The sequence below is a fragment of the Odontesthes bonariensis genome, chromosome 15 (genome assembly GCF_027942865.1).
Source record: "Odontesthes bonariensis isolate fOdoBon6 chromosome 15, fOdoBon6.hap1, whole genome shotgun sequence".
NCBI classification, from domain to species: domain Eukaryota; kingdom Metazoa; phylum Chordata; class Actinopteri; order Atheriniformes; family Atherinopsidae; genus Odontesthes; species Odontesthes bonariensis.
The window spans coordinates 14,915,856-15,203,522 of record NC_134520.1 but is presented as its reverse complement, the minus strand read 5'-3'; the positions used below and the strand labels follow the sequence as shown (position 1 = coordinate 15,203,522).

At 40.6% G+C, this 287,667-nt stretch overlaps 4 protein-coding genes across 18 annotated transcripts in view; 1 reads left to right on the top strand and 3 right to left on the bottom strand.

The window, feature by feature from the left end:
• Positions 1-43,098: 43,098 nt before the first annotated feature.
• On the bottom strand, positions 43,099-44,947 carry rxfp3.2b (relaxin family peptide receptor 3.2b). Its single transcript, XM_075484320.1, has one exon. The coding sequence runs from the start codon at positions 44,850-44,852 to the stop codon at positions 43,650-43,652; it is 1,203 nt and encodes a 400-aa protein (XP_075340435.1). The 5' UTR covers positions 44,853-44,947; the 3' UTR covers positions 43,099-43,649.
• Positions 44,948-55,352: 10,405 nt separating this feature from the next.
• creb3l3a (cAMP responsive element binding protein 3-like 3a) lies at positions 55,353-62,894 on the bottom strand. The gene is made up of 10 exons (XM_075484534.1): positions 62,874-62,894; positions 62,407-62,529; positions 61,986-62,277; positions 61,526-61,659; positions 60,738-60,848; positions 60,546-60,652; positions 57,562-57,630; positions 57,294-57,378; positions 56,888-56,981; positions 55,353-56,170 (listed from the first exon to the last, which is right to left on the bottom strand). The coding sequence occupies exons 1-10, from the start codon at positions 62,892-62,894 to the stop codon at positions 55,854-55,856; spliced, it is 1,353 nt and encodes a 450-aa protein (XP_075340649.1). The 3' UTR covers positions 55,353-55,853.
• A 22,981-nt stretch (positions 62,895-85,875) lies between these two features.
• celf5a (cugbp, Elav-like family member 5a) lies at positions 85,876-275,934 on the top strand. Of its 15 annotated transcripts, none has more exons than XM_075485142.1 (13): positions 85,876-86,274; positions 104,036-104,118; positions 188,240-188,288; positions 238,878-239,003; positions 243,101-243,180; positions 249,693-249,839; positions 256,877-257,042; positions 258,815-258,844; positions 264,351-264,566; positions 264,859-264,945; positions 267,187-267,330; positions 269,162-269,325; positions 270,924-275,934. In XM_075485142.1, the coding sequence occupies exons 1-12, from the start codon at positions 85,917-85,919 to the stop codon at positions 269,287-269,289; spliced, it is 1,614 nt and encodes a 537-aa protein (XP_075341257.1). In that variant the 5' UTR covers positions 85,876-85,916; the 3' UTR covers positions 269,290-269,325; positions 270,924-275,934. The 15 variants fall into 15 exon arrangements, with proteins under 15 accessions (XP_075341257.1, XP_075341246.1, XP_075341249.1 ...); XM_075485131.1 differs by having other exon boundaries at positions 264,859-264,951; XM_075485134.1 differs by having other exon boundaries at positions 238,875-239,003; positions 256,886-257,042; positions 264,859-264,951.
• A 4,750-nt stretch (positions 275,935-280,684) lies between these two features.
• The window catches only part of rgmd (RGM domain family, member D), a 12,840-nt gene continuing 5,857 nt past the window's right edge, over positions 280,685-287,667 (bottom strand). The window contains exons 4-5 of the mRNA XM_075484319.1: positions 283,856-284,367; positions 280,685-282,323 (exon numbers count right to left, since the gene is read on the bottom strand). Coding sequence (XP_075340434.1) covers positions 281,631-282,323; positions 283,856-284,367 — 1,205 coding nt within the window. The 3' untranslated portion in view covers positions 280,685-281,630. The remainder of the gene's footprint in view (positions 282,324-283,855; positions 284,368-287,667) is intronic.

The following is a 287,667-nucleotide window of genomic DNA, read 5'->3' as shown; positions in this document are numbered from 1 at the left end:
CTGTACAATATGAGCTGTATGTGACTGAAAGAGTGTGCCTGACATTCACCAGATCTGCACATTTGCTTCACACTGATCCTCAAAAAATGCAGGCAGCTTTGAAAGTCTTCAATGTCTGTTATCAGTCCATAATTTCCAGCTCCCTGCTTTCTTGCCTTGATCCTTGTGGCTCCCCATAAGAGAGCCTGAACATAAAAAATAAACATCAGTGGCATTTGAACAACACCCATTATTGAGATGCAATCTTCAATGGAAACTCTATTTAATTTTATCTGCTCATGTTCACACATGTATTTCTGGGAAGCGGAAGACATATTCTCTGAAAATACAAACTGTAAAGAAGTACAGATAAATTGTTCTGCTTCGGAGCCCAAATATGCATTCAAATTGCATTTCAAATGTTGCTCATGCAGAGGTCATATGCACTTGGGCCCTGGAGCCTCTATAAGGTGTCATTATCATAGCAAACAGCATGCAGAAAATATTAATAATAGATGAAGCAAGCAATAAACATTTTCTTTTTTTCTTTTTTTTTCTCAAAACGCACACTTCTTCCTCATCACATGACTGATCAACTCTGAAAGTGCAGAAGAGACATGTATATGCTGAAAGGGAATCTCCTACAATATCCACTTCCAAAAACAAACCCCCCTAAAACCCACACATTTTTCAATCCAAATTGACTTACCAGTGACACTCATAGTGATAAACACACTGGGAGTGATGTGAGTTTCAGTATCTTGTGTGAGGAAGCCAGGAATCGAGCCATTGATCTTCAGATTGGTGGACAACTGCTCTGTGGCAATAGGAAAAAAGAGAGGTGAATAACATTTGGCACAGCCAGGTGATAGAAAACTTTTTTTTGGCTGAGAACTAGAAGAAAGGTCAGGCATGTGTGAGGATCAGAAGTTTTAGAGTTCTGGTCAAGGCAACTGTGTGCAAACACCTTTTGAGAAAGCTTTTAGTAAGCTTAGGGACATCTTTGCTAATCTCTTTGTCCTTCAGATGGTGCTCCCTTGAGCATGTAATCTACATTATTGCACCACTCAAACAACACCATTCATTTGAACTCAATGCCAGTGGGGACAGGCTTCAGACCTCATTGATGCTGCAGACGATAAGTGGGAGTAGATTTCTGTTGATGCAACACATCAATGGATTTTTTTTTTTTTTTTTTTTACATTAAATTATCAACAAGCCCATGAATCAATTCCAAGATTGCACCACTTAGAACTATACCACACCACACAAGATTATTTTGATCTCATTGTAAAGTGAATCCCTTTGTGTCGGTTCAAGATTTATAAAAAGCACATTGTTCTGCTCAAGTATACTTAGCTGCGAGCTGCGGTTGGACCATGCAACTCCACCCACATCCGATTCAGTAATTTAATTGTATTGTAATGTCACTTGTAGATGCATATCGAACTCCTGCACATATCCATATCCAATATATTTTTGTTTCATGCTGTTTCAGCATTGTCCCCTCTCACTAGACTATACAAACTGGATGAATAAGGCATTAACCTTGCCCACAGGTAACTTTATCGAACTGTAGAAAATAAATACATTTCACAGCCACCGCTTAGCGTAGCAACTGTCTCCAGTGCGCCCTATATATACATATCTGGGTTCACTCCCTGGGGGACTCCACCTCGTAACAGTCTGTGTCGTAATAGTATTACATCAGAACAATCCTATTGTTACATTCACTGTGTCAAACTATTGTCATATAAAAAGAATCATCAATTTTCAATCATCATCTAAAAAGACAAAACCGTGATTATCATGTGATTGTGTAACGTATAAATCTTAAAGCTCTGAGTAAATTGAGATACATTGTACAGTGCTGTGCCGCTTGTAACACATGTGTAGCTTGTAAGGTTATGATAAGACTGCTGTATTTGAACTTAACCGCAATGGCGTTGCTACTTAACACAAAACCTATATAAGGTGGCAAGGTATCATTTGAACTTGTGCAGCAATCTTTGATGATGCACAATGTTCTAAAAAGCGTTAATTTCTTGATCTTACAAACTTCAAGGAGGATTAGAAGCACACACATTTGACTTTGCTGTAGTTAGTTTGTGAGATGAATTCTACTGTTGCGCAATATTATAAGATGATTACATTTGACTTAAGGCTATATCATTGGTAAAGACACTGATTAGTTCGAAATGTACTGTGTTCACTTCAAATCTTCTCTTGCTGTTTGACTTTTACCGCAGTCATATATTTGATGTGGGTGGGGCTTCTTACGTAACAACATGGCCAACTTGGATGTGGGGGGAGTTGGATAGTCCTACGGTACCCTACCTACTCGCAGGTTGCACTGTGAGGGTACTTGCTCTGTGTCACACCCATGGACTCATTTTTTAGTTTTCACGTTCTAGGTTATGCTTTTGTTGTCAGTCCATGTTTAGTTTTGCCTTAAGCTGGGCATACACTGTGCGATTTTTTCAATCGCGTGATTCAGCTGCTGCTCATACTGTACGAGTGAATCGCAAGGGTTAAAACGTCACAGCTCACGATTCCTGTTCTCACACTGTACGACCCGATGGTCTGATGTGATCTGGCTGCTCACACTGCACGACACGTCGGACTCGGTCGCCGGTCGCTGCCATGCTGTTCTGTTGTCTTTTTCTTCTTCTGTTGACAATTTTCTCTTCCGTGCCTATGTTTGCGCATGCGTAGTGTGACAGGATGAGGTCAATCGGCTCGTCCAGCTGCTTCAACTGTGCGAGAGCCTCACGAGGGGCAACCAGGATGTCAAACAAGTTTGATTTTCATCCGATCGATCGGGAGGTGGTCGGGAGGGCTTAATCGTTTGTCGTTACCCCATGTATACTACACGATGCGAGACGCACGATTGAGCCAAAACTCGGCCCGATCTCCAAAATAGTCGCACGAGTGAAAATCTTGCCGAAATCGGGCCAGAAATCGCACAGTGTATGCCCAGCTTTAGTTTCCCTTCACTCTGTTCCATAGGTTCATTCACTTCACCTGTGTTTTTTCCTCAGCTGCACTCACTCCCCAATCACTCCCAGCCCTCTATTTAGTTTCCTGCCTCCCCTGTCGTTTTTGTCGGATTGTGTTTGTTACCTGCCTTGACCTGATTCCCGTAGATATCCATGTTCCATGTTCTGCGTTCCCTTCGTTAAGTATTTATTCCATGTCATGCACAGTCTGTTTTTTTGAATCCGGCTAAGCCGCGCTTTTGGTTCGTTACTTTGTTTTTGTGAAATAAACCCAGTTTTCCTTTGAAGTCCGCATCCGTGTCCTCCCTCAACACCACCTCCCTGATAGAACAATCCGACCAGATATGGACGCGGCGGACTCAGACCGGTTCTGGGACCTCTACGGTAACCTGTGGCGAAGCATTGACCAGGACTCCGCGTTTGCCAGGCTGCGAGCGGCTGCGGAGCTCCTGGTCTTTCAATCGGCAAGGCGGGGGCGCCGGGAGTGGGACCACCTCCTGGAGGGCGTATGGAACCACGCCGGGACCGTGCAGCGCGATGCCTCGCTGGACGTTTTTGGCTTAGAGCCGCACGAGGTAATTGAGCTTTACGGCGACTCTCCCTCCTCTTCCTCAGACTCCCAGGACCCGCAGCCCCCGGACCCAGCAGCCACAGCCACAGTGTCCAGCAACCCAGCCGTCCCAGAGCTGGTCCCAGCCGTCCCAGAGCTGGCCCCGGCCCCAGCCGTCCCAGAGCTGGCCCCGGCCCCAGCCGTTCCAGAGCTGTCCCCGGCCCCAGCCGTTCCAGAGCTGTCCCCAGCCACAGAGGCCTCCGGGCCTGACCCCGAACCCGACCAAGAGGCCTTCGGGCCTGACCCCGAACCCGACCAAGAGGCCTTCGGGCCTGACCCCGAACCCGACCAAGAGGCCTCCGGGCCTGACCCCGAACCCCACCAAGAAGCCTCCGGGCCTGACCCCGAACCCGACCAAGAGGCCTCCGGGCCTGACCCCGAACCCGACCAAGAGGCCTCAGAGCCTGACCAAGAGGCCTCCGGGCCTGACCACGAGCCTGACAAAGAGGCTACAGGGGCCGACAAAGCCTCAGAGCCCATGGGACCCCGGCCCATGGACTCACCTCTTCGGGTCCCTCCCTCCCACCCCCAGACTTTGGGGATGTCTGGGATCCATCCCTTGAAGGGGGGGCTCCCCCCTGCCGGATGTCTGGTCAACCGGGTCAACCGTGGGACGGTCCCCGGCGCCTCCTCCCGCCACGCCGACGGAAGTCTGGGCGTCCGCCAGACCACCGCCTGCTCCTGCTACCTCGTCTGCGGTCTGGGCGTCCGCCAGACCATCACCTGTCACGCTGTCTGCGGTCTGGGCGTCCGGCAGACCACCACCTCCTGCTGCCCGAAGCCGGTACCACGCTAGTTTCTGGTTCCCCGACCGGCTTCGAGCCCCTCCCTCCCACCCTTGGACTTTTAAGGGATGTCTGGGATCCACCCCTTGAGGGGGGGGCTCTGTCACGCCCATGAACTCATTTTAGTTTTCACGTTCTAGGTTATGCTTTTGTTGTCAGTCCATGTTTAGTTTTGCCTTAGTTTCCCTTCACTCGGTTCCTTAGGTTCATTCACTTCACCTGTGTTTTTTCCTCAGCTGCACTCACTCTCCAATCACTCCCAGCCCTCTATTTAGTTTCCTGCCTCCCCTGTCGTTTTTGTCGGATTGTGTTTGTTACCTGCCTTGACCTGATTCCCGTAGATATCCATGTTCCATGTTCTGCGTTCCCTTCGTTAAGTTAAGTATTTATTCCATGTCATGCACAGTCTGTTTTTTTTTTTTTTAATCCGGCTGAGCCGCGCTTTTGGTTCGTTACTTTGTTTTTGTGAAATAAACCCAGTTTTCCTTTGAAGTCCGCATCCGTGTCCTCCCTCAACACCACCTCCCTGATACTCTGCTGCGAGACTGACAAGTGTTTAATTCAGTAAGATTCATTGCACTGATTGTTGTATAGCAACGAGAGGTTGCGTTTTCCCTTATAAAGACACCTGTACTCCCACTGTCACATCTTCACTTCACTCACATCTTCTTTCATTATTCTGCAAGCGAAATTTTGTTTCATGCTGAAATTGTTATGCCAACCACCAGCTGTGATGAACTCACTCGGGGAAAGATGACAAGAGCACCAATATGGGTACAAATCCAAAAGTTTATTTGCAGGCTTTGGTAATGCATTTGGAGGCAGTCAGGCAGGAGTCTGAGGAAAAAAAAGCAGTTGGCATAAAATGAGCAAAATAAAAAAACAGTCCAGAAGATCAAAAATACACTTGGAGCAAAATCAGGCTGCTCGGAAACAGAGGGAACTAAATCCAAGAACAAAAGAGAAAATCAAGAGGATGCAAGCTTGACAACAAAGACAATCTGGCAGAGGAACACAGAGAGCGGGGGTTCTGGTTTGTTTGCCAACAATTACCCCAACTTTTGTGTGAATAAGGCAGCTACCATGTAAAGAAAAAAAGCTGGCTTTGTCATTCTTCTAATGGTGCATTAGACTTGCAGAGTATTTTTAGATCTCTCTCTTCATTTTAATGGAATAACTGCTCAGAATCTGAGCTGTTAATAACATAACAACAAAGCAAACCTGGACACAGCCAGCCTTTTATTACCCCTATACTTACATCATGCCTCCTCATTCCCTCTCTCCTCTAACCTGTGACCCAGAAATCATTCACAACCAAATATTTTGAAGGATGTCTCATTTCCTAAATTGCACCATTAGGAGAGAAGACCAAGGAGAGAGGAGCCTTGTCGAAGGAGCATCATAGTATTAATCATGGAAGTTTATTTGGCCACTGTGACATCTGAAAAGAGCACAGCACATTAATCTCACACTCTAAATTGAATCTGAAGTTAATATCAGTTTTGTCACAACAGATTTGATGCTCATCTGGCAGAAATAATTAAATACAGTTGTATGCTGCAACAAAACAACGGTTGGTGCAGATTTTTCACACATATTTCATTGACACCAGGTTGAAATGACAGTGCTGAGGCAAGGCTGTCACACTCTGTTTGCTCATCACTTCACCTCCTCTCTCTTCACATCTGTCCTTGACTCTCTGGCTCAGATCTCTGGCGGGACGGACTAAGGCCCACTAACCCATTTTGAAAAAAGTATGCAGCTCTCACCCACATGCAAACAGCATTATTAATGGGGAAACAGTTCTAGCCCACCGTCTGTCCTCACAAATAATTTGCACTTGTCATTGGCTTTTGCCATCGCACAAAGTACCATTTTGGTTCCTCTCTTTCCATAATCTGAGTGTTCCTCTCTTTTTGACACGTCGTTAATGTCAACATCATCTCCACCTACTGCCGTGGCATGATTGCTCTTGCTGGAATTTCTGAATTATCATCTGGACGGAGATATCTTTCCAGCGTGACGGAAAAATATCCAGAGTTGTGTAGTCAAGGCCTAAGATGCAGGGAAAGGAGTCGAGGTGAGTAACTGGTTAAACAAGCAAAGATTATTCTAAATTCTCCCTTCTGATGGTGGTTAACTGAACATAGATGTGGAATAATCAGCGAGCTGTATATAGGTGTGTTAACCGTTATAACAAGCTGATGTTTAGTGATATCATATTCATTATGTTCAACATCTGTAGTTAGTGTAGGCTTACTGAAAACTTGTGCATTTGACAGTTGTAAACTTATGTAACCTAAATATTCCAACATAACATCATGTGCATTTATTCTGCTCCTTACACTGAAGTTACTTCTTCGACTAAACGCAAATTTACTCACATTACATGTTATTTAAACCTTCAGTTCAGCAAATATTTCAGACCATCTGAACATTCACCCTTTAAACATCCACTTCTAACAACAAACACAGCTTATCCACAAGACTTTCCAAAACATTAGTTTTAGTTTTAACAAACACATGTCGAACAAGTACATTTGAATCTGGAACAGTCCTTTCAGCTTTTCCCATCAGCCAAGAGTTTCTTGGTGATGTTTCATCAACTATGAGAACAAATTCTGGTTTTAGATTTTGTCTCATTACCGTCCACTTCTGTCTCTCTTGTAGAAGAGGCAAGTACTCTTTTGTCCAACGCTGGCAGAAGATGTCAGAAAGGTACTGCACCTGTTTCCATCTCTGCTTTGCATACAAATCCTCCTTCTGGGACAACCCAGGAGTCAATACTGGCTGGCATTTATGCAGAGGTGCCTCTAAATCATTTTGGTCATTGGACACTCTTGTTATTGGCCTGTCTTTAACAATGGCTTCCACTTCACAAAACAATGTCTGAAGGCGCTGATTATCAAGAGGCTGCTGTTCCAGCCGCTGGAGAAGGATTCCTCTCCCAGAACGAATCCGTCTTTCCCGGACACCCCCAAAATGTGAACCTGCTGGTGGGTTGAATATCCAGGTTATGCTCTTCTGCATGAGCACATCTGGTATTTTTTAATGATTCCAGCCTTTCATTGCTTCACGCATTTGTCTTTTGGCTCCCGCCAGATTTGCTCCATTATCTGATCTCATAACAGACACCTGGCCTCTTCTTGTAATGAATCTCCTAAATGCATTTAAGCATGAATCAGTCTCAAGTGAATGGGCGACTTTTATGTGTATTGCTCTAATGGTGAGACAAGTGAACAACACACCGTATCGCTTGACTGTACTCCGTCCACACTTTACATCAAATGGTCCAAAATAATCTATTCCCACATTTGTAAATGGAGACTAAGGACACCAAGTTGTCTCATTAACTTATCTGAGCAAAATGTAGTTTGACTTCCATTATCCATGAATACATAAGTCTATCAATTTGCTGCTTTTCTCGAGTTTAACACAAACTGGCACAATTGACAAAGCACGACTGTCCTTTCCGGCCCCTGTGGCACCAAAAGTTCCTCCTGAAATGTGTGGTGACTCACTGTTTGTGCGGATTTCATCGTTTCTTCGGCTACCACCTACTGCCTGGTTCTCATGTTTCTTTGATCCATGGAGCATGTTTCTATGGTTTTTTTTTATGGAGCAATGTTCACATCAAGCTCGTCTTTTACAATCTTTGCTTAAATTTCCTTGTGTCAAGCATGCAAAGCATAGTCCTTTTCCTTTAAGAAACTCTATTTTTTTCTTTATATGGCTGACTTCTGATTTCATTGCAATCCGCCAACATATGTTGTTTCTCACAGAATAAGCATGACTTCTGCAAGGTCTGAAAATTTAGCTCTTCTTCCACATTTTTCTTATGTGTCAAAGGCAGTAACTCTCCACATTTGCAACTTGTAGACAATAGTTCTGAGATTTGTTGGATGCTCTATATCCTGAAGCTGACTAATGTCTTGCATTGCATTGTTGCAACCAGTTAGAAAGAGAGAGTGGCTATGAAGAGCTTTGACATCATCCGGTTCAATGTGTGTCCAGCTGAAAGCTTTGTTCATATGTGCTGTTGCAATTTTTAGTTTGTTACCATAGTTATAAACGAACAACTTTCTTGCTTCATTCTCAGCCTTGTTGAGGATTCATATGCTGGCAACTTCTGATCAAGTCTCTTGGCTTGCCTCGTGTGATTTTTTTCATGAATAGTGTAGTCGAAGCTCTTATGAAAGGCTTGAACTCAAGTGGATCCCCACTGAAAACAGGAACATCTCTTGGTGGCAGATGTGACAGTGTATGTTGTTTAACCAACATCTCAGTAGTGGCGTTTTGCTTCAACATAACGTCAAACAAGTCTACTGCATTACTGCTGTCCTCAGGTTGTTTCTTGTCACTTTCATGTTTAATTATAATGTCCCATGTGTTCAGTGGTTCCATTTGTTCATTACTTACATCTGGCTTGTGGCTTTTAGCTGATGATTTCCTACTAGGCTTGCCTCAGGTTAAGCAACAAGTGAATTATTGCAGTGTTCATACTCGCAGTCTTTAAGCACCTTCATTTTCGCTGTGGAAGCAGCAATGGCTGTCTCAGTCTGAAGTTGCTCTCTCTTTGCCTTCAGTTTACAATCTTCAATGTCCAATTCTTGTCTTTGTTTCAGAAATGCTGCACAGGCAAGAGGAGCAGCACGTTTTTCCCCGCGTTATCCGTGTGACAAAGGAAACAAGCAAGACTGGGTGATCTCGATGAACAGCTGCAAACAGCAGATCGACTGATATGTGAACCAGACATCTTCCTGCTTGTGCACCATCAAGAGACACGCTGTCACCTGGACTCACAGCATCTTGATTTTGTTTTCTTGTTGAGATGATCCAATTCTCAACCTTATTCATGTAACTGCATATATTGTCCCTTTTTGGTTTGAACCAAAATGTCTGATCACCATCCTTTTCATCATCAGGCAGTAGCATTAAAACTTCTTCATTTGCAGTAATAAACTCACTAAACACTGCCCATCTTTCGCCGCAGGCTGAAAACCCATCTCTTCAGGAAACACTACCCTGATCCGCCCTCTTAGGACATCACCTGTTTTGTCCTAGCTCCTTACGCACTTATTTGTTTCCTAAATTGTCTTTGTTTACTAAATTGTCTTCCCATTTGTCTAGGTACCTAACTTACCGCACTTACTCTAGCGCTAGCTATGCTCTTAGCTGTTTGGTTTTGGAAGGAAATGCACTTATGATTTCTTGTGACCTGAAGTTCTTTTGCCTACCGATGTGGAACACACTTATTGTAACTCACATTGGATAAAAGCGTCTGCAAAATGACCGTAATGTAATGTAATGTAATGATTGTGCTGTGCACTCCTTTAAATGTTCCGCAACAGTATCTGGACACTCATTGTCTTTCATTAACTCTTTAATTTAATTTGTTTTAGACGTCAGCTGTGATAATTTGGATCTTCTTACATTTATGTGTCTACAAAGTTGTTCCTCCACACTATTTTCGGTTAAAGGGATAGTTCGCCTCTTTTGACATGAAGCTGTATGACATCCCATATAGCAATATCATTTATGAACATTGACTTACCCCCCGCTGCGTCCTGTGAGCCGAATTCCAGCTGAGTTTTGCGTTCCACGAAGCTAGTCCGGCTAGTTGGCTGGGGTCAAAAAAATAAAGCGTTTTGCTTCTCAAAAAAATATCCGTTCAAAAGAGTAATACATTTGCATCACAAAATGTTGTCCAGGAAAAAGTCAGACCTCACTTCGCTTGGCGCTATTTTTGCCTCCCTTGATATCAATGCGTCCAATGTAAAACTGTGCAGACCGAAGAACAGACCGAGCACTCCCTAGCCACCTAGCGATAGCTGCACCTGTTACGGTGTTTACTGCTCGGAAGCAGGGGACTGCTCGGTCTGCTCTTCGGTAGAAGCCCTCTCGTGGCCACTTGTGGCACTGCATCTCTGTGCTCTTGGTCTTGAAACGTGCGTGTCGTACTTTTTTCCAGCTTCTTACGCAACATGTATCCAATTTGGTCTATGACACAAACCGCTCCATGCTTTTATAAGAACTGCCATCTTATTCAGACCAAACTAACCTTGTTGTCTAATCTTCACAGGAATCTGAGATGCACACATTATTTTCTCTTAATACTAATAATTGTCGTCCTCATCGCTGTAATCGGAGCAGGTGGTTGTTTTACTTAATATAGGATCTGAATGGTGCTTACACTTGGGTTAAATACCACACATTATCATGTCAAACTAGACAAACAAAAACAGTCATTAATGGGACTAGGCCTAGTTGTCTTTTTTTGGTCAAGATTGGAGATGGCTGAAAGGAAGCAAAACAGATTGTTTGTAGGAGACACAAATTCTGGTATCTCATGTTAAAGCCTTGTTCTCTGCCTTTGACTCCCTCCACCCCAACAATTAGATGGGATTAGCTCTTTGAAATAAACCAAGCCAACACTGTCTTTTTTTTTCTGGAGAAGAGTCATTAAAATGACACACATGGGCTTTGAAATCATCAGAATCAGAATAAAAATCAGAATACTTAATTGATCCCCAGGGGGAAATTCTTTTGTTGCAGCTGCACCCATTCAAAGAATATGAAAAGGAATAAAAAAGAGAAATATATATATATATATATATATATATATATATAGCAAAAATATAGAAATAAAAAGAAATAAACAAGTAGACACTCTTGTGTAAATATTTATTATATTTAGTTATTGCACGTATCCACCATAAAGGTGTCAAACTTACAAATGCATCCTCCTCTCTGACACTGCAATCAGAGAGTCCAGCTCCACTCCCACCATGTCACTGGCCTTGCCGATCAGTTTGTTGAGTGGCATCCGCTACCCTCAGCCTGCTGCCCCAGCATGCAACAGCGAAGAGGATCGCACTCGCCACCACAGACTCATAAAAGAAAAGTTGGGGAAATGTTTGATTCAATGCTGTTGTGTTTTTGACTGGTTTTCCAACAATGCTTTGATAATAAGTAATGTGTGTGTGTGTTTCAAGGAACAGGTCATATAATTTCATATCATTAAAGAACACACATGATATTTTAGTTAAGCTATTTTACTAAAATGAAATTGATTGTGGCTCTGTGGGATTAGTAGGTTATGCATTCTCACTGAGTTTAAACGGCGTTTCATGCAAAATGGATGCAAAATATATGAGGGTACAGGGCACAGTCTTTTTGACTGTTTTATAGCCTATTCTGTTTTGACAATGCTGAGTTAAAAGCCTATAAAACAAAGGACTCAAGCTTACTCTTATTGGAAACATAAAGCCGCAAATACATGTTTGTAGTTGAGATGGTCCTCTCTTCAAATTGATTGTTTTCTCTAACTGTAGGTGGCTGTCTGGATACAAATACAAGGTGAGCTCAGGCACTGTATAAAAGCTGGATGTAGTCACCATGGTGTCACCTGTTGGTTTGTGAATTGACATTTTGAGGCCTCAAATTGGGACTTTGGCGGTTGCCATCTTAGCGTTCTGGGAGCAAGATGGCGACAGCCATATCTAAAGAAATGGGTGGTGTTAGAGATTGATACTTCAAACCATATCAGACACAAATGAATGTCCTCTAGGCCTTATTATTTAATTAGTTTTAAAATAACCACTAACACACTGATCAGAGGGGGTGTCTCTAGCTAATGACATCAGAGTGACCTGTGGGAAAAATGTGTTTCATAAGAAAGTTAATATGGTAAACAATATAGAAGTTCCAGCATCAACTAAAAGACCTTTGTGTTGGGAGATTGAACCCTTTTATCTCATAAATGAAGACTAAATAGGGTATTAGCACTTTAAATAAATGATCATGGATCTTTGTCTTTGCAACACTTCAAGGCAGCAGCTACAACTGTTTTAAATAAATTAATTAGTGGTTCTTTGTCTCTCGGAAGCCAGCAAACAAGGAGCTGAAACTGTAATTTATGGGTTGCGGATTAATGGTTAAAGTGTTCAAAGCAGATCTTACAGCAGCCAGCAGGGGTTTTTCCACAGCTTTGCATACCAAAGCGCTAACCAGCAGGGGTGCAGTGTAATCATTTTTGCATGCGTATAACCTTTTCACAAGTGTCACACACCACGGTTTGATTGCAGGCAGATGTGTTTGTTGATGCATTTGTCAACAACTAAAACAGCCCCTGTGGGCAACTCATTCCCTCATCAATGTCGCAGTTTGAGACTTACTAGAAAATAGGTCACTTTTATACAACATCAGTAATGGGCCTTGCTTGCTGATTTGAAATCTTACATGGGTGTGTTTTTTTTCTTCTTTTTTCCCCATTTTCCATACACCAAATAAAGCTGCTGCCAGTTCTCTCTACAGCTGATGCACACCGACATGGAGCATTCGACAAAATGGGTTAACAGACGTTGATGTTTATTTTTCATAAAGGTTTTTTCTTATGGAATGAGAAGTTAACATAAAATCAGAGAAGGTTGATGAGGCTGAATAATTTCAATAGTGGATACATGAATCAACTAGAAATAAAAAATAAAACAAGAAAAGGCAATCTTGCAGGACAAAATGAACATTCCACGTTAGTGTGGAAAATTAATTATAAGAAAAAGAAAGCCTTGACACATGCAGTTCCTTGACATTTGTCCAGGGTCAACCCTCAAGTGTCTTGCAGAATAAGACTCACCACCACCATTAAAAGTATTAAAAAATTATCAATCAGCATTCTATCGGCTCCCTAAGTTGTATCCATCCTGACAGATGAAACTCAAATTGTTTCATTTCAATCTGAAAGTTTCACTTCTGTGAATGTTTGTCGCATTTTCATTTCATGTTCTTCCTCTAAATAAAATGTCCAATAGTACGGTGATTTACGTCTAATATCTTACAATTTTTTCTTTGCCTTTTTTTTCCTTTGAGAATAAACAAGTGTCCAAAGCAGGGCCAGTTCTAGGCAGGAATATATGAAGGGGTAGTCAGAAATGTGAAGGGGGCATCATGCGTAAACATCAGGCTCCAGCACTTTTCTGTGCTTATAGTAACAGTGTTTTTTTCATGGAGTTGTTAGCTAAGTGTCCAACCCCAACCTGGAGAAGTGGATCGCACTTTGTCAGGCCTCTACCTTCAGACCTGTCCAACTTGGGTGTCCCACCTGAAGACTAAGCTCCTGCTGGTATAGCTTTTAAGGTCACTGAGGCACGTAAACCCCCTGACCAGGGCCGTAGTGGGACTCATTTTCAGCCCTGGAGTTTCATGCCTCAGACTGGCCCACTTTAAATCACAACCTGTTATTAAAATCATGCAATTATAACCTTACATTTGATATGGAAAACACATTTGGACTTAAAGAATTGATATTTTCAATGGCAAAATATGCAGGTGTATTTCATATTACTTTTATCCTATTACCTTTCAATTGCGGGCTTTCTATATTTACTATCTTACTTTTAATTATAAAAAAGATGATGGGTCACTACTATCGTTGGGGCATAGAAAGTTGTTATATTGTAACTAATGTTTGCTTGTTCACACACGCGGTCCCCTCATCGCTACTGGCTCCTGGCTCTGCTTCTGAAACTAATTCACATTTTAAAAAAGGTCATAATTCTCAGCATAAATCTCCCCTTTTTACAAAGCCTTCTGATCAATTCAGGTCAGTTTTATATGGAGCTAAATCAGTCTCAATATTCACAAATGAGCAGGACGATTCACAAATGCACAGGACAAGATTCACAAATGTATTTCTGATGCAAAAAAGCTAATCTTAACTTGGCATTGGAACAATTTGTTATTTTGTGTTGATTCAAAGGAGAAAAAGACAAATTTGAATCCTATCCGATGGATGGAATATTTCAAAGAATGTTCCTGGAGAGGATTCAAGCACACCGTATCTCCAATAGCTTCACCATGAGTATAATTACCTGTAACGGTGTGTATTGATTCAAATCTGAATGTCATAGAATAGATAAGATACTTTTCTGCATACACAATGAAATTTTGTTTGGCACGATCACGACTTGGCAACATTGTCAAGAAATAATTAAACTGTCGGCAAATGAATAAATGGAAAAACAATTCTCAATCATTAAATCCATAAAGTGTAGATCCATAATGTCCAAAGTCCAGCTCAGCCTTTCATGAGTGCTTCACAACTGGGGAAAAAGTGTTTCTCAGGGGGTTTGTCCTCACCTTAATGATTCTTAACCTGCTGGAGGGAATGATCTCAAAAGGACAGTGGCCACGGTGTGTGTAGTCTTCCTTGATGTTTTCTGCTCTCTGCAGGAGAAGGTTGGAGTAAAATTCTTCAAGATCGGGAGTGGGGTGTCAATGATCCTCTGGGCTGCTGCAGGTCTTCTCTCTCTCCTCAGAATCACAGTTGGAGAACCACACTGTGCAGCCATTTGTCAGGACACTTTCTATTGTGCATCTATAAAAGTTTAGAAGGAGCTCCTAGTCGTGGTTAGCCTAAAGGTTCACAGATAATAATGATTAAAAAAAACTCTGCTGTACCTTTTCTACCCGCTTGTTGGTGGTCACTCCCCAGGTCAGATCCTCTGCGCACACAGAGATGTTTGAAGCTTGAGACCCGTTCCACCTCCTATCCATATGACAAGACTGTTGATGTTTGTGTTCCTGTGTTTCTTGAAATCAATGATGATTGCTCTTGTATTCATGGTGCTGAGGATCAAGTTGTTGGTATGACACCAGGATACTTGTGACTGGACCTCGTAATTATAGCGCCACCATTGCTGTGTCACCTGCAAACTTGAATATGGAGATTTAGCGATGAATGGGAGTGCGGTCGTACATGAAGGGTGAACAGAGGAGTAGACTGAGAACTCAGCCTTGGGGGTGTCAGCATTGCAGAAGGTAAGATTTCCAAGTCTGACAAGCTGGACTCTGTTGTGAGAAGGTCCATGATCCATTTACAGAGGTGATCGTCCAGTCCAACGGACAGCAGTTTGATTTGATTGAGTTGAAAGCTGATCTGAAGTCAACAAACAGCGTACTGACACAAGTGTTGAGATTACAGTGGGAAGTGCAAATGAGACTTTAGCATCTGTTGACTTTGGAGCCAAACTGGTGCTGGTCCATTCAACAGGAAAGCATTCCTGCAGTTTGCGTGTTTTCCCTGTTTGACTGGGTTGCCCCAGTTTGATCATTTATAGGCAGGATATTCTGTAAACACTGATGTTTCGATTAAATGTTTTGTCCAACTATAGAGACAAATTTCCAGTAGAAAAGTGCCAAACGGTGAGATGGTGTCTTAAATCCGTGTTCTCTGCATGTTGTCTGTGCTTTATGAAAACAAACTTCGGAGAACAGTCCAGTGCCTAACAGTTTAAAATCAAGTATCGCTTTGTAGGGAAATGAGGACAGAGAACAGATATCACAGCAATTGCAGAAGACAAAATCAGAGACAAACAAGATGAGCAGACCGAGAGATAAAGAGAGGAAAGGATGTCAGGGAAGTATCAGGGGAGAGCAGACAGGGAGGGTGTGGGTGGGGTGTAACAGTAGTCATACGATGCAGTTATTCCATCCAGATGCTGATTATAACATTAGGAGATAGCGTGGCTGACATCTTTTAGTTTTCCTTATCTAATTAGTTTGATGTGTGGATATTGAGCAACTGTGCAATTAATACAACCTTGAAAAAAACTTAAAAAATAAACCAGTTCGAGCAGGAAAACCTCAGCTCTTTCAGAGCGAGATGCCAGCAAAAAGGCTTTAGAGAAATGCAGTGCCAGGGACATCTCTGGGATTGAAAGATGGGGGGGGGGGGCAGCATTATAGTGCTGTTCTTTTAAACACACTAAACCTGTGTGTGGCATGGGGAAAGTTACCATGACCAGACTGTGCTCCTGCTGAAATCTTCTGTGAGCAATGACTTAAATGCTAAATATGTAATTAGCATGCAAGGATAGCAGGTAGATTCATTATGAAGGTAAATATAGTAAGTAAGTAAGTAAGTAATTTTTATTTATAGAGCACGTTTAAAACAGTTTCCACTGACCAAAGTGCTGTACATATGATATGGCTAAAAAAATAGAAAAATAAAAGCAAATCAGAACAAGCAAAATATAAAAGCAAACACAAAGAGAGTAAGAAAGACAAATACAGAAATACAATTGACAAATAGACAGCACTAACAAATAAATAGCAACAGAACAGAAGACACTTGAATATAAAGAGAGAAGAGAGATGGAAAGCTAGGAAGCAGGGAAGGCCAGGGAGTATAGGTGGGTCTTGAGCCTTGATTTAAAGGTGGTCACAGAGGGAGACAGTCTAACATCTGGGGGAAGACAATTCCACAGACGTGGGGCTGCTACTGCAAAAGCTCTATCGCCTTTTTGCTTGAGGCGGGTGCGGGCCACAGAGAGAAGACCCTTGTCGGCAGATCTAAGGGACCTGGATGCTGAGAGGGGATGGAGGAGGTCTGAGATATATGAGGGAGCCAACCCATGCAGTGCCTTATATACAATCAGCAGGACTTTAAAGTAGATCCTAAAGCTAATGGGGAGCCAGTGTAAGGAGGCCAGTACAGGGGTGATGTGTTGATATTTTTTGGTGCCAGTTAGCAGCCTTGCAGCTGCATTCTGTACCAATTGCAGACGAGAAAGTTGGGACTGGGGGAGACCAAGATAGAGGGAGTTGCAATAATCTAACTGGGATGTAACAAATGCATGAATTACTGTTTCTAAGTCCTTGGGAGACAGGGAGGGTTTGAGATGGGAAATAATTCTCAGCTGATGGAAGCTACTCTTGATAACAGAGCTAATCTGCCTTTTAAAACAGAGCTCTGAGTCAATGGTGACACCTAGATTTTTGGCATGTGGCTTGACAAAAGGGGAGAGGTGGGCTAATTGTCCTTCGATCAGGGGCCTAGCTTTAGGAGGGCCAAAAATGATGACCTCTGTCTTACCATCATTTAGCTGAAGGAAGTTACTACTCATCCAGCGCTTAATATCCTGGAGACAATCCAGAAGAGGCTGAATGGAGTTATCAGATTTTAGGGGCAGGTATAGCTGGGTGTCATCGGCATAAAAGTGAAAAGAGATGTCATAACGCCGGATGATGTCGCCAAGGGGGAGCATGTATAAACGAAACAGCAAAGGGCCCAAAATGGAGCCTTGCGGGACCCCATAAGAAACAGGAGCTGAGGAGGAAGAGGAGCAACCAAGGGATACAGAGAAGGTTCTGTGTCTGAGGTAGGAGCTGAACCAGAGTAATGCTGTCCCCTTTATGCCTACCCAGTCCTCAAGACGGGATAGGAGGGTGTTGTGGTCCACAGTATCAAACGCTGCACTGAGGTCCAAAAGGACCAGGATCAAATTTTGACCTGAATCTAAAGTGAGAAGCAGATCATTGGTGACTTTTAGCAGAGCCGATTCAGTACTGTGGAGTGTTCTAAAACCTGACTGGAAGGGCTCAAGGATGTTATGCTCAGTCAGGAAGGGAAGCAACTGGGCCAGCACTACTTTCTCCAGTACCTTGGAAAGGAAAGGAAGTTTAGAGATGGGATGGTAATTATTTAAAGAATTTGCATCCAGGTTGGGCTTTTTAAGCAGGGGTTGGACCACTGCATGCTTAAAGCAGGCAGGGACAGCGCCAGATGTCAAACAGGAGTTGACAACTAACTGTATGGAAGGGCCCAGCCCATCAAAAGCATCTTTAAAAATAGAAGAGGGGACAACATCACCAGGGGAAGATGTGGGTTTCATACAGAGGACTATGTCCTTGAGATCTGCCAGCGATACATCAGCAAAGTGACTAAAAGTAAATAAAGGGCCTGAAGACACCTTAACTGCGGGGGAAGGCAGAGGAGGGGGAGAGAACAGTGCTCTGATGTTTTCAATTTTATCAATGAAAAATGTCTTAAATTTCTCACAAGCATCAGCATTTGTGAAGGGAGCTGGTGAGAGTGGAGGGTTGGTGATTTGATTAATAGTGTGAAACAGGATTTTGGGTCTGTTAGCATGTTGATTGATAATATCAGAGAAGTATTTAGCTCTGGCTGCTTTGGCAGCTGCCTGGAAGGATGCTAAAGTAGATTTAAAAATGTCATGGGAGATTGTAAGACGGTCTTTTAGCCATTTCCTTTCAGCTCTCCGGCAGGCCTGCCTGAGTGAGCGGGAGGCATCATCTAACCAGACTTGAGATCTAAATTTTGGGCGCTTGTGACAAAGAGGAGCTACCAAATCCAGAATGGCTAGGCAGGAGGAGTGGAAGAGAGCAACAATATCATCTGGGCTGGATGAGACAGAAGAGGCTGAGGACATGGTAGTAGCAATGGACTCTTTGACAAAAAAGTCAGAGAACTGAGCTATTGACTGAGAATTTATACAGCGAGAGTAGCGGCCAGTAGCTTTAGCAGGGTTAGAGATGACAAAGTTAAATAAAACAGGTAGATGGTCAGAGAAGGACGTTTCCTCAACCATAATATTGTCTACAGAAAAACCATAAGATAAAACAAGATCAAGGGTATGACCTAATATGTGGGTGGCTTGATCAATATGTTGACTGAGACCAAATGCATTCATAGCATCACAAAACTCTTTTACCATTGGCTTATCTGGGCAGCATACATGAATATTAAAATCACCCAGTACTAGTAACCGGTCATGCAATGACACAAAATGAGAGAGGAAACCTGAAAATTCAGCAATAAAATCTTTATCTGGTTTAGGAGGTCTATAAATCAACACACACACCAGCGAGTTCGTTTTAGATTCCACTGTCATGCATTGAAGTTCGAAGGTACTGTAAATCTCTGTTGGAAGCGACCGGATTTTCACGGCATTTTTGTATACAAGAGCTACGCCACCACCTCTTCCAACACGTCTCGGGGTACTAACAAATGAATAGTTTGTGGGACACAGTTCACCGAAGGCAGCAGACTCACCAACTCCGGCAACAATCCAGGTCTCCGTTAGAAACAATAAGTCCAGGTCATGACGGCAGAGAAAGTCGTTCAATATGAAAGTCTTATTTAGCACCGACCTGCAGTTGACAAGAGCTGCATTAGCCACAAAGTGAGCTGCGGCTTGATGACATGGCGAGTAGTCCAAATGAACGAATGTTTCGGGGGTTTACTCCACCACTGCGGATGAGTGAGCTTATGGCCAGAAAGTGCTTATTGTAGTGCTTCAGCTAACTATGCATGGCTAAATAAAAGGCTCTGATATATATTAAGCCAGCTATTGTTGACAGTCAAAGGGGTTTTGATGCCATGTGATGTGCAAGTTGGTATCAAATGTGCCATAACCATCACATTTAACTGACCTGATTTCTGAAATGTCCTCATACTGATGTTCACTCAGCTAGTTCTTTTTTTATGCTCCTGCATTTCATATTCCCTATTCTGTTCCCCGTGTGAAAACCCAGGAGGATTTTCATTTTCGAGTCAATTAATACTGTAGGATCGTTTCCAGTGCCCCCCTTGTTATTAATGTTGTGCAGGGGAGCGTATGGAAAAATACAGCAGGGCTTCCTAGAAATAATCCATAGCCATTTCAGTCAACACTATCTGATGGAAGTCATGATACATCTTGTCTGACACTATTCATACTTTCTCTCTATTCTCACACCACTTCAGTGAACATCATCATATATAAAAGCATTTTTAAAAATGTAAAATATCCCAACTTTTTAGAAATATGCCGTTTGATGCTGTTTGTATCACAAAAAGAGGGAAAAAGATTTTGTCACCTTGAAAATACAATGAAATTTGTCAGTTTTAACGTTGGATATTTTTTGCTTAAGGTCAGGACGGTGACGTTTATCTTGTTTGAACTTTTTGGAACCGAGAGAATTAAAAAATGACTCCAAAAAGATTTAATGATAGCAAAAAGACGCAAAAAATAAAATAAAAAAAATCAGGAAAAATGATTTCAATTTAACTGTCATTGATAGATTTGCAGTTGGTTTAAAGTCTGCTGGCTCATGCAAAAATACACACCAGAAAGAGGAGTCAAAAGTAACGTGTTCTAAAGCATCCAACACGGCAGACAAGGTAATTCCTTTGCTGCTTCCATTCGTACCACATGTGCTTATTTAGGTAAAATGCTTGGATTAGACTGATCTTGCTGCTATTCTCAGTCTCTCTTGATCTCAGCGTCGTCACTGACCAGTGCAGGCAGAAGCTCTGCCTCCGGCTGCTTCTCTGTTGGTCACAGTGTATCTTAGAATTGCACCCAGTTTGAAGCCATCCTATACCAAGGCCTAGTGGGGTTGTTTGCCAGCTGTTACACTTTCATATGATCGGTGTCCCTGAACAGAAGACATGAATTAATTTTCCATGCCATATTTTCCTTTGTAAAGGCGAATGGTGAGCTGTATGCGAGGCTAGAGACATAGTCCAGATGACATACAGCAGAAGATTATTTAAGATTGATCATTCTATTATTATTTAATCTTGGAGAGTGAAACAATGCTTAAGAAATGGAGAAAAGGTGTACTGGTCCCAATTAAAAAAAAAAAAAAAGGTGATGTGCAGTGCTGTAGTAATTAAAGAGACATTCAGTTGATCAGCCATGTCATCAAGATATGAGAAAGTGTGGTTGAGGCTAGATTAAGAAGAGAGGTGACATTGAATGAGCAGCAGTTTGGCTTCATGCCCAGAAACAGAAAAAGCAGCTGTGTTTGCTTTGTAAACCTCGATGGAGAAGTACTGAGAAGCACAGATGGAGTTGTACTGTGTCTCTTGTGGATTTGGGGTAAGCATATCAAAGGGTACAAGAGAGAAACTGTGGTACTCTATAAGAATGTCAGGAGGAGCAAAGTAGTGTCTTGGGGTGGTGCAGGACATGTATGATAGTGGTGACATGTATGGGATTACATCAGAAATCACCTCTGAGCCCTATTTTGTTGGCAAAGGTGATGAAAAGGTTGACAAATAATGTAAGGCAGGAGACTCCTGTACTATGATATTCGCAGATGACATTGGGCTTTGTTGTGAGAGTAGGCTGCAAGTGGAAGAGAGTGTGGAGATCTGGAGGTATACTCTGGGATGTAAGAGCAATGAAAGCCAGTAGAGGCAAAACAGAACGCATGAGTGTGAGTGACAGAAAGTCAGGTGGAAAATTAGAGGTGCAAGGAGTAGAAGTAGTGAAGGTGGATGAGTTTAAACCACTGGAAGATTTTTTTTTCCACGACAGAGGTGTTGGGGCTGACTACAAGGCAGGAAGTGGAGGTCGAGGAGGAAGAGCTGACGATTGAGCTGAAGATTTTCATTAGGATTGACCAGGATGGAAAGAATTAGAAATGAGTGTATCAGAGGGGCTACTGAGGTTGAACAGTTTGAAAACAAATTAAGAGAGCCATGGCTAAGGTGGTTTCTGAAGAGGTGGAATACAGAATATATCTGATGAAGAATCTTAAGTGTATCCCACCTACAATTGTACGAGAGGCAGGGTACATTGTGGACAGGTTGCCTCTGTGATGGACAAATGATGAACAGTCCAACATTTGTCCATCACATAGAAAAATAACCGGTATCAATTTAAAGCTACCAGTTAACCTGACATGTACGCTTGTAGATTGTGGGAAGAAGCTTTAGTGTCCTGAGGGAAGCCTCTCACGGCGAGAGCGTCTAAGATTTGAACCTGGAATCTTCTCGCTCTGAGACGACAGTACAAACCACTACAACACCATGTAGCATTTACATCAGCTCCAAACAATACATATGAAACTAGCAGCAGCAAAGATCAGCTTCGTTAGCTGTCAATAACCAGGTGCCTCTTTAGAAAATCCTGACATTAATTCTCAACAACAAATCTGGAAAAAGAAAAAAAGGAATACAAATGCTACAGCACAAATATAAACTGAGAATAATGTAATAATATTGTATTCTTAAATTTGATAAAAAAGTATTTTTTACAGTAAATGCTCTCCTTTGTTTTTCCATTATCTTTAAATCGTTAAACAAAGTGCCCTAAGTACACATTTAAATCACCTGATTCTTCAGTTAGCTGCATGAGTGTTGATGAGCATTTGTTGTAGCACAATAATAAAGTTAATCTGGAGGTGGCAACGTTTCCCACTTTTGCAATGAATGCAAGAAGGTAAAGAATAATGTGATTTTGAGGGTGTTCTAGGCCATGTTGAATGCAGCATGGTAGTCTGCATGCTCATTTTCATGACTCACTTCTAGTCCAGCATTTATGTTGTGGCTTTCGTAACTTTGTTCTCTGATTGCGGCTCTCATTGAAAACAGTGTGCCCTCCTGTTTAAGCAACATCAAATTGAGTTATTATTGAGCTAAATTATTTATTTAGATGCTCTTTCCCCCAGGTTTTGCATTTAGAAAGTGAAACTCCTAAAAGCGGGAAGGCAAAAATGACCAACCAAAATGTAACATTTCACTGACTTTATGGTAAATAAATTGGAGCCTCAAATCTATTTAAACTTGTTTTAAATGGTCATGGATGATTATAAACATGTTGGAGAAGCTCTGTAAATGTAATAGGGAGAAGCTCTGTAAATGTAATAGATTTCCCAAATGCGCTTGTAATGCCATATGCATATGACACAGTTCTGTCACTTGCATGAAGGTATAAAGCATAGATAATGCTGAACTTATAATACACAGATCTGCCACATATATTTCTATAAAACCTTGTAAGAAGTTGTCATGCATTGCAGACATTTATTGAGAGTTTTATAAAGACTAAATGCAGCACAATGTCTCATAAATGCGTTTACAATGCATTAGACTTAGACTTTCTTTTTTTATTGTCATTGCACAAAAAACACAAGTGAGCTTTGACAACGAAATGTCGTTCCTCGACTACCGGTCAACATCGCTAGATATCCAAGCTATACAGACTGTACAATATAAAACGGTGTGGAAGTGCTGTGTGCCAGCACTCGGAATAAAGAATATAAAAAAATATAGAAATAAATAAAATGCACTTAGTGCAAAAGTGTTACTAAAATATTGCAGGGAACATATTGCAAGGGAAATTGCACAGACAGAAGTGTGTAAAGTAAAGTGCGAGTAATTGTCCATGTCAAATTTGGGGGGGGGGGGGGGGGGGGGGGGGGGTTGTTGTTATGTGGGGGAGATGGATGGATGTGTGTTGAGCAGTCTTATGGCCAGGGGGAAGAAGCTGTTCCTCAATCTGGTTGTCCTGCAGAAACATTATCAATGCTACGGAAAGGAGCTCTAATGCTACCCTTATCATCTCCTTCAACACAGAACCATCCTTTATGAAAATAAAAAGTTAAAGAGGCATCCTGCAAATGCTTGTGGGTGTCGCATTCTAAAGGATGCCTCATTATTTCTTTATAGTCCCACCAATTCATTGATCTGGGGAGAGGTTGGTGAGTGGAAGCAACTAGCAACAACATACAGGTTTTTTAATAATGTATTATTATTAGGTATTTTCTTTCCTGTTTTTTATTTTTTTATGGGTTTTAATTAACATTCACAGATTATCCACATTTAATCAACCTGCATGAAACACGATTAGCGCACGGATTCTAAAGTGCAGTTGTACATTTACTGCCAAGGTCTTAGTTTTTGTTTGACTTTCTTTTTTTGGTTTCTTGGTTTACTTCTGCACTTTATATCCTGCTCCCTGTTTTATTTATTTATATATTTTTTTTCACACGTGCATTTTGTTGCATTTACTTCCTGTGTCTAACCTACTGTTCATTTGGGATTTTCTCCCCCATTATATATTTATCCCTGGGTCTCTGCCGGATCATTCACGTCACTTCCTTTCACGTTGTATGTAGTTGTTTTTCTCCATGGACATTCTGTTTGACTTTTTCCTCAGTGTTCTCGGTTCAGTATTATTAAAAGCTTCAACACCATCACGAGCCATGCCTTGCTCTTCTCTCATTTAGTCCTGCATTTGGGTCTGCCATTGTCAAACCCGAGGCAGAATGATCTGACCACAAAAGGACAAAGTTGGTTATTCTACCCACAGCCTTCAGGCCTTCTTCACACAGGAGATAATTACTCTTTTTGAGTATTTCCACAACCCGGCGGTCAAGACTGAGAGAGACCAGGGAGACACCAAGGAGGCAAGGATGCAGGTGGCCTTTTCTCGCCTCTTCTTCTTCCTCAGAGCCTAAGTCAGCATCCATGCCAGAGCCAAAGCCAAAGCCAAAGCCAGTGTCCATGCCAGAGTTACAGTTCGTGCCAGCTTCTCCTGCCCCATTTCGAGCACCAGCATCATCCTCTGCAGATCACACCAGCTAGAACTCAGTGGTACAGCTCTTTCCAGAGGAGTTAGGTGGCTCATAGGATTGTCAAAACTTCCTGTGACACTGTGGCTGGGACTTTGTAAGCGACACGACAACACAAGTTGATGTTATGGGGTTCATACATACAAAACCATGGCTCCTCTCATCTTCAGGTGTGGCAGACCACAGGGATGAGGTTAACACAGTGCACAGCTTTAGCTGAGCTATTTAATTGACAGTCTTGTCAAGAGCCACATTTTTCTCCTGGGGAACAGACTTCTCCAGGTCTTGGTCCAGGTCCTGTTCAGCCAGTTCCCAAGTCCTGCATTTGGGTCTGCCAATGCCAAACCTGTAATCATGGCTGAAGCATGTCACAGCTAAATGCAAGCGTGATTGGATTCTCATTTTAACATGGCTTTCTTTCCCTTACAAACACTCCCTGCTAAATTTCCTTAACCTTGTGATCATTTCCGTAGAGACATAGAAAGTGCTTCATGAAATTACAAGACGCAAATTTTCGGTTAATATCCCACCCCCTTCTTCTTCTCCTGAACTGTTTTCCTTTTATCCATCCCACTTATCAGCTCTTCTCAGTATACGGACTCCAAGCCTTTTTTTCGCAGTATGTTACAACTTCATTTTGTGTTTTATTCTTTCTTTTTTGGAAAAATCCTGACATTTAACATCTTTTCTCTTCTCACCTTGAGTCACGCCTGTGGGTCCTCATAACTGAGCGCTGACAAAAATCTTGACGCTGAGTCTTGTTGTTTCTTTCTTCAGTGATGTCTTTCTGCTGAAAAAGTTAGAAGCACGTTGTCCTTGTCAGCATATTGTTTAATCTTTTTTTGTAAATTTTTTGAACTATGCAGGAAAAGATGTGTGTGCCACACAAGACACTGGGTTTCAAACATTATCTTAACCAGAGGGCTACATTTTGACACGGCTATGCACCCAGCCTATGTGCAAGCACCATCCGTGGCAGACTAAAAAGCAATTCTATTAACTCTGGAATTGTAACCAAGGATTGTACATTTTTATGAATAGCGAATGACATCCAGTACAAGGCTATTCTAACATAGAAATTCAATTTTCTCATGTCAGGCACTCAGAGAAATTTAATCCTTAGACACCCAACTGGACAAACTTTCTGGATGCCAGAGTTTCTCTTCGATGGAACTTGTTAACACCTGGCTAAGTGAGAGTAATCATAGGTTTGAGCAACAGCTCTATCCACCCACACCCCCCCTTTTATTCTTTTTAATGAATTCATTATTCATGACAAACTCTTCACATCAAATTGCCACATGGTATGCTCACCAGAAGTGTACTTACTTGAAATAGTCAGCAGTGCAGTTGATAAATGTGCATGTCTCTGATCCTGGACAAAATTACAATCATTGGTTAAGTGTTCCTTCTAACAGGACTTTGGTTAGACATGGGAGCAATCTGACAGTGCTAAGGAGGCTTAGATTAACACCCTCATTCAAAATCCTAACAGTGAGTTTGTCAGTCTTCCATGTGCATGTCAGGGTGTGAGGTGCTTGTTCAGGGAGAAATTAGTCATTACATTTTTAGATGGGTGATAGATGAGGAACTGTACAAGAGTGCTACCAAGTACTGATGTGGCTTTGTAATCACAATAATTAATTGTGTCCGTTGTGTTTCATTTGCATAGCAGCCTTAATGTTTTCCAATCATTCTGTCAAGGTTCATTCGTAGAAAGAACAAGCATGTTTGCCCTGCATCAGTGTTTCCACTGAACTCATGATTTGCACCAAAACATCCAATGGAACCAACATACTGCTTTGGTCAGCCAGCAAGGTAGCATCATATTTCAGATGGTTTCACCTCGAAATAATTGCATTCTGGAGGCCAACAAAATCCTGCCTTGATTATGTTCACTGGCAATGTTATCCTGCATAAAACACAAAGGAGAGGATGGGGGAGCTGCTGGACTTTGATTCCAGAGACTGTGGTTCCCTTTCAAAGTACTATCTGAGGTTTGGTCCAAAAATTGGAAAATAAATGAGAAAAAAATGAGGATGATAATTTTAACTGGATGTTCATGCTATATAGCCTGATTCAAATAACACAAGAGTATGTAGTACAATGCTGATATACCTCATATATACACTATATTGCCAAAAGTATTCGCTCACCTGCCTTTACACGCATCTGAACTTAAATGACATCCCATTCTTAATCCATAGGGTTTAATATGACGTCAGCCCAGCCTTTGCTGCAGCTGTAACAGAATATTAAGCAGCGAGGATATTTCACGGGTGGACTTGTTGCACAGGTGGCATCCCACCACGCCTGAATTCATTGAGCTTCTGAGAGCGACCCATTGTTTCACAAATGTTTGTAGAAGCAGTCTGCATACACCTGTAGCCATGGAAGTGATTGGAACACCTGCATTTAATTATTTGGATGGGTGAGTGAATACTTTTGAGAATATAGTGTATATATGCTAATTTTTTCTCCCCCAACAAGACACTTTCTTTGGCAGCTCTCTGATTAATCAGGAAAAGCTATCAAAATGGAGAAGAACTGTGTTTCTTTGCACGTCTTTTCATTTAACTAACATTTCATGCCGCTCTAATGTCCTGCAATCTGATTTGAATGGGAAAAAATTCACATTTTCAGTTGGTGCTGCTAAAACCTTGAGAGAAAGGGGGTAGAGGTTGAGGGATTTCTTCAGCTAAGATGTCCAGTTTTGTTCATTTTCGTTTTTCTCTGTTTGTTTATTTTTCTCACTGTAGTCATATGCTTCCAGGATTTCTTGAGCATTACTTGTTTTGACATTTTTTAATGTTTGCAATCTAATTTATCTAACTGTGATGATATAATAGCCATTTAAAGTATCCAATTCCCTGAGTTCATACTGTCTGCAATTAACAGAAAAAAAGCCTTTTTATGGGATTTTAAAAGCAAACAAGGAACTTATCACTTTGCAAAAATGCTACAAAAAAAATGGACTCACAACAAATAATGAAAAAAACAGACTGATCATAAAAGGAGATAACAGTTATATCGCTTTATGCTTGCGTGAGAACAGATTGATTTACCAGTCTGCAGCTATCTGATGGCTGGGCAATGTGTCCTGGGGCATTTTCCATCTTCTCTTTGGTCACTGCATGCTGAAAAATAAGGATGATGGAGTAAAACTACTGATGATTATCAAACTGCCAACACCAATGTAGAGCGCATAACATGTTTGAAGCATCGTCATTTCATGGACTGTAAAACCAAAACAAATTAACACATGATGACACAATGTTTTTTCTCTTTTGCACTTAGAAGTACAATTATTGATTAATGATATATACTCATTAAAATAAAACCACAATCAAATCAAATCATATCACATCACAATGAAGTCCCAGCAATTTTCCTTGGATGGTACAAGATGACCCTGATAGTGTGTTTCCCAAAAGTGAAAATAATGTTTAAGACCCCATTGAGCCCCCTGATATTTGGTTTAACATGATCTGATAAGGGTCTAGAAGACTGGATACAAGGATGATGACTGCCAGGACGTATGATTAGGATCTTTTCCTGTCACGTCCATGGACTCATCTGTTAAGTGTCATGTTTTAGGTGTTCAGTTCTTGTTCATGTTTAGTTTTTCAGTCTTGCCATTGGTTTTCCCCTTCACTCTGTTAATTAGTTAATTCCCCTCACCTGTCTGTCATTATCTCCAATCACACCCAGCCCTCTATTTAGTCTCTTGTCTCCCCTGTCTGTTGGTCGGATCTTTGTGTGTGTTTGACCGGCCCTGCATGCCATGCCACAACCTGTTCAGTCCTGAGATAAGTATTTATTTGTTCCATTGTTATTTTTGCCTTAATTAAATCACCTTTTCTTCTGAAGTCCGCATTCGTGTCCTTCCCTGAACCGCACCTTGACATATCCAATATTTGAAGAACTGGCTGACAAAATGTTTTTTTTAATGTCAAGTTGATATCCAGATAGTTTCTAAAATCTGGAAAAGTTTTGGTTTTGTCAGATTTTACTGGGAGATACGTCTTCAATTGACTTAGCAGTGGAATGGCACTGCTTAGCTGTGGCCAAATGATAGCATGTAGTGAAAATAAAATCTACTAGAGGGACTCCACAGTGTTCTAAATCAGAAACAGAAAATTCGTGATTTGCCTCTCAATCAGAACATTTGGGTAAAAAGTATCAAAAGCTGCAATAAAATCTAGCAGTGCAACTTTTATAAATACAGGCAGTTCAGTAAAACTGTCTAAAATCTGGGTGAAAGTTTCATGATGAATTTTTATATGTCTAAGTTGTAGGGACACAGCCTTCAAAAGGAGTTTTAAGAAATAAAAGGCCATTTGGAAATTGGCCTGTAAATGCTGCCTTTGGATACACTGCGTCAGGATTTTGAAATAAGCGGTGGCACGCAGGCAGTTTTAAATATCCTTGGATGCAGCCTTAGAATACAGAGCTGTTAAATTGAAGGGGACAGTCACATCCAATAATACTTTAAAGAGAATGATAATCTTAAGCACTGCAAGTACAAGTAAACTTTTCCAAGCTATTCCGATTTGGTGCATATTTAGTGGGTATGTTGAACCTCATCTTTCCCCCCCCCCCAACATCTTTATCCATCAAGGCTAAAATATAATTGCATCTTTGAATCATCTTTGTAGTGCAGGGTGTACATGGGTATATGAAGTATATTTACTTATTTTTTTAGTCATCACGAAACATCCACCCTTCTAAATGTCCTCTTAATATGAGCATCAAATTCAGCTGAGTGCATCAGTGCACCAGATTTAAGGCACTAATTTTTGTTAAAAAAAATCTTAATGTTAAGCAACTGAAGATCTGAGAAAATGTGGAAAGGGTTTTACAAAGTGGCTGCAGTTATATGCACAACAATATTTCAATATTAAAACTTTACTCTGAATAATACATTGCTATTTAAACAGTATTTTTCTGATCACCTTAACACAAATAAGGTGATATTCACCTAAATAACTTAATCACATCTTACCAAAGTTTACATGACATCTCAAAACACACAGACACACAGATTTGTAAAGACTGCTTATTAGAGACTTTATTATTAAATGACATGCTTATTATTAAAGACCTGGATTAATGACTACCTGACAAACAGACCACAGTTTGTCAGACTGAAGAATTGTGTGTCTAACCAGGTGATCAGCAGCACAGGAGCACCACAGGGGACTGTACTCTCACCATTCCTTTTCACTCTGGACACTTCAGACTTCCAGTACAAGTCAGACTCCTGTCATCTACAGAAATATTCAGATGACTCTGCAGTTGTCGGGTGTATCAGAGATGGAAAAGAAGCTGAGTACAGAGAGCTGGTGGACCGCTTTGTGGCATGGTGTGGGAACAATCATCTCATCTTGAATGTTAACAAAACAAAGGAGATGATTGTAGATTTCAGGAGAAACAGGGTCAGATCAAACCCTGTTTCCATCATTGGAGAAGAAGTGGAGGTGGTTGAGGACTATAAATACCTTGGTGTTCATGTGGACAACAGACTGGACTGGAGACACAACAGTGAAGCCATCTACAAGAAAGGACAGAGCAGACTGTACTTCTTGAGGAAGCTAAGGTCCTTCAAGGTTTGCAACAAGATGTTGCAGATCTTCTACAAGTCTGTTGTTGAGAGCGTCGTTTCCTCTGGCGTCATCTGTTGGGGCAGCAGCATCAGAACCAGGGACCTAAAAAGACTCAACAACCTGATAAGGAAGGCTGGTTCTGTTCTGGGGACGACTGTGGAACCTCTGGAGACAATAATGCAAAGAAGGATTTTGCATAAAATCAAGAGAATTATGGACAACCCTGAACATCCTCTCCATGAGACTGTTATCGGAAAACAGAGTCTCTTCAGTCAAAGGCTTCTTCAGTTTGGATGCAAAACGGACCGCTACAGGAAATCTTTCCTGCCCACAGCCATCAGCATCTATAATATCTCCTTGATTTAATTGAGTTACATCAACATTTAATTTCCCTCTGGGATAAATAAAGTATTTTTGAATTGAATTTGAATTGAATTATTGCCAGCAACTTTAGACTTGTTAGTTTGGAATACTGCCTATTGCTTTGGACCTTTTTGCACCTCGCATCTCTGAGAGGATCCAGCAGAATTCATTGCAGGACAGGAAGGCTGTATTTAATAGGGCTTTGAGAAATATATTCCAGGCACTGCCCTTTGTTTTCTGCATTCATTGAGTAAAAAAAATAACAGATTTCTCAGTAACCAGACATTATTGTTCTCTATTAGACGATTTAAACATAATCAGCAAGTAATGTAATGGTAACTGTAGGAAGTAATGTCAACATGGTATAGTGATGAACAGGATTTTTGCAAAAGTGCATCATCTTGCACCTTCATTCCAGTTTATATCAAAGTTAATATCTCTTTCTTTCTTTCTTTCTTTCTTTCTTTCTTTCTTTCTTTCTTTCTTCTGCAATGGATCTTGGGCTCTCTTTGGATAACACACTGCAGCGCATTGCACAACACGACACAGTTGACTGATCTTGTTCTTCAGCAGGAGAACAGAAACACATTCACAAGGGCAAACCAAGCAAACACATGTGCCCTATACTTATTCTTAATCCCCTAAAATGTTTCTTTGTCTTTTCCTCATTTGAATAGCAGTGCTGTTCTTCATGGTGTAATAGTGTTGTTTGCTGTATTATCCATGTTTTATTTAGCAGAATGGAACAGAAAGAATATCTTTCTATCTGACACTGACAACTGTTTTTATCAGCTTACTGAAAACAACATAAGTGACAAATACATTTGTCACTTATTTTGGAATCAAAACGCTGAGAAAGATAGATAGATAGAGCATCAAAATACATCTGACCTACATTCCACAACTTTAAATTTCTCAAATCTGACCTGTAACCTGTAATCTTTCCTTATTTTCAGAGCCCCGTGAAGAAACCCCAGGAATCTCAGATCTCTTTTGAAAAACATTGTCAGGGCAAAAGGTTAGGTCGCTCAATATCAAATGTGTCGGTGCAAATCAAATGACTGCAGACACCTCGTGGTTTTCCCCTTTGATAATCAGGGGTACATGGGTGAGTGATCTGTGAGAGAGAATGTTGATAAATGGGACAATATCAAAACTGTATTAGTAATTGAAACTGGTAAGAACCTGCTGCATATTTGTTTGAAATCTTCCAGTCAGTGTTGATTGAACATCTGAATACACACTTAGCCTGTAAATAGGTCAACATCACTGGCATATGTTGGAAACAAATAAAAAGCCCTGAAAATAACCTACAACTGCTCAGAGTTTCAGCTGCCACAAAACATGTGATATAAGAGAACGTCCCGACAACACAAAGCGTGTCTGTACGTGTTTACATTGTGTGTGTGCGCATGTGTGCTTTTACTCACAATCTACTCAATTAAACGTACGTCTCAATGTAAATTGTATACATATTAATAATAGAGGCACCGTTTCGGAAACAGTATCATTTTGCAGATTAAAAAAAAATTTAGAAACATTTTGAGGGGCATAATCTGAGAATGTTACATAAAAAGAGAAGCCAGACATTTTTCTTTCAGAGAAGCAGCAGAGATTGTTATACATCAAAAAAAGGCTCACGCTTTTGTCAACTTTAACCAAGCATTCAGTAGTGCGAAAGCTATGCTGCAACCGTGGCTAAAAATATAAATGCAGTTGTGTCTCTTCAACATAATCACATTTTACATCAATGAAGTGTCCACACAGAATGACAAGATGTCAGGAGAGTGTTTTTTATGGCTGGCAGTCATACCTTCGGGCATATGTGATTGATGCGCCCTCACTCCTCTGCCATCCCCTGCATAGCCTGGTGCATGCGATAACAGTGGCCCCAGACATGGGTGACCGGAGATCTGTCCCCTTTTGGCTTGATGATGTATCAATAGCTTAATTGTGTGTTGTTCTGGGCTTTGTTAAATGGCGGAGGAGAATAGATAAAGCTTGAACCACTGGCTGGTATTTGAGTTAATCTATTGTTTCTCAAGGCTTGGCGAGATCATCATAAGCAGGGAAAGGTCAGACAGACAGCAGTGTGGCTCTGTGCATCACTGCTGCTGTTGCAAGTGACACAAGACTTTCTGTAAAATTATGTCATTAGATTAGAGGATTTAAACGTTCCTGATCAACGTAAAGTTAAAAGATTCAAACTGTTGTCTTTCAGTGTTTGCAATGTCACTGTGTTCCACTGGGAACGCATTTTTTTTTGGATTTTAGCAAAATGTCTTGACAACTAAGAGATGTTCTGTACTTGTACTGACCTTCATGGTTTCTTAAAAATACTTTTATCGTTCTTTTCTTTCCCTAACTTTTTGCCCTAGCTTCAAAATTAGCTCGACATTTTTGGTAGGATAGTGAGAATGTGAGGGATTGGCTCATTTTCCACATTCTAGCCCCTAAAACTTGAATGGCTTTTTTTTTCGTCGATCCCTTTTCAAAGATCCCCATCATCAAGTAAAACTACCATGAATCTCATGATAATCCAGCTGCTGCTGAACTTTCAGTTCACTGCTACAGCAATTAACAGATGTTTCCACCACTAAAAAAAGATGGCCACGTTAAAGGTTACAGATGTTAAACATCAGTTGTCGCGGTGAGCATTTTAGTATGATGGAAGTAGATGTTAACACGTGCCACAGAGTTTAGGAGCAGAGTCGCACAAAAGCTCTTTCATTTCAAAATGAGCATTTTTGCACACTTTCAGAAATAATTGCTGTACGAGCAGTGAAAAACTAGACTACAATCAATTGGCAAGCGAACAGAGGGGGTTGGTTGCAGAAAACACTAGAGTGTGTGTGAAAGGTTACACCGGACATTTCTTTGCTCTGATGGATGCAAAAGTGGGACGATGATTGAAAGTAACACAGATAACTGAACCCTTGCTCTTGTGGAAAAAGCCTGGGAATATTTGATCATTTTTCTTTTTTTTAGGGATGTCATAATTATTGACTTTACCCCCGTGATTGCTCTTTGCATGGACATCTTGCCAAACGCTGAGAAACACAGTTCCATGACAGATTCTGCCTTTGACACTTTCACATGAATATCCACATTATGCTTCAAAAAGTCATCACTGAGCACATATGGGTTTCTCATCTTTTTCTTCATACCTAAGACTTCCTGCTGAATGTAACCCCCGACTCACCTGGGGTATTTTCTGATCTATTTTCAGAATGCTCACTGAACAACAACACGGCTCAACCTTACCTGTTAATATGCAGGGATTTCAGTTTCAAAGAGACCTTGCTTGACACCAGCTTGTTTCCACTGGGGGACAATAAAAGAAAGCAGATTTCTTGGGTCTTATGGTGCATCATGCATATATGTGTATACACACACACACACACACACACACACAAGCATAGACACACACAGGCACACACACACACACACACACACACACACACACGCACACATTTATAAATTGGTGTATGTATGTGTATGTATATAAGTAAATCTATTTGGAATCTGGCTTATTACTCTGGTAAGATGCACACAACAGAGAATTTGAACTACCGTCATTGTCATGCTCTTGCTGTAGGAAGAAACAAAATGAGTTTGCTTGATGAAAATGGTAAAAAGTGCCCTCCCCCAAATACACACACACACACACACACACACACTCAGTTAGGCAATACACATACTGGGCAAGGAAGCCCCAGGGCATTAAGCGGGGCAGTAGAAGTGTAAAATGAAAGGGGAGTTATTAAAAGAAAGCAGGAAGATGGGGAAGAGGTTCAGCCTCATGAGGTCTTCCAGTAGTCAGAAAGGTAAACACATTCTACTTGTGATTTTATGCGTGTGAGTGAATTTGACCAGAGAAAAAGACATCACTCAAAGACAACTGAACAGAGATGAGATTGAAATCCCATGTGTGGGACATGTAGGTCTGGAAATTGAAAACAGCTTCACAAAGACCAAGTTGTAGGTTTTAATGACTTTTTATGACACAAGTGAAATATGACTTGTTGGTTTGTGGGAAGACAAATGTTTTTCTGAGAGTGCTGTTTCCATATAAATGTCCACAAGTAAAGGATTAACATACATCAAGGCAATTGAAGGCTTTTGAATGAATAGATAAGAGTTTTTTTCCTCTTTTTAATAATGAGAGATAGGGAAGAAAAACAAAGAAGAGAGGGCTCCTTTAAGGAAATCAACAGGAAGAAAACAGTGTGTAATGATGGTGTTTGTGCACACTGACAATGGTTAATCGTGGCTTTGGTCTCATTTGTTTTCAGACTTTTTCAGCAGATGTCTTCTTGTGCTTTGCTCTCTTACGGCAAATAGAATAAGCCCCCCATCTCCTACAAATTGTCACTGTCGGGTGCAAATCTTTTATATGCAGAACCTCCACTTTTCAATAAATGAAAAAAAGAACAAAACAAAAAAATAATACAACCCTATAATCATCAAACACTGGCTTTGTCAAAATCGAATAATTCAGATGACTGTTAATACCTTTCATTTGTTATATATTTATCAAATTTAATCCTAGGCACAACGGTGGAGAAGTAATCTTGCATATGAAGTTTTGAAACTCAATCGTCACATTTGGAGCTTTATTCAAATGCAGCTGAAAATAGGTGTCTTCAACCTGGACTTAAATACACTGAGTGTTTCAGCTGATCTGAGGCTTTCTGGGAGTTTGTTCCAGACATGTGGAGCATAGAAGCTGAATGCAGCTTCTCCATGTCTGGTTCTGACTCTGGGAATTGATAAAAGACCAGATCCAGATGACTTGAGGGGTCTGGAAGGTTCATACTGGGTCAGGAGGACACTGATGTATTTTGGTCCTAGACCATTCAGAGCTTTTTGTTATTGCCTTAATGTGTTTTTCCAAATTTAGGTCTGAGTCTATCACTACACACAGATTTCTGGCCTGGTTGGTAGTTTTTAGGTGTATAGTTTGAAGCTCGGTGGTGACCTGTAATCGTTTCTCTTTGGCTCCAAAGACAATTACCTCAGTTTTGTTTTTGTTTAGCTGGAGAAAGTTGTGGCACATCCAGTCATTAATCTCCTCAATGCATTTACCAAGAGCCTGTACAGGGCTTCGGTCTCCTGGTGACATTGTAATATATATCTGCGTGTCATCTGCATAGCTATGGTAGTTTCTTTGGTTGTTTTTTTATAATCTGTGCCAGTGGGAGCATGTAGATGTTAAACAGAAGAGGTCCCAGGATGGAACCTTGGGGAACTCCACATGTGATTCTTGTCTGCTCAGATGTCTAGTTACCTATTGACACAAAGTACTTCCTGTTCTCTAAGTATGTTTTGAACTAGTTTAGTACAGTTCTGGAAAGACCCACCCAGTTCTCCAGTTGTTTGAGTAATATATTGAGGTCAACTGTAAATGCAGCACTGAGATCCAGTAAAACTAAGACTGACATTTTTCCACCGTCTGTATTCAGACATATGTCATTAAACACTTTGGTCAGAGCAGTCTAGGTGCTGTGGTACTGTCTAAAACCTGACTGGAAGGTATCATAGCAGTTATTTTGTGTTAAAAAGTAATTAAGCTGTTGAAAAACCGCTTTTTCAATGATCTCACTTAAAAATGGGAGATTTGAGATGGGCCTGTAGTTGTTCATTTGTGTCTTGTCAAGATTATCCTTTTTCAGCAGAGGTTTAATTACAGCTGTTTTTAGTGGCTCTGGAAACACACCTGACATTAAGGACAAGTTCACGATCAGTAACAGGTCTGATTCCAAAATCTTTGAGATCCTTTTGAAAAAAGCTGTTGGCAGGATGTCTAAACAGCAAGAGGAGGAGTTCAGCAGACGTAAGATGTCCTCCAGGTCTTTGCTGTTAATGGGTTGAAACTGTGTCATGGTGTTTAAACTGGTTTTCGGTGGACATGGTACATAATATTATGCTGAAACTACTGCTGATGTACCAACTGCTTAGCTAATATTTTGTATTGTGTCTGAAGAATTTGGCAAAATCATTGCAGGCCATGGTGGAATTAAGTTCAGTTGCCACTAACACAGGAGGGTTTGTTAGCCTGTCAACTGTAGCAAATAAGGTCTGAGCAATATGACTGTTTTTGGTGATGATGTCAGAGATACAAAGGATGACGTCCCGGCTCTTTTTTTGTGAACTGCCTGTCTCACATTTGTACAATGCGTATGGGGTCTTATTTTCTTTTTTTAACCTGACGAGCTTTTCAAACATGACACGTGCCTCAAGTTCACCATTTGAAAATATTGCATCCATGTTTGCAGAAGTCAGCTCTGTCTCGGCCTATGCATGGTTTCGCTAATGAGAGTCAATTAAACAAGCCAGAGACGCAAGTGTTGTCAGGCTATCATTAGTACTCTGTGAAAGGTTATCACCAGGGGTGTCATGCAACCTTCTACAACTACTTCCTTTTCCTGGGGACATTTAGATGAGTATTGATCAAACAGCCTGACATGAATGGTAGTTACTATAAGTGCATGCTGATGAATGTATAAGCTTTTGGTTAAAAACCCATTAACTCCTGTGGCAGCAGTTCACTTCCATGACTCTCTCATGTAGTGAGAAATAAAATAAAAAAACATTATGTTTTGGAACGCTGACATGACTGCATTTTCAGAAAGAGCAAGAAAATCATACTGCAGTGAAACATAGTGCAATGTAAAAGATAAACACAAGACTTCAGTGATAAAAATGAGAGCTCAAAGGCTCTCTCCTTCTTTGGCTCTCCTGAGAGTCAAACAGTCCTTCATGCCCTGGACTGCAGTCAACTATGTTGTCAAGGTTTATAAGTTCATCCATCTCCCCATGTGTGCTGATGGTAACATGCTTTAGTGATTTGCTTTTCTTTAGTTTCTTCTTTATTAAGTCTCTTGAGTAATAATTGCTTTCGAGCTGAAGCGATATATTATATTATATTATATTGTATTATATCACAGCAAGAAGGTTCCAGGTTCAACACCCAGCTGGGGCCTTTCTGTGTGGAGTTTGCATGTTCTCCCCGTGTATGCGTGGGTTCTCTCCGGGTACTCCGGCTTTCTCCCACTGTCCAAATAATCATGCATGTTAGGTTAATTGGCATCTCTAAATTGTCCTTAGGAGTGAGTGTGAACGTGTATGGTTGTTTGTCTCATTTGTCTCTATGTGGCCCTGTGATGGACTGGCGGCCTGTCCAGGGTGTACCCCGCCTCTCGCCCATTGACTGCTGGGATAGGCTCCAGCCCCCCCGCGACCCGACCGACGGATTCAGCGGTATAGATAATGGATGGATGGATATTGTATTATATATAACAAATTGGATTGAATTGGATAATAATGAATTGGACTGAATTGCATTCTAATTTGATTCCAGTAAATTGTATTTTAATTTGATTTAATAGCACTTACAGTATATCAGACTTGTTTATCCTGTGTTTATTGTACTTTGACATATTATTGGAACTGGTGCTACATATATAAACTGAACTGAATAAAATTAACAATAGAACATAAATTTATAGAAGAAATAATTTGTGAAAATTGTGGTTCCACGATGATGGAATCAGCCAGCAAATGGTATCAAAGGAGGGACATGTCTCTTTGCCTTCAAGAATCTCTTGAAAACTAATTTCTTATAGAGATATTAGAACATGTACCTCTGTACTGGTTCTAATTATACTCTGCCGTTTAAATAGATTTGGCACCCACTGTACTGATGCTGGATTGTTCTTCTAACTTGAAAGCTTTTAGATAAAAGCAAAATCTACATGACTAAATCTAAATGCAAATGAGAATTATTTTTTGTGTATGTGACTACCCTCCAGACAACAAAAAAAACAACTTTTATAGGTCAGATGGAATAAGAGAACCTTTTGTACTTTCTTTCAAATGTTAAATAGATTTTGTCTATGTGGCACTTGTTCATATTAATTTTATGAGTGTTGCATGCTCAGGATTCATTATGGGTCATTTGGCTGTTGGCCAGGAGACCATGAAAATGAGGCTAACTCTGAGCTGTGATCTGCGCAGCAGGAACGAGAAGATACACATGAAGAGGGAACAAATCATGATCATGTAGGTATGGATAATAAAAAGAAGTGGTTCTCCACAAATGTGAGTAGGTGAGTGAAGGTGGCAGACAGACTTTAATATATGTTGATGGCAGAACAGGGGATCTGGTCTAAAAATAACATATCTCTACACAAGTCAACTGGCTGCCATTTATTCTTATGGAAATTCCCATCATTTTCTGATAGGCATACAAAGTCTTTTGTTCTGGAATGTGTAGGCTGAAAAGTTTCGACTTTTGCAGAGCACCTAAGAGTAGTTCAATTGTGTGCCAGCAAGTTGGATAACATATTTGTGAAAAGAACTACTAGCTTGTTAGTTGAAACTAAAACAAGTTACAGCAAAGAGCCAGTGAGAGATAGAGAGAGCAGCCTGAGAGCCAGAACATACTCTGAGTGATTTTCCGCTCTCTCTTTACTGGACAGAAGACAGTATAAAACACATACATATACAAGAAATGGAATGCCACAAAGTGTATACACATTTATGATTGAATGTGTGAATCTTTTTCAATCTTTCCCAAAATGTACTACAGGCTCAGAGGAGTAGCCTCTTAGCTTTTTCCCCCCCTGTGCTTATATCATTAGCCTTGTTTTTCTTGCGGTAATTACATGAACATATTCCATAAAACGGAACAAAAACAAAATGATACTCAGTAACAAAGGCCATGCCATAACGGTGGGAGGTTAATTAATAATGAAAGAGTCTGAAGGATCGGAAGGGGTCGTGGACAAGAGATGAGAAGGATGGGATGAGAAAGATTGAGGGAGGAGAGAATTCTGCTGAGGTGGAACCCCTTGGGGTGAGACTCGGGTGGGGGTACATCTGGAGTGGCTTTAGCTCAAGTAGTGAGGCAAACGGCGGACAGATGCATTTGACATCCATATGGATCAGTTCAAAACATTGACTTTAAATGGCATGGTCAACGCTGCTGTGAAGTTTCCAACTTACAAAAAGATAGATGGAAACTCCACTAAACGGGCTGTAAGACAGCTGCAGTACATCCAGAACGCTGCTGCTCGAGTCCTGACTAGAACCAGGAAATACGACCATATTAGTCCTGTGCTCAGGTCTCTGCACAGGCTTCCTGTCGCTCAGAGAATAGACTTTAAAACAGCTCTGCTTGTGTACAAGTCTCTTCATGGTCAAGCGCCAAAGTACATCTCTGACATGTTAAAGCCAAATGAACCAACTGGGTCTCTGAGAACCTCAGGGAGGGGTCTCCTGCTGGGGCCCAGAGTCAGGACTAAACAAGGTGAGGCTGCGTTTCAGTTTTATGCTCCTAAAATCTGTCTTCCAGAAGATGTGAGACAGGCCTCAACTCTGACAATGTTTAAATCCAGGCTGAAAACAGTTCTATTTAGCTGTGCATATGACACCTGAAAGTATTTTATCTGCACTCTTTACTTTTAAATGAATTAATTAATGATTATTTTTTATGTTGTTTTTAAAAAAAATTTTTTTAAAGGATTTTATTGCCTTCTTTTGATTTTATGTAGCTGTAAAGTACTTTGAATTACCTTGTGTACGAATTGTACTCTACAAATAAAATTGCCTTGCCTTACCTTGCCTAGTTATGTGATGAATGTAAGGAATGTAAGCAATTCAAGGAGGTGTAAGAAAATTGTTGAATCTCCTGACATCGAGCATTAGGGGGCATAGTCATCATATTGTATGTGTAGTGGCAATTGTTTGTTAAATCAAACATCCTTTGAAACGTGCCACTACTGGACTGGGGTTAGGTTTCGTACACAGGCAAAGAAAAGAAGTCCAATGTCCAATACCTGAAACTGCGTTTTGAAGGTTTATTTTCCAGTTGGCAAGCAAATGATACAGGTACAACATTCCTTTGTTCTCTGCTGCTTCTCCTACTCTGGTAAAAAATCATAGCTCCACCCCAATCCATGCTGGTCCAATACCATTCCCTATAAATATAGGGAATGGACCCACAGTTATTCTGCCCAACTTAAAACAAAGAAACAAAAAACAAACAATTATTAATCTTCAAATAAATTCTGTAAATAACCCCCCAAAATATAAAGTAACCCAAGAATAAATTTAAACAAAATTCAAAGTAAAGAAAGATAGGAATAAATAGCTCTAACAGTATGGAATTACAAACCTATAACAGTTCTGCCTCACGGCAAATGTAAAATAGTTGCAAAAAAAAGAAAAAGTAGTCTTCTCGCTATTTAACAAGAACTTTTTTTTTGTGCCATTATGATGTCTGTTTTGTGTGTCTTAACACTTTTTATACATTTATCCAAGGGAGCAGGACCTGGGAACTATTGAACCAAAAAAAAAAAAAAAAAGAAGGGTTAGGGTCACAAATGAACACAAATCAAAAGATCTAGTTGAACAGGGTTGGTGGAAATGTAAGCGTCCAGGATGTACTAATTAGTGAAAAAGCTGTCTATAATGATCAAATTTCCCAAGAAGCACTGTTACTTTAGAGTCTGTGCTCCCATGCTGTTTGGATGAAGGCCGACATCATTTAGAGTTCATGTGCTTTTCATTAAAGAGAGCTGAGCTCTGATTTTCGGACGTTTTTGAGACAAAAGTGGGCACTCAACACACAACTACAGTCATTCTATCTGACTGTACTGAGCAAAGGTTGCACCAGTCACTGAAAATAATTCCGGTCCCGCATGGCCAGGTTATGGTAATCTACCAAGGGCCAGAAAAATGAGCTATGGCCTCAGCTGACCCCTTCTTTTCACTTTCGTATGCCAAATCACCTTTGAGTAAAGCACACAACAGAATGCCCATCCCAAGTAGTTATATTTTGCCCCAGAGATCAAGCAATACTTTTAGCTGCATTCCTGCTTGACTCAAAGCTTGCCATGTCTCATCTAGTTCATGGTAATTTAGGTATAAATTATTCCATTGCACAGCTTAACGAAATAGGGTGGACTATTCCTAATGATACATAAAATTACAGGCAACATTTCAATTAAATAAACATTTTAATGGTAATGCCATTTAGTTTTTAACACAATTCCCCTTACAAGATGATGATCAGGATTTTTTTGTTAAACCATCTTACAAAATACATTCCTTTTCATATACCAACTTGCAAACAGTAACTGTATCTTTTGTGGGGCCTTGGTATCTGCGACACTTGCGATGCTAACTTCAATAATCTTTTGTTTCTTTTATGACAATGATATATCCTGAAGAATAACTATATTTCGCCATTGACTGTGCAGCAGGGAATGCACAAGACCAAAAACACTCAGGGCAATTAAATTCAGTAAGACTGTATAATAACAGTATGGCAATAATGATGAAAACAAAAGAGACACATACGCATGAAAAAAAAAAAGACACTGTACATTCTGTCAAAATAACGTCGAAAATTAAAAGGAATAATTATCGGCTGTGACTGAATGGCCAAGTTCATATTATTGTTTTAATGAAAATAGTGATGCAAAGTATTATCTTAAATGTGCATAAAGACCTCTACAATAACATTTGAAACAACAAAAATATCACCTCATAACATGTAAGTTTGTATTTGTGCTAAAACATCTTCAGTGTGCATTGCTGAACCCCATATAAGAAGCTAAAGAAAGAACATAAAATCCTTTAATTTCCTGCTCACCCATATTTGGAATAAGAAGACACCACCCCTCTTCCTGCTTGCAATTCTAATTAACTGTGAGTGCCTCCCTTCATAGATTGCGCAGCACAGTGCCGACGCTGCTATTGCTACACAAACACAGAATGAAAGAATTACATCTCATTCATAAAAGATCAGAGCACCAACTGTCAGTCTGCTGCCCTGCTGTCGGTGTAGGATTGTCTTTTAACAACATCGGCGCCTCTGGTACCTTATTTATCTCGGCATGTATGTGATCCGAATTCTAACTTCACCAACACCAGTTATTCAACATGTGTAGGTCAGGTTGAGAGCTTTTGATTTAATCTCTACTTATTTTCATTTGCAGCGTATTAGGTTATTAATTTGATATGAATTGTCTTCTGTAAAGATCCTGATAAAGATTACTGTCATGAATCCAGAATATTTATGGAAAAACACATTTTAGATCATTTCATCTTGGTTCTGTAACTGACTTTAATTAGACAGAAATGACTTAACATTAAAAAAATAATACAATTTTTCATAAAATTAATAATTTTATGAAACAATGGCCAGATTTGAAAATGATGCAAAGTCTAAATTATTCATGACAAATCTAACACATCTGCAGCTATCCAAAGAACCCCTCCCCGTGTGTTTACATATGTGTGGCTGTGCACCGTCAGTAAGACTTAGTGAGATGAAAATTGAGAGCACAGATTTTTCGACTTGTGTGCACACAGCACTACATACGTGCTTAGTTCACATTTGAGCAGTGTGAGGTTTCAGATCTAAATCTCATCTGAATATCCTCTATTTTTTTTTGCTATTTTCTCAGTAGCTATATGCTCATTATACTACGGTGATTCATATGGTCTTGCCTTAAAAAAAGAACAGGAAATTGATTTTCATACTTTTTTTGCCTTTTATTTTTTTCATAATTCCAGCAGAAGCCATTTTCCCAACACAATGCACTAAACAACTCTTTTTTACAACCAGAAAAATAAGGGACACAGATGCTTTTTTCTCTTTTTTTTAAAACATTTTCTCAGGTTTACCGCAATTAGAATATATATGCATATACATATTTATATTTATAAGTGTACAAGTACTCCTACACACCAATGGCTTTGTAAAGATTTGGTCTTCTCCATTTGTTCACAATAACATGCATAAACACAGCAATAGGCCGGGATACCAGAAAACTGTATGTACATCACACATTACCAGAGAGCAGAACTACCTGTCAGGAAACAAGAGAGCCACTGGTACACTAGACAGATTTGCAACAGAGTGAATCTTGGAGAATGTAATGAAATTGGGACATCCCACAATGTTGTCCACTGTGATCATGATCTTTCAACAGCCAAAAACTAAATGTGATTCTTTTTTGTCTTGGCAGGCCTGAGAAAAGTACACTCTCATAGCAAGCAGCTCTGGATCAATACAAGCAGTATACTTTGTGAGTTAGTTATGTTCTCCTTCAGCTCCTTTGTCTCAGTAGGCTGGTCATCAAAGTCAGACGTCCATTTGGACCAGCACCAGGACAGGCGGCGCCTCAGCCACTTTGGTCTTGCGACGCAGCAAGTGAGTCAAGCTTCTGAAAGATGGCGTGGCATTGACAAGAAGTTCCTTGAGGCCTGCCCGAAACTCCTGGCGAACCAGGCAGTAGAGTACAGGGTTGAGGCAGCTGTTGGTGTGTGCCAGGCACACAGTTAGGGGGAAGGCATAGGCCTGCACATTGTAGAAAGCCTTGCTGAAGGGAACAAGATCAAACTTTATGAACACCCCCCAAAGCGTCAGTGCCTGATTAGGAAGCCAGCACAGAAAGAAGGACAGAACAACAATGACTATAGATTTGGTCACTTTGGAGCGGCGATTTTGCCGGCCTTGCTTTATTTCTGGACCTGCTGCACCTGTGATGCGCCGGCTGAGGATGACACGGAGTAGAAGTAGATAGCACACAGTGATTATGATCAGAGGAATGAGGAAGCCCAGGAGGACCTTCTGCAGCTGGTATAGACCCAAAAGAAGCTGTGGATCCCAGCTGCCTGAGTCTGGAAAGCGTACCAGGCAAAGTTCCTCATCTGATACCTGAGCGCTGGTAGAGTAGATGGCATGAGGCAATGTAGCCAGCAGGGAGACAGCCCAGATGCCAAGGCTCGTCCACTTGGCCCTGGTGACTGCTGCCCTCCGGCTGTGCATCTTCAGAGCCGAGGAAATAGAGTAATAACGTGCCACGCTCATAGCTGTGAGGAAGAATACGCTGGCATACATGTTCATGGTGGTGACAGAGCTGATGATTTTGCACATCACACGGCCAAATGGCCAGCGGAAGTCAAGGGCTGTGTCCACAGCCCAGAAAGGTAAAGTCAGAACAAACTGCAGATCGGTGATGGCCAGTCCCATCACAAAGCAGTTGATAGATGACTGCTTCTGCCTGTGACGGGAGTGCAGCAGATAAAGAGCCAGTGAATTTCCCACCAGTCCCAGTGCACAGACTATAGAGTACACACATGCTATCATCCCACGCACCACAACACTGGAGCTGTCTCCTTGAAATTCCATGATAGAATCCCTTGTGAGGAGCTGCAGCCAGCAGTGCAGCGACAGGTTGCTGTTGGAACCTCCGTTGCTGTGTCCACGGTTGTCCTCCTGTAGTATTTGCTGTTCACATGGCTCTGGAGCCAGTGTTTGAACTCCAGTCTCATTCAGCTGCATGCCTGGACTTTTCCTCTCACATATCACCTCAAATGGCAAAGTGCTGCAAATGTGTTGCAAAAGACAAAAGTTTGTCTTGATGGCATTATCAGCATTCCTGTTTTTTTTCTCTCTCTTACAGGTTACATCCTACAGCGCCGAAGAAGACATCCTCTGCCGCGACTATCCTCCTCTCATTTTTCCACATGCTCTCAGCTCTTAGCGCGCCACGTCCGTTTATAGCTTCCCCGTGAACGCGCATAGCTCAGTCGCGCTGTCCTCACCTCAGCATCCCGGTGATTGGTAGAGAGCGAGTTCACGCTCTGACAAGTGCCACACCAGAGTCTCAATGAATGTCACGGATGAGGCTTGGTGCATTTTCACAGGGTACCGGCGCAACTTGATCATGCTGAGCATGACGGTACTTTTGGAGACGTAAAAACAGCAGTGCGCAAAAAACACGCAAAAGTGAGAATATTTTTCGTTTATTCGACTTAAAGGAAATTTTTCTGAATACAAAATAAATAAATATCAGCTTAAGTTGTTGGCTTACTTGCAGTGAAGAGAGGAAACATTGCAAATGATGGAATACTCGTCCAGAAATGGAAACAGTCCGAAGTCTGCTTTAAAACTGAATGTCAGTATACATTCATTGAGTTCAGCCTTGAAAATAATCAAATTGTTACAAGAAGAAAAATACTTACTGTCGAGATCTCTACATAAATACCAAGAAGTAAATATCTTCTAGAATATCCTTTAATGGTTATAAGGCTTAAAAATGAGACTGAGATATGATTTTAGAGGTTAATCAGCTCTGCAGACTGCCATCTTTTCAAAGCAAATCGCCAGATGAGCAGTTCCCCAAAAGGGAAATAGCCACATATTCCTATGATGATGCTACGTGTTGAATGAATACTGACTGTTTGAAAGGTGCCTTAAGCTGGAAGGGCCGACAAAAAATAGTTTCACAATATAAATCAGAACATTAACCATAAATAGCAGGTGAAAAAGCTGCACTGGACACGGTCTTCATTCTCTTAACGTTTAGTTTCACTTCATCACAGTAGATTTTTGTCCACTTTGACTTCTGTATTTACTAGAGGTCAGACATTCTTTGAACGTAATACATGATGTAGTAATACGTAATGATACATAACTATTCTCTGTATTTGCCTGCCTGAACAAATGACACATGGGCACAGAAGAAGAGGGACAGTCTCACAAATAAAGGTGTTAAGCTCAGTTTACTTTGCACTATGGCTGGTCTGTTGTGCTGGCTGTGTATGTAGATTTAATATTTTGGAACAAATTAACCAAATGTGAATACATTAAGTGAAATGTGCAAACAGATTAATTCACTCCTTATTACATCCAAAATGTTTAGAAAGTCCACAGATCGCTCAAATACTGTTATAGAATCATTTCTGGTTTAATTTCTTTTTATTGAATTAATGACACCATCTGCATCTTTTTTTGGTCATCTTAGCTTATGACAATGTGCCTCTCCGATGTCATAAACTTTAAAAAATGTCAATAAACCTTTCCTGAGTCCTTGCTGGCTGCCAGCCGGCATAAAGAAAGGGACTGTGCATTCTGTTAGCTGCTGTTATTTTACCCAAACATGGTTGATATCAGGGCCATGATAAAATCATCTGTAAAATCTACCACAACTAAAGTTACTGCTACACTACCCTGTTTCTATCAAGTCTGTAGAAGTAACCCCATGCTGAAAAGTTCTGAACAAATTAAAAAGACTCAAAATGAAGGAAAAAAATTAATCTGCCACTTTTAATCCATTGGGACCCCTTCCCTGTCATCTTAACGATTCTTAAGCCACTAAAAGCACAGGCAGTGACAGTATAACTGCTTTAGTGTTCTAAGCATTCAAATCTTCGATGAAAAACAAGTGTGTAACGAGAAACCTGACATTTCACACTTTTTTTCACCTTTGCAGAGTTGTTATTCATTGGTGAAGCACACCTAACTGTAACAGGAATGTTGATTAAGCCAGCAGTAACTGTATTTCAAATGCAAAGTAATCTGACTTGCATGTGTAAAACTACATTAGTTCTTTTTTACCCCATTTATCTGTACAATAAATGCTATACAGTGCATTTTTACATCTGTTTTTGACTGTATTGGATGATACTGCAGACTCTGTGCACCAAAATAGAAAGAAATTATCTGGTCATTCAGTTTCAACCACCACTAGTCCCCTCAAATTTATTTGCTTGCTCTATATGGCTGCTTATCCAATCTGACATGGTCATCCACAAAGTCAGAACCGTCACCAAGGCCACATGAGGTGACTTACGAAATGACCGTAGGCCAAGTCTAAGCTTGACTTTAAACTACATACAGATATAAGCTTGGTCAGGACTTCTCAGCTTCACTATTCAACGCACAAGGTGGCCTTGTGCCCTAGCATAATTTTGAAATGTGTAGTGGAGTTTGATGGACCTCAGTTAAGACCCCCGAGGTCTGAAGTTGATGTCATGAGACCGTGGAGAAATGTTCTCTTCTGGTGGTATACTGTTGCTGTGGTGGGACTCTTGTCATCGAGGTACCCTAGAAAATGGAACAAATCGTGTGGTCAGGTCACAAGTCAAGTTCATCACACGGCCAACACACAGACAAACAATCATGCATGCTCACACTTACTCCAATTCACTGAGCTCCTGACCCATTCTTTCACAAATGTTTGTAGCAGTCTACATACCTAGGTGCTTGAATTTATACACCTGTGGCCATGGAAGTGATTGGAACACCTGAATTCAATTATTTGGATGGGTGAGTGAATACTTTTGGCGTTATAGTATACCTTCAAGTGACAGTTTAGCATAGGGTGCTATTGAGGCAGCCATATTTGACTTCTTCTTAAGAGTTAAGACAAAGTGATGAAATGACAGAACCATTTGTAAATCATGGAAATTAGGAGATAGTCAGGAATCTCCACCCAAACATTCACGATAAAAAGATCAGTTACTGTTGTAGGACTCACATATAAAGAGAGGGGAACCATAGGTTCATAGTTTTGGGGTTACTTTTTCCTTCACTAAAAGGAAGTGAGTGTGAGGTTAGAGTAAAGGGTAATGGCTGCAGAGATCTTGATTGTTTATGCAAATTTGAATGCAGTATGTCAGGGGTGGCCAACCGGTCAGAGAATAAGAGCCACATTTTTTACTGTGTTACCACAAAGAGCCACATTTTTTGAAAAATTACCGAATTCTCTCCTTTCCATCCGTCTGTTCTTGACTCGCTCTCGTCACGTGACGCATCAACGCTGATATTAAACCCATGAACCGAGCAAAATGAGTCAAAAACAGACATGTTTGGAAAGCTTCTTCCCAGTGAGGAGACGGAAGAAGAGGCTGTGACCACTAAAAAAAAGAAAGCTGCATTTTGAAGGCATGTTTAAGCATTACCATAGCGACCAGAGAGCGTTAGGAGGCAGAGAGGATGTTACGTCAGGAGGACGCTGCTAATAAAGTTACACACAAGTACACAGTGGATTCAAGTTTATTATTATATTTACTAAATACCACAGAGTCTGTGTTAGTTAGTGATGGGAAGTTCGGCTCTTTTCCGAGAGCCGGCTCTTTTGACTCGGCTCCCAAAGAAGAGCTTTATTTGCCTTTATTTAGGATCTTTTGTGGCCTATATTTTACCTTAACTTTGCAAAAAAAAAAATCATGGTTTATGTGTTGAAAACCCTTTTGCTTTCAATGTTTTTATGAGAGACCTTATAATTGCCTAATTCTTTGCATTTATTCTGTGACAAAACCACTTTTACATTTGTTTATTTCAATTAAACTTTTTTATTGCACAAATTAACAATACACTTCAAACAAATCCACAGAACAGAACCAAACTCAAGCTAACATTAATAATGTCCTCAATTAAACTTTTTTATTGGACAAATGAACCAAAAAATTTCAAACAAATCCACAGAACAGAACCAAAACCAGAACCAAACTCCTTAATTCTCACATGAATACCGCGTGCTGGTCCTATGCTGAACAATCATAACAAAGCTCTGTCGTAACCAGAGCTGGGACTGAGCACTGAAAGTGAAACCTAAGCAGCGAATGGAAAAAAAACTTGGAGTCGGCTCTCACTTGATGCGAGCCGGCTCTTCTGATTCACTACAGAGAGCCGGCTCTCAGAGCCGATGCTTGTGCGCATGACCCATCACTAGTGTTAAGCCCCATACACACACGTCGCTGTTACTCGCTCAGCGAGTGAAGTCAATAGAATGTCTATGTGTTCACGCGAGGCGAGGAGGCGAGTAGGCGAGGAGAGTACAAGCGAGTACAAGCGAGTACAAGCGATGCGATGTGGGCGGATTCCGAGATGAACATATTTCAACTTCGAGCGACGCGAGTAAAGCCCCATACACACACGTCGCTGCTATTTACTCGCTACTCGCTCACTCGCCTACTCGCCACTCGCTTGGGTGCTTTTGCTGACTTGGTGTGTAGAAGTTGGGTGGCCACTGTTTGGAGAACACTGGGGGAACGTCACCTGTCAATAATCTGTATTCTGCATTTTAATTGGCTACTCGCTTTTACTCGCTTTACTCGCGTCGCTCGAAGTTGAAATATGTTCATCTCGGAATCCGCCCACATCGCATCGCTTGTACTCGCTTGTACTCTCCTTGCCTACTCGCCTACTCGCCTCGCGTGAACACATAGACAATCTATTGACTTCACTCGCTGAGCGAGTAAATAGCAGCGACGTGTGTGTATGGGGCTTAAAGCGAGTAAAAGCGAGTAGCCAATTAAAATGCAGAATACAGATTATTGACAGGTGACGTTCCCCCAGTTTTCTCCAAACAGTGGCCACCCAACTTCTACACACCAAGTCAGCAAAAGCACCCAAGCGAGTGGCGAGTAGGCGAGTGAGCGAGTAGCGAGTAAATAGCAGTGACGTGTGTGTATGGGGCTTTAGTTGTATTATTTTATTTTGTAGTATTTATCCGCCACACCTGAAAGGCCGGTCCGTGAAAATATTGTCTGACATTAAACCGGTCCATGGAGCAAAAAAGGTTGGAGACCGCTGCCGTATTGAACTCAAACGAAGCGAAAAAAAAAAGAAAAAAAAAAAATTGGTATGAACGTAAGAGCCGCATGAAATCAGACAAAGAGCCCCATGCGGCTCGGGAGCCGCGGGTTGGCCACCCCTGCAGTATGTGATCAAACTCTAAGGAAGGCTGATGAGACTGCTGATATTGAATTGACCACTGTCTTACTGACCCGAGGGACTATGTTATCTCTGTTCAGTCGTCTGCATGATAGAATAAGATAGAATGTGAAGAGATTGATAAATCTGAAGTCAATGTGAGTGTCAGCTTGAATAAATAACAGTTTATTATTTTGTCCTGCAGGGCAATAGATAAGCTTACTGAATACTGAGTATCAGTTTGCACAGCTGGCTGTCGGCAAACGTTCAGGATAACCTTGTGAATGATTAGTATTCCAGTGTGGAAAAGGAAAAAGAACAATTTGAGATTCTCATCTATTAAGCTAATATTTGGCGAATGCTGTAATATGAGTATGGAATTCCGCTGTCAAAAATGTGCTCACAGACATCTCAACATCACAGCTTACATGACAAGTTAAATGCACCCTTTTGTAAACTTCTCTCACCAATTCTTCGCAAAGTTTGCTTGTATCCTTTATTCAAAACACATAAAGGAACATTTAGTTGTTCTTCACAATGCCTCAGCTTATTTAATTCAAGTGATAGAATTAGTTTGTGTTAACAGGACTCTGTAAAACTTCTACCTTTATGTTTTGTATAGTTTCTGCTATATAGCAGTAATTACTCTAGTAATGAACCCATTAATGCACAGTCACACAGGGTGGATAAATCAAACTATGGGTCTTCCAATTGGAAGACAACTAATCAACTATCTGAGCCACAGCCATCTCATTCTTGGAAAGGCAACCTGAACTAGGATATTTTAATACCAATTAAGAATGTACCTCAGTACATTAAAACATCAGAAGTATTTTGATACCTTTTTAAGTCAAATGGTGCATCAGATGAACATTGCATATAAATTGGAAGCATCTTGCCAGGGTGACTGCATCCAAAGCCGATTTAAAATGCTTCCTACTCACTGTGAGCTGTCTGCCTTGCTAATATTTGACACTTCTCACCCAGGCTGCAGTTCTGACATGGTGATCAGAGGCAGCAGAATTGTAGTGACATTTAGAAATTGTGAGAATGTCTGTGCCTTCATAGTTTATTTAGATTTCACCATTCAAACCAATATGAGATTTTAACAACCTCTACCGTTTTTTTAATTCAAATTCTTTTTAAGGTTACAATCCAAGTCATGGTAAAAATGTACTGTCGAAGGTGATTCTATTTATTTCTGCTAAATTCCACTAAATATACACAACTGCACAGTTTATACTATGCTATCAGTCCCACAGCTGATATTTCAAGTACGATCACTTTTTTAACAAGTTATAATGTAATTTATTTGGAAGTCACTGTTACTCAGTCCATGGTTGGATGTGTGTCTGCAGTGAAGGTTAGATTTTCAATCTGTCAAACTGAACCTTAAGCCTGTCTGGGCAGAGTCAGCTATTCACACAGTTTTCAAAATTGGGCCACAGCAATTTCAACAAGGACAGCAAACAAACAGTATGAATAATATTTGTCTGCAGTATCCTGATGTTAGCTAGGAAACAAATATTAGGAGATACACAAGAGCAACTATATGCAACTAACGTGCAAGGATTTTGTGTGGCAATACATTTTGTGAAGGCACCTTTGTTGTGCAAAAAGGTAAAAGCTGTAATGTCACATTTTTGGCTATTTATATTGCTTTGATATAGTCTATATATGTCTATCTATGTATAATAAGTTATCATTCACCAGTTAGTCATACATATTGAGTATTTGCCCTAGATATAAGCTGTTATTAGTATGTTGTATGTAAAATATTACATGCACGAGAGGAAACTTTTTCTAAGCACCCGCCAAGATAAATTACATTAGTCCCTTCAGTTTCAAGGTAAACACAGAGACTTTCATTTTAAGACTATCAACACTTTGGTAACATCAATGGCAATTCCCTGTGCTGATGTGTGCCTGGGGTCAAAAGTCAGAGAGGTTGCACACATGTCATATTTGGACATCTTACAGTGTACAGAAAAGACTGAAGTGAGTTTCTTTAAGAGACTGTAGAAAAATGGATAGCAAGCAATGTGAGCTCATGTGGCTATAAAGGTTAATGTAATTTATTAACAAAGCTCATGTTAAAGTAAGGATCAGCTTTAAAACAGCATCTCATCTGATTCTGCAGCTATAATGACAATTTTCAAATCTTGTATATTGCTTGATATCAAGAGATAAAATTGTGTGCAGTAAGGTGAGAATTATGCAGATTTTGTTGCTCAACCCATAAAACAATCAACTTTTAACCGCCCAGCCAGCCACTTTTTCTAAGTTGTGAAATATTGATTGAATCTCCAGCACTCAAGCTTGAGTAGGTGGTTAGTAATTTAACATCCCCCATTTTCTCTCCGAAACACAAAGCCCAATTTTGTTAATAGAAAAGTTTGAAGGTTCTCTAAACTTTTACTCCACCAAACAAGATAACCCACCATCTGGTTGAGGATAACACTTTGAAAGAAAAAAAAGCCCATTTGCAGATTAAAAAAAAGAAGATGTGGGGTCTCTTTGATTGACACTAGCCTAACTCAGTGGACTTGCAGATCCCTCTCGGCTCCATCGGGACCTGGTTAATCAAAGCAATGGCTTATGGTGCTGATTAGAAAAGCTGATGGTGGAGAGACTTTCCCCCTGATGAAAGGACAAAACAGGTGGGAATCAAATCTAAAGAGACGATGAGTCAGCCATCTCAAGTTTATGCTGACACATAGGTATTGTTTGCATTGTATGAGTCGTTGAATGGTGCAGGCAGCTGAAACTAATAACATGGAAATAAAAAACAAGCCTTGAGAAAAGTCCGCCTGTAAAAATATGAAAGCTGAAAATCAATTTTACTGTTATACTGATGAATTATCAACATCACCAAAAGGTCACACAAGGAGTCAGACATGCCTCTTGCTTTGACAACTGTCAGTGCAAGAGGCGTATTTCTATTAATATTCAAATACAGGTATAAAAGAGCACGCTTACATACAGTCTTTCACTGAATGCATTCCAGAATGAATGGTTTCATAGAAATGCCAGAAATAAATACAACCTCAAGCACACTGTGTCATCATGTGGAGAAGACAAAGTGGTAAAATGGGGTATTAATGGAGAGCAACAGGCTTCTCCTCCATTATCTTGGCTGAGCACTGTCTCATAGCAAACTGTCAATAAACATAATCTATTGATTTGTTTTCTTGTACACAGCTTTAATCTGTGCACTGACACAAAAACAGTTCCGCCATTTTCACACACGAACAACTGAGAGTTACTGTTGACTGGGCAAAGAATAAGCTCTGTACTCTCTCTCTGCAGTTGCCAGTCACATATATACTTCACAGCATGAGATTATCTGCTCTAGATGCATTTTAACAATTGGAAATGATCCAGAACAGGATATGTTCTGTTCAGAATGTAATTATTTTCATTGTAAAGCCCTGATAATCCTAATGCAAGGGCAGCTGACCTAAAATGGGAGATCGTGAATGAGCTGGAACCTGTATGGCCTTTTGCCAAGGTGAAAAAACTGTTGAAAGTCTCCTTGAAGTTGTGATTGCTGCACCACAATCAATCCCAACTGGGACCAAAACAGAGCACAGTAAGCTGATGTACACCACAACAGCAGTGACTGTAGAGATGCTTGACTTGAAGATGAACAACTCAAGGAGTAGTTAGAGCAGTATTTCCCATGGAGCAGAGGGCAACATAGAGAGTTTGCTATCAGAGCAGTAGAAAGATGGAAAGAAGAAAGAACTTCTCGGAAATACAACAAACTGCCCATACCTGATGCATCCAAATGCAAAACCAAAACACAGTTTTGGCCACCTAAGGGAGTAGGTTCATTAGACTCAGATAAATCAGTATCTGGCTGCCAGTAGAGTTTAAAATTGAAGCAAAGACTCCAAATCTGCCAGACAAAGACTCATGGGAATGGCCACCAACCGGAGAAGGTACATTAGAGAAGCAGAAGCCAGGAGAATAAGTAGGATGCTCTCCACCAAATTATCCAAAGTTTAATAATTTTAAACTAAACACATCCAGAACTAATACTAAACATAACGAGAAGAGCATATAGACATATGGGAGAAAGAAGCATTACATAACACCAGTACCCTATGGCTTGTGAATCTAAGGGCTGACGGCAATGGTAGTTCTTTCAGGATCCTTTTCTTGAAAACTGGGAGCTTGACTTGGCTTCTATCTCGTCCTTTGATCAGGTTATTACATCAATGGGATGTCTGATAACTGCTAGGGCTTGTGTTTTTACTTGAATGAAGAAAACAATTAGCCCAACTATACAAAAAAGCTAAACAAATTTGTGTTGGTTCATAATTCCAACACAAACCGTCCCACAATAACATAATGTGAAGTTAAAGAGTGTATTATCATCTGACATATTTCTGTGAGACAAGATTGTGGGAGTCATTTTTTTTTTTTTTGGGGGCTTTTTATGCCTTTATTATATAGGACAGTGAAGAGAGACAGGAAGCAGGGGGCAGAGAGAGGGGGAATAACACGCAGCACAGGGCCGTCCGATGCGGGACACGAACCGGGGCCAGCTGCACGAGGACTATAGCCTCTGTACACGGGGCGTCTGCTGTACCCACTGTGCCACAGACCGCCCCTGTGGGAGTCATTTTGTTGCACATGCACTTAAACTGTAATGTTTGAAAGCAATCTGATGAATTACTATGAAATTTGTGTTCCCCTGGATGTAATTTTCAGTTTCGAGAGTCACACCTTTCTGCTTCAAGTAAATTTGGTTTGTCACAGACCACGTCAGTTGGAAGTGCTTTATGTAAGCAAAAACATACCGTAGAGCCTGAAAGATTACTTCTGCATTATGATGGTGAAGGTTGTGAAATTTCAGAAATTTATGTTGTATTGAAATCTAAATGATTCTATTCAGTCAGTCAGATAGTTTATACAATGCATCAATTAATCCTAGAATTCAATCTGTTGTCCTTCCTTGAAGTTAAGTCTACTCAGACACCAAAATGTCAACCTGAACAGGTCTAGCGAGGTTAAGAACACTTTAGTTCCATCATTTTGTGGACAGCAGAGACAAGCTGGACTATCTGTGAGTGCCTTGGAAACAAGCTCCCTTAAACAAGTGAATATACCAACATGTCAGTCAATGACTGCCAAGTCTGACTCATGAGATAAGAGGTCATCTGTACCACCTTTAACCCAGTTTTCTGTTCTCTTCTCGGTGAAGCCTGTCTGCCCTGGCATCAAATCTACTGAACTTGTCCTTTGAGAGACTGCCTGTCCAAAAATTGGATCTTTTACGGCAGAACTGTCAAGAAATAAGTAACACCATGGGTTTGAGTGGCATATCAATTATTAAAGAACAGAAACATCATATTACAGTATTTTAAAAACATTTTTCTCGTTTTAACATCTTCTGTTTGTTGTAATTTCATCCATGAATGAATCTAAACACTTGCAATCGATTCTTCAGAATAAAAAAAAGAAAAAAAAAAAGAACCTTTCTAAATCAGCCACCTGAATCAAAACTTTACAGACCATCAGAACTTTTTTTGTCCAGGTTTTGACATGCTAAATCACTAATTTACAACAACATTTTTTTAAACAACAAAAACAGAGGGAAAATCGTACACACTTCTTTATGAACAAGTGATTTCAGTGTGAGATTGAAATCCATCAATTAATTCATAAAAAAACCCACTATGACAAATGAGGAAAAGGTTGCCTATGTATTTAAGGTAAAACAGGAATGATCAAAACTTTATTTCCCCGTCTTTGTAAACATCAGTTCCCGAATCATTATCTGCTCCTCTATTAGAAGGACCAGTTTATGTGGGACTTATTTCTTAATTTCAGTTATATATCATCTGCATGTGGTTGTAGACTGGCAGATCGCTGGGGAATCAAAGTCACAGTGGCTATGTGACCGGTAATTGGGTCGATATCATAATGACTGATTCTGTCCTCCTCACTTCTGTTTTGAGGCATGGACTCCAAACTGGACTGTTCTTGTTTTATTCCCAGTTTTCCCATCAGTGTAGAAATATCCTCCAATCCCTGCTCCCTGGAGAAATGCCGGTGCAGAGGCTCGGATTCATCCTCGTTGGAAAATGGGGAGTCAGAGACATGCAGCACACGGGAAGCCTGAAGGTTCTGCAAAGACCGTGACTGGACTGAACAGAGAAGAAGACAAAGGAAAAATATAAGGTCAAGCCTCTGTGGGTTTGAAGCTTATGCTTCTTATTTTTTTAAGCTGGAATAAGTGAGTAGTAGACATATGTAGTTGGATACATTTCTTGGGGAAAAAAACATTGCTGGAAAACATTAAAGACTTATAATATATCCTAAACCCCCTGATGATTTGTCTTCTCCCGGAGAGAAAATTGCAGCAACAAAAATAAAAGTTGACCTTTTCCATTAGGGAAAGTCTTTTTTTCCAAGGTCTTTTCACAATCAAAAACTCGAGTTCTGAAAAAGACCACTCATTTTCATTTCTCCTTCCCTCAGGCCAAAACCATCTCATACACAAAATATCACCCTCTCTTCATTCAATTAAATAATTCCCCCGATGTATTGTTCTTCCAAAAATCCTTGTTTTTTTGTCCCTAAGGTGATTCCAATAAATTTAATATCAAATTAATGAATGAGAACTAATTCAGAAAACGCTGTCACCGGAGCAGTTTCTAAACAACCTCACTGATAGCACATGGCTTCTTGTCTTTGAGATCTAAAGTTGATAGCAAACCCTCAGACATGCAAAGCAAGCTGTGAGGCTGTGTAAGTGACAGTCCAACAGCTCTAACAAGCTTCGCTACTCTGACACTGCTCTGAGGAGCTGCATTACTTGGCTGCCAGCCGCACGGAGCTGTTTGGTGCTGAAGGTTACTCACTTCTGACTGGACTGAAGTCTCCTTGGCTGACCTTACTGTCGGAGAAAGGCTTGAGGCTCGGGAACAGGATTAGGGAGAAGGACAGCAAGAGCACCTAAAAATGAAATGCAGAAAACATAGAGTTAGGTAGAAAACCAGTGTTTTCAGCTTTGGTTAACATTACAATGGAATATGTGTGGTTTGTCTCCTAGGTTTGAATATTGAGGAGAAGCTGTAAACATGGGAAGTTATTATTTTTATGTGCTTTGTGCTGTTGCGTCCTTTAATAAATTGCACTCCTTTTAATGGGGAATCTAGCTTGCTGCTTTTTGGCTTGGTATTAATGCAACTTATTTCTAATGTTGTATCAGAATATGTGTTTGAGGAGTTTGTCTGGTTGTGACACAAGCACAAACACAAGCCATACCAGTATACATGTCCCAGTCTGCGCAGGCTTATTTGATGAATTCATGACCAGAGCCTGCAATCTGCGCAGCTGTTCCATTAGTGATCTGCAGAGAGAAATGAGGAATAAAGGAGAGACAAAGATAAAAGAGAGGGAGAAAAATAATTGGATTAACAAGTTCTGAGGGAAAAGAAAAATTGTAAGGGAAAATGTCAGAGGCAGTAGGATGAATGTCGTAAGAAACAGCAACAAGATTGCAGGACGGAATGTCTTGAAGTGAAAAACTCACATGTTGCATTTCTCAAGCTGGGAAACCTTTCTCTGCAGCTCATGGTTTTGCGCGCTGCAGGCAGCCATCCTAGAGGGAATGATACAGAGCAGGAGGAGAACAAGGGGATATCTTTCAGGGATCAAATTATTTGATTTACTGACTTTAGATTGAAACCCTTTTTATAAATTCTGTAAATCTCATCCAAGAATTGATTTGATGGAGCAAACAGGAGATTTTCACCCTTTGGTGAACATTTGTATAATCCTAACCATCTACTTTGCAGCTTCTGATCCTAACAATGCACGTTACTTCTACCCAAAAGCATGTACATTTTAATTCCAACCCTAACCAATCACAGGTGAGAGCGTAGTAGAAAAGTATGGAATCATGACTGGGTGAGAAGAAGGAAAATGAAAGAACTGGGGAAAAGTTGAGTAAAAGTTTCGAACTTGCAATCTCTCTGATGAAAATGTGTGGATTGGAAATGTTAATTTCCTCTTTCTTAGCCGATAAGAGATTGTGATCAAATCAGAAACAGAAAAAAGTGGAATAATAATGGGGTCACTTGCTTAGAGGCATGGAGAACATGGTACAGATAATGTATCCTCATGTAGTAAAATGCGGCTTGTGAATGTCTTATTACAGTGTTTCTCAATTCCGGTCCTCAATGAATGGCTCCTGATCAGGCCACTGCACTGAGTTGATCATTTGAATCAGGTGTGCTGGAGGAGGGAAACATCGAAAACATGCAGGGCAGTGGTACTTGAGGACCGGAATTGAGAAACACTGTAGACATCTACATGGTTTAGCCTTTTGCAGCCACTTGGGGGCAGTCTCAAAAATATGTGGAACAATCAACTCTTGGTTGTGTTGGTACAGTTGCTGTTCCTTTAGCTTTGCTCTGATGTAGAAAACACCAACTGTCAATGTGGACAAAGATCTGCTTTGTAATGGGGAGAAACAAATTTTTTAAGATGATAAATATTGTCCAGTGCAATTCTTGTCTTAGTTTACCACCTGTGCTTCTTTGCTCATTATGATTTTTGGCACACGATCCTGGTTGTTTTGAAATCGTTTGTCAGCCCCTCCTGGCTCTATTCAGCTGAAGCTAACTTTCAACCAACAAATATTCAATCAGCATGGGGTTTGCATCTCCTGAGCCTGTGCATTGTTTGCTTTTTGTCTGTCTGCATTGATAACACAGCTGTCTATGGGGCCTAAAGTGACCTTAACAGGACAACACTAAACTTAAAAATAATTTTGTCACAAGGGTTAGACAACAATCATGGTTTGTTCTGAAAGACTTTCTTTTTTAATTTAACAATGCAACCACCTATTTGAATGGTATTTTGCTGGTTTCCTTGGTTGTATGCAAACACGACATTGCAAAAAAACCTGTTAATTCTGTTTGGCTTTGGAAAATAACATCACTTTGTTATGACTAAAATTCCATGAGCAGGTTTAGACAATAATCGTGATTAAGGGTTATATGAGACCACCATAGGTCTCTAATTCTCTAAAAGTAATTATCGGTTGTGCATGCCTGCACGAACAAACTCCACATGGTCAGATTTGACGGAGGACAGCCTCTTACTTTTGATTAGTTTAACAAAAAGGAGACTTTAGCAAAACAACAACAACAAAAAAAACAATGATTAAATAGTGGATATGTTTGAAGCACTTTTCATGTCTAAGAAACTATTAAATCTGGGAGGCAGAAAGGCATAAAAGACCAACAACAACAAAAAAAGAACAAAAATTAGGAATCCAAGTCTTATCTGTGCATGTAAGATTATTGATTTAAGCTTCTTATCACAAACAAACTACAGAATACAGATACATTTTGGATATTCTGATTCAATTTATTTTTAAGAAAAAAACAAAAACAAAATGGTGTCCAGCTATTTACGTAAAGCAATATTATTTATCCAGTGAACACGTAGCGATGAATAATTGCCAGGTTGATGGACCAACTTTATCTGACCTAATCTCCTTTGATCTCCAATCTGTAAATGAGAATCTAACTGCCTTGAAGGATTGAATATTGAACTTAGGAACAGTTGAGCTCATAGTTGAGAGCTAAGTCAGTTCTCAATGATTCTTAAAGTGTAATTCTCAGTCTAGCAGAGGATTTAGGGCATGCTTGCAGACAAGTCCAAAATTATTAAACAAAAATAATAAAAGAAAAAACACTTCAGCAACTGCACATTTTTGTAGTCAAACTACTGCGACAGAGGAGAGTAAATTAGCCGAGTTATGTGACCAGAGCTTCTTTTTGGTCTTTAAAAAAAAAAACGAGATTAGAATTACAACTGCGCAAAAGTCTTTTCCATTAAGTAACAATTAAAAAAACTGCACAATGGAAAACCAGTCTTGCATCCAATTTTCTGTTTTTAGAAATGTTTGTCTCTGATGAAAAAATATAACACACCAAAAGCGTTACACTGACATTCATCCTGCAGCTAGCCTCTCATCACTCTCTGCCCTCAGCTTCTCCCACATGACAAGCGATCAAACACTCAACAGGACTCAAACACCGTCTCCCACTACTTACTGGGCTTTTGTTGCTCTTCACCTAATTTGGTCAGTGGCGACCTGTGGTTTGCTCCAGCCTCTTGTCATGTGCCATGTTTTCTTATGCCTGAGAACATAGCCTCGAGGAGGTGCAGAGGTCTAGTTTTCTCTAATACCATTCGAATTACAAAAAGCCAAGAATTTATTATGGATATGTTGCCCAGCACTTCCAAGTAATTACTGGCTGTCCCAGCTTTAACATGACATATGGCAAATGCCAGATTCAAACCACTGTGTGTGTTGACATATGGTGACATTCATGGTCTAATGAAACTGCCACAGGCTGCCCTTAGGGTAAAATAGGAAAAATAATTAAGGAAATGCTTTATGATTTCCATATGTTCCTCATGGGATTTGTGGTTACTATGCGAAAGCACGCAAAATCATTATTGTCTCTGTTTTTGTTCTTGTGTAAATAAACACCTTACCTGCTTTCCAGTCCATCAATATACTCCTTCTTCTTCTTCCTGCTCTCCTGGGCAGACTGCTTGTTTCGAATCTTTCTGCGTATTTTCTTCAGAATCCTTTCTTCATACTGATCGACGCAGGAGTAAACATTTACATTCTGAGACTCCACAGGAAAAACTCTGGGACTCGTTCAGGTACTGATAGCTATTTACCTTTGTAAGAGGTAGCTGGCTGGGCAGAGTGACCCCCTCCTTTGCCAAAAGCTTCTTCTCATCTTCATTGAGAATCAATTCTTGAATTGACTTTTGTGATGGTTGTGGGGGCTGTTGGGGAAATATGAATACTAATATTTAAACATTGTTGTTGCAGTTTGATTATAGTTGGTCCCTTCTCACTATCTACGCTCCCCTCCCTTTTTCTGTAGTCTCCCAGGAAGTAGTTGAATGAGTGCAGACTATCAGGCCATATTCATTAGGACCGCTTCAAAGCAAGTATGGTTTGAAAGTCTAAGTCTAGTCTAGTTGCATTCTGTGATAAGTTGAGGCAACGAACCTGCTCACAAAAGGTAGCCCACTGAGTGTGTAGAACTGCAAAATCTACACACTTTAATTAGGTCAGGTCTCAAAAGTCATAAGGTAATGAACACATAATGAGAGAGTGGGGCAAAGTATCAGCGTCAACAGAATATTAATGAAGATCTTAAGTGTATTCCTCCTCCCAGAAAACACGCTCAGCCGTCTTTTCCATAGACAAAGTTTCATTGAAAAAAATTAATTTGCAATTCTAAAGGTATTTCCCTGAGGTGAATTTCTGATTTCATAGAACAAGGGAATCACTCCCTTGCTTTTGCCAAAGTACACAGTCACTATTATGCACTAACTTAACTAAACAATGCCTTCTGCATATGAATTAAGCTTACAAATACCCCCAAGGCACAGCTGCTCTTCCCCCTCACCACCTATACCATCCCTGCTGACAAACACAACGAGGTTAGACTTACTGGCTCTGGTGTGCCGGATAGTAGCAGATCTTTGACAGTCAGCGGGAAGCCAGAGGACAGCTGTGGTCTGTGCACATCTGAGGGATACTGTGTTATCCTTGCCTTGCCCATTGGGAAGCCAAACTCCCAGCCATCTGTAGCCAAAAGGACACAATTATAAACATAGAGAGCATGCAGACAAATATCATAGAAGTGATAGTAAATAAATGAATCATTATTTCAAAGATATTTCCTTTTGAATAATGTGAAAACAACCTGCAATTTTGACAGAATGTCTTGAAAAATGATGTATTTCCTGTAATCAACAGTATATATAATATATATACTTGAGACTGTCAAATAAAAATAAGAACTTGTTCTTCTCATTTTCACTTTAATAGAGAAAATAACCAGTGAAAATAATCTTTTAGAGCAACCTTTGATTTTATAATCTGTCATGCTTTGGATTTATGTCACATACCCAGGTCGTTGACACTGGTTTCCAGGGCTCCCTTGGTTTGTGGTCTTATAGTCCCAAAATATGTGTCCCCAGGGGGGCTCTCAGGGCGCTGAGGACTGTCCATCTGGTCTGATGGAGGGTCCTCACTGATCCCACTGTCGCTGTGAGACGGAGACCACAGCGGCGAGGCTGACACAGAATCACTTCCACTCAGAAGGGCATTCAGAAAGTCATCGTCTGTCTGCTCAGCTGGCTGCGGCATCTGTTGGGTGAAAATTGCGCTACCATGAGTGTGTCTTTGTGAGATCATAACCTGTAATGATAAGAAATGGAATGTGCTAAGAAATACACCTACAGAGTATATCAATAAAGAAGCATACAACAGATAGAAATCAGATTTTGCAGCACAATTAAGTGACACTATTTAAACAGCCTCACACACATTTGGTTCCTGGTATGACCAGCTGTTGCCGCGATGGTTGCCGCGGTTCCCCGTTTCCTCGTGACGGAGAATACCGTCGGTTTTATCAAACAGCCAGTCAAGCAGTTCAGTGCAATCACAACCCTGGAATGAGACATTGTATGATAAATCACACTATTTCACCATTGTTTTGTCATATTTTCATCTGAAAAATCAAGACGGTGAAGGTTTGTTTTGCTGCAATGTCAGTGGACATTTCACAATATCTTTACCAATTTTGTGTAAGTTTTTTCAAAAGTAAATGACACGTCCAATACTTATTTCTTCTTTATCTAGAAGATTTATAAAAATTTAGATTTAAGATTTATATGTTCCAATTGAATTTACGATCAAGCTTGAACTTTGCTCATCCGGACTTTCCAGTTTCCCCCTCCACAGTAACCTCTTTCTGGCAAATTAGAATGAAAAAAAGCAATAAAAACATTTACCTGATCTGGGTAGTGCTCCATTGCTTCCTTGCTAAGGTGAAACCCCCAAAACTACTGAGATCCGGTCAAATTATCTGATAGTTGTTGTGGAAAACTCTTTCTGTCTTCCTAAAGAGTCTTCACTGTATCTCTCAGCTTCTCTTCTCAGGTCCAAAGTTTAAACTCCAACGCAACACACCCAGCTGACTGGCTTGCTTTATTGTAATTGGCCAACAGAAGAGATACCAGTAATCTATTGTGCAGCAGAGTGTACACAACTGACTAACCCTGACTAACATAAACTGGTCTGTCTGGAGCCAGAGGACATGAAGTCTCCAGTAAGATGTGAGACATCAGATAGGGCAAAGTCTGGTGCTTCCATTTTTGCTTTTTCTTTCTTTGTTAGCATATTGACTTAAGGATAGCTCTGACCTTTGGAATATATTCATAACACAATAAACACAACAGACATTGTGTCATTTATAGTGGTTTCAGACTGGTTTCTAAAAATGCGACGATTAATAAATAATTTCTAAAGATGTGCAGTATTGTTTAATAGTTTTCTTATAATTATATATCATATTTGTATTTGTAGCAACTACAATTGTAGCAACTCTATCCTTTTCTCCAGCTGGGATCATGTCAGTGTTTCCATTTTGCTTGAAATGCTACTGGTATGTTTATAGCAGCAATGCTGCGGCAGAAACTATAGGTAAAGGTTGTTATAGTACAGTTGCTACTTTAGCATCTTGAACATTGTGCCTTTTAGAGCTCACAAGTACCACCGACATGTCATATTACATCAGTCAAAGATGTCTTTGCTTGCTCACAAATGAAAAAATTATTCTATATCAGCAGCCTCAGGTACATGTTCATATTTCAACCCAATAGTCGTCTAGAAGAAGTATTCATCGCAGCTGTTAGACCAAAAAACCTGTTATTGCTAACATCTAGCATCCCAAGAAAAATAATTATACACTCCTGCATATTTGTTAGGAAAAAATATCTTGAAAAAGTCCTTTCAACTTTTTTTTAAAACTGAAAACTGATATTTAAGTGTATGAATTAATGACAAGAAGTAATAAGGCAAGATGTTATATATAGTGGCCACAGGCTGAGTATTCAAAATGTAATGGCACTAAAATGTAATGAAGGAAAACAAGAGAAATTGTTTCTTGCCATACCTTGTACCTACCATTTATATATGCAGACAGTGAAAAAAAAAGAAAAAAGAAATCCTTTTGCAGCATTGCAAAAAAAGTCAAATTATTCTTTCAAATCTTAAAGCCTCTTATCAGAGTGAGACTGTGTCTACCAGCATGACAACCACATTCGACCACTTGAGGGAAATGATTTATACTGCTCCACCAAAATTTCACCTTCACTTCATTTATGAGCATCAATGAGGTCACCACCTGCAACCATCACTTTATCAGTTACTGAGTTCATGTTGCTCTCAAGACAGCAGCAGCAGCAGCAGCAGCAGCAGCAGCAGTGTTTTGGCTTGGTGACATGGGTCTTCTGTTGGTGACAAAAGCGCCGAGCGGCAGTGATGCAGAATAGACCGTGTGTGTTAAATAACTTGGAGGGAGCACAGCAGACAGTTTTCTCCTCACCAACTTTGCAAAGCAACCTCAGCCGTCAGACAACATGAGCAGAAGCTGCATCAAAGAGGAATTATTAAGCAGCGCTAGCAGCTGGAAGAGTGAAGGCTGTTGTCTGATGTAGTGTACTTAGTTTTCATAAGAGGCATTGCGTAATCGTTATTGCTTTGTTATCTAATGGGGGAAAGTTCCAAAGGGCAAAAACTCTTAATTACTCTTCAAACTGATTTTGAAAACTTCAGTTTTGTTTGGAGTTCTGTGAGACGTTCAACGCAAACACAGACAGAGGAAAATAGAGTATTGCCTCGGTCAATTCTCAGTCCCAGTTTATTGTTGATTTCATCATTCTTAGAAAGGCAGGCGTGTTTCATGCGTCATCGTTGTGTCTGCTTTGTTCTCCCTATCTCTAACTCCACTGAATTTATAATCTCAGCCTTTTAATACATTGCAATTTTTGCAGTTGGTGTATGGTTTCAGAAGAATGTCAAAATGAATCGTAGTATAAGTAATTAGTGTTTCTCTTAAGAACATACGGACTTGAAACAAGTGAACATATTTGATGCTGTAATAATGTAATCATACTTAATAAGATTTCTTGAAATAAAAATACTATTTCCAGAAAAGATGGGACAAATTCCACAGAAGAAATTATGTTTCATTTCGCTACCTGCATCCCACACAAAAAGGGTTGGAACAGTCATGTTTACCATTGTGTGACATCACTCTTCCTTTTAATGATACTTTTTCATAATTTGGGAACTGAATATAGTGATTCATGTATTATAGCTGAAAGAATATTTCTTGAATACAAGATTTCAGCTGCTCAGAAGTCCTATTTTTTTGGTCTGATTCTCTTCTTCGTGATGCTCAATACATTCTCAAAAGGAGACAGATCTAGGCAGCAGACAGGCCAGTCAATTTTAATATGTGCCTCTGGATCCCACATATGGAAGTTATGTTGTAGGAACTCATGAATTACCATACCTTAATAGATGGTCTTTCCCATCTCTGAAATGTAGAACCAGAGAACCAGACAATAGTTTTTTTCTCCAATGGCAGCTGAAACGTTAACTCATCTGACCACATAACACATATACAGTGTGAGCTGATGCCAGGAGAAGTCAGCATAATTTCTCATTTGATACGTGGATCCCTCTTTGCCTAACACAGTTTCAGGTTACATTTCTGGATGTAGCAGTGGGAAGTGTAAAGTGGTAGTGGTTTTCCAACTAAATCAGACTTTCATTTGGTGTTATTGATCAAAGTGACTGCATGACTGTTTCTCATGCAGTGCCGCCTTGGCGGTGAATGCTTGATACACAGGTTTAGTTTCCTCAACAACACAGACGAAAGTTAAGAATCTATTGTCTTTCTGGTTCAAAGTCCCGTGGTGTATTCCTCCACCAGCCCTCCAACTCTAGAAAGTTTATTGATTTCCTTCAGTTTTTACATTGACACACAGAAAGCTACACTGTACATAAAAAAGTAGTTAAAGGGTGATTACTAAGTATCAGTGTTGTACAAATTGGAAATTATTTTATCTTTGAAATACAATCAAGTGTTCTATTGAATGACTGTTTTCTAGATGAATATCTTCCCATCAGTGTGTGACTAGCTATCTGCAGCTGTCACTAAGTTGAGAGGTTTAGACCCAAAAAGGGAAGGCGAGCCACTGGAAGGTGGTTAAAAAGGATTAATTTCTATTATTAACAATGCATGTCTGAATTATTGAGTCTTTATAAGTCCAAGTTTCCAGGAGAGCTGTTAAGATGCGAGTGGGCAGGCGGGTGAGTTCCTTCAGGGAAAGCGTTGAGATGTGGATTCCAGGAAGTAGAGGTGCCTGGAGGTTATGGAACCTTAAAGGCAATTAGAGAACCATCAGGGATCAGGTAAAACAAACCATCAGGCTTAATAACCAGGAAACTCGTCAAAACCAGGCTGAACGGAGTAACCAGGCCAATAGGTGAGTCCTTCAGGATGTCTATCGGTTCGGTAAGGTAACGTAAGGTAGAAACTCTAGCCAAAAGGCCAGTACCACACCCACATCATGCTCAAAACAAACACGCAGGTACCAAGGCTGGAAGAATGGCCTCATGACAGCAGCAAGGGGAAAAAAAGAGAAGCATACTGAAAAAAAAATACAAAAACAAGATTCATTTTAACCTCCCTCAGTTGCATGAATCCAAATAGGACATTTATTAAGCCAAATTATAAAAATGAATGCATAATTTGCTTTAAGGCATATAGTGGTTGATTTGGTATTAATAAATGCAGAGAGCATAGTATTCAGCTCTACACGTCCCTTCACCTGCACCTCAGGGACACAGTCTTTTATCTACAATGTCATCACTCTAACAGAACAGTGAAAATACATTTAAAGTTGTCTGGGGAGATGCAGCAGGACATTTAACTCACTATTTCTTTCTTTAATTGACTGTATTTTAGAACATTGAAATTAAAATTCTTTGGGGAGATTGTTTTATAAAGCCAGGGCTAGTTGCTGTGCATTGAGGCGAGGTGAGGCTTGCAGTATAAACATAAGCCAAACATGCGCAGCGAATGAGTTGTGAACTGCCTGTTGTTGATGAGTTGATATGACATTTGGCAAAGCACCATTAATTCCCCATCTGATGTCCCACTTTCAAACAGTATTCTGGAAATCTTAAATAAGGGTCAGATGATAATATATTCCTAATTGAAAGTTGGAGGGGAAATATGGTAATGAGCCTCAGGAAAACAACACTGTACTGAGATTTTAGACGCTGAAGAGCAAATGCCAATCATTACAGTAAATGCCAGCCTGACAAGAACAGTAACACTGCAAGACCTCCCGGCTGAGAAGCATTGTTCCAAATAAATATCCAGAGAAAAAAAAATGTAGCTGACAGATTTTATATTTTGTGGAATTGTTAACGCAAACATCTTGCAAACAATGAATATTGTGATTGCTTTATCTGTATATGTTTTATAATAACTATGAGGTATTACATCAATGCAGATATTTTCATCTTGCAGCCTTTCATATCAATTATCGATGAAGCACAGAACAATTGTAGGTCTTGGGTATTCTTTTTGTGCTCAGGTATAAAATGAGGTCAAAACCATTATACTGCATATGAGAACACAACTCATTCTTTCAAGCATACCGAGCACCACTCAAGGTCTTACTACAAGATTATAATAATTTTTTTAGAACAGCATCATGACAATAGGCTCATTTGCATTCACTCTCTGGTGTAACTTAAGGTCAACGTGAAGGCTGTATGAATAACTGGGTCTAAGCTTTATTTAATCTCCAAAACGCCTCTGCAAACAAAAGAAAGACACTAACATCGGTCTGTATAACTGACACTGATTTATACGAACACTCCTGCTTTCATGAAAGGAGTGGACATAAGGAAGGAAAAACTATTTGAACGATGGCATAAAAGTGTCTTGCTTCCTCAGACTTTTTTTGCAGAGCTCAAAATTTCTTCAGTTCAGTTGTGCTCTTTGGTGTCAATGAATGAATAATAATGTATGTGAACAAATCCCTCATTAATGTCCTTTTTTGTTAATTTAATCTTAACATTACAAATAAGCCACTTCAAAAACAAAGCACTCTGGATAACAATGATGAAAAAAAAAACAATTACCAAGCACTGGCACTGAAGTGGCTGAAAGGTATTTTGTATATTGGATTGACATACAGTAGAATACAATGCAAATGAGGCTGTTTTGGAAATGGGGTTTGAGATTATTGGTGCAGCTCTTGGTTAATAAACCTGGCATACATGCCTTTCTAACTAATTTCTTCTATGCCCTGAAGATGGTACAAGTTCCAGTTTTCAACAGTCCGGCTTCAACTTGTCAAAATTATATATATTTTGACCTATGGAGTTCCTCAGTTTGGAGAATTTTTTTGATTTTTTAAAATTTTTTCTTGTGTTTCACTTATTAAATTCAATTTAATGCTCAAGAAATGAAGCCATTTCTGCTTTCAGTCATGCTCCTATAACATACCCTTTCACAGATGGATAATAAAGAGGATGTTACAAAGTAAATCAATTGTATGCTTTAGCTTTCAACACAGCAACAATAGCCTACCTTTGAGAATGGATGAACATTCTTCATTTCCTCAGTTTGCTCCAATCTCACCCCACTGGCAGAACAATACAGATCAGGTGATTCTTAAAATTACCTGTTGGCGGGATTGTGATTGCTTGTCCCCCTGTGTGTCCTTAAGGGATGAATGTGAGCTGTGATAGGCTCCTGCTGAGCCAGAGCTGTAAAAACAATTGTGACATTAGTTGAAAATGTTCTCCTTACAGCCACGAGCAGTGCCCCAATCAGTGCACCAAAAGCGATATTAAGATTAAACTGTTGTATTGTTTGCATTCCTCTTCTAGAGTGTGTTAGCCACAGGTTATACAGGTTGCTACTCTTAACTCCTTGCGAGCCAGAAACTTGAGCATCTATGTGCAGTTTTATTGTGGTTTACTGGTCTGTATGGCGGACCCAGATACACTCAGAAATTCTGATTATTTTCATCAACTGGGGAAGGATCATCTAGAGCTAAAGGGCACTGGAGAGATTTTTCTTTTTTTCTGTACTCCAAGAAAAAGAAAGTCAATATTGAGCTTGCATTTGCACGTTGGAGATTTCTCTCACAAATCTCATATATTCCATATTGCTGTAGGTTTAATTTGGCAATACTTTGGGAGCATAAGTAATGTTCTTACTCCCAATTTCTCACATATTGATGCTTGGTTTCAGGCCTTCTGTGTCCATTTTTATTGTCCCGAGCTGGTAATGTAACACCCAGGGGATACATCACTTTGTTAATGTGGAGAGTGTTGGTAAGCTTTCCGTAATGAAATGTCAGAAATTCTGTATATTACTGCCTAGCCATGACTTTTTTTTTCTAACCTCAACCAAGTACTTTTAAAGGAGACTTAAGTTACTACCAACTCAAAATCTCAGAAAAAACAAAGCTCAGACATTTTGTTTTGAAAAATCTTTCATTCATTGAGCCGTTCGGATTTTCAGGGGGAAACATTTCACAAGGTTATGCAGCCTCCTTTCTCAGTATCTCTGTCAGCCTTAACTTTAGATGATGTTGAATCCGCTGTCCCTGAGAGCTGAAACTTTTTCGCTTTTACTTTTTGCTTTGCTGTTAATATCAAATAACTTAACTTGATAAATAAATCAATAAAAATATAGATAAATAGATATGTGATGGAGGAATTATGATGTGACTACACTAATGGCTTTATTAGTGTAACTGACCAACAGTCGTTTAAATTTGCTGTGCTTGTTTCAACAGCAAGTATTTTTGTATCAGTGTGGAATGTGGTCTGAGCTCTCTGGTTAGTCACTGTGTGCTCTCTCATACCATAATAACATGCTCTGAAGGTTTTTAATTAGGACAATTCTCAAAAGAGGCAGACCCTTAGAAAGAGAGGAGGAGCAGAGTGGAGTCCAGTGGGTCACTTCACACCCCCGAAATGATCTGCTTGAATAAAAGTGTAAAGTAATGGAAGAAATATGAGTTGCTGTTCTGTCTCTATGTGTTCTTTTGACCAAAACAAGACACAAACATTTCATTAAGAAATCTTGGAATTATGTCAGTTTGTGAAAAATAGGCATGATATGTGTCCTAAAATGCATTATATTTGCATAGAAATGTCAGAAGAGTGATTGAAAAACAGAAGCGTCCTGGTAAGACTTGAGCACGAGTCTCATACTTTAGGAAGCATGTGCACTAGTGCGTCACTTAAAACAAAAGAGGAATAACTGACAATGTGCATCTGTAGAGTGTTTTCCATTGCCTCTGACAGTGATGGTAAATGGGTACATTGTACATTAACAACTGATGTGAAGGGCTAGTGACCATGACAATGTGACAATTTGGGAATGAGAATATGTTGAAAACTATAAAATGAAAACTGAAGGCTGGTGCTTTTTTTTCTCTTTTTTTCTAGATATAGTATTGCTAAGTTTCTTCTTAATACTTATTGTTATTCATATGTGCAAAAGATCAATAAATCAATGGCAGTGAAGCAGCGTGGATATGAGGCAGCAACCTGGCAATGACTTCCAGTCGTTATCTATATTAGAAATTTAAACAAGCTCGGTTGAAAATGTTCTGCTTTCAGAATGATTTATACTTCAGAGGATCTCATGTATTTGTGATTGTCTCTGGCTCAGCGGTGTGCCCTTTTCATTGCTCACTATTGATTGTTTAGTTCAACAAATATTGGGGCACTCTTGCCACACACATTTATACTCCATTGAACATTGAGTAGCAATATGTGTTATAAAGGGGTGTCTTTGTTGGATGTCTTGAGAACATTAGCCTTAATTTTTTTTTGTAAATTTTCACATAAAAGTAAAGGACATCTGTAATTGCAAGTGATTACTTTGAATTGGAACTTTTTTATTGGAACTTTGGTTTCCACTACGCTATATGCTGCAGAAAATGTTTGATTTGTATTCGTTTAAATGTTGCATCTTTCAATGAGAAGTCTAGAATTTCTTGCCCTTTAACATGAATTTTTTTTACAGGGTTGGCATTTTCTGCAACAAAATCGTAATTTTGCTCAAGAAACAGTGTTATCAAGCGTGCTACATTGTTTTTTGATATAATCCTATGTGACATAACAAAATGGAATCCAATTTTATGGGCTGTCAAAACCAGTGAAGGGTGTTTTCAATCTTCTATTCTAAGAAGAATAGATTTGAAAGTGTTTGGAACTGTATTTCTCCCCCGGTACATTATAATGGCTTTAGCTCAGTGAAGCATTGCAAAGTGTCCAGAGATAAAATATATTAACTTAGCAGAATCATCAAAATCTCATCCTATGTTGTAGGAAATTATTTAACATCATTTTTAACAGCTGACCTTTTTAAATCAACTGGATTTGAAGTCACTCCCTTTTAGCACGTGACACATCAAACTTAAAATCCATTTTCACTTCTCACTGCATTGTAAGGTCATATTGGATGAGGATAAAGATATATGATCATAGATTCATTTAAAGGGATATTGATGAGAAACTGAATGCAACTCATGGTGACGTCAGTTACAAAAATTTAAGTTTGGCTGGCAGTCGTTTTTTGCTTTATCCTTCTTTACCTTTTGTCTTAAACAGTGTTTAAGGAAGTGTCCAAATTTCTTTATCAACGAAAAGTAGAAAAAATAAAAAAAAAACACTTAAAAGGAATACTATGTAACATTTCTACCTTAAAATAACAGCTTGAAAAAAATTGTGCGGCTAGAATGAGTTTTAATATTACGATTGGCCTGTCTCCTATGCCCTTCGGGGGTCTGAGTTGAAAAAACTGCGCCATGTAACTTTGCTGGACCGGCCCGGGAGCTGAGCGGAAGTACTTCGACTTGCTTTCTGGCACACCTACCGCAAAAACAAATAGACCCCTCTCATGCTCCCAGGTACATTTGATTACTCTTACCTTCTCGGTCGACATAGCTTGCACCTTCTGACTCCTCGCCGGTTTGTCAACAAACGTGAAACGTGAAAGCGAAAGGGTGTTGTATTTACGACAGTGTAACCATACATTACCTCCAAGCCTGTAGGGGGAGCTCCATAGTGGGTTTTTTGAGAAGTTACATTGTATTGCTTTAAAGGTAGGGTAGGAGATCCTGGATTTTGAGTCCAGCGAAGCTGCATTTTGAAAATACACAGGTCAAAAGTCCCAACCCTTTTCTTCACTTTCCCCCTGAAGCCACGCCTCTAGAGTACATGAACGCGCACGAGCACGAAGGTGCACGAGCGCTGTTCTGACAGAAAGCATTGATCGTTGCCGTATTTAGTATTTAGTATATGCTAACTATACGTTTAATAATGCTAGGTGCTAGCCAAGCTGGCTCTAGTTTAGCTTCCTGCCAAGCTTCTGGACGCGTAATTCGTTCACGGAGCAGGGTATGCGCACAGGGGGAAGGAGGGGGAAGGAGGAGCAGATTGCAGTTTGATAGACAGCATCAGAATCCAATCATTGTTAACGGTCCGTTCAGTATGATTGGATAGTGTTTTTCCTAGATTGTACGTTCTAGAGGCCACTAAAACTTTTCATATTTGTGTCAAAACTTTTAATTAATTGGTTGCAATGGGGGTGTAAAGAGTATTTCAAGCAATATGTAAAAAAATGCTCCAGAAAAAGAACCCCTACCCCACCTTTAAGCTTGTATATGGAAAATGCAAAGTAACCAAAAGGGTTTTATTAGTAAAACACTTCCTCTTTTTAGGGATATTTTAAACCTTACTAGAGGAGCAAACAACTACTGGCTAAATGAAGCTATATTGATTAGTGTTGATGTTCTTACTGATGCGTTAAGCCTTTCTCCTTCTTTTGCCTTGTATTTCTGACTCATGCTCTCTCTGTCGTCTAACGCATGCCTTTTTCAAGGCCAGCTAAATTCTACATAGAGCGTAATTCCAGTTTTACATGCTTTATCCTAAATAGATTCATAAAGCTGTTTGAATGGTTGCACCTTTGGTTTCCCTCCTGTTTTGGTTGTCTTTGTTTAGTTGTAAGTTGTAGCTGCCCAAGCATGAAACGTAATAGTTTCCCAAGGTATGTATCATCCCTTTAATACAGCAAATGTATAAGTGCTTAGGGCAGCATTATAGCCTTCAGAGTCGCATTCAGATTGTAAAAGGGTTAAAAAAAAACTAAGAAAATGACTGTATAAAATTGGAACTAAGTAGAGCAGTTTTACAGTGCATAGTGTTAGATAATTCAATCCAGTGTATTGCATCGTAAAACAACAAGGAACCAACAAGGTTCATCATGCACTTAATGTTATAGTAATTTGATACAACTCCAATTCCCAAAAAGTTGAAAGCTTTGTAAAATTAGCAAATCTCATAAACCAGTATTTTATACACAACAGAACACATATCAAAAGTTGAAAGTGAGACATTTCACTATTTCAATCCTTACTATTCCAGCATTTTGTTGACCCCATTCCAACTTTTATGAGACACTATGCTGCCATCAAATCAAAGATGAGCTAATATTTTTCATTCAATATGAAAATATCTCTCTTTCCATATTTGATTAATTCTGCATTATGTTGTGATCAAGATATTGGTGCATAAGATTTGGAAATAATTGTGGTCCGTTTCTTTTTTTTCTTCTTTTTTTAAACATTTTACTCAGAATTCCAAATTTTGAAGTTGGGGTTGTATTTTCTGAGTTAAACTATAACTTGGCATGAAATGGGAATACATAGGTGCCACATATCTCTACTTGAGTGCAGTTCCTCATCACCTCTCTTTTTACCCTCTAGCAGCACTTCACTGTAACAGCGCTCTTCAGAGTAAAGCATCAAGGGATATTTTAAAATAGAAATATATTTCTCCTGTTTTATCCCTTACTAATGACGGGGGTATTCTTTAAATATAATTGCCACTCTTTCTTGTCTGCAGATTATTTAAGCCGCTGTGGTGGAAAAAAATGATAATGATTTTCCAAGCACTGTAAAGTTGTAAAGCACTCAGGCAGGTTTATTGAATAGTTCTTGTACAAGAGAGAGCAAGACTTCAACAAAGAACACCTGCGTCAGAGTGTAGCTCTGACTTACAGTTTCAGTGCATGTCGTATTATACCCGAACACAGGAGAAGGAAAAAATGTCTATGTATCGGACTATGCAAGCTAACTTCTTCTTATTCTTTGTTGAATGAACAATGAAATACAAAAATGTTTGATAGGAAACATCTTATCTCTCTTGTGCCTGGGAAAGAAGATTAAGTCTTATAAGTGATGCCTGGGAAAAGGAGACCAAGTTTCACAAGAAACAAAAGAAATATTTTCCTGGAACATCTTGTGCATCTAGTGCCTGGGAAAGAATATCAGTCTTACAAGTGATTTAAATATGATGAGAAAAATTTTTCCATTTCAGCCGTGTATGTTTGCAAGTGGTGATAACAGGGTCCTCGAGAGCCAATGAACTTTAGCTTTTTAGCAACATATTACAAAAGAAGTGCAGGAATAGCTAGTTTTTCTAATGGACAATGCTTATGTTGCTACTGCAGCTTAAAGCATTTTGGTAGCATAATATATATGCTGTGCAAAAACCATATCTGTTTGGATTATGTCTAAAGCAGAGAATGATAACTATTACACAAAAAAGGTCAAATAACAGCTAAACTCTGCTTGCCAGCCGATAGTTTTTTATGAGTATATGCAGATTAAGAGTAAGATACAGCTTCAAGGCCGTCGGCAGTAATAGTTAGTCATTATTAAGACTCAAGCGTCGTGAAATTACATAAAAGGATCAGAGAGAAAATCAAAGCAGATCATTGCCGCCATCTGGTGGTGTGCTATTGTAAGTACAGAATAAAGAAAATAAAGAGTTCAGGTCCAGGTTTTTTTCTTGGATCATTATCTTACAAGATGTGAAACAGATTTAAAATGGATGCTTTCCAATTCATGGTTACTGAGAAATGGGCTGTAAAAGTGGGGCAATCAGCAAGGGGAAAATGACACCTTAACAAATTGATGTGCCTATCCCACACTCTGTTTTATGTGTAATATATTTGTCCCTCCATGGACAAGTGTGGCATCTGTATCTAATGCAAAGTGTTCAATGGGCAGAAGAATTATAGGCTCACCTGGATTGTTAGTACAGAGTTCAAAACATCCTTAGAGCAAGAACAAGGAGAAGTGTATACTTACAGAGAAATCATGCATATTTGGGGAACACATTTTTTTTGGCGATTAACTTAAAACATATTTATTACTGCTGGAACCTTGGCTGGAGCCATTTCTTGTCTCGCAAATAAATGGAAAAATATGAGCACATCCCTTTTCACTTCTACATATCAGACAAAAACAACAAGAAGAAACCTTCCCAACCATCTTGTTCTTACCAGGGCTAAAATACAGCCTCACACGAAAAACATCATAGACATTATATCATATAATCATTTATATAACAAAAACTAAGCTAAAATACAATGGCAGTGTGTAGAAAAATGAAGTACACCCCACAATTCAACAGCCTGTGGATCCACCTTTAAAGGAAGAACTTGAAGTAATCATGTTTTTGTATGACCCCATCATGCTATTGTGGAGGAATTTAGACCCTCCAGATTTAGCTTCAGCATTTTAGAAAAAAACTCTAATGCATGCTGACAAAAAAAAATTCAACATTTGATTCATTGGATTTATTTATTTTGAACATGTTAAAAGAATAACAATAAAATAAAATAAACAAAACAGATGGGAAATTGTAGTCAAAATCAATAACTGAACATTACATCTGGATTCCTTAATGCCCACATTAAAGCTACTGTATCTCTGTGTAGCCAAACAAATTGAATCAAAAAGTGGACCAGACTCCATGTTATTTCAAAATAACTATATACATTAGTAAGAGACAATAAGTGCAGTAACTTTGTCAATATTCACATGCAGGACAATTAGTCAGAGAGAAAGCCAGAAGCGACAATGTCTCTCTCACAACTCAAACTACAAAGACAACGTCAGTGGGAGAGAAACTTCACTCCCAGGAGGGAGCCTGTGTTTGCCTGTCTCAAAACTCTCCAGACATGCCCCTGGGGTCTTTTTGAAAAAAGAATTGCTGAAGGATCTGAAAAGTCTCTTTAAATGCAGCTCCACCAGCTACACTGAGAAAAAGCAGAAGACAGAGAGAGGTACTTCCAAAACTGTGGCTGGCTTAATGCGGTCTTGCTTTGTATTTATTTATTTATTACGTTTTCAGGATTTAATGGTGTTTCAAAGATGGAGCAGTTCATCTCGATTGATAATTTGGTAACACTTGGCATATAAGGGGCCTTATTCACCACCAGGAACTTCTGAAGCATCAGTGAGCATCTACCTGTCTTGTTTAATTAGGGTGGAATTTTGAATTTTGGCTCTGTTGGATCTGTTTACTCTTTTCTCGGACAATTGGTCTACATGTTGAATCTATGTTGGTCTCTCAGTGAGTGAGATCAACGGGATTGGCTGTTTAAGTGTAGTGAATGAACTCTGTAGTACACAAATGTGAAGTTGGCCACATTATTTTCCATGTATGAAGCTTAAATGCTTAATGCAAGCATACACATACAAAACAAATGAAAACTGACTGTGGTTCCACTCCTCTCATTCTCCCCTCCTCGTCGAGCCTTTCCACTGTCCAACTGTTTCCCACTCTTTCCCATTCTCTAATCATTGCAGGTGTTCAGCACTTTCACTACTTCTGCCTTCATTTTAAACTCATTGGCTTGGTTTTCATGGACAACAATATTCTAATATCAACCCAATTGAGACCTTACTACACTGCCATGTAAACCCCATTTCCTAATCACCTTAAGATGAATCAAGGCAAATTTAGAGTAAGAATTAACCGAAATGATCTCTGAGGAGTGGGCCGATTATGTATGTATAGACCATGTCACATTATTATGAATTTTTGGAGTTTTCACATCATGGGGACACACACTGCGCTACCACCACAATGCATAGCTCTGTCGCCACAGTTGTCATGACCTTTATTTATAGGTTACTTTGATCTTCTTTTTAAAGCAAACACATTTGATTGTTTCACACCTGTTTTTATTGCCTCTGTCACAAGATTTAGCAACACTAGCTCCAGCAGCAGCAGCAGCAGCAGCAGCAGAGAGCTCTCTGCTGGTAGAAAGAAAAAAACACCTCAGGGCCAAGGAAGAACCCTGAGTAATGCTCTGTGTTTTCAAGGATATGGATATGATGAATACGGAGCCCCTTGAGTCTTAAGGTGAAATATATTGGGGTGTCGAGAAAGCGTGCACCCGTTTTAAAAAGCGCGCTCTCATTTAACCAAACCGTGCTATATACCTCGTGACCACAATTTACTAAAGCGTGGTCATGATTCACAAAACGTGTTAACGTTATTTAAGAAATGTATAGCCTAATTAAAATGGGCACAAGTAAGCAAAGCGTGGCCACGATTCCACACTCTCATAACATCATGAGCCAAATTTACCAGCAGGATATGATTCTTCACCATTTTGAAATGGACTTAATCAGGGTTTACCATGGGCTAGGTATGGAATACAAGAATATTCTTTCAACCTTGGCGTCCAGTCATGGCATCATCATGAGCCTAGTTGACTCAAAGTACTTCACACACCCTCACCTGTTCTCAAGGCTGCCTTGTAAGGCGCCCAAGTCAGGGCTGTAGCCAAATGAAAATCCTAAAATATTTATTTGCATTCGTTATTTTTTTCCCCAGGATGAATTGAACAGCATCCAAGACACATGGAATGCACATCGCATCCGTCCGTCCAGAAACCCAGGTGTTCCGGCTGGAATACCGGATATAATGCACCTGGCTCCGCATCTGTGGGGGGCTGAAGATCATCTCTTTCCTCTCGATGAAGCCAATCTGACCGTCTGCAAGAGGAAATGCACCTTCCTCGACTCCATACCATGCGACATCGATGTATTTGATTTTTGCACAGGCATAATGCAAGAACGAGGGTTACAGTTGACAAACAGTCCAGACCAAGCACTTGAATTATACATTACATTAAGGGACACTGTTCGTCCCATAATACTTGCTTAGGCATACATTCGCCATAGCACAATGCAATTACTGTTCCACTCCAAGCAACTTCCAAATAGATTAAAAAGGTGAGATGCTCACACTGTAATGGTAACAGATTTCGTGGCCACAATTAATACAACGTGCGAACGTTTCAAGCAATTTGGATTTATTGTTGCCATACAGAATGTCGTGGGCACGTCTTACAGATCGTGGGCACACTTTTGTTTATTGTGCTCACAAGGTATATAATGTGGGCACGACTGAGGGGCAGTGAGCGCACGGTTTTAGTAAGACGAGCGCACGGTTTATGTATACGCGCGCACGCTTTATTTAGACGAGCGCACGATTTAATAAAGCGAGGGCACACTTTGAAAAGTGAGAGAACGCTTTCTTGAAACCCCCTGAAAAAGATATTGTTTGATCTCCACCGGGCTCCGTAGTACGATGAAGGCTTTGGATGGGTGAAAACATTACAGTGGCATAGGATGTAGGGGGATGTCCAGAATATCCAGTACACAACTCATGTAAAATATAGACTCTGAACATTGTTTTATTCAAAAGAGGGTGAATAATAGGTATATGGTCAGGCCTTTTGTCCTGTTAAATGGCCAAGTCACACTATAACTGTAGCTCAACTGAACTGTGCATGGAACCGTGCTGGCTGATTTCAAACTTTTAGCTTTTGGTCGACACTTTACTTAGAACAATAGTAACTTTTATGCTATGTTTCTGTTATTCTGCTGTGCATTGAGTCAAATGAAATTAGCTTGTTGATGACTGATACATCAAACAGCTGGGTAAATTCTGAAAATGATCTCATGATGTTTGTATGTGTAACTTTGAATGTCCAGCGAGGAAAAGCCTGCATTTGCAGCAACTCTTCCACGTGTCCTGTGTGTGCTCATTGGCTGCAGTGGGGGTCACATGACTCCTTCTAGTCTGAGATTCCAGGTTGTCTTTGACTTCCTTTCGTAAATTAAGAATAACATGGCTTGGCAATCAATAGTATTTTCTGATAATGTCTTTTTCTGGTATTCCAAATAAACAAATAATGGAAAACCCTCTCTGTCACTCACACTGTCTATATGTGCAACAGCTGTACCTCCTCGGCACAGCAACAACCACAGACATGTCGGGGAGAAAAGTTAAGACACGCCTTCTTTTAGATCAGCAAATAATGGCACAAACAGCAGTAAAGTGAGGTTGAAGGTTTGGTACTCATTTGAATGCTCTACCCCGCAAATTTTGTGCTTGGGAAGGGAAACTTTCATTAACACAAATGCAACAGAGCCAAGTGTAAAGATCACTGTGTTCAAGCCTCTCAGGCACAAGCTTACTGTGCCTTGGTTGTAAATTCTGATAAAAAACTTTTTTAGACCGAAAACAGCTTTGCCTCAGGCACAAAGCTATAGTAGATCTGATCTGTCCCTTGTTGTTATATTCGTGCTTGGCTCGCTTGTAGTATTTTCAGCTCCATGAACTCTGGTGAAAACCAAACTTACTGATTCAAATAGAACAGAGGAATTTCTTCCTCCTGTACTCAGTGGTACATTTCCATACATCACTTGGATAGACTCTGGATTAGGGATCTAGTTATACATTTACTTGCTGTATCTGTGATGAATTTTAACATGTGATTGTATCAACAAATAAGAAAAAATGTAATTAACTTCAACATCACAGACATTGCTGTATTTCTACCCGAATTCACCACCTATAAAAGCTGCAATAACTCCAATACTCAAGAGACTTGAGACTTGCCAGTGATGTGTGGGATTTCTGACCAGTTTTAAACTTGCTATTTTTCTCCGGGATGCTTGAAAGAACAGTTTCAGCTCAGGTTCATGATACCATTGTGTCATAGCGGTCATAGTTTGGAGAATTCGGGTAATTCTGACATGTGAGCCAAGTTAAAAGCGTCTCAGAACAGGCACTGCAGAGGAGCACATTTTTGTTTTTATCGAAAACAGCTCAACCTCAAAAAATTTCATTTCGAGTTAAAGCAGTGAATTTTACATTGCTTACCTTTTTCATCAAAGAAATGCTTTGATTACCATTATATTCATCCATCAAAGATTGCCCTTGTTGCTGTGCGTCACTGGGCAATTTATCCTGCTGCTGATCAGCTGTGATAATTCCGTTGGTCAAATCCCATAACACAGACTATAACATAGCGAAAATTGTTTACCTTACCGTCTTTTAAATGTTTGTGAAAATAATACCCAGCGGGGAACTATCCAACAAGTCGGCCACAAATCCTGACGGACTCAGAAGACAATCAGCAGGATCCATTACTCATTCATGTGCATGAAGTGATGCATAGCAACACAAACATTCTCTTTACCTAAAGTCTCTCTGCAATAACCATTTCTTATATACTGCAACAATAGAATGTCCCTTTGGTGATTGATATAAATACAAGTATAATTCAGTTCTATCAAACTCATGTAAAAACTTTACAGGTGTGTATTTACTTAACTATTACATCAGTGCTCCAGTCATGATTCAGATCTGAGAACTTAAAACTCAAAGGGTTATGGTCATCATGTTGACAAGCTTCACTGCTGGTGTTACACCATTGCAAAATGATCTATACTTACGATACAATTGTATATGTAAGCTGTACAAATGGTAAATATGAAGAAAATCAGTTTGAATGCTCTTTTTTTTTGGGGGGGGGGCAAATATTGTATTAATACTTGGCCCTACTCTTATCATTGAAGTAAAAAATGTACAGCAAACATTAAATGTTAGAGTGCTCAAATGCCTGTGAAATTCACTTCTGTCTATTCCTTTCCTCTTGACAAGCATATAGAATTTATAAAACTTTTACTACTTTTGTAAAAATCTTTATTTTTGTCATTCTGGGTTGTGGGATTTCATTATAGCTAACAGATGAATTCGAGCAGCTCTAAATTCTGCCTTGAGCAAAAATATAATGCTTGGCAGGAACTGTTTCAATTACTGAAGCTGATTCAGCGTCAGGAAAGACATGTTGAGTTGTCTTTTGTCAGGAGGAAAACTGATCAATATCAATGAGTTTTACCCTACTTTTCATCCAGGGACCCTAGACTGGAAGAGAAAAGTGCGGCAAACCAACTCCACATTCCAGCCTGGTCTTATCACATCCGTCTGTTAAGTCACTGGTCCATGAAACTGTCCCCACTGGGATATTCCATCATCATGTCACACCCTAATTTTCTTTAACAACACCTTACAGTCGAACAAGCATGCTTTTCAATGCACAACCAGCATGCAATGGTGAATTAAGTACCAAGGGACACAACTATCTCATAGCACTTATTAAACTACACTTTCTGAACTTTTGTCATGCCAGCCAAAGCAGACAGGATCTTTCCCGTAACTGCGAAGTCAAGCTTCGGATTCCCTCATTGTGTTCAGCTCATAACTAGGAGGCATGTGCCATTTAAACCTTTTGCATATGCACCGTATGTTTTCTTGTTTACTGTTTGTGTGTTACTTGATGTGGAGACAAATGCTGAATTTAGATAACTATGAAGAGTATGAATGTGTGGGAGACTGTATGTCTGTCTAGACTGTATGTCTACAACAGCACAGAGAATGCAAATTTTTTTTCCCCTTAGCTGCCTGAGTCTCCCTCAGGGCCCGAAGACTTCTCAAGCTGAACAGATCGAGCCAGGCTGCCTCCCTCTCAGGGTCCAGACTGGTTAACAAGCAGCAGAATAAAACGCCAGCAAGTTAAATTGTATGTAACTTTTTAGTTTGCACTAATAGTGTGACCTTTATTGATTTCTTGTCTCTGCCTTCAGCTTGGCGAAACACTAATGGCTTTGGTCAATAAAAATCCATGAAGTGGAAGTTCTCAATACCCCTCCCCGTGCATTGACCACATCCCTAAAAATAGCCATTCAACCTCCCTCAGAGGCTGCTGAGCCAGTGCCATGACAGCTCACTACTCTTATTCAATATGAGCTGAACTGCGCCCCTGTTTGTTTCCTCACTACAGATGCAAGCTGGCTAACACGCTGAGCCATGCGCCAAACACTTTGACTCTTGTCCCTGCCAGTACCCATTCAGATAGCCTGCCACATTCAATGAGAAACCTGCCTCTTTTAATCAATACATTTATAGCGTGATGAGCGGAGCATAAAATAACACTTTGACTTTGAAAAACAGTATTTTCAGCGAATGTAACTTAGGTGGAGTTCTGGGACCTGCTGCTGCTTTGAAGAATTAAATTCACATTTCAAAAGAACACATTTACAATAAATAAAAGGGCATTGTGTCTGTGTAGCTACCACCCACTGCTTTATTGACTGGCAATGTCAATGTGCATCCCTGCATTTCCTCTGCATTCGCTCTTATTGAACTTGCAAAAATAAATATTATGAGCAGAGTTCAATAGAGCTGAAATGATCCCCAATTCCCTCACAAAGAAAACAACCATTTCTTTTTAGCTCCATGTCTTTTCCCAAACTTCTCAGCCCCCAAACTTTCTTGACCAGTAAGTTTCTACCAGGCCATTTGGAAGTGAGACTTACCTTGCTCTTCAGGTGTACAGCTGATCTTGGAGCAACAGGGGCAGCTGAGGGCAATTCTCTTATGCGGTGATGCAGATATTAGGAAGTCAAAGTTCTGAGAGGGCACCCCTGTGGTGTTGTTCCTCCACAGTGAGAGAAGCAGCAGCGGGCAGCAGTATTGATTCACCTTGCAGCCTTGAGCCTGTTGTCACAGACAGTATATCACTTCATTTAATCCACTGTTAAATAGGCTGTAATTAGAAATCTGTCCTGAAGATGTGTTTAATTTAAAGGGTGCTTGTGGTTGATTTTGGAAGTCTGCTTACATTGTTGTGCATTATGGTTTCAAGAGATGTTGTTCTTATTCGAGTATTATATTTTCATGATGGATTTTAATCTGTGTGCTTTCAAACATCACCTGCAAAGGGAAGGCAAGTGATGCAAATAAATTCTCCCTTGGGGGATTAGCCTATATGGCATTTGAAAAGTATTTACAGTAAGTCCCTTAATTGTAGTTAATGTTTGTTGGTCCCTTGACTCAATCTGACTACCAATAGACCTTTTTCAAAGCAGGCATTTGGACTTGTTAAAGCAGGAAATCAAATGCGAAGAACAAAAAACGTATAATTAAAAACATTTTAGTTGGTGAAATCCTATGTCAGTATAATGAGTATATCTAGAAGTCAATGGACAACTAAACATCCAATGACTTTATTTATTATTATATGTTGGACCAATAGGAGCAAAGCTGAAAATTTAATAACCGCATTTCCAGGGGTGGGAGCAAAGAACCCACAGTCATCACAGTCCCTTCAAAACACAGAGGCTAGAAACTGTGAGAAACTCTGAAGCTGTAGAAATTTGTTTGTGGGTTTCAGACGTTTGTGAACCCTTCAGAATTGTTCATATTCCTGCAAAGACATGTCCTAAAACACAATTAGATTTAAGTAGAGAGATTATATTAAGTGATCTATGTGTTAAAAAAATCCTTACATTTTCCATATCTGTGAGTGGCAAAAGCATGTAAATCTGCTTTGCTTTCAACATTTCCTGTAACTATTGATCATCTTCAGCCCATTCGTTCGTACAGAATGGCTGCAACTCTGTGATGCTGGTAGATTTCCTCATGTTAACTGTTCACATCTGGTCTGAATTAAGGTCAGGTCACTCTACTTGGACATTTGACGATGGATTTTATTCTCCTTTGATAGAATAATATTTGTGCTCAGGGTTGGTGCCTTGTTTTTTTTTTTAACCAACTCTCTTTTAAGATTCAGTTCACTAGCAAATGTCCCAAGAATTCATTGTAATAATTCAAAATCCATCGTTTCGTCAATTAAGACAAACTGTCCAGATGCAACAAAATAATCCCAAACCATGATACTAACATCACCATGTTGCACAGCTGGGATAAGGTTCTTATGCTAAAATTTTGTGTTTTCCTTTACCCAACATAAAGCTTCTCATTCAAACAAAAATTCATTTTAGTCCCATCTGTTCATAAAGAATTTTCCAACTGCCTGTCGGCTTGCATCATGCCAACTTCAGATGAGTAGTCTTCTTGTGGCAGACCTGCTATGAGCATTCTTGTTGTTCAGTATTCTTCTGTGGAGGAGTTTAGATGATTAAAAGTTACTTTAGGTTCTCAGTTACTTCCAGACTCTAACAGTTACCTTGATCTCAGAGTGATGTTTGTCTGCCAAACACTCCTGGTTTGAGTAATGACGGTCCCGAGTTTCACATTTGTCCACAACCTATCTGACTGGATTGTTGGAGTCCAGCCTCTTTAGGGATAGCTTTGTAGCTTTTTCTGACTTAACAAGCACGAGGTCTTTAGAAAACTCCTTCATTCATGTCATCATACACTTTCACAAAAATTTCATGGAAGTCAAACTTCCTTTTTGTTCAAATATATAGGGTGTCCACTCACAATTGATTGTCATTCCATTGCCTCTCACTGATACAAAACTTTTTCCTTTCACATATATATATATATATATATATATATATATATATATATATATATATATATATATATATATATATATATAAATAAATATATATATGTAACATTGGATAATTTCCTTGACTAAATAAATGACCAGATATGGATCTTGTGTAAAATTTTGATGTCTCATGTCATATTCATGCAAACATATAGTGTAATTTTGAATGATTCACAAGCTTTCAAGCACCACCACATGGAATGCTCTTTTTTTTTTTTTTAAATATTATCCCTCTCATATTACAAATTAGCAGTAATTGCCAAGAATTACAGTGCTTACTGATTTATATTGCCCTTAACCTCAGTCTATATTGCATTATTTATTTAGCAGACAAGCGGTTATTGGGTAATAAGTTCTGATTTTTACAACTACACCGGTACACATTAGCCCTGAACATGCAATGTACATGCAGTGTGAAAGTTATTGATCTCACTCATTACTGTCTGTTGAGTGATTCCTTTGTAGTGTATTACTTAATCCACGTGTTTTATCTTGTGAAAAAACATTGAAGTGTAAACATCCAAATTGAGGTTCAGACTCCAGTTGTCAAGAGGAAATTAGTATATTCGAAATGGTCAATGTTGCAGTGACATAGTGGAAAAGTGGACCTGCACAATGCAAACGAAATGCTTCCCACAGCAAACAGATCATCTCACTGTACAGCATAAGGGTTCAAATCTGTCTTCTAGTTTGTCATCTGTCTGTATAGGCTACAGACAGCATGTCCATGTATGGGCAAACACAGGTGGGGCCACCGTGGAAACTGCGGACAAACCCACGTGGGACCCTTATCTGCAGCCCAAATTTAAACCTTATGGGCCCCACGTGGACATGCTGGCTGGCATTATTGTCAGTTCCTCCTCACACCATTTCACAGAACTCTTTCAGTTTACACCTAATTTTAATCAACCCTTAAATCGATAACAATCGGACACTTCATAGTGAAAAATGTACAAGTGTAAATTATGCACGAGTACCCCACTGCCAACATATCTTACTGGGACGATTCAATTTAAAGGAGCCAGCATTAGTATACCAACGAACAAAGTTAAAATGTCTGCTGTAGAGCGTTTTCCATTGTGTGCAACTTCCATCAAAGTTCGTCCACAACTTTAAAATGAAACAAATTCGCAAATTCGCATATTGTTTTGCAATATGAACAGAACCTATAGAAGGTAACAGTCCCGAGTTGAGCTCCTTCATATAAATACCACTGGGTGTCGCTCCAGAGTGTCTGATATCGCTCCCGTGCGCTTATTCCTCCAGTATCACCCCCCTCCGCTCTTGACTGTGTGTGCGGGTGCGTTGTGTGTCGGGTAGAAAGTCAGCCTGGTTTCCAGCTGAGTGCTTGCTCTCTCACAGTGTGTGTGTGTGTGTGTGTTGTCATTATTATCCACTCTGCTCCCAGCTCAGAATGGCCAGATTCACTCAGACTGAAACAAGAAGGCAGCACCATCCACAGCAGCCCCAACCCGCTCTCTCCAGCCTGGTTTTCACCGGACCGGGGGCACCACCTACCCAACATCCACTACTACTTATCCCACATCAGCACCAGTACCCTCAGTTCACATTTCCGAAACCCATGAACGGGTCAGAACCCATTTCAATTCATCCGGAGAGCGGCAACATGAAAGATCAAGATGCCATTAAGCTGTTTATCGGGCAGATACCGCGGAACTTGGAAGAAAAAGACCTGAAACCCCTGTTTGAACAGTTTGGGAAAATCCACGAACTGACAGTTCTCAAGGACCGATACACCGGCATGCACAAAGGTAACGTGTCATCCCTCAAATGGCCGCGAGGACCACATGAGCTCGATAAGTCGCTATTAGTCTGCTGCCTGTACGTTTTCAACTGATGTGTTGTGAAATGCTGGTATTTGCCACTTTAAAGCTTACCTTTTATCTGGTTAGCTCTTGAAATGTCCAAACAATTTGTCTCTATCATCATGTTCATCATCGCTCAGAATTCCATCTAACATTCATGAGGCTTGGAATTTTATCCCAACTATGATTGGTCTCCCAGAACTCAACTTATCAATTTTTGACAGCGTAATGAATTTATTAACGTTTGCATTTCCATGCATATCTTAAAGAATACAGACAAAAAATGACATTTTCACTTATTGAGTGAGTGCGTTCTTCCAGGAAGGATTCTTTTATGTAATTGTAATCGAAGAGTATTTCCTTAACACGCTCCTAAGTGGGGCAGAGGCGCTCGGAAAGGATGCATTTTTAAAGAGCCATCCCTTGCCAGTCCAATCTTTTGCGGAGGAGCAGCATGATTTATTCATTCATATGCTTTCTTTAACATCCCTCCGTGTGGGAACGGCGCGGGCCGAGTGCAAAGCCGTCACAGCGAAATCTGTTCATACTACAATGTCTCCAAAGGGGCGCAAGAGCTGTCACAATATGACGGACGTCGCCACGGAGATTGTGATGCTGCGCTGCCTCTGCTGAAATGGAAGGCTGAGGGAAGCAGAGGGTGTAAATCCACTCACATCACTATATATAGACCACAGTGGCAGCTTCCATCTTCCACAGCCCTAATGAAGTTGGTTAGCAGGAGTATAAGGTGTGCAGATCGCTGCCTTGGGTGGGAAACCCATTTTTAGAGAGGCCCTACGTGTGTCCCCCCCCCCCCCCCCCCCCGCACGACGTAAACGTCATCGTCCTTACCATTACCGTCGTCATCACCACCACTCATCATCACTTTCACCCAACTTTAATTCTGACGTTAGCACCCAGCCAGGCTCTACAAAAACGTCTTGGGGGTGCAACAGCAGTTAGAATAATCAGTGTTTGTCTGTCATATTCATGCATGGGACTGCTGCCATTTCATTGTTATTACAACTGAGCAAATATGAAAATGCATTGACATACTGTAGTTTTCCGTTTGATAACCATAAAACAAAATTAGAGAGAAAAGGCTTTGGCAATCTCATGGCTTCTTCAGGACATGTATGGTTACATCTTTGGATTTGGTCTTAGTGTTGCTAAAACTGCCACAGAAGCCACAGACCAAAACCTTCAACCACATTTATCATTTTCTTTTTCTTACTCTTGTTTTCACAGGAGATAAACCTTTTGTTATGGTGACATTTAGGAAAGACAAACAACAATAAATTACATTGATGTAAATGCCATTGCAAACATCGTAATCCTCGTCATGCCACATATTAACACGTCAGCAAAAGATGAAAGTGACTTTTGTTACTATTATAGAGGCAGCTCACAGCTGCCAGAAAACACTGACTTTAAATTTAGTCCCTATTCGGTCACAGGATGTTGAAGTTTGTGATGGTTTCATGAATATTGCTCACATGGCTTCGTATTTCATGGCTCCAACAGTTGACGTTCTCAGCTTGTAGAAAATGATTTTTTTTCCTTTTCCTTTTTTTCCCTTCTTATTTTCAGTGTAGCAGTCATTTGGCAGTCAATGGTTTTTTGATGATTTTGTGATTGTCGTGTGCTTGCATATAAGACAGCATCATTGCACTGTGTTGCGTAATGATTGCAGCATTTGGCTCTTTGACTAATTGTGGTCCCCGGGAAGAAAATTTGAAAAAAAAAAAATCAGGCTCTTAGACATACGACAGGACATAAAACCATACCCCAAACATAAAACAGCTCCTTGGTAGGTGTGTGTATAATTCTAGAGAAATATATATCACGATTACAATCTCAGTGGATCCTTTTTGTTAATGTAATGAAGTATCTTTTTTTCTTGATTCTCATATTTGAGAAGTTTTTGTTTGGTTTGCCTTATACTTTAGTCATGAGTATTGTCGGTTGATTACATAATTACTCCTTGTATAGTAAAGAAAAAGGGGTAAAAAAGTCTTAGCTTTTAAGTCTGCAATTGTGATGTACTGCTCGCCTTCCACGAGAGTCTTGCATGATCATCTCCTCCGGGCCGCTTGTCAGTTTGAAATCCAAAACTCAAAATCAAAACAGACTTGTAATAGACAAATCCCCCCTTGTCTATTTCCCCAAATCTTAGTTTGGGGGAAAAAAAAGTGAACTTTTATCTACTGATTAACTAAATTTCAAATTTGAAGTTTCATTCTATTGTTTTCATTTCATAGATGGCGAATAAAAGTGTACAGTAAATGTAGGTAGATCATAGAGATAACCTCATCCAAGTGAAAATGATACCAACATCATTTCAAATGTAAGACTCAAAGTGAATATTTACCCTCATTCATTAAATTACAAACAACTCATTAATTTTAGATAAGCAGAGTTCACTCAAATTAAATGTCTAAGAATGTAATTATGCCTGGCTGCGCAATTAACAACACGTTATCAAACTCTAATATGTCAGTGATCTTTTATAGTTAATCGTGTTATTAAATAGAAGGGGATTATGGGTGCTCCATCCTGATGGAGACACTGGGACAGCTCTCTCTAAAAGGCACATTCACTCTTAACAAAGGCATAGATGGACAGCGGGATTCACATACACACACACACACACACACACACACACACATAAACAAACTTTAAGCACCACTTTCATTACACTAAGTGTTTCACATTCCGTCATTTTGTTTTTCATTTCATCCACATTTGGCTCTGTGTGTTTATTATTTCCCCTTCTCTTATGCAGCTATTTTTCCCCCTTTGGTAATCCTTGGGGGAAAACATGGAATTAGTTTGTAAAGCGTGATAATAATGCATGGCCATAATAACTTGACTCAAGAGGATTAGCAAATGCGCATTGTCTGAAGCAGCAGTCTCTTGGGTGATCAGCTGGTTGCCTCCCTAAACAGTGGCTGCCTCTCCCAATTAAAAATTCAGTCTAGTCTGCCTCTTCAAATGATTAATTCTGCCCACGATATCAATGGTCTGCCAATTATTGTCGCCAAACTGGTATTAATAGGTAGAGGATTTCCTGATGTTGAATTTATCACATATAATGAAAACTTCTCCTTTTGGCTCTTATTAGCTCATGCTTACAACACATGCAGAACACATTCTTGAATATTTATGCACATGCATTTATGCAGAACGGAGGCACTTTTTACTTTTTAAGTGTTTTTTTTTTTTCGAATGAACAACTCTGCCTTGAAAAAGTGGATGTTTTGATGGAAAGCAACCATCTTTGGGCAGACTGTACTCCCTGTCAAATCAGACAGAAAAATAATATGGGATTCAGCACAGCAGACAGACAGACAGACAAACAATCCCTATGCTGCTTCAATCTGCTTGCCAGGCCAGCCCTCATATCAATATTAAGCTTGTGTCGGCTATCATTCTGTTAATGCATTTATAAATGGAGATATTGCCGTAGACTCCAGCCAAGCAGAAGCATATTAAATCACGGAATAATCTGATGAAATATTTATCCAAGTTTTTATTTTTTTTCCTCTTCGAGCCGGTCTGATGGATAGGGTTTCTCTGTGAGTTGTCCTCTCGCTAAGAAGGAGAAAAAAGGAGGAAAGCAGACTAGTTGGTCAAGCATGTGCACAGAAAAATAATGGAAAAACAAAAGATTTTGTAATATTCTACAGCAATTTTCCCAAATCATACCCTATCCTAGAGGTTGTGATATTGATTAAACTAATCTCTGGTTTGTTGAAGCAACTTTCTCTTCTTTGATAAGAAGTACGTGTCCATCTACATGTCTTCATGTTGTGTGTGCCTTATGGAAAGTGTCAAAGATCACGGCACTGCTGTAGGACAGCATCCCTCCTGAGGAAACAGATGGGATAGACTCCCTTGCAGATTATAGACAAAGCTGTAGATGTGTAACAAATGGTACATACAAAACATGCTGTGGTACAATTACAAATTAAATACTCATCAGGGTTCCATAGGCTTTTAGGAAGTAGAACTAAACAGTTTCACAAATGTTTCAGTTTTCATATTTGTTTCCCATTCATAAGCAAGGAAAAGCAATTCCCAGTCTCCTTGAAGTTTTGTGCAGTGATCTGATTGAACAAATCTCAGTAAAAAAATGTTCTGTCAGGGCCCGTGAGCAAAGGCCATTGAGCCAAGCTAATGCAGCAAAAACACTTGCTTCGCAATCTTTAAACATCTGTAAATATTGTAATAAGCAACAGGGCTTTCCTCATAAAATATGCAGCAGTTCAACTGGTACTGACAGGCGCTATGGGCCTTGACTTCAGAATGAGGAGTGCTGCCTCCCTCCCCCTTTTTCCTGCTTACTTCTGTTGGTTTCCCAAGGAGATTGGTAATCTTGGATACCGACAAGGTAGCGCTCCGCTGGAGGTTAGCATCCGCACACCAGACTCACCTGACTTTTATCCTGTCTCCACTTCTTTCATTCTCCCTTAATCCCTGCCTGTGAGAGCCTTTCAGATGGATTGATTTCCTGCTCCAATGCAACATTTATTACGGCTTGCACTATATAATACTTTCAGTATGTTGTAAGTGCTCTTATTCTATGACCTTTTTGCAATATTTTTGCTCTGAATGGGCACCTGGAGCAGGGAGCGACATGGGTATATCTGTGATGAGCCCTCAGGAAAAACGTACCCATTTTATCTGACAGACTTACCGATAAAATGTACATCCCCTGTGCTGTTCATAAAGCTGAGTAAATTAAGTTATTTGAAGCTTTGTTTTTAAAGTCACCAAAAAAGTTTTTCATTACTGCATCACAAAAAGAATTGTTGATAGCCCGATTTAGTTGTTTTTGAAGAGATTTTTATTAAGGTTTTGTGAATGATTCATTCAGTCGTAGACAGCAGTCAGCATGCTTTCAGTTTGTAACAGGTGAGTTAGTCAACTCGGTAACTTAACTGCACATTAGCACGTTGTGAAACAATAAATACCTATCTTGTTCAAAAGGGATGTCATGTAAAAATCCACCACACTGCTTTTGCTTGAACAGCTATGGCATTTTTGAGGTTAAACTTGTTTTAGATGATAAAAATTTGCCACTCTGCTGCCTTTGCATTGTGTAGCTGTTAGCTTGGCTTGCCCGTTGGCCCTCCTTCCTGCTCGTCCAAATGGAGAGCACTCTGTTCGCTGTCTACAGCGGGAAAAATGCAATTACTTCATATGACCCTGTTAAAGCTAAATGTTCCACAAGCTCTCCATCTCAGTTGTTTTGTAATTCATACAAGACAGGATGTAAATTTGAATTTATAAAAAATTTTATGAACGTTTTGCCTGCTTTTGATTCCCTTCCTTTTATATTATGACTTGAATTATTTTATGTATGTTTTTTTTCGTGCACGTCACATTTCTTTTCTAAATCGTAGAGTTTGCAGCGGCATACCGCCCTCTCGTTCATGCACAAAGGTCATGGCGATTTTCTTGCTCTAACCATAGGGATAGAAGCACATCTATTTTGTATGGGTAGCTTTGCAGAGAGTGCCATTGCCTACAGAGCAAAGTGTACTCTTATGACGGGGTTTATAAAGGCACAGAAGGAAAAAAAAAGAGGTAAGGAGCGAGGCAGAGGGGATTGGTGGTTTCTGTTAGAATAGCATTAACTCTTTAATGTTGTGTTTGAGCCTGACTGAGCACAGATTCATTTTAGAAGGAAAATGAAATAACAAGGGAGAAGGGAGAAAGGAGATTTTAATGCAATGTTTTGTGATAATCCCTCTCCATTTTGGAATGGTTCAGGAGAACTCATGCGATAAAGCCTTGTACAAGCTGAGAAAATAATAAGTTATTTGTCTTGCTTTATAGTAGTGTGCCCTTGGAGGGCCTGCTAACCCCCATGTTTTGGCCAAAAAAAACAATCACAGATTAGTCAAGCTGTCACATCTCTCTGATTGCCAAATAGCTGAGCCCTTGACGTTGGCACAAATGAACAATGCATAAATGTTGTTCATGTATCTGCCTGAGAGTGCATGTGAGCACAAGGCTTTGTGGATATGCCTCAGCACTGTCACCCAATCCTTCTCTGTCGCACAGCCCAGTGTGACAGAGAGAAATTGAATGGGGTCGATGGCACATGTATGCAGCGTGGCCCACAAGGCAAATGACAGACAGACATGGCACCGAAAAATGGATGTATGGACAGATGGATAAGTGGAGAGGAAAAGATGAAGTGTTTGTCAGAGATGCAGAAACAAATGGTAGCTTTTATCCTGAGGCACTGGGAGAGCAGAGTGATGGCTCAGCTCGGGACACGGATGAGTCTGACAGGTCGAGTAGCGTTTTGGCACCGGAGGGCGGGATAGATGGAAGGTGGAGGAGGCGGAGCAGAGTACAAGTTTGGCAGAAAAAATAATCACCTGAAAGCTGTTGACATGAGAAAACCCCTCTAGTATCACAACCAATACATAATTTTGATGCTACAACTGCTACTGCTATTACTGAGTCTGACACTGAGGTTATTTGCAATTTCATAGTATGGTTCAAATAACTAGTCAAGCATATAAGCAACAATGCTAAAGGTTTTACTAATAATTAAATGAAAAATTCTAAAAAAAAAAATCTGCATTTTTACACGCTGAAGTGCTCTACTTTTCCAGCCTAAGTGGGATCTATAGAGGCTAAGTTATAAGTTACACTATCAGCCTGGTTATCTAAAGATATTACTCAAATCTTAAAATGAAAGGAAGACACATTTTAGAATTAAAAAAACGTCTATGAATGATCAAATCCATGTGTGAAGATACATGCTGCTCAGCATGATTATAAATAGAAATTATGTGGTATTTCCGAAAATAGGTTAAGCTGCCATCGCTGCACTGCTGGCATGACATCACTGCTTGCCTGCCAGCCTAACCCCCTCCGAAAAAAAGAAAAAAGAAAAAACTGCTCCAACACTGCTCAGAAAGAAGGAACAGAGTGAGGGGGAGACACAAGGGGAGCATCTGTTGGCGACTGCAGAGCCCTGTCCCCATCCTTTTCAGCGCCTTTCCCCCACTTCCCCTACACACTTGTCCCTTCCAATACTCTGCCATCTCTCCCTCTATCCTTCAATCCCTCCCCCCTGTATTTTTCTCACCGACGGAGCGTCGCTGTGGCCAACAGTCTCTGTGCTTTATTGCCAGTGACACAAACTGGTTAGAGGCTTTGTACTGGAGATGTGTCGCATCCACATTTTTTCTCTTTGTGTGATAAGAGCAAATTGCCTGCCAGATATTGCAGAAGAGTGAGATGAGAGATGGAATTTGTGTTTCTTTTTTGATGATCAAATGATAATTTGGTTTAATGAGCACGGTATATGGATTTTATAAGAGCTCCAACATGGCACCTGATCAGGGTAGATCAACGGTAGATCTGGCTTAATTAAAAAAAGATGGCTTGAAAGTAATTAATGGCTGATGGGTTTTCTTTTCTGTTTTGTCTGCTTTTTGAGTTCAGTTCAGATGACTTTTTCTCCTAGTCTATCAATCTATCTATCTATCTATCTATCTATCTATCTATCTATATCTTTGATCACTTCTTCATTAGCAGAACAATATTTCTGGCATCCTTCGGGCTTAATGTGGTTACTAGGAAATATACGTCAATGCAATTAACACCCTGGTGCTTGCTTGTTAGTCACACCATTAGAGGTAATTATTAGTCTTCTCCAGCTCCAGCGGTGACATGAGATAAATAAAAAGAGACATAAGCTTGGACAAAGACACAAAGAAAACATTTTTAGTAAAAAAGTAAAACTATGTGTTTTTGATCATTTTACATTCAAAGTAAGCATTTGATGGAAAGGAGAATTAGCAGAGGACTCATTATAAGTTTATTTGTAAAGCCCTATGTAATTATTGTTTCCTCTTATGTCACCTACATATGTGCTGATGAGGAACGTGTGCTTTCATGGTTTGTTTGGGTATTTTTTCCCATTTTCTCACATCTTTCTTCCTGATCCCTCTTTCAACCAATCCATCCAAGCAACCTCTGGGCCTTTGAAGCAGTGTCTTTAAAGGTAACTTTCAATTTGTAAAATCACAGGGACTGAGAACCTGATCCTTGTCCTAGTTTGCAGTCAGTTTGCAGCTGCCAGTCATCTATGATTGTGGCTTTGCTATGATCTATTGATCTGTTTCAAAGGTTGAAATGCCTCTCACCCTCTGAGAGAAGACAGATCTTGTTTGGTATATTCCATCAAATATGCCAGTCAGATACATTAGAAGAAGATGACTCTGAAGACATCTGCATTATTCTAACAGATTGAAATGTATTGTGCTAAACTGTGAGCAGCACGAGCCAAATGGTTGAGAGCCGGGTGGAAATGATTTTATTATTTCCTCTCTTGTAATCCTGTTTGTTTTTCGAAGCGGTTGTTCCAGTTCATGAAGAGGAGGAGATTGAGTTTTCTGACTTTGAATTAGGCAGGGGACTCAGAGAAACTTTTATTGATTTCTGTAAATCCCTTGGCCGGAGCACACTTTGAGGGAAGGAGGAACGACGGCTTGGAGAGATGGCACTTGGCAGGTAAACTCTTGTTGACCTCCTAGAAGTAACACAGCAGGAGGCAGTAAGTGTGAACCTACGCATTATTTACAGCCTGTGAAACTCCATCCATTAACAGTGTCAATTAGCCTGTTCATCAGGGATGCAGGGCACTAGATGTCTTGATAGATCGGGTCATTGCTTTAATGGGAAAAGAGGGATGAAGTGCCCAGATAGTCTACAAAAGTCAAGGCTGACTTTAAAGGCTACAGAACGTTGGTAGATGCCAAAGTGCTGCATCATAAGTGTTATCCAGCCACGTGTTGAAGTAGCTCTGGCTGACTTTGGGTGGGGAATTGCCAGCTGCAATACATCATGTCACCCCTCCAAACTGCATTGGCTGCCAAACAGCCTTATCTTTATCAGGGAACAAGTTGGAACTGTACAGTTTTAACCTTCTCAATGCTGGTGCACTCACTATATTTAGTCATAAGTGCATATGGCAGCTTGAGAGAGAAATGCTCTACAGTTGAATTTATATTAAGTACCACTTGTACCTTAAGAGAACTATTTAACCTCAGCACCACGCAATAGATTGTGAGTGTTAAGGCGTCACAGCCTATCAAAACGCTTGGCTATGATGGCTTCTTTTCACCTACATTGATTCTCAAACATGATTGGCCCCTTTAGAGCGGGTTTATTGCTTTTGTCGCACTCATTAAGCATTGCTTTCACACCGTAACACCTACATATATAAGTTCTGTAAATACACTTATACACACACACAGTCTCTCCTTTGGGATGTGCTGCCTATGGATCTGATTCTTAGAGGCTAGTGTAGTCTATGTGAGGAAGTAGTAACAAATCAATGGCTAAGGGTTTCCTACTCAGGGGTCAGAAAGGATACCAGGGAGGGTGAGGGGGACCATTTCTTGCCCTCATGATAGACACCGATGCTCTTCAGTGCTCAGCAGCGTTCATCCTCCCCCAGCTTATTGCTCAAGGTGATGGGATAACGGGTGAGGTATGATTGAGAAAGGGGAAATGAAAGAGATTTTGGAGCTGGATGCAGCAGAGATGATGGGATGGGGAGATTTGATGAAGGAGGGATGGAAGAATGAGGTTGGATACAGGAGGTTTTTAAATGAGCACAGTTGTTGGTATCTTTTAAGATGCCTGTCTGGTTTAATTAAGGTTTACAAGTTCCGCTAGGCAACTGCTTTTATTATACAATCATTATGAGCACATTTGGCCAGAAAATATTGTTGTCAGAACAATGACTGAGATTATCGTGGGGAATTCCTGCCTTCAGCTGTTTCCCTTTATTAAACTTTCTTGTGTGTGTCCTTTACCACTCTGAATATTGATATTATTGTTTTAGCATGTAAGCCGATAAGAGTATTTTTCAAAGTTAAGAATTGATTTTACGAGTTCAAAGTTTCCCTGAGACCAAACTGATTAGCGCTCTCATGGTCAATCTGCACCACTGAGCCTCCCTGCCTGGCAGTGATTCAGGTCATCATTACATTGTATCACTGATGACGGGGATGATGTGTGTTTCAGCTTCCAACCCCTCTAAAAGCCCATCAGTTCCCCCAGAGCCCCACACAGCAGTAAATGGAGTAAGCAAGTAATCTACCAACAGTGATAGCATTTTCCAAAAAGTGCAAATGATGTGTGAGGTAGCGGGCGAGATCGGTGCCAGGACTGGCTCGGTTTCTGCTACCTTCACACTTTCTGACCACGGAAATGCCACCGTGAGAGCAAGTTCACACTTTTTCATTACACTGGGGCAGCTTGGCTCCTCTGGGGCAAGGAGATGGAGAGAACAGGAGCAAAGAAGATATGAAAGGTGGAGTGAAAAGAGAGAGGTTGTGGTTTAAACCGGCCCAGTCTCCTGGGACTTGCATTGACATTTGACAATTCTGCAGTACACGATTTATGCCCAGTGCCAGTATAGAAGTAGGACGTTTATATTGAGCTGCTGCAGTTGATACCACAGCCTGCAGTCAATAATCATAATCATGGTGGTGGCTGTAAATGAATCTTTTCATGTTTCTGCCGGTGCTTATCAGCTGCTGAAGTAGTTCATTCTTTGAGAAAAACAAAACAAACAAACAAACAAAAAATAAAACAACAACAAAAAAACAATGAGCCAAACCTGGTTTTACATTCTGATTCAATCCTGTTAATTAATGAAACAAGAAATGCTTTGCTTGAATTGATTTGCTCAGGAGGTCAAAGGGCTGCTCAATTAATTTAGAATTATCACGGTCGAGAAGTTTAATTTCTGAGTCACAATTAAATAAACGTCTCTGTATTGTTAAGCATGATTAGTCAAAAATGTTTTCTGTTTTGTTATTAACTGATATTTTATCAGGAAAAAAAAAAAAGGAAATACTACAGTACTTTACTGTAAGACTGGATGGTAGATAAAATAGCCAAAGCCAGTGGGTTTGAAACAGAGAGGGGATCTGTTTGCTGACTGCAAGTAAAAGGTATGAACTAAAAGGTGGAAGAGCTGAAACTAGCCGAATTGCACAGAACCACATTTTTGACAAAACTGAAGAAGCTAAAACAAAGAAGCAGGAGCAGGAAAATCCAAGAGCTGAATTCCAAAGAAACTAGGTAGAGATGGCAAAACATACATTGACTGACACATTGCAAGTGGCATCAATAATCTGGCAGTGAACAATGAAAACCAAGGGGCATATGTAGTGGGATCGGTGATTAGGTGAGCGGTTGCAGCTGAGTGATGAGCAACAGGGAACAGGTGATATGGTGATGTAGAAGCAGGACAAAGGCAATTGACATCTCGGAGAAATTAACAAATGACAACAGATAAAACCACACTCAGAAACAGAGACAAGAACCAAGACCAAAAATCCAGAAAGAATACACAAAAAATAAAGCTCTTCAGCAACAACTCAAGTAGCTACTAACTTAGCAATCAACAGTAGCAGAATAAAGGCATTGAACACCAGTTAACAAAGAATGAACCCTAACAAAACCAGAATATCGAAAGAAATCCATTTTCTTAGTTGTATTTGGGACCCTGTGGGCTCATTTGGCTCATTTTGAGCAGATAAACTGGTATGTTTAGTTGTACATTGTTAAGTCGTAACTTCAGATAAACAGACTTGTCACACTGTCTTTCTGATATCCAAGAGTTCAACAATTTTTTTTTCAAATTTGTTTTGTCACTTTTGGCCCTGTAACCCATATTCTTTACACTCCAGTTGATAAAATGAGCATGATTTTGAGCGACTTCACAGATGTGAACCAATCCGGCAAAAACAGCTCTTGCAGGTAAAGAAAGTGGGGCATTGGCTCACAGACCCAGCACAGTGGACCCACACATGCAAGTGAGCAGGAACACACTTCTTACTCACTCTGTCTCCTGTTCGTCCTCTGCCTCTCTGATTTGCTCATGAAATGCTCTTTTTAAAAAAAAAAAAAAAATGTATTGAGAAAGATACAAAACATAAGAGGAGAACATAGGAAAGAAGTTACAAGGTACACGACCAAGCAAAACATTACAATGAAAGTGTTGAAAGTGTGTGTGCTATAAGTGAGTGGTGTGATGAGGGTGTGTTGTGTGAGCAGTGGTGTCAAAAGTACACACATTAGTGTAGTAGAAGTATAGATACTGCAGTTTAAAAACACTCTGGTAAAAGTTGAAGTATCAACTTGACCTCTTTACTCAAGTAAAAGTGAAAAAGTATGTGCTCCAAAACCTACTTAAAGTATAAAGTAACCTTTAAATAAAAAAAACAAACAAAACAAAACAAAAAAAAAAACCACACACAAAAAGGTAGCTGCCACTATATGAATCGCAAGCTTAATTTGAAAACTGGTTAGTTCTACATGTGGCCCAAGACAACAATCATAAAACCATTACTGTTAAAGACAAAGTCACTCAAGGAGCATGTTCTTTCTCAAACTTTATTGGAATTCAATTACATGTGAGGTAGTATTCATGAGGTAGGTTGTGAGGTGTTCATGTTCGTCCCATCAAAAAAACAAAAAAAAATTCTTACTGCCAGAAAAAATTCAAAGAAAAAAGATATACACACGCACGTTCCCCCCTTTGTCATAGCTGACAGTCAAGACAAAAACTGAAATGAAAATGAACTCTTTATCACTACATACAGAGCACCTAAAACGGTCTGAAAAAGGCACGGAGTAGGAGAGTGCAACAATTTTGCATACACACTAAGATTATGTTAGACGCTTTGCGCAGCTTCGCGTTTGCAGTTTGTAGAACAGTTTGTAGTTTGCAGTTTTGTAGTTTGCTTGCTTCTGACAAATGACGATTTCCTTGTGTGTCAGCACAAATTTGACGAATAGCCTAACCGATGAGTGTTTGCGTTATATGATTCATCCAATTACACTCGTTCTCACTAGGTGTGGATGGCGCCACTGATCTGTATTGGATGGCGCACATGACGTGAAATACATAAACATTAAACTGAAGCCAAGAGTTAAAAAAAAAAAAAAAACTGAAGCCAAGAGTAACGAGGCTGTTTGTTTTGAAAATGTAAGGAATAGAAAGTACAGATACTTGTGTAAAAATGTAATGAGTAGAAGTCAGAAGTAGGCAGAAAAATAAGTAATGGAGTAAAGTACAGATACCTAAAAAGTGTACTTAAGTACAGTAACGAAGTATTTGTACTTCGTTACTTGACACCTCTGTGTGTGAGTGTGCACAGCTCTGCTTATCCAGATGATATGCATGAGCAACTAAAGAGAATATGAAATAAAACGGAAAAAAGGCAAATTTGAATGAATGAATATAGTATGGTAAAAATGATAATAATGGTAACAACATTAGTAATAATAGTGACGATTATACTGCTAATAGTAGTGGAAATAGAACTACTTCCACTACTACTTCCACAACTGATGACAATACTAGTGATAAGTAATAAAGAACATGAATATCCATATGGAGTTGGCCCAAGACACCAGAGCATTAGAGCAGATATGGGACCAGGCTCACACATCAGGAGGGCCACAGAGGGACCCATCAGGGATAAGTCGGCCAGGACATCAGTACTGTTTATTGTAATTAGATGCACCCTATTTCTTGTTGTTCGTTTTTGCTCATGCAGCACTCTTTAATTACATGCCAGTTTCTATGGAGCTGTTGGGACTCAGTCATAAGTCACTGTACAAACATTGCACACTTAAGGATATATCATTAAGAAATAGAAGTCCAGGGCCATGGAGTTACCATTGCTGATAAGAGGCAAGTGTGGTTAGAAGAAAAAAGACAAGGATTGCAAATTTTTCTCTTTGAAGATGAAATCTTTGTGTAAGATAAAGCTGTTTTAGGTTTTTGTCAGATGATCATCTCTTAGAGAGGGACGGTATCCCCCGTTGCTGTGTCAGCAGGCTTTGATTACAATGGCTTTTTGTTGTGTTTCAAACTATTTCATCATGCTTCCCCCACACACACTTTTGCACTTGGTATGCAATGCAGCACTGGCAATTTGTACGTGTTTGGATTCCAATTATGGAGTTGTTAAAGCTTTTTCGCCCGTGGCCTGCAAATTCTTATTAAGCCATACATTAAAGAGCACAGAATCACATTTAAATGGAGTTCATGTTTCTCTTTTGTTTGCCAGCGTTGTGGTTGTTATTAATTTATTCTCAATGCCCTGTGCATTACACATGAACAAATAAATCGTCTTTCTGATTGTAATGCAAAATGCTCGTTTCTTATTCAGAGATGGGGCAGTGTTTGTCAAGTAAATCAACAACAACAAGCCCAGTGAGAGCAGGAACAAAATAAAAGCCAAAATTGAGCAATTCCACCCTTTTACTCTCACCCATTAAAGAAACAAAGAAACCCAAAACTGCGGCTTCCTGCAGTCTTGGTGTTTTAAGTTGATGCAGAGTAGAGATGGTGCATTAGACAGCAGTGCGAGTGACTGAGTGATTTACTTGGTGGTGGCGATTGGAAATCATTAGGTTAGGGGTGCTGGGACACTAGAGGATGTGGAGTGGGTTGCACAATGACCTCAAAGGTCCTGACCCTGGACGTGCTGCATTTACTGTCTATCTGTCATGTACCGAAATGCATGGCAGTGAGCAGCAATGCTAACCCAGACAGAGGGAGAATCTTCATGAAAAACAACAACTTAAATGTTATTCTAAATAGTGGTGGCAAAATGTTGCAAGACAAAGAAAAAAAAAGTTCCAAACAGCCAATGGATCAATGACTTCTTTATTTCGTCCTCTTCAGGCTACAGCGGAGACTTAACCATAGTGTGCTATGGCACAAAAAAAATGGTGTGTGGATGAATAAGTGATCTCGTAAGAGACAAGAAAAATAGATTGGAATATTGTCCGTGTAAAGATATTTAATACATCACTACCCACTGAATACATTTGGCTGATGAAATGAGATCCAGAATGCAATGGCTGCTAATAAACCATCCTCAGAGTGGCAGAAATATGATGCATGCTAACCCATATGAACCTCATTAATAGAACACAAGCAAATCTATTTATCTAGATAGTCAGGGGCAAAATGATTGCCTCAATTCTCCATCTGGTTTCCTCCCATCTCTTTGCTTCTGTCTCTTCTCTTCTCTTCTCTTCTCTTCTCTTCTCTTCTCTTCTCTTCTCTTCTCTTCTCTTCTCTTCTCTTCTCTTCTCTTCTCTGAAGTGTACAGATGTGTGATGCTTGCACATGCATCCTTTGCATTGGTTCAAGGCTGATGGGTGTAAACGTGTCTAGACAGTGGTGGCAGGTAAATTTTCATTCACAGTGAACAGATAAGTGAGTAAAAGATGATGTATCTTTTTTTTAAAAAAAGGCATAGATTCAAAGATTATTAACTTCTTTCATATTCAAAGCCATACCACTTTTTTATTTCTATTCTATCTTTTAGATTCAATATAACAAAAAAACAAAAAAGCCGCCTGAAGCAAACATTTCAGGCCCCTTGCATGGTCAGTGCTTAGCAACAAACCATTTGGCAGGGTTCACAGCATGTAAAAAGTTTTTACTGGCTGCAAAATGTCTTTTAGTTTGAGAGAGTTTGACCATTCTTTCTGCAAAATGCTTTTAGATCTGCAAGAGTCTTTAAGCTGTCGTGCATACATAGATTTTTGAGGTCTCTCTACATATATTTTCACTGATGTTAAGGCAGGGAAACCATGATGGCTCTGGCAAAACTATCAGCTTGTGCCTCTGGTCTATTGTGGATCATTTGGTGTGTTTAAGATCACAGTGCTTTTTATTGGGGGTCCTAGCAGCGAAGCTGCAGGAACCCATTGTGTTAGTAGCTTTTCCTATTATTATTGATCCGTTTCCGCTGCAATTGAAGTCTATGGCAGCCCCATGAACGCTATGGTAAAAGGTTGTGAAAGTTGGCACACGTAATCAGCCAAGTGCCAAAGCCAATTTCAAGAATTTTCATGCCCCAAGAGCGTACTCTCTAGCGCCACCAACATGCCAAATTTCAAAGTGCATTCAGCCTAATAACTTTGGACTACTTGGTCCAAATTTCACAAATGAGGCATTGTTGGAATCCTTGGATCATGACGAGTCCAACGGACCCTATGACGTCAGTTTGCGTATGCCTAGATTTTCCGCCATTTTGAATTTTATCAAAAAGCTTAAAAAAGCATTTCAGGTCACAGAGATTGTCCAATTTTCACGAAACTTGGCACATAGACTCTTAAGACCAAGCCGCACAAAAGTTATTGTGTGGAATTTTTAATTAGGCTTCCGTTTTCCAATAAACGCCACTCAAACTTGAGGTTAACGCCGCCAAACCGGAAGTGAGGCCATATCTTGGCAACCATTTGATATTATAACGTCAAACTTATAACACAGACTCAAGACCAGGATGGTAAGAGGCCAACGGAGTTTGGTGACGTTTCGCCTATAGATGGCGCTATATGTAGCCAAAGTACATTTTTTCTCATATCTTTGGACCCCTTGGTCCAAATGTCACAAATTAGGTACCAATGGAATCCCTGGATACAGACGAGGTCAAAGCACTTAATGACGTCATCTGCGCCATGTTGGAATTTCCGCCATTTTGAATTTAATCAAAAACCTTCAAAAAGCATTTCAGGCCACTGAGATTGTCCAATCTCCACAGGACTTGGCACATAGACTCTTCAGTCCAAGCCGCACATAAGTTATCATGTGGATTTTTTTATTTCACTTCCATTTAACCGCCGCAGCCAATCAAACTGTACGCCGACACGCAAATGGGACATTTGGCCGTATCTCTGCGATGCATTGATGTATCGATGCCAAACTTGGTGCATGGACTCACGACGCCTTCCTGAGCGGCCCAAGCCTTGCTTATTGTGCCACTCTGCTAGGACCCCCACATCGCTGCTTGTCTTTATCTTTTTTCTTTATTTTATGAACATTTTAATTTTTTTAGTTAGTATTCAATTGAATTTCTTCTTGCCTCGATCGACGTATAGTTCCTGATGCCATTTGTTGGAGGAAAGGGTTAGGGTTAGGTTTTTTTTTTTGATCAGTTTTCCATAAGAGTTATATTTGTACTGGTATGACTCCACAGCAGAGCAGGGCACCACTCCCCAAACTGCCCACACTTTTGAATGTTTCTGTACGCTATATTTGTATATGTACATACATATACAGCATACCTTATGTATTGCAGTTGGACATTCACTCTAGAGGGTTTTAACACTATGTCCTGCCTTTTACTCTGTCAGTAGTATGACCTGATCCTGGCACTGATCCTTTTCTTGTTCTCTTCTTTTCCGCCTGCATCAATACACTCCCGCAATCCTGTTTCTTTTATCTACACTGCTGTCACAACCATTCAGGGTGAGGATACTGACCAGACTGTTAGGAGATCTGTACAAGGCATAGCACTAGGAATGAGGAGGCCTGAAAATTTACCCAAATAATACTCTGTTAATCTCATATGTTTTTGCTGCGGTTTCCTCTATCTCCTCTCCCCTTTAATGATAGGAATAGGATTGTGAACATTGCTCTGTTTATTCGAAACATGTTTGCAAGGTTTGTGTTTTTGATAGCTCATGGGACCTAATATGCAGTTTGGTTCCCTAATTGTGCTAAGTACTACTTTTTTTGTTGACATTTTTCTTTTTTTTTTTAAAACTGCCATTCTTATGTATCTCTGCTTTTAAGGTTTATCTTATTCTAATCAGGGTAATATGTGCTAATCCTTTGTTGCAGGTTGTGCATTTCTCACCTACTGCGCTCGTGAGTCAGCCATCAAGGCCCAGAATGCCCTCCATGAACAGAAAACACTGCCAGGGGTAAGCTTCTGTCTTTCTTTCCTCCTCTTCTGGCCCTTCTCTTTCTCCTCTGTGGTGGTCAGCTATGCCATCTGCAACTGGCTGCACACCAGCCGGCATTTTCTTTGCACAGTCCTGGAGATGAAAAACACTGGAGAGCTTTTCAATCAATAGCTGAGCCTTTTGAAGACCAGGTTTCAACGTTTCCATGTGTCTGTTCTCAAGAGGATATTCTGAAGCATTGATCAGACCCACTCTGCCTCATAGCTTTTAGCATAGAATGACATAGAAATAGAAAGCTCTACAGTTCTGGAAACCTGAACAGGAAAAAAAGTCACAGTGTAGAGTCCAGTGTATCCTGTAGGATAGGATTCACCTGCATGCTCTATTTATGAAATATGTTTGCAGTTTACACAGCTATTTGTTCATATGCCTCTGTGCAAAGCTGTGTCTATGTGAAATTCTGTTTATGTTAAGATGATAACACAGTTAGACAGACGGAAAAATGAGTGGGTAGAAGTGACCCTCTAGAGAAGAAGCATGGTTTAACGTGCACAGACCATGCTGCACAAAGTAGAGGCAGCGATAAAAATCTCTATATCCCTCCACCCCACACCCCATACGATGGAAGACAAAGAGCCTGACAAACTCAGCCAAAGGGCAGATGTCTGACATTAAGCAGGCAAATATGACGACCAACTTTGAACATTTTTCCAGTGGCTTCCTCGGAAAATAACATGTTTAATTTATTCTGCAAATTAGCCAAGTGTGAGGCTAGGGGGCATTATACTGCTGTTTTGATCTGCATTTTGAATAATAAAAGATAATTAAGTGAAAGAAAGGGGATAAAAACTTTCTCCACACAAGATCGGTATGTTCAAGAGAGAGGTTACAATAGTGAACATCTCTGACATATGTATACATACATATATACACACACACATATAAATATATATGTAGATAGATAGAAAGAAAGATAATATGCATATAAAAGATGGATGACGTAGTGACTGCTCTCAAAAGTGAAGTAATGCTGAAGTCCATTAAATTGTTATACCACTGATATATGCTGGCTCCATAACATCTCTGGCTCCAATAGACTTCCATTTAGAAAATGTCAATTTCTCTCATTAAATACTAAATCGATACATTTTTCCCTCAAGACATTATGGTGTCATTAGCTAAATCCACTCGTTTTGATGAGTGTAGTAGTGGCCCTTTAGAAAACACTTCCATGATTTAATAGATATAAGGCCTGAAATATACCTCAAATTTATAGTCACATCTATGTCCAAAAAAGACCAAGATGGCAACAGCCAAAACTCTAACTCAAGGCTTCATGGTAACAAAGTGATAGGTAGCTGCGTTCACTTCTTATGAATCAGTCTGACTTCGGACCTGATTTTACCAGAATTGTCCAGAGCTTTTGCGTGAAAACGGCTTAATTTTAAAAGAAGTGCAGAAATCCGGACACTCCTCTGAGTGGAGTGCTTTATTAAGCCATCCATAGTGGTAGAAAAAAACAAAATGATAATAAAAAGTAACAATTAAATAATTATAACATTACAGATTATAAATTTGTTTTATACAGTATTAGAAAACACAGCCTTGCGTGCTCATGCACTTTCAGTAAAGTGAAAGTGAGAATAACAATGTTTCCTGGTATCGCCCAGTGTTATAAGCAATACTGAAGACTTCCCCCTTTACCCCACCCAGTCCTGTCCACCCTGCATCCTCCTGTCTCTCCCCACTCCCCGTGCTCCGCTGCCACTGCTCATCCTGAGACAGAAGATGTCATAGAAATGTAACAGCCAGACATTGATGGTTGTCAGGTTGGGGCTACTCTGCTGTTCCCTTGCCATCAACTTTACTCCCACACACAAACATCAGTTGTCCACAAAAACATGGGTGGTATGTGCTTGATGCTACAGCAGCAAATAGAAACAACAATTGCTACACACAACTTTTGTAGCATTTCTCATGACACAGGAGCAACACATTCAGAGTTTTAGGAAGGAAAACAAGAGGAATCTAGCAGACACACAAAAAAAGAATATAAACAAAGAATACATACTGTACTGTGCCAGTGTGTTTTGCTGTCTCCTATGTCACCACCTGTCCTTATCACTTGAGCCTCCCTGCTCTTCTGTCTTTTGCAATATGACCCCTGTTGCCTCTCTGCTTGGTGGTAAGTAGATATGCAATTTGTTTGTTTGCAAAATCCTGCTTCATATGGAGTTTGCCGTGGGCTATGGTTTAATTAATGTAAACTAAGAATTCTCCAGAGATGGGTTTTGAGTTATTAATGCCTGCATTTTGCTGTTTACCCCCACGTTTCTGCTATTTTGTTGGGGGGCTTAAACCAGTGTGGTGACTAATCCATATCTAGTTTTTTAAATACCTGAAGTCAAATTCATGCCAAACCACCCTAATCTTGCTGGACTTGTTTCAAAGGACTAGCACGATGTATGAAAATTGTACCACCTACCAAAATTTCAGATTTTCATGCAGAGCTCACAAACAAGCAACCCCACAGGCACAAATGACAGCACAGACATGGAAAGAAGCCTGCGCTTACTTGAATTTCATGAGCTGTACTGTTCTTTATTTTTAGGTAAGATACCAGTTGGAGTTCAAAATCTGTGTTTGCTCTAATGTCCTTGGGCAAAGCAATGAATCTCTGACTCTCTGGCTTCTGTTTTGCTTTGGCAAGAGCAAATAACTTTATACCTACAGCCTGACAGATTTTAGTTGTGGTTGATTCAACATCACCTGTGGTTACAAGTGACAACAGTGTGTTAGAGTTTAGTATCGACCACCAGGGTAGAAATTGTGGGAACAGCTTGGAGAAAGACATGTTGCTCTTAGCAAACTAAATCAAACAGTAGAGCTGGGGACTGCAAAAAAAACTACGTGTCCTTTGCTTTCATAATCTTGATCCCATGAGTTGTTAAAATTTCATAAAATGTCAGTTGTCAAATGTCAAAATTGTGTCAGTTTGTGTGTATAGATACTTTGAATCATGTGAAGGAAAAGTTTGGCCATCTGAAACAAAGGGAATTCTAAAAAGTTTGTTGCTATTTTCATTATCGATGAAAACTTGAAGGAGAGAAAGTGACACTGGCCACCCTACTAAAATGAAAACATGGTTTGTTTATGCAAGCTCTTACTGCAACCTATGGTGATAATGTCAAAAATGCATTTTACCTACAGTGGCCATAAATAAAGTTTGTGGATTAATCACTGAGGTAACAAAGAAAGTGGAACATTCTAACATGCAATTACAATGTAAAACAGTGAAGCGTAACTACAAACACTGTCCGTCCAATTGACAGAATAAGATGTTGCCATGTTATCTTTGATGAAACCACTTACTTTCTACATTTCTAAAATTTCAGTTCTATGTTTCTTGATGGGCATGCCTTGTCACCCACGGGCGGCCGTGGCTCAGTGGTTGGAGTCGGTCGTACAATAACCGGAAGGTTGGCGGTTCTCATCAAAGATTGATGAAACTGACAGCTGGAGGGGTGTCAGTCCATTTCGTGTATTTCACTGTACGTGACAATAAATCTGATCTTAATCTTAATCTACCAACGGTAACCTTATAAGCCATGAAACCAAACAATTTCACATTTGTATGCTGCAAGAGTGGCATCACTAGAAATTCTCTTGGAAGACTATTATACAATTACAGAGCGAGACCACTGTTCTTCACATCATTTTCCCTTGAACTATGTCTTTCCAGTCTCTATGAAACCCTATGATTTGTCCAGAGTGGTATAACAACTCTTTTGACGAAAAGAGAGTTGATTTGTTTCTTGGTCCTATAGCAACAGCCAAAAGGCCATTGGATCCAAACAGGAATTGAGTGGCTTGCACAAAAGCCATAAAGAAAAAAGATTAAGAAAGACTACTTGACTTGGGTGACTTGAACTGGTGCTGAGGTCAATATATCAAAATGTGTAGGTTGGCTACAGAGTCATGCCATGGTTCCCAAACAGAACTAATGAGCAAATGAGAACCCACTAAGTTGTTCATTAGTTGAAATACAGTAAAAGACCATTGGTTGTGATTGGAAACCAAATAAGTGGGTTCCTCATACATTTTAAGAAATGCAAATTCATGGTTGCAAGACATTTGAAATGGCAACATTTATCTCTGGAGACTGATTGCACAGTTGTTCTTGGATTCCATCCAATGGAAGTCCAATGGCTGTTGCTCAGGAGGAGGAGCGGTTGTCTGCTAATCGAAAGGTTAGTGGTTTGATCCTGGCCTCTCCTCACCACATGTTGAAGTATCCTTGTGCAAGAGGCTGAACTCCAAGTAGCCTCCTCGGCTATAATACTGTATAGATTAGGATTTGATGTATGAGTGTGTGTTTGGGAATGTAGCTTGTATTGTAAAAGTGCTTTAAGTGGTCAACTAGACTAGTAAAGCGCTATATAAATACAGTAACCCATACAGCTTCCTTACACTAACCACTGACTTGGCTAGAAGTGGAAACACATGTAGAGCTTATTTCAGAGACACTTAAACTAAATGGAACAAAAAACTGTACGGTTGAAAGACTTGTTTGTTATTAAGTTGTAATGTATAAGATACAGTACCATGATAATACCATGATATCTGAATCTAGTTATTTGTGATTATTTCTATGTACATTCTGACGCTAGCATGGAGGCATTATTTTCCCCACACATAGAGACACTCACAACTACCCAGCACTATTTTGAAGAAGCGCTGTTGTTCTCGGACATCATAATCCATGTCCCCTTGTTGCACATTAGCAGCTGAAAGGAACAGTATGGCCTAATGGAAGTGTACTGGACTGTAATATAGATTCCTGCAGTGAAGTGTGATGGGAACCTCGGGGACATGAGTGCCTGACATAAGTTTGGCCACAGAATAGGAAAAGCTCTGACAGTTTACCAGGTGTGTTCTGCTTGGCTCTATTAGTTGTGTGTGTTTGTGTGCATGTGCACGGTAAACATGCTTTGCATTGCAGCCAGCTCTATGTGGATACAGATAGTAATGTATAAAGGTGGGAAAAACAACATGTGCACATGACAGCTTGTCGTGATCACAGGCCACCCACGACACTGAGTTGTGAATATATTATTTGTGAGCTGCTTCGTTCTACTTTGCTGCTGTAAGAGCTGCGACACTTGTTTTTATCACACATCCATACGAGTGCATTTGGGCATGTGACCATGGGCACATTTTTAACCAGAAAAAAACAAATATCAGTCCTTTTCTACAACCAAGTACAACATTAAGATTCCTTTCTGACAGATGAGGCCCACAGTGGCTCTTCCTACAGCAGCTGGTGTTGCTCGTGAGTGTCACAGCTCTCTACACAAGTCCACAGGAGATTTACTCCACCCAGCTTTGCATCATGACAAAATCCTGAATCCTTCACACTAACCAAACCCCCCCCCACACACACCCTTACCCCTCCCTCTCGCTAAATGCCCCACTCCCCTCAAACTCTCTGTCCTCTCACTGCCACACCTCAAATCCAGCACATCCGCGAAAATAATCTCAGTCACTGCTGCAAGTCTATATACACAAGAAAACATGCCACCCTCCCCTTTTTGCCATGCTAGCATTGTGTACAACAGTGATTGTCTCGGAGAGGCATTGGTGGAAATATGTTTTCTGCATGCATTCACTGCTAGTATTAGTACTTCTCAACCTGGGGGGAGTGAAAGCTGCTGGCAGGGATTCAGGAGGCAGGTTTATGGAAATAGCTCCCGCATTAAAAACCCAATGAGAGCAGAGAGAAGATTATGCTCCGGCGCACCAATGTGGGCTCATGCAATGTCAACACTTGAAGTAGATACCCACTCTCTCGAATGCCTCTGTCTCCCTCTGTCTCCATTTCTGTCTCTCTCACTGTTCCACTGTGCCCTTTTCTGCATATACCTGCACTGTTAGTCTTCTGTGTGAGTACACGCCGATGCCTCAATGTCTCTGTATGTGTGCAGGTGTGAGTTTACCTTATTTCTATGTATAATTATGTGAATGTGACAGTGTGACAACTGAACCATAACAGGATGTGTAAAAAAACGAGGAGCAGAGCACGGCTTTACTGTGGAAGTCAGGCTTGTGTTTCACGGAACTGTTCCTCGACATGCCAGGAATCGCTCAGTGCACATGTGGGCACATACATGTAGGCCTACAAGGACACATCACATATTTACCCATACTTCTAAGTGCATGCTATCCACCTTTTTGATTATCTACAGCTAGGCTTCCTTGTGCAAAAGCTGAATAATTCAATGCTACACTCTATGAGGGTTGGCAGGGTATGAATGTAGTGTACTGTGTGATTGTGTGTGTACAGTATGCGCTTGCGTTGAGTGGGAAAGAGTGGGGGCTGGAGTGGAGCGGACTGGTCAGCGTGAAGCCAATTGGTGCTGGCAGGATTGGAGGCCTTGCAGACAGGGAGAGGGAACTCGTTAGAATTTAGCCAATGGGTAACGAGGACGTGTGTTTTTGTGTATCTGTGTGTTTTCAGTAAGAAGATCACATAGAGAGTTCATTGAAAAAGGCAGAATCAAGGTCTTTTCTTCTTTAGATATTTTCTGTTCAGTGAATTATAAAAGAATGTTAGATTTTTTTTCAAGCTTAGATAAAAAACACATCTTCCACTGTCTCATAACATCTTCCATTTATGAATAGAGGGAACAAATGGTATCATTAACAGGTTGTTGTGAGAGCATGAGCAAGCATGTGATTGTACTTATTATTTTTTGCACTGGCAAAATCGCCATGCTGCCTCTACCATTCAGTGAGAGCCACATAACTAGTTTTAGTTAAGCGTGTCTATATGTGTATGTATTTATATGAGCATTCAGTAATAGTATACTGTTAAGAGTATATCCACAGTGAAAAGCTCTTACGTTAGAGTGCTCCTAAGGGAACTGATTCCACACATTGTTAAACACCTCTTTGTGCACACGAACTCACGCACACAAACATGCACACCACTTAAACACACAGAGTAACTGCCACACAGTTGCATGTTTTCCAACTTCTGCCTTTATTCGCATTCTTCCTCGGTGCTGGTCCTCTGGTGCCTCTTTAACACAAACACGCAAACACCTCCTCTTTGTTCAGCTGGGTTTTCAGTGAGCTGGATAAGTCACATATTTAGAGAAGCCTTCTTCTCCTCAGGGGGTTGGCTTCCAAGGGTATTTTGAAATAAATAAATGAAAAAAGGGAGTGGTGTTATTTACACTCTGCACCTGTCTTTGGAGAATATAACAACTGAACTAAAAATATGTTTCATCATGAAATTTCATTGAATTTCAAACACTATGCAGAATGGCCTCCTGTAAACTGTAACTGCAAAATATTTGTTGCACACATACATATATATGTATATATATATATATATATATATGTATGTGTGTAATGTGTATATATATCTATATATATATATATATATGTATGTGTCCAAACCATAGACTATTTCCATTGTCATGATATGTGAAGCAAATCTCTCAAACTTTGAAAAGTTCATGAACTTGCCTGGAGTAACAGATGACTGTGTTGTGACCCCATCTGTGACATTAGCGCTGATGACATTATAATGCTTCTCCCACCCCCTCCCACTGGTTAGGATACATCTCGCCCTCCAGGGGAGACGCAACATGAAATACCAAAATAATCCAGTGCACGCTCCACCCATTAAGCCACTTCCCAGAGAGAAGTGTGCTATTTTTTCCGAGGTGCAGGTTTGCAAAAAAGCTGAATTATTAATGTTTTTTGATATTTTTAGCCTGTTTAACCTATTTCTGGTTGTGGCTGGAGACTGCTTGCCCGTCTGTCTGTGGGATACAATCATGTGACACAACTGTGATCTGGGTTATAGAGCAGGGTTTGGTGTGTAATAGGGGGAAATGCTGTATATGAAGGCTTGTTTTTGACCGTGAATGTCACTGCTTGTGTAACAGATTGACATGTGCCGGTTTGGTCCATTTTTGATGCCGTGTAGTTCAGGTGACTCAATGTCGGTTTTTCTCTCTGATGCATCATCTGAACCAGTGGGGCCAAACCAGATGAGTCTGGTTTTATTCCAGGCCGGCGGGCATTGCTGTGCAAACTGCACGAGGAAAGGCACAGATACTGATGACAATCCATCTGTGGGTCCCTGTACATGCTTGTACAGGTGTGCCACTGCCTGCAGACACAAAGAAAAAGAGTGGATGTGAGCATGGAGGCCATGTAGTATGATAAACTACATGGCCTCCATTTGTTTGTATGTTTGTATGTGTATTTTCCTGAATGCTGAGAGAAAAGGGAGTCACGATTAATTTACAGAAACTGGTTACCCAAACAAGACGAAAGTTAAGGATAGCAAAAGCAAGTGTGGCTGAAAACATGCCATGGACTCTGGAATGAAGGACACATTTAAAGCGAATAACTAGATGTGGCTAATCAGAGCTGACATCTCACTGGTTGGACGCCGTGCCTTTGGGAGGAAGAGAGGGATGAGTAAGGAGTGTGTGAGAGATTAGAAGGGGGGTGAACTGACAGAAGAGTTGAAATATTGAGAAAAGAGTGGAGGAGGGCGAAGGAGGCGCAGGGTCATGTTGACAGCTTGAAGTCATACGTTCAGAGTTGAATCATCCATTTTCTTGCCTGCATGTCTGTGAGTGTGCATGCATGTTGTGTTCATGTATGCACAAAGCATTGGTGTGTACTGTGTCCGTGCTTGACTGGAATGGTACACATGCATGTAGTGGAAGCAGGGGGAGCTCATTTGTAAGGCAGATCTAGCCATGCTTTGGTGTAATGTCCACAGAAAGGGTAAAGGGGCTGCAAAGTATGGCAGCCAGCATTTGTCAGCAAAAATCAGGACTAATGAAATACAGTACACATGGCTGGAGGGCAAGGAGAAGAGTGTGACTGACAGGAGGTATAAGTAGAAAAAGTCGGTGGCAGCCTTCCATCATGGCCAAGCTGATTTGTTTTATAGGCTTCAGCCACCTTTTCCATCTTAGTTAAGGCAGTAGCATGAGGTGTGGGGCAGAGGAGAAGAGCAGCATGTGCAAGGTTCCCCCATGGGTAAAGACACAGAATACAAGTGCGCAGGGAGTGGTAGTGATGGGTCTGTTCATGTGGAAGAGGTATTTGCATTGCAGAGGAGAGCTGGCAGTAGGGCTTGCTCAGGGAGCCGGTGTCAGGGTGATCGCTGACGGTGAAGGCTTCTGTCGTCTGCCCCACAAAACACCCAGGCGCTGAGCTAGCATCAGCTAGCTTAAGCATGTCGGCAGAATCAACCTTCCTTTCTGTTTGCATTCTGTAGGCATTTGTGGAGCTTTTTTTTTCTTCTTTGTTTTCATCAAACTTGGATTTCACCTGACATTTATTTTAAGTGGTTCGGTTTTGTCTATCATGCCAGCCTTGAAGCCTTTCTTATAGAAGATAACAATAAGCTCGATGGCTGCAGAATAGCTGGGAATACAAATTATATAGTTTTGTGCCAGCAGCTATAGTCTGTGGCCTCTGAACTGTTTCAGTCCCAGTTCCAATAAGAGGCAGCTTTTAATAATTCAGAGTAAAGCAGTATACTTGATGTCCTCCAGGCTGCAAGCTCGCATTTAGGTGAAACACCAAATTCTCTTTTACCCCTTAGTTCCAACACAACCCAAAAACCAAAGCAAGGCTGTTTCAGAAACCCGTGAAGGGCTTGCAGGGACGAACACATCACACAGTTGTGTTTTTGTTTGAAGAGTTTTTAGGCACTGTGGACAGCTTTGCATCCAAGTGTGTTACATGAGTGACTCAGTGAAAGTTAGCATGCCTGCATGGAGACTCAGTAGCCTTTCACAATTGTCAGGCCCTGTGGTTCCCTGCACAGCTGTGGCACACATGCATGAGATGAGTTTCAGAAGATGCAATGTAGAGACATGCAGCTCTGCAGGTTTAGACAGCATGGAACCTTTAATGTGCTTTCTGCAGGTTTTCAAACAGGAAGTGGCCCTGCGGAGCCAGAGAGGAGAATAGCAGAAAAAAAAATAATTTGCTGGAGAGAGGGAAATGAGTCAAAAATAAGAAGACAGATGGAAATGGAATGAGAGGTCAGATACAGGAAAGACATTTGAATCACTAAGTTGTAAAGTTTAAGAAATCAGAGTGAGGGAGTAGGAGGTGTTGATGGAGGGCCTCACAGCCTGATGATGTTCTGTATCAAAGAAGAAGCAAACAGCATAGCTGTGCATTCTTTTATTGGATCCCATAGTGAAATCTATCGGCATCCCAGAGGCAATCATTAGATTGAAATTGTGACTCACATCCTGACTGTGTGTTACTTCTCAGATTTACATAAATGTCATGCTGTATATGGACTGGTTGAATATAAAAAATACAAGAATGAGGAAAGAAGGCTGAAGACAGGAGAGGAGACTTAATTGATCAAGATGTTTACTTTGTGAATTACTGTGCCATCTTGCATTAAATAGATTATAAGGCAAGGTGTACATTAGAATGGGGCTATGTTATGATTGACACACCATTGGAATGTGTAGTTTCTGTGTTACCCGGTCAGATACGTTGCTTGTAAACTATTAGTTTGAGCTGAAAGCAAGATGTGAGTTAACAAACCAATGGATTACGTCACAGAGGAGTTGGGCATCTATTATGAGGACCATTTCTATTGTATAGTTGCATAGCTTGACTTGACTTCTACCCTTTACCCAAAACTGACTATAGAGGAGAGCTTTGGTATATTCCTTCTGAAATGATCTTAAACACTTCTTTATAATTTACACAGTGTATCAGAGAACTTTCTGCATGCACACACATGCACATGCACATGAAAGTTTTGTGGTATGTCTCTGAGTCACAGCAGCTTACACATTGAGGACATGTAACAGAAAGAAAAGTAGAGAAGAGTCAAGTGCAGTACCGTTCATACCTTCCTGGGTATAAGCCACACCAAAATGAAGCAAAGTCAATATTTCTAGTTTAAGTTTTTAAATAATTTTTCTGATTTAGTAAGAAGGCCTGGTTTCCTCATTACCTACAGGGAAATAATAATCTCTTCAGTGTGTTTGTTTGACCAGCTGCTGCTGGTGATGAAGCTTAATTCCTGTATGAAAAGTAATACTGTACATTTGCACGTTGTAAAGCTTCAGAAAGTTTAGAGGTGTTTGCATTTGTTTTATATAGCATTCAGAATATAAATGGCCTTTTATATTAAAGCTTTTTCAAAAATGGTAATGCTAATAAATATGTCAGGGTGGAATATGCTTACTGACAGACACACATAAGGATGCACATGTATCTGTGTGAGTGTTTTTATGAGGTGGGATACTGCTGCCTCTCCTCATCATCACACAACTTCAGTGATGGGGCTAAGGCAAATGATGTCAGTGTGGCCCGCACACTGCTTAACACACACAAAAGCACAGTTCAGTCACACAAAAATGGACTGAGGAAAAGATGTGCACAAGCACAATCCATTAGGCTCCAGAGCTGAGGAGATTTGTTTACAGTTTATTTTACCTGTTCTTTCTTGATTCATTATTTATGACTCTATCAGTCAGTATGACACAACAGCAGCATATAGAATTTGACTGGCTGGTTTCCTGCCTATAATCCCATCTGCCAGCTTCTATGGATCAATCAAAATATAGAATATGTGCGATGCAAGCTCTCCTCCCTTATTCATCTTCTTTCTCTTTTTCTGCTTCTCATCTCATTCTGTCATCCATCTTTGTCGGACAAGTCCCTTTCGTTCTTTGATCGTTTATTCCATTTCTAAAACATCTTATATTATGATGATGACTTGCAAATTTACCTTAGATTAATTTGATGAGTGCAGCTTGTGCCCACTCGCCTCATGGGTATGCTTTTACTGCTGTGTTATTAATATATTCCTGAAAGACTGCTTGCCAGTTCCCCTCTTTAAAGAATGGGAAAGGGCAGAGTACGTTGTTCAGTCCACATATTAATTTGCCCTTTTTATTTCTTAGGTAAGGACTTCTGCTTTCTAGCCCTGTTCCTTCATCTAAGTATTCAAGACTGTCTTTCCATAAAACAAGAGAGAAGTTATTTCAACCCAAAGTAATGTAACAAAGACACCTCTAGTTGCTATAAGGAAAGTTCTTTTGGATTCTTCGGCAGACTTGTCACCAGTGCAAACTAGGAAATAGAGCTCTCTAACATGAAGTAAATTGGCACTTTCGCATAGGAATGCTAAAGTAACAGCCGGCTGGCAGATAGAGGATGTGCCAAAATCACATAATTTCTCAATAGCATAGACTCTGTAAACCCTGGGCTTCAATGTTGATCCATTATTTGGTGTATTTTGTCCATTTAGTAGGTTTCCAATGTTATGTACCTAGTCACACTAGTGAAACCCCACAAAGGGCATATATGTTCTTTTAAAAACATCTTACCAAGTACACCATAGTCACAGCTTTTTTGCACTCCAGAGAAGTACAAGTAACAAAATAGTGCATGTTAGTTGAGCTGAACCTATCCCAGTGAATAATTGATCAAAAACCAACAGACTGAAGCTCCTAATCCTTCTAGCTGACTCAACCTTATAAATTTCTTAATTTCTTTAGTTTGAGGCTCTCCCTGAACAAAAACAGAAAATAAAACACATAAACACAAAATAAATACATTGCTCACATTAGAGAATAACTTTAAAGACAACTTGCTTAGTTCTGTCAGAACCACTCTCGTCAAAATGAGACGAGAAACAGATATAAATTTCAGAAGCTTATTCTGAATGCATACAATTGTGTTTGGCGGTATGGCTCTGTTCGGAGGAAGTTCCCGACTTTTCCATGAGCTCCATGGAAGCCAAGACAGGGAACAGCAGCACCCTCAGGTGGAGTGCCTTCCATTTGCTGTAAAGGCAACAACCCCCTAGAACAGAGCAAGCAACAATGACCACAGTATGACATTGTTTGGCAATGAGAAGTCGATGGAGCAGGGGAGGTGGTGGGTGCAAGCAGAAAGCAAAAAGAGCAGTGACTGCAAACCAAGTTTAAATGAAGCGCCCCGAATGCCAGCATCCAATTGCGAGCAGCAGCTGATTACCCATAAGCGCAGTTGGTTTGTGGACAGCCATAAGGGTTGGGTCGGCGTCAGCCAATAGGCAAAGGGCGCGCTGACTACGTGGCCTGCCAGAACTATCGCGGTGCTCCATTTATCCCACAGTAAGGTTTGAATCATACCCTGCCCCTTTTTCACCCTGCTGAATTTAACCAATGCTCCCAAATGGCGCCAAATGGCATCCTTCTAGAGTCGCTCTGGAAATAGTGTGTCTTTATTTGTGTTCTTCATGAGATTGCCTAAGGTTTTTTTTTTTCAATACTGGTTTGGATGCTGCAGGAAAGATTTCTGCTGGTAACTCTGGGACATTTCTACATCTGTTATGTTGTGTAATCATGCCAACGGAAAAGATGCTTGCTGAGTTTTTCAAAGCCCAAGTCGTGCCTGGAATAAGACCCCAATTTTTAGAAGCCTTGAGGATGCTGATCAGGAACAGTATTAAGAGTAAGGAAGAGAAAATTTGAGTAATTTCTTCCCTTGATTGTTATGGGAAATGTTAAATCACAGGCAGATAAAATGAAGAAGCTTGGAGCCCTGACGAGAATGCTGCGTAATATCTGGAAGGTAATATTATTTGTTTCACCAAGACATGGCTGCTGGAATGCCTCAATAACACCTTTCTCAGCTTTCAGACCTCACTCTATGGGCAGACAAAGAGATAACAAGCTGGAGGGATTGTAGTGCTTGTTAACAACAGATGCTGTAATCTTAGACAAGACACTGAGAAGGTACATCTCTGCACCCCAGATATTGAACTGTTGGTGGTGAGTTTCTGTCCAAAGCTGTCTAACGAGAGAATTCACCTGTGTTACATGTCAACGCTGTGTGACACCATCAGATAAATGTTTGCCAAGCTACAAAAATAACACATGATCAGTTCACCGTAAACTCTGAAGATTCCAACCACACCTCAATTACCTGTCAACTGATTTAAAAAAAAAATGTTATATCTATTATAGTAAAATATCTCTAACTATTATTTTTACTGCAGCAATCACTGTACAGGTATATCAAATAAATGGTTCCTTTGTGCTATCACTGAGGCAGGAGCTTAAAAAGACCCTATAAACACTTATTGTCCTCAGTTACTGAGTTATTCCCTCCAGTAGTTGTAAGAACTATGAAAAAGTTATTGGCCTTCAAAAGCAAAGAGGTATGAAAAGAGTTAAGTCTGACCCCAACTACAATCTTTTCTGGACTGAAACCAGCTATTTTTGTTGCCTGAACCTTACCAAGCAGTGATGGAAAGAAAGAAATCTAAAGGCCCGAAACAAAATGTGGTGTCAATAAAAAGGTCACACAGTAGTTGTAGTCTGTATACTGTAGTCTCTATGGACTTTGTGGCTCTTTTTGAGAGTTGAGTTTTAGAAATGTTTACATTGGTTGTATCTTATGGAATGGATGAAAAACTTACGGCTACTTAGACAGGACAACTTATGAGCATTCCCTTGTTCTTCCAGTTGACAAGGTATATGGTACTTTTTGGGGCTTCTGACTCAGAAGGTGCCATGTGGTAAAGCAAAGCAGTGAATCTTGGTTAATAATGACACATTAGTCCAGGTTACTAAAAGAGAAGGAAAAAAAAGAAAGCTGAAAAGCTGTGCATATGGTGCATAAAGTGGGAAATGCATTTAGTGGACTTGTTAGGCCGCAAGGTTCCACTCTGTTTTGGTGAAAAATGCAATATATACACAAAACATTGATTGTGAACATTTAAAGCTCTGCAGGGAACTATTAAGTAACTTTCCACAGGATGAATGGGAAGTCATCAGTGAAGCAGTGAAAGTCTGTCATGTGCTCTGACACATCTAAAAGCACTTAGGTTGTGTCTGCTGAATGACCGGGATCTGATAATGCTAGATTTATTGTAGGGTTCGTGCATAGAGTGAGCCCTGTGGGTATAGGCTGGCTAGCTATAGAGGTAATGCTTGAGCATATTTCAGTTTGATGCAAAAAAGAGAAAATAAAAGGCTGTTCTTTTTCTTGCTCTTTCACTCGTTGCTATCAATTCAACAATTCCTTTTTTCCCATCAGTCAACACAGCTATCTTTTGCAGCCCACCCCTCCTTATTGAGGGTGCTTGATGGTGCCCTGCCTATAAATTACAGAAATAGGACATAGAGTAATAACATACTTATCAAAATCCAAGATCACAGGGCTAAATTTAAGCTTTTTTATTGTTCTTTTTTCTGCAAAACAAATAAGTACAATCAGCTATCCCCGCTTAAAGAGGGGAGAACAATGATATGTTGGCTGTGTTAAGAATGTAGCTATGAAGGTGATTGTTGGATAGCTTAATGTGTTACTCCAGATCCAATGATATCTGCCCGTAGACTTATGAAGGGTTGGTGTGGAATTAAGGATAAGATCAAAGTATTTTAAAGTGAAGGGAAAACAACAGAACTGCACTGCTAATAACATGTTTTTTCTCCATTTTTATTTATTTTTGAATGGCAGCACACAGAGCTTGTAGGGCATATCCTTTCTAATAGGAAGCCTCTAGGGCTGCAGAGGAGCATGGTCGATACAGAGAGACACAGAGGCCTTTGAAGACGGCCTATCTCTGTGCCTCCAGCCCAATGAAAAGGCAAGAGAGGAGGCCCACGGGGACATAGCAGGGCTAAGTTTCTATTAACACTATCTTCATAACACCTAAGATGTCCCTGTGTTTGATGTGACAGCGTCCAGATTAGCTCACATTAGGGAGAACAACAAAGCCTTTTGCACTGTGTCCTCTCTTATTGCAGGAAGATGAGAAGAGACGGGAGGTTTTTCTGACAGACTCAAAAACGAAGGCTTAAAAAAAACAACAGAAACATTTTCCATGCAAATACATTAATAGTTTTTACGGGTGCCTTGCATTCTCAAAACAATCAAACACCCAAAAAAAGAAAAAAAATTACCTTATGGGTAAAACAGGATTATGTTTGTTGCTGTATTCTTACACAAACAAAAGATTTAGGGAACAAACATTTAGAAGGCAAAATGTTGCTTTTTACTACAGTAAAGAGACATTAGGCACCAGCCGCCATTTAGAGCTATCCCACTGTTGTGAAACAAATTATATGCTACCTATGTGTTTGACATTCTAAGTGTCAGTGTTTAGTTTGACTAATGGATTTCTTCTGACAGAGAAGTGGATGGGATCTCTTAGTGTCATCCCGTGAATTGCAAACACAGTGATCAAAATGAATGTCCCTGTGCTTTTTAAGTGTCTGTTATTCTGTTACATCCTCAGTAATGGATGGATGGAGGTTAAGGGGAGGTTTATTCCTGAGCATTGTTGTTGTCCCAGTCAGCCATATTGGAGACAAAAATTCAGATGGTCAAATAAAAAAGGAAAAAAAAGCACAAATTGAATCTTGCTGTTGAAATGGGTACTTGTTTTGTCACAACATACATATGCAGCTCTATCACAAGCGCGAATTGAACAATGTACAGTTTGTCTCATATCTTTAGGGCTTTGTCAGACTTATGTCTCTGAGCCCATAGAGTTCAATCTGAAGGCCTTTTGGCACTCTGTGTGCATACCATTAGGTCAGACAGTGAAATTAAAATTATTTCCACAAATTCTTTCTTTGACTGTTGAACACAGGCTGGGGGTTATTTAGGACTGCCATGGGTTATAGGACAAGGCCAGTTCTGCTATGAGAAATTGTGGAAATGGATTCCCCCATTGAGTCAAAATGGGCTCTAATGGATTGCCTCTCCCTTTGATGTTGAGTATAAAAATGAATGGACTGGGGGTGGGGGTTGTATAGAAATCTTTTCTTGGAGCTGTTTGTGAATGTTTATGAAGAAGAGCACTGACAACAAGGGAACATGAAGCACCAAGAGATTTAAGCACATAGAATCACAGACTTCAGTGTACATAAATCTTTTTGCATCTCTGCTTTGACAAAACTATTAGACAATTAATGATACTGTAGCATTCATGGGATTTTATTTCTCACTGTTCCTCTCAAATATTATGAGATAAATGTATCCTACTAAACTAGGCTACGTGTTTTGGGAATGTGAGCACTGCTCAGAGTAAGGAGAAATGATGAGAGATAGGTTTGTCTTAATATTGCAGAGCTCTGCTGAAGTAAAGCATTGCCTCTTTAGCTTTCACCAACCCACACGCTCCCACGTCAAACCCATATATTTAGCAGGGGAAAGCTTTTTTTCTCCTTCATGCGCTGTGGTGCGAGAGATGCACGGGAGTTCTGAAATGTTTGTCTTTGTTCTCCTGGCAGAGTTTTCTGCATGTGGGCGGTCACAGTTTCTAGGAGCACCTCGGGAATGCATTTCAACAGATGGAGGTTTTAACTGGAGTGTTGGCTTCCAGAATCAGGGTTATATGCTTTTGTTGCCTCCTATTTTTATTTGTTTGTTTGCTAGTTTGTTTGTTTGCTTATGTGTTGTTTTCCAGCAGGATAATGACAGGGTGTGGAGAGTGGAGTTGCAATTATGTTGCCATGTGACATCTGACAAAATGATTTTAGGTCGGTGCTGTTTTTATGTCGCAACCGATAAGGGACATCATTTTTTGCAGGTTCAAGCATGGCACAAACATTTAATCCCACTATAACGGCAATGTAATGTCGAGTGGGAAATTCATTGCAAGAAAAAAGAAAGAAAGAAAAAAAAGATTGAGGTCTGCTGCCTGTGGTGCTGTCCAAGGTGCTGAAATTGTTAGCAGCAGTAGGTACCAATTTCTACTGGCTACAAATTCATCTATTTCTCTTTAGTTTGAATAAGAAATGTGTCCCATTCTCTGTGATATTAACTTGACTGCAGCTCTCACTTAGTACTAGAGAGAAACACGGTGCCTCATACCAGTGGAGTGGACCATATCTCTCGGCAGTAGATGTGAGCTGAATGAAATGTGAATGTGTGATACAGGCTGTTTGCTGTGAAAAATGCACATTAAAAAAATACTTTTTGCAAGGCAGAACAATTCTTACCACCTCAAGGCAAAACTGCCGCGTGTTATGACACCCATCTAGCAGAATGCTTTCCTTCTTTTGTCTAAAACACATTTCTTATTCGATTTGACAGCCTCAGAAAAGAGTAATTGCTTTTCTGACCTGTAATTTTAGCTCAGCCTTTGTATAAACCAAAATGCATACCTTTGATTTATGTCTTTTGTCATGCTGCCGAACTCCCTTTGAATTACCCGAGACCATGTGAGGCTGGCTGTAACAGTATTTTTCACTCTCCCTGAGCTGTTGACAGAAAAAAACATGTTTCGTCCTCATTGCTTTTTTTCCCCTTATTTTGGTTGTTGTTGGACTAATTAATCAGTGTTGTAATGATGTGTGCATTACTTTTCCCCTCTAAGCACCATAAATCATAATAGATATGCTGTTGTACATATCTATCTTCACGCTATCTTTATGTTTAGGATGGAAATACTTCATTCCCATGAGTGCACATTCCTCTCCTCTCTGTATTATGTTTGTCTCTTTTTTCCACTCTAACTCTTTCTCACCTTTTCCTTCTATCCCTCTCTGCCTTCTTCTCTTCATACCTCTTTTCTCCATGTTTCCATCTCTGTGTCTCAAAGCCATTTTTTATCCTCACTCACCGGTGGTGGCACTCCTCTCGAGACGATTGGTGCTAGAACGCCGCAGGGTTCCTTGGAGCCAAAACGTAGCCTACAAACAGACTCTGTCTAAGACCAGACAGGACTTCTTTGTATTAGTCCTGCTTAGATGAAGCACAGTCATCCAGTGTCTGAATTTTGTATGGCTGGGAGGCTGACAAAGGGCCTGATGTTAATGTTGATTAAAGTAGCAGTCTATAATACAGCAACTTGTAGAACTTTTTTTTTTAAACCACTGGTTGTATAGTGAAATTCCTTATACTGAAATGTCCTATTTAATGTAGAGTATAATTTAATTTTGAATCTTCAGCATGTACAGTATAAAATGTGTAGCCCAGACAGTTTGGAATCCAAACAAATAGGTCACTGTTATGATAATATGCTATAAATAGTTGTGTGTGTGTGTGTGTTTGATGTTCATGCACGATAGTGTGTTGCTGTGCGTATTTGTGTGTCAGGGATGTTCTGTCTAATTTTAGGCTCTCAGGAGATGAGAGCAGTGAGGAGATCGGGAGAGTGAAGAAGTGAGCCCCATCTTTGCCAGCTAATGGTTTAGTGTTTTCAATAACTTGCTTTGGAGGTATCTCCTGCTGTAATATACTGTATCTCTTCAGAAGCAGATTACCCTTCCACACATTGCTGGGGATGTGAGAGCATTATAAACAGCTGAATGCAGCGTTGGCTTTCCAATAAACTGTTATTATTGAAACGTCCAAGCTTAATAAATAGAAAGGGATTTAATCTGCTGCACCGTCATTTCTAGACGTTATTCTGGGCTGGAATGAAAGCCCAGATTCAGCTGAAATGAAGTAGATCCTGAAAAGAATGAATGCAGACATGATGGGTTTTTCACTAATGCACTGTTTCCTAACCCATTCTCTATCAGACAGTTTGTTCTTTGTGCATAATTTTTAAGGGAGAGGCTCATTAAAATCCATATCTATATTACATAAATAGAGCAAACAGAGCAGAAAGAAATTAAACAGTTGATAAAAATGCATTCACAGGATTATGGGTATGAAATAAATGTTTTAGTTTCCAAATGATGCTCATGGTTCATAATTAGCCAGTATAGGTCAGCTGCATTGAAATCAGTTGAGCTTATTCTCTTCCCACTCCCATCCTGAACCCCTTTCTTCACTCAAATGTTGAAGGGAAATTCAATAACTTTTTGCCCACTCATTCATGTGGAGAGCCGCTATTCTTATACATTTTGCTTTAATGCAGAGTGACAGCTCTGGATTTACATTCTTACTTGATTCATGACAAAATTACCTCAAGCCCTCTGTGGCCAGTTGCTAAATGCACAAGCTTTGTGGTCACTATGTTTAGTAACATCAGATTTCTCATATGCCTACAGAGACTTACTCTGTCTTGATATGGATTTTGACTGAGGGGGGAATGCATTATGCTGACACTGGTTATATACTGAATGATGATTCAATGCAGAGTAATACCAAATCTGAGGATTCAATTGATTTTATTACTTATCTTGTTAATATTCTGTGTTGTCAGCATCAGATATTACTTTGCCTGAGCGTTTGGATACTTGCGAAGATTTGCTCTAGGTTTTCTAATCTTCTACTGTGTTGGCCCTCATTCATGGCACGATGCAGAATAGTCACAACTCAACAATCCCGTTCATGTAGAGTAAAACTAAGGATCTGAATAGACTTGATCACTGTGCCCTCAATGTAGAAAACTATTCCTCTCGTGACCCAGCAAAGACAAACAGCACACACAGTTGTCATTTTTCACTCTCCCTTGATATACCTGCTCAGTTGCCTTGAGAAGAAAGAGCTAATTATTTGTTTTGCTGAAGCCTCTTTCATTTCGCTCAGGAGAAGGAGGCTATTAATATTGTCTTTTCATTCATCTTATATACTGATAATGCAGGCATCGCTTGAAGATGAAAAGAAATAGTGCATTACTGTCACTCTGGCAGATGACACATGAAGCTCTCACGCTATGCTTGCTTTGAGTGGCCCTTATGTTATAGCGGGAAGCTAAGGTACAGAAAAATATGAAGAGGAGAAGAAGATGGCTAGGTAATGTGATAAAACAGGAAAATTAGCTTTTTAGGAAGAAAAAAACACGGAGAGGAAAAGGATAACAATGTAGAAATTAATGCACAAAACCACAAAGTGGTAAAATATTGCTTAAATCTGTTGAGTATGATACAGAGACCATTTGCTTGTTTGCCTCTCCTTTGGAGACGTAATAGAAAAATCGGTGCAGAAATATGGGTTTTTCGTTGAAGTCTTGAATCTGGATGAAAAGCAGACTAGTCTCATAATTGTGGGCTTCAGAGTAAATTTACTTTTGTCCTTGTCTGTTGATATGCAGCACGATTTTGTTTGATCAGAGAAGATTTTTAACCACTATCCTGTGATGACCTCCTATTGAACATGAAAGCCATGAAAATGTGGATCTCCTGAAGTTTTCCTGCTTGAGAAAAAGTAGTTCAGCCAGTCAAGAAGTAGGCTGCTGTAGCCTGATTAACATAGACTTTCAAATCTCTTCGAGATTCTGGTCTGACCAAGACCATAACGAATACGATTCGAAATGGCCTGGTCAACCCGCCTCCCTCGGGTTGCTACTGGTTGTGGCCAGAAGAGGCTGTGCCTAAGCTTAAGCCAATCACACCACTCTTTCCTCTGACGTATGATTTAGCTACCAGCGGGGCTAACTGGTAGATTAAACTCTTACCAAAGCCAGTAGGGAGCAAGCCAGGCGAAAACGTCTTTCCTGTCAAGAAACGATTCAAGGGCTGTTCTTTGCTCGATTTTTAACGAGAATCTCCCGTCGAACACTTTCATTACAGCATGTACAGCAATGTCAAAAGCTTGATGCTGCTCCATGTTGATATTGAATGAAGCGCTTCCGTGTACAATCCATGGGTTGAGTGGCAGTTCAACCACGTCACTACCTTGAACCCGCCTTGGTTGGCGCTGCTCAAAGTTGATTGCTTCCCGACAAAGTGGGTGGAGTTCCCATTTTTTCGGGAACTCGAATCCACCTGAATGAGCAGTTGGCCTGAGTAAGTGTAGCAGAGCCGAAGGTGTTGCGTCACTGCGAGGGCGGAGCCTGGGTACTGCTGAGACATTATATCAATGTAGATATAAAGTAAAATGTAATTTGTGTTTATAATACAGCCCTGTATGTCAAAAGCAACCAAAAGTCTAAAACTTATAGTTCCGATTACAAAAAAAAAAAATCAAACCAGGGTGTGTAAGGTTCATTGTCAATAGTCTACTTTATGATCTGGTGAGGCTTACTAATTGGCTGTTTTTTCACCCTTAAAGCTGGTAAAACAAATAGCTTACTTTGACTTGAAGACTATATTATATTGCATAATTGCTTGTGTGGAAACTTACTAACAGCAAACGTTTCATGAGCATTAAAGGCGGGGTAGGGGATCTTTTTCTGGAACATTTTTTTACATATTGCTTGAAATATTCTTCACACCCTCATTGCAACCAATTAATTAAAAGTTTTGACACAAATATGAAAAGTTTTAGTGGCCTCTAGAACGTACAATCTAGGAAAAACAGAATCCAATCATTGTGAACGGACCGTTCACAATGATTGGATTCTGATGCCGTCTATCAAACTGCAATCTGCTCCTCCCGCCCCCTCCCCCTCCCCCTCCCCCTCCTTCCCCCTGTGCGCGTACCCTGCTCCGTGAACGAAGCTTGGCAGGAAGCTAAACAAGAGCCAGTTTGGCTAGCACCTAGCATTATTAAACGTATAGTTAGCATAAGCTAAATACTAAATACTAAATACGGCAACGATCGATGCTTGCTGTCAGAACAGCGCTCGTGCACCTTCGTGCTCGTGCGCGTTCATGTACTCTAGAGGCGTGCCTTGGGGGGAAAGTGAAGAAAAGGGTTGGGACTTTTTACCTGTGTATTTTCAAAATGCAGCTTCGCTCGACTCAAAATCCAGGATCTCCTACCCTACCTTTAAATTTATCAATCGATTTTCTTTTTCTTTTGTAATTCTTTATTCCCATAGCCATATGTGTAAAAAACTTTAGACCAAGACTAAGTTTGCAAAGAGCGAATGCTATTAAAAACAATTCCTCTGATCAATATAATCATAAAGGTTGTTTGTTCATACCCTTAAATATGACCCATAACAGCATCCTATGAAAAAATGGGAAAATACGACTCACATGAGCATCTCCACTTTAAAGCAGATGTCATTCTCAAGTCTTTCCCTTAACAAGCCGCACAACCTCATAAAGAGGCAGGGGGTGGGGTGCTTGAGCACCAATATGCGCAGCGCTTTTCAGTCACTCATGCATTATCAACCTTGGGACGTCTGTTCAAGACCAACATATGACAGCTGTTTTTTTTTTTACTTCAGTTAATAACTCGACAGCACTTCACTCAAACACTTCAGTCACTTACTGATTTGGCTTAGGCCTTAAGATTACTTGATTAGAGACATATATATAAAAATGACTCAGTTATAATAAGAAAAGGATCATGGTTATGGCTAAAATAAATCGATAAAGATAAATTTATTTTACAACGCAACCAGCATGTTCATGAGAGTATCTTTAACCATTCACCTGCAGTTGCTCTTATGACCACTAGAGGTTGCATATTCTTCAAACGTAAGTATAGGTTGTTTGAGCCTGCATGAACAAACTAATTTGGGAGGAGGACAGCCTCTAATAATGCGTGGACGGCTGTGTGAACTATTTTATTAGGATGCAAGAAACACTTGTTTATGTGGGGGGTCACAAGAAAATAGCAGTAATTAAATGAAGGGTGAGTATACTGTGTACAAAGCAAGACCGTGTGATATGTCCCCATAAGAAAAGTTACCATCAACCTCCTCCATTTATGTTCTAACTTGCTCTCTACCTCTGATTTCACTCCCCAGCTGTCTCTCCCTATCTCTCTCTGGGCATGTGACCTAGCTGCAGCCTTGTGGGAACTGTAGTGATGCTGTCAGACTGAAAGCCTCCCTGAGCCTCTATGGAGAAAGCAGAAGGAAACATTAGATCAACCCCCAAATGTCTACACAAACCTGTGTATTTGTCAGGCTGACCTGGATTTACTTAAAACGGCACTCAGTCTTCCCATCGAGAACTGTCACCACACAACATATTGCTTTTTGAGCGATAGAAAAGCAGATGGGTTTGACATCATCCGGTGTAGCTCCCCTCCTTTAGATGCAGCTGTGCTCTGCTCAAAGACCCCTGTCAATTAGACATGATTACCAGCAAGGATAACTTGCTACAACAAACAAAGAGAGGGGGAGGTGCTGCTTGAGGTTAAGGTTGGAATAGAAGTCACTCTTAATCATAAAGCACCAAAGTGTGTCCACACACACAAAAGCATGCATAATGCACATTGCATATGCATTGTTTTGCACAGACAGGCTCCAAATCAACACTCAGTGTCTGCTAGAAACCTGAAATAAGAGTAGAAAACATAAGCAATGTATAAACAGTGGGGTAAAGATAAATAAAATCCCTGCGAGCCCCTTCTAGTTTTCACTTTCCACCTTTGTTCACTCTGCACCCATAACACTCCCACTCCCAGCCCCCAATCCTAGTTTTGCCTCAGTGGCAAACCAAGGTTTATTTCCCTGGTGGAAATATTGGACTGTCAGTCAGATCAATTGCCAGTGTCCAGGGCACTTCATGGTTCCTCTAATTATAATCTTGTGCAGTTGGCATGGGCCCACGTAGCTGTGGGGCAGCCATTGTAATAGAGGCATCACTGGGTCATAGATGGATGGAGCGAAGCGTTGGCCAAAGCCTTGCAGTCATTGCTTGCGTTGGTGGAGAGGCTTTACTCCAGCAGTTAGAGCAGGGGCCAGGGTGTCTTATCTGGTTCCTCCATGCGGCTCACTGTATGCTGGGGGAGAGCATTACCAATGCTCTACCCTTCTCCCTCTCTCCTCACTCCCCCTGCATCATTCCTCACTCCTCACATCCTTATGAGAAGTCTAGGCACTTTGCCATGTTCGCTCGTTGAGACGGCTGTGCCAACTTCTCAGTAATACGGTGTCATGGCTGGCACCAAATTATGGCTTTTGGTTGCTTTGTCAAGTATTTAGGTTGTGTTTTTGTGAGTGAAACTTTGGATTTTAGGATGTAAACTAGTTTATCAATAGCTTAAACAAAATGTTATCTTTCCACATATTCAAATATTTCCACATATTTTCTTCCCTCCGAACAGTGCTCTCTCACATCATCACCAGAGGAAGTGTGAATACCATGTAAAGATGGCACTCCACCTCCACCCCCTTCTCCTCACTGGCATTTTGCTATTCCCATCTCAGCCCGCTGAAAGAGGTGTGAGTGAGCAGAGCTTGTGAGCGACAGAAGAGTGAAAAAGAAATAAAGAAAGGGAAAAGGAGTGAGTGTGACAAAGAAGAGAGCAAGAGTGGAGGCGAACACAAGAGAGAATGAAAATCGGCACAGACAGCAAATGGGTGGAGGGCGGATAGCGAGGGAGTGAAGCCGTGAGCCGAAGTGGACGGACAGAGCAGGAGACAGCTGTAATACAAATTGGCATTAAAATGAGAAAGATTGCAAAAGAAACACAAGTGTACAGCAGATAGAAACAACTGAGACGGGGAGATATGACACAAAGAACATCAAAGAAGAAAAATGAGGGATACCGGGAGAAAACCAGCATCTCAAATACACAAGCTAACTGAGTTACATAAGCAGATGCTGCTGCTAGGGAACTGAGGGTTTCTGCTGGAGACATGGAAGGGTTTCTGTCATGATAGAAGGGAGACAAGAATGGAGAGAGGGGAAATAAAGAAGACATAAAAAACTGACATGGAGATATTGTGAGAGGCACAAAGGCATGTAGAAAAACATGAGAAGGAGAGTATCTGAAGACAGACTTGTTCCTGTGTGGCTTTCAAAGGAGCCACGGCAGAGAGTGTAGAGAAGTGTGTGCTGCTTCTCTGAAAACAAAAATAAAGCAACTGTTAGGACAACAACTGATATCTCCTAAAAGCAAGAGGATCGATTAGGGGACACAATGCCTGCACATACAGAAAATTACAAAAATCTAATCTTTATTGTTTGTGCTACATGTAGGTTTTATGTTGTGTGAAAGCATGCTTCATACACGCAAGACATGATACGTACACTCTCTTTTATCAATAATGTAGCGTGTGATACTCTAAAGCAGTAAGTGTCCCCATCCGAGGCTGTTTTGTGGATCGTGTGCACGCGCACAACAACCACATGCATAATGTGTGTTATTGTGTGCATATGAATACTGTTTATTATAAATGTCTATGAAATGTTTGTGTTTTGGGCTCAAAAAAGCACATTTGCAATGCTGGAAAGAAGGAGAGTATTTAAGCCGCATGGTGTCGCAAACCAAATAGACCATGAAAAGGAAAAATAACAAAATCTGACCCCCCTTCGCCTCTCCTCCCTGCCCCACTCCCCAATTCCCAGCGGATAACCGACTGCAGCTCCAGCCCAATCTTCACTCCATTCCTTTGTGTTTCAAACCACTGACTCCCTTTGCTTCCCTTTATCTTTCATTTCGTTTCATATTTTTTCTTTTTTTTTTGGAAGGGAAGGGAAGGGGAGTAGCCTTGCTAATGTTTCCCTTGAATACCTTCACTGCCGTCCTCCCTCTCTCCTCTCTCCCTCTCTGTCTGTACTCTCACCCCTTCCGTCTAGACTCGTGGTTTGTCAGTGGTGTGACAGGTGTGTCACGGTTCTCTCCATCACTCTCTCAACTTGTTGACCTTTGTCTTAGAAATTACTCTTCTCACACTTCTCTTCTTGCCAGTAAGGATTGACAAGATGGCTTGGCAACAAAAGCTCCAGCTGATGCGCTGTGACTTTGCCACTCTGACTACTTCCACTCAGCTGCCCCCATCTTATCCTGCGACTGACTTTAGATCAGGCAGTGAGAGTGCATGTGTGTGGGCAAGCTCATATTTATATAAGATGGCTAAATAACCTTTTAGACTTCTTTGAATTAATTGTCTATCTGTGGAGTAGAAAAGCGCCTAAAAGGGGTTAAAGTGTGAAGATGAAACAAAAGCACTACAGTGTAAAGAAAATAAAATGATAAAGCAAACAAGAAAAAAATGGAAAAACAGAAAAGCAAAGGGGGGTGGGGGATTGTGTCATGAAAGATGCCTATAGAATGCTCAACTATTGTTTCTGTCAGTGTAAGCAGTGTATAATCACTCAGCCTTACCAGAGTAATGACACCATCTGGACCCGGGTAAGACGGCAGCTTCTCTCCAGCTGAAAAATGGATTGCATAGATCCAAAGCGATTAGAGCATCGGCTGTAAAGGACCTAATCTCAGAAGGATTTCTATCAGCTGATAAATTATCTGTGGGTAATTTCTAACCACAGACAGTAACAAAACCGTAATTGTAGACTACAGTAGAATGTTTTAAGAATGTTTTTTTCTTTTTCTTATTCATAGTTGGACAAGAGTTTAAACAGGTTGTGTGTGATGGAGGAGTGAGGCTTTCATTTGGGTTTGCATGTGATGTAGCCGCCTGTGTCTGAGGTGTGATTACCTCCAACAGATTTCCCCTTTAAACCTGAGACTGAGGCCTCTTAAGTCTGATTGGACATTGTTCACTCTAATCCATCCACCTTTTCATTTACCAACAGCAATCCCACTTTAAGCCTCAACACATTGTTACCAGAAAATGGTTTTCTGGTCCTACAATCAAGCATACTCAAATAGAGGTCCACGATGTTACTTCAGCCTCCAAGACTTGGTGATTCATTGTGTTTATATTGCAGCATCCATTTTAGTTTTAGAAATGACACATCTCATTTATACTTTGTTTTTTTTACATTGTTTTCGTGAAGACGGTGCCAAAAATAAAAGAGGGGAAATAGTGACAATGATGGCTCTCAATGACCTGTTGCCATAGCAACACTTCTCTATTGATCTAGCCAGCCCTCATCTCCTTTTACATTCGCCTTCACTCTCACTTCGCTCTCGATTTTCCCCCATCTATCTGTCTCTCTTTAGTTACTCTCTCCATCTCGGCTCTCACTTGCTTTCCATCTGTCTGTCGTGTTCCGTCTTGGAGATTGATGCCTTGTGGCGCTATACTAACCTTCACCTGGGTCGAGCATACATTCCGCTCCTCTGTTCCAATCTGTCAGATTAAATCCGTCTCTACCTGCCTCATCCATAAACACATTTATTCAGAATTTAAATCCTTACCCCAGGCAATGATTCAGTAAATACTTTGAAGTGCAACTGCGTAACGTGATTGCATTATTAAATGTTCCCATGCCCAAATATAGACAAACTGCAGGCTAGGAACAAAAATGTACTTCATGCTCATTTCAGCTCATTTTAATTCATTCGGTAATCTATGTTACATTTGCCCCCTGACACGCTGTTGATAACATGCCATGCACATTTTTTTCCCTTTTTATTTGTAGAACAGTTCTGGCATCAACTTCCCACAGTTTCGCTTGGGAAACTATGAAATTAAGAAGTTTTATAACAATTACAACTACTGTTGCCAACCGTGCAAAGACTTAGAAATCATTCACAGTAGTGCTTGTGACACTTTAAAGTAAAATGGAAATGATATTACAGCATGCAAATTACCTTCAAATTTTAGTTGCTCTCTGTGCTATTTTAAATTGATATGCCAGCATATTACTTTCGTTAGAATATTTCAGAAGTTAGTAATCTGCAGCAGACAGAAATCATTTAAAGTTGTTGTTTCAGCATCTGCACACACACAATTTTTCATCTCCAGTCAGCAGAGTAGATAGGATCAGGTTTCATGGCTGAAACACGTTCACTTAAATTAATATAAAGTATATCTTAGTGCACAGACTTTCTTCAAGGCCAGTGTAACTGCAGTTTTTTTTATTTATTTATTTCTTTTGCACAAATTAAGCTTAAAATTCAAATCCATCTCTATGCCCTGAGGGCTTTTGCCCTAACTTGAGAATTTATCAGTGTGTATTTATTTAATTTTCCATTTCTAAAGGCTTTTTTCTTTCACTCTCAAATAAATTATTCCACTGAACAATGAGAACCAAATCACCTCCAAGTACAGTACCAAAGTGACACACATATTTGCACATGAGCATTTCATTCACATCTTTTCGAATTGTCATCAACATGCAAAATCTTGCAGTACATGCATCATTCACATTCCCATCCTATGCAGTTTCCTCATTCCTTTCTTTTAGACAGGGCCGTGACTAATGCAAGTAAAATGGCAGGAATATTCTGAGCATGGAGGAGGCTATTTTATACGGTCCAAGGAGGAATATATCTTAAAGTGGAAACTGCACAGGCTGTTCACAGACCTCCTACACAATAGCACAGTTATGTGTGCACGTGTATTATGTGGGTGCATGGGTACATGCTGCTCCAGGCCCCTAGTAGGTGGCTGATACATCATATTATGTCTGCTAATGGACAACCGGCATCTTTGTGATTTAATGCAGCCCATCCTTTGCTTCAACCCACTGAAACTACTAGACTAAATGAACGTTACCGCTGGTATCATATATGCCCTGGGCTCCTATAAGTGAGAGTGACATGAACATAAAACAAAAAGATGTCAGATGAAAGAAGATAGCAACACATTTCTCTCTCGCTCCACCTGTCACATACGGACACTTGGGTAGGAGCTGGACAGGAGCTGTTAGAATGCGTTTTAGCCACTGGGAACCCTGAAGTGTTCTACTTCGAATTGTAAGGTGTTGATCTACATCTGTGTATTGTTAAGTCAGGGACCTTTAACAACTGACACAATTCACAATAGTAGTTTGGCTGGTTGTTGAATGAATGAAACACAGGCCTTATACACACAAATGTGGGTATTGCAGAAACTGCAAGCTTTTCTCTAATCTATTGCTCACATGCAGTTCCACTAATTCTAACTGTAGCATTAATGTTTTGACTGGAAAATTTAGGTTTTTGACATTAGATTGTGTGCTGCTGTCTTCCTGGTTTAATGTCAGAATATGAGCAGGTCTTCCTTTTGTTTTTATGATGATGGTGGACCTATCAGAGATAGTGCTTTCCTTGCTTATAGGACCTTTTACGTGTTTGCAGTTAAATGTAAAGTTACGCACCAACTATTTTGAGGAAAGGAGTTGTCAAAACAGCTTATAGAGTGCACTTCTACACTCAAACAATATATATGTAACAGTACTGTATGGATGTGTTTTTATTTCAGAGCAGTGGAAAACACCGCTTTTACAAACACCAATGCTCGTTTTTACTTAAAAAAAACTGCGTTCAAGTATTTAAAACATTACAACAATACATGCCCAGTAATATTGTTGTAATGTTTTAAATACTTGAACGCAGTTTTTCTAGAGAAGATAATTGTTTTGTATTTGGGAGTATCGTCCATTGACTCTTTTGGGCTTTCACATGCGCGAGCATACCGACAACCGGTAAGTGACATGCTGTTTATAAAGTTGTTTTGTAACGTCCCCATGCCAGTAATGTGAGAACCATGCATATGATTTTGATGGTAAGGCTTGTGACTTTATTGTCGGGTGGTTTATAAAGCGGTGTGACGTTTCTGCAGTGTGCAAGTTGTTGTTTTACGTGAAAGGTTTAGCACTTGCCCCTTAGCCACCACGTATTTGGCTAGCATGACAGGCTGTGCAAACAGCGCAATTGCCGCACAGGGAGCGCCGATTTGCACCGATTTGCACCGATTTGCACCGGTCTGTGTCCTACCGTCAGTATTTGACAACCTCTAGCAATGGGAATGCGCTTCAAATGCCCCGGAGTTCCCCTTTAACCACAGAGGTTATGACCAGGATATCCAGGACTGGCTATTTTGGGTCCAATCAAACTCAATGTCATGACGTCATTGATTTGATATACTTTCCTTTTACTTTCTTTGTTTTCTCTGACTGTTCGATTAGATTAAGTCACTAAAACATAATTTTTTGGTTGATCCATCCAATAATGAATGAATTAACTAATTTGTTCATTCATTTTCCATACCCAAACATCCAGTTCAGGGTATGGTAGACCCTGGATAGGTCATCAGTCCATTGCAGATTTTTATTTTGTTAGAAAATTAATTGAAATAAAACAAATAATCATCAAGGAATCGTAAAGGAAATGCTGTGGTTAGGAATGATTAACAGTGCACACTGTGATAACATTAACAATTTCTGCAGCGTTCTCTTATCTGAAACACCGTTTTCTGGCTCTCCACAGAGGAGTTAAAGGAAAGAAAATTAAGATTAACACAAAAATAATTACTCAAACAGTCTGTTGAAAAATAGCAATGAATGTTTTCTGATTTACTTTCTGGTTAAACTCTGTGGTTGTATGCACACATTTCCCTGGTTCAGTGGTAGTTTAATACGAAGGCACTGACTGGAGTTTTTACTGCCATTTACAGTAAATAATTGTGTACATTTACTCTTGGAGTGAAGCTGTATGTTCCCATATCTCAACAATTACTTTCAATGTTATCACTGAAAATAGAAGGGATGGTCCATGTTATGAATACAAGTCTCATGATAGAATTTATCTTCATAGAACATAGCTGTGATGTTTCTGTAGATCCACTTTCACCTTCATTGGCTTACCTCAATTAATTAGTTGTTTCTCACATGTTGTTAAGAGGATTTTGTTTATGATGTGTTATAGGATTAGGATTATCCGGGCTATAGTTCTGTCTCCATTTCTGCTCACACCCCTACTCTGCCTCTTTTCCCCCATCATATCTTACCTTCATGACTCTCTACTGCTCTAAAATCCTGCCTGCCTGTTTCACTTCTGCCTTACTCTGTGGCTGCCTTCACAGTATGACAGTCCACTAATGAAAGCAAGATAAGCATGCCAAGCAAACTGTTCATTTCAAATAATAAAAAAAAAAAATCCCCTCACACACAAAAAAAAATACAAGTTCCCACCCTTATCATTTCTGTATTCCTCCCTCTGCTATCCCTCGCTAGCTGGAGCAAATTTGATTGGGTCCGGATAGAGAGAGAATGGCAGCAGATAAGGCACCCGAAACTGTCGTTAAACGAGGCCTGATGCAGCAGAGGATAAGGGCCGAAATGCAATTATGCTGGCAGAATTCTTATATTAAACCCAAAACACAGGTATAACACTGCTGCCACCACCTCCATTCCTTCACCCGACACCCCTCTATCTTCCCATCCCTACCTAACTGTGAATGACGAGTGTCTAATCTCAGTGGGCACAGATCTCTCTCTCAGGTTTTAACATGGCTGTAATCGCTCCCCTCAACCCCACCCCACCCTCCTCTCTCCCACATCCATCCCCTCTCCTCACCCCATCCTCCCAAGTCAGATGAATTGTTGCTGATAACAGCGTTACTGAAGAAACATTTTTTTTCCCCCTGCGTGGAATAGTCCAGCACCGCTGTCAGCTTGGAGATAGTTACAGCTGTTTTCGTCTGTCTTCCTTAATGCATTTCACACTTTCTCTGAGCATCTTTGTAATGCGGGAATACATGTCACAGTTAACAGGCGTGCTCATGATTTTGTGTCTTCCATTTCCTTGCCCACCAACAATATAGAGTGATGTGCTATATTTCATTTTGTTTCCATCATATTTACTGTATATTATCTGACCTTCTGCCATATTTGTTAGACAAAATGTAATGAAAACCATGACATTGCTGGACAGTTAGGGATTTAAGATATTCTGCAAATGACAGAGGTGTAATTTCCCATTCCCAAAGATTCCTGTTAATGGTTGTGAATTTTAATAGTGGCCAACCCTGACAGTCAATAGAAAGGCCTCCGATTATCCCAAACATGGAAACGTCAATGTCAAAGAACAAATGGCTTTTATTTTCTGTGGCTTAGACAGTTTTCAAAGATTCTCGGAGAGTAAAACTTTTAAAGTAAAATCCTAACCCGAAACAAATTGTTAACAACAAAATTAAAAAAAACAGGCCAGTGTTGAAAGAAAACCACATAAATCCTGACAAGTTAAGATGACACTGATGACATTATTATGCAGGAAGAAGATGTCTTTGGTTGCTGGGGTAGCATCAGTGTGAACAGGGCTGATGATGGGCTGCTGAGGAGGGTGTATCGGAGTAATGTAGGGGCTGTAATGTGGACAAGATGTGGAGAGGTGGTGGGGACGGCTGGATTGGCCATCATGCCGTATTCTGCTGTTTCCTGTCCTCCAGCTGCGAGGTTCACGGCTGCCACAGCACTATTAGGGGGTCTGGGTCACCGCCTGCAGAGTGCTCCATTGTCAGCTCCCTGCTTAACAGACAGAGAGGGGAGAGAGCGGTCCAACCTCTATTGTGGCACCGTTGCAAAACAGCAGAGGAGATGAAAAAAAACATCTGATGACTGTATAATTACACAGTGAATGCAGTCCCTCCCCCCACCAACAATTTTCTCCTTTTTTCTATTCATTCCTTTTCTTCCCCTCTGTCTCTTTTTTTTTTTTTTTTTGGTGGAGTGTCTACTAATTAAGCACTTCCATTAGGCAGCCTGTAATTGGTTTGGAAAGTAATGACAAGCAAGTTTATTTACAAGGTAATTAGAATAAAGGCAGGCTTTGTTCTGATAATAATCATTTAGGACTGCAGTAAAGGGGAGAGAAAAAAATCTGAATCCGTAGTATTTGACAGACAGGCAGTTCAGCACTTTATATGTACTTATTAATGTTTTGTCCCATCTGTAAACACGATGCACTCTGCACATGGGCTGACCTTTTTTTCATCTTGCTGCTGTTTTGTTCTGTGTGCAAATACAGGCCTTTCTTTGATAAGTGGATAAGATTGAGCTAAATCAAAGGAGACATGCTGGGCAGCTTTCTTCATCTCTTCCCTCCCAGCCATCATTATGCTAAATGTACAGAACTGGTCTGTCAGCTGAAAGCTGGAGACTCTGCTTTGTTGGTGCGACGGCTTGAAAGGAAGAGTCAGACATTGTGTTATTCCAATAATGTACAATTTTCTTCTCACGGTAGATTGGTAGGTGGATGCAACATAGATGGCAGGCGTGGAGGAGAAGAGCTGACAGAAAAAGAGTGGGGGGGTTGGAAGGTAATGCCCATACACTTGGACAACTCTGCCCTTCACTTTCCAGGCAACAGATGGAAACAGTGTATTGAGCCACCCAGGGGCAACCCTAGGCACCCTGGCATAGCTGAGGCATGGCCAGGTTCATAGGGAGCAGGTGGGCATCTGTTCCATGCCCTTAATCGCTTGCCGCACCCGCCATCCCTGTGGTGAGTCTGGCTCTTTGTGTGTGCCTGAGTGTGGATGTGCGGAAGGATGTATTTTTTTCTGTGTACAGTATCCATGTCTTGGTTTGTCACCTCTCAGCTGCCTTCCATTAGGGGTAAGGAGGATACAATCTCTGGACAACCAATCACCATAGCAAAGCGAGTAGGACGTATCGGTGTCACATTTTAAGTTGCATGAATGAATGTGTAGGAACTGTAAGTCGGCATTTTAAGGTTGGAGGGGCACCAGAAGAATAAACAGAGGAGAGCTGCAAGTGTTTTTGACCTCTTATTTCGGGACTTTCACAGCACTTTTGCTTTACATTCTTGAGGTTGGTTTAGTTTAGCAACCAGAACAACTTGTTTGCGTTTTTTACATCAATGTACTTGGTTACAATTATGAAAGGGCCAGTGTTTGGATTGAAAGATTTGGTGGCCCCATGCTGGCTGCAGGCTTATTCTCGAAAACAAAACAATTTTTATTTTGATTTGATTATCCGTTGTACACTAAAGTATTATAAGTAGTAGTATTATAAGCTATCAAATTGCTAAACATTTTTTACACGAATACAGTATTCTATTGTAGCAGGAGTAGTATGTCTATTACATGCTTTGATGAGATGCTGATTGGCTCTCGGTGTAAGCAAGTTTCATAAGTTAGGTCTTGGGAGCAGCAGTGCAAGAAAGTGAATAAAACTTTTTTCCCACATGTTTACCAAACAAAAACAGTAGCCTGTTCTCACTGTAAACATGTCACATATGGACGCTCAGTCAGGACCCCTTTTCAGTTCACCGCATAGCACAGCGTCACTTTTCAGGTTAGTCCAACTGACCTAAATAGAATCAATCATTATCTTAAATAGATGCCAGGAAAGGAAAAAGTGAGTCTTCTAACACATTGTTAAGAGAGTGTATTCCAATCCAATACTTGGTATCCTCCTAAACCTAACAAAACAGTTTTTGAGTAAATCTAACCAATAAAACTAAACAAAAAACCAGAGAGTTAAATGTCAAATTAAGCCCATTCATGGGTCTTGAACTCAGATACCCTGACTGCAATTTCCCCACTATTCCAATTACAAATTAAGACTTTAATTATCTTAGTCTTTTTCCAACAAGTTGCAGATGTACATTAATATTTTGCACACTGATGAACAATGTTATGGCTTCTCTGTGCATTGAACAACGATGCCCAGGGGCATCACTGTTCAGTGCACTCTTCCTGACAAGTCGAGACTGAGAATGTGTTCCATATAATTACTCGAGATTTGTCAGTAGACACGTGAACACACAGATATAGGTCAGCATGTGTGGTCACTCTCATGGGGATAGGTAAGCCTTCTGCTCTCCTACTATAAATTAAACAGGACTTTGGTGTGGATAATGGGGCCACATTAGGATAAAACATCTGTGAGTTACAGGTTTAGATTTAATTTATTGGGAAATTGTTGGTATCACTGAAAAGAAATAAACCTGCATTTGAACCACGCATATCCATGTGAAACAATGTGGACTAACTGTGGCCTTATACGGTTATACCTTTAGCAATATAAGACTGCAGGCAGCCAACAGCAAAGCTGTTGTCTCTCTTGCTGTTGTCTCTGTTTCTCTGCAAAACTTTTAAATATTGAGTGAGGCTCTAAAGTAACATAAACAGCCTTCAGTAAATATGATTGGCAGCCATGTTTCAAAGCCAGGCTAATTCCATTAAGCTATTGATCTCTCTCTGCCCCGGCTTTGGCCCTGTGCTGGCTATGAATACCTCTTTACTTTGTCCTGGCCCTGGGCTCTAGTTCAGTTTCATGCTGCCTGTCCGTCTGCCCATCTATCTGCCATTCTTACAGCAGGAGAATAACTTTTCAGACATCTCTCAACATGGGGCTAGTGCATGGTGGATAAACAAAGAGAAGCGCTTGCACCCAGCACAACAGAACTGAGATGCTGACAGCTGGTTACTGCAAAATAGCTCTAGCTCTGATACAACGTGAATATGTGGTCTGAATGATGATGATTCTCTATAGCCTAAACTACAAAATCAAATATTCATGTTTCTAACCTTATATTACTACTGTCTTAAAAATATTTCACATGTTGTTTAAGTCTCATATTGTCCATCTATCTTTGTCTTTCCCCATAGTTTGTGGCTCTTTCGTTGCCATCATTTTGTGCGCTATATTTTTCATCTGCCTTCTGGCAAAAATGATCTATATGAAAAAGGTATATTACTAGCTCTCCCTGCCTCAGCAACACACTTTATTGCTGTCAAACCAAGCTTGAGATTTGGTTGGAATCGGGAGCAAAAAGGGGATGAGGGAGAAAGATGAGAGGAGGGGAGGGGAGCGATAGAGATGATGTGCTCAGGCTCGACTGGAGACTTTTGCTGTTGTTCCACTTGAGTTTTACTTTACTGAGTAAATCATTTGGTTGACTGGCATGGTGTGCTCCCACTTCTCTGCTCGCCATCCTTTTCCTCATCTACGGTCTCCCTCTTTCCTCTGCCATTCTCCTCCACATTGGGTAGAAAAGGGCTGAGTGTGTGTGTCTGTGTTTGGGGCCACTGTTTGCTCCATGTCCTGCTGGTTATGAGTAGGGGTGTAAGCAGTGATAACTCACAACTCCAAGACCATTGAGCTGTATGGGTGCAGATGGGACACATCTGTGGCCTCACTCCAGCAACACCATCCAAATGTCGTGTGCCTGTGAATGTTGTGGCTTGTGTGTGGAAATTGTCCCACTTTACAATCAACAAGGTGCTCATTAAATTTTAAAGTTAGTACCAGTAAGTTTTCTTATTCTTTTCTTTTGCTGTTGTTTGTTTTGTGCCCAGACCACACTCATACAAATAAGCCCACACATGCACACAGAAAATATAAATGCTGTACTATGGTCCAGGGTTGGGTTTATTATCGTTGCCCACAGGTAAGCCCTGTAAGCTTCTTCACAGCACTGCCAGACATGTTATGGACTGAGGAATGAATTGCTACTTAGAGAGGCAAGACCACATCCTGATCTTGTTTTTCATCCAAACACATAAGCACGCATTACAACACACACACACATGCAAAGTACAAACACAAGTCCACGTACACACACAGTAGCTGAGCTCTGAGGAGTAACAAAGTAAACAATGAGTTTCCCCAGTGCATTGTGGCTCGGCTGCCCTGCTTTAAATGTGAGCAGAGTCATCAGCACTTAAACGCTTGATTGATGGAACAGAAGTGAGGATGATTGTGGGATATGCCAGCTCCAAATGACAACCAATTACTCATTTTGTGTAGTGGAGACCTTAACACCAATCATTGAAGCTTAACACCATGCTGACGCTTTGTGCAATATTATACGTTCGCTTCATCCACCCCCACTCCCACCCTTGCTACCGTCCCTCGGGTGCCGAAGCAGACGCTTACTAAATAACATAATTTGTAATGGCTGAAGTAATGGCACAACAGGCTTGCTAAGTGAGCAGAGACAACTGCTTTAGGGATTTTTTTCCTGTCTTTTTTTTTTTTTTTTTTTATTAAGGCGAATCCATAGAAGAGAGCTAAGAATCCTGGCCAGTCTACAGCAATCCTGAGGAGATCAGTGTCGTAGAGTCCCCTGATTACCCTTGGAAATATTTGTCTCACTGTAGCTTAACACCATCATAAGTCCAGCAGGATGTTTCTATGACAACCAAGGCTTAAGTTTTGTGTAAGTGAGTGTGTGTTATATATGCATGCACGTATGTCAATATTATGTCGGTTTGTGTGCATGAACACGCACATGTGCATGAGCAGGCGTCAACAGCTCTGCAGTTGTGAGATAGCGAAAGTGCTGTCCTCTTTTCTCTCCCATCCCTTTGCTTTGCCAAAACTACAATTACCCCTGCACTCGTCTCCTCCACAAAATCACTGTAATTATCTGTAGCCTGCATGGGCACACTGGCTGGCAACAGGTGCCATGTGAATGCTAATCCCCTCCCCTTGGCCACATGCTATTCTTCTGCCTGGCCTCTGACAAACCAACTGTCACTGGCAGAAGGAAAGACACTCCAACGCTACACAGTCCTTCAGAGCCACATGCATGTGGACAATAATTAAGCTGCCCAGAGATGCTTAGTTGTTGATGTCAAGTGTAGTTAAAATGTAGAGCTTTTGTCAGACATGTACATTGGGGAGTGCATGTGTGGGCTTATGTGTGAACTATGTCATGGCAGCATCCTCCTTTTGGTAATGTGTGCACATGAGCCTGCATACGGGGAAACATAAGTGCAGACACACACTCATATTTGACATGAATCCATGGCATTAAATGAAGTGTGAAAAACGGGTCAGAGAGGACTTCCTGTCTTTATAAACACCCTAAATGCCATCCAGATGTTCCACACCTCTCCTGTCCCAACGAAATCTGCTCACGTCAGCCCTAAATGGCAAAATATGGCCTCTTTAAAGTGATATACACTAACAGAGGCAAAGGCATCAGCATGTACTACTTCAGCTGCTTCACAGTGACTATGCTCTGGAGTAAAATTGTCAGCTCCTATACCTGTATTTATGGTGCATTTCACCATCTTTGCTTGAGTGCCATCCCAATGAAAATGAGCAATATCTCTGTATTTCTACTTTTGCCCAGCCAACGGGGATCAACTTTTCAATGTGCCTTTTAAAGGCCTGACATGACAGAGATACACACTGCTCCACTCACTGTTGTGTAAATATGGATGTAGAGGGTGAGCAAAACACAGGAAGAAGACAAGAATAATCTGGAAGCCCCAGGCAGCAGTGGTGCTAGCTTTTCAGGAAAAAAGAAGGCTTTTGCCAAAACAGCAGATACTGTATGTATGTAGAACATGTTGCAATTCAAGAGCTGATAGACAAGACAGTAGTGTATACAGAGTCAGTGTGTGTAGTCTGAAGTGGCAGATCATGTGTCCATAGTCTCCTTGTTGCTGAGTGTATCATCGCTATTTGAGACAAAGTGTCCCATCTAATTCCTTTCTTCTTGTAAAATTGCTGCAAATGCAAGATAATGCCAGGATGTGGTACACCAAATATAAAACATTAGGCTGGCTTTTGGTATTGAACACAGTCAATAGGAACAGCACAACTGTTGGGGACAGATCAGATCAGTAAATTAATAAATGATGATGCTTAACCTTCGAGTCACTGTTGAATACCCACGCAGCAGTCCAACATGATGCTCCCTCCCTAATGGTCATTTGGCACTAAGGCTTGACCTTTCCATTTATTCAAAAGAAGCAGAGAAATCCAAGTCAACTGGCTGTCGTCTCTCTTTTAATTCCACCTCCTCCGTCCTGTTAACTCACCCATTATTCTGGACACAATCCTTTTGACATGGGGGCCACGTTCAATGTTTAATGCTGTTTGTTTTATATCCCCGCCTCATTTCCCTATATAAAATTTATGATGACATTCTCTACCTTCCATAAAATATTCATAAATGTCATTACAAATAACTTTCATAGATCATCTAAATTGATCCTTCTGCCTTCTTTTATCTACGCCGCCCAGCACGGATCCATTAGTTTGGAGTGAGAGACAAGCCCTCCACGTTGCTGGTTACATATAGACAAGTCAGAACAGTTGTGTTTGCATGTGTGCGTTTGAGTGCGTCAGTTCTGGATGATCACTATCACAGATGTAACAGTTGATTGGGGAGTTTCCGCGCTCATGCATCAATCTCTTCGCTTTTCTTCTTCAAAAATGTTCTGCAGTACTTTAGCTCTGCTTGTGCATCGCTGATCACCAACACAGCTCACAAATTGCTCATCTACGATACTTATAACAAGGCAAGGGGCTGTTTCTTTTAACTGATTCTTAATTTCTGATGTTGATAATATGCATTTCAAGAGAATTCACAATAGATGAATGTTTACTTTATGTGGTAATAGCTGTAGATCCTTGCATGAGTCCTCGTCTGCTGGTCTGGCATGATCTTTAATATATTATATGATTCCTCTCACTCTGTGCCCTGTGTTCACAATGAAATTTTCAAAGTTCCATTAATTATTCACGCGCTAATTTCACTTACATGACATATGCATTATGGTACATTAAAAACATATAAGTGACTACTTTAGCTAAAAGATAGCAGAGATTATGAAAAATCCATCACCTATCCCTCTCTCTTTTTTGCCCCTTTGCCATGCTGTCTCTTCTCTTCCAATTTTTAATCACTCCGTGTGTTTTTTCTTATGCAACTTCTTTATTGTATTAAGATCTTTTAATGCTACCAAATTATTGGGTTGCATGTAATTAATTGTCATTCAAAAGAAGAAGTAAAACAGTTATCACACTAGCATAGTAAAGAAAAAGATGACATATTTTGCCATCAGAATTCAGGCTAAGCAGGCAATGAGGGAGCCTTTTTGAAATGACAAGAATTTGTTGTATTGTTCTCCTTGCCTGTTCCCCAGGATTTGCTGCTTGTCTGTTTTAATGATAGGTTTGAGCATCAAGCGTGTCCTTCTGCCTCCTGTCCGCCACCCTGACACGGAGATGAAAGATGAAATGGAGATTGTGACTGATGCAATTACGTTGGAGCTGATTGAAGGAGAGGCCAAATTATCACCGCCCTGATTGGGCTTTGTCTGGACTGAGAGCATGCCACACTCTGATTAAAGTGTCAGGGAAATGTGTGGCACTCTGTGTCGGTGTCAACGCATGTGGGTGTGAGTCTTGAATGGTAGGAAGGGAAAAAAAAATACTGTGTCATCTTTGACCTTCCCACTTGAGAATCCTCCTTTCAGTCTTCTGAATCAGATTCTCTTTGGAGTATGATCTTTCCCATGTTTGTTTTCAACCTTTGTAGCAATTTTTTTTTCTTTCTTAGAACCAATTCTATCTTGAAAGAAACTCATTCTGGCATTTCCATTTAGTCTATTTTTTTTCTTTCGTTTTCCTCTAATTTTTTTTTTTTGTTGTATTTTGAGTCTTTGTTGCAACATCTTCTTTGAACCACTGGAGGCCTCCTTTCTGTTTCCTGTCTGTGTCTCCTGCATCTGTTCTCTTGTCTTGCGCTATAACATTGTGTTCTTTCATTACATTTCTATCATCGCATGCTTTTCCCGTGGATCCTTTTCTCTCCTTCCCCAACCCCCTATCCTTCTCCCTCTCTCGGCCTCTCTCTCATCTCCCGCTCCCCTCTTGCATCAGTCTTTTTCAAACAGCTCGTGTTCTGCTGAACCCCAACTTCAAACATACATTTAAAAGAACCAAAACCATCTCATGTTAGAAAAAAAGCCCCAGAGTCTTATTTGCCCAGCGCTGCCACACTCGACTCACTCCTCCATTCGTCCCTCCCAATCCAAAATGTTGTTTGTTTATCATCATTGGAGCATTCTTGCTCCAGGTTGTTGCATCAGAATTAGCAGCCTGACTAGTACTGACGTATATGTGCAGTGGTGCTGTTGGTTAATTTCTGATTTCACAGGGAGTTGGTTTATACTTGTGGCTGATCCCAGGAGCCAGCTGTTGGCTGTAGACTATAGCAACCTCACAGCACGTTAACCTGGAGGTAACACACTCAAACTAGCTGCTGCCTGCATAGGACCAACTTAAAAGGCTTTACGCTTTCACAGCATGAGCTTGATCCCTCCATCTATCCATCCCTTCCTCTCTCTCTCTCTGCTTGCTGCTGTTGTGGACTGTAATACAGGGCCTTTAAATAATTACATACAGAAATCCACCAGAGCAGCTGAATGGAAAGCTAGGGCTCAGTGAAATCTTAACCCCTTCCATACATAGCAGTTTATACCCTCTTAAAGCCGGCTCCAGATAGGTAAAGGTGTGATCGTCCTGTGTGTATATGCCTGTGTCAGTTTGCCTAGCTGTTTTAACGCCGAGCCTGATGTAATCTGTGGGAAAAACGGCTTTCTAGTGACATACTATCTGGCTGGAGATCCCCAGGCTTTATCTTTAAAGGGAATCTGTTGGCTGAGCGCTATCAGAGTGGCAAGGTCTGAAAAAAGCAGGATGATCCTTACTTTAGAGTTAAGGCAGCGCTGAGGTTAGGTTTTTTTCTGTGGCCCAGTGTTACTTGAAAAATTGTATGATTTATAAACCCTTTTTTTGGCAAAGTGCAGTACTGGTGTTCAGCTGTTTTTTTGAAACACACTGTTTACTGAGGGGTTGAATATGCTGAGTCTTAGACTGGATTCGGTTGTTTTAGTTTAAGCTATTGTATGAGAACAGTTGCAGAGCCGTCTTCATTTATGCAGTGTAAGGTGGAGGAGGTAGGAAATTATACATACATCAGCGCTCTTGTATGACCGACAAGAAGCAAAGCACACAAAAACATACAAACGTTTTATGCTCAAAACTGCAGCTTTGCGTGGAAGCATTTGATAAAAGCCCATAAAAGTAACACTCACCCACCAAACACCCCAAAGTAAGACCATGTGGAACAGCTATATACAGCACAGGGTCGCCACACTGTCAATAGTCAAGCTGCATTTTTCACCATCTTATCTGCCAAGTATATGTTGCTATGAAACCGGGTGCTGTGATTTGGCTTTTTTCTGGCTCCAACTGATGTATATCCTTATGAAGAAGGGTGGTGGATGGAGCCGAGCTCACAGCTTGAGCATTGTTAATGCAGATGGCTACTTTTACTGGCGTATGGGTAGGCTTTACGTACAAAGCCAATGCATATTTATGTGTTTAAAGCACATTTGGGGTGGGAGGCTCCTGTGGATTTGAGAACAAGAGTTTGACTCTGAGCCTAAGTAAGCATCGGGGGGGGGGGGGCCTTCAAGGAGCATTGTCTCAGGGGGAATCCTGTTCATAAATACACAATCCATGTATTTTCAAATGTAAAATTGTCCTTTTTCATTTGAGTTACCTATGATATAGTGAGAAAAATGTGTGTACAAGAGGAAAGTGAGAATAGAATGAGATTTTGTTGCATTATTAGTAATAAAACGTTTTGTCACTTGTTATTAAAAAACATCATTCAGCTAAGCAGTCACTGCAGCCAGAGTAGTGCATGTAAATAAACACATACATACACTACTTAAACTGAAGTGTCTGTTGGGGTTTAATGCTGTGGTGTCACTCTTGATTTAGAGAATTCAAAATGCCTCCTTAGGATCTCATAATAAATGTGTAAAATTACACTCAAGGTGTTTAAAGCACTTAATATGGTAAACCCACAGAGGACTTTGCAGACGTTGATTGCAGTGGTGCAATAATGGAGCGTAGTCAGCTCCCTTAGTACTTCCGTATTGACCATGCACTGTATACAATACAAGGCCACAACTAATCAAATTTTCTCTTTTTCTCTCCCCCCCATGCCATCGCCTGTGGTGCATCTCCAACCTTAGGTAAGAAATTGTTTCATCATACCAATCAATATTAATATAGCCCATAGCGAGCTACACACATACACCATCTACAGTTGTAGATTTAGATGTGTGCAAATGGCAGAGGTGATTTTTACTCCAGACACCAACAATATTATCAGAGTCCGGGTAGAGCAGCACAGTAAATTCACCTCTTCTTCTTTGTTTGGATCTTTTATCAAGATTGATGCATCCCATGTAATGAAAGCTATTTGGCAAGAGCTGTCACTATCTGGCGTTCTGGAAGGGAGCAAAAGATTCTCTGGCTCATGGTGAAAACAGCTCAGTGCTACATTCAGGAACTTCTGTCCTGGTGGTACCATTATGTTGTGCATTTTCACAGCTCTCAGTTGTCCTCTGACAGCTCCTCCCGCAGTTTATGACAAATAGTGGGGCACACAGTGGGCTAACAGGGAGGTAATTCCGGCCTGTTGCTTCATTAGTAGGCCAGGTCACTGTGGGCCCAGGACCAGACTTGTGCAGCTCTATATTCCTTGTTTCAGAGATTATGGACAAATACGCTGTTCTCATATTCAAAAACAAACACACGCATAGCCCACTTTCAAATGTGAATACATTATTGCAGCATGGGAATAGTGTAATACATTTTTTGCTATTATGCTCACTTGAGCTGATATGTCAAAATCATTCCTTGAAATCCTCCTTTTGATCAAATAATGAAGGTTTTTCCAAGAAAGCAAAGACACTAGCCTTTTATCTTGTCCTCTGTCCATACACTTAATAAAGTACACTTGCAGCATGGCTTTACGTAATACGTGAGATTTAAAAGTAAAGTGCTGCAAATCGAAACATGGCAAGTTGAACATTTATAGAAAATACCAATAGCAACATTTGACCAAAGTTGTCTTGGTGACAGCCGCAGTTCGTAAGTGTTTACATTTTTGTTGAGGCTCTAACTATATATCTACAACGACTGGAAAGCTAACAAGGTAAAGCACCACCATCCAATACCAGATAACACCACAACTCGTAACATTTTTCAGTTGTCTCTGTTAGCTACTTATCTAGCTTGCACATTGACATCTGCGGTCCCAGACTACCTTCCTCCTTGTGGCTGCAAATTAGTTGTCAAGATGAAGGTTGAGAAATGTACGCCATTTTGCCTAAAATGAGTAAATTATTCATGTACTTACGGTGCCCTGCAGGAAGTTGTACTTGCAAACATAAACCCATGTACACACAACGTAGCAAGTGAACCAATTCCTGCAATGTGAGACAAAGCAATTTCTGATTTGTCTCAAAAAGATGGTACTTAGCTTGATATGGAGAGATGACTACTAAATATTTAGTCCAATCTTTCTTTAAAGATAGTTGGAAACATGATAACTCCCCTTATAACTCATTCTTGCAATTAACTGGCTGGCTTGCTACCACCCTATCTATCTTTTCTTTACTTCAGCCCCCCACTCCAAACCTATTCTTGTTATTGTAGTCACTCACACACCTTCTCTCTCCATCCTAACTAAGGGCTCTCAGAGGGCCACGGCCCAAACTGCTGGCCCTGTCTGTCCATTAATAAATGGCATTAACTACCTGGCCCTTCAGGGACTATTCATTTTAAAGATGAACTACCTTAAAGTACAACACAATGCCATGTCATTTTTACGGCTTCCTCATTACTGCTCAGGGCGGCTCAAGACTCATCTCTGACCCCGCTTCTCCATCCCCTTACCCCACCGCCCTGCTGTCTTTTCATCCACTCCTTTCCCTTATTAGCAGGAAACGGCCAGAGCATCCTTCATTAAATCAAGAGCCAAACTAGAAAAATAATTATGATCAGAATGGTGGGAAAGTTACTTTTTCAATAGATGGATTTCTAATTTTGCAAGACTACCATCAACTCAATTGTTTGGCCTTTAAATAGTCAGAGTCCCAATTCCCAGCTCTGTAAATGCACTTACAGCAATTGTGATGATAGATCTAAGTACTCAAGCTAAATGTTTTATACTTATACAATTACCATAATAATCACGTTTATTGTAGAGTGGCATGCTATGCTGTACCATGAGCATTTCATTCATAGCAATTACTGTTATAAACGTGCTACGGTGACCGTGAATCTGCACAATGAGCTGCTCTGGACAATTTACTGTGATCCATTACAATGTGGTACACTGCTGGCCTGCTAAATTGTTTACAGGATAACATGTAGAGTTGGATCTTGCCTTTAATTACTATCCCTCTAGCTTAGATTCAATATCATGCTTACTAATTCCCCAGAGGCCAGCTAATATCAGGATCAAAGAGATTACTACAGTTAAAAAGTTAAAACAGCAATTAAATTCTATTATCTGATTGGTCTCTCTTTCCCATTTATGGTACAGTGTTTTAAAGAGATTTCCTTTTCAATGACTTTTTTTGTTGTTTTTGTAGAAGATAAATTAGGGTGTTCAGAATTATTACACACGTCCTCCCTTGTGTCAGAATGTCAAAATATTTGTTCCGGGTTTGTTTTAGAACTCTGGCAAACGGGGGAAGTGAAGGTTTGAAGTTGGAGAGGAACAGCCTCATTATACTCACCAAGCCACACAGTTATTCTGTATGAAGTGGAGATAAAAGAAGGAGAAAAGCTGAGAGCAAGAAGAAATAAAGAACACTGGAAAAAAGAATGTGGAAAAAAAAGGTAGAGCTTGAAGGAAGAGGAGTGTGGAAAGGAAAGGAGGCTGGATCAAAAGAATAAGGGGGAGGAGGAAAATAGGGATTGATGGAAGCCACCATTTGTTTAAAAAAAAAGGAAGCAAAATACAAAGTCAGAGACATCAAATTATAGCAAGAGATAGTGACTTCACCGGTATGACTGGTTTATCAGCTGAGCTTAATGGTTTAAAGTCTCTGTCTCTCACTCTTTCTCTCTGAAGTCATAAAGACAATTTCAAAGTACTTCATGCTGATATGGCTGATGTTAATTAAAAGCTGAATGCTTTACCCCTTATTGTCTTCTTGTATTTCAAGCATCAGACCCTTTTCTTTATTCTTTTCCTTCTCATTTAACAAAGCCTCAGCATATTTTCACATACTATACTCAATATTCAGCATAGGCTACCCACATGCCATGAGAAGTACCAATATTGTTTTTTTATTATTCAGTACATTTCATGTATTTGGATACAAAATTTATATGCAGGCAAACAACCTTTGACCTGTGAGCAATGAGTTCAATTCTAACCATGACAGAAGAGTCTGGTTCTTTGTTTCAAATGTGTTAATCTTAACATACAAATATGTATGCTCTACTTACATCTGGCTGTTGACTTCTTTCATATTTCCTTTTTTTCTTTAAAGAAAGTTGCTTCAAATAATTACAGAGTAGGTCACCCTCTGAACACAAAGCAAAAAATAGGTACATTATTGCATCCTGTGATTTCTTGCAATACGATAAACATATATGGTTCCAGAACCGATTATTTCAAGGCAGTGATATTTTAATCTTAAAAAATGTAATGTACAGATGTGTTTGTACTGATAGCTGACCTCATCAGCTGATAAAACTTGGCAAAACAATAAGAGAGCTTCAGAAAATTTCAGTGGATGTGCATTCAGTATGATATTTCATATGACTTATGAAATTATCTGTATTCTGTGTTGTGTTTTTGCAATGTTCTGCTGGGAAAATCTGCATCCTGGCATTCAGATGGATGCTACTTTGACACTTGCTATGAATGTAAACGTTTTTGCAGATTAATAGTACTGCCTGCGGAGCAGCAGAAATTCGTGCAGTGGCTTCCCCAACAGGACAGCAGTAGACCCCACAAATATCTCAGGAAAAGCTTAAAAATCACTAAGTAGACTCTGAGATGTTCATTTAGCATCCAAAGTCCCTAAACACCATTCTGAAGGAATCTGATGGCATCTATGGGGAGCAAGTTCAATTCACAAAGTCCCTAACCCACAACACACCGTGCCCAAAGGATCCATCATTAGTGCCACAATATGAGGCGCTAAGTAAATGATTTACCATCAACTCAGTCATGCTTATAGAATACATGCAAATAAAGTATTTTGGCTTCCTACAAGCAGGGACTGGATAGTGTTGTGGTAAGATTGCTCCCTTTTGTGTAGGTGACCTGTGTTCAAATCCCCTGCATGAAAGGTACTATTTCCAGTAGGTGTCCTTAGGCAAGACCCCCTTACCCTACCTGCCTACCTGTAAGTTGCTTTGGATAAAAGCATCTGCCAAATGCAAAAAACAACAAGCAGAAACTTTTCATCATGACAGTGGATTCAAACACACACACGCACACACTATTTATAACACACCCAACATTCTTCAAAGACCAGATCAAGTCCCACTGCCTGCATTTCATTCTTGTTTTGTTGGTCTGTTTTTTCGACTAAACTGAGTCAAAGAAAATCCCTGTTTTTGTATTGAGATGCAACAGAAACATTCCGTCATCAGCCATCTGCCTTCCTCTCGACTGTGGCACTATTTATGAATAATTTCATCACATTATAACATGTTATGTTATGTTATGTCATACAACATTGTGTTATGTTATCTTTAGTTTTGCCACATCTGTAAATTCAAAATCTGTGATTATGTCACAAATCAAATAGGAAAATGAAGATAATAAACCAAAAGCCCTTAGGTGAGCAGAATTGCCGTTACAGTGCTATATTGGCATGGTTTTACCATGCATTTGTGGCCAACTGCAAACTGTGTTTGAAGCTTTCCACCATAGGATAAGTAAGAATGATTCGACACCACCAAAAGCTTTTCTGACACAGTTTCTGACTGTCACTACCATAGTTGCCTGTCTTGACATTCTATCATGTTTGTATCCTACCACATTGAATATGCAATCTAATCGTGCCCCTAGCAGATGAAATGGCATCCAGTTGACTCTCATATCCTCCCCATGCATGATGTGAGGGCTCCTCATAGTGAGTGTGTATGTGTGATGAGGGGCTTGTTGCGACCCAAGGGATCTGGTCTGTGATGAAACATTCAAGAGGAGTTGCCAGAGGAGTGAATTCAACACATGGCTGTAAAATGAAGCTCTGGAAAAGCAATCTCCACTTACAGAGACCTATTGCTTTCATTACCACTGTAGCTGTGTGCTTCCAAGGCAAGTATTTTACTTAGATAAATGTTATGTCTTGATTCTTCAATGGTGGGAGGGTCTTAATGCTCATTTGCATACCATACATATGCTTGTTGTGAACACAAAATGCTGGATGAAAATATTATTAGATTCTTTCTCTTTCATTCTCAGCCCATCATATATTATAAAGCGTAGAGCTTGTACCGTATGTTCTACCCCCACATATGAAATGAAGATAAATAGATTGCATTAATTGTACAGTATCTTTGCTAAAGCCACTGATTAATGTCACTGTTTGCTGATTCAGACCTCTGCCCTGATTTATGAGCACTTTTAAAGCTGATAATTCTCAGCATACACATTGTTCATTGTGGGGCTTCGCACACAGAAATTATTTATACTTCATCACTGTTTATGTGAGAGCATAGTCTACACGGGCAATGAGCAGAGATCGAAGGTCCATGCATGGGTATTTCTACAAGTGAGCGAGGCAACGTTTGGCATTTGTTTAGCTAATCAGCCAAATGAGTGTCATAAAGCAAGCCGGAGGCATCATGGGGAAACCCACCAAGCAAAAAGTCCCACCCTCTGGGAATACACAAACTCCCCCCACCCCACCCCACGTCCTGCACGGAACATTTCAGCAATTAAACATTGACTGATGCCTTGACTGATCAAGGTTACTGGGCCAAGGTGAAGCCCAGAGAGCCCTGTCACATTGCTTTATGGCTCCTGTCCCATAGGGCTCCTTCTGTATGAAGTCTGCATTGCACTAAAGCACTCTGTGTATTGAAACTGCCCTCACCAGAGAAGTGTGAGTAGAAGTAAGACAACTATGATTCTTAAAAGATTTTGGATGGATGGATAGCTACACAGACTGATGTTTCAAAATCCTATCCTGTATACAATGTGTGTTTGGGTGACACTGTTGGAAGAAGGTAAGATTCGCCTCGACCCATGACCCCAGAATTTACAATCAAAAGTGTAGCTTTTTTTTTTGATATATTGCTTTTTCAGTAAGTGTTACAATGCTTCAAGCTTGTGACTGATACATCAGAAAAGATTTATGTGAATGTGGAATATTCGGACATTAACAAATGACCTGCTTTAGCATAGTAGGGAAATGTGGTGCTGCAAATGTAGAACTATATCATTTGCTCCTGGTTCAAGAGGCATAAGAGAAAAAAAAAGTAATTGAGATTGGGGAATGCTCCTCCCATTGCCAGCTTTAATGGAATGGGAGAGAAAACAACATATGAACGGGCAGAACAGGAATAATGATTAAATGTAGTGTATACAGTAGGTGCTGAAATACCTTGGCAAAGCATTTGCAGGTGGTGAACATACTGTTTACCCATTTTGGAGCATGTGTGTCTTTCTGTTTGGTCTTCTGCCTGGCACACACACCAGATCCCAATGGAGAGATCCAGGTTAATCAGACATGTTGCACTGAATTAGAGTTTCACAACCTGTCACTACAGCCATTCTCACTGCTTTCCCCAGCCTGCCGTCCTCCATTCTCTGCCTCCTCAGGACCAAGTTGCTCAGCAGTAATGGAGATAACTACCGTGTAATAGACTTTTTTTGTCGTATCCTTTAGTGTCAAAGCCGCGTGGGTTCCCTGTGACGTGACTATTGATTCCTTATTGGGCCTGATCACTGGAGAGGTTATAGATTTGGAGAAAGAGATGGAAGGCCAAAAAGGGAGAGGCTGAAGAGAACAGCCAGGCCTGGATAGAGTTCCTTCAAAACAGTTGCTTGGAGCTACATTGTCCTTTAAGTAAATGACTTATGTCATTACAATTTTTTAGGGGAGACCCCCCTTCCTCTTTTTCCTGTCACTGCTTCACTTTTTAGCAATCTATCGCTCTCTTCTATCCTCTCACATGCTTGTTTATTTTCTCTTGTCCTCTTATCCAATAACCTATCTAAGAGCAGGTCATGACTTAGGTCAGGTCTGTAAAAGCATCAGAATGGCAGCATGCATGGCCCTCGCATTATAGGATCAGCCTGAACTTCTTTACCACAATTAGACTGGGGTGCTGGTTGCCTAATGGTTGACAGTTCAACCCTTTGCTACGGTGCAAAGCCTCCATTAGACAGCATGTTCTTAAACACTATGTGGGTTCGGCCGTGTTCACTGCCAAAAAGTATCCTCGGCGAGTGACTGCAGTAGAGAACACAAGGGTCATTTGCTGGAAAAGAGAAATAAGCTGAAGGTTGAAAGTTTCATAGACAAAAGCCTTGACTAAATAAATAAATAAATAAATATAAAATACAGTTATAAGCCTAATCTAATACTCTATGTGAAAGCTTGTCAGAGGAATGGGGGCTCAGGGGGGAAATATTGTGCATGTGAAAGGCCATTGGAGGATTAGAATGAAAGGCCAGACAGGCAGAGAGAGAATGCAACATAATAAAGGCTGTGCAGCTGTTCAAAAAAGGACAAGAGGGGAGGACAAAACAGAAGGAAGGAGCAGGAGAGGGGGCAAGGGAAATTGAGTGAGATTGCGGGAAGGCAAAAGTGTATTTTTAGGAATTAAAGATTTATTGAGTCACAATTTAGTTGAAGCAGAGAGAAAGAAAGAGTGGATCGGAGAGAAGAATGGACATGGGTGATAATTTCTAAAAAGCCCAAGTGGGAGCACTTTTGTCATTTTAATATGAGTTTGTACCGTATCTCTCCGTCTGTATGGTATAGAGAGCATGCAGGCACACGAAAACACCCCCCCCCCCCCCCTCCTGCATGGAGGCAAATATGTTTTAGAAGTTTTCTTGTGAGCCGGTCGGAGCTCTGTGAATGTGTAGGTAAAGTCAGAGGCTGACCTCAGCGTTGCTGGGAACCATCGTTTATTCATATAGTGGTGCACTCGGTTGCTCTCAGTGCACCAGGTGTGGCCATGAACGATGCCTTTTAAAAAAAGACCTTGTTTCCATTCCGGGGACTTTAAGTACTTAGGCTTGTTATGCCCAGGAGGGCACTGTGGTGCTAAAGAGGTAAAGCAAGCAAATCAGTGAGTGAAGCCACTTTCGCTCATACTGAGGAACAGGAGCTTGGCTTCTCTGGCCTCTCTTTGAGTTGCTGTGGTCTTTGCTACTGACTTTCTAAGTGACTTTTAAGACTGTCTGCGTCACTGATTTGTTGTGTTAATCGTCTGGTTCTAGCAGGTCTGGCACAAAGAGCAGCCCTAATCTAAAATGGTAGCATTGACATGCAGCAGGAGTATCTCCTCTCTTTAGCACCTAATCAGAATTTTTTCAGATTTGCACAGGTGTAGTTCATGTATTATGCAGCATTAATTGCTACTTCACTAGTCATTAATAAAGAGCTGACTGGCCTCTAAATAAGCGATAATGTGGGGGGATGATGAGGTGTGTGATAGACAGAGGGCAGGAAATACAGCCTCTCATCTACAGTAGAATCTACGTCCTTCAAATGGTTATTTATTTCCTTATCATGAGCAGTGTTATGATGTCAGTGAGGACAATGGCTCCGAACGTACTAATAACATTCAGAGCTTTGAAAATGACTTGAAGTCTAAAAAGTTTTGGAGGTTTGCAGGGAGCCCTGAGTGCCCTCTGTTGAAAATTCTATTGAAATATTTGTTTGCACGGCTCAGTGGCATTTAATCTCCTGTTGTTCATCAGTTTCTGCTTGATTTATTTCTTCACCTTCGCCTATTTATTGAATTTAATTACACCTCAAATCCCAATGCAAACCTGCTGCTGTTAAGGGCTGAGGGAGGCGGGGATGTAGGGGGGGAAGGAGAGGAGGAGGAAGGGGAGCGGTGTGCGAGATAAAACCATGACTCAGAGGAGTCAAACAAATAACCTCCTCCTGCCGGAGATATATAATATGCGTTTTCTTCTGATTTAAGCAGGTTCACATGAAGACACATCGATGCTCATTATGTGGAGATGTGGAGGTTAAGGCATCAGCTTCAAAGCGGTCCAATAAGGCACACATCTTCTAAAATCCTGGCAAATGATCTGCAGTCTGTCTGCGGCCTCACCGACCACATAAAATACCAGCCAGTTAATTAGGCAGTAATTGTGCAATGTGCTCTCCTTTTTATGTGCCATGCGTTTGGCCATAAAGAGGCCAGTGTAAAGATGGCTGGAGGAGAGCGACAGTGAAGCATGCGCTAAAGCCTCAACCCATTTCAGGCACATAATATAGCCAGGGGTCACATATATTTGTGGTTTTTGAAGGGAGTACAACGGGCCAAACTGTACTTCTGTGAGAGGGCGAATGAAAGAGTCAGCCACCTTTGCTGACTGCTGTGTTAGTCTATTATAAGGCATAAGTTTACCGTGTTTCAGTAATATGGTCATGTACTATTTTGTTTGATATATCAAAGTTACAACCAGCACATTGAACATATGAGTCAAACAGACTTAAGTTTTTCTTTTTAGTTGTGTTTGTTTGAGCTGTTGTAGAAGACCACAGAGAGAAACGTTTTACTTAGAGACCTAGAGTTGAAGATTGAGGAATCATGTCAAGGAGGTTGCGTTCACCTCTAAACCTCCACTGTGCTTTACTTTTGTGCTTGTAGAAGCACAAAAGTAAAGCACAAGTCTCTTTGTACATATTTGCTGAATACAGCACAGAGCAAGGCTGAGACGATACAGAAGAGACTATGATGCAGACTGCTGGATTAAATGTCTCTCTCTACTGATGATTGAATGAGTGTGGACAAGGTCATCAAGTTCACATATTAGAGAAGGGACATGCGTAATGCTTCCATCTCTGGAATGTAAATGGATGTTTAATTGATGTGTCTGTATGTATGCTGTTGCTAAATGAAGATTTCTACAGGCAGAGCATGCACATTTTTTGCTCTTATGACATCTTACACTGTGTAAATGTGAATCTCCATGTGCTTTGTTAGTTATACGTGTGTAAGAGCCAAAGGGCTGTGTGAGTTATTGTGAGTCAGTACTGTGTGCTGCCGTACTGCAGGGGCAGCAGCACACAGCAGCGAGACAGAGATGTGACAGTGATGGCTCCGTAGCCCCAGGCCACTGCTAGCAGGCCTGAGACACACCCACCCTACTGACCTTCACTGTCACCACTGCAGCAACACACACAGACACGCTTGTGTACTCTGTGCACAGAGCAGCCAAATTACATGTGGTGAATACATGGGCACATGCACACATACACACGTTTGGTTAGTTTTCCACCTACAACATGCACTTTTTCTCCTCTGTTTTCCACTTCTCTCAGTGAGTCAGAGCTTATCAGGCAGGACACAATGACTCACCACCAGTGTGAGTAAGTTGCTTTCTGCATCCAGCTCTGTCTTCCAGACCATGTACTCATACTTCATTATCATCCTTACTCCCCCCCTCACCCCAAACCATTTCATATCACACCCTGACTCTGACTGTCTGCTGTGGCTTGCTCCCTTCCCTGAACTTCGGCTGCAGCCTTGACACTTAACATACAACATGTTTCCTTCTCTTTACTTGATCTTTTTTTTTTTCTGTTTTTTAATTTGAACATTACAAATGAGGCCTGCAGCAGCAGCAACTGCTGTGATAATGATGAGGAGGAATAGGACTTCTGACTTGAGGAAGCTGTACTTGGGTCTCCACAAGGTTATAATGACTCTCCTTGGCCTCTTGGTTTCCCTATAAATATTTATGCCTGGGGTGGTGAGTCTACAGGACATCATGTTCTGTGCTTGGTTTCTCTGTCAAATCAATTGTCAGACTGAAGCATGACATGCATAAGTATGCATTAGGCAGATGGGGAAAATTATAAATTTAACTCAGACAGCTACAGCCATGCACTTTTGAACTCGCATGCTTCAAATCTCTGAAGTCTCACAGTTCCTGTCTAACTTTTGCCTATGCTGTTATCATTACTGTTGTTGAAGACACCGATCATATATATTTTTCATCATGACATGTTCTCCTCATTTGTATGGTAGGAACAACAGTCGAAACATTGATCAGAAGGAATGTAATACATGATGAAAGTCTAATATGATTCAGCAACATGTAAAATGGATTACAATGCTAAAAAAAAAATACAAAAAAAATTAATTAAACCCCATCTTGTGTCCTTATTCAGTATGTCTTTACATTGCTTGTGTGAGGCCAAAACTTACTTATGCCTCCACAGTGAACTCACACTCACAAAGTTAGTTCATTGTTGCTTTACTGTCAAACTGTGTTGTTGGTGTGTTCCGCTATGGTCACAGCATACTAAGAACCATGCTAACAAGTATTTTTTTTCATGGATAGTTAGTGTGTTAGTGCACAGTAGGGAAACATCTTTTGATGGTACACAGAATCGGCGATAATAGGGCACAGGAGAGGAGAACAGGTTTTAATGGGGCAGAAAGGAGATTTGCTTTTTTGTGTATCATACCAGAGTAGTTGCAGCAGTCCTCTCGCGCCTCCTTTAATCCACCATAACAAAATGAAATACACAAACATGAGGGATGAATGCGTTTTTTTTTTCTTTTTCTATATAATATATGTGTGCTTGCAAATACTCTCTATGAGCAAGGCACATTGTGAGAATCTTTTTGTTGAAATTGTTGAACTTTTCTATTCATATTTGTGCTTCTTATCTCAAAAGGATACTTCACAAAAGTGTTACATTAGAAAAAAAATCTAGTTCATTTCTTCAGCTCACTGGAGAATTAGGATTGATGGCAAACAGATAAAGGATTTTGACACTATTGGTGTTTGTAAAAAAAAAGTTAATCAGGTAAAGTACATTTCTCACATGTGCTGCCTTCTATATATTTGTGTGTTATAAAAATGACAAATTTGGTCAGCAAAGAGAGGATTTGCATGTGATTGTGCCACCCTGACCCATCATCTTATGACTGTACCTTTGGCTGCAAGGGTCAATATTTCGGTCTTTCAGTGTAGCCAGCAGATATACGGACAACAGTTAACAGATATAAAGGCCAAGGCTTCCTGCTTTTTGAGTCAGTTATTCTGTAAAGCAAATAAATTTTTTGAATAGATAAGAAAAAAGTGTTGCTTACAGATTCTGCAATGTTTGTATCTACATATAGAGGTTTGTACTTTTTAGGCACAGCACATGCAACTGTCAGCACACCACTGCACTGCATATCAAGTCCATGGAGCACTATTAGGTCTTTCAATGACATCTGATTTACACAGCCTGTCAAAAGCCCCATGGGACTGTCTTCTCTTCCTGGAATAACCAACACCTCCCCAGGAAAAGAAAAACAAAACAAAAAAAACAGAAGAGACCTGAGGGTGGAAAAGCATTAAGTGTGTGCTAGATGTGTTTGCGTGGTGGAGGCAGAGCCTGGGGCAGAGAGTTCTTTCAGCACTCGTGATTTATGCACAAGCTGATGCTGAGGGACGATATTAGATAATTAGCTACCAAAATATCTGTGTGGTTGTGTGTGTAAAAGAGAGAGAGTCAGAGACAGACATGTTTATTTATGTGCATGTATTGGTGTATACACATATAAAGTGGGAGGGGGGCAACTTAGAATGAATTAATTTGCACCACTTGCCTCACTTTATTGGCTGCATAGAGTTGAAAAGGTGAGTTCTGTGCTCTCCAGTTCTCACTCGGGTGGATTAGGGGCATGTTGAATTTGGACTAAAGCTTCAGCCATTCACAGAGCGCCGAGCAATGAGTGTGGGGCTGAGCTTGTTGTTTGTGTATCCGTCCTGTAAGGATAATGATGTGATGAATGGAGAGGGAGAGAGAGGGAGAGAGAGAGAGGGAGAAGAGAGAGGGAGATTTCAAGGCTAATGCCTGGGGGGATGTCAGACAAACCTGTATATGTGTAATAACCATGGAGGTTAAAATGCTACACCGGCACTAGAGATGGCTGCCAAATATTTTGACATCCACTCTACCTCCTCCGCACAGCTGCTGCTGAGGTTGTGGAAGAGAGGGATGATTTACAGCGGAGAGAGAGATGGATTATTGTGAGCGAGAAGAGGGAAAGACTAGAATGTGAAAGAGTGGGCTACAGAGGTGTTTATGTACAGTCAGTAAAAGAGAAAGAAGGAGAAAGCTGCCTGTTTGCCTGCCTGTAACGCCCGACTGTCAGTCTGCCTCGATTTCTTTCTCCCAGCACTTTGTGCCTGAGGATGCGTCCATGGTGCTATTTGTTTCAAGGTTGTTCTAAATGTGACTGATGTGTACAGCTAGCGTTCTGTTTGCTTTGCTTTCCTTCACTACAGCCGCATGCAAAAAGACTGTCATAGCGTATTAAATGTGGGACATGAACATGCAGCTCCAATGATCTTGATGGACGTTTGAAACAGCGCTGTCTCCAGCCTAACCTCATACAGGGGTGACTGTTTAATGGCATATTCAGATTTTCTTATCCTTGGGTTGTTGAATACTGCTACAAAACTCAGTTATGGGCTGCAAGATAGGTCACTTGATGCACAGTGTTTATTACCAATTGAAATAGGAGGGAAATGACTTTTGCAGCAGATATAGGACGCCTGGTTTGTGTGCGGATATGCGTGTGCGATGCCTTCATAACCCCACAGGGGCTGTATATATAGATTGTGTCTCACATCTTTTTTTTTTTTTATTCTGGTGTGTATGGATAAATAACTCCTGTTCCCTTTAGATTAGCTGTGACCTTTTCACCCTCTCTATATGCACCTACCAGGCGTTTGCAGCTCTTATTCCATGATTGCGTTGTGAATCCTTCATTGTAACAAATGTCAACTTCATTGATTGGCCGTCTTTGGCCAAACTAACAGGCATCTAAAATCCGGAGGGCTGCAGGCATGGGGTCCCCCGGTTGTGCTGAGGACGTTTGTCGTGAGAGATTGTAGTGAAAATAGAAAACCTTACTCATTAACTTCAAGTCCACTGCCCCAAGATTTCATGGATTAATCAATGCTAACCTACTTTATCAAAGACACTTATCTTCCACATACAGAAATCTATGCATGTCCCTGGCAAAGAGGTCGATAGCAGGAAATATTTCACATTGTCCACCCTTTTTTCCATCACTAATTCCCCTTTTCTCTCCTTCTCTCCTGACCCCCTCTCTATCTTCTCCTGTCACTACATCTGTGTCTCTTCTTTTGCTTAAGTGTCCTTGGGATTGGACTGCGCATGAAGAAGGGAGACCCATATCAGATAACTTATTGGCTCATTTTGCCCATCTCTTTCCAATAATGTGTAACATTACCAGTGTTATTAGATGGGAGATTAATGGTGCTTGGCCCTGCTCCTCCTCTTCAGGATGAGGCATAGAGGAGAAGAGATAAAGGAGAAAGTGAGAGACTGAGATTGTGGGAGTGGGGTGAACAGGAGAAGGAGAAGGCGGAATAAGAATCAGTGAAACTTCTTTGACTCTGAAGGCCTTAATGTTTGACTCAGTCCTGTAGTTACAGGGTCATTTCGTGGCGCTGAATGGTAGACAGATGGGGCCTGAACATTTTGATCTGTTCCCACTTTACCCCTCCATCCCACCATCACCTCCACTCTCTTCCCTCCTTTCCCATCTATCTCTCCATCTTCCTGAGTACTAGCATTCAGCAGCCTTTGATCCTCCTCCTACACATCAATCAATGCAGACAGCAGAGAGAAGGAGGAGAGAGAAGAGAGGGCTGACTTGTCTTCCAGTGCTTCAGGTGCTTTCTCTGTCTTGTCACTCAGATGCTCTGTTTACTTATGCACTTATTTATGTATTTATTAGGCAGCACTGCTTACCTTCTGTGCTACTGTTTTCTCCCTCCCCTCCCTCTGTGGCCCAAATGAGCAGTAGACAGGGGACAGTCACAAGGTAGTAAACACTGCTGATGCTAACCGACCTTAATAGGAATGCCGGATCACCTTTGCAGTATTTTAAATTTGACTGGATTTACCACCTCATTCTGCATTTAAGCTCGCTTTATATCGCCCACTCGTTTCACATTTTCTCCGTTTCCCCATTGCTTTACTCACTCCCTGACTCTGTTGCATGGAGCAATAACTTGCTCATTATTGGAGCAAAGAAATATCTCCTAAGAGATTATGCCAGATATAAAAAAAAGCTTGCAGGTGATGGGAGTCAGAACCTCTCTTCATCCCTAATGAGGCCTGGGGATTGCAAAGTCTGCTCTGCAGAGACCCAGCATCTTTCAGAGGCCTAACTTAGCTTAGCAGGACACAACTCAGCCCGGCCCAAATGTGCCCAGCTCAGTTCGACTGCAGCTCAGCCCTGCTTGACCTTGGTCTTGTGTAATGAATGGATTTACTGCAACCTTTCCCTACTTTTGTCCGTCCATTATTAGGGCTTTAGTGCTGCTGTGTTGCTAGCCCCCTCACTCCTGCAATCATATTCTGCATCCCCGTTTTCCCCTCATCTGCTCACCTTTTGCTGCTTTGTTCTGGAAAACAAACCAAATACCTCTCTGGAGGTCTGTCATCTGAATGCAGCACACCCACCACTGCGCCTGCCGGTGCTGAGAAAAGTCTGCCCGTTGCATCCAAACACATCTCTCTCTGCTCCAGGTTCTGGGCTCAAGATTTGTTTTGTTTTGATTTTATGATTATTCGGTTATTTTTCATTCATTATGATCTCCTGTCCTCTCTTGTCAGTTTTTTCCTTTTTTTTTTGCAATTCAAATTGCATTAAGCATTTAATAAGTGCTTGTCCACAGGAGGGCTCTGAAAATGCATATGCAAATGTACGGATGTTTATTAAAACACACAACCACCAAATATAAGCGCCATGGGCTTAATTAACTCTAGATGAGAGAGAAAGGTCTGCTAGATGTTTCAAACTCTTTTTTTCCCCCTGACCTGCTTGAAAGCCCTGATCAGTAAGGGGCTTTTTAAAGCATGGCCAAACTCCCCCTTTTAGCAATAAAGACTAAAGCTAAATATAGGATACTGTAATAATAAGGAATTACTTAGGTGAGGTTTCACTTGTGTGAGTCAGTAGATTCCACAGAGTTACAATTGTGGCAGCAAATGCAAATGGAAAGGCCCAAGAAGCTGAGTGACACTGGGCAGAAGAGAGGGAGGCAGGGGAGGAGTAGTGGGGGCAGGAGAGGAGACATGGAACACAGGAACAGCGAAGGGCAAATGTTTGAATCATTTAAAACTCCAGAGACAGGGATCTGTTACTGTGGCCAATAGCAGTAGGGTCTGTCTGTTGGAGTGCATTGCACACCTTTGGCCATCACTCCTCCCTCCTATCCCTCCATCTCTCTACCTCTCCATAGATAGCATGTAATTGCCATTGAACGGGGAGAAAATAGGTTACATTGGAGCAGTGTTGGGGTCCACATAAGAAAAAGAAAAAAAAGAGAAGAAAAGAAAAGATGTGATAGGGCGGAGTGAGAAAAACTTAAGCAAGGCCGAAACTATTATTCAAATGACTGGCCTATGTTGCTTTATATCAAAGTACCACAAAAATCACACAATATCACACAAAAACACAATCATTCAATCAACTACACAGAGTGAGATTTGTCCTTTGTTTAGGCAACTGACAGCCTTTATTTGGTGTTGGTTACCCTTTTCGACCTGTGGGGACTATTAAATGTCACTCCACTTTAAGTGAGAAAGAAAGACAACTTCACCCAACTTCAGAACCCCGTTAAAGGTCAGACATTGTTGTGGTGATAGCCCCCGCTGCCAAAACACATACACACTCCTACATCGGGCAGACATGAGAGCAAACATGCAGCTGCAAACTCAAACTAACATTACCTTACCCTCTTCCCCTTTTATTGTCTGTCCTTCAGCTACAATATAGCTCTTTTTGCTCTCCTTCTTCAGACTTCTTCTGTTTCCTTGTATGTGAGACTGGCTAAATGTTTCCCATTGGGCAAAGCTGTTTCCTTAAAGGTTTCAATTGGAGGTATAAGATATCGGTTGTGATGTTTTTATTAAAGGAGCTTATTATGCGAGAGGGAAGCAGCTCTGGAACAAGAGGCATTCGCAGGACACACTGTCACAACAAGTCTCTCTCTAGAGCTGATGAGAATTAATGCACTGTCTAATATTCAAAGAATGTGTGTACGGAAATCTTTCAGGTATGGAATCTGTGTATATCATATGTGTTCCCCCCTATTTGGGTATGTGTGTGTGGTGAAAACGCCTACCTTTCAGTCACTGTACAGCCATTTATTACAATTTGTTTGCCTGGCCCTGAAGTCTTCATTACGCAGTCACAGAGCACACAGAGACAGGGCTGCAAGGTCGCCATCCGGCAGGCGGAATGGAGATGCGGCCCTTAATTTAGTGACTCTTGGGGGAAACACCACACACACTTGACCATTCACCAGCACATGCATGGACATATAGATGCGCAGTCCTGTGAAGCCCTTGTTCTCTCATATCTTAGTCTCTATATGCACAAACAAAGAGCTGTAAAACAGCAATCAAGCAAAAAATTTAATCAGAATGCTAAGTGACACTAAAATCCTACAACTGGGCCTTTTAGAAAGATAAATTATGAAGAATTAGCATCTTAGTTGATCTGCCTTTCACTGAGATGCTGCCCTTTTGGCAAAAATTATGCTTGGATTTACTGAAAGTGAGCCTGGTTTCATATTCCTGCATGCTTATCATTATAACTATTCATGCTAGGGATATAATATCCGAGAGTATTTGATCACTTCACTACAAACAGTTCTCCCAGACGGCTTTGTTGTATCTTCCTTTGCTCATTAAGCCGTTCATTAAAGGACGGCCTTGTCTGGGCCTACAGGGTGTGTGTATATATGTATGCGTATGTGTGCAGGTGTATTAATAATTTTGCAGTATGTGTGTGGAAATGTATATCATTGTGTGTGTGTGTGTGTGTGTGTGCGTGCGTGTCACATTTACTGTATGTTTGCACACTCTTCCCATTATCCATGCTTTGTGGCACTGTGAGCAGGGTTGCAGATTTGCTTCTGTCAAGGTTAATAAATGAAGAAATCAAGGTGAGTGTGTCTCAATCCAGACATGAGGACACTGGGAGAGAGGGGGGGATCAGACACCTAGATGGTACCTCTGAAATTTTAATTAGGTCTTCTCTTTATTTTCCCTCCGCATCCAGACATTCTGGTTGAGCGTTCGGATGATCAGTGGAACTATTTTGTTACTAGCTATAACCTAAGCCAGTAATGTGGTACTGGGGAACTGTGGTTTGAAGTTTAAAGGGAGCCCCCATACTCCCACAGCTTATTACCTCAAATCTCCCCCACTCAGTCCCAATTTATTGTGTTCCTGTGTGGTGTCTTTATGGAGCATCCCCCATTAAAAATGAAAAAGAATAAGAAATTATACTTATGTGGAGTGATTCAACCTGTACATACAACTGTACTGTATGTGTATGTTTGTTGGAATACGACTCCTAAAGCCTTCTGGCTTCAACAGTCAATCTCACAAATATTAGTCTTTGTGCAGTATTTTTTTCTTTTTTAATCCATGCGTAGACTGAATCATTCTTATGGGAAGAGTAGCAGCTGCTTTGTTTACGCGTTTGTTTTTTTTCTCTTTTAAATCTACCGTCTACCACTTTCCCCATGTACATGCTGCTGCCCATTTCAGAACTGGCAACTTATGTCTTCTTGCACAGGCGAAAGATTATAAGTGCCCCAGCAGTTTGAAGTCATCTTTGCGATGTAATTACATGCTATCTTATTTTTTTTTGGCTCAACAAACAAAGGTGATGCTGCAGGGGACCTCTTGTTGGCCCTGATTTTAAATGACGGTTTTGGTGTATAAGAGCTCTTAGATGAGAGAAAGCAGAGATTGGGAGTGCATGCTGCCATTTGGAACATTTTTGAAAAAAAAAAAAAACAAAGTTCAATGTAATTAAGCTCTCCTACACTGTTGTTCCTGGATGCCCTTTGAGTACAGTCATTCTATCCATAATTCAATACAAGAACACTGATACTGGAATTACGTCATGGACCATGGCATCGTGTGTGTGTGTTCTTTTTTTTTTAAAGTACCAATAGAATTGCATATTTTGACTTACCAGCAGTTTGTATTGTTGTGTTTCTGTGCAAACAAATGCAATTTATTATACACTGATGTGATTTTATTACCTTGGCAGTGGGAAAGGGACTGGCAAGAAGAGTGAATATAACAGAGAGGAAAGTTTGGTAATAGTAGGTGTATATTTCTGTGTCTGTCCATAACTCTCAAATATTTTCACTTGCTACAGAATGGCACTCTTCGGTTTAGCCTACCGCTGTGAGAAAATTGGTCCATTCTGCAGGAGTAACGCTGAAAAATCTTTATTGATGACTTCACATACACACTCACACATGCGCGCACACTCATGGTCGTTATAATGTAGATCTAGCACAGACAATTAAAGTCTTTTAAGGTTGTCTTTGAAACATCTTCTGTGGGTTTACTGTCACACTTTTCATCGTGTCTTGGTTCAGACTTGATAAGATCTCTAACTTGAAAGGGTCACGAAGCAGAAGAAACACATTTATCAAGAAGGTGTTCCATTTTCTTTGCTATCTTCCATATGTGTTGCAGAAGGAGCTATTTGAGCACATCAATAATTTACTCAACTTTAATCCATAACAGTTCAGTCCAGAGAAGCAAATTAGATCTTTATACATTTAACTTTGAAGACCAAACATAAATAAAAGACACACACTAGATGAAAGATAACTTAAAGATTTTGATAATGAAATCAGTGCATCATCAAAGGCATCTCTTTCATGAATTAGTAATCACAAATAAACATGGTTCATGGCACTGAAAAATATAGACGCAATGAAGCAATATAGATAAAAGCTCACTTTAATGTGTCCAGGACTGACAGCGGGTTAGTCATTTTTGAGGTTTGAGAAGGGGGGCATCTTTACATGTGGCTGGTGAGATACAATTCAAAGCAACATTGCTCTTATAGAGCTGTCATTATCTGTAATTAGTATATGAAAAATAGATATTGTCCCCTATTTATGTAAATTGCAACATAAAATATACTGAATTTATTTAGAAAGTTTACTTAAAGCTTACTTAGAAAAAAAAATCTAGAATGATTGATGGGATCTTCTACATAAGAGCACCTACAGAAAAAATAAAGAAAAAAAATGATGTATTAGTTGCAACGTGGAGTCATAAAAGTGGTTTCAGAGTACTAAACAGAAGAGAAGCCACAGTTTTCAGTTTACAGAACAGCAATGAAAATAAAGAGTCACAGCAGAACTGTTCTCATTGTCTATGGTAGATATGCTCGATATATCATACGACCATAATTCTACATGAGTGCAAATAAATAAATTCTCTTATTCAGAGAGACTGACATGAATCCCTACACTGCTGTCAGATGAAAACTTTTCTCCCTCCTAACATACAGCAAATCGCTGTATGTTGCACTGTTGTCCACTTTGGGACAAATGCTGGAACACATCAAATCCAGCACATGTAGTGGAATAAAAGTAAATAATCTCTTGAAAGATGGCTTTTGAGAAACACTTTCATATGAACCTTGTACTTTAGCTAATTGAACCCTAACATTTGTCTGTTACTAACCATATTTACTTGAACCCAACTGTTAACTGTTAACCTTTTGATACAAAGAACAGGTAGGGATGCCCTGTCCAATTTGATGTATTATTACATAATGCAGGTGGTTTTAAAGGAGATTGCATTAGAATTGCCGCCCAAGCTGATAATACAAAGCTAGTGGTAAATGACACGGTTATTATATTCTTAAGATTGATTATTCATTTAACAAAGAAAAAGAGATTTAAGATCTGCCATGTGTTTTCAGCCGCTCATTGTATATTAATCTCATCAGAAGAGTTCCATAGGAAGTGGGCAAGGCACACTCCATTATTTATGGAAGTGTAATTATCTACAGTGTCAGAAGCAGGCAGGAATTTACAGGACCCCGGTTCTGCATCAGCACAATGGCTAGCTAGGTAATGAAGCGAACACACCTCCAGGCCCTACAATACACTATCTGATCTGCTCCCCTGTTTTCAGAGTTGCTTTTGCAACATTCTCCTCACAACTGCAGTAGCCTATCTCGCAAAAGGCATCCCATGTCCATTTGTCATCTATATGTTGCCATAGCCATGCTAAAACAGCGTTTGCTGTCATTGTTGGCTTTTCATTGCACAAAACAACTGAATTCCAAGCTCTCAGACTTTCAATCTCACTCTCTCTTGATAAACAATGTTGTGAATTTTGCTTGTGGAGCTAATTTATGTCGCGCTAACTAATGTTCATGTTGTTAAAGTTGAGAAAGCAGGATGTTCTGGAAGTGTCATTACAGTAGAATATGTGTAGATTATTATGCTTGTGTCATGAGAAGATCGAGAGGGAAAGACTGAGTGAAAAAAAAAGACGACATAGAACTAAAAGAAGGCGGAAGCAGAGACACAAGTCTGTCAGGCTCGCGAGTTTTCCCTTTCTTCGGTCCAACATTTGACTGTGCGTACAGACTTAGCAGCAGCTTCCACAGCAGCTGCTGCAGCAACGATGGGGTCATTTACATATAAATGAAAGTTGCCGATCACACGCTGCTGACCCCATTTATTTCAGCGGACAGACAGACGGGCAGGCAAGGCAGGCGCCAGCGAGTTGCCGAATTACTCCAAATTACCGTATTTCCATCTCCACATCAGGCCTGTCAGGTCTGCAACCATCGTCCCAGCAGTTTTCTTTCTCTCCCACCACCTCCTCCACCACCCACCACCAGGTCTGGAGTGACTCTAATTGGCAGTGGTGAATTTAAAGGACCTGTCAGTGGCTGAGGCTGTCACCACCACCCAGGACAGCACAGCAAAGAAACAACATAGCCAGTGTATCACAGTGTGCCACAGCATTGTGCAGCATAACACACAAACAGCACTATCAGCTTAGCCTAGCACAAAAACAGGCCAGCAAACTTTGTACATCAAATAACACCATTCAGCATTGCTCAAAGCAGTGCTGTAAATGCAACAAGTCAGCTCATCATCAAGCCCAGGCTTAATATTGGATGTCGCACCTGTGTCTTGCTCATCTGTCACCTCCTTTCTCATTATATCCTTTATTCTCTAATAAATCCCTTGTTTAAAAACCCGGTTTCTGATCCGTTTTTCATCTTTTCTCATTTTGCTCGTCTTGCTCAGTTGTGTTCTATTTCCATATTACATTCCCATGCCATCAGCTTGCGTGAGCATCTGGATGTGAATCCTGAACCATATGCCTACAAGCATCTTCATCTCAATGTTCCTTACATGCGCAACCGCTCACATGTTCATACACGCACACACTAGTCCTAAGAATCACAGTGCTCTAGGTCTCAAGGTTTTACAAGACAGATTAATGCTACAGGCCTGCATGATCTTAATGTGACAGCTGTGTCCTTTTCCAGGCGGCAGCTCACTCCGTCACACACACACACACACTGGGTATCTCTGCACAGAAGCCAGTGCTATTTCCCTCTGTTCTGAAAAAGTATATAAAGTGATAAATCCTCCTGTGGGAGGGCAGTGAAGCTAGGGTTGTAGCAGCATTAGTTAGCTGGTAAAGCAGCCTTTCTTCCTACTTGTTTGTCTCTTTCCTGTCTCATTCTTGGCTAACCAAGCACACACTCTTATTAGTTCATTAAAAGGAGTCTGCCGCCTGACTTTGGTATAGGCACGGAAAAGGAAAAGAAGGGAGGAAAAGAAAAGGAAAGAGAGTCAAAACACCACTCTCTAATTACTTGAGATTGATGCATCCAGTGAACATCCTGGTAATCAGTGTTGTTTTTATTTGTTTAATGGTAGAACAGGGATCACAGGCAGACTGACCCACTGTGATCATTAACAGTATTAATGTGGGCAGAAGCACAACTCTTCTCCGCTTGCCTGGTCTGGAGAGTGTCACTGTGTTGGTTTTTCAATAGATTTGTCTGTATGTTAACATTATGTTTATGTTTGAGCGTGTTTACATTATTAAAGACTGAAATTAGCCAACCATTCATACCCATCTGGATCCTTTTATTAAGATGCGACAACTCCTCAGTGAAGCCTATCCAGTTCCTAGCTATGCAACAGTAAACAGGAGCTTTTATATGGCTGCTGCCACACTTTGTGCTTGTTAGGGATACTAAAGCTGCAATTATTTGATTTTTTTTTCATTTTTAAATGAACAAATATGCAGCCTTTCTTTCCTGTTATTACTGGCTGTGTGTGTGTTAAACTCAAAATCAAACATCTTTGTCTGCTGATGGACTGTTAATACTGCATCACCTTTGATGAGCTGACACAAATCTAGACTCTGTATTTGTGAGATTGTAAAGGACAATCTCTGCCAAAGAGATAAACTGAAAGTATGCTTACAGCATTGGTCATTGTGAGTGAAGTGTAATGTTGATACAACCATTGACATAAACTTTTACACTGGTTCTTCAGGTATACTGAATTCACCACATTCTTCCTACCTAAGCACTTTGAATTGCCTTGTGTACTAATTGTGCTCTACAAATAAAATTGCCTTGCCATGCCCAAACAGCAGGCCTCGCTACAGGTACCTGGTACTTGATGCATTTGCAATAGTTGTGCCTTCTTGGGGTTTCAGAGGTCTTCAGAGGTCATTCTGATGCCTGCTTGCAGTTCACTCCTACCTGCAGCTCTTCTTGTTTTAAAAAACGTGCTTTTTGCGCAGAGTAAAAAAAATCAGCGCGTGCATGCCTGACTGAAACAACACCAAACCTATTGTGATATAATTTTTGGAGAAAGGTATACCGACAATCACAATTTTTTATTTTTTTTTGCAATTAAATACTTTATTTAGCTTATCTATCTATCTATCTATCTATCTATCTATCTATCTATCTATCTATCTATCTATCTATCTTAAGAATTTGGCAACAACAGTATATCAAATAGGCTATAACTACATAAAACACTGACAACAATTTCTGATCAGGAAAAGGTATTTTCATTTCCAAGAATGTGAATGGAGAAAATTGCATAATTCGATACATTTTTAAAAACTATTTTAAACTCTCTTCAAGTCTTAACCTACTCTATTTGTTGCTTCTTATTGTAAACATGCTGCTACCTATAAACCTGTGATGAGCTAATACTGCCACATAGTTTGTATTGGTCCTGCTTATTTTATGTTTTAGTCTTGACTTTTCATGATTTTAACATTGATAGATATCAGGGTCAGGGTGGAAGTTACACTACTTACACTACTGATGTATTTCTGTTGAACTATGCCCATGCTCATGTGTCTATCTGCCTGAGTTCTTTGTCCCAAGGGACAGCAAACACATTTTGCTATACCATGATGTTGTAGTTGCGCATGAATTTGACAAAGTCTTGGAGGGCAGAGTGTAATGGAGGCAGCCACTTGAAAATATGCTATTTCATGGTAATTAATTAACATATTGTAGCTGTTTGCTGGAGATCCCCCATCTGCCCCCTGGGGCTGACATGCTATGTAAATGGCAAATGTCATGACTCCACTGACAGGAGGAAGAAGCTGAACCTTAATGGCTCCATGAGTAATTAAAGTTGGTCGCGGAAATGAGCTGGTAACTGTTGACGCAGTTTGGACATTTTTTATATTATACGCTTCGCAGTGTTGCCCGTCACACTTTGGGGCAGGACCTATAAATGAGTGTCCACATGACATGTGTGTTCCATGAGCTCAGAACAAAGTTTCTAAAATCGTGTCTCAATCAGCAAGTTGAAGTTTGCGTGTTTAAGAGGAAATTGGGTAAAAAAAAGCCTCAGAAAAAAGCTATAAATCCTGTAACATTATGCTGGGTATGTTTGACACAGTTAAACAACAAGAGACCAAAAGTAGAAGTAAAATATGCACATGTCTAAGTCCTCTCTTCATCTTCATCAGGAGCTCTTAAGACCCTGTTAGATATGTTGCCTCTGGTGACCAAGATTTCCCCTGCACTCATCGCTCACTCATGCATCTGCATGCGTGTGAATATAGGTGTTTTTAGGAGCTTAACAACCACTGCAGCCTGTCGTGTAAGTGGAGCACATGGGATGATTTGTAAAGTGAGTCATGCTCCACGCTGTCCTCGGATGTGCAGGATGGTAATGAAGGCCTTAAATTGCTGCTGTATCTTTGAACTGAGAGGGAGGAGGAAGAGAATTTAAAAAATGCAAAAGGAGAGGCAACAGCTTGAATTGAGTTTAAGAGGAAAGCATAGGCTGTAAGGGAGCATAGAGTTTAAAGGAAGATTAAAGGAGGTTAAAGAAAGTTGCACAGCTTTTTCCTTTTTTGCATCTTCCTACATAATACATTTCTACAAAAACGTGAGTAATGCTCTGCATTTAAAGACGCTTCTTTACACTCAGCATGCTCAAAACTCTCAAAATTGTTTATCTCTATTTTTTTTCTGTACAAATGCTTGCAAATACACGGTAGAGGAATTGAAAATACAGGGAGCTCTAACGCATTTTAAACTGTGCCTGTCCTACTGCCCTATGTCAGAATAACCTCTAGCAGGCCGTACGATGTAGTGTCAGCAGTGACATTGGGATTCTATTAACAGGTTGTGCAAGGCGCTGGCCCCCTGCCCTGTGGTGAGACCTACCATTGATCTGTCATGGGAGATGGCAGCTCCCCAGTCCTCAGTCCCATAAGGCCCAATTTGAACCTTTCCAAAAAGCAGGACTGAACCCTCTGCTTGAAATCCACCTGGGGAGCAGAGGCAGAGAGAGCAGAGAGCTCAAGGTTGGGCGTGACATTGGCGTGCAGATAAAGACAACTGGGTACGGCCGACACAGACCATAATGGCCGGTGAAATGTGAGGTTATTTGTTATCGATTCCCAATAAGGGGAATCACTGGCTCAATATAAGGCTGTCTGTGGTTGGGCAAGGACTAAAGTGCGTATGTGTGTTTGAACCAAATTAATGTGAGACTGAGAGGATCTTTTGTAGGAGAGAGAAGAAGCAATGAAAGTCTTTCTCTCTTTGCAGGGCTCTCCCTATCTTTCTATATGCGATGAGTGCCTGGTGATCTGTTTCCCGGGCCAGCCTCATTTGTATTTTTACTGAATTACCCCGGATGCGCAACCTGAACCCACTTAAGCATGTCACTTAACGTTTGTTGAAGTTAGCCGAGACATGGCCCTCATCAGGTTTCAATGAGGAAGGCTCTGAGTAAGTGGCCACTTGTCATGTTTATTTATTTCATTTTTCCAGATACCCACATGATGCCTGCATTTGCTGTCCAAACTGTTTAAAAAGAAAAGCAACAATGGAGGGGAAGACTGGGGCTTGTGTCGGAAATATATGTTCTATAGCTTCATAGTCATATAAGTAAGCTGTTTCGGATAGCGCATGTTCTCTGTAAGTGTGGTAAGATATTTAAATCATTGTGAAAAAAATGCGTTTACATACAGTCATTGGGCGTTTTAATCCTTTTTGACTTAAACAGTATGAAGCAATGTGAGAGGAGCACATGGGGTATATATGAATTAACTGTATAAAAGTACAAACAGAACAGAATATTCAAATTGCCCCCACGGCAATTCTCGGCTGTACTTTGGCTGCGAGACACTTCCTGGTGCCTATCCATTTTTATATGTATGAAAATCTCTCATGGATCCATGATATACATTATTGATGAGGGCTCCCATTCTGCACTCAAGTCACTGGAGCAGAATTTTCCATGATATGCACCCCCAACTGACATCACCCTACTGCTGCCCACTCCTATCCTCTCCCCTTTTTCTCTCATCCCTCTTTCCATTCATTTCTCCTTCCATATGCCCTCCCTTTGGAGCGCTGTTTCATCCCTCAACAGCTCCCTTTCATCCCTCTCCAGGCCTTTGGTCTCTTATCGTCTCATCAACCCTTCCTTTTTTTTTTCACTTTCTCGTCCCCCCTACCATGGAGGGAGCAAGTGAATGAGGAACATGTGACCAGAGAGGTGGTAGCCAGCTGGGCCTCCCCCTGCAGTGCCACCATACGTTGATTTGTCTCCTCCGGTGCCATATCGATTTTGTTTTAAACAAGGGAAAAATACAAGAAGAATGAGGTGCTGGAGGTGACATGAAAAAAAAATGAAAAGAGAAGAGGTAAGGGCAGAAGGGAGTGAGCAGGGAAAAAAGAGGAAAAGTGGTTCTGAGTATCAAATCTATGAGTTGGATCCCAGGTGGTTTCAGGGTGTTATCAAGAGGTTACTGAACAAAGGGTGAACTCAAAAAGAAAGGGGCAGAGTGGGAGTCACAGAGCGTAGGAAGAAAGAGAGAGTGAGATATTTTATTTAAAAATATATATATTTTTTTATTCCCACCTTTTTACTTTGTGCCTGCTAAATGAGTTCTGGGCTTTGCTATGTAGCAAATGCCTAATGCCCATTCTATGTCATGGTACAGTTCCTGCCTTAAAATGATTCTCTGCTTAGTTCAATTTAAGTTGTGTGCAGAATAATCGATCCCCCCATTAATTCTACTTAGCTGAGCTTCACAGTACAAGCCTGGGCTTGACTGGTCCACCAAGGCCAGCATAGCTGAATGGCTGACCTTTACACGGCTCCGACTGTCATTGATTTTCAGCAGGACTTATTTCATGAACTGGGGGCTGGGACAGGGCACCCAGATGAAGATGAACTATGAAGCAAAATCACTTTCTTTGGCCCTTTCCATTTTCTGTGCACTCTTCCCTCTAATTTTCCTCTTTCTCTCGGTTCTCTTTACTTTAGAATAAGTACCGTGCACAGTATTAGCTGAGGTCTGTGAGTGGTGCAGTCTGAGAGCAAATAAAGTGTCCGCTGTATGACCCTTTTCCCCTGTGTCTTGTTATTCAAGTCTCGGTGTGTACGTGTGCGTGCTTTACCTTTATGTATTGGTGTCTTTGTATGCATTTTCCCTCCGTGCCTGAGTGTATATGGGTTACACTTGTAAGTGCTTTAGTTTTGCTCTCTGGGCAACATGGCCCCATGGCACTTTCAGTTTGGAAATAATGCAAAACAGCGTGCAGAAACCTGCCATTACAGCTCTCAGGACTGCCCTGACCTCACCAAATGACAAACACAGCATCCGCCTCACAACCGCAGGGAAGAAGAAAAAGAAGGGACGAGTGTCTCTTGCAGTTCAAATATAATTTCAACAGGATTTAAGGCCCCGTATCGCAGGATGTTAAATCTTTAAAACTGACAGATTAAAATCATTGAAATGTGTAAATTAATAGATAATGAAAGCTCAAACAAGGAGGAGGAGAAGTGTAGGAGGTCTCTGAGTGTGATCTGGCTAGAGTTCATTCAAAGTGCACAGAATACCCCCCCTCTCTCTGCCTCTCTCTCGTCTCGGACTGCATTAGCTGCGTATCAGTGACTTTTCACTGTAAAAAACATATTCAAATTTAATACCTTCTCATGAATACATACATGCATACAAATGTATCTGGAAGGTGGGAGGCATGAGGTGCAAGTGGGGTCGTGGGCTGTCAAGAGTGCTGTGGTGAAAATGTAGGAGTATGCATTATGACATAAGTGGTGAGGATGATGGCGTGGACAGCTGTGCAGCTTTTTTTTATTTCACCTTATCATAACCAAACTGATAGATCTTTTGCTTTGAATTAGCTCGAGATTTCTCCTCCATCACATCTCAGTAGTTGTCACAAGGACCTGATCTAAAGAAGGGGGAATACTTACAACACTGATAAAACCCAAAGTAGGGCAGTGGATCCTGTGACTTGAATTTTAGAATTTTTTTTCGCTCGGTTTTACCTTTATATATTTCACAGGCTTTTGGCAGAGTCAGGAGACTTTGTATTATTTTCAGAATATGTGAAAGGCATGGGAGGCATTCTACGCGTTGCTTTCAGACATGTCCACAAATGTTGCACACAGAATTAATATCTTAATACATAGTAATTAAGCAGAATTATGAGAACCATTTCATGCTACACTGATATTAGCGAATCCTGCTAATGTTGAACAATGTATTGTGATTATGCAACGCAAATTAACAAAAAAAGAAAATGAATGCATTTAGTCTCTTCTGTTATTAGTTTAGTTTTATTTGGGAGCTTAAAGTCTTTATACAACATGATCTGTGGGTCTGAGAATAGAGGGCAGCAGAGATGAACTACAGTATGTGGCTGCAAAACAAAGTCTTGTCATAGTAGTCCATGAGAACGTTTCACTACTTCTCAATTATTTTCATATCCTCAATAAACACTGTCTTTGTTTTATGGTCTGAATCGCTGGTTTCACACCTTTATAGAATGATGGAATCATGGTCATTATTGTACAAAAGAGCATAATTTCCTCAGATTCTAAGTTTTCTCTCTTATGGTTTAAAATAAAAGCAAGTATCCTGAGACCAGAATTTGAGACCAGTTTAGGATTATTATTAACTGGCTTTTTCATCTTATTTCTTGACTTGTTTTCTCAGTCTGTGTTGACTAATGGTTCCACTATTTGGTTTGATTTGTCCATGAAAAGTACTCTGTAATGTTTAGGTGACATAATTACTTGTTTCAGTTCAAACAACAACATTTCCTGCTCTCTTGCTTAACCATTCAACTATTTGGTTAGGTTTAAAATTACAATTACAAAGTTAGATATTAGAAGGAAGAATCATTTGGTCTAAAATCAACACAGCTTCCCAACACTAATTCAGCACATTTTATGAAGTAATCCTGCAGAAATGACCTTTTCTTTTTCATCCACAGCATATAAAAAGTAACACAAAACGCTCCCCTCTGCATTGAGTTTTGACACTGAGGGTTCTTGACGAAACAGCAAGGGACATCATCCCACTCTTACCAATAATTGTGTAATGCGTACATTTTCCCACGTGTATGTAATAGTTTTACAATCCGTGGACGTAAAATTGTGATATGGCTGTTGTTTTCTCTTGGCCAGCACTCACAGGTATGAATAGAAAAATGTGTAAACTGTAGCAATGTCGATTTTTATAACTCTCTAACCATGTAGTTTGTAGCATGAAAACCTAACCATGAACAACAACCCCGACCCTAAAGATTTTTTCTTTTAACACAACCCTAACCAGTTGAAATGTATACAAGAGTGGGAGAGATGAAGAAAAGGGTAATGGCCATTAAACATTGTGTAGGATTTAGTTTTGACTTTTTGATGGAGTTCATTTATGTAAATGAGCCATATGCATAAGCATTATGTAGCCAAAGAATTTACAGTCAAAATAAGAAAAAGGGATTGCGTCCTCAGTTCATGATCACACAGCTTTAATGCATGATATGGGTGTAGCTGATGTGGAATGCCTCCTGCAGCACCTCCATGCCCTCAAACGTTTCCATCTTTTCCTTTCTAAAACAACATTTGGTACATGGCAGGGACTTCTTTTATTCCCTCTGAGCTCAGAATGTTGACCAGTTTTAGACACGAGTACACAACACTGCCCCAAAACCATATTCACTTACACACTCCAAACCTTACCAATGAAATAAGCCACACAGGGCCTGGGGATGCAGTGAGGAGTGGGAGTTGGCAGGGACACCTCCAATGTGTTTTCCGCTCTAGTGCTTCTTGTTCTCACTTCGTCAGAGTGTGTTTGCTGCAGATTTGGAGAAATGGCGAGAGGTCAGGCCAGTGTGCTGCTCGTCTGGGCCTCGGGTTCTTTGCGGTTCAAGGTTGAACCAGACAAAGCGGGAAGGGTTCTTGTGTTTGTTTAGTAAACAATTTCACCATTTTGCAGCGTCAGACGTGAGAGGAAAAGGCGGAGAGGGCTAGAAGACAGGCCCGTGCCTTTTGTGTGGCTCTGAATGCGCTTATAGACAAACGTGGATTTTCTCTAAGTGTCAGGATGAAACATAAGCAGGCGTTACAGCCAAGGGCTGGAGAGGTGGGAGAGTGATGGAACGAGGAGGAGTTGCAAGTGACAGAATGATGTGTGTGTTTGTGAGTGTTGTGTGTGTATGAGACATGGGGTATTGATATGCTGGGAATGAAACTTGGAGCAGATGGACAGAGCAGGCTGGTCCTATGTCGATCCTGTGAGTTCTGGCTCAATCTCGCAATCCTCTCTTTGATGGACACACAGAGATACACACAGTCCAAACTGTGGCAACTGTGTTGAACCCCGATTTTACCAGCTTAATAACGATCATATACAATAACAAATGTTTGATCATCCCATCATTATCAACCAGTATGTCATTCGATCAATAGCTATGGTAGATGTGGCTTGTTAATGAGACCAGGGAGATCTTCCAGTTGAGAATCAGTGATTTATGGCAATTTAAGGAAATGATTACAGTGGAGAACAGTTACAGGAGATGACACACAGGAGACAACACATGACATTTGTACTCAATACCATTTTAAAAGTTTTGTTGCTCTGGGTTTATTTTACGTACTGTAGGTTTCTTTCTCTTTCAGTTTGCTTTTTTTGTCTGTCCCTGTTTTTCTGGCATCCATCACACCTTCCTTCAAAGCCAAGCCAACATGCTTGGCTGTGTTCCTCTTTTGCTCCCTCATTCCATCTATCTCTATCCTCCTCTGGCTTCTCCTTCTGCTGTTCCTCTCCTCTCCTGTTCAGGGTGGCATAAGGAGTGGAGGAAAAAAATGCAAGTGCTGGTGGATTTCTAATAGGCAATCATAGTGCTCAGGACAAGGATTCCTTCTGGAGGTCCAGGGACCATTAAAGAAATGTCAACTCGGCATAGGTATACCAAGAATTATGAGTCAGTAGGCAGGTAACACTTCTTGGCTCCTATTGGTCGGGGCAGCCGGCCGTAATCTGTCACAATCCTGGAGTTGCTGTGACAGCAGCAGGAGCATTCTGGGCTCAACACAGAGGGTAAAGGAAACATGCAGCTAAGGGTTTGTGTCTATTTATGTGTGTCCATTTATTCTTTCAATCTAAATGTGTGTGGCTGACTGCATTTGGGCTGCACAGTAAATGGAAAACGTTAAAACTTACATATTGGGAATCTCTCAAGACCATTTAAATCTTGTCGGTATGATCAATAAACTGATTCCATCGGGCAAGTTGTCAATTGCAACATACCCTTTTACAATGTACAATGATTCACACTTATCCTACGTACAAACAGCTAATCGCTGTGCTTGTATCATTTATGTGGGTGTAATCAAAACCAGATCCATATTGTGCCACCTTTGACTTTTAAGCAACTGTATGAATCATGCTTACGCAGCTTAACTTGGTTACAGAAAGCAGCTCACATGTTGGAGATAGGGCCAGCGCTGATGAGTAAGAGAAGCGCAAAAAGAAAAGTCTAAGAAGATGCCTTCAGGAAACATGACACAGAACAGAGCAAAGCTAAATGTCTCCAGAATTATGGCTTCAAGGAGAAACATCAGCAGAATGTTTCATCTGGGGAAACACAACACATCCATGTATGTATGAAAAGTGCATGGTAAGAAAAAAGAAACAACAGAGAAACATGCATAAGACCAGGCCTCCTTTAGAATTTACAAATGTCATTTCATATCTTTGTATTGTCCTGTATTCTGTCTGGTATCCAACTATAAACTATAACTAAATAAAGTTTGCCTTTTTAATTGTTTAGAGAACATTTGACTTCAGTTTTATTTGCACTGTTTGACCCATTTATTTTAGATTATATTACATATTTTATCTGTTTAAATCTTTGGATTAGCTCTTGTCTAAACATCCTCTTTTGTTTGTTAAGTACCCTCCTTCAGGATTCCCCAGTCTCTCTAATGGTATTCTTTCAAAGAGGTTATGTTATATATATATTTTCCGCTTTTTTAAGTGTTACATAGCTTTTTTCCATTGTAATAATATGCTGTGTTATATCAGCAAGACTTTTTCTCTCGCACAGAAGACACTGCTCCTGAACTACCTGTAATGCTGCGTTTTTAGACCACACTTCACTTTTGTGACTGAATGACACAATCATGAGACAAATTTACATAATGCCTTCCTAGTGACTTGTTTGGCACACCTTAAGACAATGAATGATTTTCTCACAGCATGCCAATTTGTGGATCTTTCTGTTGGCAGCTTACAAGAGACAGGAGCTGAACTTGTGCATTTCAAACAGCAGGCAGAGTTGCTGCAGCAATGTAAATAGAATGCTTTTTCAACATTCAATCAATGCAAATCTCATCTAACTTACCCCCGAAATCAAATTGCGAACCTGTGAATGGCCATTCTGTGGGCACTTCAAATGTTCAATGCTGGAATATTTTCTCAGTGATAAACACAAAATCCGAATTTGATTCAGCAAATGAAACTGGAATGAAACTTTTCATTTAAATATTCTGACTAGAGCTACTGATCACAGTTACATAATATTTTATAGACATTAGTATTATATGTTTTCACAATGCTCTATTATATTTTCGTATTTTCTTTTGTTCTTATTTTCTATGCTCGTTACTTTTATTGACGTTCTCTATTGATTTTCTTTCACTTTTATCAATATGAGGCACTTTCAGCTGCACATGCTCTATGGACTGTGATACAGATGCCTTTATTATTGCACATGTTAATTACTATTAATCTTGATATAGATATAAAGTCATATCGTCTTGCCTCCAGTCCTTATGCAGCCGTGTTCTTGCATGGGATGTTGCACATAACCACCTTGGCTGTAACTCACTGATGGTCAGCCAGGGCATAATCTTCAAAGCAAATATCAAAGGCAGATAGGAAACATGGCGTGAGTGTATAAGGGCACCTTTAAGAATGAAAGACTCACACAACTGTAGATCTGTAATGCCGTCACAGAACATACTCTCCCATTTCATTGCTTCCCCCTCATTCTAGGACCCTTGCTGTGGCACATACTGGCTGTTGGCATGATGCTGCCCTCCTAAAGCCACTGGGCTTGGTCTGTCCACACAATCTTATCTTTCTAAGGACAGTTCCTCAAAATGAACTGAAGAGCTCAGACCACATGAAACAGCCAGCAGAATGTGAAACAGACAGAGTGCGTCTGTGTGTGTGGGAGAGATGTTAGCCCACCAAAAGCTTAAGCCTCCCGTGTGTTGTGCAGATAAGATTCATTAGATAGGTCGGCAAATGCAAGAGGGGGGCACACAGAGAGGGGGTGTGAGATTGAGCTCGCTGCTGCTCCAGCATTTGTTGACACAGATTTACAATGAGTCTCCCACTGCTTCACGCATTACAGTAACACACCATGTCAATAGCTCTCTGGACTTGAAAAGCAGCCACGCCAAAGATGTCTGGGAGCGATGCCCTTCCCTTGATAACCAAAATGTGGCTCCCAAGTCAGGAAGTAGAGGAGAAGAAAGTGTTTTTTATTTATACTGTTGTCTTTTCTCTCAATCTCTACATCTTGTTAACCGTCATTTCATTAGTTTCCCCCTTTCTGTCACTTTTCAAAGTTCCTTTTCATTTCTTTGCATCTCTCCACATCTTTTTCTCTTTTCTCCCTCTGTTTCTCTTTATCTTGCGGATGCTCTGCTACAAGCTCAGTAGGACAGGATTTGGGCATTAGCTCAATCCCCCTATCTACTCCCCCGTATGATTGCACACTAGTTCTATAACCCACATACCCTAGTCCACTGTACGAATCTCATAGGACTCGGAGTGTTTTATACAAAAACCTTTAGGGAGCTAACATTCTGCAAGACGGGAAGAAATAATCACATATATGTCATGAGAAAAAGTGACAGCATCTGTACAAAAGGTTTCAATAGTGAGAAGTATCCTCAGAGGTGGATGGCATGAGTTTTATATGGAATTCTGAGTTAATAAGGGTCTGTACAGAGATAATAAAGAGTTTGATGAGAGCCAACACACTCATGCCACGTAAGTCTGTCTGCTGAGTCAAATGAGGTGGTTTTGATGTGCGACATTCACCTTCATGAAATCTTGATGAGAGCTGAGTTCTGCTATCTGTGTAATGAGGACTGTGGCAGTCAGACAGCTGGCTAACCACTTCAGCTAGTAAAACTATGATAATAGAGAGGGTTGGAAAGTCTTTCGGAAGCATTCGGTCGATGGACTTCAGGCTGCGTCCGGGAGGCAGTTTGTGCATTGGGGAAAGAGATAAACAGTAACTTGGATGGCATCAAACAACAGAAGGTCTAATGGTCTTAATCAGAGATGCTGTAGTGGTGCTGGTTGTAATGGTCCTACAGATTGTACATATTTGTGAGTTAGTTGTAGCTTCATTGCTAATTGGTGTATTACAAGAAACATTTTGTGCAACAGATGGATATCAACAGTTTTGTTTCAAATAGAGCTGCTCAGCCTTTGCAAAGGAGTAACACTTGTCCAAAATAACAAAATAATAAAGCTTTGAATGAGAAAACCTTTACAGAATGCATCCACTAAACACAATGGGCTTTTAAAATTCACGATAAAGTTTTTGTATAAGTTATCTATAAATTGGAACTTTTTATACTTACAAATCAGATAATGACTTGCTGAGGTCTGCAGGTGTCTCTCAGTCCATGTCAGAGCCTCAAGCTCAAAATCCTGTTGGCTCTGATAGGAATCCCAAAGCTTATAGTGGCTGCCATCTCCTCAGCACTGACTGATGCTTCTTATCAGGACCACCACACTGCTGCTGCCAGCATATTTCCACATATGGCTAAATTGTAAATCACTTGCACAAACACTCTCCCACATGCATTCAAGCTCATATATGAACAGGCTCACATAGATTCAGTAGATTCATGCACAGGCTGAGCAACAGCGACAGCTTAAGTACATTCGTCATACTTAATTCAGAATCGCCATTCAAAAATGCACATGCCTTCAAAGTCTGACTGACATTTTGTCGGCTAGTGTTTGCAAAACAACAATCTCCAAGCAGCAACAGAAACATAAATGACAAGTTTTGACAGAGGTTTGGGTCGTGTACTACAAGTATAGCGAGCCAGCTTGGTTCTTTCAGTGAATGGATGTAAACATCGTTTTAATGAAATGTTCAGAACATTTGTTTTAACAGAAATAGGCCTGCATGTTTGCCTGGTTCCACCAAAAAAAGCAAGTTCCCCTTTTACATTATTTTTTCGGACACCAAGAACCTTTTTTATACAAAGACTGTTCGTGTTACTCCGTTGAAAACGCGCATCGTGGCGATATCGTGTGTTGCAAAACCAAAACGACAATACCATCACGTATTCATGTGAAAGTGGTGATATCATATCAAGTTAATCTGGAATATTAAGAAATTCTCCATTACCAGTCTCGAGCAAGCATTTTGAATGTGATCTGCATTTGTAATTGTATTGTTAATGAACTATTATTGTTTCAACAAAGCTCTTCATAATTTTAAACCATTACACCAAGGCCCTCACCCCTCTCATTGTCTCTCTCACTCTCTACTCTGTCCTCTTCCTACTGTGTACAGTACAGATTTATTATCTGAAGATGGAGCCCCCGGACAGTCACCACTCAGCACTCCCTCAGATCAATAATTGGAAATATTAATTATACTAGCTGAAACAGCCCAGTCAGATGGGGGCTGTTTATGCTCCTGTTACTGAGCAGTGCAGCAATATGAGCTTTGATGGCCCACTAATACGTATTAATGATCCCAGGACAAACATTACTCTATATTAAACCTGAATGAAGGCCAGAAGACATCACACATATTGTATGGCTATTAGAGTTATTTTATTGCAGCGCTGTAAGTAAGTGATGTTGCACAACTGTTTTTAAAGGACTTCCTCTCCTGAGGAACGAGTTTCTTAAAAGCCAGCATAAGATTTACTGCTATCTGTTGTCTGTTTACTGCATTTTCTAATAACAGAGGCTCCCCTATGTGGAAAATATGAAAGTTTACGTGAGAGACTAGCAAAGTTTAAGACTTGGAATTGCACCAGGAATTTGAAAGCAACATTGCTGCCTTGCCACTGGCCCTCTCTGAGGTCTCAGCATGTGGGCACAGCTGAATCCTCCTAAACTCTACCATGAACTCATTACAGTCACAGACGGTACCAAGAGTAGACTCTAAATCCTCTACACAACTACAAGACCAAGCCTTGTCTACTTCCTTGACTTGCTCCTTGTTATTTGAAATCCCATAATGGGGCATCTCTTGCGTCTGGAGCCCGGAGCCTTTGATGCTCTCTGTAGCTTACTCATCATTTAAATATAAAGCGCTCCTCAACTAGGCCAAACTTTAAAAGGATACTGAAATAAGATAAAGTCTAAAAGAATTAGATATGTGTAAAGTCCTATATTGGTCCAAATTATGTGTGTCTGGTCAACCAGCTTGATTAAGCCAGCTTGAGAAACAGTATAGCTAACCGTGATTCTTGAAGATTAATGAACAGTGACAAACCAGCTGGATATTCCAGGTCTATTGCACACCACATTATGTACTGTTGGCTCTAGGGTTTCTATCTGACCCTCCATATGAAACAGCAGCATGCTAGCGCTAAGAACTTTAATTCAACTGACTGGGAGCTTAACTGGACAAATGAGGCAGCTCAATAAAAGCATATGGAACCCTAGATTTGTCAAAGCCCCTGGAGTAGCACAGCTTGTGGAGTGGGAAATAAAGTAAGAGCAGGGCTCGAACCGGGAAACATTTCGAAGATGAAGATAAAGTAGGGTAACTTAAAGGTTGTGAATGCACCGAGTTGTTCTGAAGTCTTTTTTTTTATTTCTGCTGAGTCAAACGCAGGCAGCTTTCACGTCTACTCGGTTATGACTTTTGATATTCAAAAGATTTTAATGCAAATGACTAAATGTGAGTACTTATAGTGTCACTAATTCTTTCAGATAGGGCCTCATTCTTCAGCAGTATATCTTACACCCTGTCACATGCAGTCAGCACTGTATGAGCCCACTCTGTTTACTTTGCTTGATTTTTAAGATTGTTATGATTGAAATAACCAGTTTTTTGAAAAAAGAAATGTATTTCTATTTTTTTTTAAAGCCTTAAATTAAGACCTTTTCCTGTGTGTCAGCAAGTTGATTTTATAAAATCCAGAAACAATTAGAATATTAAACAGAAACACATTCAACATATTGTATATAGAATTATCTACACAGCAATACATAGAGTATATATTTTCATATTGTCACCTAACACGTTAAGACTTAGACTTAGGACTATTATACATGATACAGCTAAAAGGAAGGGGGTGAAAGGCAGTCTGTATGTCTGTTGGTGTACATTAAAGAACAGGAATGCCAATCATTATTTCTTATTTTGACCTTTTTTGAAATTTTATGACTTAATTGAGGCACTTAAGTCAAGCCGTCCTCTGGTAGATATATATGGCAAGGCAACATAATATCAGGGAAACCAGTTGAAAGTCTCCCTTGTATAATTTATTCAGAGCACATTTTCATCATTTGGCCGATTTATAATTGATGCCTCACAAAAAGCAAACAGTGCTTTTCAGCAGAATGTGCCATAGAGGCAGGTGGTTAATTTGTACTGTAAATATACAGTGTTTGTAGAGTGCAGGTGTTCCGCTTTTTTCACTGTGTGTTTGAAAAGTGGAAGGAAGGAAGGTGGAGTCAGGGTGGTTGAAATGCAGTTTGGCACAGAAGTAATCCTATCTAAGAGTTGCAAACATCATTTCCGTGTACTCTCCATCTCTTGTTGTCCTTTTCTATAATCTCCCCCTTTATTTCATTTTTTCCACTTTTTTGATTCCATACCCTTCACATAACCTCTCTCTTTACTTATCAACAGTTAATTGAAAAACGTTCCAATTAAAATGTGTTATTTTTGGGGAGAGCATCAGTTACTGTTGCACTCAGTCTTTGTTGGTGTCTCAATAAGCTACGCACTCCACCCTCTAAAAGACATTGTGAAAAGAAGCCCTACAGTATCTGAGTTAACGAATGGTTTCCTTGGCAACACTAGTATTTAATAAATTTAACCCTAACCCCTTTGCATTTATAAGAACGCATTTAAAAGTGTACAATGTGCGTTTAATTTCTGCTTGGAATTAGATGATTTTCTCTCTGTATTCAAGGGAAATTTAACAAACTGAGAACCATCAACTGTGAATGGTCAGGACTATAATGGATTGCTCTCGGGCAAATAAATAGACCATTAAGCTGGCAAGTAGGAAGCTGAACAGTAACTAGCTTTAGAGAGTTTCCTCCCACATACAGGCTCCCTATAGAGATGGCTGAGTACCATGGTAGAGGAGCCACAGCCACAGTTTTGGCTACAATATCATGCATCTGAACTTAAAGCAGTTGGGAGCATTGATGCTTCTTTTGCTTCTTTGAAAGACAAAAGGTAATTCAAAGACTTCCTGTGTTTCTGCGAGGGAGCAGAAGGGGGTAGAGTTATCTGTGAAAATTGTGTCATGGATGTGCTCTTTTCCCCCATTTGGAGGTGTTTTCATCTCAGAGGCTGCTTTGTGCATGTGTGCCGTAGTATTGAGGTTGATTCTGTAATCTATCAGTGCATGCCGTGGAGCAGTGCGCCCCGTGCCTCGGCATTATCATACTGTGGAGTTACTCTGCTCATGTTTTACAAGTAAAAGAAAAACACTTGTAGACGGGGAACTGCTCAGGAAACAAGTAGCTGAAACCTCAACCTTCACAAGCATAACATCCTCCCCTTTTCCCACAAAGCGTTAGCTGGTGCTAGTTATTATTTACGGTGGGTAAATTTATGGAATAATTTCAGTGAGGGAAGGTTACTCAGTTCCTCAAGGTTAAAATGGATACATTTAGCACTTAATGAATTGGGCCCAGGCCTCTCGCCCATATATCAGCATGTTATTAAGACATTTTAAAATCCCATTATAGTGTTTCTCCTTGAACATGTCATGCTTTTATTGGACTGCCCTGTCTTTAAATCTGACCTTTTCCTTCCTCTTCTGAAATTAAACAGAAAAAAAAAGCGTGATAGAAAGATCGGTCAAGAGACACATATGTAACTGAAAAAATGGTTTTCAATGATATGGCTTGGATACAAGGTCTTCCAGATCTTAGCAAGTTGTTTTTAAGCAATAAAAAGGTCCTTAAATAGTCACTGAAAGTGGTTTACTTTAAATGGATCAGTGTGGTAAGGGCTGCACATGTTCTTGTAATCTTATTACAAATTTGGGCCACATTGGGTTCAAAGTTTATTTAAATCTGGCTGTTGGTATTATTAAATGTATGTATTTTGGGTTTTGTCTTACATTAGGTGATTGTGGTGCGTCAGGTCTGTGCTCATAGATCAGCTTGTAAGGTTTGGGTTCTGCTGCATACATATCATAAAACATGTGTAGGTGGGTTTATTAAGAGAAACAGAAGTAGGAGGCATAATTTTATGAAAAAAAAAGAGAGAAAAAAGCAGCAGCTGCAACAAACATATTCTTTTTTAAAAAAAAGCAATAGAGCTGCATCCATTTAACTTTTCGGCCAAACAAATAGGGGCCAAAGTCTGCTCAAACTGTTCAGCTTAAACAACAATAATGAAAATGGAAAAGGGTAATATTGAAGAAGGAGGAGAGCGTGACACAAAGACTGTGATGACAGAGGCATCTAATCCAGGCAATGCCATTCTTATCAGGGTCCAGTGGATTAGAGTGAGCCTCCTAAACAGAGAATCCTTCCTAGCCAGACACTCTCCACAGCCCAAGGGCCCGGATCAATAGGCCTGCATTGATCTCTCTCCTCCTGTGGCTGGATTCACTTTTATTAGGACTGCCTTGGCTTCTTTCACTTAGACACATATGCAGCCCTGCAAGCTCTATTTACAGCTGCCATGGAAAACCCCAAATAAGTACACAAATATGTTGCATGCAAACACAGATGTTGTATAGTATATATGAAGAAAAGCTCTTGCAGGTTGTTTTGTTTACAGCGAATAACAGGGACCGAAAAAAAAGCACTACAGCGCCAAGTCAGCATAGCTGCATGATAGTGTGTTGGTTTTGTCTGTGTGTTGGCTTTGATCAGTTTTGCAGAGCAGCTGTTAGTATGGGCAAGAGGGCCCTGACACCTCTGCTTTGTGGATTTTTTTTTAGCAACAACAGCTTGAATCAGCATTGCTAACTCCTCTGTTGCTCTTTCTCTTCTCTCCTGCAGATGACTCGCCCTATCCAGGTGAAACCGGCCGACAGCGAGAGTCGTGGAGGTAGTTGTCTTCTTTTCTTCATCATTTTTCATGTCCCTGTTTTTTTCTGCCCTATCTGGGCTGAGTCTTTTTCGTTCTTCTCCTCTGATCTTATCTGTTCCACTGCTCTAAATGTAATATTTCTTCAGTCTATATCATTTTTTTTTTGTCTTGTCCTAATTCGTTTTCACTGCTGTTGCACTTACATCCATAATAGGAGCTATTTGATCATTACAGACAAATCAAATTGTGTAAATTAAACACACCACGCAACATCAAACACAAGAAGATTTGATGTCATGTTGATTCAAGTGCATATCTGTAATCTTACTTGAGCTTTTTTCATTTGTTACTGGTTCAAATCCTCTTGGTTTGTGGATTAACCTTGTCTCATCCTGCCTGTGCTTTTATGCTGGCAGTAATTGATTAAGGATTGTGTTATTGAAGGTATGTAGGGCTGTGATGGGCCTCCCAGCTGCCCACCTCTCTTCTCTTGTTTTGTATTCCAAATACATTACGTTTTCACTCTAAATTATGAAGTGATTAGGCTCCATACTGGAATCATAACCACACAAAGGCCCTGCTAAAGCCCACACTGCTTGATCTTTGTGTATTTGAAACACACGAGTAAACGTTATAGACACAGAGAAAATGGAGCAGGGGCATGTAAAGCTTGCCAAACAATCAATAAATTTGCACGGCTCTTGCCAAGATCCTCATTACTTGGCCTTAATTCTGTCGTCTTTGATCTCTCCCATTTTTGGAGGCTTTCATTTACTCACTGCATATCTGCATATATGTTAATGCACTGAGAAGGCATCCTTCAAGTCAGTGGCAGAGACAATGAACCATGCTGTTATTTTTCTGCGCACATCTCATGTGTCACCCGGTAACAAAGCGAGTGGCTTTTTGTAATTTCAGGAAGCTGTGTTGTTTCCAGTCTATCTCCATCCCAGTGCAAATTGGAGATTTGGAAGTGAAAAACAGAAGCATAAAAAAAAAAAAAAAAAGCAAAAACGATGCCAAATGCACGCAGCTGCTGTGCAGCACTTCTTAGGCTTTACCTAATAACCTCAGCTTGTTTTAGGTGAATAAGGATGGCTGGCCACTTGGCTGCCTGTCAGATGCACACAATCTTCAAAGCATACATAACCCCCTGAGATGTAAGGAGGAAAGGCTGATAAAAGATCAGTGTCTGTGCCCCATGCTTTCTTTCTTTCACCATTTTTCTCCTCTTCCAGTTTGTTTTCATCCTCCTCACTTTGTGTAGCTATTCATTTGGAGCTTTAGAGAAGTGGTGAGACAAGCACATGGGGTCTTGTGCTGTCAAGATTGATGTCCCCTATAGCTCCATTGATTTTGCTATTGTGGTGCTGTGTGTCCACATTAACAATGACACTCGGCTGTCTCTTTACTTGGCGGTGAGTGGCCGGTTTTAGAGCTCCCAGGGCATAGTGGTCAGTATGGGGTCCTCTCTGTGGCCAGCAGCTGGGGATCTACTGAGGAACGAATGAGTGCTGAAACAGGTGAATGAACAGGTCAGAGAGCCGCCACAGGGGCAATCAAACACATGTGTGACTTTAACAGGTTAGGAGTTAGAAGTGAAAGAGGGAGACAGGGAGTGAGTGAAGACAGATGCATCTGATTGCCATTTTTAAAACTCCTGTTCTCGTTTTGCTTCTAATCCACTGGCCTGAATTTTTTCTTTAATTATCATTGGCAAAGATAATTTAGCTTTTCATATGTGGATCTGTCTTTAGCTGCACTTCAAGCTGTTAGCTAATAGACTATGATTCTGATGCTCCTCTATGGCCTACTTTTCCAAGCTTTAGCATGTTATTTGCTGTGATTCTTATATGCCCTGTAATTATTACTATATTTAACCGTCATAACTGCCTCCAATAATTTATTTATTTTTATTTTTTTCGCCCGCTGTTGCCAGGATCTAAATCAATAAGTTCAGGACTAAAACTCAGCATGGTGTACGGGAGCTGCAATAGAGGCTGCAAAAAGAAAAAATATTAATTAGCCTCTCAGTTCAGCAGAGGGATGGACACCCGGGACACACTCAGTCTGGCCTGCTCTCTCAGGGGCCACACTGCTAGTCCGATAGGGGGCATATATTCCTGAGTGAACAGAGACACAGCACGACACACAGTCAAACTAATTAGTTCCTCAATCTCATTAGGGCGAGGACAGTTCATATCGTCTATGCCAGGTGGCTGTCCATTAGGGAAAGACCTGTTACTGTGGTTTTATACCTGCTAGAGGTCCACTCCTCCAGGAGGAATCTCTGCTGTTATTAAGACCAGACAGGGACAGAAGAGATAAATGTATTATCTCTGGTTTTTGTTGCAATGAAAATCTAATTCTACCTCAGTCATCAAAAAGGAAGACAGTAGAGCTTATTCCTAACATTAGACTAAATATTTTAGGAATTTTGGACATTTGATCAGAAGTGATCAATGTTCACACATTAAGAACAAATTGATAAAAATGATTGTACATTCACCATAGAATTTGTATGAGGAAACCATCTTTCCTATAGGAATTAAACGGAAATATACACGGTAGAGTAAATCCATCCAAACACTCTGTCAGCCCCTGCTGCCGCCTAACAAAGACACACTGTGAAATGAATATTAATGGCCAATCACCTACCTAATCTAGCAGAACAGCAGCCGTTACACATTGAGCCACCAGCACGGTGAACGTCTCCGTCAGTGGTGACGCAGACCATTCAGGATGTTTCTGCAGGGGAGAGGTTTAAAGAGGCACAGCGAGGAGGCAGCAGGGACCTGTCTCTCCCATTTTATTTTCACAGGTCTCTGATATGAAATAGATTGATTTTCCATCACACGTGGCACTAATGACTGGCACTGACTGCCGCTGATATTTCATTTTTGGAGGGCCGTTCAGCGCCTCCTTAGAGAGCTTGGCATCTTCAAAGAGGATAAATCAGATTTAACCACTCTGATTTCTTCCAAAACCTGCTACCAAAACTGTCTGTCCCTTTGCCACCATCCCTACCTGCCCCCTCTCGTTTTATTTCTTTTTTCTTTTTCTTTTTGCAGACTCTCAGTTCATATGATTTTTTTTCTTCAATTTTTTTTTTTTTTTCTCAGTTGAACTTGAGAACCCATCCTACTGACAGGCTAAATGGCTTTTCTGTGCAATTGCTGCAATGGCTCCTCTCATTTTCCAGCTTAACCCATTGTTAAGGTTTTTAGCTCAGAGATTGTTGAGAGAGCAGAGACAGGAGCAGACTAGCTGTCAGCTGGGGCTCTGTTGGTGTTGCAGCAAGCCCGCCTGGCACAGCTAGAGCTGCAGCCCACTGAGGAGGCCTGGATTAGAAACAGGCTCTGGCATTTTCAAGGCAGGCCTGCCGCCCACGCACACACCCACGCAAAGAAGACAAACAGGCAAACGCATACAGCACATTCAGCCCTGACACACACTCGCTTGCTTCCTCTCTCATGCGAACGCGCACCCAGTGGGAAGTTGGGTACATGATAACAGGAACACGTGTGCACACAAAGGGACATGCCCAGTGTAGGTTACATATTTACACGCAGATGCACATATGCTGAACGGCTTGGGTCAAATTTATTTTCATGAGCTGTGTGTTTAGTGTTGTTGGCCTAGCCGCAGCGTTACATTGTGTTTGCATATTTACTCAAACCGAAGGACAATGAAAAAGTTTGCTCCAGATCACTGAGATGTGACGGAGCAAAGAGGGAGAGGCGGGAAGCAGAACAAGAAGCAGTAAGTTAAATGGAGAGTGAGGGCAAGGAAAACAGTAACGGAACGATTGGGGATCCAAATTGAGGGAGCAGGGCTACCTGCACTGTTACTGTTCTGTGCTCAGTTTTTGTTGATGAATTTATCAGGTGTAAAAGACAACAGAGTGGTGTATTAAACATCAGCAGTTTTCTTCTTTTTCATTCATTTATATATATATATTTCTTTACCAGGGAGACGAGCTACTCATGTCAGAGCAGCTCAGTAATGAACCAAGCAGGAAGGCCTCTAAGCTCTACTGATCCCCTTTAGAAAAGTCAGGAGGAATGAAGGAGGGGGGGTAGTTAGCGGGAGAGGAATGAGGGGAGAAAAGACGAATGGCGAGAGTGGAGAGGTGAGAGAAGGGAATTTGTTCTGAGGCACTGCAATCGGGGAGATGGAGAGCGAGAACAAGTGCAAAATAAACAGAGAAAAGTGTGGATAAACTAGTAAGAGGGAGGGGTGGCGGGTAGCAAAGCTTAAAGCTGAACAGTATATCTTCTCCCTTTGGAGAGAAGAAAACTATAGATTACTGTTCACAATGTGCTTGGCTGGGCATAAATGGACAGATCTTGAAATAGTAGGGAGCATGTTCAGAGGTTTTGGGGATCAGGGTGAGCTAATCTAACGCTCAGGCCAGCTCTGGGTCGCACATTCAGAGATCACACTCCTTGTCCAAATTCCCTGTGGTGGTGCTTCTACACAAACAAAAGTTCAGTCAGGCAACTCCACCGAGCTGGCCTTGGATGTTCAGGTCAATTTGCTTGTGAGGTCTAAAATTTATCCTCAAATCAACATGAACAAGTTTATTTTGAAGAGGAGGGGCTGGGTGAATTCGCTCTATGGGTGAAAGACAAGGGGAGAGAAAGAGCGGAAGAGCTGCAGACAAACGCAGAAGAAGAGATGATGAAATCATTTTTTTTTAGGGATGTGCTTTGCCTCTGAGGGGCAGATTCTGCTGAGGCTGTTGGAGTTATGCAGAGTCAGTGGAAGTAGATCACAACTATTCACTAATACATAGAATAGGTGGAGATCAATTAGCCTTATCTAACAAACTACTAATGATAATACAAACGCAAAACACGCTGACAAGGCAAAGAACAAGATGAGAGCACAGAGTGATGATGTAATGAATTTAATTGGAAGATGCAGTATTTCTACAAACAGGGTGTCTAACACTTTCTTTTCCAAAGCAAATACACTATTGCAACTTCTGTGCTACACCCAGTCAGCAAATACGCAGATTGGAGCAGCAGCAGCTCACACAAAGTAGACAAAGGCCCAAACTCAATCCCCACCCGAAGGCTTAATCACTAAACCCTCACAGACTTAATCGACATTGCAGCTATATTGCTTGAGTGTGTGAGTTCATGAGGGCTCGATATGGTATATAAAGGATCAACGGGGAACACTGTGGGGAAAGCACACAATGCCCAGAAACAACCCATCACCATTAATAAACAACAGAGAAAAGATAGAACGCAACATCTCCAGTGTTTGACAGTCGCCGCTTTAGGAGCTGTTATTTTTCGTTGGACAAATCGCTCTATATGTGTGACATTTACACATTTTGTGGGGGGCGCATGACAACAAAAATTTTCGTCATCAGTTTTGCTATAAGCTAGTTCTGTTGGAAATTCCGCAAAATGTCCAGACTTACAAGAATGGAAGAGGTTTAAACCAGAGGCCTCGATGATTTGATAGTGGGACAGCCACCAAAGTCCAAACACATTTAACAGGCCAACACCTCAAAATGTTCAAGTCATTGAGTGTGGACATTGGTGTTGGGCAAATAGGATGGGAACACAATTTTCATGTAAAATTCACAACACTTTTGCCCACATACATTTGGTTAGGCAGCATCAATCTTTACATCTACCACATCCTGTAGGCAACCTTCCTTGTGAAGAAGTGCCTGTAAAATGTGTCCTGTACTGTTCTGCTGTTCATCTTGTTCGATTTTAATTCGTAAGTATTTTTTCCTGGAACGAACAAAAGAACTAACAGTTTTGCTCTTGAAATCTGACCAAACAGCGACTAAAAATGGAAGGAACAAAAGTAAAATGAAACAAAAGTTGAAGAAAGATCCCAACAAGTTCTCCAAAAGAAACAGTCACAAAGGTTGTTTGTTCACACCCTTTAATACTACTCATTATGATGTTCTGTAGAGAACTGCCCCTACAAGCAGCATCAAAACTATACTTGATAGTACTACTAATACTAAGTAATACTTTGGTAGAGTTAGAATAAATCATCCATTAGGCTAAAAGCAACGCGACCATCACCATTATGGCCTCCATTTTTATACTTCACGTGCAGATGCTCTCAGGCCCGCTAGAAGTTGCTTTTTTATTGGAATAATTGGCCGTTTCTGTCTGAATAACGAGATTGTGTCCCAGTGCCACACTGGCACATTTTGGGAATGATGACAGTTTAGAAAATTCAAAAGTAATGGCCAGTTATTTAGCTGAAAGTTTTTTTCATATAAATATGGCCAAACAATGACAAAAATAAGTTCTTATTCCTCCTCTGTAACCTTTACCTCCATAAGTGGATTTTGTAACTCATGGGCGATATCGGCCTACTTACTCAGCCTTCCAGGAGGTTGAGAAAGGCAGCTCTTGGTCATATTCTTGGGAGCAGTAATAATTGCCAACCATTTATTTGCCTGAAAACTTTTGACTCGGGCTGAAACTGAACATCGAAAACTTCTCAACGCTATTGCGTATTGTACTGTTTGAAATGATTCAGGTATTCCAGCCCTGTATTTGCCTAGAAATATGCACACACACGTATTAAGAGAGAACACACACACATCCTTTCCGCTCAGTCCCTTGCTCGTTGCAGTGGTCTTGTGGCGTAGGCGGATCAGCAAAGGTTATTGTTGAACACAGAAAGGAAAGGTCAGAAATCATGTTTAGTTTTCCTGGGGCCGCGAGGTAATTCCAGCCAGCAGATTGTGTTCAGATGAGCAAGCAGGCAGGGCAGGCCAGTGGTGGTGGAGATGCTCATGCAGAAGGAAGCGAGGCGGGGATGGGGACAAGGTTATCCAGTCAGCCGCTGCCTCTCAGCCCCTTCGCTGTCACCCTTAATAACACCCTCTCCCTTATCACCGCAACAATCACCTTGAGAAACAAACTTGTCTTCTTTGAGAGAGAGGGATGGAGATGGGGAAGAAGCGGCCCTTCTATGCATCTGGTCTGCCATGCTCATTACAGTGACTCCACCCATTTGGGCACAGACAAAATGCAGATGAGTTTAGTGCTTAAGCCTCTACACTTTAAGATTCAATGTTCTTATTTTCTCTTTTTTTGCCCCTTCTTATTCTACTGAAAACTGCTTTTGAATTTGAAACAGCTAAGCTATGCTCTCTTGATGCAATAATCACGTGCATCGTTTGTTATGTGAGTTGAGCCTTTATGTGACTCTCCCTTTATGGTCTACTGTGCTGTTAATTTTGGGTTGTAAAAGTAAAGGTGATGATTGCAGTGCTCAGAAAACTTCCGAGGTTGTTCTTATTTAGACCTTTTTTAGAACTTTAGAACTTCTAATTTTTTCCCCCCACCATTTCCACTCACTTAAAGGTAGGGTAGGAGATCCTGGATTTTGAGTCCAGCGAAGCTGCATTTTGAAAATACACAGGTAAAAAGTCCCAACCCTTTTCTTCACTTTCCCCCCGAAGGCACGCCTCTAGAGTACATGAACGCGCATGAGCACGAAGGTGCACGAGCGCTGTTCTGACAGCAAGCATCGATCGCTGCCGTATTTAGTATTTAGTATATGCTAACTATACGTTTAATAATGCTAGGTGCTAGCCAAGCTGGCTCTAGTTTAGCTTCCTGCCAAGCTTCTGGGCGTGAGTAATTCGTTCATGGAGCAGGGTACGCGCACAGGGGGAAGGAGGGGGAGGGAGGAGCAGATTGCAGTTTGATAGACGCATCTGTGTCCAATCATTGTGAACGGTCCGTTCACAATGATTGGATACTGTTTTTCCTAGATTGTACGTTCTAGAGGCCACTAAAACTTTTCATATTAATGTCAAAACTTTTAATTAATTGGTTGCAATGGGGGTGTGAAGAGAATTTCAAGCAATATGTAAAAAAATGTTCCAGAAAAAGATCCCCTACCCAACCTTTAAAGCAACATACATGTGTGCATTAGCTTCAGAGAAAAGCAGCTTAAAAAGCAAGCATAAATTCCTTTATTAAATTAATCAGAATTTTAAAATTCCTTCTCTTATACGTAGGATCGATACAAATTTTTGATACAAATTGGAATTAAACGAGTATTTTGCATTTGAACAAGCAGTGCTTTGACTTTTTCTTGTGCAGATCATTCTAATTAGCAAAAGGATTTATAGTGATGTGAAATCTTCTGGTATATCTTCCCACAGCGCGAGCAGAAAATGCCAAGCCTATACCTGAGGCAACGAAAGTAGAACGTGGATTTATGTGTGTGTGTAAGTGCGCGTGCTCACTCTCTTCAGACTTGGCGCTCTGTGATTGCAGTGGAGCTGAAGGAGGCCAGGCGAGGGCTTTGATTGGAGGACAGAGTCTTTGCAACCTTTGCCAAATCACTGCAATCACCCGTTTGCTTCTTCTCTCTGCTTTAATGACACCACTTCATGACGAACCAGGCTCATCAAGCAACCCACACACACACACACACACACGCACTCTCTTACTCACACACAGTGAGGTCAAGTTCAGCAGATCGGGTGGGGCACTGCAGGCCTCTGAACAGGGAGAGAAGGTCCATCAGCAGATGGGAGGAGATTAAGGCAGGCTAGAGACGCAAGTACACATGCAAATTTGTACTCACACACATAAAAAGTAGAACTTATACACCAGTGATACAAGCTCTGCTCGGGTTTGGGTTGAATTAGACTGTGCTATATATGAGTAACTTAAATATACAAGTTAACAAGTTACATAAGTAGCAGATCATTTATTCTTATTGTAGCAGATTAGCAAGAAATACTTCAGGGGGTTTGATTATTTTCAGGCCAAAAGCAGATTTTAGAGTTTGCCCTCCTCCTCAAGCCCTGAATTCTGTGCTCCAATTCTATAAAAGCCCTTGCTCCTGAAACTGCACTTGGACAGAAAATGTCCAGTGTGTTCACTGAGAGAGGCCAAAAGCTATCGGTGACTGCTTTGTTTAAAAATCACACACATACATATGTATATATGTATATGCGTATGTACAAATGAAAATTTGAGCTCATATATTTAAATATGTTCAAATATAAAATACAAATTTTGCACATTATGCACTTGTATAATAACAGTTAACAGAACATTTTGGAGGACAGGCTCTGCAAGCTTATAACCAGATGGAGAAGCAGCAAGTTAGAGAAACAAAAAACAACCTGAGAAAACAGTCAGCTGTAAAATTAGATCTGTATTCATTACAGTTCCTGTAACTCAGCTTGCTCTCTGTGTCTCTCCTTGCAATCACTCCTTTCCTTTATCTCTCCATCTCAGGATATTAACTCCATTAGCCTCTGATATCACCCTCTGTCTCTCTCACTGTCAGTCACTTCTCTTAAATCACTGCACCACTGGACTGGAAAGGACACCTGCTCCAACCAAACGATTCAAGCACAGATATGGAAGCAGTGGATTAAAAAGATTAGCACACCTGCAGGATAAAAAATACAGTATTTAGTGGTATATAGCGTGAATGCTTCTTATATCTATATTGTCTATGACTCAAGCTCTGGCAGGTATTAAAGCAATGACTACAGACAAGGACATAGGATACAGGAAAGGAGAAAAATCATGGGACAACGTGCTTGTGATGCACCATTAGGGAATGCCAACGTTGGTTCAGTGGGCACCATAAAGAGGCTTTTAAATTAGGCCTGGCCACGTCTCACCTGCCTTTTCCATCTCACCTACTGAAACGACAAATAGTACCACGAACATGCACACACTGTGACACACAGTCCCATGATTACCCACCCGCCCACTTTCCATCCACCCTATTTCCACCCATCTGCCAGTCAAACGAGTGCGGAGGTAATGGAGAGAGAAAAGCAGTCATTCTGGGCCCGTAAAACTGCTGCAGCCAAAATGATGACTGGGGTAACCTTTGCTTTGGTGCATGAAAGAAGAGGATGTTTTAAAGTTATTCAGAAGTATTTGCATGTGTATGATGTATGTAGAAGTATTTGGGTTCCTGACTGCTCCAGCACTGCTGGATGAAACACTTGCATTTGTATGATCATGCTCAGGCCGCCCTGGCTTTGCTGTGGTTCATGGTAACTCATTACGTGGGGTAGTATTTTCTCCTACTTTACTCCTTTCACTGGATCCCTTAGATCTTACACTGCTATTTGATCAAGGTTTATGCAATATGCTAAAGTCTGCTCTGTTTTCCTTCTTCTTCCTTCCTCTTGTTGACCTTTCCTCCAGCACCATGTCACTGCTGAGTCTCTCAGTCAAACTGCCATAATCAAGGAAGACTAGCAAATGGGACTCAAAGAAGTTCTCAAGTATAGCTCTAGACATTTAAGCTGTCAGGAGCCTGGGGCCAGGCCCAAACACATGCAATCTTATTGCGTCTTTTAAGTAAACTTAAAGAAAGTCCCCGCTAAAGAATACAAAGGCAGCCAAGGGATTATTGGGGAATAAGTAGAGCAATGAACAAGCCCTCGCAGGACTGCTGTACCTTTGGCTGCGGGAACTCTGACCTGACACTTGAACTAATCTTATAGAACATGAACTTCAAAGAGCACTTTGAAAGGGAGGGAATTACTGGATGAGAGCTGGGAGCCAAACTGTCTTTTCATACTAAATTAGCTACGGAGTTGGACTTCGATTAATGACAGAGGTGGAGCACTGGTGAGATAAGGAGGAGATCCCCATCAGGAACAGATGCTATTTTCTGTAGAATGACAACAGTTGACAGAGATCCACAGACATATTTTTGTTCCATTATTATATCTCACATATTCTTCCTCTCATGCTCAGTGTCCCCACAGCAATAAACTTGTCACAAAAGCCAAATCATGACACACCATTGCTTGAAAAATAAATAAACCCATTCGTTACCTATTGATTTTCTTACCATTAGGGACGGGAATGGCCGTGCTGTTGTTGATGTGGAAGATATTGTGGGTCAATATTGTATCTGCTCTTAAAAGCCATTGGGGATTTTCAAGAAATTCGGCAAGGGCTGAGAAAAGTGGCCAGACCACGAGTCTAATATTAAGAAAATGTCTGGACCAGTTCAGGGACATCTGCCTGGCATTAATGTTATCAGGGAATCGGGGAGCAGTGCAGGCACAATGTGCTTCAGGGAAAGGTACAGCCCTGAACGGCTGCCTACCTGAAATGCTGGCACACATCAACCTAATATGCTGGATTTGAAGCAGGGATTGATTCCTGAATGTTTAAATGAAACCTTGAAGCACTTCTGTGAACGTCTTACTTTGACTGTTGAAGGAGGGGGCGCTTTTGCAAGGCAATTTGGCATCCTAATGTGAAATGGTCTCTTAAGCCAAGGTAGGTTAGTTTAACAACATCAATCTGACAAAAGGGGGGGCAGCCAATGACAGGAATGACACGTCAAAACAAGACGTCAGACAAGATGACTTCAACTTTAGGCTGCATGGTGTAATGATGGCTTTAGTCCAGCAATGGAAACAAGAGATGCTCCCTTTCTCAGGTCAAGGAGGGACTGGAGGTTAAGATGCTCTGGGATGCCAAAGTCTCTGTCTTGCTGGCTGTCAGCCCCTTCGGGTAGTCACCACACACATTCCTACTTCCCTCCTTCTACCTTCCCTCCTGCCTCCTGTTATTTTAGGAATCTATTCTTGGCCTGCCAGCATGTACAATCTGAATTATTTATCTTGAGAAATGGGATCCCTGCATGACTGTGTAAGAGGGCTGTATTTGTCCCATTTGATTTCATTAAAGTTGGCAAAGTGACCCGACCATTAAGAATTTTCAACACACCCACCTACATTTCAGATAAGCAGTGATGCAATTTTACTATTAATGTGGCTTAAGCTCAAAAATGTTTTTATTTTGATTTATTGTTACACTTCAACAAATTAATTTTAGGCAAATTTATGAACCAGAGAAGCAAACGGCAGAACACAATTTCCAGATAAATTCCATTAGATCTTGCATGAATTTGTCATGCCATGTTAGAGTTATGTAATGATATCAACGTCAAAAATTATCCTCATGCACCATTCGTTTGGTTGAATTTAACCTTCACATGCACCACATATTTTTTGTGACGACAGCGAGGGCATTTATGTGGGACTTTGTTCGCAACCCACTTCTTAATGCCCTCCCTGTCTTTATTACACATGATGGAGGCAAACTGCCTATTTCCATTCTTATCACACGCGCCCACAAACAGAACATAAAAAGCTGAAAACAGTCAACAAAGAGCTGCGTCTCAGTATGAAATGAATGTGACCTACAACTGCAGAGAGGCAATGTACAGCAACAGCACCGAGGAAACAAAGGGTTCTGTCAAAATCCTGTGCTATCTCACCAGTGATGTCTGTGAAATACCTTCTTTGCTCGTGTGCATGTCAAGCTGCCTTGCCTTCTATCTAGATGACATTAATGAAAGGTGAAAGTGGGAATAATCAAAGCTCACAATATTTTACCCTTGATACAGATGCATATTCGAATGCTGCGGGCAACAGAGATCGCCTCAGCGTTCAGCTCAGCTCTGATCTGACATTAGGATTCAATGCAACATTTCTGTCTCCGACTCACTCGTCTGGCGTTTCTCTGTCATCTTCTCAATGCCTTTTACTCCCCCTCCCCAGCCTACCTCTGTCCATCCCTCCTGCCTGCCTGACTGCAGCTAAAGGGTAAATGTAGCTCAGGGGAAGTGCGCCACCTCAACCACAAGTTCCAGAGGCCCACCATGTGACCTGGACCCCTCCTATATCTAGCTCTTGCTCTTCTCCTTCTACTCTTTGCCTTTTCTGCAGAACCCATCTCTTTATCTCCATCCACCTCAGTGACCCCATCCAGAGAGACTGATAGAACGAGCCTTTGGGAGCAAATGGCTTTTCCGGCAAACACAGCTCAGCTCAAAAGTTCACCGATTTTGTAGCATACCAATGTTGACAGTGCAAAGTGCCAATATGGCCTTCTTCTTTACACAAAATATGCTTGAATTATACAACTGAGAGCAGCACTACAGTTTGCTGACTTTGACATAATAGAATTTGTGCTTATGTAGAAGGAGGAAAAATCAACAACGGCTACAACTGACTTAAACTTGTCTTTGGAAATTAGATATGCAAACAGCGGCTTAAGTGTAAAATCATACTGATTGAGCGAAGCAGAGCAACATAATTATGATGCCATGATCATTTTCTGGTCTATAAGCTAACACGACACCAAACATGACACCAGAATGCAAAATAGTATTTGTTTACCCACATGAAAATTGATTTACAGGTCAAAAACACAGAATTAGACAGTAAGTCCTAAAAAGATAGAGTTTAATCTACATCATTTTTAAAGCATAGAGGAATTATTTTTGAAGTGGAAAAGAAGACAAAACATGAAATCTTGTCTTCTTAGACAAGAGAAAGTTATTTTTTTTTAAGTTTGATCAATGCCAAGATAAAGACCTAAAATACTCCGATGGCATAAATAATTGTACTCATGCAATAATATACTATATATATATAACGAATATGGTGCAACTAAAAATGTACCAGCATGCAGCAATACATACAGTATTAAACTGATACCTCATTTATACTGCCAATTTATATTTTAGTTTTTTAATGACGCACTTGCTGTATTCTTAGAAAACAATTGTGACCTACAGTCTAAGCTGAACAGGTTAGGTTGATGTGCGTAGACAGCAGAAGGTATCCCTTGGAATATGCCTGTGTGAGGGCTTCCACTGTGTGTGTGCAGAGTGTTTGTGTTTGTGTCTGACTGTGTGAGGCTGAATGGCACCTTTCAGAGTGGGGTGAGACCATGTGGTCTGCTCTGACTGCTTTGTAGGGAGGCAGGAGGGCCCAGCTGGTTTGGAGAGAAGAGCTCTCTGACAAGCCAAGGCAGTCTCACAGCCTGCCAACCAACCCTAGACACACAGACACAAACACGAAAACAAGATGAGAATGTGCTTCGGAAAATTTTACTTATTGCTTTACTTGCAGTTGAGAAGATTACATTTACCACCAATGTAGTTTTCTTCTGACTTATGCAAGATGCTATTTGTCATTGTGTCCCTGCTGAGCTTGTGTGTGAATGTAAACATAACCTGCGAGGTGTGAAGCGCACACTGAGGCTTCCTGTTTACACGGGGACTGTGCTGTCTGCACCCACAGAACTCGCTGAGATTCAATCATTTCAGCTGACCTGCAGCCAGGATTTGGAGAAAATAGCCGCCTTCTTCCAACAAAATTGTCCAATATCCTTGAATGCAACAAGAAAAAGAAAAAAAATCTTTATTTGTTAGCAGCCAGGTGCTGGCCCAGCAAATTATACATGAGCACAGCTCCTATTGATTCTCTCTTGTTTTTCTCTGTCTGATAACACATTGTTAGAGGAAAGTTGGTTCAGTGGACTCTCACAAATTGTTTTGTAAACACAGAGGAAAAAAGCAAGCAGTCTGGAAGCTGTCACATGTAGTGAAACAAATGTTCTCAACCCTGTAATTCCATATTTCTCTTTGATACAATTTGTTGCCCCACTGCAGTTAAAAATGCCACACAAAACCCCAGCTATTCTATTTAAAATCGAATGAAAGGACAAAATTAGATGCAATTTTTGTTGCTTTCTGTGGCACATCAAAACTATTTCCATTTTACTGTTCACCCCCATTTTCTATCAGTATTGTTGATTGCTACTTCAACAGCTTTGACAAAAACAATGGTTACTCAAACAACCCGTTTTAAATTCATTTCTCCTGGGTTGTAGCAGCTCTATTTATTTTGACCTCCATCCCGCCATACGGTTCGCTGGCTCTCTAGTGAAATATGAAGTGTATCTCTAAATGGTGTGCAAGTGCTGCACGACTTGCACAAATTAGCTGTGTTAAAGTGTATGTATGCCATCGATGGAGGGAAGACTCAGTGGAGGCACTGTGCTGCTTATCTGAACAGCACCAACGTGGACAGAATGATAAGGTACTCGAACTGTATGGGTCCATCCGTACCTGCTTATATAAAGCACTTTCTCTTTGTGAAAGTAGTCTAAAGGGTAAGCTTGACCAGAGGCTATGTGTGAGTGGATGGAAGACAGAAACGAGGGCTCTAAAAGGAATTTGTCATTTTAAACAAATTGGTTTGGAGAGAATCAAACCGAAGTCTTTTCTCCATTTAGTCCTAACTATCAGAATGGACAGAAAAATGCTTGATCCGAGTGTTCCTCCCCACCTGTAAAACCTGTAAATCTGTCACGGGACCAAACAGCGTGCGGTCCCCAGTTTCTCCATTAGAGAGCTAGCCTGGCATTCGGAGGGAGTAATTGGCTGGGTAGGGTTTCAGCGGGCTTAGCCACCCTGCTGGCACGACAACACTGCCTGTCGCCATCCCAGAGTTACTGCTTGGCTTGGCAGGAGCATTGCCAGCTCAACTACTGCTATGTTCCCTTCAAAGCCTGTGGAGAAGCTTGGAACGGCAGCAGCTGTTGTCCCAGGGAAGCTGGGGGAATTCAGGGCCTCTGGGCATTAGATGGAATCAGTGTGCTGGGACGAACCTACGTTTTTGACAGCTGGGAGACCTCCATCTCTCATCCCTTCATTCCTCCATTTATCTGCGCCCTACATCTCTGCCAAGACAGATCATATATTCTCAACCTCCATGCTGCACATAGAGGATTAACAAAGACTCGCTCAATGTGGCTAGAAGATCCAAGGAAAAACAGTTTGGATTATGTTTTTGGAATATGAGTATGAGACCATGAGCAGGATTATTATCTCATTTCCAAGTTTTGACATTATAAAAAGAGCCAAGCATTCAAAATGGTGGGATAACATTTATTAGGGTACAGCTTTTAGTGGAGAAAGAACCTATGCCATTTAACTCATCACTCGAAAGGACCACCAAGTATTACGTTTTCCTCAAGTTGCAGAGGGTTGGCTTTGGCAAGCAGGTTTATGAGGAATTTGCAAAGATTATCTTGGTAAATGAAATGAGTGCAGATGGACCTGCGACATTCCCCATTGGTTTACAAACTGCTGTTTGGAAGCCTTGAGCCTTGGAAGGGGGGTGGGGGATACGAGTACATTCCTTTAAGAGTCAATGTATATGACACAAAGGATTTTCAGACATGCCACCAGCACACTGCTCAGAAACACTATATGCAGCCAACAAGATCTTTATGATTTAATGACTTGTTTAAATGGAAGCCTACGGGAGCCAAAAATGTTTCAGAGTCAGGCCCTTGTGGCTTTCAGGGGTTTTGCACTTTAAGGCATTTTTGTGCTGGCTTTGTATCTGAATCTGAAAGGGTATGACTACATCCATTTCTTCTACAGTACATCCACAATGCGGATTACGAGGTAGCTGTACTTTATTTACTTTTTATATAGGGCTGGGCGAGTTAACTCGTTATTATCGCGTTAACTCGTTAATTATTTAACGCCGATAAATATTTTATTGCGCATTAGCGCAGGTTTTATTATTTATTTTATTTTGTAAAATAAGTATTTTGCTGTCTGCTGCGGAACCGGAAAAGAAAGTAATTGGCGGATCTACCAAACACGGAGAAGGGTTCGGAACTTTTACTTGGCCATTTTCATTTTAAAGGGATAGTTCGCCTCTTTTGACATGAAGCTGTATGACATGCCATATTAGCAATATCATTTATGAACATTTTCTTACCCCCTGCTGCGTCCTGTGAGCCGAGTTCCAGCCTTGTTTTGGCGTTGACGAAGGTAGTCCAGTTAGTTGGCTAGGGTCGCAAAAATAAAGCGTCTTGCTTCCCAAAATCGTTATCGAGAAAAAGTCAGACCTCACAAACGCCTGGCGCTATTTCTCTCTACCACACAATTGATACCAGCAAGTCATTCAACGAAACACACAGTGGAGCGAGGCTTCTACATAAAAACTACATAAAAATGCTGACGTTCAAAGTGTGTTTGCAAAACAAATGTGGCATTTTCATTCATATGGCATGAAGACTTTAAAATAAGACTAAATGCTAAAAGCTATACAACTACTTTTGAATTAATTTTTGGATTTTGCGTACAAATGCGATTAATCAGGGAAATCAAGTGATTAATTAGATTAAAAATTTGAATCGTTGCCCAGCCCTACTTTTATATAAACAATGTGAAACAGTTTGTTTGCACAGCATGTATGACCTTGATGCAGCCAAAGTCAAAATCGTGCAAAAATGTTACATTCAGCATATTTTTCTGTCTTCACAAGTAGACTATTTTGCTGTATGTTAGGAGCCAAATATGTAGATGTGCAGATCCATAATTGGTTGCCAGATAAACGGAGTGACACAGATAATTACGTGTATATCTAGCCTCTTATTTTTCTGGTGCTCCTGTTTGTATGTGTGTTCTGAGCATGTAGTGGTGCCATCTGACTTATGAGTCACTGACATTTGGTGTTTGCGAAGACATAAGTCTCTGTTGTGTAGAGTGTAGAGAGTGTGACTGTGTCTGTATGATACAGTATGTGAACATCTGGAGGGGCTGCGGCATCTCGAAGCTCTGAACCAGTGTCAGCACTCATGATATGTGGCGCCTGCATTTTATTATTACTTATGACAGAACATGCATAATACATATTTCCTTGTCACTGTTTATGGATTAGGTGGAAAGTAGGCTGAATATGGAACACTTCGATGTGGCAGGAATATATTAGAGGTCATATAAATAAGATAGACATTGAATTTAAGAGAAGTCATAATTTAAAAGGGAAAGGAAAAACACACACCACTATTTCGATACTTTATAAAGTAGAAAATAAGACAATGGTTTAATAAAATGTGTAAGGAAGATACATACTTTGGTGACTGTGGCTCAGTGGCTAGAGTGGGTTGCCCAATAACCAGAAGGTTGGTGGTTTGATTCCCACTCTCGCCACTCAAAGAAACTGACAGCTGGAGGGGTGTCAGTCCACCTCCTTGCAATGCCTGAGGTGCCCTTGAGCAAGGCACCGTATGCTCCCTGGGTGCTGTGATTGGCTGCCCACTGCTACAGTGTATGGCATCTATATCTATGAGTGTGTGACCCTGTGCATGTGTGTGTTCAACAGGTGCCAATCTGGATGGGTTAAAAGCGGAGGACACATTTTGTGTATTTCCTGTACATGACAAATAAATCTGATCTTAATCTTCTCTTCTCTCCTCATGAAACCGCAGTGACTTAGATCAACTTCACTTGATGTCAAATGAATTTCTAGAGAACAGTGAGTCGAATAAACAGTCACACGAACGGTGAACAGGTGGATTGGGCTGCAGGGCAGGTTTTTGAATTATCCCTGGCTGTTATGACATATCATTCAACCATTACTCAATACTATAGATGATTGTGTGTCATCGTTGTACCGGCTCAGAAGCTCTTAGATGTTCAAATGGCATTTCTTGAAGATAATATAAACCCTAATTATTGCATATTCTTCAATAACAGCTTCACAAATCAAAACCATCTTGATCTTAATCACTATCATTATAGCACTAAAGCTACAGAATGTGCAAAATAAAATTTGTATGCATTGTTTAGTTTGGCAGCTTTTGTCTGCAAATGCCACCAAAATTTAGGGGTTATTCTTTGAAATGTGTGCAATGTTCCGGTTTAATTCACAACACTAGACTTTGCTGTATATGATAAACTGCTCCATAGAACTCTGCACACATGCCCAAGAGAGAACATTTAACTTTGTCTCCCTCCCTGCATTTTCTTCTGTTGGCTTTGCATGCATTGTTAAATGGGACTGATGGAAGCGCCCTGTCCATTACTCACTGCATTGCCTGGCTAATTTCTGTGCTCTTACAACTACAAAGATGTCAAGCAGGAGCAGCAGGCTTACCTCGGCTTCCCCTGAGACCATTAATCGTCCCTGCCCGCAATGGCTCACCTGGTTCACAGTGCTGCCAGCAAACTGCTGTTCGCAGCCCTTTTTCTGGTTTATCTTTTTTATTCTGGTTCCGAGTCAGCCCCCACCATCAACAAATTCTGAATGCAGTGGAGGAGTAAAATAACTATTTAGGCAAATATACTTTTGGGAGACAGAGTTGCAGATTCTTTCATATAATTTTATATTCTGTGCGTGCATGCGTATGTTTCAGAGAAAGAGGGAAAAGGAGGAAGGATGAGCTCAATAAAGGTAAACAAATATAAACTCCAGCAGAGATCTGTCACCATATCCTTCACACAGTGCTACTTTGTGAGTAGCATGCAAACCTGAAGAAACAATACAGAGCCACTAAACCGTCCCCCTGCACATTTGCTTGAGAAAATAGTTAATCAAAACTAGAACCCTGGTGTGTTGTGCATGTGATCTGGGACAGATAAGCTAAGACTGGTAACAGTGTTAAGAAAAACTGCCTCCCACAGATAGATTTCAAACAGTCAATGAGCTCTTGGATCAAAGAGCAGAGAAGGGTCACACAGTGGATATTGACATTTTACTGTACGCCCACATTTGGGAGGCATTTTGGTTGATTTGTGACCACTGAAATGCCCCAGATTGATCTTTGTGTACTGCAGTGAGCACAGAACTGCTGTTATAACCTTTGTGTTTAGTGAACAACATTATACAAATAGATTTTATGATGCAGGCTGAAAGCACATATTTCAGATTTGTTGGCTGTCTATATCCACATTTTATAGATGAAGACATGGTGACAGAACATTTCAGTCCCAGGCGGAAGCAATTACACATGGTATTTTCAGTTTTCTCTAAAAGCTAAGCTTTTACTTTAGCTAAAATTCTCCTTCATTCATGAGTCTTAGAAAGCTGGAGAGCTATCATGCATGCTGAAATGATTTATCAGGGATACACAGTACCTGTGTATGCATTCCTCAACAACAAAAGAAGAAAACACCCAGTTAGTAACTCTACACTTCAAACTGAAGTTCTTTTGCGTTATCATCACAGCCAGACTGTATACTTTGACGGACTGTTCTATACTATGGTTTCAGCTTCAGAAATCAGCTAAACTATTATGTATCACTATGTGTTATGTATTTTTTTTCTCTGTTTCTTTTTGCATACAATATTATACAAATTTTATCTTTCAAATTTGATCGATCCAAATGTTCCGACCACCAGATCGATTTCAGACCATAGCAATCAAATTAAGGAGAGTTTCATTGAGTGTTTCAGGTGACCTGTTACACAATAAATAAATAAATTAATCCTAGAATACCTAGAAAATTGTTCCTTCTTACTCACCACATTTTTTACTCTCTAGTAGAATGATTTGATCATTTGAACCGCACAGATTATTTTATCATCAGATGAATTTCCAAAACAACAACCACAGAACAAACCTTTTTATTTTTTACAATATTAGATGTATTTTTTCTGAGCAGAAAAGCTATTTAGAAAGTCATTACACCAACTTATTTGCCATAATGGTACACTACCATGTTTATATGGCTTTAAAGAGTCTTAATGCCATGTAAGCAGTTGTATTAACCCGAGATTATGCAGTTATTTCTTTAACCTTTGATGCATTGAACTGACTGTTAACAAGACTAAAGAGGCACTCTAAGAATTGATTTTAGTCATTGCCGAAATGATTTCATGCAATGCAGAAGCTCTGCAAAAAAAAAATAATTAAGCTAAAACCTGATACACAATTTTCTCAGCTCTGCTTACTGCAACACTTCAACTTTTTCTCTCTATTTTCTTCCTCCATCTAAGCCCTGTCTTTTCTTGACATTTGCTTCTACTATTTTAGGGCAGAGAAACACATGTTCATCCAGCATTGAATTGTGGGGAGTGGGGTGGTGGTGGTTTGGGTAGAAGCACAATGAGGAGGCTGGACTGTAGATTACCTTTGCGATTTCAAGAGAGAATTCAGCATATAATGATCCAGGATGTTCCAGAGAAAGGTCAGCTGAAATTGCAACAAGCGTAATTAGTAGCTTATCAATAATGCATCCAGGGGTTCAGTGGGTGTGCAGTCTCTGTCCGTATGTGAGAGTTTGTGTGAATGTGTGTGCGGCTGGGTGGGAGCACACATGCTTGGCCAGGCAAATGTATTAGCGTGTGCATGTTAACACCTGTGTGCATGGATGGCCAACACAAGTTCCGCTGGTGATATTTATTAAGATTAAAAAACCTTTATGACACTCAGGGGAGCTGCTAAAAGCATTAACATGCAGATCCCCATTAGCGAACCATACACTGCCCTGGCAGGGTATAGATATAACTGGTGGCAGTGTGGATGGGAAACTTCAAGAGACACATTGATATCTTAGTCAGTTAGTATTGATCAGAGTGTCAAAATTAGGGGGCCATAAGGTGGGTGGAGTGGGGCACATGAGATAAGGGTATATTTTGCATTAAACATGCAGAAAATATTGGAGCATTATGCAGAATCGGTATCAGCTTCCTTGCAATCACCAGCTAATTATCTACTAGTGGAATACATACCCTCAAGCACTGTCTAAGTGCAAGCGCGCTCTGTATGACTGCTGTTGAATGTCAAGTTATTTTAAAGAGTAGAAAAATCGTACTTTGTCTTACTTCTTTAACTTCAGAAAGATGTGTGGAAATTAGACAAGGTGCTACACATCTTAAACGTCCATGTGAAAAAGAAAGTACACCGTCTTTCATTTGGAAGGTTTTATGTAACACAGCATTATAATGGGAATAATCTATTTTCTATATTTAAATATATACAGATACATATAGATGATTTGTAACATATCATATATCTAAATGTGTCATTATATATGTCACAAAAACTAAGCCAAAATGCAGAAGGATTGAAATTAAGATGCTAAGTGGAAGCCACATGCTGTAAATCAAATGCACTTGATTCATTTTTCCTCAGCAAGAGAGCGCCTCTATAAAAGCAGATGTTTTGTCATAGTTTGCTGGTCTGTAGCATTCAGATGTGCGTTAACACAACGTTGAGGTGGAAAGACATCAGCAATGAGCCTAGAGAAGCAACTGATGCTGCTCATAAGTCTGGAAAAAGCATTTTCTGACCACTTCCAAAAAAATTAGAGGAGTGAATTCTACAGTGAGAAAGATTATTCATAAGTAGAAAAAACTTTCACGTTGTCAATCTTACAGAAAGTTCACCCCAAAGACAGACCGTGCAATGCTTAGGGAAACTGCCAAAAACGTAAGAGCTTCTCAGACTTTCCAAGCTTCAGTTCGCATGTTAAATGTTAAATTTTATGACAGTATAATTCGAAAAAGACTAAGTAAGTAAGACTTGTTTGGAAAGGTTACCAGGAGAAAGTTTCTTCTCTCTAAAAAGAACATGGCACAGCATAAGTTTGCAGAACTGAACAAACCAAGAAACTTATGGAACAATGGGCCTCATGCAAGAACATTTTCGTATTTTTATTCTAAATTTCTCTCACTTTTTTCGTAAGAAGGTCTCGTACGAACACGGCACGTCAGATTCAACAAGCGCTCTTAACTTCGGAAAAAGTGTGTAAACGACCTGCGTAAATGATGAATCACACTCGTGCGTATCTAAGTTCACGTGCACGAGGATAGTAGATTTGCATACTCCATGCCCTAAATGATACCATATAAAGCTGTGCTTCCTCGCTCCTGTGCCAGGAAGTGTTGAGTCATGAGAATGGCATCAAGGCGCAAAACGAACAACTTTACGGGCTCTGAGACTGAAGTTCTGCTTCCAGAGATCCAGAAAGGAAAATCTGTCATTTTTTGTGTCAGCAGTGGAATTACGGGACCTGCTAAACCGAAGAAATGGGAAGCTTTGATGGGGTGGTCCATGAGGGGGGGTCTCCTGGCACCACACCTTCTGGTCTGCTTGGGCTGGTTCAGGTTGTAGGAGACCCTCGTTCATGGCAATATTGCGCCATGAACGAGGTATCGAGACACACCCACCTGGCCTTCAGCTCAGTGCGCTCCACGACAGCACGGGTGCTTTGATGCGTATGTGTCTCGTGCTCCAATTATGTTTGGCAGTCCAGCCACGGGATGAAAGTCCCTCTTAATTTGTACTTGTTGGACAGCGGTGTATGGGAATTTGATGTACCATGGGTGATAAACTGATAAGAATTTTGATGACCAAGGGGAGCGCACGGCTCACAGAGGACGGGACACCCCCGATCTGTCTCCAATCTTCCTCTGAAAGGTTCCAGTGGCCAAAAGTCCAAGGGTGGTGAGGACGTGTGGTGGAATTGGGTTTGATCGGCGTGTTTTTCTCTGGAGTCGTGGCTCTAGCAAGCTGCATATTTGTAGCAGCACAGTCCTTGGGAATCTTAATCGCGATGTCAGCCATTCGTCTGTCTACACTGTCTCTTCCAAGAGCCTGACGCACTAAGGCATCCAAAAGTAGCAAGACAGCCGCTGGTTACACTTCCCATTGACCTTGTTATATACAGATTCAAATGAACCTTCAATTAGTGCACAATTTAAGTCAAACAGAATAATGTCAGCATAATTATGGGGTATAATGTATATTTATTTATGTTTTCTTCAAAGTAATTAAATATACAATCCAATAGTCAAGCAAACGTGATTTGAAGCACAGCGGACTATTTTACGAAACTCCTACGACAGGTCTGGATCACTCGTAAATTCTGTTCGTACCTGAAAGAAAACGTAAAATACGAAAAGATTGGTGAATGCGCAAATTCTCTTAAATCACTCGTACGCACGACTTAAGAACAAATCTGTGCGTACGAACGGTTCTTGCATGAGGCCCAATGTCCTGTGGACAGATGAGTCCAAAGTGAAGATGTTTGGTCATAATTCATCGCACCATCTGTGACAAACACTAAATACAGCAAACCCTTTCATACCAACTGTTAAGCACAGTGGTTGAGGGCAGATGATTTGGGCTTGTTTTGCAGCCACAGAACCTGGGTACTTTGCAGTTGTTGAGTTCACCATACTGTTTACCAAAGTATTCTAAAGTCAAATATGAGGCCATCTGTCTGATAAAACTTGGCTGAAATCTAGTTATTAAACAAGACTATGGTCCCAAACACATTGGCAAATCTACAACAGAATGGCTGAAAAATAAAAAAATTAAGGTGTTGCAATGTCCAGACCTCAACCTGATTGAAATGCTGTGGTGGAACCTTAAGAGCATAAACAAATGCCTTAAAACCTCAGTAAATTCAACAAAAACATGGTAAAGACGAGTAGACCAGAATGCCTCAAGAATGATGTTAGAGACTGAAAAACTCGAACAGGAAATGACTTTCTTACTTAATCATGGCGTGAAATTCACACGCTGATTTTACATTTTTGATTAGTTTTTGTTGAATTATAAAACGGTGTCATGTGTGTGTTTTTTTATCTGAAGTTGTATTCACCTAAATTTAAGACTTAGTAAATGTCCTGATGCATAAATCCCCAGAACTGAAAGAGACTCTTTGGAAAGGCAACGGTGAACACTAACTGGATGAATGTCATAAGGGACTTGTGTTATCAGTTTGTTTTTATTTTCATATTTTTATGTTGGTGGTTCTCATCAAGAAAACCCTTAGATTAAAGAACAAGATGAGATCAATGTAGGTTACCTACACAAATTACTCCAGTAAAAGCACTCACTCTACATTTCTACTCATAGACTTCATTTCACGGGATTGCATAAGAGAAATTATCCAAAACTGATCATGATGTTTCTTTAACTTCTTGTTCATCACAGTTTTCTTTCCTTTAAGTGGTAAATGTGCATAAGGCCCAAAAATGTCACTGAAGGATCTCAGCCGGAGACTATACCTGAAATATTAAGTTAAAATAGAGAAACTTGAGTGTCTTGCATAATTCATCAGGAAGTTTCAGTCAGACCTTGACTCAATGATAAGAAGATCAAGATGCGGTAGATATTACCTCACCCATAAAACCTTTTCCGTACCTCCTTCTCCTCCTCTAGCAGGTGAAGTATGCAAACTCTTAACATCGTGGTTAGATGTTTTTTGTGAAAGAGGAGAGAAACCTGTCATGCATGTCAGCGGAGGAGCAGAATGTGGAAGCTTGAGTGGACTCCCGGGTATTCATTTGTACAAAGGTGCGTGTGCTTGCTGATCTGTTGTGTGTGATGCACTGATCCCAGGTTCTTTGGCCCCTGCCTGTTGATAAGTTGCTGCAGAACACATGAACGGCGGAAACGGGAACCGAGCGAGATGAATGTGATTGGATTGCCGGCCGAGTGCAGCCTCTCCCATCTGTCTCAGAGTCTGCCATCCCATCTCACAGGCGGCGGGAGGTAATTGGGTTCATTGTTCTCACCGCAGGATCCCCCGGATTGAAAGCTTCATTATCTGGATAACCATGAATGTAAATGAACCACACGTATGCAGTAGGGTAATGGGGAAGAATAGATCACTGCTTGCCACAATCACAACACACAGCGCATCTCCAAACACACATGATGCCCATGTGTTTTGTGTGCAACAACGTTCAGAAATGCTCTCACATAAGCGAACACGTTTACATTGTCTCGGTTTTCCTGTCCCTCTGTCTAAAAATTTTTTATTTTTTTTGTCTTTGATGCATGTAGAACATAATTTCTTATGCAAGACTTAACTGTGGGCTTGCTTCCTAAAAGCCTTGTTAGATTTCTTTGTGCATCTGTCCGCTGATAAGGGGACCTTCTTCTGTCTTCACACGCAACACGAGAGCTGTTGCTGACATTTTTATACCTCCACAAGCTGCTTGCTTTGAGTTTAACTTTCGTGGCTCCATCTGACAAAAAAAATGTAAGTGACAATGATGTGATTATTGTTGCTGCTAAATACACCATGTCTGTGTGCATATTTTTATGAGAGGATGGCAGGCTCCCTTACACTACGAGAGTCTCTACTGTACTATGAATAGCAAGAGGGGGCATAAAGAACAACATTGAGCTGTATGTGCTTTGAATTATTCATGCAAAACCAATGTACAACAGAAACCCAGGCACATCTTCCTCTCTAATTAAGCTGAGTATGTTTGTGGGTGAACATCTGGGCTGGCCTTTGGACACTCGTGCCACAGTTGATGGCAGTGCGCTTCTAGCCCTAGGATTCATCGAGTTGTTAGGTAAGGGTTAAAGCATCTGCCTTCTGGAAATAAACAGGAGCTCACTGTTGAGCCTAACCGCTCTCAGATCTTCTCGCAAATCCATCAATTAGTTGCAGATGTGATCTGCATTTGAGATTACTGCAATTTAAGCATGTCGGGAAATCAGCCTAATCTGGTCTCTGATGGGCACTCCAGTTTTTAATTTGCTTTCTAGGAGGGATCTGGTCAGTCCTGGGATGGTTTCCTACAGAGAGAGGACTGCATCTTTAGATGAATTATCACTTTATATCCCCTTAGATTCATGCTCTCCATTTTTATTTAATAGGGAAAGTTGGGCTTGACTGTGAGAGTTGCATATATATGCAGAGTCGTGAAAAAAGAAACCCTTCAGAAAAATGTCCAGATTCCTCAATGAAATCTGCAGTGTTGTGGGTTAAAGTAAAGACTGGAGACTTGACACGAGAGAGTAGGGGAGTGTGGAGGAAAGTGCTGTCCTTATGGACTGTGCCATGCTGTGCTTTTGCATGTGTTGTGGGGCCCTGTCAGATTGTGTTTACTTTTCTGAAGGACGTTTCACCTCTGGAAGCCTGTGAATGAATGGAGAACTCATTTCTCCAACAGAGACCAGTCAATCACTCCACATTTATTCTCCTTCCTCACAGCGACCTCTCCCCAGCTACACGAACAATGGTACCCTCGAAAACTTCAGATGACTATGACTCAAAGCAAGGCCTTATATACCACGCACATCAATATCGAAGAAAGAAAAATAAATTCCTCACTCAGTGGAAAGCAAGGCAATTTTCTTTGTGAGCGTACACAAGGTGCAATATATTTGCCACGTTATTGAAAGACTTAAGTGCTATATGTGAGGTTTGCATTTGTTTGTTTTGCAGCACAAGAGCAGATGAGCTGCTTCATCAAAAAGGGGTTTGAGGCTTAGCATGACTGCATAGTTAATGTCATGACTCTGGTCTGGCAGATGGCAGAAACAGTTAGGGATCTCATTAGATCAACCAAGCATCGTTTCAAAACCTTTCATTAAAGTTCTGTTGCTGGAATACCACTACCTCACAATATTGGTCAAAGTCTGGAGAGGGTAGAACAAAGTGTTGAAATTTTGCATCCGTCTAATCAGGAAAGATACAAAACAGGGTGCGTGCGTGGTGTACTGAAGTCCGCACTGTATATCTGTTAACCGGAGTCTTGACATCTATGATATGTGTTTTCATTTATCTGTGCACAGTGCTTGTGTGGGTGTGATGAGTGATGAATCCTTGCTGAGCATAGCTAACAGGATTGTAATGGTTGCAGAGCACATTTTGTACCATTTGCCTTGTAATTAACTGGAATTTGTTCAGCACAAATGCGCTGCAAGCGTGGGAAACTAAAAAAAAAAAAAAAAAGGAGTCTTCTAATGCAAATTATTGACAGCTGGTGAAGGAGGTTGATTTTGATCTTTTTTTAGTGGAAGGATTCAAAGTGGCTTCATGTTAACTATTGTTTTATTTGTATTATCTTTAATGACACAGAGGTTAAATGAACCACATAGGGAACTGATGAGCAGCATCCTGCAGCTTAGCAACCCAAAGTCAATATGGATGTTTTATAGGTTTTAAAGGACATTTAAAATGAATTTACAAATATGGTTTAAGGCATCGGGCTAATCACAGCAAGATGCTTTCCCGTGAATCATGCGGCTCACTCCCAGGCATCAAAATTGCTGGCTGACAGAAGTCATTACAAAGAAGAAGGGCATCACTGTGGAAGAAATGATCAGACACAAAGCAACAGCAGAGTGAAACAACTCTCTTTAAAGGAACATTCCTGCTACCAAGTGAAGATACCATTATCTTTGATGGTGATTGATGCTATTTGAGCGAGATGGGGGAGTAGGGCTTTCCAACATTCAGTTCTTGGCCTGCTTTTTCTGTACTTACCAGCGATTATTCTCAGTCTCCTGCAGCTCACAGTTGCAGAGCTGAATGTTACCAATTTACCAGGATTTGTTCTACATTTTAAGAAGCTGCACATAAAGTACACAGACGTTAATAAGTTGAATCACTATTATCAATCTATGTGATTACCAGAAAATAAGCTTTGTGTGCAAATATATTAAAGATACCAAAGCTATAATAGGTATTCTTGATTTTTTTAAATGTTTTTTTGATTAGTGACAGCACTATGACAGCAATAGATGGAATGGTTCTTGTTTTGCACCACTCAAGACTGACACTGCTCAGAAATGACACAGAGTACATCACAAGGCTGCACCATCTGATGCACAACTTAAAGATTGATCTTCACGAGGTAGAACATACTTTAGGTGCCTTCGCCCCTGCAGACTTGGATTGAGTTTAGCTGTTGTGAGCATTACTGATCAACACCTTAGGAAAGCAATCAGCAGAACTGTTATGCACAGTGATTTTTTTCTCTCCTCTTACCTTTGATAGGGGAACATGGAGGCCAGTGCCCACAGGTGTCTGTTAGATGGTGCTTTGCTAGGATCTGTGGAACAGAAAACCGAGCTATTTACTCTGAATACAGGAGCCTCAGAAGTAGCTCATAGCCTCAGGGTGCAAAACACTTGAAAATAAGCTCCTGGTCGCTTTGAAGTGTGTGTGTGCAACAAATCTAAAGGCATTTCAAGTAGTGCTGCCTTTGAGCCAAGGACAAGTCTAAATTGTCTCTTGGAGCTGAAGATGGGTGAGGTGGGGAAGAGGGTTAAGTAAAAATCAAGAAATGTAATTTTTTTCTGATAGTTGCATTACCATAATATGCACTTAACACGCTTGCTGGCAGGCGTATTCCCAGAAGTTTTTTTTCAAGATGGCTATTATGAAAATCTGGAGCACCTAAGGTTTATTGTTCCTCCAATGATGAGTGACGACAATTGTCTTGGGAGGCTCTCCTAATGAGAAGATGAGTTTTATATAAGAGAGACATAACATCTCTGTACAAAACTCAGTCCTGTTTAACAGCTCTAATATGATGGAGGAAAACAGTTCTGGAGCAAATTAAGTGAGTGGTTTATAGCATCATGTCTCTTCACAGCTATTTCACTTTGTATTGCTGCTGCATTAAAGGCTCTGTTCTGCATGGCAATCTGCTGTTGTTGTTGCTGCTTGACACTTATTTGTCACAGCAGATAAGGATATCTAGCAGCCCAAACACTGATTGCACGTCTCAGAGCTTGGAAATTACGCACCAAAGCTGCAAAACGTACACAACTACATAGTTGGAGGAGATGTAAAAATACATGAGACAAGATTATCATGGAGAAATAACATCTAGAATATAGTGCGCAGCTGAAGTTAGGGATGTAGAAATATGATGAAAGAAGAAAGAGAATAAGAATGATGGAATGGAGGACTTGGTGATGTCAAGCAGAGCAAGAAGATCTGCATGGTTCCAGGCTACGCCAGGCAAGCGAAGCAGGGAAAGCGTGATGGCGTACTGCACAAAAGGCTTTCCACAATTTCATTCCATCTATAGACATGGTAAAACTCACGCAGCACACTGTAGAGAATCCCTGGTGGTATGAAGGGCATACAACATCTGAAAAGACCTCAATTTTGAAATGGGATGGTTACTAAACTGCTGTAACTGTGGCTTTTCAAGTTTCCTTATGCCTCAGAAAGGGGAGACGAAAAATAACATTTCACAATCTCTAGACTTTGAAAGAACTCTTTTCCTACAAAAAGGAAAAGAACATTTTCTGACTTTCACGCTTCAACAGTTATTTGCCCTTTTCTTCTAGCCAGTCAGTCACCTTCCTTTATTTTTTTGTCAAACACCAGCAAAGGTCCCCCTCTCAGATGTGTCTGTTGAAGGGCATGTTTGAAGACAATTTCAGAAGAACAGTTTTTTTTCCCTATTCTGGCAAGAATTAAAGAGTACAGCAGCTTAAAACATGTACAGACCGCTCAGATTTAGCATATAATACTGAAACCATTTTTTTTTTGTGACAGCTTAAATTTATTGCAAGCTCAAAACACTCCATAAAATCTTCTCACATTTCTCATCGTACCATCCCCGCCTCTCCTTGCTTGCTCATACATTGGATATTTTAAATGGTAATATTTGTGGCCGTGTACACTTTCCTGCTTGTTATCTCACACGTGACCACTAAATTACTCACAGGTGCTAATGCTAACATGACATGTGTGATTGTTTGTTTATATTCAGTTTGTTATGCCTGTAATAGGGCTGCAACATGGGGCTGTAATGTAAAACTGGCTGGGTGTGGTATAAAAAAAAGGGCGCCATGCCAGTCTCTGTCAAGCCCATATTATGCTAAATGTGAATGATGAAGTTATTTATCAGAAGGGTTTCCGTTAATTGCGTTTCAGTTTGCTCGAGCTAGTCAGCCCAGTCTCACAAGGAAACAAAAAAAAAGGCCAAAATATTCATGACTAAATGACACAATCACAGGTTCACGATTTCATGTATATTGTGTTTCTTTGGAGCATCGGTTGTGCTCATTGTCACAAATTCCCACTATGCATAGAGGCAGGATAGGGCAGACGTGATCGCATATCCAAGGTCCTCCGTTTAGAGACCTGAAATGCCATCTTTGATTTTACAGCTGTCGCTGACCTCCTTTAAACTTTCGAAATTCATTGTTTACATCCCAGCAAAATCCATCTCAGTACGGTCTGAGTTTGCTGATGCGCCCTCTTGCAGATACCTCTAGTAACAAATGCAGTATACAGACAAATATCTGAACAATTATACCAACAGCAGAGCTCGTTGCCTCCTTCAGTGTGAGCTAAAACATCAAGTGTATTCTCAGCCTAATATGTACCTTTGCACTCATGTCCAAAACCTTTTAGTGTTACTATGAAAGCATAGAAATTGTGAGAGGTGCCATATAACCTTTTATTTTGTATAAGACAGCAGACAGCAATACCACTCTGTAACCAAACATTTATTAATATGTAACTCTTATGTACTTTTTATGCCTAAATCAAACCACCTTCCACATCATCCTACCAAGTTTTTTTTTAAACATTTTATAGTTGCATAATATCACTTTTGTGACAGTTGGACTGAGATCATGATAAACAAATAATATTTTTGGAGCCCAGAAAGTGGAATAAATGTACTAATTTTTAGCTTTTATTATAAAACTGGTCATGTTTTGCACTAGGGACAAACACAGCTATTATACATTTGTAAGTGAGACTGGATGGAGCAATGCTTCAGTGTTGAGTATCTACTTTCATAGCTGTTTTAATTTTGTATGTGAAAGAAAACCACCCCAACAAATGTTGGCACAGTGTGTGTGGAGTCATGATTTGTTTTTTATGCAGAAAATTAGTCATGTTCACTGTGTGGATGATGGGAATAAACAAGTTTGGAGGTCGTAGGTTGTAACATTTATAAATATACAACTATACAACTTGACCTTTTTTTTTGTTATATTACATCATATGACATAATGTTTGCTCTCCAGCTCTGTATAAACAGACTGCAGAACTACAAAGAGGATTATCATGAGGTCAGCATGACCATGTGAGGTGAATAACAATCTATATAAAATTGAGTCACATTAAGTTTCAGAAAGTTGAATAAACTGTGGCAAAAATTGATGTTTTATAGTGTTTTTTACACTTTGTGAAATCTGTCATTTCATTCTTCATGAGTGACGAAGTAGTGCTGCTGAAGGTTTGCTTTCGCTTTCAAGACAGCAGATGTGATGTTGCTCTGTCGGTCTCAGAGGGCGAGGCCTCCATCACCGGCTGCCATGGCGACAGCACTTATTCCCCCTCTCTCATTTCTCTATTATCCCTGTCTTTGATGTCTTCGGAGTGAAGTTGGGGCTGTAATTCTGGGCCATATTTCTTTTCTAAGGCCTCTGTGTTCAATAGATGCACCTGAATTAATCCCAGGTAACACCTCTGATCAAGGATTCCATTCAGACCTGGAAAGGGTGTCCGCACCACAATCCTACAGGACACACTGTTGTGTTGACAAAGCCAGTGATGGATGGGTTTTGCCTTAGGCAGACGAAAAGGCAGAGATCTCTCACTTTACTCCTTTTTCATACAAGGTGTGACAAGAAAAAGAAGGAAATTACAGTCAGTTCTAGTAATTGACATTTGTGCAATTTCCTCCGTTGCAGCAGTCTTCTTCAGAAACAGTAAAGGTTCATTTGTTTTCTGCTTTGTCAAAAGGAAATATATCTTTGTCAAGCTATTTTTGCCTGTCTGTGTAGAAAAACAAATCTTTACAAATATGTACTGAGTGGAGACACGGGGCAAAGGTGGGGGTTAAAACCTGTGATATACGAATGCCATTTCTGGATGAGATGGAAAGTTGAGAGGGCAGTACGTACTGTACATCTGGGTCACTGGCTTTTTTTTTTCTTCTTCTTTTTTTTCCCCACTGAGAGATTTTCCAAAACAATGATGCTCTTCGATTTTGGTTGAAAAAAAAAAAAAAAATAGGCTACTGCCATCCCTCAGTTCAGAGGGTTTTACTTCCAGCTGCATTGATTTCTCTTGTAGCTGCGGGTCAGCGTGAGGAAATTGAATTGGAAATTGTACAAACATTCTATTATTTCATTTTCTGGCATTTGTATTTTTTTTTCTCGCTCCCTTTTCTGCTTTCAGAAGTCAGCATTGAAACTAAAGGGCAGTTATTGTGAAGACAGCTGAATGACTGCTCTGTCTTTAGCTTCTCTAATAACGCTGTCTTCAAAAGCAGAAGGTTACATTCACCCCCGTGGTTTCAGACCACACTGGTTTACATTTATGAAATCGCTTTTTCCATGTCTCTGCTATCTGGCCTCCCTCTGTGCAGATGAGGTTGGCTTTGCTTTTACAAGGAGAACATTGGGTCAAATTTTGTTGGATTGCTCGCCGGGACAAAATACCTTTGGGAAAGGGGATACGATATCAGTGCAAATTGAGGTGTGTGGAGGTAGTTTTAGGGGAGTCTGAGTAGAAAGAGGCAAACACTCTGCATGACAGAGTACGTTTAACCTTCTTTTAATTTCACACAAGCTTTTACTCATTCTGGTTGGTTTAAGGTCTCATCAACTTTCAGTCAAATCAACCCTTTCAGCTCACCTTAAGATCCGTTTAGATTCTTCTTGTAATGGCTCCGAACAGAGTATCTGCATTGAAGTTACTTGGGAAACACTTAATATATAATTATCTCGATAATAAATATATAATTTTCCTTCTTGCAATTCAAGTTTAAAAAAATCAAAATCCCCATTACAGATGGATTAATAATGATCTACAAGATGGAAGATTTACTTTTATTGGAAGCATCACTGATTTTGAAATTAGTGCTCATATAATAATCGGGCCCAAATTACACACCTGGGATGTTCAGTATACTTGTGAGACAAATACCACTTTTTAAAATAGTCATTTTGTAGTTTTACTTTCACTGTGGTAACAGCACATTTTGTATAAGCTGTGCAAATCAACAAGACAGACTATCTGTATAAGGTTGGCAGAGATGTTAAAATTCCACACTAAATGTAGATTTAAAAAAAGTCCCTTTCATATATAATTTAAATGCGAAAACATGTGCAAATGAATGGCTAAATTCCTTGGTCCTGGTGTTGCTTAGTAATGGCGATAAATTCTGCCCTTTATATGGAGCCTTTGTCAGCGTAATTAGCTGCATCTGTATTTTTCAGTCCAAATGCCTGACGTAAGCGGTTGCTATAGTTGCCTCATTTATACTTAGAAAAAAGAAGACATTTTTCTCCACCACTGATAAAATTAATGAAGTAATGTCTAAAGGTAAGAAACGCCAATATTAAAGCCAGAACTCAAGCTTTTTTAGAACAAGACTATCAACCACTGTTAAAGATGAAATTATTAGTAGCCAAGATTTATAGTGTCATTAGTGTGCAAACCATTTAAATAGAGTTGCATTATCAGTTGAAAAGTTATACCCCTTCATGCCAGAGTTAAAAGAATTTATTTTAACCCCCTTGATGACTTACATTTTACATTTTCTGGAAACATGCAAGTTTAAAAAAACTATTTTTAGGAGCGTTAAGTGTGTGTTTACAATATATACTCAGATGGAATTGGCATATTGTCTCTCACACTTCCCCATGGGCTGCTGGATTAACTAGGAAAGCACTTTATAAATTAATTTTGGGGATCAGAGAAATGCTTGTTCATTGCTGAATAAACTAAATATAATGTTTCTTCACAGTTTTTGAGCTCAGATATTTACCTGAACATAGAGGTACAAAAGGAACTTCTGGGAAATATGTGATGAAACCCCCTGATGGATATTGAGAGCACATCCTCAATAATAAATATTAATGTAAGCTGTTTTTAGGAACTTGGTTTATTTGAAACAGGCAAGGTACAGAATAAAAACTAAGGGTGACTGCGACAAAAAACTGTTTCCCTTTAAACAAGTGAAGTGCTGAATATATTTATTCAGTCATCTCTCACAGGATTTTGATGAGAGTTTCTCTGTTTGGCCATTTAAATCGTAGTGAGCTGAATTCTGTTTCGTAGCAACAGTAACCATGGGAATAGAAACCTGTGGAGAGGTCAATATGATGGCCTCCACTTGGCCTCATAGTACAAAGGCTCACACATTGATTCATCCAATTCTGTAACCAGCTTTGCCATACAAAACATCCACTTACACAAACAAACAGGATTTTTTTTTTTACCTTTTAAAAAAAGAAATAAACTAAAGGATATTTCTAACTGGATAGAGGAGAAGTGGATTTTTTTATGTTGGGCAGATCTGAACACAGGTCGGGGTGATCAAGGTGATGTTAACTGCATCTTTGTAACCGTGATTCCTTCTTTTTCAACTTTTCAGACTCCTCTTTCTTACTACTTGTCCGTCTCTTGCCGTATCCCTTTTCTTTTCCCCAAATGCGCATATCAGATGCAGACTTCAGTCTTCATGTGAAGTCTGTACAACAACTAATCAGAGACCATGGGGCTGCATTTAAAATGGTAAATTAGATCAACTTATTTCAGATAACCCTTCAATATGTTGATTACAAGTATTATTTAAAGCGGAGACTGTCAAAAGTCAGTCATTTCACTAAACAACCCGATCCCCCTAAAGGTGGCAAGACTGATAAAGTGCTGATGGAGCGTCAAGAAGATTTAAATATTCTAGCTCAACAAGACTGCGCACTGTCTGACAAGCACGTCTCATCATAACAACGTCCAGAAAATGACACACAGTGACATTACCTTTAGCACTTAACAAAGCTATAGCCTGCAATAGAGCACAAACTATAATGGATTCATTTGAAAGGGCAAGTTTAACGCTTAGTTAGCCTGTGCTCCTACAGGTTCATGTCTTGTAAGAGGTTTACCAGTTTAAATTCTGTTCTGGTGTTGATACCTAACCTTTTTCCCCCCTAAAGCTCCTTAATGTGTTCTGTCAACTTGGCTGTCTCCTGAAGATTTACACTGTCAGACAGACGTAGAGTGAAGAGCACATCTGTTGTTGCTGTTTTCATGGCAACGAAAGAGCCTGCTCAAGCCATCGGTGTGTTCTGTGAAAACTAAAAATGACGGCACATTTCTAAGAAATGCACATGCATGGTCAGTGATGCAAAATTTGTGTGAAATTATGTTAAATAAGAGGGTTTAGGCTTTATTTATACTGAGTTGGTCTGCACGTGTCTAATTGCCAGTGTTTCACTGTCCTTACATAAGACCTCTGCTCCATGCTAAAGGAGTTATGAGGGTGAATGGAACTCATTGATTATAATTAGCACTGGACCGGGTACTTGGGATTGACAGCCTATGAGGTCCATTATCAACTATAAGGAAAATATTTTGCAGGAGTATTTGAGCAGTTTAAAAGTATATATTTACGATGCTTTTATATATTCTTGCTGCAACATTGTAATTTCTTTTTAGAGAGAAGCATTTTTTATGGTTTGTTTCTGTTTTATTCTTCTTTTAAATTAAATTCATGTCGCTCGAAGATAATTGTCAAGCACAGACTTGGAAAAGTAAGATGGATTCAGTGTTTGACCCTGATGTGTAAATCTAGGGAAGACACAGTGGTGCAAGATTTCATGCTGTTGTCTGCTGTCTCACAGCAGGAAGTTGTCCGGTTCAAGTCTCATTTGGAACATGGGTAGGATAAAGCAGATATAGAAATCTGAATAGATTTCTGTCTAAAATGACTGGAATGAAAAATGAATAGAAAAAGCTGTCTAAACTAGTTTTACAGCCAGTTTATTAGCTGTAACCACAGCTAATAATAATCCACCGCTAATAATAATCAATAACAAGATTTGACATAATATGTAGAAATTTTTATCTACATTTTTCTGGCTTCTAAAATTGCTGCCATTTATGTTTGTAACAGGATGCAGGACAGTTTATGGACTCATGAACATTCATACCAGCCAATGTGAAAGAAGCCTTCAATTGCTTAGAAGTTAGCCTGGGTTCCTTTGAGACCTTGAAGACTATTAAAAACTTTGTTCTTGGAGTGATCTTTGCATGTTGATCACTCTGGGGAGGGTAACTGTGCTCTTAAGTTTCTTCCATCTGGACACAGTCTGTCTGACTATGAATCATTGATGTCCAAACTCTGCAGAGATAATTTTGTGACCTTTTCCAGCTTGATGAAAAGCTTTCTTTCTCAGCTTCTCAGAAAAACTTAGTTTCTGCCAACATGTGAAGCCCAGAGGTCCAGACTGATAGAACCCTTTTCTGTCAGTAAAATAGGGCACCCACACCTGAATCTAATTTCTAAAGTCGCCCTCCTCTAGAAATCAAGTGTTTAACCCCATTAACATGTCTATGAGGTGTTTTTTTTTTTTTGTTACAAAGCTGTGGCTGAGGATTTGTGCTTTTAATCTACAGAGCACAACACTCCTTAGAAAGGTGAGGTCAAACAGCCTGTACGTTCTATGTAGACTATTTTCAGGAATAGATCCTAAATAATTGCGGTGTGGGGCTGTACAGTTCATTTTCCCCACAATGAGAATAAAAAAAGTAGAGCTAGAAAGCAATGAGAGGTTAGCATAAAATATGTGGAGATGACAGTAGAAACAAGGATAAGCAGGAGAGGCCTTCGTCCAGCCCAGTAAGCCGCGGAAGTCCAGAGCTGATTGAAAAGCCAGCGTTCTTAACCAGCTAGTTGGCCAAGCAATAAGAAACTCAGGTGAATGAGAGGGCCCCAAGCTAGCCAAGCTAGCTAAGCAATCTTTTGATTGAATGAGTAATTCCTAGCTTAGGGATCCCAACAGCTCTGGAGATCAAGGGTTTTTTTTTTGCCCCAGAGCTAGCTCCTTAGTTCCAGGCTGAGCAAACTCTCAGAAAACTCTTGATCGAGCAAGTTAAGAATTCTCTAGAGCACGTCGCCGGGAACTTTTTACCAGCATAGCTGGCAGCCAAATGAGACGGGACCCTTAAGCCAAATTCTTGACCAGGAACTCTTCAGCTAGGTGACTGGGAGCCGAGAGGTCTGCTCACCACTGAGACAGGGCATTGCATACTGCAGCTCTTTGCCAGCAAGCAGTGCCTTTCTAGCACTGTTGCAAGCAACAGAATATGAATACATTACCATTCTGATACTTCCACTTGCATGTCATCATGTATAAATTAGCTTCCTCTTCCTAAGAATTGCTCTCTGCCACAAGCATTTACGGCTGAATTACCCCAATGTAAGAAATGTTAAACAGAGCATAGAGTAAACAGAGTCAGAGTAAATGGGGACGGCCAGTGTCAGCTGCTAGGAGGCGAGATGTGGGCGGGGACGATTAGCATATTCATAGATTCCTATTCTCTAAACGACGGAAAAGGTGAAGAGTCAGCACCGAGGCATCTTGGATCAATGATGAGTTTTTAAAAGGGATTAATAACTACCAGAGTGGGACTTTAAATGATTGACAAACTTTCAAGCACTACATTAGTTTGGATGCACTTTTTTATTTTGTATCTGCCGTCTGTTTGTGTGGTCAATCACAGCACTGTCATTTCAGGTAAATGGATAAAGATGCACAGGAGCTTCCTAGTAGACAACTTTGAACGTGGAGCCACTGTCACCCTCTCCCCTGCATTTTTCATCACAAGCTGCCTTTTTCCTCCAAACTTCCACATGGTGCGTGCTGACATGGCATTTCTCAGCCTTGAACACAGAGCCCTCTGGTCCTCAGTGCACTGGAGCTGGAACACATTTGTGTGTCAGTGTGAGTTTGTTCGCTCCATGTGCTCTTGTGTGCTTACTTGTGAATTTTGGGGATGCTATGCTCACTCATTCCCCCTGTTGTCCTCCTTCTCACATGGTCACTTCATACTGAATATGATCCCACAGTCCCATAGGCAAGCAGGAAATGCAGGAAGAGAGCTTCTTCAGAAAGTCCATTAAAATAGCTGGCAGCACCAAAACTATTTTAGTTGAGACTGAACACAGATAGGATGATCTTAAATTATTCTGAGCTGAAATTTAAATTTAATTTCGTTTTGGCCCTGAGCAATGGGCACAACTGCCTGAGTGAGATCAGTAAAGGTCAGGGGGAATTAAAATGCTTACTGTTAGGTTTGTCAGTGAAAGAAAGTGAGAGCGAGGAAAGAGATAGAGAGCTAGAGGAAAAGGCCCTGTGCCTGATAGTTAGTCTCAGCTGATGAAAGAAAGAAGTCACACCGTTTGCAGTTTAATGCCACAAAGTATAAGCTTGCCGGGGTGAAAATTTTGCATCACCTCATATCTATCGTTTCATTTTTTTGCGATTTGACTTTCTGCATGGAAAATCGAAAACTATGGTTGCTCGACAGTTCAGTGGTTGAGTGAAGGCTTTGAAATATATATTAACGCATACCACATAAATGTACATACGTACACTGGATGAGGAGCTATGTCAATAAATAGATCAAATAAAACTAATGTATGTTGAGCCCATACGACTTGTTCAAAATCCCCCAAAATGATTAGCAATTGCCTGGTGTCGTATCTCTTTAATGGGTGTCATGGCCAGAGGAGCAAATGAAATGGCGACTCCTAAGCAAAACGCGACGCAGACTGTTAAAAGTTACACTTTTAACAGGGAAACATTGTATTCCAAGAAATTGTTCAGCCACTGGGACTGAGTCTTAGTTGTGATCGACAAAGCTGCTTCAAGGGGAGCCACTGGTTGCCCTTGGTGGGCGCTGGAGTCATAGGAGGGTGGGCAGGAAGGAGACTAGAAGAGGCAAATAGTTCACAAGGAATCTTCTACTGGAGCAGACTCGAAAGAAGAAGACTGCAGGAAGCACAGGTATATAAACCATTCCTTGAGCAGCAAGAAAGGACTGGAAAACATAGGAAAGCAAACGAAAAAAACGAGGGAAATCATTACTCAAAAGAGAGTCATGAAACAGCCTGATTACCATGCTGTAAGAGCAGACAATCTGGCAGAGAGTGGCTGCACAAGCTGGTCCTTAAGAGCTGCTCAGTGAGGCTGATGAGCAACAGGTGCAACAGCTGGAGAGCTAGAAACAAGACTCCGCCCAAGGAGGAGTATCCACAGCCTGCCCATCCCAGCCTACACTTAGAGGAGAAAAAGCAACTAAACTAAACAGTCAACCAGTGCAGGACCATAACAATCGGAATATGATTTCATCAGGGTTATCCTCCATCTTCTTTGGTGTTTTGTTGATAGGCAGGACACCTACAGAGGGCTCAAAGCCACCCCTTGGTATCCCATGAGTGCCCTCCTCCACTTTTAGCCCTCCTGCTGGACATCTTGCAGCCCAGTTGACCCTTCCTCTTTCTCAAAAAAAAACAGTAATGTAAAAGTGTAACAAACTCCCTCTTAAGTGATCAATCCTACATCCCGATGATTCCCTCACTATATAGATGTTTACTTTATCAGATATCAAAGAAATGTCTTAGAAATGAAAACAAATGTGCTTTAAAGCAGATCGGGACAGAGGAGAGAGAAAAATACATACAGTACAGGGCTGGCCTCTCCTATGAGTGTTTGTGAGACAGAGAAATTTTGAGGCCATTCTTCCAGCAAACTCATATGAAATCGTCACTGTCTGTATTTATGCACGTGTCTATGCATCCGCTTGCCCTCCAAAAACATGCCGCAAAGAGCATACTTTAGAAATGTCAAAGAACCTTCCCACCTCACTCAATTGTCTACATTTCTGGCTTATGATAGTATGCACAGGCAAGAAGAGCTAATTTGATTCGGTTTAATGATGGAGCAACTCATAACAGTTTGTACAACAAAATTAAAATGCAAGTCCAAGCAGGGCCAGAGAAAATACAAAGAAAGAGGAAGAAAGCAAGAACATTATGTTGTTGTTGATAGCTGCATGCTATTTTTCTCTTCAGTGAATTATTCTCACATATGTGCTAGAATAGATCAGCCTGCTCCGAGAATACATGATGTTGGCTAACTTGGTGGCATTCCACCGAATGATGATTACAGCCCATTTTCCCTTATAATATTGGAACTGCTGGCAAACTTGTAACCTCTTCCTCCCATGTCGATAATAAAAGATATGACTAGCACTGTTACTTAGCAGCAAGCAGGTCAAAATCTACAGTTTCAGTGTTGGCAATGTTTACCTTTACCTTCAGTTGTCATGCAAATTTATTTTTTCTCAACACTGAATGGTACAAGAGATGTGGTGAAAACCTGCAGCAGTTCATTAGTATACTTGTGCAGAACTCAGTAAAAATATACCATATAATATGATGTGATTATTCAGACAAGCAGGGATAATAAAAATGAAAGTAGAGCGTAAGGGAGCCTCATACATATGCTTGCCGTAGGCCCCTAAAACACTATTCCTATCCTGGATTATGATAAGCTTTCAGTACAATCACATCCTCTGAAAAGGTGCTGATTGACCTTCTAGCCTAATTAAAGTGCACCATCACCAACAGAGAGCAGATTAGACAGCTTGGCTGTCAGTGTGACTGACAGGGTTAGGCTCTCCCCCTGCAGTCACATCAACACTACAGAGGCCGTGCATACAAAAAGCTCAGGGCAGAAAAAGTGGAGAAACTCTAAGTTTAGCATCTCGCCTCCAATCAAAAATCAGCCCCAACTAATAATATGGAAATGGATAAATTTACACTGACATGCTTTAGGGCTTATGTATTTATTTTTACATTTGCAGTTTTACATCATTCCACTCCCTATCTCATAACTGTTAACACTGCATTTATTTTAGAGTAAAGAAATGCTCTCCCTTGAGCCAGAGTCCATGCAAACCAAAGCTTCTGGCTGACGTAACATACGTATAGAACAAATCTGAATCCACTTTCACCAAGGTCTAGCCAGGTGAGTGCTCAAGTGCACCCTATATTCCCCTACAGCTCTTACACTTCTGGTTGGGGGGAAAGCTGACAAGTAGGGTGGCCTGTAAGCCTCTTTTGTCCATGTGCAGCAGAGTCATCTGCCAGCTCAGTTGCTCTTGCAGACAAAGCTTCAGAGAGATAGCCAGTATTCTGGTACATCCTCACTCTCTCTTGAGCTGGTGCTGGGCATGGCCCCTCGCTCTATATCTCCTAAGCCTCCATTTCATATTGCTCTCTCTCTCACACACACACTTTTTTTCTTAAAATATATGTTTTGGCTTTCTCTCTTGTTTTACTGTACATGATAATTGAGCGGCCCTACGACGACAGCAATATCTCTCTGCATGGGCAGTGCAGTCTCACACCAGAATATGAAGTAGCTACACAGGTTAACGGTGCAAAACATAGCAGTTTCACGATAAAGGATAAAAAAAATCATGGAATTACTTCCAGGCTACAAAACCGTTACACGTTTATGCCTGCGTTTCAAATTGTAACAAATATTTCATACGTTCATCAATATGTGAAACTACCATAAAATTGTAAAATTACTGCATTTTTTTGATGATTTTCACTGATTAATTACTGCAGGTTTTAAAAGCATTTCCTTCCTTTGTATTATCATTCATGTCTTTTATAACATGAACCTTTCACAAAAGTGATACTGCACAACTATTACATGTTCAAAGATGCTTATGAGAAAGTAGGAAGGGGTGGGCAGTGTCAAGCAACAGTAGCAAATCTGAGTCTTAATATCATCCAGCAACTTTTCATTTTTCTCTTTCGCGGTCAGTCGTGGTTGGTTAAGGCTTGTGGTAAATTATACATAAACATTAGTCGATATGCTTACAGGTTTGCATCACATAACCTGAACCTTTCCATACACAAAGATTAAAAGGCGATGAAAAAGGTTTCTATGTTATAGTATCTGCACTGCACCTTTATTGTGACACAACTGGACATGTTTTAGACACGTGAATAAATGTTCCTTTTACACAACCTCTTGTGAGACTGTGCTGGCACGGGGCCATGTTTTACCATAAATGTAGCAGTTTTCTGCCTGTGAGAGATTATTGATTTGGAATATCACAAGTTAGAACTTCAGGTGAGACCCAGTTTTGCTTAGGTTGTTTGTTCTCTCTTGCTGTTGTCCATTTTGTCCATATTTGTAGATTTCTTATTTTTATTTTAGAACAGCTCTGAAAACTAATGAGTTACCATAATGGTACTCACAAGGTACTACGAGAAAAATAGAAAAGATTGAGATGGATAATCAGAGACTGGCGAAAAATGTGGGGGAACAGATCACAACAAAAAAATAAATGAGTTAGATTTAAAAAAAAGCCTGAGCAATGGAATAAAAAGCTAAGAGAAGAAATGGAGGAGAAACTATGTGTAGAGAACGGGAGGTGGGGGGTTGCTAAAGGGGTTTGCCAAGGGGGTGTGCTTTACATTACCTTTATGAATCAGTGTCAGTGGAGCATTGAGAAAATAATTAAGAGACAGGCTAGTGCTGTGTTAAAAGCTGCCAAAGGTAAAAGGCTCATTCTACTGTGCGCAAACATAATCTAGATGGTAAAGAAGAATAGCAATAAATGGGATATGGGAACATGTGGGGGACAAAATCCATAACGTAACAGATGCCAAAATACCCTTCAAATAGCATTATGAAGGGATGCAATATATCTATAGCACGGCTATATTGTAAATGTTTATGTACAGTAGCGTCGTATGCATGTTGCGCAGCGGTATCAGGATTTATGACCAGAGCAGTAATGCACTGAAGTTGACACAAAGCTGTGAGTAATATTTCACATTTGTTTTCATATTGAGAGTAAATTTCCTGGGACGTATATAGTGGAGATAAAATATTTTAAGCAATTTCTCCTTCTACTCCCCTGCTCTGTTCTGAGGTGGGAGTGTAAGTCGTCAGCTGGACGGCGAGCTGACTTTAACTGTAACAGAAAGCCAGAGCACACCGAACACTCGTGCATGGCAACACTTACACACCTCAGAGGTTTTACAGTTTATAGAAGGGAGAACCAAGTCGCAGGCTGTAATTATATGTTCAAGGCATCCAGCTGGGCCAGCATGCAGCCCAAATCCCCCAGCCAGCAGCATAGAACAGAGCGGCCATTAGATATCACTAATGCATAAAGTCTTTGGACCTCTCTGGAGACTATCGAGGGACATACAGGAGGTCCTGCTTGTGTGTGCGTACAAACATGCGTGTGTACATGAGTGAGCACGTAGACACATGTGTGAATCTTTCAGTTGTCATGTATAATATCCCTCATTGTATCTGCCAGAGGCAAAGAGTGAATTCATGACCGCCTGGGGTCCAACCCCCCACCCCCGAGGTAGAATCGTCTCAGTTGGTGTGCATTGACAACATGTGTACAGTTGGAATGCAGAAGCTCTCGTTTGCTGCAAGGCTGCTCCTCATTAACACACCACAGTTTGATCTCAAACTCTTTTGCCCGATTAACTCGTTATAGGTCTTGTGATGCAATGTTACCAACCACAACCTCTTACTCGATGTAATTTTTGTTTGCAGAGGCTATTTCGCCTCTCAGTGTTATATATTTGTTTGTCTGCAGAACACCAACAACTGTACATACTGTATGTGCTTCTGTATGAGTCCATGTTGATGTAGCTGGTTATATTTGCAAACTCTTTATGTTTGTTTTTTCTCTTTGACCGTATGTGAGAGTGGGTTTATGTAATATTATGGAAGTGCACTGAGTAGGAATCCATTCCAGGGAAGTGTTTTGGGAGCAGCGCACTCTTTTTGCTGCGTTACTAGTACGGCCTTGCATCCACTGTTATATGGAATTGTTTTGGCACCTTGAATGGATTGCAGCTGAGCTACCAAAATGATGAAACAATGACATGAGATCAAGCCGGTGTCACTATCGTGGGTGCTGTGTGAGAGGCAGGTGTGATATAAAGAAGACATCTTGAAATCAAATTATAGACTGAAGACAGGTTTTCCTAGTCATGGGCAACCTGGGCAGGCATCATAATCTAGTGTGTTTAGCATTCACATATAATCAGTCAGTCAATTCCATTTTTCATTCTTATTTCATTCAGATATGTTTCAATAGAAGTGTGGAAATTGCAGATCAGGGAGGGCTGGGTTTGAACTACAGTATTTGTATTTTTTCTTTGTGATGCTGTTTCCAAGCAACATCTCTGAAGTTGTGAAGAAACAGGCACTAATAAGCTACCTCATTAAGGCAGGCGCGTGGTAGGCCTTTACAGTTTGTGCTGTCAGCTCAGTGGGTTAGAATGCAAACTTCAAAAGACAGCTGCAGATACAATGCATCCACACAGGGGTGCTAATTTGGTTTAGAAATTGGTAAACACACTATTCTATCAACCCACTTTTCTTGGTCAGTTGAAGGTGAGCTGGTGAAACCTAAAATCTGGGTTCTTTCTGAAGTGGCTCCAGCAGTATGACAAAACACGGCATCATCCTCTCTGTGGTGATAACGCAGTACATAAAAAGCTCATTATTCAAGAGTTAATTTGGCTGTGTAGTTTCTCTCCCTGAGGCCGTGCCAAACCTCAGGCTCCCCCCATTGTTGGGCTCTGCCACTCCTATTGCAGACGGAGAGGATGTCCTTAGCACACCAAAACACAACTGAACACACATTCATGCACACCATCTCATTAATGCAAACACAACCCTAGTTAGATCCCTATATGTAATAAATTGGATTAAATTCCACTGGCTAAGCACTGTGATCTCGTAGGGTTAATTAATTTCAGTCCATTCTGTCTACATTTTTTTCTGCTTGAACACATGCTGACACTGTTATTGTGTGGCATCCTGCTCATTGGAGAAGTATAATAGGCTCATGAAGGAGGGAGCGGAAGCCACAATGTTTCCCTCTCCAAAGTGATTTTGATTCTTTCTTCCTTTCTTTCAACAAAGAAGTAAGCTTCAGTAGCTGACTCTAATGTGGTGTATCTTTACCCTTCACATCCTCTCTCTCGCTCTTATCTTCCCCTCCAAATGGCAAAACCTGGATGGCTTCACAGGGCCCTTGTTTCTGCCTGGATGCTATCTCATTTGGTTTTAATATATTTATCCATTCGTTATTGTTCCCCTTTATCGTCCAGCTAATATTGTTCATAATTTGTCCTTATCTGCAAGCCTGACAGTCAAATTTGCACTCCGGCTCAGCAGACAGATGGAAAAATGACCCCCCTCCCAGCCCCTCCTTCCCCAACTCCTCTCCTCCCTTCATTCATCTCCTCCTCTCCAAACTCCAATGAAACATGACTGACAGCCTGCTGTATAAGTAGTTGTCATAGCAACCTCCCCATCCTTCTGACAAGTACTTTTTCTCTATAGCACACACACCCCTCTATCACAATATCGCTATCCTTCCCTTCATTCTCTCTCCCTTGCGGTTGCAAAGATTGAGAAAGAAGCCTACAGAGAAGAGAAATCTGAAAACCAGAGAGTACCCAAAGCAGTTGGTATGCTCTCCTTCAACCCTCCACCCCCCCAAGGCTCATGATCCTTCTCAGTGTTCTGCCCTTCCTTCATTCTCCAAACCTCTGACAATGATTTACCAACTCTGGTGGCGTAGCTCTTTCATCCGTCCTGCCTTATCAAGGACTGCAGGACTGTATGCCCAGAAACTTACAGTACGGGCACATCATTCTCACTCTTCCACATATTCACTCTCTCAGTCTCTCCTCTCCTCACTTGCTCATTCTTTTTATCTGCTCCCCCTTATTCTCTCTCTGTGTCTTTGTTCTCTTGCTCCAAAAACTACTACTCTTCCCTATTCCCCATTCAGTGAGACTCAGTTGACTGTCAGAATCCCCTGCAGCCTTCAGTGGAATCATAGAGCACAGTGTAATAAGTCCAGCACAGTGGACTGAGGTGCAGATGGTGTCTGTGCACTGCATGAGCGGGAGATGCTTCAAACTTTCAGCAGAAATAAACATACTTTAACAAAAGTAGGAGTGTGTAGAAATGTTGAGCACCTGCACATGGGAAGAGGTGCAGTGGCTTTGTTTTCCATGCATGTACTGTAGTGTTCAGATTACAGCATGATGAATTGATACTACTGCTTTAATGTGCGCAGTAACTTACGCAGAAGAGCTTGTATTGATTAGAAAAGCTTTAACAAGACCTGGGAATCCTCAGCATGTATAATCATCAGCACACTACCAGTTAATTATTCTGGAGTTTCATTTCCAATGAATTTGTTCTAAACAAGCATCTGTTTAGTAAATTAAATATGATGGGAGTAGGGGTGAATTTCAGAACACCAGTGGTGTATATGTATTTTGCATATAGTGCCCTGCCAGCGTCAGCTGTAAATGCATATTAATGCCAGCATGCTGTGCAATTTTTGCAGTGAAGGTGGTTGCTGTTACTGGACCCCTGAATGGTTTGTGTGATATAATTATAAATAATTCTTCTTAAAGACTGCAGAGCCGAGTCACCCTAAATTGGGATAGTGTTCGTGTTGACAAGGCTTTGTTATAATAAAAGCAGACCTTAAAAGAACTCTTGCGATGTTATTTGTGGTAATCTTTCGTGCAGAAGCCACTTACTATTGAAGAATAGTAAGAGTAGAGAAGAATATATATTTATCTATATTTATATACATATATGTACTGTATTAAGAAAATTGTCTATATCCAAAGTAGTATTTGCTATGAATAATGTCTAAATGTTTCCACATTTGCAGAATGTGTCAGAGCTCTGTGTTAGGGCTGTGTGTTTTATTTCCATGCTTGCTTCTTAAGTTTTGATTTTGCTTTGTAAAGTGCTTTGGGTTGCACTTGTGTTTTAAAAGTGCTACACATAAATAAAGTTGAGTGGAGCTGAGTTTGACAAATATATCCAGGCAAAAACATTCTTCGTGCCATCTCTTTGGCTGAATGGAAAGTTCAAAGAAGCATCCTATGAAAGGCTGCGTTTTACTCAGTGAAAATCAAATTGAAATCATATTGCATATAAAGGATGAGTGCTCTGCAAAAACTGAACTCAGCTCAGCACTGTCCAGCAAGTCCGGGGAGCAGATGCACAAAACTGTTGTTTCATCATAAAACTTTGTAGAGGAAACATTATTTTCACCAGAAATATACAGAGCTCTGCATATGTAGGCTATGGTTTTGTTTTACACATTTCAAACATCATGAAACCGTACACATATGCACCAAACTGATAACCACTCAGATCTTTTTGGCATGGATGGAAACAGACACTCCCCAAGTGAGTCATTTGCACCATAAGTAAAGAAGCATGATAATGACAACAATCGTGAGAAGAGGCACAGCTTCTGCTATGTCTGCAGTAGAGGAACCTTTGGCCTTTACAAAATCGACCCTTGCTCTGAGATAATTTGGGAGGGAGACACAGATGCACAGATCATGGTATGTTGGCTGTTTTCTTAAACAGTCTATGGCAGTATATGAGCCAATCTTGTGCTAGAAAATAAGGATGCTCTCTCTAAATACTTGTTCTCCTTTTAAAGTCATAATTAGCAAGGTCTACAACAGCCATTACATACAACTGCGAATGCGTGGCTGCATGCAATTTAGACCAATATCATGTTGCTGTGGAAGAGCAAACATACAGTTTGAAGGATTATTAGTGGTGTGTTTCTTACGAGGCAAAAGTGACTAAGGCAGCATTTAGCAGTAACAACTGTAGCTAGCAGCAGTTTAGCACTTAGCAGCAGGAGAACTTAAACCAGATAAAAAAAAAATTTGGAGGCTGTTGTTTAGCTGTGACTGATGAATAGAAGCTGGCAATAGAAGCTGGCAATAGCAGCAGTACGTATGTAGATTTCTGAGAAAAAAGTCAATACAGCGTAGTTACAAGATAGTTAACAAAGGGCCACGCACTCGTGTATACTGTGTGTGTGGTCATGGTGGGAGAGCTGTTATCTCTAATCCTCTGCATCAGCGTAGCGAGGGTATCCTAGTTTCTGGTTGCTGCTTGTAATTTTGTTCTCCCCTCCTTTTGTCCCTCATTCACTCCTTTTTTTCTTCCCCTGTCAGATATGTGTAAATGACTGTAGGTGCTTTGCACTCTGCTTGTGTCCGTTTGCATGCTGCCTGTGCTAGAGGGTTGTAGATAAATGAGATAATGTTTCTATTGGCGATGAACACAAGAGCTGAATTCCCAATGGAGCGTTTTAGCTGAGAGCTGCCAGAGCACAGTCCTAGATGGTGGAACAGATCTTGTAGATGATCTGTTTTCATGCGTTGTTCCCTTGTTTTCAAAGCCGATTTATGTTCCAGAACATGTACGCCACCTCTCCCTCAGCCACAGATCTCCTGCTAAACATTTTAAAAATAAAATGCCCACAATGCGACACCTTTCGTAAATTGCAGTCACCTCCTGTGTGTGTGTTACAGATTAGTATCTCTCTCAAACAGAATGCAAATTGAGAACAGGCTGAGCATGACACCAGTCTTTGAGGCTTTTGTATAGCTCAGTGAGAAGCAATATTACACAGGTATGTGATATATAGTGGCCAGTGGTCCTTTCATTGTTGAATATCCTATTGAGGAGGTGGTTTGTTAGTTAGCTTTATCTTTTAGCTGCTGGATGGGTGCAGCAGATTTTTTGAAGACATACTGCAAGGGAGCAGTTAGTTTGATATAGTATGATTGTCAAAGTGCACTTCATATGAAACTGATAAAGGGCATGACCCCTGATTTAGTACTTGTCGTAACCCTATTACCCACTTGAAGAGGGATGTTGCAACCAAAGTCGTGACACAAAGAAGTCGAAAGGGAGCTATACGAGCATACTGTAAGTGACTCTTCATGTGCCGTTCTGTCTTTGTTCAGGATTATATGTGAGATGCACTCTGGTGATATTTCAGAGGAAAATCTTTGCAGCTCAGCCCCACCCCCCATCCTTGACTCATCTACCCAATCCAACCTCAGAATTTATATTCTCCCTCCAGCAAAAGGAAGGACCATTTTGGCCTTTCATTTTCCAGTTCAGGGCTTTCCTTTTTTTGCAGATAAATGCTCTCCAATCCACCCTGACAGATGTCACATTGCATCACTTCCATTTTGATACATAGCCTCTGATCCTGCCACTTGCAATAAGGAGTCAGCACCAGGGACGCCCCTCCCTAGACAACGCTCTGACATGGGTGATTATTTTAAAGGTGCATCACTGTTGGTGCTGAGTGGTGAAACCCAAGCTGGTTGCCATGTCCGTAAACACTCTATGCCATGCTCGCTGCCGGAACTCTGGTAGATGCTTGGGTTTGGGTCAAGGAAAGACAACATCACGACACAGTGTGCAGTCATCACGGGTCACCGTGACACTGGGCAACACTTCTGGCAGAGATTTATGCTGCTCTCCGCCTCTTCACAGCAGTGGTTGTTAGTCCTGTCTCTCAGTCAGTCTGTGCACAGCGACTTCACGGGTCACAGTTGGAGAAACAATCCGTATAAAGGGAAGGTTTTAATGCTTCTGCTTCCAGCAGAGACACTCTGCACTGTAACATTAATCATACAGTGCCAGAGAGCATCAGTAAACACAGTGTGTCAGGTCAAGGTAAAGATCAGATCCCACAGCATTTAACAGGACTCAATAGCATACAGGGGATCTATTGAAAAGTCAGCGCTATTCATGGCATGTCTCTCAGCACTCTGTGCTCGCTGGAGAGACACGCTATTGTTCACTGAAGAGCACGCTGAAATATTTCTCTGGCTACGCAAAAAAACACTGGATCAGCAGCAATTAGTAGGGTAAGGGAGAGATAAAGAGAGGAAGGACGGCAGTTGAAAAAGAGTGATTGAAAATGAAGAATCAGCGAGAGAAAAGGGAAAGCAGGAAAGAGCGAAGGAAGAGATAGATGAACAAATTGGGGAGCAGAGGCAGTGAGTAAAAGAGGAAGAGAACTTCAGTCTCCAGCCAGTGCCGTTTGGTGTGTAGGAGGTTGGAGCCGCCTGGAGCCCCTCGTGCTTTTAAACGACCAAAGACTCGCTCATTGTCTCGGGTCTGTGTGCATGCGCGTGTGTGTGTGTGTACAAATCCGCTTCATTAGTCTACCGTTTCTCTCCTTTCTCTTCATTCTTTATTCCACTCTCTGACCACACACTTACCCCTTGCAGCTACGGCACATGTGCTCATATAGGACTTAGCCTAGTTGTACAAGAGATTTATCAGTGCTGGGAAATAAGTAAAAGAATATTACTGAAGCCCAAACCTCATCGAATGAATTCTGCGGTTACTCCACTGTACCTGCAAACATACCATGTATATTTGTTTCTGTACGAAAACAGTTTGAAATTAGGAATTCTGCCACTGTAATGACAATGTCTAACGTTATCAGCCCGCTCCTAAATTAGCTTTATAATTGAGGTCAGTTACAATGTAACCTTTTGTCTCTTTTTTGTTCCAGAAGACAGGAAGTTGTTTGTTGGGATGCTGAACAAACAACAGACCGAGGAGGATGTTTACCGCCTCTTCGAGCCCTATGGAGTCATCGAGGAGTGCACAGTCCTTAGAGGTCCAGACGGAAACAGCAAAGGTAGGAGCCGTGATTCAGCTGTCTGCATTATTTAGGTCACTGACAGAGAATTGACGGTTTGTGTTCATGTCTACATCGGCATGGCTGTATAAATTATACGTGACATTTGCATCAGATATAGGTCAGGTTGCATGTTCATGTAATTAGGAATATTTAAGCACCATGCTGTTTGATGTGTGAGACCACCGCCAGTAGTGACAAAATACAGCTTTGCTCATTTTTTTCTTCTTCAAACTATAAGAAGCAAAGAGCAGCCCATATGGGTTGGATGCTTTGCAAAATAGAATTACAATCAGAACGCAAGGATATGCAGATCACTTAAAGATACGTACAAACGTCAGCCAACAGTACAAAAGAAAACAAACATATAAAAGGATGAAATTGAGAAATTGTACTTTTTGAAGATAAAAAGATACCTGTTAAGGTTATGAGGCCAGCAATACATTGTAAGAACTCCCATTGCGTGAAATCATCTCTTCTTTTAACAACACTCTGTAAATGTTTGTTACTAATTAGATCATTCATTGTAGTTTTGAAAGAGAATTTTAGCACGTAGCCATGCTGTTGTTATATTTGAATAATGTGGTTTGGACATTTTTCTTGTTCAAATAAGCAAGGCCTTTCCTGATGGAGACATTCTCAAGTTACCCAGGTGCATTAGCAAACCTCAATGGCATCATAGAGGTCTGCTTTTGAAGTTAGCACTGATAACAACCTGGAGAGTTCTTACTCCATCTTGGCCTGTAGGGTTCAATGTCCTCGAGCTCTTTTAAGTTTTAAATTAGTTCGAACTGAGCTTTTTCTTTGTGGTAGAGTTTTAACTTGCATTTCTGGAAAGAACAATTAAGAGTGTTCTTTCACAATAGTTATCAGAAATGTCCCTGAGCTAATGCAGGGATTTCCACGATAGAATGATGTCTGTCTTTAATGCAGTTTTGCCTGAAAGCCTGAGGCCATTTCATGTCTTATACATAGCCTTGTTTCTTTTGTACAGATATGTCACTGGATGCTCTGATTCTCTTTTAATGATGGTGTGACTATAAATAATGGAAATTCTGTGCAATGTTACACCAAAAAATGTTTGCACTACTTTCGCACTCCCCCATTCTACCCTTTATTTGAAAGAATTATTTATATCAGGTGTTTCTCTTGTAATGAAATAAACATTTTCAGTTTTTGAGCCACTGTCCCAAATTAATTGAAAAGCATTGCTGACTCATATCGCAATGTTGTCTTCGTTGTATTCCCAATCCAATAAAGGCTTCATAACATTTGAAAAAACACTAAACATGATTTCAGTTACTTTGTCTTTCTCCTTTAGAGTTGCCCATGTGTTATCATAATTTTTACAACATTGTACACTTTCATTCTAAAATATGTGCATTTGTTGATATTTATAACAGTCAAAAAACGTTTTTTGTTAGACTGAAGCATCATCTACAAAAACATCCAAAGGCCAGATCACAAATACAATCTCTCCATAGCCACCATTACACCCTTTTTTTTATCAGTTGTTAATCCAAACAAATATATCAATGAATGAAAATGTATTTGAAATTTAGTACAATGATTTTTTTCACTGAAATCTCAGCATATATGTCATATAAGTCATTCTGTCAGTGTCAGAATTTGAGCTTTCAGTTTTAGTGGGATGTATTGCTGTCCTTTACATCCCAATATCTCTGTTTCCCTAACACTGTTTGTAAAGTGTACAGTGCATGCTTTTTAATATTATAAAAACTTTTGGAGATATCGAGTTTATGTGACATGCAGCAAACGCTGAAGCGACTGTCTTGCTTTGTGTTGTAAATTATTGCTGGCAGGCACAAAGGGTCCAGACGTACAAAGTTTGAACTTTTATTAACAACGTTGGCAGTCATTACAGCAACTCTTCGGCAGGCGTATTTCTTCCCGCAACACATATCCCATAGTGCACTGGGATGAGGTCACCAAATAACATGAAGGACCGATCTGACTCCAGCAATGAGCTGCGTTCATGATCAACGTGCCAAACATATTACGGAATATTACAGGCACAAGGTTTTTTTTTCATGTTTCTGCAGTCTATTCCCTGACCACTGCTTTTAGAAATTGTTGTGGAATTATATCTAAGGGGGTTTGAAGTCAAAGAGCTCTGACTCTGCAGTGGGTTGGAGGAGGAGATGAAAAAGATGGATGTCAAAACAATTCAAGTGTCCCCACTGTGAGAATGGGGACAGCCAAGGGAAGTAGCATTCCTCTTTGTGGCTCTGCAATATATTTGTACTTATCTGAGTCAACTGTCCAAGCGTTGCTATTAGATTCATCTTTCTTTTGCTTTTCTGTACTATTTCTGAAGATGTTTATGAAATGTTATGAACACCAACAGAGCAAACCATTGTGCTGTAATTATGTGCTGTAACTTGCACTGTTCAAATTAATAAGAACCTTTTTGGTTTATGGTGCAGCCAGTGCATCACTTGCAGTATATTATGAGTTAAAATCCTAATTATAGCAGTATATAGTGTGCACTACTGTAGAAAAGACCTTGTACAGGTCACTGGGAGCTCTGTGTCTTTTCAATCCATACCTCAATAGGGGGCAGTGGTTTGACAGCTGAATGGGCATCTTGATCGGCTGGTGTCCACAGGGGTAGGCCCATTAACAGAGGAAGAATGGCAGGGTGACTGGGTCAAGCTGGATAGATGATAAGAAGAATAAAGCATGAAAGATTGAATAAAAGAAAAGAACCTTAATATGAAATTAGGTGACATGGGGTATAATCGCAAGAGGACATGGTGGGTCAATGGCTGCAGTTTCACAGGAACGGGTAGCTTCACTCCTCACATGTTTCTGTGCATAGGATTAAGGAGTTGGGTTTGGTCTATTTAGGTTCCTCGCAGACAATAGACATGAGGATTTTATACAGGCTCAGAAAACAAAACAGAGGAACAGTTGATGTGGTGTATGTCTAAATTCCTTGATCTGCATGAGAAACATTTTTACCATTTGTACCTTCAGTTTTAGCACTTTTTCTTTAGCACAGCACAGACACATTTCAACATACACTTCATACAAACCGGAAGCCAACCCCCTGTCAACAACAAAGTGACACGCTAGAAGTTTCAGGAAACTGAAAACCAATTCTTGACCTTTACTCCACAGCTCCACCCACCAGTGCGCTGAACCCAGCCGTGAGCGTAGTTGAATGCCGCTCTTGCTTTAAAAGCAACATTTTTCTTTTCTTAAATTGTTTCATGGCGCTATTAACTGCACACATGTGTCACTGATAATGTGTGAGAATTAGTTTTGTAATAGATGGTCATGTTTTCCATTGGTCCAGGCCAAAAAAAACCAAAAAACAGAATAAGACTGTAAATGCATATAATGGATGACTTGGCAACATAATTGAAATGATAGATAATAATTGTGATGATACATAATAATTCCTCTTATGTTGTAAATAAATGTACTATTTGAGAGTGTGTTTTTAAGGAGATTTAGAGGATGACACTTAGAGACAACATACGAGTGAATCATTATATTAAAGAGGGCATACTTCTAGTAATGAGATAATAGTGTTGGAGAGTAAACTCTGATCCAGCAAAAGCTAGTGAACATTTAAAGTCCTCACAACAACCACACCAAAAAAGCATTGGTTCTGTGGTTTCTGGTGTTTGGACAGTCTTCTTCATATCCGCAAATATCGATCAGGACTTCAGGAACAATAGATTGTTCTTCAGTGGTTCTCCGTTTGAGTTTAGTCACTTTATCTAGTAGTTAATATGCACAGACAGGCATGTGGTGCTAAATAGCATGCTTTTCTGCTTCATCAGTGCAATCTTCAGCCTGCAGCTTCTGCCTGCTTGTCTGCCTGCCTAACGCCTGGAGTGGGGCAGCCTGCTGTGCAACGAGAGCTTCTGACTACACAATGATTTCTGTGGTGTCAAATTTAATTCAACATCCTTCATTAATATTGTCTTAGATACTCACACAGTTGAATACCTTCATGATATATGTATATACTGTGTGTGTGTGTGTGTGTGTGTGCATGCGTGCATGCATGCATGCTTTTTCTGCGTCTTCTTGTGTTCATGTGCTTCTGTTCTTTTTTTCAGGTTGTGCCTTTGTTAAGTTCTCCACACACACTGAGGCTCAGTCTGCAATCGGTGCCCTGCACGGCAGCCAGACCATGCCAGTGAGTACAGCTTTCTCTATCAAATCCAACATCACAGTGATATACAAATTCCCCAAAGTGTTTATACAGTAGCACACAAAGCAGACATACACAGCCTGCAACTCACAATAGTTAAGTGCAGTTCACCTCTGGATTTAAAACTGCAAACTGTAAAGTTTGTGCTCTGGATTCACCTCCAACTTCAGGGTTTTAATCGACTTACAGAAAGTGCAGCCGTCCTCATATATATCCCAGCTTGGAAAACAGACAGGACCAGAAATACCTTTCTGTCTCTATTATTAGCAGGGTACTTCTAATATCCTAATCCTGATCTAATTTTTAGATAAAACTCTTGAGAGTCATGATTGAATTTTGGGTGAGTCATCAAACAGTAGTTCTGCTTGCATAATCACTGAATAAAACTCTAGTGCGAGATTACATTTGCTCATTATGTACACACACTGCATCCTCTAAATTCTCTCTGCATTGGATTTACCGTGAGCTCAAAAACTTCTCATTTGTATGTGGTAAGTGTATACGCATGGTCCCTGTATACCTGATGGTGTCAGAATCAAAGCTACTTAGTCTGCACTCCAAGCCTGAATGGAGTTACTCTCCATGGCATTTGGAAAGAGGACAGAAAGTCACATCTTGTATTATACAGTAGCCTGAAGGGTATTCTGCTTTTATCCTGTTTTTTTATTCGAGAATTCTCGTCTCAGAGAGGCAAAGACCCTGAACTCTTGTGCTCCCATGTCACAGGTGTTGTGTTTTGCTGTATGATATCTATATTAATGGTTGCCAATGTACAGTTCAAGAGGGGAGAGCTGAGGGAACCACTGGTCGCCAACTGTCCGATTTCTGCACAACTTCTGAGTCAATCTAAGTGCAAATGACTGCAGGTCACAAGGAAACTCTTTGAATGTCCATTCTCCATAGATAACCCTCCTTTTGTGTTGCGCCATCCGACTATCTTTGCAAGCTCTCTGCCCTCACTCGTCTCTCTTTGGCAGCCTCTCGGGATATTAGGGAATAGACTTGTTTACTCCACCTTTCACCACATTGGCTGCTGAATTATTCATCTAACTATAAGCAGAGTGCTGAAAGGAGGGGTGGGTGGTTGAGACAGAGAATAAGAGGACAGAGAGGCAGAAGGAAAATGAGTGAATGGACAGGATTTATACCTCCTGCTCTGTTAAATTGATTATAGAAATCTGATCAGCATCTCATATCCTGTGGCTGCAAGAGGAGAGGGCACAGTGTGCCTGCCTCGCTGAGATTAGCAGACCACCGGTGGACTATTATGCCTCAGCAGGACTGATTTTCAGAGCAAAAGCTCCTTTAATGTAGCAAAAATCCTGGAAAAAGACCAGTGACCATAGATCCTGTGTGTTCAGTGAGTCACAGCAATAAGATAACTTTATACACACGCATAGAGATGGAATAAATGAATAAAATAACCTTTCCTCAACCGTACTTTTGGGTGAATTAAAAGACGGCATAATAACTCAAAAGGTAAAAGAAACAAATTTAAAAACCCTGAACTTCTTAAGGACCCAATTGTCTTGCAGACTATAAAACAATTGCCTTGCTCCTGCTTGTCAAGGCCTAATTTGAATGTTCTCGTGAAGTGAAACAAACTGAGCTGAGCTGTTTAACGTGTGCATACTACATCTGCTGTCACCCTAAGGATATGGCTGATGGCCTGAGTCAAACAGATAACAATAAACAAAGCTTGGCGTGAGAGTGCAGTGATTACTAACCCTGCAACTGACTGTGGCAGTTTGATAGATCTACTGCCAATCCAAAAATTTGAGAACACCGACTTCTTAGAGTTTATGATGGTGCACACACGCACATGAATTAGTGTGTGCACATGCATAAACAAGTACAAACGGAGGTGCTCCATGAGTGGCACATTTGCATGCATACACGCGCACCCTTTCCATAATGCTCCCCTCACTGTCACATACTCGTACAGCCGCAGACCAGGGTCAAAGGCTCCCTGACTGATCTTATTTTCCAGCTCGGAGGACTTGAGCAGAATACATTTGTGTTATTCATGTAGAGGGAAATGAGCATTTTGTATGTATTCTATGTATGTCTGAGTTGGAAGGGATGGAGGAAATCTGCATTAAGTGTGTGCACACATGAGGAGTGTGTGTGCATGAATTGAGGTCACTGCATATATACAGTAAATAAACTTGCTTTTGTGAGAAAACACACCTTTGTATTATTTTGTGTATTCATCTATGTGCTTTTATGATGGACACCAAATGAGAATGGTGTACCAATATAAACAATAATAAAAACTTATTCTAGCTAAACTGTAAGAATCCCATAGCATCAGCATGTCGGCATAAATGCCTCTCCATTCCATACACACCATCTTCTGGCCCTCTTCGGCTATCGTATGATCACAGTCGCAGAGCCTCCGTTCTGGGTATGAGTGGCTCAATTAAACATTTAAATGCAAGAGCTGTAGAGCAATTTGCTTTGATTCAGCAGGGCCATGTAGCAAGTAAGTCCTGGGACAGAATTACGCAGAGACAGGAGGGGATGCGGGTCAGGTCCGTAGAGCGAAGCTGATTTTTTTTCACTCCACATCCGCGTCAGCCAAGTTTGAGGCCGTTTCAGCTGACACAGGCACTGAGATAGAAACAGTGTCGGGATGATGGGAGGATAAGCACACAACTAAGGAAAACAAATGAGTTAAGGCTTGTTTAGAAGAGAGAACTGGATGATTGTGAGTGAAGAGAGGAAAAAGAAAGCTTAAAAACATATTAATAGGATTCCCCGACACAAGAGATAATGGGTGATAACTTGAGTCGGAAATTGATGAAAAAAGAAGGGTGAATTAACCAAAAGATTAACTGTTTTGAAAAACCTAACGATAAGTAAGTATCCTGTGTCATATGTTCACATGTGACATTTGCAACAAACCAAACAGCTTGAAGATTAGTTGAAAATCCAGTGAGTTCGGGTTATTTTAATTGTGGATAGACCTCCTGCCCCAACAGACACACAGTGTGAGAAGCAGCTGCCCTGTGTAAACTGTGAGGTAATGGAGCGGACAAAATGCAGTCTGGTTGAAATTGCAAATATGTTTTATTCCTCTGAGTGGTCAAAGAGAAATATAACTAATAGCTATACTTACTGGTGCTCAGCTGCCTCTGATACACTTGTGTAAACATGCTCCCACTGAGAGCTCTGTATCCTCGTTTTTTGTTTCTCACTTTAAAATGCTTTCTTTCACAATTATCATCTCCTTTGAAGGGAAATCATCACACCCACCTGTTCTCAACATGATCTCTACCTGTGGATCTATATCCAATTTTCCAACCCTGAATCTGATGGAGGAAAATTAGTTTCCAGACGAACAGTGCACGCTATGCTCCTGCGTTCCTGAAGAAACCGTTGTGCTAAAAATAATTTTTCATTTGTGGTTGGGACTTCTTGAATATAAAATGGTTTCTTAAACTGTGATGAATGAGCAGCGTGAATGCAGAATGAAGCCAGATGTTCTGTCAAAAGGCCACTTTCCCTGACAATACAGTCTGCATTAAAAGCGGCAGTATTTATTTTTCATGGAGTGCTTAGTCTTTTCACTGTAAAACATTAAACACAGAGTAGAAAATGTCATTAAAAACAAAATATTCTTCGACATGTGCCACCTATTACATTTGTGCGCAGGGTTAGCTCAAATGGGAAAATGGACAGTTATTGAACAGAAAAGTCAAAACCCAGATTTGAATCTAATTTTAAAAAAATTTGCAACAGTCAGCACGGAAAAGCCTATATTATGCACTGTATAACAATATTACTTCTGTCAAAAGGTTTGTTGCAAAAAAAGGTTCTAAAAATGTTGTTTAACCTGCATCGGCCTTATCTTTTGTCATCATTTTTGCAAGAGAATGAAATGTCTGCTTGCTCAAATATGTCAAAAGTACTAGTCCGCCTTCTAACTTCCCATCACAAATGCATGCATGCCTGTGTTTGAAAACAGTGAAGCTTAAGCTCTCTCATTCACATTAGGGTATGCAGCTTGGACAGGGGCCAACACAACCCTTTTTAGCTATGAGATGGGACAATAAAGAGGCAGACTTTCGCTTTGGTTCAAATCTCCGTAGTGCCTTTTTATTCTCCCTGTTTAACTCCTCTTCCTTCAGTGGCTCTCAAGGCAGCTGGGAGCCGCCCGGCAGGGGGATTCTGCTCACACTTGGCAGCTTAAAAATTTAATGAGACTTTCACTTCGCACTTCATCCTCCTCTCTTTATAGCGATGGAGATTCTGCTTACTGATATCCTGACAGGCCTAAATGGGAAAACATCTGAGATAAACAAATGTGGCAATGGATGCTTAGCCGACAAGCTGTATGATTCAGGTGTCCTAAGGAGAGCCGGTGGGAGGGCAATCTGAGTGTACTGAGCTCCTCGAGGAAAGCTTTGCACATAGTGCAACACACAGTCGAGAGTACGAATGAGAATGGCACAATGCTCTTATATAACCAGACAGGTCATTTCACGACAAACCTTGTTTCTGTTATTTAACCAAGCGCACTCCTGTCTAGTTGTAGTTGGAAAAGAGGCTGACTGCGAAGTTCCAACTTAATCTGTTCAGATTATACATCTCAGCCTTCCCCCCAAATTAGAGCAGCAGAGCAGGAACACACAGCTCTCATTACCAAGAGGGGTCATAGCTTTTTTTCTTGTTTTTACTGTGTGAGAGAGTTAAAATATTCAATATGCAGGATACCGAAATGTGCAAATGCACTGTCCTGATCTGCACTCTCCCAAAATTAAACCTTATGATAAGGTATAATGAGGCTGATGGTAAATAAATGAATAAAGAAACTACAACTGGCACTACAACTGTGTTTAAATAAAGATTGGAGAGACTCGTCTTATAGTTGATTTAAGAAAAATTGCTTAAGGGATGTATTTTATATTAAAGTGTTCTGTCTCCTGGTTTTATTGCAGAAGCATACAAGGCTCTGAAGAGGGATTGCACATACTGGTGGACAAAGAAGCAAAACAATTTGTCATTTTGTCTGGGAGGAGTACGGGTGCCAGCTAGTTTGACGACTAGTCTGTTGGACAATTAGCAAGCTAGTTTGCCAGTCAGTAAATCGTTCAACTATCTAGACAACCAGTCATTAAGTCAGACAGCCAACTAACTAACTGGCCATCCACCTAAGTCTTTCGAGCCTGTGATTCGACTGAGCAAGCCCAGAGGAGAGGGCTGGGGGGGAATATTGAGCAAAGTGAGGAGAAAGGGAAAAGGAGAGCATAAAATCTATAAACTACAGTGGAAAGGTCCAATGCCTGTCTTCGGGTATCTTTTGCTATCTGTACATGTCTTTATTAGGAGCAGACATCAGTTAGGGAGGGAATCAGAGACAGGGAAATTAAAAACTTAAAGGATTTTTTTGTGATAATAATTCCTGTTCTGATTGATGCCATTTAGAATAGCATGTTCGTGGTCCCTCATAGCTCCCACTGTATTTATCCACACCCAAACAGCCACATGTTCCTTAAGCGCTCACACCACCCTTTCAGTCCCAGCACATCAACAGTCACCACTGTTATTGACAGCCTTGCATCAATTTCACAGGACCTCTTATCATGTTTGACACTCAACCTTTCTGAACTGTCAGATCAGAGTAATATTTTGGCCTTTTATGTGGATCGATTGGCTGGTTTGGGGGCGCTGAGGGCAAGAAAGAGGCGGTGCACACAAAAGGTCAACTGTAGCGCTCAATCATTTGAAGATTCTTAATGAAGGGTGTGCGGCAGACACACCTGCTGGTTTCATTATTAGGCTGTATAAAGAGGTAATGTTGATTAAGGGATGTGTAGCTTGCACCAAAGGCCCAACGAGAGAACTGACAGAGGACAAAATCAGAGAAAGTGTCCTAAAAGGGAGAGAATTTCTTTGAAAAACAGCAATGAGGAGTAGTTATAATAGCACAAAAAGGGGAATAGCTGAGGTGAAAATTGAAAGTACATGTCATACACCGTGAGGCAGCTTTGTTCCCTGTGACTCTATGTAACACTGATTGAAAGAACCGAGGCTTCCTCTCTGCCCATCTGCCTGTTGTTGATCTATTCACTCATAAATGGGAATATATATGCCAGCCACAAAATGAGAAGAAGCCATTCTTGGCAGAAATCCAAATGTGCAATGATGTTGCATCTCAAATGTAGCCTCCACCGTCAAGAGAAAGAAAGAAAAAATTCTGATATGCAAGTGTAGGAGCTCACAAGGTATTGATTGTAACAGCAGATATGGTTATTAATAAACACACATACCAGACTAAGAAATAAAAGATAATAAGAAACTCTCTTAAGGTTTTGTTCCTGTCTGTCTCTGAACATGCAGTCAATCATGATGATCATGCATTTATCTGATAGCCTTTCAGTCTTCTGACTGACATGGTGATGCAATGAAACTGGTTTTCAATATGGCAAGTTTGAGTGTCCATGTCCTCTTTTCACTGATTTTTTGTTTGTTTTGCTCCCCTTACTCCGTAGGGTGCTTCCTCCAGCTTGGTGGTCAAGTTTGCGGACACAGACAAGGAGCGCACCATCAGACGTATGCAGCAGATGGTAGGGCAGTTTGGCATCTTTAATCCAGCCATCGCCCTTCCCTTCAGTACCTACAGCTCTTACGCACATGCGGTGAGTTGGAAAAGGCATATGAAGCATGAGAGCTCCGAGAGTAATTTATGTACATTGGAACGGATTATTGCCTACTGCGTAGTGGACACATTTATGAAATGAATTTGAAAAGTGCAATGAAACTCAGCGCTTTTTGACACTGTCGCTCTTGGACAATAAAACTGTTAGGTCAAGGCATGCTAGTCTTTAAAGCTGCTATCATATAATGCAATATATTGTCCCATCATCATTGTGTCAAATGACCACTTGTGTGTGACAGTTCCTGCTCAAAGTGTTGGAGATTTACCACTGAGCTCCATAGTTCCCCTCAAAGCTCGACTATTTTACTCAATCACTCTCATAGTTTGTCAAAGAGCTTTCAGCCACATTATAGGCAGGAATTAAAACCCACTGTATTCTGCCCAAACAGCAGAAATCTCAAACTCTCAAACCTAAGGAGACATTCAGCAGCTAGAGCTACCGATCGTTTCCTTGTGAATCATGATAAAGCAAAACAGACCTAATACTGTTTCTCGTTTATCACAAGCAGGAACAATCTGTAAATCCTGCCGCTGCTTAACACAGTTAATGTTGGTTTAAATCCATAGGTGTTGTCACATAGTTACGACTCGACCTGTGTGGTGAAGCTGGGCTCACAAAAAGCTTTGCTTTGACCCGACATTCTTCATCCAGGTTATATGTGTACTTTATGATAGAGTGAATAAGTAAGGCCTGGTGAAAACATTGTCCAACCAAAGCTGATAATTAACAAAGATTAAAAAGGACTATTGACTACTTGTCAGATAATGGTTGCTCGTGCTCTTCATCCTGTGCCCTCATATTTGGTGATATATTTTACAGATGATGTAAAAAGTAACTAATGTTTATAAGATAGATTTAAAGCATTGTGTTAGATGGTGTGTTGCTTTGAATGTAGCTGAATTATTTCCTTGTGCATTTCCTTACGATATTGAATACTAAAATCAGTCAAAAATACGACATATTAGCAAGAGTGCTGATGTTTTCTTTATAATAGAAGTCTTAGATTGCTGTTTATGCTGTCATCCGTATTGGGCTAATCACTGTTTTATTCAGGCAGTACCATAGATGTTATAGAACTCACGTCACATATTGGACGGACAGTTCATTCCATACGAACAGTTTTTACCTCGCCTCTAACTCGTTGCTAATAACCATGTTGATGTTTTAACACAGGAAATGTGTCACTGTTGTGTGCTTTCGGTAGACACGTAGAATTTGACGTGTTTTTTTTCTCGGACATGGCAGACATTGTCATAGGTGAAAATGAACCTGGCTCACTATTATCACTACCATCGGCCCCACACCCACCCCTCTTCCTTCTCAGCGCTGCCGTGCCGTTACAACCAGATTTTGGCTACTCTTAGCACGTAGGCACATTTAGTTGGCTTGTACCCTCCAACCCCTTCATCAGCTCTCCTCTGCCCTCCCACCACCGCTCACCCAACCCCTCAGGGCATGGCACCATACACACACAGTAGACCCTCGGCTCTTTGATGAGTTCAGACAGCCTGTGCAGCCCCTCTCGCCACGCTCCCCCCTTTACCCTCGATCACACTGCTTCTCAACCCTTCCCCTCTCCCTCCCACTGTCCCTCCCTCTGGGCCCATGAGATGCTTCAGGGTCCACAGTTGACTCAGAATATTCCACAGGCAACTTATCTGCATAGAAACTTTCTTCTTCCCTGCTGAGGCAGAGCACACATACGTACCACCTCACGGCGTACACTACCATATGCATACGCATGCACACTACCTACTTGAAAAAACTAAAATGAATTTCCATCCAGCACTGAGATAAAAACCTGGGCCCCTGTCACAACACACTGAATAAATACACATAATGCATCTCAGAGAATTTATTTACTGAGTAGGAGAAACACAAATTCATCGTTTCCTGTATTCATTTGGATGTAGAAGTAAAAAAAATTTCGCAGTTTCTAAATGCCAGGATTAATTGTTGATGTTAGCCAGGTCTTGGGGGCTTATCCATTTCCCTCATTTTCATATCACAGCCATGGGACCCACTGTGAAATGTGCAAATTGACCATCCCAGAGTAATTGCGAGGCCATCTCTTGTGCACTCTCCAGTAAAACTCCCACCTTCATTACCATTCATGAAATGCAGCCCTTTCCCGGGAAATGTGGAGAAATGCAAATGTTTAAGGGGTGGTGGAGGCAGTGGTGGTCTGCAGGGAGACCATTGTGCCCTGCTCAGGTTGGCCATGACTTTTATTTACTGTGGCAGAGACCTGTGTTGGCTCATACAGACACACACAAGAGACGCACTCCTTCTCTCCTCCTCCACTCTCTCATACACACATATAATATGACAGATAGCAGGAAAATGCTATGAAATTCAGCTTTGAGCGAAAGTAACAAGTGCATGGGGGAAACTTCAGCGTTTTTTTAGGCACAAAGATTATGAAGCAGAAATTATGCGAGTGAAGGTGAAATTCCCCTTGTATTTCGAAGTATGAATCACAGAGATTGTGGATGCTATATGAACCTGAATATAACAAATTCACCAAAATAAAGAAAGTTGCTGCAGAAACTCCGAGGAGCGGCAACCTTGGAGATAAGCTCACCCCCAACTTTTGACAAAGTAATGAGTACGCAAGAGGCAGTAATGGATTATCAGTAAAGTCTGCGTTATCACAGCTCAGTAAAGACTTATTTAATGACTAACGACTGGCTTTCTAGATACGAATGAAGTGGAATAAAGAAAATACTAGTTATATTCAGTGTGGGTGTCCAGCTTGTGCAGCAGTTATGTTTACCTTAGACTCATTGGTGCCGGCTGCATACGCATGGTGTGCAGACTTGAGTTCACTGCAACCACCGGGAGTGTCCTGAAGTGATACAATGAATGTTTCGTTTCTGAAAGATGAACTACGCACACTCCCCCAAGATGAAAAACCTGCAGTGACAGAAAAAGGACTTTATCTCTAAAGGCACACTACATGTTCGCCTACTCTCCATATACACTGGCCAAGAGAAGACGAAATGGCAAAGTACAGGATGCAGACACAGGGAGAGATGGTATATATAGCTATAGCCAGTGAATACAGTAAATGGTAAATTCAAAGAGCTAGCTCTTCACTACGGCAGTGGATAGGATTATAGAGTTGAGCTGACAGCCAGTAAATTGGATTTTAGTCAAACCAGGAGAAGGAGGGGCTCTGAACACAAATTGGAGGGGTACAATACTGACAACATATGCCAAAAAATGAGAAATGTGCCATTTTTATGACAGACACATACACTGGTGTGCTCTGACAGGACACATCCTATTTGCAAAGGTGATTTCATAAAACACAAGCCAAGGAAAGCAAGACAGTGAGATTCATGTTTCAGTACAGTGTCGGTGTTGAATGATAATAGCTCCTCCGTGAATTGCTGAATTCGAGTAATAAAACTAGCTTTATTACTTTTTTGTGTCGCTCCTTCAAGACGAAAACATCATATTTGTACACAGTTAGATGTCACCTTTCTTCCCCTCATCTTCTGAGGTGGTGCCCCGTGGTAAAGCCAGCCATTTTAGCTCCTCTTGGTTTGTTTATCAAAGGACAGGTGAAAACTCCAGCACGGCACGCCTCTCGCCTCCATAAGATAGTAGGCTACATAAACAAGAGGAGGAGGGATGACTTAACTTGCTGCTAATAGTGACAGTATGAGGGTGAATGAGAGGGAAGATGATGGCTGTAAACTCACATTAGGAAACATCTCCCCCTGTCGGCGGGATCCACAGTCAGACAAATCTTTTTGCCACACAGCACACACTAGGAATGATGGCAACAAATTACGGCATCATTTGGCTGTACTGTAAACCTCCCGCACACATACACACCCCAGTATGTGTGTGTGACCTGATTTCGCTGTATTATACTTTTGAGGACTAGCTTTTGACAGCCCCTGCATGTGCCTCAACACAAGCACTCATGCACACGCACTTAAAAGTGCATCGGATGTGAAAAAAATCCTATTAAAATCTTTCTTTGGAAATTCAGCCTGCTAGCATGGTGGTAAAAAATGTGGCCCTTGAGCACCAGTCCTCAGTCTTTTAGTTCACCTCATTGAACTGCTGTCTCCCTCTCCCTCTCATTTTTTCAACCTTTTTCACCCTCTCTACCTCTCTCCCTTTGCCTCTCTTTGTTTCTGTCTCCCCCTTTTGCCTCCATCATTGGCTGGTTGGACTGTAAGGGGTCACATGTCATAGGGTTAGGAGTCAGCGAGTCACAGAGAGGCACAACAGAGATAATTGCTATGTGATAAAGAGGTGATTGCCTGCTAGCACCAGGGGAGAGTAATGCCATCAGGTTGCAATAAAAAAGCAGATGTCCTACACTAAATGAATGCAGCTGAAGTTCAGGTAGCTTCCTTTTTTTCCTTCCATCTCATGCACTCCTCTTTTGTTCTGCTTGTTTCTGTCTGCCTGCTCTTCCCTGTTTCATGAGGTAAGAAAAGGCAGCAAGATAGGGTTGTGTCTATGATGATGATGATGATGACTCAGTTGTACTCATTCTTCATCAGAGACATTTTCTATCTGCTGGGTAGTGCATGAATAAAGGAAAGAGAGAGACTTTTGAATATAGAAGCTTTTGAATTTTTGAAAGACGAGAAATAAGAACATGAAAAGTAAGAGGGACTTTGATTCTGTCAATATTACCACTCTGTTTTCTGCTCTTTAGCTTGTTTTTTCTTTTTTTTTTTTGGTAGTTTTCTTTTCTTTATCAGAGTTAGTGTATTAACCACTACATTCAAAGATAATTACATGCTTGAATTTCCTATTTGCTGGATTTTGATGTGGAGCAAAGCATCAGTTAGTGCCAGAGTTATCCATGACAATCTGACAGATGGCCTGTATTATCTTAGACATGAGTAGACAGAGAGGATGATATTCTGGACAAGCTACGATTAACTCCAACTTCACAGTGGCCACAGTGAAGAGGCTGCAGACTCATTAGAACCAGCTCAAAATCCTCAGTCCTCTCAAAAAGCATCGCCTTAAAAAAGACAAACCCCCCCCGATCAAAAAAAACGTTAGTGGTTGTGACGGTGTATTTATTCTATAATACCAGCCCAGTCAGACTCATCGGCCTGAAGTCCAACACTGTTCTCATCCTAATAGGAGGGCAGTCACAGCATTGCCAAAGCAAGTTAGCCCCAGACCTCTTTGTTTGTTTCTGTGCCATTGCTTTTGTCAAGTTTCTTGCTCTGCTTCTGTCTTTTTTAGCTATCCCCCTTGAAGGCTCGATTCATCTTATTTGGAAAGAAATGGATGATCCCCATTTGTCAGGTTGATAAAATTATGCAAATGACAAAAGGCGTTAATAGATAGCAGTGGCGAGGTATGTGGCTAATGGATGACACGCCAGCACTGGGCACTCTACAGCAGGACAGCCACTTTCAGGTTACCTGACAGGGGCATTGAGGGAAAATAATTGGCTTTTCCGTTGCCGGATCCACATGCAAATACAAGCAGAGTACAGTTCTATACCTCCACAGACTCATATTGTAGTCATTAGCATCAGTGCCGGTGACAGAGGAGTTTGATTTCTGCCTATACCAGTCAGTCTCGGGCCACGGACATCAGCAGCTCCCTTGACACATACAAGCTATGCAGTATTAAACAGATGCAGAGATGGGGGCAAGAGGTTGGCCCTGTTGTGTTTGTATTCCTATACCACACAGGTCTGCATGCCTGATGGGCAGCTACACAGCCAGCAAAAGATTATTGATTCCCTAGATAAACCCACTGGTTCACAAGCTGCAAAAGCCATTGTACAATGATGGATTTTCTTCCGAATTAGGCATTCAGAGTGTGGTTTTGCACTGGGAGGATTTAAGCAGAGTGTGGAAGCTCAAATAGTCTTGATCACTCTTCATGCATGTTTTATCCATGTGTGTGTGTGTGTGTGTGTGTGCATCTTTGTGTGCGAGTGCGGTTCAAGGCAGCGGTGCATTTGAGCTTGTCCTATGCATATGAATAGATACTCCATGGGCTGCATTTGATGGAAAATAGTTTCAGCTCTCACTTCTCACTTCATGCTAAATAGAAATGCAGAGTGAATGAAGGCTATTGATTTTATCTCTTCGTGGGATTGTCCAGCAGGTGAAAATCGACTGCCATTGACTGACTAAACATGCTTTTTTACTAACATGGTCTTGAATTTGAGTTGCTTGTCATTGCTTGGTTTAAGAATATTATTTTGGTGATTTAGGGTCTAAACTCGCTAAATTTACAAGGAGCTTTTCAACAGAAAAGACTGTGGTCATTCAGTGGTGGTCCAACCCAAATGTATCCTATCGGAAGAACACCCTGCATTTTGGTAAGATACTAGCCAAGTGAGAGGACTGGATGACGTCCGACTTGATTATAAAACAAAGAAAATTTGAAGCCCTTGATGAATGTCAGCCTGCAAGCAGCAATCATCAGAAATACGTCAGAAAATTCAGAGATGAGCCAGGGGAAAAATGGACAAGAGTGGGAGGCGGATGTGGTATTTCCATACAGCCAAACAAAGTATTGTGAAGTTTGACAATTGTAAGGAAAAAGCCTTTGCGACTCTGCAAACTTTGCCTGTCCCCTGAGCACAGAGATAATGTGCACATGTCAATGCCTTGATTTGTATGAGCCCAACAGACAGCTATTAAATCGTTTCTGCAGCTGGTGACAGGCTTCCTGCTGGGAGGAAAGACAGATTCACTAAACATAGGTTGACAGGCTTCTTTTTTCTTCTCTTTCTTGTATTCTGCTCTACTTTCTCTGCACTTCCCTTGCACTATGCATCCATCAACCTCTACATACCTTCCTCCCTCTGCCCTACCCTTGCCATGGTTCTCTCTTGGTCCCCATCTTCCGTCTTTCCCCTGACTCTTCTGCAACCTACTATATTTTTCATCGCCATCTGTCCTCCCCTCACCTCTCTCGTTCCCCTGTCTCCCTCCTGCTCTCTCTCGCACATCCCATCCAACCACCCTCTCCTCCACCCATCTCTCCGTGTCCCTCTTCTTTAGCTCATGCAGCAGCAAGCGGCCATCATGGCAGCAAGCCACGGAGGTTACCTCACGCCTAGCGTGGCTTTTCCCACCACACAGATCCACCAGATGGGGGCGCTCAACATCAACAGCCTCCCACCCACCCCCATGACCCCGGTGTCGGGTGAGTTTCATCAAACCCTGGGTGAGCACTCGGTTTCATTCCCTCTCGTCTTGTGTGTTTTTTTTTTCTAAACAACGCCAGCAGGCTCAACTTGTGTTTTTAATCGTGTCTGTATGCATATCGGTGTGCAAGTCTTTTCTGTATGTGTGTTAAGACTAGAATCTAGAGCTGCGGCATGGCCAAAAAGAAAGAGCGCCTGCTTAGTTGTAATCCAAAATTATTCCTATGGAGGGAAAGAAGTAGTACAATGAAATTTGCATGTTTATGTTGTTTGCGAATGCTGAAAATATTTGGGGTTACTGTTGCAGCAGAAGAGTAAGGAATATCAATAACTAAGTTTACAGATAAGGCATTCATTTCCCCATAGTATTTTGACCTTGCGCTTTGAAGCACTTGGGCATGATCTGCATGCAGTTGTTTTTGTTTTCCATTACAAACAGCTCCTATGCAGAAACATTATAGAGAACTGCCATAATAGAGAAGAGGGAAGGACCTTGAAATACCTACCCACTGCATAAGCATTGCCTATTCAGCAGTATTTTGTTTTCATTTAAACAGAAGAAACTTGAAGATTCTTCACTTCACAAAAGCATAAGCCCAAATAAATTATACAGTATCTAAGTCTTTGTTGTGTACTGCTCACCTACTTTGTCAACTCTGCAGCATTCAGTTTCTAAGTTGATGTCTTTGGTGGCTTTTATCGAGTTCATGCAAGAGACACTACAATCACCAGAACAATAAGACCAGTTTTAGACGTTCTTTACAGTGATCATTTGAATCTAGTTTCTACAAACCTGCAGCACTTCTTGTTGAGCTGCAGTTTTTGTAGATAAAAGATATTCCGTTCACCAAGGTGCTCTCAGTCTTACTGTTTAAATCCTGTTTGTTCTTTCCATACATAATTCCCAATGTTAAGCTAAATCGGAATATGTAGAAAATTTGCAGAGCAAGCACAGAGGAAAGCGTTACATTGTAACCTTTAATTCAACATGTCTCCACCTAAAGCCATCCAAACTCATGTATGTAACGTAAGATGTTGCCAGTGGACACATATGCTGTAGACATACATGATATGATTCTCACCACGGGGCAATATATCTTGAGAGCAGACCCATTTGTCAAATATTCACATTGATGTTTCCAGTGCAAAGTGTGCACTTTTGGGCGGGTGTAATCAATCTGAGACAGTGATTAAAAGCAGAGCTCAGTCTTGCTGAGAAGCTCCTATTTTGACAGCTATAACACTGACAGTATTGCAATTCAGACCTTTGTGTTCAGCATCCATACCTGTATTTTGCAACACAATGGTGCTGATTGAAGACAGTGCAACTGTGTCGCAAGGAGCTCAGGCTTTGTATATGCGTGTGTGGGTGAGGCTGTGTGTTTGTGTGAGGGGCTTTGTCGTCCTGTCGGATTGTAGTGTTTGTGTGGTTTGTGCATGGAAAATATGAAATCAGTGCCTTGCTTCAAATGAAATATTGCTGATTTAGCTTTTGTTATCTACGAAAAGTGCACCAACTACTTACGAAGAGGGAGATTTAAGTTTCGTATCCTCTGGCAATTCCAGGAGCTACCAATCTGGTTTAAGCAAAGAACAAAAAATGTTTATGTTTAAGATACATATATTAAGAGAGAAGCCTGTAAATCAGGTACGTGTGAAGTGGTGGAATTGATATCATTTTCCACCAGAGTCCTTGTGAAAAGGGTGATTATAAAATGTTGGGGACTGTCGTGAATATTAAATCTGTTGTTTTCTTTTTTTTTTCATTCATTAATTTGAGGGCCGCTGCCAGCAGCTGGAGGAGTGGTAGCTTGCTGCTTTGGTACGCACAGTTATTTTTTGCTCTCCTTTTTCACACTCACAACCATGACTTATTTAGAGTTCGTTGAAGGCATACATAACGTTACTGGCAAGGATGTCTGTATAAGTAGGCCAAGAGATTCTGACACTACTGAGACACTGTAGGAGGCCTGCCACAAGTTGGTGGAATAATTCATTGTTATATCTGAATCTTACAGTGCATTTCTGTTTTGATGGAGGTTTCAATTTTGCATTAAGTTGTCTCATCATTCAAATTAGAGTTTGAAATCTTTGGAGGTTAATTAAAGTCCTCTTTGCTTTAGAAATAAAAGCTGCTGTCTATTGACAGCTACACTAAAGCCTGTCTTGATTACGCACAAAGCTCTGCATTCACATAAAGCCTTGATGATGGTTGCATATATGAAAAACCTTTCTGATCTTGGGGTAAATGTGTGATCTTAATCTTTTATTCAAATGATCAGGGTAACCTCTGCAACAAGAAGAATCTTGTTTGACAGCAGGCTGGAGTACAAAGAGGCTCAGAGGTTAAGGGTGTTACTCTGAAAACAATGAGACATCCATTTGATCAACAGATGCAAAGCATTTAAGCTTGATGGTGCATAAGCCGTTTGCCAGATGGCTCAGCTGATTAGAGCATGTATCCTTACAATGATGCATGATGATGCTTTTTGAAAATAATGTTCACCAGGTGCTGCTTCCTGAGTGCAGCAGAAGAAATAAAAGTTAAACAAAACAAGGGAAAGCAAGGAGAAGCTGGAGAAACAGGATTGGAAAGAGGGAGGGTGAGGGAAGCAAGGAGGAGGGAAACGGCGAGAGATAAGGATCCCGCTGGGTATATGTGGTGAGGAACACGCAGAGTCAAGGATGCTTTATTTGGATGAGAAAAGTGTGTAATCAAAGTCGCTCTAATGTTCTGTTGCATGGTGCTGTTCCACAGTGAAGATGTACACGCACAAGTGCATTTTACACAAAATGCACTGCAGATGCTGCACAGCCAGAGACAACCCACTTACAGTGAGGCTGGATGAGCCACAACATCCCTGCTGGATTCAAACATGGTTACATCGCCGGTGCAGAACACTTCCATGGTGACAAACACCAGGAAACTAATGAACTGTTTGACATGGTGATCTTTCTTAATATTACCTTTCCTCCATGGCTCATAGCCACATTATATTTAGACACACTATTTTTGAGGAGCAATTCTAAAACAAGCAAACGCAAAGGGTGGATAAGCTTGGAAGTTTATTTACTGCGGAATATCAACTAACAGGCTTACACATCGGTTACACACCACATCAGAGCCTGATGAAACAGCAGGCAACTGTAACACCTTTTGGTTCTAACAAATGGGGTGACCTTCAGCTCTCAGTTGCTCTCAGACTGTAATGATTGATCTACCGTAGTTGCTATCTTTAATGTCGTCATATGAAACACATTTGCTTTTTTCAAATTGTCTGTAAGCTAACTAAAATGTTCAAGTGTGAAGAAACAACAGCTTTGATGTGATGTTAAAGTAGTCAGTGTGTCATACCTTTGAGATGTTTACTTTAGCGAGGATGCTAATCCTGTTTGCACAGACCCGTTTATCTCACAATAACACCAATCCCAAAACTGGGTAGTGAGTCACTGTAGTATCCACTCTTCTCTTATTCCTGCATGATAAGAAAAGAACGTACCTCTTGCAGGGGCAGTATATTTCTTTTATACGGTGTATGATTCTAGCCTCTTTGTCAGTCAAGCTGAAGGACAGGTAGTCGGTGAATAAAACTTGAAACGCAACAGTTGCTGAAACTCTTAGATGGCCTGGGGATGTGTAAGCCAGCCAGAGTTCCTTTAAACAACCACCGTTTCTTTGCCATAATTTTGCTTGGCCTGCAGCCACTAGATCCAGGTGACACATAGAACTGAGGGTGTTGCCTTTAGCAAGCAAAGAAAATGTAGAACACAGTTCATCATGCAGCTTAGCTGTTATGATTCTTATTCTTTAGCCGTTCCAAATAACTTCAATTCTGTTGAAGCATCTATGAGTGCTGGCAAAGTATCCTTTGTGTCAGTATTAAATAAAAATTTAAAATCATGCTGATAGTAGTTTCAGTATTTCTAAGCTATTAAACAGGAATAAGAGACACTCCTCTGGTTCTACACATTGTACTTGGTTGTACTTTAGACTGTAGATTAATTCTATCTTCAAGGGCAAAACTATTAAAAATCTCCAAAGGGTCTTTGGATACAAATGACGGCAAAACCACTGAGCTGCATGAGTGTGCTCTCACGGCAGCTCTTGTCTATTCAGATCTGATCTGTGTGAGCAACACTGAGGTGTGCACCAGCAATGGAGCTTCAAAAGCTGCCCAGATATCTGCTAGATCCTTTTCCCCAGCTGCGTTGTGAACTTTTTTCCTAACTTCTAACTCCTTTCATGCATTTCATTCAGTCTTTTTTTCAGGCTAACTTCTTTTCATTCCAGAGACGGTGTTTTGTGGCTGCACGGGGTTGTGTCATCAGCATACCAGTACGTCCTGACAGCCATTAACGTGATAATTGATGAGGATAATAAATCAAGGGGAAACTTATCAAGTTAACTGATGTTCCCAACAGCAGCAAATCCTTAACTTATTTACTGCAGATGGAGTCTGCATTACTGATTTTTGTTAGAAGTGAAGAGGGTTTATAACATCTATAAACAGCTGTGAAGGACAATATTGGTAGGAGTCATGCATAATAAAACATAACACACTATGCCTCAATTACATAAAAAATGTGTCTTCGTGTGCATTTAAATATTTACTAGAGTAGATTTTGTATTAAGCTGAGTGACTACTAAACACTGAAATGAAGAAATGTCATGTCACTACTGATTTGCCCTGGAAATATTTATCACTTATCTAAAGGGCAATGTTCAAAGTCAAATAGTTTTTCTTGGTATGCCAACATGCCTTTGAATAAGCTTCTCTTCCCATACTTGGATTTATTATTCACAGCAGACAGACATTTTCTCCTTGACTCTAAATCGTCACATTTTAAATCAGTTAGATGAAAGCATCTGTTTTGAGTGCTTATTACTTGCTCCAGTAAAAGACAGTCCTTGTGTTGGTAATGACTGCACTCTCCAGTATGGATATGGCATTCCTCGATGATTTGAATGCATAATTAGCATAATAAATACTTCTGTCGCATTTGAAGACTCCTTTTGTGGGGTAATCATTGCGGGGAGAAAATCAACACTCCCCCCCCCTCTCAGTAGAACCTGCAAAAATGTGAATGTAATTTTGATTTCACAACATAAATAAATGTATGTGACATGCACATGTACTTACTGTTTGGCTGTGCAAACTCCTTTCGTGCAGTAATAATGAGGAGCGAATTGATTGAGTTAAGAGCTAGCTGTATAGAATATGTAATCTTCAGTCCCTTAGCTTGGGGAGTGGGAACAACATGTCATTATTACAGGCCAATACACGCCGCACAAGCTGACAGCCGCATGTAGATTGGTAGTCTTGTGTGTGCATTGTAAACAAGCTATGAATACAATTTTCCACCGTGGCAGAACTATATGTCCACTGAAGTATAAAATGAAATTGTCTTATTTTCTAGTTCATGATAGTAGGAAATACTTCCTTATCTCAACTGTGGAGAGGCATCTTTTGGCTCTCCTCATGTTAAATGTTAGACCATTGGGCCAGTATGGACAAAGATGATGACTAGGCCACATAAATGGTTTCCCCATCATAAGGGGGAATCACTGTTTTTGCGGGCATGGTGTTATTGTCTTTTTTTCCAATATCATGATATAATTTTTTTTTTTTACCATTAAGTTTAGATATGACACACAACTGTGTCAGATGTTTTCCCATTATTGTCAATCAGTGCAGTCTTTCTTTGACTGGTTATTCTTTTGTCGATTCCCTACTGTGGCGTTTTACACAAGGTAACCTAACTGGACTGTTCTCCTTTACCACAGACACCATGTTAAAGTTGCTGACCCTATAACTTATGTAATTGCGTGTTACTGGTCCACACTGCCACCTACTAGTCTTACTCCCACTATCACTACAACTGCTGCACATACATGGGCGTGAGCACACATAGCACTGTTAAGCTTTGGAAAATGAATTTGCCTGATGATGGAGAGGGTGCATTATCTGGTGGTACAGTAGAGTGCGTGTGGCCTGGGCAGACTAGCTGCCTCTGGCCCTCAGTGTAGGAACGGCAGTCTCCTGGGTTTTGGTAGGAGAACGGGCTGAAACTGGAGTCTAATTCATCACAGTTCCACAGGAAACAAGCAACGTGGGGAGGCCTCTCAGAAAAAAGAAAAAAGAAAAACAGAAAATAGTGCAAAAGACACAACAGTTCTCCCAATTCCCCTGATCACTGCAGTTGCCTACATGACTGTCAGACTCCTCGTAGCTTAAATGCTGAGACAAGGAGAGAAGAAAGAGAAGGGCCTGAAAGAAAATGGGGGAAAAAGACATATCATAGGGAGAGAATAACAACAGCAACCCCACATGTATTCTGGCATGAGTTTTGAGCATGTGATGTACAGCTTATTTACAGTTCCATCTCAGCGTATGATTTGTGTATTCTGGATGTGATTGTTTAGCCTCTCTGAACCCCCACTCACAGCGGGGTCCTTATTGAGGTACCAGATTGTGGGGATATGGGTAGCTGAAGGGTTTCCGTGACAACCTGGACTGTCTGTCCAATCAGGGTGAGGGTTTCCAGATTGAGAGGAGGTTTTTTGGGGAGCCGTACTTCAGCAAGCTCAGATGATTTGCCACGGAGAAACCCCCTTTGAGAGGCCATCACAACGTGAGATTCTGCTCAGAATGGATACTTTGACTTCTCCAGAATAATTGGAAACACTTTCTAACACAGGATTCTTTTAAAATGCATTGAATGACAGAGAACAGGGAGCATCCAATTTTGATTCCACTCATGAACCTCTCTGCAGCTGCCTGTCAGGCATGTACCATATATGTCACAACCCACCCATTTGTCAAACTGCCAACTGTTGTTCTTCTGTCTTTTTATTTTTTTCTATGATGTATAAAGGTAAGAGGCATCTTTGTGTATAAGCTACCTGCTCGCTCAAGCAAATCTCCCTCTGTAATCTGCTTCTATCTAGACCAGATCTTTTTCTTTTTTTTTTCTTAGAAGTTGCATAGTGGTTTCATCATCTTGAGCAATAGGAGCCAGCAGGGTATCGCACAAACACAATAGACAGGCTCATTTTTCACAGGTTGACTTCCCAGCTTTTCTACAGGATGTGTCACGGCAAACGGTGGATATGTGACAGACTCACATCGCACCCGTGTCCTTGCATTAGAGAGAGGATGCAGTGTAGCTTGTGGTCACGAGTTCTGTGTCTAATGTGTGTGTGTGTGTGTTTACTTTATCAATGCTTGCATTTTTCTTAATGCATTAAAACCAGTTTGTAGGGTCATGTAGATCCACACAGACGGTGTGCTCCTGATCCAGTAACAGTGAGCTTTTTTTTTTCCCAGCAGGCCTCAGTTCTCCACCAGCCAACATCACCACCTCTGCAGTGCCCAGCATCGTCACACCCATCGTCAATGGATTCACTGGGATCCCTCATCAGCCCAACGGACACCCTGCGGTGGAGACAGTGTATACCAACGGCCTGCCGCCCTACTCCACCCAGAGCCCCACCGCTGCTGACACCCTCCAGCAAGCCTTCACTGGTGTACAGCAATACACAGGTGAGAGGCAGGAATGCCTTGTTCACTGCTAAGTATTCCTGAGCTTTTATGCTTGGTCATATATGCCAAATGCGTAGCAGCTACAGGGGTATTTAGCAGGGTATTTGCTGTGCGGGTGTGAGGCTGTGTGTATTCAGATAGTGTAGAACAGCGCCCTTAGAAAACAAGATCAGAGAGCCTCTGATTACAAATGTTCTGCCTTTATGATAGACCTTAAGCATCCTTGACACTGTTCTCGGTGGGATTGCCTTTTTTACACTCCTCTCTCCTAATTTCTTCACCCTGTCTGCAGCGATCTACCCAGCCACCACGCTGACACCCATTGGCCAAACACTGCCCCAGCCGCCCCAGGTCATCCAGCAGCAGCAGCAGAGAGAAGGTGAGGGTGAGAGAACATTATTACTTTTACACTTTACACATCTCATTCATCCCCTGCAATAGATATAAAAGGGGAGATGAGCATGAGAGAGCAATATTGCTTTCACACTGCAAACGCTTATTACCTATATAAAAATCTAAGGGCGAGAGAAGAATGTCACTTTAAACAATACAGTGAACACAATGCACCTCTAATTCCGTGTAATGGGCAAATAGTTGGGTGGTGAATCTTTACATATAACACTTTTCAGCCCAATTTCAATTCGATTCAAAACTGATTCTCAATTTAAAACAATTCCATCCAGTGCAAAAAGGTGCTAATTTTAGAATTCGTTCAGCTCCATTTTGTGCAACAAAAAAAAAGGCAAGCTTATAAGCAAAGTGGAGTTGTAGGTGTGTCTAAGCTTATGGCGAGTTTATGTTTAAAACTTGTACATTAACCCATAGTAATGCAAGTACTGTAAAATAAAGTTAAATATAAGGCAAGAAATGGCCTTTTATTTCTCAGAATAAAACTAGTTGCTGTCCATCCATAGCAATGGTTTTGGATTCTTTTTTTTGTTTGTTTTCTTTTATACGAGGGCTATCACATATATCATTTTACCCGAAATTAGTTGGAATTCATAATTACCAGGCTCCCTTTCTTATCATTTGATTATTTTATGCACCACTGTATTGAAATGGCATTCTTTAAAAAGTATTATATGATTTTATAAGGGATCTTGAATTGTAAGGTGAACATATACATTTGTGCAGTAACTTTGGCAGAGATATTAAGCCCCTATAGCTGCTTTTTCTTCTGCTCATTCCAAATTCGCCGTGAGTTTGGTTATATGGTGCAATGAGCATCGATCAGTAACTGAATTTTAATGTTGTTCAGTTTCTTTCGTCTGTATTTTGGCAGATGATGTGAGCTCTGGTATTTGTGCCTATTAAATGAGTCACATCCTACTCCTTCTTCCCCGGAACAGTGTAGAATCCAAAATGCGCCCAAATGCTTGTTCTCACTGAAGGCAGAACTGGCTGAGTTTCTTGCCTGCTCCATACTGATTAATCTACTGTCTCTAAAAGCAGCACAGCGACTAACTCCCATCCTGGTGCTTCCTCGACAACATCAAAACGTATTCGATATGGCAGGCTGCAGACATGCAGAACGAGGCAACTTTGCCAACTGGGAAAAAAACTGTTTTAAAAACACAAAACAATTTTCTAATTTATAAATCAATTCTAAATGAGAAGGGGGATTCTTATGTGAATCAATTTCCCCACATACATAAATAGAGTGGAAAGGTGGGGAAAACATTATTACTGAAAGCAGATCAAATCTAATCTTAAGGAAAAGACATATAAAGAATGGGGAAGTAGATCCACAGCAGGGTACAGCCGTATTACATTTTGTATTTCTTTTTTGACACATGATCAACGGAGGCCAATGTTTTTTTTTTTCATAAGTTGGAATTGAAGCTTGTGAAGTAAATCTGTGAGGAAAGTGGTGTTGCAGCCAAGAGGAACAAAAGTTGCAAAGATGTGGAAAGTACAACTGCGAGGAAATTGGGGCAGCTTGCTTCAACGTATTCAAAGTGTATTGGAATGGTTTTGACTTACACCTGGTAGTTATCTTAAAAAAGAAAAAGAAAACACACACGCAAATACCAAAATCTCTGAACTTGTACAATTTGCGGTGAAAGAGCAGTATTTCGTTCACTCCTGTTTGAGACAGAGCGGTGCCAGATAGGAAGTGTAAGAATATCAGCAAACGCCTTATATGAGGCAATCGAACCCTCAGTTTTGCAATTCATGTGCATGCCGGGCTCAATCTTTGTACTCACGCAAGTTTGACGGTCAAAAAGAAACCCTATGCAGTATTTCCCACATGAAATGGGGGAGCAAAAGGGAAGCTGAGGTTCAAAGAGTAAAGTTCATCTCGAAGTCGTCTTGGGTTAATCTTCAGACCTGCAAGTCTCCGTATGGCTGGAGAGAAAAAAAAGGAAAATAAAAATAATTGTTTGAATTTAATATTCAAAGTTGGTTAGATAAGTTCGTAAGTATACATTCTTAAGGGATTGTCTATACCCACACAGTATCAGTGAAATACTAATTTGTCCTTGTGACTCAGAACAGTGATGTTTTAGAGCTGATAGGGTCTGGCAGATCCGTCTCTCGTTACCTTGTTATATAATTTTGTAAGACTGCATAGATGAAAATGACAAATTAACAGCTGTTTCTCTCTTTGTGTATCCAGGTCCAGAGGGTTGTAACCTGTTCATCTACCACCTGCCACAGGAGTTTGGAGACAATGAGCTCATGCAAATGTTTTTGCCCTTCGGTACCGTCATCTCTTCTAAGGTCTTCATGGACCGGGCAACCAATCAGAGCAAGTGCTTTGGTGAGTTACTCCCTGCTGCATTCACACAGCTACGAAGCCCAAGACACACAGATGTGGTGTCATATGATAACACTGATGCACAGGTCACCAGTCTGATTTCCAATATGTAAAGGGAAGGGGGGCACATAGTGAGTGCCACATAAAAACTCACTATGACAGTACATTATAATTCTCAGATGCTGTTGACTCTGATTATGTTTGACAGCACCCTGACACAGAGGACTGGATGATTTTACTGCTAACTAGCTGACCTGAATTTGCATCTTGACGACTGTTGTGTTTTGCCACGAATTCTCTGAAAATAACTTAGTTGACAAAATAGCCATGATGCAGTCAATCAGTCCCCATGTCCTTGTTTCTGCTTGGCAGATGTGCAACCCCTGAAATCGTCCGGTGCTGTATCAGCATCCTGATCGCTGTTCTTTAATCCTAATATCTGTTAATACCTTCACTGCTGAGGCTTATTCACACACCTCCTCTCCTTTTGGCTCCATCAGACCCGCACACACAACCTAACAGCACTGGTGCAGACTAGACTGGCAGTGATGGTTGAGGGGAGGGCAAGGAACAGGGCAATTATGGATCAGCATTTGTTTTCACTCAGGGGAACACAGAACTCTGGGCAAAATTGATCACCAGTGCTGACTCCCTATGTGTGTGTGTGGGAGGCTTGATAACATAAATTCATGAGAGAAGAGCAATTTGTACTATTGACTAATACACTATACGTTTACAACATAATGTTAGGCCTGGGGAAGGAGGGAGCACACAGGTGTAATTAATCTAGAAAGGAGTAAGAGGGTATAAACTTAGATTTATGTGGCGCAAAAGACAAGGAAACAGACTAGACTGATCAGGGGGCTCCGATCCAACAACTATTCTCTTCTCCCAGCCCAAATGTGTTAAGCTGATGGCGGATTGGGAGGTCACCCCGATTCCCTCCATCTGAACTTTCTTCAGACTTCCATTCAAGCCTCCCCCTCGCTGCCAAACTTTCGCCCTAATGGGCCGAATTGGAGCCAGGCACATCAGGCAGACTCTCTCCCAGGTGGCTGTGGATGTGGAGAGGCCTCTGCAGTTTTTCATGGGTCATCAGCTGTACCTAATGACACCGCAGACACAGGGGAGTGCATCAAGCGGAGACACACTCCACTGCGGTTTCTGCTCAGTGAAATCTCAAGGCTTTATTTTTACACATGATGGAAACAGGATGTTCAGCATGAGTTTAAAGAGGGGCTTATCTTGAGGAAATGGACTGATGGATTTGTGTGTGCATCAAATTTGTCTCCTAATGATGAGATGTGTTTTGCTCTTATTTAGATTGCACAGAACACACCTGACCTGTTATTTTAAGCAGTTTTAAAGACAGCACCAGCATGCAGTTTAACATGTTCCATTCCCATAACACCGTTTATTACTTAACAAGAATCAATAATTCATTATGTCTTGATGCATCATTTTCAATTGGATCATCTAAAATATGTGGTTGCACCCTCCTTTTCTCGCAAAATTTGCTTGAGGGACGCTTGATATTAAACGCCTTCCTGACAAAAACAGTCAAGTGTGAAGTGAGAATTATTATAAGACCAAAGTGTCCCACCAAGACTGCTCTGTGACCCAGTGGTGCTTCCTGCCCCAACACTGCCATCTAGCCTCTTAAAGGCTGTTAACCTCTTCGAGAGGTAGACAGGGCGTAAGGATGAAGTCAAGAGTACTTAGTTTTTTTTTAACCTTTATTTATACTTGAGTTCCCACCTTGAATCTCATTGGGGTAATTACATCTACCTCATCTTCTCATAGGTTTAATTAACTTGTTCTTTCTCACTCACAGGTTTCGTAAGCTTCGACAACCCTGCTAGTGCACAGGCAGCTATTCAGGCCATGAACGGCTTTCAAATTGGGATGAAGAGGTTGAAAGTCCAGCTAAAGAGACCGAAGGATGCCAGCCGCCCTTACTGACACAGCCTACTTTCAGTATTCACTGCAGCAGCACAGGTGAGCTCAGAAACGTGCCTAAGCACTGTCACTGGTTCTTAACAAGGGTTTCTGTATAAGCTCAAGATTGACTTTGGTTTCAGTAATGCCACTTGATTTTGCCAGACTTGCTGCCCTCCTGACTTATTAAAAAAAAGGCCTGAATTTAAGCACTAAAATTCCCTATAAACTTGATAGAAAAGTATATAACATAAGGTTTAGTTATATGAGGACAAAGGAACTCCAAAAAATCTTATTTCAAGATTCTAGGCAAGAATGTTCCATTACAATTTCTGTATATTGTATATTTTTGGGAAAAAAATGTTCAAATGTTTCAGACTTTACTTCATAGGGCTGTAGCTTGTCCCAGTCATCATGTGATGCAACGTTTAAAGTTTTATAAATACTCAGAACTCCTCAAAACTTGTCCCAACAATCAGCAGCCACGGGCCTCTGTAAGTAGCTGCCTAGCACTCTGAAAATTTAAATAATTCATGCCCACAAAGCAGGAGGTGGCTATAAAAAAAGAAAGCCTTTTCAGGTATGTATTCCCTCTGTTTGTAGTGTAAATAAGAAATGACCATAACAGGAATGTTGGGGGTCAAGCTGAGGTCTAGAGGATCATGAAAAGTTCCTGAGAAAACTGCACAGGTTCACTGTTCTACTGTGCAGCCAAAACAAGCACAAACATGAAATGCATGAAATAATCATGACAGGAGAACTTTCAGTATATCCTGAGCACAATGTGAGCAAATAAAATAGAAACACTAACTTCTACACAAGCCTGACACCAGACTGATTATGTTAAGATATAACTTTTGGGCTGCAATGAGAAAAGGTACGTGTTATGAAAAAGAATGAAGAATTTTATAAAAATAGCACCTCTTGTATTAAGCATGGGGCTGGATCGATTACAATTTGGCCTTGTGTGTTTGTCAATGGCATGGGGGAGATTTTTGACTGAATGGGTGGGGTAAATTTAGATTATAAACATATACTTTGAAGATAAAAGTGCAAAAAGGATCGTTTGATTGGACTACATCAAAAGGGGCAGGTTTAAGGTGTTGCTCTCTCTCTCACTCTGGGACTGGAAGCCTTTTATGTCCAGCCTTTTTAAAAAGAAATCAACCAACCTGTTAGCTCAAAGACTGTTAACTGGCCACAAAAAACCGTTGCCAAATAAATTTTTACAAAGGGGAAGTTTCCAAATGCTGACAACGCAGGGCACCCAAAGAAATGCATTGAGTCTATTTTAAGAATTGAATAAAGAGTTGTGTTGTTCTTTATCAGTTGTTTTGAGCAGTCACGCCCACATTTTTGCTTGAAGCGAAGTTAGGTGTCGTCCAAAAAAATACAGTCTCTGCAGAAATGTAAGAATTGTAAGGGCTTGATTTCATATACAGCCCAGCAAGCATGATAATTGTGGGAAAATGTGTCATCGCTGTGACTGACAAAGATTGATTGGTGCTCCAGTGTGGGTAAGCTCTCTTCAGGCCGTTACACTGAGATAATGGAGCCATACTGACCCGTCCAAAGTTTAAACAAATGGATATTTGGATTGACAATTTAACAATCTGTGGAATTTAAAATAGTCCTTTCTTCTTCTCCTCTTTTTCCAGGTTTTAGAGGACACATGAAGATATCGTGGAGGAGTTCGAGTTTTTTTCTTTGAAAGTGAAACGTTTAAAAAAAAAAAAAAGATCAACACGTAAGGAATTTTTGGAGACATATCAGCATTTACACATGAAGACATAGGTTAGGGCAGTAGGAAGAGATGCGGAAGAGGAGGAGGCACCTCATCTGGGGACGTTACAGTAACAGATGGCACAGAGCGAGAACCGCGAGAAGAAAAAAAAAACGGGAAGAGATGTGATGAGACTGAACAACAGAACTTTTTCTTGTTGAGACTTGAATTGTTAATTAAGCAACAAACTAACAAACAAAAAAGCAGCAACAACAAATAGATTTCTATATACATATTATATACACACACACATATATGAATATATATATATAAGGAAAGAGGCGCTTGTGGCTTTTACTGGACAAATGAGGGTTAAAACTTGAAGATCAAAAAAAAAAAAAAACAGTGGAGAAAAGAAGCTATTCTATGTGTCCACTGACAGACTTTCTTTCTCTATCCCTCTTTCTCTTATTCTCTCACCGTCTCTCTCTCACCAAGCGCAGAACTATGACTCGTGGAGGTCACTGAGGTTTCCATTATCAACAGTAGAACTGCAATTCTTTCACCCCTAAGGGACCAAAGGACCAAACATTTTTATTGTTCTGAACAGTAATATATAGTATTAATGATACTAATACAACAAACTACTACTAATAATATTACGAGTTTAACTTAAGAAGAAATACTAGCTTCAGGTTGAAAAAAAGAGCAAGGGTTTTGGATTTCTTTTCCTTTTACATTTATAGCTACTGGGTTTGAGAATATTAAAACAACACAGAAAATGTATTAAAAAAAAAAAGAAGATAAAGCTGTACTATTTTAGCGACGTAGAATATATGGGTTAGACATTCTTTCGGGCATGTTCAGATATGTTCTTTTTGCCACTTCATCGTCATCCCAGCATTTCATCTCGGAAGTGTGATCCGTCTGTGTAAGTGTGTCACAAAGAGAAGGAACGAGTCCCTCAGTGCCAAAAGAGAAATGACAGAAAGCAACAATCAAAGGACTGCAGCATACAACCCCAATTAGAAAGAAGCCGGGATGCTATGTAAGATGTAAACGATAACAATGCGATGCTTTGCAAATTTATCAAAGAAAAAAACAGTTTTATTCACAAGAAACCATGGAAGACGTTTTAAATGTAAAAAGTGAAACATTTTACCATTGCAAGAGAAATATTAGCTCATCTTTGATGGCAGCAACGTGTCTCAAAAAAGTTGGGACATGGGTAAGAAAAGGCTGGAAAAGTATGCGTTACTAGAAACAAACAACTGGAGGAGCACGTTGCAACTAATAAGGTTTTCTGGCAACAGGTCAGTAACGTGAATGGGCGTCACAGTAAAATTTGCGAATACTTCGAATATACCACCATCAATATTGGTTCCCCTTGATCTTTTCAATCATGGATGCCACTTCCTCCAGACTAACGAAACGCTGTCCTTATCCAGCTGTTTTTAGACATGTTAGTGTCATCAAATTCAAGAGAGAATATTTTTCATGAAATAATGAAATGTCTCACTTTCAACGTTTGTTCATTGTTTTCTTTTGTGAAGAAAATATTAGATTTTGACATTTGCAATTTATTTGCATTCTGTTTTTATTTACATTTTACACAGCGTATCAACTTTTTTTAGACTTAGGGTCGTATTTAGCAAACTAGTACTGCCCTCCATTCTTGTTAGGACGCTGCCGTTCTGTAAGTGATCGTCATTGCCAATCATTCCATGTTATCATTAAAGCCTTGATAGTACAAATAATCTGACCATAAAGCACTGTGTTGAAAGTGTCGCCCAGCTGAGCTGGATACAGCAGTAAAATGGCACAGCATTTGTAGTTGCTTGATAAAATATACAAATGAGCCTGACAGCAGTTGTCAGAAAATTCCATGACTGCGTCACAGTGGTCGCTGCCGGGCCGTGCCCCCTCCCACTGCCAAGCTCCTCCAGCTGCTCTCAGCAGGATAGAGTATCCCCACCCCCTCTTCTTCTTCACCTCCAAGTGCCAGCATAGCTCACTCTTAACAGGGACCATCAGTTCACCATCGGGGGCCCCAAAGCTAACCCACAGCATAATTACGATAATGATAATATTGATCAGATGGGGAGAAGCGCTGCAGGGCAAGAGATGCACAATCAATTACACATTGGCATTTTGAATGAATTGACTGAGTGACATTTGCCTCACTGGTTTGGACAGGAGTCTTTTTCTCTCCTATTGTCATCCATATGGGATCCAGAATCTTAGGGCAGCATCATGTACTCTTTGAAGGCAGTTAAAATTTCTGAAGTTTACGTTGCTGCAACAAGATCTGTGCATAGTGTTTAGAGTAGCTAGTACAAGTTCTTCAGTGAAGAGCAGCTGCATATATATATATATATATATATATACATATATATATATATTTTATTTTTTTTCTTTTCCTGAAGGGTATAATAGCACAGTGAGAGCGTGTACAAAGTGAGAGGCAGCCTGGCATTACCAGCCTTAGGAGGTCAAATTAAGAGCAAAATGATCCATCAATTAGACAGCAGCAGGGCTGTAAGTGTGGATGCTACAGCTGCTGCTGCTTCAACAGGACGACAGCTTACCATTAGCGCCAGTCACACATGGCTCCTATACAGTGTGGTCATGACACATCACACTGTATAAGATATGATTAATTAACTACTGTCATCCATAGTGATGTTTTCCGCACCGAGAGACACAGTCAGTACACCCGAGATGAAATCTTTGTCATGACTTGTTTGTTTTTACTGAATCGGTCTTGTTCCCACTTAGTTGTGTTTCAATTTATTTTTTTATTTTTTTTAATTTCTTAATGTGTTTGGTTGTTTTTTTTTATCATTTATTTATTCACTTTAAATGCCATTCATTGTCTCAGTTTGCTCTCTGACGCATCTTGGCCCTCAGGACTTTGTGAGACTTCAGCGCTCTCATCGAGGCTCTAAACTTCAGTGCTTCAGACATCACATCACAACGCCTGTCCCATCCACTGAAGCAGAATCCTCTGAAAAGATGACGACTATGCCTTTGTGGTCTGTTGCAAAAGAAAAAAAAAAAAAAAAGAAGAAACTCTCCCCAGTGACTCCCCAGATCCTGATGACTGAATACTTGCATTTGATGTTACTTTAGCTCGGCTGCTTCTTTTATTTGTGTGATTGCTGGTTCACTGGATCAGCACTAGAAAAGGGGTGCAGAATTTTCAGTAGATGGCACGCCTCAGTGTTACCCTTATTCGCTGTATGTTGCTCCGTTGCAAGCAGTGTTTAGATGCTGTAAGGGAGACATTTTAGACTTGCCTTGTCTCATCATGAATTGCCAAATTATGCAAGCATATCCACTGCAGTTCCTCATCAGACTTTTAACATGTGCCAGACTTCCTCCAAAATGTAGTCTTATGAATATACTGATTTTCAGGAAGTGTTTAGCAGAGTGAAATATTTGATTTTGTGACATAGCGTAACATTGTAGGAAGAGGGTCAGCTCAGGCTGTAATGATATACAATATAGATTTCCAGTGAAAAGGTTAGATTTCTTATATATTTGCCAGAAGAAAGCTTCTTTCCCCTGGCGAGTTAATGTGAGTTTCCTCGCTGCTGTCAGAGCCAAGCAGCTTTAGGAAGCTGTGATATATGCCCTCTTTCCCCCAGGCTACGGAGGGCCTTATAAACCCTGTCAAAAATATCTTTTCTTGTGGGATTTCTACTTGAGAAGTTTTTTTTAAATTCATTTTTTGTTTTATTAATTATTAAAATCTAATTAAATTTTGCCTTCACAACAGCTTGAGTAAAGCTAATTAAAGATGGCAGCTGTGGTTGGAATGTAACGAGTTTGAAAGATGTTTGAAAGTTCATTTCAACCACCACCTGAGAAAAAGCGGTGTAAGCACTGCAGGTTTGTGGATGGAAACGGGTGCAGAAGCCTAAACATACATATCTGATGTAAGCCTAAAAGAAAGGGTGATCAAGTGACTGATTCCCCAAAAGATATTGAGCTGTAAAACATCAGTGAATCCCTGTAGGCTTCAAATGAAGTTGCATGTGGTTGAGCTAAAGTTGATCTCTTACATAATTTCCACTCTTGCATCCATTTTTATCATTTTCTTCTTTTGATATTTATCATGTTGTCTCTGAGCATGCTCAATGTGGGCCGGGAGGGGAAACGGTTAAAGATTCTGGTACTGCTCGTATTAATAGTATGACTCTTTAACTATGGTTTGAATGCTAAGGATAGTAGCTTATTATAAATATTAAATCTGTATATTATGGAAAATCAGCACAGGACCTTTTCTTTGGGTACATGTGGGTTAGGGTTTGAAATGTGGGGGAGGTTGGGTGGGGGTGGGGGTGGGCGGGGTTCGCTTTATAAAGATGTTGACTTTCTGGTTTCTCAGCACAAAGCGAACAAAAACGTAGAAACAGCAGTATGGAGTCTGTGAGTAGACTTTACTGACATACAGGGCGCAAAAAGAAGGAATCTCAGTACTATTCATTAAACCTGGGGGAGAAAATGCTGTTTACAGGTAGAATTGTTATTCTTTTGTTGGTTTTTTTTTCCTTTCTTTTTTTTTTTTTAAAGAGAGTGCCACCTGTTTTTGTGGCAGCGTCAGTACAGCATGGATTAACTGACAGGGAAAGCAGTATCTTTTTATAAAAAAAAGGAGAAAAAAAACTTTTAAAAACCTATGTGTTCTGTATTAGCCTGAGAAACCAAACATTTTTTCCCCTGTTGAAGTTTCTTAATACTTGCTGCTTAGATTACTTCATATTAATGATTGATGATTTAATAATTTTATAATTATCTAGTCAAGTATGTAACTTGATGTTTATTTATTTATTTATTTATTTATTTATTTATCTATTTATTTTTATTTATTTATTGGTCACTTTTTTCTTTATTTTATGCTTATGGTAAGATAAAGATATGTATCAAAAAGAAATGCTTATTGGGGCTTTTCTCTCTTTCTCTCCTTTTTTCCAATTTTACAATAAAATTTCAAACTGGACATTTTGTTTCTCACCCTTATGTCACATTGAAAGGAGTGCTTAGCCACGGTGCAAAGAAAGGGGGAGTTGTTGCACAAGAAATTGCTCTCCCTTCGGCATCTCAAGGACGTTGAAAGTTCACAAGAAGCAGATGCTGCAACCTCCTCCGGCTCACGACATCCGAGTCCGTCACTGACACGTTCGTTGCGTTGAGGAATGATGCCGGGATACCTGTGTAATTACCCTTTAAAGGATAACGGGGTGAAATCGTGTTAATGCTTTACTTTTCAAGTTTGGGATGGAAGCATAAAAACACAAAGCACCGTTCTGTAGCTCTCACACCAGACAGGAGTTAAGTGGCATCCATGATAAAAAAAAATCTTTCGCGTTGAAGACGCAGCGATTCAATGCTCCCGGTAGCTCTGTGGTGCAAAATATGACATGATTTTTGATGATTATTGTCAGTTAGCAGGGGTCACCTGACGATCTGAAATATGTGCAAGGACATATTTGTTGGTACATAATCATCAGACCACTCTCGGCAGAAACTCAGCAGTTCCTGTGAAACCCTGCAGGTTAGAGAGCACATAATTGTATCATTTTTGTGAAAGCGGGGAGCTACGCGTTGATACGAGCAAGGCAATGAGTATCAGTCAAATTTGCAAAACTGCTGCACTGCCTGGATGCCGAGAGCTAAATCTGATGCAACGTCTGTTGACAGTCGGATTGCCTCTCCGCATACATCTTGTAATCATCATCTTCTTGCATCATGAGTCGATGCAACAAAAGCTGCAGCTGAGACACAAGATTCACATTTTGAGGAGCAGCGTCAGATGATAAAAAAAGATGTGAGGGCCAAAAAAAAAAAAGAAAAAAAAGAAAAGCAGAGTCGCTGGCTCATGAAATAAATTGTCCCAATTACAATAAAGTGTGGCTCTTGGTCAGTGTGCACGGCAGGCAGTTCATCTTTATTACAATCAGTTAATGAAAATCAATCCCCCTCCTGATAAACTCTTATCTCCACGGCCTTTGCACACCCCTCGTGCCGGGAGATAATAAATTAGGGTAATATTGCCTTTGATGAGGGAGTGAATTGCAAATTATTGTAACTTTCCAAGATTTATGATGCAGATGCCTAATTTCCGAGCTGGGTTTTTCAGGGCGTCGGGGTGCCGCGGGGCCATTTGTTAAAAGTTTGGTGACATAGGCTCGTTAATAAAAATACACACTCAGACGACCAGGTGTTCGCAGCTGTTACAGTAGCTGAGAGAACACCGCTGAAACTGCAGGCGCTCCCAGCTCGTTCAGTTCTTCTCAGATATGCCATGTCACCTGTAACAGAGAATCCGTGAGAAGAGGCAGAAACCCATGGGATGCAACATGTTGCGATGTGTTTACGAAAGTGGCTGTCAATCATGCAGCGCCTTCCCCCCACCATTTCTATCACATAAGCCAGGAGTGTATGATTATGTAGGTCAATACCCATTCTGCGGTGAGCTAGTGGGTGAGAGATGTCTGGTTGCTCGCTGTCACTCTGATTATTGAGGAGACACAGACAGATTGAGTTGGTCAAGTATGAGAGAGCCTGCAGTATGAGATAGCTGTGTGATTGTCGCCACTGCATCCTGGAGTCCACACGCACGCACACATTCTCACACATGGGGAAACTTGCAGGGGAAACGAGTTACTTCTCACTCTTTGTTCCGCAGCGGTGACCCATGTAACAGGGTGCAATGCATGTGTATGCTGGACGTCTTCTACTTGGCGCAACAATCAGGCTGTGAGTGCATCATTAAGCAAAATGCTCCAGCAACAGAAGGTTGGGGTTACGAGTCATCAGGAAGAGCAGGAATGATGCAAGGTGGATCATTTCAGGAGCAAACACTATCTCACAAGAGCAGATGAATGAGTTTACAGCAATTGCTAACCAACATCTCATGCATCATTTTGCATCAATAAATCAGGGAAGTGTCTAAACTGTTAGAAGGCACCTCATGGAAGATGTTTTTTTGCACGTGCCTCCATCAGTATACATCCATTATCTGTCATTCATGCGGTTCTCTTTCATGATAAAACTAAGCTGCGTAAAACTGTATCCAAGGCCTCCACTCTTCATGCAGACTTGCCTTAAAAATGCATTTAGGCCACCTCGTGCTTCGCAAACTTGATCAACTCAAGATACAAGAATCTCTCCTCATCAAGGCCACCTCATTTTTGTCTAAGGAACAGCTTTCATTAAGACAGCCATCAATCTATCTATTATCAATCAAGGAGAAGACTCACACACCACTATCTATTTATCTTGCCAAGTGCTTTATTATTATCAAATTAATTTCCCCATTGATGGTATCAATCACTGGAGTACTTTTTTCTCAACTCATTAGCTTAGTAATTGTCCTTGTTTACAGGGGAAAGTCAGGACGGGATGGCTCAAAGAGGGTGGACAAGCAATCCTAACAGGCTCGAATATTTCCTTGCAAGCCTACAGCAACATGCCACATGCTCCCCACTACTACATGATCAGGATTCCTCTAAAGTCTTTGCAGGGTGGACGATTTGGCTCATTATCCATTTCCATTTTTCAAAAACGCGTTTTCCCTGTCAGTCAGCGTGAAAAAGCAGAGATCCCCAATTTGAAACGTTCACAAGTTGTCAGAAAGCTCTCCGCCTTTCAACAGACTGAGGGTGTTTCATACGGGGTTATTATACAAGCTTTGCTGCCTGACAGTCCTGTCAGATGGCTGCATCTCAACAGATGACATGAATCACTCAAGAGACTTTCCAGTTTTGTTTAAAATGATAAAGCCAGTGAAAGGACAAAAACAGTTTGAATGTCATCAGTGCAAATCACCGATTATACATTGTGAGAAAATGGTGTGCTTCGATGAAAGTCGGGGTGAAAAGTAAAAACGATGCAAGCAAAAACAACTGAATTGTTTTGGAATTGCTCCGTAGAAATAGCCCAGAATTCCTATTCCTGCAGAGTTAAACTATAGGAATAGGTACTTAGAGGGAGTACTGATGTATGTTCATACTGTCTGTTGAGCAGGAAATGCCCCTAGTGACTAATACATGCTGTACGCTGTGTTATTGAATTACTGCTTTTAACACATCACAACGTTAGCAGCATTTTACTGTTTTAAAGACTGAGCTCTTTTCATATATTACATACAATTAGGTAGTTTAGTCCAGTGGTTGCGCCCCATCAGTTCGGCTCCACTAAAGGCTCACCAGATAAATTGAATGTTGAGAGCCGATGCAATTAGTTAAGTCGATCTTAACATGACATAACCATAACGATTTGTATAAGAAATTAGCGGTTAAGGTCATTTTTGAATGAAAATCCCAAATAGTCGCTCATTCAAGCCTCTAAACTGAACTGCTTTTATTACTTGATAATATGTGGTGATAGAATGTGCTTTTGGGCTGTGAGTCACAGAACAAGATGCATGATGATATCAGCTTGATCCTTAGTGAAAGGCGTGCTCCTGACACCTGACCAACTAAATGATTCGTCTCAAGACAATAACCCAAACTGTCATAAGTCAAAGTCTTTGAGAATGTTAAAACTCTGCCATGTCTTGGAATGCCAAATCCACATTTTAAGCAGCTTGTAACTTTATGTGAGGGACAAATATAATAAAGACATAAGCACAATAACCAACTGAAGTGTAGTTGAGCAGAAAGTAGTGGGAGATTGAGTCAATGTGCATATTTCCTCCAGCGGACGCCCCAACACAAGACACCGACAGTCTCTTCTTCCATTCCCCCATAACCTACCTTCCTCTCAATCTTCTTCCAGCCTTCTCCTGATATTAAGAATGAGGTGATGAAGTCACCCAGGAAAGACCTTATTTAGGCCGTCTGAAATGTGTTTTATATGTGAAAGAGCACAGAATGACACATTTCATCTGCCGTCTTCCTTATCATGCAGCTCTCCATTGCGCTGCCTTTATTGGAAGAAATGGGACATGGAGAGATTAAGTATTATTGCATGTGTGATAAAACACGCTGTCACTCAAAGTAAAAATCAGGGTACCTTTAACTCAATCCAAGATATAAATTACATCCAAGTCTGCTGATTATGGAGTATTAATTCTTAATGTCTTCATAAGGAGTCTGCCCAAGCTTCCTTAATTGCATTTCTAATGGAAATGAAAACCGATCACAGCCCCTCTCTCTGATCATGGCTGCGATTCTTCATATCTAATGCAAATATTAGCACCGTGTACCGATGCCGTTGGCTCCAGCCTGGTGCAAACCGTGGACCAAATCCTATTTGGAGCCATGGAGGGCTCTGACAGACAAAAGCAAAGCCAGCAGCCAGCTCAGCATTCCAAAGTAACATTTACACAGGGGACCGAGAACATACTGTGGAACCCTACAGCTACGCAGCCAGCTTGTCAAAGCTGTCTTTCTGCTACGAGCTGTGGGACCTTGTGGAACGAGGACACCACCAGGATACAACTGGTTTTGCAAGCACATGGTCGGGAGAATTACTCCGGTACTGTAAAACACAGCGTAGTTTTGGGAAAAAAAATTTTTTTTTAAAAAATTCTCCTTTGGATCTCATCTTATGAACTATTTCGACCCAGTAACGCCAGAGGTTTCTATTCATCATTTCTGCTGGAAGGTTGTACACAATATTTAACTTGTCAATTTAAGACGAGGAATGATAGGAGCGACAAAGAGAAAAGATTCTAGTCTGGAGTGTCCACCATTTTAATACAGAAAATTAAAGATACAGCACAACACATATTAGTTTACTTTTCTTACAATGACTCAAAATAACCTACCGAACACAACAAATGGAAAACATATTACAGTTAAAACATCTATACACAGGCAAATGTACACAATATAGAACACATATATACACACTCTTTTAATATATTATTATATAAAGATTTGTGTTTTTAACCTTTAAAACTGGAAGCCAAACAGCTTGAAGAGGGAGTGTTTCACAGGAAATGAAAACGGCACTGACACATCATTCTTTAAGGATAGGTAGTTTTTACACAGTTGTTGGATCCTGTTTCTTTAGTTTGCCAATTTCTGGAACAACAGATGGAAGAAATACAAGATCATATTTAAATACACAACACTTGCTGCTAAAAACCATTAAGTGCTATTGATATTACTGGATTATACAGGATCTAGAAGCCACATTGTTCTGAATAGAGTAGGAAAAAAAATGCATACATACTGTACGGAGTCATACTCAACTTCATACATGGTGGAGTGTTTAGAGGTTGTGCACATTTTCAGTAAAATGAAATATTTACAAAAATGATTCAAAAAGGCGTGCGAGTGTCTTTGCTTAACTGTGAGCGCATGTGTGACGCACACGCTTTCAAACTCCAATCACATGACGGTTTGCTTTATACATTTCTGTTTCACTGCGATGCGTGTATGAATCCAAAGTAGATGCAAAGTGGGACACTGTCATCTTTTCAAAGTGAAATCCTTCAAATGACAAAAACAGTAAAGATTATAAGATTCATGCCCCCCCCCCCCCCTCCAAAAAAAAAATACAATTATAAAAATGTCTGTGCTCAAGTCACTCTTTCCTCAAGCTGGTAATGCTTCCATGTCCTGTTTGTGTCCATGCTCCACTTTTTTTTTCCTCCCACAAGTGATTTAAATTGATTTATTTTTCACAACAGCAGCAGAATGAGGAGCAGGACTGAGAGCAGGGAGCCTTGTGCTGCAGCCAGCGTCTGTGACGCTCCTTGGTTGTAAACATGAGGAGTCCTTGGAAAATTCTGCTTCAGTTTACTTGGTGGCAGCGCCTTTAAATCCTCCAAAGCGCCATAGGCAGCCATAGAGAACTCGGGGTCTCCTGTGGTCAGCAAGTCAAACACACAGGACTGAAAGTACACATCTTCCACCTGCAGGGTCTCTCTACATTTTGCTGTGGCTCTCTCCACCGTGTAGGTCTGGTGGGGAGGCCGCAGAGGACCCAGCTCTGTGTTGGTGCCTTGCAGGCGGGGCTGCTGGCCCTGACGGCTCAGCGTGTGCTCCTTGATGAGCTCGTTGCGCGGGCAGCCGTGCAAGCACAGCTGCAGACCGCCACTGTCCTCGGAAAAGTCCAGCGTGTCTTCTGGCATGCGAATGGCGAAGGTCAGGTAGCTGCCCACGCGCCGGATGATGATGGAGGTGCCGATGTACCGGGCCTGTATTTTCACCTGCCGCCCCACTCCAGAGCCGCCTCGCTCTGCGATGGTCAGGCTGCCACTTTCCCCGCCACTCCGAGTCCCATCTTGAAAGGCCAGGGGCAGATCCTCAGTGGTTGCCTGGTACACCTTCTGATCTGTACAACCGTGGTAGGATTTGAAGATCACCGTGATCTAAAATGGAGGGAAAGCAAAACTAGTTTAAAATAACAATACGTTTTCGTTCACAACAAACATTTTGACAGGAATTCATAATAGAAATAAAATGCTGAAGCATTTCCTGAGTAGTACATATTACAGCCACTAGGTGGCAGCAGGAAACAAATGTTTACAGGTTGGGTCAGCTGTGTTGATTCATCACACAGGCCTGATTGTAAAAAGTGGCAGCTGTTTTCTTTGATATCATCTTGAATAAAATCATTCAAAACTGAATTAGTTTTATTGACCAATGGGGAGGGGTCTGATATTCACATTTATCTTATATTTATAATTGTGAAAAAATAAAAAAATAAATGTTTCTAAACATAAAACATGATGTGTAAAAGCATTTAATCTTCATTTCTACTCTGCTTACACCATTTGGGTTTCGTCGATTTGTACTTTAGCCAAGCTCTGAACATTTTTAACTCCACATTTCTACCGTGTTTCTTCACAAAGCACTGCCTGTGGTACCGTTTACACTTGAGGGGAATACTGTATTTGATGCTTGATTTCCTGTCTTAAGTCTGGCAGTGGGAAAAAAAGAAAGAAAAAGAAAAAGACTCAAAGTAGGATGGGGGCATGGGGGTGTGAGCAGAGATACAGCAACAGCACACGGTTTCAGTGGGCTGCACAGCCAGGACACATTGCCAGAGCCAATTCTGAAACCTCTCACGCAATGAGACACGTTTTGTTGTTTCACACGTAATTTGCTTTGAATCAAAAGAAATAAAACAGGTGGGTTTAGGGCAATCAGTGACAATCAGTGTCAAGGAAAAGCATTTGTTTACTATCAGAGCAAAGGAAAATGGACAAAAGTAGCCACAGGCAGAATATATAATGAAAGGTTTCAACAACTGCAAAAACTGCAGGGAAAAGACCAGCCACTTTAATTAACAGAATTTAAAAAAAAAAAAAAAAAAAAAAAACTCCTCAGCTGCTGGGCCAATTATTCCTTTATTTTTCCAAATTATTCCATATTTACACAAAAAGCACCGAGTTAATTATTTGACCAGAGGGGTGAAAAAACATTCCAGATCGTGGCGGTGGAGGAAAATGTTTGAGTGAGCGTTAATCACTACCATATGACCACCCATGTGTTAAAGGTAGAGCACTCAAGCATGTCTGCGATTCAACACCACTGAAGGACTCCCCTCCTCTTTTCTTTTCCCCTTACAGATCTGAAGGAGCTCCAAGACACGAGGAATGCTGGAGACTAGAGAGGCACCGTGGAATGACGATTAACTTCACATGTTTGATACTTTTCGGCAGCGCTGGAGCTAGCACGCTAGCACTTAGGAAGCAGGCTACTTGTGTAGGCCTTCAGTTACAAATTCAGTGCCAATGCGAATGGGCATTTTTGATCTGGACATGATCACAGATTTGCAGATAGCCACTAATGTGTCAAGAGAAAACAATAAAGGAAAATAAAGTAGCTTTACAAACAACTCAGAGAGGAGATGATCAAGGCTAAAAAGCTGCTTTTGCTGCTCAACACGCACGCTTACCTTGCTGGTTGCCGTTGCGCTGGAGCCTAGAACAACGGGCACATTGGTCACCTGCACCGACAGGAAGCGGTTATCTATCAGAGGCCACGCCCCTTCTACTTTGCAGGTCTGAAACTCATCTCGGAAAGTCCGCAGGTGCGGGTCTCCGAATAATCCACAATGGGCGTACTTCTTCTGCTGACTGGCCGAGCCCGACAGGAGGACCCGATTCTCGTAGTCGCAGAGCTCCGACACCGCTGGTCGAGACGTGCTGGGGACCTTGGCGGAAGAGGTGGGCCCATCACTGGAGCAGTTGTGCTGCGAGAATAACTCCTTAATGCGAAAGACGGCCGAGTGGTAGACCAGGTCACCCCTACAGCTGCGTGCCTGCCGCCGGGTGCACAGGGCGTAGGCCCGTAGGGCAATGCAGTAGTCCACATCTAGAGACACGTCCTCCTGAAGACCAATAGTGGGTGAGGTAGAAGCCACGTACTCCGCATTACAGCGCTGGATTCGACACTGCTGGCAATGAGCTGAAAAAGCAAAAATGATGATCATTAAAACTGAAACTGCAAGATAATGTTACAATTAGTTTGAAAAGGTTTTCCAGAAGGGGAATTTCTCTGCAATTTTTCCAAGGGCAACCCCACCTATCCAAAAATAATAGATATCAAACAACTTTAACAGTAATATTCATATGACACATTTATGTCAGAATGTTTCCAATATCCCATTTAGCTCAATCAGGAGAACATTAAACTCCATATGCGTGAGCTCACGAGACCCTGATCCCAGATGGCGTTCCAGAATCAGTCTAAACTTATTTCCCTCAACTCGCCCTCACAGAAACAGCTTCATTGTAGAAGGGAACCAACTAATGTTCGTTTGCCTGAGGGTGTTGAATGTGGTTTGGCTGTCGGTGAGGTAATTGAAATCCATTAAGCTACAGTACACAGCACTGTAAGGCTCAACGTGTTGGGGTTACGAACTCAAAGAGGATCACAAGAATAATATCAGAGTCCCAGTTGCTCAGCAACTCAGGATCCCAACTGGAAGCTGGGAGGCAGCGGGGCAAAGTAGCACAGCATGCGATATTTAGGTGGTCGGTTTAAATTCTGAGCCTCAGGTTAAGTAATGACTCACACGTGGGTTATTTATTACCAAGGAACACAAAGAAATACAGCTACAACTGTGAGAAATAAGAAAAAAGTGCGGATATTCATCAAATTCATTTGAGTTTTATGGCTACTTTTGGATGTGAAGTCTGTGCTGACTGGGATATGAACTCCTGCTGCAAGGTAGAAATGTGTCCATCTCAGAACAGAATGAGACAGAATCTCAAACATATACATCACTTTTACTGAAAAAAAAAAAAATAATAATAATAATTTTTAAAAATTGGGATCATCTGCAACACAGTGCTCTCCAAATTATGCAGAATACTCTTCCATTTACTCCACTTTATCACCCAACAACTTGGACGAGGACGACAAGAAAAACAGATCTCAGATGAGTCTCGTGAAACGAGGGAGCGGCAGAGATGACTAAAATCTCTCAGTGACTGTACAAGTAAACACGAGCTCAGATAAATCTGTGATGGAGTGTCAGAGGTCAGGTTAGACGCATCCCTCTTCCGAATCCCAGCCTCGCTGCGAGGTCACCCGAGTCTGCCCTGATTGACACTTTCTGACTATCTTTGCCCGAGCAGCAATCAACCACCACGAATCTCCCCAAAGGGTCTTTACGCTCTAGGTCTTAAAGAGCTACCAACAATTGTGAAGGCCGGAGAGGGAAACATGAGAACAGAACAGGGAAAAGCCACACAAATGGCACCTGTATGGGCATTTCATAGATTACTACATGCAAGTTAGATACAGATAAAAAGAGAAAGTCTTGTCAACATGGTGCGACATGAAAAAAAAAAAAAAAAAAAAAAAGGGTTAAACGCTCAGTTTTATCGGTTGATAATTTAGAGACCGTGGAGACTGATGGCTGACACGCAATGTCAATAACTTTTTTCCTTTAAATCTAATAACATAAATAAGCTTGAACAGGGCAAAGAGAGATACAAAACTGCTGAACCCCAGCATCTATTCAACGCTACATGGTCTTTTGTCTCTTTTCGCTCAGGTCATTTAATCTGCTCTGTCAGCAGTGCATTTAGGTGTTTTTTTTCTTTAATGCATCTGCTAAATAAACGGAAACGGTCTTCAGCAGCCCAGCCCCCCCCCCCCCGACTCGGTTGCTTCCACGGCTGATGTGTCCACCTTAATTTCCTTTTTGTTTACTGACCTTTTTCAGGGTAAAAAAAAAAATAAAATAAAAAGCCTGCCAAGACCGTAAAGTAGTCGATTAATGCCTATCCTCTACTAATGGCCTTATTAATAAGTCTATCAATACTCAGTTTCTCCAGCAGAGGTACCACGAATACCTTTTTGGATCCAAAGCCACCTCAGGGTTACAACAAAAGCAGTGGTTATTGGCTTTTTAATACTAGCAGTGATGCTACAGGTCTAACGATTTGAATAGAAGAAAAACACAGATGAGTATTCAATACAAGTCAGTGCCTATTTTCAAGTGATTTCAGATACTACTTTTGCGCATTTGAACCACAGAATCAGCTTTTAAGCCAAGCTTTAAACAAGCCTTTACAAAAGCCCCCCAAAAATAAGGAGGAAACATGAGGTTTCTGCAAATCTTGTGCAAAGTGATGCTGGACAGGTAACAGCCCTGTTTGAATCATTCTGCAATGATCTCCTTGTTTAGATAATAATAATTAATTATAATCTAAGCAGCGACCAGCTACTTTTGAAAAAAAAAAAAAAAAAAACTATAAAAGTTGATGGGATTTCAGGTCAATAAATGCAATAATAATAATAATAATAATAACAATAGTAATAATAATGTTGTATAAACAATTATTTTAGTGGTGGCTGGGGAATTTCAACATCTTACCCAACTTTGATAGGCTGAGAGTTTAATAAACGTGCCTAAACTGAACTTAATCAACAATAAAAAAAAAAAAAAATTACTGGGATATTCCTCTGTACCAATGGCGGGAAGACAGTCAAAATAAAAAATTGTACGGTTTTGAAACTGTCCTCAGAGATGGCAAACATTACATGGTTAACAACTGAAAAAAAAAATATCTATAAATCTTTATCTTGATCAACACAAAATTGACAACTTGGCCAAAACCTCTAAGTGTGGTGGGGAAAAAATAAAAAAAATAAGCTCTCAACTAATCAAAACCCATGTTTTTGAGTTTGGCACAAAGATTCCCGACCTCGGGCTGAGATAGAGGAGCGATCAACACGTTCAGAGGCCAGAAAAAGTTGGACCCCCATGCATGGTGGCTAACAAAGTTAATAACTGAAGCATGAATAGATTAAATGCCGTGCTCCTCTTTAGCTTTGCAGCAACTAACAGAGCAGCAACCGGTTGGGAAAGTCACAGCTACGTTTAATGCAATAGAAACAACTGGTTGGCGGTGTTTTTTTTGGGGGGGGGGGGTTTAAAAGAAAACACAAAGCTCCGTGGTTTCCCCTTTGGTTTGACTGCGAGTGCTGAACGCGAGTGGCTAGTGAGCTATGCTAACTCAGTGAGCTAACCCGTAAATTAACAAAACTTGGTAAATAATCAACCGCACCCATGCGCGTATGTGGTCAAAATATGATAGCCGTTAAGCGGTTAGTAGCACACCGTTTAGTGTGGTTGTGTGGTGTGAGAAAAGTGATAAGTGCAACCAAAGAGAAGTCCACAAAGTGCGTCAACTCGTGCTGCTCGGCTAGCAGCGATACAAGTGTTGCAGTGCAGGGCTGGAGGCTGGGATT

Coding starts and splice junctions, on each gene's coding strand:
- rxfp3.2b (XM_075484320.1), bottom strand. CDS start 44,852: ATGCAGCTGAATGAGACTGGAGTTCAAACACTGGCTCCAGAGCCATGT.
- creb3l3a (XM_075484534.1), bottom strand. CDS start 62,894: ATGGAGCACTACCCAGATCAG. Junction 62,530..62,873: donor TGGAGCACTACCCAGATCAG/GTAAATGTTTTT, acceptor GTCTCATTCCAG/GGTTGTGATTGCACTGAACT. Junction 56,171..56,887: donor AGACTTCAGTCCAGTCAGAA/GTGAGTAACCTT, acceptor TTCTCTGTTCAG/TCCAGTCACGGTCTTTGCAG.
- celf5a (XM_075485129.1), top strand. CDS start 85,917: ATGGCCAGATTCACTCAGACTGAAACAAGAAGGCAGCACCATCCACAG. Junction 104,119..188,239: donor AACAGAAAACACTGCCAGGG/GTAAGCTTCTGT, acceptor TCTCTCCTGCAG/ATGACTCGCCCTATCCAGGT. Junction 264,567..264,858: donor TGGTGTACAGCAATACACAG/GTGAGAGGCAGG, acceptor CCCTGTCTGCAG/CGATCTACCCAGCCACCACG.